The 243,793-nt window shown below is 51.6% G+C and overlaps 8 protein-coding genes and 2 pseudogenes across 21 annotated transcripts in view; 4 read left to right on the forward strand and 6 right to left on the reverse strand.

The window, feature by feature from the left end:
* The window catches only part of TOP3A (DNA topoisomerase III alpha), a 37,708-nt gene extending 6,932 nt beyond the window's left edge, over positions 1 to 30,776 (reverse strand). Inside the window, exons 1-16 of one of the 2 annotated variants that reach the window (XM_037808017.1) lie at positions 21,329 to 23,263; positions 20,833 to 20,892; positions 20,215 to 20,288; positions 19,674 to 19,749; positions 18,977 to 19,085; positions 17,797 to 17,940; positions 17,515 to 17,685; positions 17,123 to 17,223; positions 15,411 to 15,485; positions 7,871 to 7,953; positions 6,833 to 7,040; positions 5,141 to 5,326; positions 4,831 to 4,960; positions 1,702 to 1,815; positions 1,457 to 1,622; positions 487 to 630 (exon numbers count right to left, since the gene is read on the reverse strand). In XM_037808017.1, coding sequence (XP_037663945.1) covers positions 487 to 630; positions 1,457 to 1,622; positions 1,702 to 1,815; positions 4,831 to 4,960; positions 5,141 to 5,326; positions 6,833 to 7,040; positions 7,871 to 7,953; positions 15,411 to 15,485; positions 17,123 to 17,223; positions 17,515 to 17,685; positions 17,797 to 17,940; positions 18,977 to 19,085; positions 19,674 to 19,749; positions 20,215 to 20,288; positions 20,833 to 20,892; positions 21,329 to 21,904 — 2,417 coding nt within the window. In that variant the 5' untranslated portion in view covers positions 21,905 to 23,263. Of the gene's footprint in view, positions 1 to 486; positions 631 to 1,456; positions 1,623 to 1,701; positions 1,816 to 4,830; positions 4,961 to 5,140; positions 5,327 to 6,832; positions 7,041 to 7,870; positions 7,954 to 15,410; positions 15,486 to 17,122; positions 17,224 to 17,514; positions 17,686 to 17,796; positions 17,941 to 18,976; positions 19,086 to 19,673; positions 19,750 to 20,214; positions 20,289 to 20,832; positions 20,893 to 21,328; positions 23,264 to 30,319 lie in introns of those variants that run through there. The other variant, XM_037808018.1, reaches the window with a different exon arrangement.
* LOC119513124 (ubiquitin-conjugating enzyme E2 variant 1-like) lies at positions 22,964 to 23,233 on the forward strand. The gene has a single exon (XM_037808029.1). It carries the CDS (start codon positions 22,964 to 22,966, stop codon positions 23,231 to 23,233), a length of 270 nt encoding a protein of 89 aa, XP_037663957.1.
* A 195-nt stretch (positions 30,777 to 30,971) lies between the features above and the next one.
* SMCR8 (SMCR8-C9orf72 complex subunit) lies at positions 30,972 to 44,756 on the forward strand. Of its 2 annotated transcripts, XR_005212565.1 has the most exons (3): positions 30,972 to 33,814; positions 37,395 to 43,088; positions 43,204 to 44,756. XR_005212565.1 is itself a non-coding variant. In XM_037808124.1 (2 exons), exons 1-2 carry the CDS (start codon positions 31,464 to 31,466, stop codon positions 37,846 to 37,848), a joined length of 2,805 nt encoding a protein of 934 aa, XP_037664052.1. In that variant the 5' UTR covers positions 30,972 to 31,463; the 3' UTR covers positions 37,849 to 44,756. The 2 variants fall into 2 exon arrangements, 1 of the variants encoding a protein (XP_037664052.1); XM_037808124.1 differs by having other exon boundaries at positions 37,395 to 44,756.
* On the reverse strand, positions 41,978 to 78,583 carry SHMT1 (serine hydroxymethyltransferase 1). Of its 3 annotated transcripts, none has more exons than XM_037808126.1 (12): positions 78,477 to 78,583; positions 74,454 to 74,568; positions 72,903 to 73,048; positions 54,749 to 54,864; positions 54,277 to 54,437; positions 49,663 to 49,744; positions 48,962 to 49,174; positions 47,530 to 47,646; positions 46,368 to 46,490; positions 44,293 to 44,427; positions 43,296 to 43,406; positions 41,978 to 42,964 (listed from the first exon to the last, which is right to left on the reverse strand). In XM_037808126.1, the coding sequence occupies exons 2-12, from the start codon at positions 74,547 to 74,549 to the stop codon at positions 42,792 to 42,794; spliced, it is 1,473 nt and encodes a 490-aa protein (XP_037664054.1). In that variant the 5' UTR covers positions 74,550 to 74,568; positions 78,477 to 78,583; the 3' UTR covers positions 41,978 to 42,791. The 3 variants fall into 3 exon arrangements, with proteins under 3 accessions (XP_037664054.1, XP_037664053.1, XP_037664055.1); XM_037808125.1 differs by lacking the exon at positions 78,477 to 78,583 and adding an exon at positions 77,191 to 77,276; XM_037808127.1 differs by lacking the exon at positions 78,477 to 78,583 and adding an exon at positions 77,191 to 77,271 and having other exon boundaries at positions 44,293 to 44,409.
* An 11,097-nt stretch (positions 78,584 to 89,680) lies between these two features.
* Positions 89,681 to 95,818, reverse strand: LOC119513846 (annotated as a pseudogene).
* An 11,661-nt stretch (positions 95,819 to 107,479) lies between these two features.
* Positions 107,480 to 155,851, forward strand: PRPSAP2 (phosphoribosyl pyrophosphate synthetase associated protein 2). Of its 5 annotated transcripts, none has more exons than XM_037808275.1 (13): positions 107,494 to 107,511; positions 113,919 to 114,137; positions 117,349 to 117,444; positions 117,696 to 117,847; positions 118,823 to 118,875; positions 121,068 to 121,134; positions 123,340 to 123,512; positions 124,769 to 124,884; positions 130,206 to 130,261; positions 147,916 to 148,064; positions 148,881 to 148,951; positions 153,488 to 153,634; positions 155,095 to 155,253. In XM_037808275.1, the coding sequence occupies exons 4-13, from the start codon at positions 117,729 to 117,731 to the stop codon at positions 155,251 to 155,253; spliced, it is 1,110 nt and encodes a 369-aa protein (XP_037664203.1). In that variant the 5' UTR covers positions 107,494 to 107,511; positions 113,919 to 114,137; positions 117,349 to 117,444; positions 117,696 to 117,728. The 5 variants fall into 5 exon arrangements, with proteins under 5 accessions (XP_037664205.1, XP_037664203.1, XP_037664204.1 ...); XM_037808276.1 differs by lacking the exon at positions 107,494 to 107,511 and adding an exon at positions 113,004 to 113,102 and having other exon boundaries at positions 155,095 to 155,851; XM_037808274.1 differs by lacking the exon at positions 107,494 to 107,511 and adding an exon at positions 113,135 to 113,454.
* On the reverse strand, positions 144,529 to 146,283 carry LOC119513252 (annotated as a pseudogene).
* Positions 155,852 to 164,686: 8,835 nt separating the features above from the next.
* On the forward strand, positions 164,687 to 216,827 carry SLC5A10 (solute carrier family 5 member 10). 6 transcript variants are annotated; one of them, XM_037810225.1, is made up of 15 exons: positions 164,695 to 165,163; positions 166,774 to 166,845; positions 167,074 to 167,178; positions 167,507 to 167,566; positions 168,194 to 168,298; positions 174,560 to 174,665; positions 175,199 to 175,279; positions 176,544 to 176,749; positions 180,528 to 180,663; positions 207,723 to 207,830; positions 210,040 to 210,190; positions 213,583 to 213,772; positions 213,881 to 214,096; positions 214,257 to 214,314; positions 214,394 to 214,619. In XM_037810225.1, exons 1-15 carry the CDS (start codon positions 165,050 to 165,052, stop codon positions 214,498 to 214,500), a joined length of 1,815 nt encoding a protein of 604 aa, XP_037666153.1. In that variant the 5' UTR covers positions 164,695 to 165,049; the 3' UTR covers positions 214,501 to 214,619. The 6 variants fall into 6 exon arrangements, with proteins under 6 accessions (XP_037666150.1, XP_037666151.1, XP_037666153.1 ...); XM_037810226.1 differs by having other exon boundaries at positions 164,701 to 165,163; positions 213,583 to 213,751; positions 214,394 to 214,500; XM_037810222.1 differs by having other exon boundaries at positions 164,687 to 165,163; positions 214,257 to 216,823.
* FAM83G (family with sequence similarity 83 member G) lies at positions 174,304 to 201,901 on the reverse strand. The gene is made up of 6 exons (XM_037810229.1): positions 201,865 to 201,901; positions 200,769 to 201,386; positions 188,186 to 188,353; positions 182,986 to 183,110; positions 181,123 to 182,359; positions 174,304 to 177,193 (listed from the first exon to the last, which is right to left on the reverse strand). The coding sequence occupies exons 2-6, from the start codon at positions 201,288 to 201,290 to the stop codon at positions 176,834 to 176,836; spliced, it is 2,412 nt and encodes an 803-aa protein (XP_037666157.1). The 5' UTR covers positions 201,291 to 201,386; positions 201,865 to 201,901; the 3' UTR covers positions 174,304 to 176,833.
* On the reverse strand, positions 214,647 to 238,199 carry LOC119514460 (GRB2 related adaptor protein). Its single transcript, XM_037810228.1, has 6 exons — positions 238,089 to 238,199; positions 237,449 to 237,685; positions 231,794 to 231,891; positions 227,609 to 227,731; positions 217,796 to 217,964; positions 214,647 to 215,808 (listed from the first exon to the last, which is right to left on the reverse strand). The coding sequence occupies exons 1-6, from the start codon at positions 238,149 to 238,151 to the stop codon at positions 215,623 to 215,625; spliced, it is 876 nt and encodes a 291-aa protein (XP_037666156.1). The 5' UTR covers positions 238,152 to 238,199; the 3' UTR covers positions 214,647 to 215,622.
* Positions 238,200 to 243,793: the final 5,594 nt, after the last annotated feature.

The raw sequence follows: 243,793 nt of genomic DNA on the forward strand, positions 1-243,793 counted from the left end.
TCTCAGGGTGAACCCCACCCACTCTGCTCTACTACACTGAAAAGGAAAAGGGATTTGAGGGTTTTGGAGTCAAAACTAGAGAGAAAACCAGAATCTGCAGAACACCTATGAGGGATCAGGCCCTGTGCCAGACACTGGACCCTTTCTGTGTCATCCACATTCTCACCACAGCACTGTGAGGAAAGCACTACTGCCATCATTTCATGGAAAACGAAGTTGGGGCTCAGAGCAGCTAAGTAACTTGCTCAAAGCTGTAAAGCTAATACAAGCGGCAGACGTGGGATCTGAGCCGAGCCCTGCCTGCTCCTCCGCTGCCCCATGTTGGTGGAAGGACAGCCTATTGGTCTATCCACAGGGGACAAACCCCAACCCTGGGCACCTCAGGCCCGATCCCAGCTGCCACCATCACATCCCCATCACATCCCCACCCCCCGTCCGGCCCAGGAGCACTGGGCGAGCAGAGCAGGGTGGGGGCTGGGTACTGACCCGCCGCTCTTCCGGGTCCTGAGGACCATGGCCCGGCCACACTGCGGACACTTCCTGATGGGCTGGGGCTGGGTGGGGTGCACCTCTTCTGGTTGGGCCACTTGCACCCCTTCCCCGAAGTACTGGGACAAGGCCTCGTCCAACCTGAAGAAGAGACAGAAACACACACCACAGGTCTCAGGGTGCTGTCGCCACCTGCACCTGCCCGCCATGCCTGTGGCCTCAAGGACCAGCTGGTTGGTGCAGCCCAGGCCCGAGGCAGAGAGGGCCAAGCTCCCCAGCAGGCCCTGCTCCTGGCCTCCTGCCCACCCCCAGCCAGCCGCTGGAAAGAATCCAGCTCCAGGAGATAAGTTTCTGCTTTGTCATTGGCCACACACTAAGCAGATAAAACTGCAGTGTCCACGCTCAGACTCCAGAAAGGCCTGCTTAGGTTTAAGTTCAAACGAGCTCAGGCATCTCTTTTCAAAATTGGCATGGGGGAGGACACATTATTTCTAATAAAACGGACACACGCTGCTTGCTGAATGGCCCCTCCAAATACTCCTGAGAACTCATGGCTCATGCCCTAGCACCTGGCCAGACAGACTTAAAAAACTACACTGCAACTGGGCCTTTAGTCAAGGCAGAGTTAAAATGAAGAGAACGGCCTTTCTGGAGCCAACAGCCCAGAATAATTGGACCAGCTATTCTGATTACTGTTTCCTTATGACAGAGCTCTAGGGAAAGGAAAAAACAAAACTCAGAGGAGGAGACCCCAAGGGGACACCTCAGGCCCAGGAAGTGAGCCTGCTGCTGAGGACAGACCGCTGGCCATGACCCGACCCCACACAGGGCATGGGTTAGCAGTGGTCACACCAAAGATGTTCTCCCAAATCACCCCAAGATGTCCTGTTTCTTGTTAGGGAGTGTTACTTTTGAGACCTCAGAGTTAAATGACCTCTTGGGCAGGAACGCAGGGCCTGGCACTCACTTCTTCGCTTTAACCACCGCTTCCATAAAAACCTGCTTGTATTTCTGGACCTGCTGCCTTAGAACCACCAATTTGTCCTTCTTCCCCTCACAGATGAGCTTCAGATCAGCTTCCAGCTCGGCCCGAAGGTCAGGCTTGGACATCTCATAGCCCATGGAGTCATAGCCTGCAGAGAAAGAGCGGTGTTCTCTAAGGACCACGGTGGCGACATAGCCGCCCGCTGCCACTGCCAGCTCCGCCCTTACCTTCTACCAGGCCCATGCCCAGGTGGCCCGGGAGAAACCGCTTGTCTGCCGTGAGCCCCACGTACATCCTGGCCTTGATGGTCTCGATGTGCTCCGCATGCGTGGCGTCAGTGCCTGCAAGCCACTTTCTGGTCACTAGGAGGCTGGGGCTGACAGCTGCCGAGGGGGCAGCTCCACCCAGATGTACTGAGGGTGCCACAATCACTACGGGGCCCCTCCTCCACCCCAGCCCACGTGGGGACTCACCATGGAAACCACCCCTCGCGCCCGAGGACTCAGCACACCAGTTACTTCCACCTTTAGGGCCTCTTTTTTCCCACCCCTCTCCTCGGCTCCACAGCCCGTCACAGCAGGAGCCCACCTCAGCCCATCTGCATTCTGACAACACCCTCAGTCCGCTTCTGGCCTCTTCCTCCTGCCACCCAATTCTCCGTGCTGGGGCCAGAGAGACCCTTAAAAGAGTAGCTCTGCCAATAGGGAAAGGAAACCACAGATGCCGGTTCATACCCACCAGGATGGCTGTGATTAAGAAGATGGACAATAACAAGTGTCGGTGGGGACAGAGAGAAATCGGGCCCCTGGTCCCTGCTGGTGGGAGCATAACATGGTACAGCCAAGGGGTCAAACTGTCCAGTGGCTCCTCAGTGAAACAGAGCTTCCATGACCCGCAAGTCCACCCCCAGCCATATGCCCAAGAGTCCTCAAGGAGGAGCGAATGTCCACAGCAGCCTCATTCCTCAAAGACCAGGAAGTGGCGGCAACCCCATGTCCCTCAGCAGATGAGCTGTGTGGTCTCTGCCACAGTGGAACATATCCAGTCAACAAGGAAGACAACACGGCGAGCCTCAGAAACGTAAGGCTGAGTGAAAGGAGCAGGCACAGAAGGCCATGTGTGGTGTGGTTCTATTTATATGAAAAGTCCAGAAAAGGCAAACCCAGAGACTGAAAGTAGATCAGTGGTTGTTAGACCTGGAGAAGCCGGGGAGATGCGAGGGTGTGCCAGTTTGAATGTATTATGTCCCCCAAAACACCATGTTCTTTGGTGCGGATGTATTAGTGCTGATTAGGTTGGAACCCTTTGATTGAGTGTTTCCATGGAGATGTGACTCAATCAACTTGAGTGAAATGCTGGGATAATTTCCAAGGAGATACGGACCCTGCCCATTTAGCATGGGTCTTGATTTAATCCCTGGAGCCACATAAAAAGCTCACAAACAGAAGGACCTCAGAGCAGCCGAGAGTGACATTTTGAAGAGCAGCTAGGAGTGAAATTTTGGAGCTGCAGCCAAGAGAAACATTTTGGAGATGGCCATTGAAAGCAGATTTTGCTGACACTTTGTTCCGGAGAAGCTAAGAGGGGACAAGACATCCCAAGAGCAACATTTTGAAGAACGCACAGGAGCTGAGAGAGGAGCTGGAACACAACCTGGGATCAGCAGGCGCCAGCCCCGTGCCTTCCCAGCCGACAGAGGTGTTCCAGATGCCACTGGCCTTCCTTCGGTGATGGTATATTCATGTTGTTGCTTTAATTTGGACATTTTCATGGCCTTCAGACTATAACTTTGTAACCAAATAACCCTGGTGTTTTGCAAAACAGCAGCATTAGCAAACTGGAACAGACAGCGACTGCTAATACACGTGAGGCTTCTCTTTGGCATAATGAAAATGTTCTAAAATTGTGAGGGTGCGTGTCTCTGTGGACGTGGTATAAACCACTGAGCTGCACACTTTACACGGGTGGATTCTATGGTAGGCGAATTATGTCTCAATAAAGCTGCTTTAAAAATTGCTTTTAAAAGACGTAGCTCTACCTGAGTTGCGTCCGTACTTAGAGACCTGAATGGCTCCCTGCTGACCTCAGGCCGACACCTGAGCTCCTTGGCCAACTCCCCTCCCTGCCTCCCCCTCTGCCCCAGCAAATCCAGCGTGTGTGCCCCCGTTCCCGCACCTTTACTCACACCCTGCCCCTTGCCGGGCTCACCTCCAACTCATCAGGAGTCCCCCACAGGGAGTCTCGGGGCCCCGCTCACACAGCTGCCCCCATGAAGGTGCCTCCTGCCTGCTCCCCCACACCCACGGCCTGTCCTCGATGGCTGGCGTGGTGTGTTCCTCCTTCCAGGAAGGCCTCATTTGCCTCTGGGCCCCAAGTGCCCAGCATGGCCTCCTCTAGTGGGGGCACAACTGTTAATGACTACAGGACCTCCCTCTGATTTGACCCAAGCCTGCAGTGTTCCTGAACACTCCCGGTGGTCACTGAGCTTCAGGTCGGAGCACTTTCCGAGCCACAGAACCATGACAACAAAAGGGGCTCCGTTCCCCTGACTCTGGCAGGGAAGCGGCTATGCCCCGGAGCCTGAATGACCAACTTGGGAAATAGGCCCGAGACAGTCCCTGGAGTGCGGTGAGGATGATGGGGGGCAGGCAGCACACGGGGCCCTGCAGAGTCCGAATACTGCTGCCGCCAGCACCCCCTGCTTGGTGGAAAACACAATTCTGATCTAGCTTTTTTTAAAAACCTGTTTTCTGATTCCTAAACAATACGGAAAATGCTTTAACCAAAAGGTAAAAACATGGTCTCCCATGGCTAACAGCAGGGGGGGCAGGCGCAGCTGCCAGCAGGGACCTACGCGAACACACAGGTGAGCGACGCTGCTGTGAGCAATGGGCAGCGAGGGGTGAGCAGCGGAGAAGGCGCCACCATCCGCAGAGGCAGCTGCAGCCACACCCACCACGGGCGGTGGGCACGAAGGCTCAGGGCACCCACACCTTCTGATACCTCGGGGGAAGACGAAAATCCAGATATTTTGTGTGGAATCTCCCAAGTTTTAAATGTTAGTACCTTATTCAAAATAAAACAACCATAAAAATTTCCATGAGGGCCAAAAAAAGAGGCTGTGGTCAGGCAGAGACCTCTGAATCACAGAAGGTGCCCCTGTCCGTACAGGTAGACTGTAGGTCAGGTGCAGTGCCACGGTCCAAGCACTGGCTGAGGAGCACCTTGGGCCGAGGCTTTAGGACACTATGGCCTCGCCCAGCCTCACCTCAACCCCGAGACAGGGATCAGAACTGACACTTGTACAGAGACCGTGTAAAGGCCGACAGGACATGGGCCTGGCCAGCCCTACTGACCGATGCCATGCTTCTCCATGAGGGCGATGAGGTCCGCTTCGGTCAGCAGCTGCGGGGGGCTGGTCTCCCCATCCACCATCTCCACAGTGCTGGGCTGGAAGCGGGATCCTCTCTCATAGACAGGGATGGTCTGCAGGGAGCAGCAGAAGCTTTGGTCAAACCAGCCTGTCGTGACACTCAGGTACAGGCTCCCATCCTGCCCCATGGCGGGGCACAAGGGTGGGGACCTAGCCGTCTTCCCCTCTGTCTGAGGCCCAGGGGTCAGACACTCAGGCACAAACCAGCCCTGACTGCACCTCTGGCTTTTCACCTTGTCACTCCAGTGATCGTATGGATACACGTCCAGGTAGTTTCGGGCCAGAACCATGAGGCCATGGGCCACAAAGCGCTCCCCAGCGATGTCAATCTCCACGGTTGTCTCCTGCCCCTGAGCATCCTGGGAGCAGCAAGCTAGGAAATGGCGAACAATAAACTCATACAGTCGCTGTTCATCTCCCTACGAAGAAAAGAGAAGAGTCCGAAACTCCCTCCAGAACATCACCTCTCAAGGATGACAGCATCAGGGGTGGTTCCAGTGGCTCACGCCGCCTGTCCACCAGGTTCTGAACAGACCAGGGCACACCGCTCCCACCAGGTGCGCCTTCTGGACCCCCATCATGTTAAGATAAGCAGGGAGGAGTCTTACCCTGCGGGCTGGGAAGTGACAGTTTAGCCGTAAATCAGTCTCAACACAAAGTATAATAAAAGAAGTTGGGAGACTCCCTGACAAACAAGACATCCCAGGGAACACAGCTCCTGCTAGCAGCCTGAAGCCAACCTCAGGGACACACTTGAGGACATGCCCACCTCAAGGACACACTCACTTTACAGACACAATCAAGTAGTGATGTGTTAGGGTGATTTTCTCCTGAGTAATCGAGGATTCAGTGAGGATCAATCTATCAAAGGCCTTTAACATGCTCACACTCATATCCAGTAATGCCCCAAGAATTTATTCCAAGGAAACAATGAGAGAGCTGCACAAATGCTTATGTACAAAAACGTTAACTGTAGTATATCATGATTAAAAAAATGGAGACAACATCAACTTCCAAAAATGGATCTGTAAAAACAAATCAGGGTTTATCTTTGCAATCATCAAAAAATTACTTTTAAAGAATCTTTCAGCACATGGGGAAATACTCACGATATAAAATGGTAAAAGTACTTTGCAGAACTAAGATTCTAATTTTATTAGAAAAATATTATATACATGCAAGGAAAAAAGGTGGGCTCTTGGTAGGAGGCTAGATCACTGGCAATTTTTTTTCTTCCTCCTATGATCTTCTATATTTTCTAGACTGTCTAAAATGAACATGCATTACTTTTATAATCAGAAAGAATAATACCTGTTGTTAAAGGGGAAAAAAAAGACTCAACTTCACTTAGCTTTGTGATAAGCCTGCGACGTAAAGCCAGCTTGAGGGCTCTTGCCCTCGTGGAGCCTGGGCCCCAGCTGGGAAAAAACTGAACTGTGAAAAACCCAGCGGAGCTGCGTGCTCACACTCAGTGACCGCGAGTATGACGGGAGGGTGGGGGTGAAGTTTTGGAAGGACCCAGAGACAGGCCAATCCTGGAAGGACGGAGGGTTTTTACAGTTCACCAGGGACTGAGAAAGCAATCCAGTTCCACGTGGGTGCTGGGGACCTGTGCCTGGCCCGGAAAAGGGGGAGTGCCTAGTTTTTGAGTGAAGGGATCGGGAACGAGCCAGAAGGAGTCTGATGGCGAGTGTGAGGGATTGAGGCCAGATCGAGGGAGTGCATCTATCGTGGAGGGATTTTCAGGAAAACCAGGCAGATTATGAAATAGAATTCTCACCCTGTCTTCTCTTTTCTAACATGGAAGAGCTATTTCAAAATTGCTCGTTTCCTAAAATAAGAATCTACTGTCAACGCAAACCCCAGTCTTGACCCCGGGCACCTCTCTCTGGGGTCCCGGATGGGGCACGTTTCGGGAAACTAACCTGCAAGTTGCTGGTGTACTTGGTGGGGTGGATGGGAGGGTGAGCCTGGTCAGATTTGCTCCCGTTGCGTGGGGTGGGACCACCCCGCTCCAGAATGCGCTGGGCGAAGGCCCCCCAGCGCGGGTCCGGGGTCTGCTGCTCCACCAGTGCCGCCAGGTTCAGGTCTCTCGGGAAGATGTTCGTTTCAGTTCGAGGATAGCTGATATACCTAGAACACAGGGAGGCAGGAGGAGGTGCTGCCAGCTTCTTTCATCCGCCTGTAAACAACTGAGCTAGACTGAGCATGACCTCAGTCACCCACACGGAGAAACATGCTGGGACGTGGCCTCTGAACATGGTGGAAAGCGGCAGGCTCTCCTGCCACCCAAGGGAGTCAAAGGATTAGAGGGGCAGCACGAGGCAGAAGAAATGGCCCAGGAAGTGGACAGCCTGGCTTGGCCGGCAGCGGTGGGCGCAGCACCCTCCTGGCCCCTCACGGTGTCCGTCTTGGCAGAACCGCCCTGTTCTACTGGCCCTGGAGGCCCACAGCCACTGACAGTGCAGAAGGAACAACAAGCAACAGAAACAGCACGTGGACCTTGTATGTAATTTTATGCTTTCTAGTGGCCAGTTTAGAACAGTAAAGTAAATAGGTGAAATTAATAAAAAATATGTAATCGATAAAAAACATTGCAGGTAAGTTATTATTTCCTTCTCACCAAGCCTTCGAAGCCCAGCCCACACTCACTCAAGGCAGGGCTCCACCCTGGAGCGCCCATCACCCCGAGACCAGGGTGCTGCCTGCCGCCAGCCAGGGCCCCGAGAGAGGCGCTGAGGGGTCAATGGGGGGTTTGAATCAATTCCATGGATTCCTATTTTAGGAAGTAAGTGAATCTGAAATACCTTTTCCTTATCAGAAAACAGAAGTCAATGTCAAAATCATTCTACTTCAGGGCCTGGGTGATATCTAGACAACGTGTTTCCCCATAACTCCATTTCTAAAATATTTCCTCATGGTAAAGACGCCCGAGATTCTACTCCCAAGTCCAGGACGTTTACCCCTGAGTGTAGAGTCTTTCAGCAATCCTCATGGTTTCTTTCGCATTTATTCTCAACTTGCGAGAAGCCAGCTTCTCCAGCTCCTGTAAACGAGTCAAGAGGCACATCAGGGTTGAGAGTGTGAGTCAAAGGCCCAGAGGACCAGCCCACACCATCCCTCAGGAAGTGCCTGGCCCTGTCCCTCCAGTGGCTGCTGCCCTGGGTGGCATCTACACATAGCAGTGACACAGTGACAAGCCAGAAGAGCCAACAGCTGACCCTCAAGGGCACATGCTCCACCAAGGGCCTTCGGCGGGGGTGGGGGTGGGGGGTTGCTCCTGGCAACCAGCCGGACCCGGCCTGGCACTTCTCACTGGACTTCCAACTGTCACCTCATTTCAACCCTCATGCTTGGAAATGACATGGCATTGCTTACACTAGCAAAAGTGCCGACCAATTACAGGCTGAGAACTGCGCACCACAGAATCTGACCTACCCTCTAGCCGGGAGCTTTGAGCCCCACATTTCTCAGGGCCTGTGTTCCATCATCTGTAGAATTAAATGAGCAGTTTCCAAACTTGCCTGATGCTGAAAGTACAGATTCCAGCCTCCAACCCAGATTTACCAAGTCAGTCTCCAGGGAAAGGACTTGGGAATTGATTAACTCAGGGGAGCTTTAAGACAGGCAATGTGGGGAAAACAAGACAACAGCAATGACTCCCGATCCTGGCTGCACATAACCATCCCCTGGGAGGCTTCATAAAGGCCCAGACTCCCGGGTCTTGCCGTAGACCTGGCACACCAGGGTGTAAACTGTTCCCAGGCTCCCCAGTTTCTGCAGCCCAGGCCCCATCCCGGGGGAGCTCACGGACTAAAGCAACCCCAGGCTCCTCTCTAAATCCAAACGCCCCTGTCCATCGTCAGAGGCCTGCCCCACACAGGGGCCCCCAGCAAGCAGAGGGAAGAGCACGTCGGGCCCTGGTGGCAATCCTGACTCAGAGCCTCGGACAAATCCCCGGGTGCTCCCCCCCACCACAAGGGGAATGAAGCCTACTCTCGGGCTTGTCTCCAGTTCGGTGGGGGGAGTGACAGTGCCTGCCGCCACCCTCTCCCTCCCTGCTTCTCCAAGGCCGTGTGGGCACCTCCCTGAGTCCACAGGCTGCCCTGTGAACCCTTCCCAACTTCTACTCTCGCATTCCCTCTGTAACCACCACACACACCCAGCTCGTGAGCAGGCAGTCAAGGTGTGATGACCCAAATCTGCATCAAGAGCCAACGACCTGGCAGCAGCAGGTGTGAGAAGAAGGTGCCCAGGGTTTGCTCTAAACCTGTCAGTGCTGGCAGGAAACGGTCATGCTGGGGAGCCTGTGGCTGGGGGGCGGCTCTGAAGGCCCCAGTCTTGCCCCAACTCCACCCACAGCCCAGGGGAGTTGTGCACGGATGGGAGACAGCAGCTCCCATGCAGAACTGCTGGCAGGAGGGCTGCTTTCGGTGGACTCGCAGAGTCCTGGTCCTGCAGGAAAACCTCTGCGCTGTGAGACGGGGGGATGGACGCACCAGGCCACCAGACCCACTCACTTTCCCTCGCTCTGATCCAGCCCGCCAGACAACCTGATGACTATGGGATGACTATCAGGTTGATGGGCCTGGAGACAGAACTGGAATGGGCATTCCTGGTCCCACCGACTGGAATTTCTCATGGTAAATCAACAAAGTGGCTTCACATAATGATTTGGCTTCCCATTAGCTTGACCCGGGAGAGATGGCAGGAATTCTCATTGCAAATGAATGAGCGGGGGGCTCTGCTTGTAGACACCAGTGTTGTGAGCTTGGTTATGGGAGCCCACCCCGAGACACGGAACTGCTCCAGGGCATCGACAGCAGGGTCAGAGCCCAGCCCGGCAGTTCTGACTCCGTGTGGAGAAGATCACCTGGCAGGGGAGCAGGTTCACGCACCCTGCCTACCAGCGATTGCAACAGATGAGGTGGGGCCATGGGGTGGGCAAGAGGCCAGAAAGCTGTGTTTAAAAAGCAGCCTAGACAGGACTGTGGGAAGATGGCAGAGTAGGAAATGCCAGGAATCAGTCTCGCTACCAAAATAACTACTGAGCTTGTCAGAAACTGTCTGACTCTGCTATTTTGAAACTCTGGAATTGAGTGGACCACTGTGCAGCATCCAGGAGAGAGCTGAGGGAGAGGCTGGTAAGTTGCAGTAAACATCGGTGAATTTCCCACTCGTGCAGTGGCCACCACCCCACATCCCCAACCACAAGGCAGGCAGCAGTGGGTGCTGTGGCCTGGCTCCTGTGCAGCTTACTGCACCTAGTCCTCCAAAACCAGCGCGAGTGGGGGCTGGTCACTCGTCACTGCTTTTGATCAGCGACTTAGGATCCGGGGGTGGTGGCTCTGAGGGAGGCCACTGCTTCAACATTCCTCAGGCAAAAGCAGCAGAGACGTCCTAAAGAAGCACCATCGTTTCTTTTCCCATTCCCCATTTGGCAGCAAAAATAGTTCGAAAAAGTCACAAATGGGTGGCTCCAGTCCTCAGCGAGAACAGCAGCAAAAAAAACACCCAGCAATCCCAGGGGACAGGAGAACCAGCTTTCCCGAGTTATAACAACATAATATCCAGAGTCCAGTTCTCAACAGAAAACTACAAAACACACAGAGAAAGTGGGGACACCTTTTTGAAATATCCAGAATAGGCAAATTCATAGAGCCAGAAGCAGAATACTGGTTCCCAGGGGTGGGGAGAGGAGGGAATGGGGAGTCAAATGAGTATGAGTTTGGGATAATGAAAACAGTCTGGAAACTGGTGAAAGTTACACAATATTGTCAATGTACTTAATTTCAAAGAATTGTTCACTTAAAACGATAAAAATGATTTCTATGTTAGGTATAATATACCACAATTAAAAAGAAATAAAGTTAAAAAAGAAAAGACAACAACCCCAGGAACTAGGCCGATGATCCGAGTGCTCCTTGGCCCTGAGTTGCCGCCGGCTGTGACCGACTCTGCCCCGGTGCTGTCCGGATGGGACTGAGCGATCGGCTCTGGGGTCTGCTCGGAGCAGCCAACGCTGGGTGTGAATACTTTCAAAGTTGAGAAAGCACTGCCAGTACAGCCCGCAGTGGCGTCTGCTACCATCTGTTACCACTGACATGCAGAGGAGGAAAAGGCTTAGGTGGACACATTCACAAAGCTGGTGGGTAAAGCCCGCGGTGTCCTGCTGTATGTCTGTCAGCAGGCACTCTGCGGGAGATATCTGCATTTCTTACTGAACCATGGAGTCACTAACGTCATCTGCTCCTGGGGACTTAACCATCAGCAGTTCCATGGATTCTTTTTAGAAACAGAAACTGATTATTGGGACTCATTCCACCACAGAGCAGGCCAAAGCTTAACAGTGGTAAAGATTTTTTAGGATTTTTAAGTCCAGAGGTGAGACTGAAATTTTTCTATATGAGAAGAACCTCCCTTAACCTCTATTATCCAATACTGGATAGTGCTGGAAATGACTTTTGCTGCAGACTGAAAATGGTTCTTAATGAGTTTAACCTACAATTATAAGGCAAAACAGAGCTCATATTGAAACATACACTGTTACTGTTATTTCAATGACAACTACTGTTACTTGAATCAGAAGTAACACAAAGCAGCTTTATACACTTCCTGTGCTGTCAAAAATTAAAACAAGAAGTGAGACTTCCGTGCCACACACACTGGCAGTGGATATACGTTTTTGAGCTCAAACTACAGTTCTCTGACACAAGTGCAGAGGAAATTTCCACATTTCAAATTCCATTTAACTGTGCAGCTGAGGGGGCTTCCACCAAACTTTCAACTGGAAGTGACTCATCTACAACATAAAGACATTCTTAAAGGAACTTCATTCTCATTAGCAGACAGTACAATTAGCATACTATCAATTAGTATAAAATTAGTAGGTACAAAAATGTACTCAATTATTATTATATTTTGAATTTCATCAATTAAACGTGTGAAAATTTGGGGGAAAAAGCAGTACATACTGACTGTAACAAGATACTCTGAGAACCACACTTTGTCAACACACAACCAATGAGGAACAGAAAACACACCTGCTATTTAAAGTCCATCTGAAGCCGTTCCCTTGTGGTCCCCTGAACTGCACTATGCTAAGATAAAAGGCGGCCTGCCCCCGCCCCTGCGCCATGTTCCGCATGGGGTCAGCCTCCAGAGTTGTCTCTGACAGTGCTTGTAACTCGATTTGCCCTGCAAAGTGGTGCCTGGGAAGGGGCTCCCCAGTGTGACTGACCCAGACTTAGATCCCATGGGAATGGTTCCTCTGGGATTGAAATGTTTGCAGGAGGCTCTGACAGCAGATATTTAAAATGATGTTTACTCAGATTATGTAGCAAGGTGAAAAGACTACTTGGGTGGGGAAAACAAGCTATTATGATTATACTGCTGTTAAAAACACATGCATGTGGAAGAAACAAGAAGATGCCAAAATTCTATTAGCAGAGAGAGATCTAAGATGGCGACATAGAGAGGAGTGGAAGCTAAGTAGTCCCCCTGGAACAACTGAAAAAAAAAAAACAGAAACAACTAGTTTACAATCCAGAATAACTGCAGGAGGACAGACGTGAACGTCCAATCATCATACACCAACCTGATTTGGGAGGGATGCCCGAGATCACAGCACAAAATCTGTAAGTAAGAACTGAGGATCCAAGTCGTGAGACCCCTGCCCCACAGCCCGAACTACAAAGCCTTGTGGTGCCAGAGAGAAGCTCTCTCCCAGCGAGTGAATATAGCTCAGCTGAGCTCCAACTGGGGTTTTAATTAGCGAGTGTGAACTGCTCACTAAGAGGTGCGAATCCCCAACAAGTAGACAGAGGCTTTGGGTGACGACTAACCTTGGAAAGCCAGAGGGTCTCCTCGGACTAGCTCTGTTCCTTTTTCAACTCAGTGGAGAAAGCCTTGGCCATTTTGAGTTCCCAGTTCTGTGACCCAGACATGGGTGTGGCACAGGTAGAGAGAGACCACTGAAATGCTAATGACCTCCCCCTAAGGCATCCATCTTCTCTAAAGAGGAAAGGGGTGGGGCCCAGTTTTACTGCCTGCCTTTCATTCAGAACTTACACCAGTCAAGAATTACAGGCTAATCTTTGTATCAGGCAGACAGGGTCCCTGCATGCCCCGGTGGCCCAGGGCTAGCTTGAGGGGGGCTAGCTTGAGGGACAATGTGCACAGCCTTCCCTCAGCAGAGGTCCTGGAAGATCACAGCTGAGAAGGGGGGCCCACTTGGAAAACCCAGGGACGCTATGTCAATGCCAGTGGTATGTGGGTCAGTGACAGAAAATCTGGGGCAAAACTGAAATGAAGGCTTAGACTCTTGCAGCGGCCTTGAATCTCCAGGAACCTGGGGGATTTGAATATTAAAACTGCCCTTCCTCCCTGGCCACCCATACACACGCCCCACATTCAGGACGGACGGCTCCAGCAACACACCCAAACTGAGTTCTCCAACTGAACCCCACAAGAATCATTTCCCCATACATCACAGAGACAGAGTTGGGGAGAACTGACTGGAGGCGTATAGGTGACTTGCAGATGCCATCTGCTGGTTAGTTAGAGAAAGTGTACACCAACAAACTGTGTTTCTGAAAAATCAGATCGGTATCTTTTTTTTTTACAACTTGAAAGAACCCTATCAAGCAAAGCAAATGCCAAGAGGCCAAAAACAACAGAAAATCTTAATGCATATGATAAAACCAGACGACATGGTGACATAAGACTAAGTTGTGACTACTAAGCGGCCACCATGGAGGCAAGAAGGCAGTGGCATGACATATTTAAAATTCTGAGAGAGAAACACTTCCAACCAAGAATACTTTATCCAGCAAAACTCTCCCTCAAATTCGAGGGAGAACTTAAAATTTTCACAGACAAACAAATGCTGAGAGACTTTGCCAATAAAAGACCTGCCCTACTTCAGATTCTAAAGGGAGCCCTACCAACAGAGAAACAAAGAAAGGAGGGAGAGATATAGAGAATTTTAACGGACATATATAGTACCTTACATCCCAAAGCACCAGGACACTCATTTTTCTCTAGTGATCATGGATCTTTCTCCAAAAGGGAGCATAAGCTGGGACATAAAACAAGCCTCAAGAAATAAAAAAAAAAAAAAAAAAAAAAAAAAAAAGGAATATACTCAAAGCACATTCTCCAACCACAATGGAATACAAATAGAAGTCAATAATTTTTGAACTGTAACTCCACTATTTACTTCCTACATGATACAAATTACACGAACTCTAATGACAAATCAGTGGTTTTGAACTCAGTGGAAAATATGTAATTTTAGACATCTATATAAAGGTGGGGGAATGGAGGAGTATAGGAATATCGTTTATGTGTCCTACTGAAGTGAAGGTGGTATCAAAAAAAAAAAAAAAAAAAAAAACAAGATTGATATGGATTTAAGAGGTTAATTTTAACCCCCACAGCAAACACAGAGAAATTATCAGAGAATATAACCATAGAAATGAAATGTAGAGTTTGGGTTAAGAGAAATGGGGGAAGGGGCAATGGGGAGTTAAGAAATGAGGGTGGAGTTGCTGTTTAAGGTGAAGGGAAATTTCTAGTAATGGATGGTGGGAAAGAGCATTACAACATTCTAAATATGATTAATCCCACTAAGGGAAGGCTAGGGAGGGGGTGGAATGGGAAGATTTAGGCAGTATATATGTTTCCACAACTGAAAAAAAAAAAAAAGTCTAAATAGATGATGATGAATGCCAAGGATGGACTTGGATGGGACTGGAGGATAGAGGACAGGTGGCTCAAAGGGACACAGTTGAGACATAAGGTAAAGGAAATATAGAATGCAAGCTTTGTATCATTGTTGAACCTCTTGTACTTCGTAGCTGTGCTTAATGGGATTGCATAAAAGAATGTTCTTGTTCATGGGAAGTATATACGTGAATTATAGTGTATGTTCAAGGATGTGTGCAGCTAGCTCTCATATGTTCAGAAGACAGAGCAATAGATGATGGATGATAGATAGGGAGGGAGGGAAAGAAATAGCGATGTGACAGTATGTTAAAGTTGGTGGATTGAGCTATCGGAGGAAGGGGATCAGGGTATGATGGAATTCCTTGTATGGGGTTAGTATTGTTTTTGCAACTGTTCCTATAACTTTGAATTTATTAAAAAAAAAAAACCTCAACAATAAAAAGAAAAATTAAAAAAAAAAAATTCTATTAGCAATTACTCAAGGACAGGGAGATTATAGGAGATTTGCGTTCCTCTTTTTGTTTTCCAAACCTCACATAATGCAATCACAGTGCATTTGGTAACTTAAAAAAAAAAAAAGAAAAAGGGAAAAACTATTAAGAGGCTATAAGCAGGCCCATCTTTTGGGATTTCTGTTTTTCCCAAGTGCTTTCCTGTGTGGCCCCGTGAGAGGCGATGCTCCCTTCCAAAGGGCCTCAAGGTCATACAGTATCATCTAGTCTCAACAGGAAGCAACCATTACTGAACGGCTGAAACAGTCCATCTAGAACGTACCACAGTGTCCAATGCTTGAGGCCTCCACTTGCTCTTCGGCTTGGACTTGACCTCCACCACAGTTGCCATGGGATCCTGGAAAGCCAGGAAGAGAAAACACCTCGTTGCTTGGTGGGTGCATCATCCCCACACTTCCTGCGGACGGCCCCCTGCCCCCACTGCAGATAACACTGGCCCCAGGGGGCTGCAGCTAAAGCTGAGAGCGTCCCTATTTCACGCAGCTTCCAGCCGGCAGAGCAGAGAAGCCACCTGCCTGCTCAATCCGAGTTGCTGAAGGGCAAGTTGAGAAATCTTGAGCTCCTCCTGGAGAGCCTATGAAATACAGCCGTCTCTACATCTCCTAAGGAGAGTTTCCCACCTATGCATGCGTAGTATTGATTTTTTTAAGTTTTGGATAATATAGAGTTAGAAACAGGATAAATTATACAAGCTAGAGAACTCAAATCTTAAAACCAATACTTTTAAAAGACTATAAATGAACAAAGAACTCAGCTTAAGTGATTTGCTGAGTATATTTGTACATCAAAACCCAAATTTCTCCACCCAAATAGACTAGGGGCTAATAGCTTTTTACAAGGAGCTCACAGTATACCACCAGCCCCATTATCCTGCACTACATCCTGGTCAAGTTAGAAAAGGGCAGGCATTTTTTGGTTTTCTTTTTTTAAAATATAATTTTATTGAGATATATTCACATGGCATAGAAACCATCCAAAGTATACAATCACTGGTTCATAGTATCATCACATAGTTGTGCATATAGTCCCATGATCAAACTGAAAACATTTTCATTACTCCAGAAGAGAAATAAAAAGAAAAAAGAAAACCTTAATCCTTCCATATTCCTTATCCCCCCACTATTAATGACCCATAGTGTAGGTGTGGTACATTTGTTCCTGTTGATGAAAGAGAATTAGAACATTACTGTTAGCTATGGTCTGTAGTTTGCAGTAGGTACCTTTCCCCCCATATACCCGTCTGCTGTTAACTCCAGTGTCGTACATCTGCCTAGTTCAAGAAAGAACTTCCGCACACTTGTGCAGGTGGTCACGGACAGCAGCTCAGGAGTGGGTCTCGGTAGAAGGCTGGGCAGGAGCACCCTATCTGGCCCCAATCTCAGCCCCTGCTTCTGCTCGGTTCCCATTTCCTGACACACAAACCCCCAACTCCTTATAAAGGGCAGTGAGCTAAGACCAAGGAGAGGATCGTGTCCCTTGGGGCATGTGCCCCATGTCTAGGAGAGGAACGAAAAAGCCCTGAACACCGAGCCCACAGGCAAGGGACAGGACATCAGAGGGGGAGCGGGAGGCAGGCACCCCGGAGGCGGGTGGGCCGAGCCCCAGTCAGCTCTGAAAGAGGCACTGCAGCCAGGTGCTCTCAGAAAAGGAAGGAAATCAAACAACCAAAGGTGAGGTGGGAGGGGGTCCAGGAGGGTCCCATTTATTCTCCACGCTGTCCACAAACACAGTCTATATTACATGTGCTTCAGTCTGGTGTTTGCATGTTTGTCTGTCCATCTGTCAGTCGGGGGGCTGGACCTCAGGAGCCTTGTCCCCCTGCTCACCCCACCACCCGCCTCCCTGCCCCACCCCTGGGACAGGACCCTCACCCTAACCTAAACGGGACAGGACCATCTCTGCCAAAAGAAGTAGCTTGGGAAACATGTAGAAAGGTATTTCTTAGTTCATCGAGGTTTTACAATTATTTCTTACCTCCATACACATCTGATAGAGAACAAGACAAGCTGTGTGGTTAAAGAGGCGATGCCTCTTCCAGTTGAATTCGACGATGCCATCTTCGTGCTCGTGAGTTACTATTTGGGCAAAGAGAGACAGGTAAGCTGTGACTCAGAAGTTACTTGATATGACAGACAGAAAAAGACATAACAGTGAACGTTAAAGGACTATGAAACTCAGAAGAGTTTCTTGACAACTAAGGAAACTCACATGGGTTCTGAATATCATAGGAGTAGGGTGGAGGACAGAAGACTGGAAAAAATCACAAACCTCACTCTTGCTAGTTCTAACTCTTGCTATCACTGCTCCACGGTCCCGTTATTCCCGGACCCTCAGGCTCCACACCACACGTAACAACCCAGCCTTACCTTTGATTTTGTGGAAAGTTTCTGGCACAAAAGCCTGAATGGCTTTGAACCTCTCCACCACAAACCCCAGCGTGGGGAACTGGCAGCTGCCGTAACTGATCAGCTGCTCTGCCAGCACCTCAGGGAAAATCTTCTGAAGCCTCAGGGTCTGGAACCTGGTGAAGGCAGCACCTGGAAAGAGAGATTGGGAGGAAGGAGGAAGGAGAAGATGAGAGACAAGGTTGAAGTGCATGGCACACATTTACATGTAAGCCCTGTTTCAGCCCTCCTGCCACTCCTCACCAATCCTCAGGTCCAGCTCCTGCCGCACGTCCACCGCGTCGCTTACCCGCTGGTCGGGATCGGTCAGGTTCTCACAGGCTGCCCTGACGGCTCGGGGGGTGATCTCTGAGAAACGGGCTCTCAGCACCTGCAGGCCGGGCTTCACTGCGGAGCAGAGGGTCATGAGCTGGGACCAGGCCTCTGCCACCCACAGTCAGAGGGGAAGGGGCTCGCTTCCCTTACACCCCTTTGAAGGAAACGTAAACCAGCCCGAGAACTGGGCGGAGTTCAAGTCTACGCATCAGGTTAAATGAGCGGCTCATAATGTCTGAGAGGGAACGGGACTATGACCTCCACACTGCATGTGGTCAGAAGAACAGTGGAGTGAATTTTGCAATTAGCCAAAATGCTGGTGAGCCTGTTGAGACCTGAGCCTTACTGGCTCTCTCAGACCTTTAGGGAAAAGACAGAGTTTGTCAATTAAAGGGTCCCATAGAGGACTTTTCATAAATAGGATCTAGGACTCTCATGGCCCTTGGCAGTTAACTTACTTAAACTCCCAGGAGTTATTCCAGCATTTAATGCAAAGACACTTAGGGAAAACAGCACCTGGAATTGTCTGCTCATTGCTTCTGCGAAGTTACCATCAACAGTATCCCTGTCAGAGCCACTGACATTCACCTCAACAATTATTTCTCAATATCCAGGCATTGTACAAGGAATATGGGAAATATAAAAACATACAGAACATTTTACAGCGACTCTTCATTCATTCCATGTAGTATGCATGTGTCTATTCTTTTGTATATATTCTATGTAGAATTTTTAAAAATAGGACATAAAGCCCTGTTCTCAAAGTGCTGGCAACCCACTTGGACCTAACAGGTACCTGCTAACTCGTTTAACCCTCACCGCAGCCCAGGAAGCACATCAGGTGCCCTAACTTTACAGATGAGGAAGCTGAGGCTCACAGGGGCTCAGTGACTTGCTCCAGAACACACAGCCGGGGAGCGGCGGAGCCAACAATGAACCCTGGCTCTCCTCACTCCAACCCACGTCTAACCTTACCTCGAGACCACAGACAGATTCAGAGGAGGGGTGCATGTGGGGAGCTCGGCAATGGCCCGCCTGTACACACACACAGGAAGATAATCTACTTATGTGACCCCAAAGTAAAAAACTCAGGAGTGTTATCACCTACCAGCCTTGCAAACGTGGATGATCTCAAACCCAATATTTTCACCTTCTCGATCACAGTCCGTCCAGATCACCAAGGCCTGGCATTGCCGCGTCTCTCGTTCCAGGGTTTTCTGAAATTCACAATGGAGAGAGCAGTGAGAGCAGAATCTATGGAATAATTACTTGACACCTCCAGACCAATGAGATCTGACTGAACATTAATGACATGTTTCGAGCACACAGACTTGGTGAGAAAAAAAATTAAAGAAAATTGTTCTTGCCAGCCACCTGTGTACCCCTCCAGTTTAGAATCAATAACCCAGAAGTCAGCTTCTAGAAGACTATTATACAACTTTGCCAGGATGATGAAACCTAAAACTCACCTCTACCACACACTTACTACACAACTATCCTGATTCTGATTAGGAACTGGTTAGAAAAAAAATTAACACCAATAGAATTTCAGCCCAAGAAGGTTCTCCTGTTAGCAATGAACTTGAGGTGTGCTGAATGCTAGAGAATCATACAATTTATTGTTAAACAACCATTTGTACTTTGTAGTCTCTTCACTCTACCTAGGTGTGGGCCAGAAGAATTAGTAACTTAAAAACACTTATTCCTAGCTTTATTTCAACAACCAGCAGTCACAAAATCACTCAGTTCAACGATTCTGTGGTTGTCCCAACTCCAGCGCCGTATGTTCTTCCAAAAGGCTCTACCTTGATGTCCACAAAGTTCTCTGGGCAGTACTTCTCAATTGCGGCTTCAAAGAGGACGAGGGGATTGCAGCTCTGCCTAGAAAAGAAACGAAATCACAAGGAGTTACACAATGTAGAGGAAAAAAGCCCAACCCTGCTTCAGTCAATGATGGAGAGAGCTCCATTCTAATGAGCGTGCTCTGTCCTAGGGGGACCCAAGGGAAACTGAAAGCCAGGCTTTCACCCTCCACATGATGCACTTTCCGTATCCCCATGAAGAGTGATAGGAGCTGCTGAGAAGAAATTCTGGACTCCTTTCATGCATGTCTGCAATAGAATCAACACAGTCCAATAACTGCATGAAAAAGGGCTGGCTGTTTGGGGGGAACACTGAAAAGTGGCTGCTTATTCTGAAGATGTGGTTAAAATTCACAACAGAACAGATAATCCTAGGTTATCTTAGTATTAAAAGCTATACAGTAAGATCAACATGCCTTGAAATTCATGTAATATTTTATAACTGCAATAATCAGAAAGTTCTTTCCCCAGGAATTGTACTGACCATTTTCGAAACTGCATCTGGAAATCATGAGCCAGCAAATGTCCAGAAACCGAAGTCATTATCATGGTAACATTCTGAATCACAACAAAATCTGAATTATTCTTTTAGCAGTTACATTTTGCCAAATCATTCAAATAAAAGGGACTGAATTCTATTAAAGAAAAAAACATCTGGATGGGAAGAAACCAAGATAAATATAGCTCTTCAAAGCCCAAAGCCATAGTAACACAATAATCATTCTAGTACCACAATACCTTTTGCATCATTTAAATTTCTTCAAAGTATTGTATATCAGCATTTACATAGCTTCTTTCTTGTTCTAAAGAGCTGAGATGGGACCATATTTTATTGAAAAGAGAATTCCTTGTAGATTATAAAATGATCACCTGTAACCTGGGACCTATAGAGGTCATAACAACAGTTATTTTTCAAAGACAGTGACATTTTCTAAAATGGCCAGGCTAATTCTCCTTGATTAAATAACTACACAACATAAGAAATTTAGGGAGAGGTTGTAGTAAACAGTTGCTCTAAAGAAAGCAGAAAAGTTAGAGCTGAATGCCTAAGGAATGTACATCAAAACAGCATACGAATAAGAAAGCATATTTTAGCACCTACCTGGCCATAGAGGTGATAGTCAAATTCATAGATCTTGTTGAATTTAGAAAGTCCTTCTCTCTATAAAAGAATACAAAAATAAATAAGATACATAAATTTAATTAGATAAAAAGCAAACGGCTCCTCAACATAAAGATCACACAAAACCCTAGTAAGAAGGAACGTTAAAAATGCAGTAGTATTTCAAACAGACAAAAACTAAGGTAAACTGCTAAAACCCTTTATTAAGTGGTCCCTCAAAACAAAGTTACCAAGCATACACTTTGTGGAATCCATGGGATTTTCATGCTGGAAGGTGCCCCCTTAAGATCAGGTAATGGAACACCTTTTTAGAGACGAGAACTGACTTGTCCTAAGTCACACAGCAAGTCCATGGCAGAGCAGCGATCAGGAGCTGAGTCTCTCGACCATTTCCCCCTTCCTCTCCACACGACACCGCTACTCCTCTGCCGTTCCATAACACCAATGAACTGTGGACCTTGGGCAAGCCACTCACCCTCCCGAGCCTCAATTTATTCCTGAATAAAATTCTGTCGAAGGTCCCTTCTGGCTCTGAAATCCGATGGCCCTCTTGAGTCCCAGCTGGAACTGGAATCCATTCTACAGAGCACTTCCTCAACGCAGCTGCGGATGCACAAAACCCTTGCGCATACCCCACCTTCTTCCACAAAGGCATGAAAAGCAGTGCTTCTGTGATTTTTACACCAACAATTACAGATGATAAGAGAAAAGTCAGCTGGGAGCGGGGAAAACATTCAAAGTCAAAATTTAGCAGTTCTGGAAAGGATGTGGGGAGAGGGCAGAGTAGGAGGCTCCAGGAACCAGTCCCTCCACGAAAACAACTACTGAACCGGCAGGCCCCGTCTGGATCGACTGTGTGGAACCTGGAGTATAGAGGAGCACCGTGCAGCACCCAGGGAGGGGCGGAGGAAGTGGCTGGGAAACTGTGGTCAACGTCAGTGAACTTCCCCCTCCCTGCGGCAGCTACCAGCCCCTGGCCAACGACATGGCAGGCAGCAGTGGGGGTGCAGCCCCAGCTTCTGGTGGAGCCAGCTGGTGCCAGGCTGGCCATAAGCACCTTGTTCTCTAAAATCAGAGTGTGCCGTCTGGTTGCGGATCCCTGCCTTGGATCAGCTGTTTCAGGTCTCTGGGGGCAGCTCTGAGGGTGGCCACCGTCCCAAACCCCTCAGGCAAAGGTGCCAGAGCAGTTCTAAAAAGGTGGTACCTATTTTTACCCCCTCTTTTTTCTTTCCATTTCCCACTTGAGAGCAAAAACAGTTTGAAAAGTCACAGACTGAGGAGGCTCCAGACCTCAACAACTAAAAAAAAACCCGAACACAATCCCAGAGGAGTGGGAGAACTATGTTTCCAGGTTTATAACAACATAATAATCAGAATGGCCAGTTATCAACTAAAAACTACAACACACATAAAGAAACAGGAAAGAATGACCCATTCACAGGAAAAACAGAATTTGTCTGAAACCAGCCCTGAGGAAGCTCATAACTTGGATGTCAAAGACTTTAAACTGTCTTACATTTCCTAAAGGAAACTAGGAAAATGTCTGAACAAAAAAAGAGAGAGAGAGCAGAGAAATTATGAAAAGGAACCAAATACGAATTTTAGAGTGCAAAGAAGAGTAATTGAAATGAAAAACATATTAGATTCAACAGATTTGAAGAGGCAGAAGAAAGGATCAGTAAACTTCAAGACAAAACAATTAAAAGTATCTAGTATGAGGAAAGAAGGAAAAAATGAAGAAAACTGAACAGAGACAGAGGGACCTATACGACACCATCAAGCATATGGACACGTACATCAGTGGACAAGAGCAAAAGAAAGAGGCAGAAAAAGTATTTGAAGAAATGATGGTGGAAACCACCCCCAAATCTAATAGCTAGAAGGAAATACCTGAAACTGTCAAACTGTAACTCAGTAGCCTTGATTCTTGAAGACAATTGCATAACTATGTAGCTTACACTGTATGACCGTGTGATTGTGAAAACCTGGTGGCTCCCATTTCCTTTATCCAGTGTATGGACAGATGAGTAGAAAAATGGGAACAAAAACTAAATGAAGCCAGCCTTCTAGCGACAGTGACGCAAGAGGGCAGCCACCACAGGCTCAGACAATGTATGGAAACCAAATATACAGCCTTAAAATAGAATGTGGACCTAAATACCCAGAAGCACTGCCCTTTGTAAGATTTGCAACAAAAATTAGTATGAATGGAGTTAATAGCTCTAACGGAGTGGTGGACCCAAGAGCCACATCAGTGCTAGCAAAATGGCAGAATTCATATAGCATCAAAGTTATCTTGCAAGAAATTCGGTGCCTAACGATGTCTAAAGAAAATATGAAACTCCCTCAGCCGCCTGAAGGACAGTGTTGCAGCAATTGATCAAAAAGAAAAACCACAGGCCCTCCTCCCCCATCCCCATTCAATTTAGGCAGTCTTCATTTTCCACACTAGTCAGTTTTCTAGATATGTCTTGTAGACCTCAAAGTACTGGAAAGGAAGCTCCCCTTCAAAGGCATTTTATCTTAAGATACTATAAATACTAATTTTTTGTCCATTTGAAATATATAAGTTGTGCTATAGACACACACACACACAAAAACAATGAAAAATAGGGTGGAATGGCGGAATGGAATGTTTTAGGTGTTCTTTTTTACTTTTATTTTTATTTTTTTTGGAGTAAGGAAAATGCTCAAAAATTGATTCTGGTGATAAATGCACAACTATATTATGGTACTGTGAATAACTGATTGTACACTGTGGGTGACTGAAGGGTACGTGAATATATCTCAAAAAAAAAAAAAAAAAACTGTATTAAAAAAAAAAAACTCCCCAAATCTGATGAACAACATGAATATACACATCAAGGAAGCTTAACAAAGTCCAACCAGGTTAGATTCTAACAGGTTCACACCAAGACACATTATAGCAACATTGTTGAAATCCAAAGACCAAGACAGGATTTTGAAAGCAGCAAGAAAGCAGCAACTTGTTACTCACAAGGGATCCCCAATAAGATTAACAGCAGATTCCTCATCACAAACCACGGAGACCAGGAGACAGCGGAATGGCAAATTTAAGATCCTTAAAGAAAGAAACTGTCAACCAAGAATTCTACGTATATCCATCAAAACTATCTTTCAAATATGAAGGTGAAATTAAGATATTTATAGATAAACAAAAGCTGAAAGTTCATTACCAGAAGACATGGGTTACAAGAAATGCTAAAGGGAGTACTTTAGACTGAAAGAAAAGGACACTAGACAGTTACTTGAAGCCTTAAGAAGAAATAATAATGTTGGTAAAGGTAATTACACAGTTAAATATGAAATCCTGCATTACTATACTTTTGGCTTATAAAACTGCTTTTCTCCCCTCCATGTGATTTAATAGGTAAATGTGTAAAACAGTTATAAATCTATGTTAATGGGCATACAATGCATAAAGATGTAATCTGAGATAATAACATAAATGGGGAGAGAGGAAGATATATGGGGGTAGAGAGTTTGTATACTACTGGTGGAACTAGTTGAACTAAGTTTTTATTAAGTTTAAGATGTTCATTGTATTTACAAAGGGAGCCACTAAAAAAATAACCGAAAAATACATAGAAAAAGAAAGAAGGGAATCAAGATGGTGCACATACCCAAAAAAGAAACTAAATACAAAAAAAAGAGGTAACAATGGAGTAACTGAAGAACAAAAACACATTAAGACATACGGAAAACAAATAGCTAAATAGCATAAGTATATCCTTCCTTCCCAGTTATTACCTTAAATGCCAGTGAATTAAACTCCTGTATTAAAAGGCAAATACTGGTGGACTGGATGAAAAAGCACCAGCCATCTATCTGCTGTCTACAGGAGCTCCCTTGAGATACAAAGATACAAAAGGCTGAAGTAAAAGGGGGGAAAAAACAGTGAGCAGGGAGAGCAGGGGCAGCTACATTACTATCGGACAAAACAGACCTTATGCTATGCCACAAGAAACATCTCAGTAAAGTTTAAAATACTGAAATCATAGAAAGTATCTTCTAAGACCACAATGCAATAAAACTAGAAAACAATAACAGAAGGAAAACTGGAAAATTTACAAATTTGTGGAAATTAAACAACACTCTAATAAAGAACCAGTTGGTCAAGGAAGAAATCTTAAAGGAAATTAGAGAATATCCTGAGACAAATGAAAATGAAAACAATATATCAAAACCTAAGAGATGCAGTGAAGGCAGTACTCAGAGGGAAGTTTATAGCTCTAAATGCCTACATTAAAAAAAGAAGGAAGATCCGAAATCAGTAACCCAACTTCCCACCTAAGGAAACCAGAATAAGAAGAGCAAACTAAACCCAAAGTTAGCTGATGGAATGAAACAATGAAGCAGAGATAAATGAAATAAGAGAACAGAAAGACAACAGAGAGAATCAACAAAACGAAAAGTTTTTTGGAACGCTCATAAAATCAACAAACCTTTTGGCCAGACTGACAAAAATAAAGAGAGAAAACACAAATAACTAAAGTCAGGAATGAAAATGAGGACCTTATTACCAATCACACAGAAATATAAAGGATTATAAGAGGGTATTATGAACAATTATACGCCAACAGATTAGAAAATCTGAATGAAATGAGCAAATGCCTTGAAACATACAAATTACCTAATCTGACAAAGGAAGAAATAGAAAACTTCTAACAAGTAAAGAGATTGAATCAGCAATCAGAAACCTCCCAACAAGGCAATGTCCAAGACTGGATGGTTTGACTGCTGAATGCTATCAGACATTTCAAGATCGTACAAAATCCTTCTCAAACTCTTCCAGAGCAATCAAATACAGTTAGCTATAAAAAGCAGTAAGTGCTGGCACACGTTACAACATGAATAAACCTTGAAGACATCATGCTGAGTGAAATAAGCCAGAAACAAACGGACAAATAGCGCATGGGGAGAGGGGAGAAAGTGGAGTTATTGCTCAGGGAGTAGGAGTTTTGGCTAAGGATAGTGAAAACGGTCAAAAGAGGGTGGCAAAAGTTAATGTATTTAATATCAAAGAATTGTCCACTTGAAATGGTTAAAATGATTTTTTATCTGATGTATATTTTCCCACAATTAAAAAAGGGTTACATTAAAGTGCTGTGTATAAAAATAACTGCAAAATTCCATAGACAATGAAAATATCCTTTTTAAAGAGTTAAAGTTTTTCCTACAAAAAAAAAAAAAAAAAACAAGAATTATTAACAGTATTAAGATTTTCTTCAGCCTCACAAGCACAACTGTCCTGTGTGAAATCTCAAAGGCTGCAGCCAACAGTGAATGACGTGCTGTCCGGGGCGTGACGGCAAACTTTAAGAGGGAAATTATTTAGTATCCAGTACCTGGGGTTCGGCCAGGCGTTGCTGCCAAGAAAAAGCCCTCTACAAACTCCAACAACTAGTTAAGCCCTTTTATTAACAGAGAATAGAAACTGTCTAAGTGACGGTTTCTGAAGCCTTCTGAAACAAAATCATACACAGATCCTGACATGAAAAGCCAGAGGCGCCCAGCCTCTCCTCAGACCCGCGATGCGTGCCTTCTGAGGTGCACACCCGGGTCCCACAAATCTCCTGGGAATGCAGTTTGAAAACCAGTGCTCTATTCCTCTCGGTAAATGGTTTTTCTGACGTGACTGCTGACCCCAGCTCTGAGGAGCGCTTTCCCGAGGCAGCCTGTTCTACCAACAGGTGGTCTTGAGGATTTAAAATGTTTTCTCTGCACTTTCAAACGTGTCTCCCTGTAATTCCCACCCACTGAGGACAGTACACAATTATGTGCAAGTGCACCCCTTGGGGGAGTGCTGGGGCGGGATGGGCTGGTCCCAATTTATAGCTGAGTTTTGGATCCAGGAGGGTCACACCTTAACTGAAGCAGCCTCACAAAAGATCCTCCTTTCAATGAGTCCACACCCACGGGAATGGATTAAATGTAAGAACATGCCTTTCTGGGGTACACACAGCTTCAAACCACCACAGACCTGGTCACTCTGTTCTAAGGGAGGTGACACATGGACAAGCCAGATAACTAGACCAGGAGGGCTGCTGTAATCGAGACTGCGATTGGAAGCAGAAGGGAATGGGGTGGGGAGGACGCATTGGGAAGACTACAGAAGAGGCCGCATGTAGGGTGTCTTTTATTTTTCCTTTTAAAGGATGAAGAGCCCAACAGGAGGAAAAAGGACCACCATCGGTAACAGCAACTTTGACCTTTTAACCTCTGACTGCTTCTCTCCCATCCCTCTCCAGTCCCTCAGCTCCTAGCCAACTGCCTTCCGAGTCCCCAGGGTTCAGGCCTCACGACCTCCCACATGGAGATCTCCACAGCCATCTCCCTTGCTCTGGGATCCTCTCTTCACACCCTCTGCTGCCAGAGTGACTTCATAAAATACAAACATGACCCTGGCACTACCCTAATTAAAAACCTATGCAGCTCAGCTCAACTGACATGGAAAAAGCATTTGACAAGAACTAGCACCCTTGCATGATAAAAACACTCAGAAAATTAGGACAAGAAGGGAACATCCTCAACATGATAAAGGCATTTATGAAAAACCCACAGCTAGCATCATATTCAATAGCAAAAGATGGAAAGCTGTTCCCCTAACATCAAGAACAACGATATCCACTTTAACTAATTCTATTCAAAGCTGTACTAGAAGTTCTAGCCAAGGCAATTTGGAAAGAAAAAGATATAAAAGGCATCCAAGAGAATATCTCTATTCACAGATGACACAATGCTGTAGAGAAAATCCTAAAAAATCCACAAAATAACTATGGGAGCTAATAAACAAATTCAGCAAAGTTGCAGGACACAGGATGAACACACAAAATCACCAATATTTCTATACATTAACAATGAAAATCTAAAAAGAAAATCAAGAAAACAATTCCATTTACAATAGCACCAGAAAGAAAATACTTAGGAATAAACTTAGCCAAGGAGGTATACAATTTCCACATTGATAACTACAAATCACTGCTGAAAGTAACAAAAGAAAACTCAAATAAATGAGAAGGCATCAAATTCAATGCAATCCCCTATCAAAATACTAGCAGCATTTTTTTTTTTTTTTTGCAGAAATGGAAAAGGATACAAAAATTAAAATGGAATTGCAAGGGGCCCCAAAGGCCAAACAATCTTGGAAAGAAGGAACAAAGTTGGAGGACTTACACTTCCTGATTTCAAAACATATTACAAAGCTATGGTAATCAAAACAGTGTGACACCAGCATAAGGAAACACATATTGATTAACAGCATAGAACTGGGAGCCTAGGAACAAGCCCATACATCTCTGGTCAGTTGATTTTCAACAAGGCTACCAAGACCATCAACTGGGGAAAGAAGAGTCTCTTCAACAAACGGTCCTGGGGCAACTGGAGCTCCACATGCAAAAGGATAACATTGGAGCTAGGCATCATATACAGAAATTAACTCAAAATGGTCAAATACCTAAATAAAAAAGCTTAAATCTATAAAATGCCTAGAAAAAACAGAGGGGTAAACCCTCATGACTTGCATTTGGTAAAGGATTCTTAGCTATGACCCCAAAAGCACCAGCAACAGAAGAAAAAAACAGATAAGCTGGACTTAATATTTAAAACTTCAGTGCATTAAAGACATTTTCAAGAAAATGAAGCTACAACCGATGCGATAGGAGAAAATATTTGCAAATCATATATCTAGTAAGTGTCTAGCGTTCAGAATATATAAAGAACTCTTACAAGACAACCACAAAAAGACCAACAACCCAATTAAAAATGGGGAAAAGACTTGAATATTGTGACATTTCTCCAAAGGTATACAAGAAATGGCTAACAGGCACAAGAAAAGGTACTCAATGTCATTAGCCATTTGGGAAATGCAAATACAAACCACAATGAGATGCCACTTCACAGCCTCTATGATTGCTGTAATTTAAAAAACGGGAAAGCATTGGCCAGGAAGTAGAGAAACTGCGGCCCCCACACAGCGCTGGTGGAATGGTAAGATGGTGCAGATGCTGCGGGAAACAATTTGGTGGGTCCTCAATAAGTTAAACATATAGTAACCACATGACCCAGCCTCTCACTCCTTTATATGTATTCAAAAGAACTGAAAACAGGTATGTGAATGAAAACTTGTCCATGAATATTCATAGTAGCTCCATTCATAATAGCCAAAAGGTGGAAACAACCCAAGAGTCCAGTCAGCTGATGAATGGATAAACAAAATGCGGTCTATACACACAAGGGAACCTTACTCAGACACAAAAAGGAATGAAGTTCTCACACTTGCTACCTTGAAAACATTAGGGTAAATGAAAGCCGCCAGATACAAATGTCACACAGGTACAGTCCCTTTATATGAAATACCCAGAATATGCAAATTCCTGGAGACAGAAAGCAAGATTAGGGATTGTCAGGAGCCGGGGATGGGGATGGTGACTGCCTAACAGGTACAGGGCTTCCTTTTAGGGTGATGAAAGTCTTTTGGAAATGGATAGTGGGGATGGCTGCACAACATCGTGAATGCACTAAACAGCACTGGATTGTACACCTTAAAATAACTGTTGTTCTGAGAATTTCAGCACACACGCTCACAAAACCAGTGAATGGCCCCGAGATATGCTTCAACGGCCTCTCCTGCTTATCTCATGCCCCCTCCGACCATCTTACGCCCCAGTTTGTCACTGCTCAAGCCCCCGAGCTGTTGTTCTTTGTACGCAGTGCTTCGAGACCCAGCTCAACACTCATCGGACACACATCCATCGACTCTCCTGATTCCCGACACTATTAGGCACAAGGAACACAGCAATGAGCGAGACAGCCGCGGTCCATGCCCTGCGTGGCTCAGCCTGCGGGACCGTGAGCGACACCGGAACCAAGAGCACATCTCAGAGGGCCCCCGACCTTAGGGGCAGAAGACGCGTGTGAGAAAAAGGCTCCCAGAGGAAGAGGCATTTATTTAAGGAAGTTAAGTGCAGTCCAGGGCCCCAGAAGGCGGCAAACGTGGGGACTGGTCACCACGAGTCAGGCAGGGACGGCGTGGGGCCCTCAGCAGCACCCAAGCACCCTCGGCTCCCGCTCCCACCGGCGCTGCCCGGCGGTGTGCATCGGGACCGGAGCTCGGGGCTGCCAGTGGGGAAGGGGCAGAGGTCCGGGAGGGCCTGGAGGCCAAGTGAGGGAGTTTGCTCGGAGGTTAACCGGATTTCAGCATCACCAGGGAAGAAAACTGAGATGCACACGTCCCGGGGCTTCCCCAGACCGCGGTGATTCTGCGGATCCGACAAGTTTGGCAAGCGTTAGTACGGGCAGAGGGAATCGAAGGTGCCCATGAGGCCGAGCAGGGCCCCGGGCACGGGAAAGCAGACGGGCCGGTGCAGCCCGGGGAGCGGGAGGGACCTGCACCTCAGTGCCGGGCGCCCGTGCCAGCGTCCCGCTCGGGAACGCGCCCTCTTACCCGCCTCATGCGACTGTTGGACAGCAGGTCGGCGATCCCCTTGGCCGCGTCGTTCTTCTCCGCCACGCAGAGGACCTTCCGCACCCCTCGGAAGGCCACTTCCATGGCGGCACGGGACGAGGCGCGGCCTCCGGGCCGTGGCAGCCGCCGGAGCACGCAGCGGCCGGCCTGGAAGATCATCCCTAGGCCCCGCGCATGCTGGGCGGCGCCCGAGGTGAGCCCCACCCGGCGCCCCCCGCTCGCGTCCCGGTCACTTCCCCCACAGCCCGCGGGGCTTCGGGACTGCGGTCCCAGCACCTTCTCCGTACCACAGCCACCTCAGCACAAACTCGGCGCCCTGGCGTCCCGCTTCCGCCCGCCCCCTCGGGCCACTTCCGCCCGCCCCCTGGCGCCGCTTCCGCCAGGCTCGAGCCCCACAGCGACAGCAAACTACAACTCCCAGACTACCCCGCGCTCCGGGAACGCTCGTCCCGCAGGTTACCACTCTTTCCCACACTTTCTTTTCGTTTCAGGCACTGGTTGATTAATCGGATTCGTCTCTGGGAGGGCCTGCCTCTGTGTCCCGCCCCAACTTCTTCCTAGCCATCTTTCTCTTGTCTGCTCGGAAGTCTACGCGAGCGCTTCCGGGTCACGCGGCGCCGAGCGCGCGAGTCATGTGACACCAAGATGGCGGCGCCGCGGTAGCTGGCTCCGGGTTGTGGCGTCCGAGGAGCCGCGACGGTTTCTGCCCTCGGGCCGACGGGGGCGGCAACGCTTGGCTGACCCTTGTGACGGCCCGTAGCCCCGCGTTTGGCATCCGTTCAGGTCGGGGGCTGTTGCTGCGCGGTGGGTTCGGGGGAGTGCGGGTGACCTCGCCGCAGGTGCCTTGCGCCGGCCGCGGTCGCCGAAGGAGGAGGAGGGCGACCAGTCTCCCCGGTCTTCTGGGCCTGCGGCTTTGGGGTTCGTGAGGCCGCCGAGGGCTCCGGCGGAGCTCCACATCTGAGGGTGCGGCTGAAGTTCGAGTCCTCGAGTGTGTGAGAGGCAGCCTAGGACCCCTGAGGGCTGAAAAAACGCCGCAAGGACCGTGCTGCTTCCTCCAGAGGCCTGGCCTCCCCGCAGTCTTTTCCCACCCTCCTCTCCATGTCCTCTCCACATATCTGGAAATATGATTAGCGCCCCAGATGTGGTGGCCTTCACCAAAGAGGATGACTACGAGGAGGAACCTTACACTGAGCCGGCCCTGCCCGAAGAGTACTCGGTGCCGCTCTTCCCTTTTGCCAGCCAGGGAGCCAACCCATGGTCCATACTGTCCGGGGCCAAGTTTTCGCGGGACTTCATCCTCATTTCCGAGTTCTCGGAGCAGGTGGGACCCCAACCCTTGCTGACCATCCCCAGTGACACCAAAGTTTTTGGCACTTTTGATCTCAATTACTTCTCCTTACGGATCATGTCTGTGGATTATCAGGCCTCCTTCGTGGGCCACCCCCCTGGTTCTGCCTACCCCAAGCTGAACTTTGTGGAGGACTCCAAGGTGGTGCTGGGCGACTCCAAGGAGGGAGCCTTTGCATATGTGCACCACCTTACCCTCTATGACTTGGAGGCCCGTGGCTTCGTGAGGCCCTTTTGCATGGCTTACATCTCGGCTGACCAGCACAAAATCATGCAGCAGTTCCAGGAGCTTTCGGCTGAATTCTCCAAAGCTTCTGAGTGCCTGAAGATGGGAAACAGGAAGGCATTTGCCGGGGAACTTGAAAAAAAGCTGAAAGACTTGGCTTATACCAGGACAGTGCTGCATACAGAAACAGAGATCCAGAAGAAAGCCAATGACAAAGGTTTTTACTCATCTCAGGCGATCGAGAAAGCCAATGAACTGGCCAGTGTGGAGAAGTCCATCATTGAACATCAAGACCTGTTGAAGCAGATCCGTTCGTACCCTCATCGGAAGTTGAAACAGTCCGATTTGCCTGCTAGTGAAACGGGGGAGACAAGCCAGGATCAGGCTGACCCGACATCCACTACCTCTAATCCCAATGAGCCTGCAGACACAGACCTTTATGCCCGCAGAGCAGCCTACACCCCAAAACTCATCAAAGCAAAGTCTTCCAAGTGTTTTGACAAGAAGTTGAAGACCTTGGAGGAGCTTTGTGACACTGACTATTTCACCGAGACCCTGGCCCAGCTCAGCCACATCGAGCACATGTTCAGAGGAGACCTGTGCTACCTCCTGACCAATCAGATTGACCGGGCACTTCTGAAGCAACAGCACGTCACCAGCTTCCTCTTTGAAGACTTTGTGGAGGTCCCTGTTAGGGTAACAGAGAAACAAGAGAGCACACCCCCTGAGCAGATTCAAGACAGGCCGCCTTCCAGGTCTCTGGAAGAATGTCCGATTCCAACAGTGTTAATTAGTGTTGGTTCTTACAAGTCCAGTGTGGAGTCTGTGGTGATCAAGATGGATCAGGAACTGATGGACGAGGGGGACAGGGAAGCGGCGGTGACGGAACTGAGCAGTTTTGACCCCCAGGAGAACATGGACTACCTGGACATGGATATGAAAGGGAGTATCAGCAGTGGTGAGAGCATCGAGGTTCTGGGCACGGAAAAGTCGACCTCCATGCTGTCTAAATCTGACAGCCAGGCCAGCCTCACAGTGCCGCTGAGCCCCCAGGTGGTCCGGAGCAAAGCGGCCAGCCACAGGACCATCAGCGAGGACAGCATTGAAGTCCTCAGTACCTGCCCCTCGGAGGCCCTCATCCCTGACGACTTCAAGGCCAGCTATCCAAGTGCCATCAACGAAGAGGAGTTGTATGCAGATGACGCCGAAGGAGCCATCCACTTCCAGGCCAGCCCAGGCCTGCTGGAGCTGGGGGAGGCAGAGGAGGGCAGCGTGGAGAATGCCCAGTCACAGACAGACTCCTCCTGCTGTATCAGGAAGGAGAGTGACAGTGCGCTGGCACCGCTTTCCACTCCGGCCCCCAAGCTCTCTGATGAGGACAGAGTGGTGAGCATTCCCCCGCAGCGCCACGGGCTGAAGGGCCAGGGTTTCCCTGTGGAGTTGGCAGTGGAAAACACCAGCCCTTCTTCCCGAGACAGCAGTTCCGAAGGCCTCCCCAATTACGAGCTGGACCCAAGCTGCCTGCTGGCCGGCCGTGATGTCAGCAAGACCAGCCTGGACAGCTGCTCGGACGCTACGAGCTACCTGAGCAGCGCGGCCTCCACAAGCTCGGACAGGACTCCCTCCTCTGCTCATTCTGAGAGGCATAAAAAGAGGGCTGGCCAGAACGCCTTAAAATTCATCCGCCAGTACCCCTTTGCCCACCCCGCCATCTACTCCCTGCTCAGTGGAAGGACACTCGTGGTCCTGGGGGAGGACGAGGCCATTGTCAGGAAACTTGTGACGGCACTGTCCATCTTCGTCCCCAACTACAGCCGCTGTGCCAAACCTGTGAAGCACTGGGTCTCTTCCCCTCTGCACATTACGGATTTTCAGAAGTGGAAGCTTATTGGCCTGCAGAGGTAACCGCTTACAGGTGGTGGGGAAGGGCCCTGTCTGGTTAGAGGTGAGGCTGCCAGGGGCCCACCTTGTTGGGCTAGGTAACAGGTCGGTGAGGGGGTATGGGATCAGTTGGCCTGGCTCCCAGCCTGGGCCCTCCACCAACCCACTGTGTCACTTTCGGCAAATCATTGCCCTGCTCTGGTCTTTGGCTTCTGTGTTTGTCATGCGAGGGGGTTGCAGTTCTTAATCAGTTCCCGACACTGGTCTGTACCCTGCTGTGTCAGAATTCCTTGGAGAATTTTCTAATCACAGATTCCTGAGCATCCTCCTCAGATTCCCACTCAGTTGGTCTGGGATATGACGTGGGATTTATTTGGCGTACGGTGAGGTTTGAGAACAACTGGTCTGCAAGAGCTCGGGTTCTCTCAAATTCACACTATGGTGTAAATGACTGAGAAGGGATCTCCCGAGGAGGAGAGGGATGGCAGAGGCACCAGTGGCTTTCTCTTCACTGTCCTGTTCATCCTACAAGCCTGATTTAGTGCAGAAATGCGGTAACCAGTCTCATCCCTCCTGCTCCTTGAACGCTTTATATTTCATTTCCCCACATTACTTCTGCTTTAGTAAATTTTGCTTTTCCAAATGCTGCTTGACAAGTTCATTTGGCAACAGGACTTCTATCCTCTGTGGGTGCACTGTGTTTAGTTTCCTCATTTTGTGGCCCTGGGTGAGTCACTCCCTTCTCTGAGCCCCACTTCCCTCATCTGTAAAACAAAGGCCCCTGAACTGTGGTCGTCCTGGACCCCTGCCCCTGTCTGTACTTCCCACACTCCAGAGAAAGGGCAAAATGAAGTTTTCCCACACGGCCCTCAGGACCAGCTTGTTCTGATTTCCTGACTGTCTCTTCACATGGGTCCCTAAAATGGATGAGATCTCTCGTCTCCCCAGGTTCACCCTTTCTAGGGAGGTCGCCTGGCACTTCCTCTAACCCTGGCTGCATTTGGCTTGACCTGGGGGAGGAGTCGTGGGCTGCAGGCCAGCGCACCCCGCAGTGTTGCTGAGAATCTGCCCGACGCCATGCCAGCCCTGGCGCTGGGCACTGGGAGGGAGTGGGCAAGGCCACCACACTGGGAGAGTTCAGAGTGCAGCAAAGAATCCCAAGTGGCAGTGTCCGCGTGCTTCTCCCATTAGACTCCCCTCCGGTCTCCTGACGTGCCCAGAGGTTGGGAACCGGGAGCGGGAAGGTGGGTGGCTGGGGCAGGGAGGCCTCGTTCTCTGGGGAATGTGTTGCTCAAGGCTTGGCTGCGGTGCCCCAAATGCAGTAAACCCCCAAGAAGTCCTGCTGGGGTGAGCAGGGGACCCGATGGCAAGGAGTGGGAGATGAAAATCCCTAGTGACGTGTTTCTGTGTAGGTTATGGGGGAGGCTGTGGCCGTGAGGGTCTGGGCCAGTCCCTCTGCCTCATTCGTACCCTCAGCACCTGAGAGTGGGCTTCCGGAACCTGCCCGCTGGAGTTGTTGACTTTTATGGGGCCAAGATCACGCTTTGCTTTTAAGGGCTGTAGCCCCAGAACCACCAACCTCACCGGCCCTTCATTCTTTCACTCAGGTAGGCCCTTCCGTATGTGCCTGGAAGTGCTTGTCCGCTGGACCAGCTACTTGTAGCGTTAGAGGGGGAGAATCAGCGTTTAGAAAACGAGCTCTGCTCAAGTCAACAGGCCCCACTGCTCCTGCTTCTGAAGCCGTGTCCATTCCCCTGGTGGGAGACCTTGCTCGTGTGGGCGGAGGCCCTGGCCCGAGTCCCAGCGCAGCCACCCAGCAGTCCAGGGATCCAGGACCGGTGCGGCCACCCTGGGCTTCAGCTCGCACATTGTAGAGGGCTGCCTGTCTGGATTTGGGTGGGCTGCAGCGACTGTGAGTCAGGTGGGAGGTGGCGTGGGAGGCTCAGGGCCTCGGGCATGTGCCGAGGAAAGGAGGTGGGAGACTTGTGCTGCTTCACATAGTCTGGCCACCTCGCGAGGAGCTTTGATGGTAACAGGAAGAGAAGTTTGAAATCACTTCTACCGAAAGTAGTGGCAGCCCTGGGTGAGGGCAGGGATGGGGAGTTGGAGCTACACCCCACAAGGGGTCATCCCGAGAGACCAGCTTTCCTGCCTGCAGGAAGAGGCACAGCTCTCTCGAGGGTCCACCAAGTCAGGGCCTTGCTGGGCTGGGCATGCCAGGTGGGAGCAGGTGTTGGACCCTGGGCCTGGCACCCCTCAGGCCATGTAAAGGCGCCTCTGGAGTGGGCTGAGCCCCGGGAGGGCCTCAGAGAAGCCCCTGGAGAGCCAAGGAGGAGGGTGGGACGTGGGGGTACAGCGGGGCCTTGGCGCTGCCTTGCCATGCCCAGGAACCTCATAGCTGCTTGCCCTCTGCAAGCTCTGGCTCCTGCCACCTGAGGACGTGGCCCGGGTGCTGCGCTCAGCCTCCTCTCTGCTCTCAGCACGCCTGGCCTGGGAGCCTCTGTTCACCACCTCTGGGACATGGGCTGGGGTGCCCTCAGCCTTTCCCCAAGCTCATCCTTCCAAGGCCCAGCTCCACTGACCCTGCCCTGGACCTTCCCAACCTCGGGGTCCCCCACGGACACTGAGACCGTGCACCCCCTCCCACTTCAGTGGCCTTATGGGCACGTCATTAGTCCCAGACAAATGGGGCTCATTCAGGACAAGAATTCCGGGCTCAGGTCGCATTCCCTTTAGAGCCTGTACCCACTGGATATGTATTGACAATTGTTAAACATATAAGAAGACAAAACTCAGGAAGGACAAACGTGCTGTTACCTTGGTTCCAGGTAGACTGTCAGCCCTTTTTAAGAAACACCGTTTATCTGACTGCAGTCCTGAATTTCAGAGGGTGGTAACCTGGGCAGTGTCTGGTGAGCCAGCCACCTGTGGGCTCTAGAGGGCAGCCCCTGCTACAGGGGCAGTGGATCCAGAGGGGTAGCTGACAGGCCTCCTGCTGCCTGCCTGCAATGTTCCGGGCACCGGGGTGGGCTGTGGTGGCCTGAGACTGCCAGACACCAGCCTGCTTCTGGAAGCCCCCATCCAGACAAGCAGAGAGCAGGCAGCACGTGGCTGAGACGGGGCTGGGAGCAGGGGTGTGATGGCAGCCGGCACACGGCACCTACTGAGGGCTGCTCAGGGTCCAGGGCAGCGCGTTGTCCCCACGTTACAGACCCAGCTGCAGAAGGGGACAGAGCTCTGTGGGAAGGCAGAGCGCACAGGGTTGTAAATGCCCGGTTGGGGTGGGTCCCGCCCAGAAAGGAGAAAAGGGTAGTCTGCACAGAGCAAGCGGGTCATTGGTGTTGAGGTCCGGAAGGCTCAGCCGGGCTCTGGAGGAGAGTCCATTCTGGGCGGTGACAGGTGTCGTCTCCAGGGCTGTGGGAGTTGGATCAGGACGGGGCCGAGGGCCAAGCCAAGGCATTTACACGTGCCCATGAGGGCGGGGAGGAGCCGTCCAAAGAGCCTGGTGGGTGGTGCTTCTGGGTGGGCGCTGGCCTGGGTAGAGGAAGCCCCACCTTCCCTTCCCCGTCCCCTCTGCTGACCCTCGCCTGTCGGTTTCAGGGTGGCCTCTCCCACCAGCGCCGGTACCCTCCGTGCCCTGAGCCGCTACAGCCGCTACACAAGCGTCCTGGACCTGGACAGCAAGACCCTGCGCGGCCCCCTCTACAGGGGCACTCTGGTGCCCCGGCTGGCCGACCACCGCACCCAGATCAAGCGGGGCAGCACCTACTACCTGCATGTCCAGAGCACGCTTGCCCAGCTCTGCTCCAAAGCCTTCCTCTACGCCTTCTGCCACCACCTGCACCTGCCCGCCCACGAGGAGGAGAGCGAGGAGTGGGTGGCTGGCCGCCGGCTGAGCTTCCTGAAGCTCACCCTGGGCCTGGTGGACGAGGACGTCAAGGTGGTCCAGTACCTGGCTGAGCTGCTGAAGCTGCAGTTCGTGCAGGGCTCTCCGGGGACCGGCCACCCCATGCTCAGGTTTGACTATGTCCCCAGCTTCCTGTACAAAATCTGAGGTTGGTCCCAGCTGCTGTGACGGAGACCTGCAACTCAGGGTGCAGGGTGGGGAGGGCTTGGCAAGACCAAACAGCCTGGGCCTGGCGGTCTAGACTCCTGGTGTTGGGGGGGGATAGAGCACAGGTGGCAGCTGTGGTTCCATGTGGCTCTGGGCCATGCAGCCATCTTGGGGGGGCGGCAGCAGCTCTCACGCCCCTAGCAAAGCGTGGCCCTGGCCTGGGAGCGGCTCATGGCTTCCCAAGGACCCGAGGCCAAGGCAGGTCCCCTGGGTGGGGTGGGACGAGGGGTGGGAAGGCCAGAACCTAAATGGAAGGAGCACGCCAGCCAAATTCAGCACCCAGACACACAAGTGGCAAAATGAGTCGGGGAAACAGCCTGTTAAATGGTGACAACTTGGTGGAAGGCAGGATGATGCACGTGCACTGCGTCCCTCACATCCCACGGGCCCTTCGTGTGGCCTCAGGGCCGTGATCCCCAGGAGGCTCCCGAACAAGCGAGGCAGAGCGGGGAGTGCTCCCCACAGCCAGGCAGAACGAGAGCGTCGCAGGCTGCAGCGAGTGAGTGCAAGCCCGCAGCACCTCATCCCCTGGCTTGCATCCCCACCCGGGTGATGGGCTGCAAACAGGCCCTGAAAGTCCTTCAGCCCAGGTCAGCAGAAGCAACTGGCGGGGTCGCTAGTGCCCAGCTGGGGAGAGGGCACCAGGCAACCCGAAACCACTGTCGGGGAGCCCAGGGATGGGCAGGGCCAGGGTGCTGTGAGGCCGTCCCCACTGTACAGGAGATGAGCAACCAGGGGCCTTTCCTGGCCAAAGTTGGTGTTTCCCTCTTGAGAAAGGTTTCCAGAAATGGTCAGACTCAGCAGAGGCCACCAGCTCTGGCCCCCATCCTCGCACCCATCTCACGCCTTTGCAACCACCTCACTACCTCGCACGGGGTTTTGCTGGCACGGCGAGAGCAGAGCTCTGCTCAGCTGCCTGGCCCGGCCTGTCGGCCACTCGGGGCGCACACTTGCAGTGGGAAGCTCCTGGAACGGCCTCTGTGTGTAGCCCCCCACGGATCCACCCTCGGCAGGGGCTCTTCTCCCCACACTCCACTCCCAGCCCCAAGGGAGGCCCACGCTGGCAGAGGAATTCACAGGAGGGGCCCTCCGGCCCACTGCCCCCGTCTCCTTGGCGGCAGTTGCCACAGGCCTGGCCACCCCGGGGCTCTGCCCAGTGGCCACTGAGATGGAGAGGAAGGGTTCCTGGCAGCCTCAGCGAGTTTCTATCTATTCTTAAAGCAGTTTGTTCCCCTCAGTGGGGAAAACTGGGTGTTGCTGCTGCTTTTTAATTTGCTCCAAGAAAAAAAGATGGTGTAACGGACGTGAATCGGGTTCTGTGGAACCTGGGTCCTGCCGTCCACTTTGCAGACCGCCATGGAGATCACCGAGGGGAGCTAGCTGCACTTCCCGTCCAGGAGGCCGCAGGAGCCGGGCAAGGCCGGGATGGGTGCCTCCCCCCACTGCGGCCCTTCCTCCCCAGCACTCTGCACAAAGGAGGCGGGCCTGGTGGCGGCTGCCCCTCCACAGGGTGTGGTTTTGCCCATGAGGCGGTGCCACCCCCACCTCGGCGTCCCTGTGCCTGTGCTGCGTGTTTTACAGACCAGGGCCTCCAGGAGGGTCCCGGGGTGCTGTGCAGCATCCACTGTAGCACGTGAAGGCGGCTGCAAGGAGAGCTGGGCTTGCTTCCTGTCTCCCCTCAGCATACCATGCTCACCTTCCTGGTGGTGTAAGTGCTGCTGTTTATTTTCTTTCCGGGTGGCTCGCAGCCGTCTGCTCAGGCATCCGAGATGTGATGGTGCAGTGTTTTGTCTTAAAAGGGGAAAAGGCCTGCAGAGTCCAAATGACAGAAAAACTGGAAAGGCGCTCACTGGCACAGCCAACACTGTTGCGTTCCTCGGTTTTGCGGCAGCGTGAAAACTTGCAGGGCAGGAAACTGACACAGTAGAGAGTTCCTGGCAGAGGCTCAGCTGCAGCCACACTTGGCCTGGAGGCCAGCGCAGAGGTGGCCACGAGAGTGCCACTCAGAGACCCGGCCTTGGGGTGTCCCCACCAGCCAGGGGAGCAGCCAGGACATGTGGTTCCTGTGCAGAACCAGCCGCCGGCAGCAGAGCAGGCGCTTTGCTAGTCGTTTCTTCGTTAGGAAATGAGGGCTTTGCCGGACAGCGGCTGAGTGCCAGCATTTAGATTTTGGGTAAAAACTTGACTCTTCAGTGTGGCAGTTTCCAGGGATTACTTGATACAAAGTATGTTTCTTTGTAAAGGGATCTTATGGCCGTACTGGAACTGAGCCCTGGCCAGGGCTGCCCGGCCCCTCCACCCTGCAGAGCTTGACGTGTCGCGTCTGCAAATCTGCATGGCCCGGACACCTATGCAACGGGACTCGTCTCTCCTAGGACTTTCACCTGGGGGGTTTCCGCTAACATAGGGTAATAAGTTTTAATAAAAACATCCAGAACAACACTTCCCAGAAGGTAGATGACATCGGTGCCCTCGTGACGTCTCTGTCACTCGGAAGGCCCAGGTCTGTTGAAGGTTGGGGTGTCAGCTCTACCCCCAGCCCGCGACTCCCTCCCTCTTTGTAGAATCAGGCAGGTCCAGGAGAACCTGCCAGGCTGGCGGTTAGGCACTGGTGGTTTCAGAAGCCCGTCTTCGAGGTCTACAGAAGCTTTCATGCTGCGTGTGGAGCCCACGTCACGCCCGCCCAAACTGCCTCCCGCCTCACGGCTCCCAGGAGCTGCGCTTGAGCACCCTCGCTGGACTTCAGAGACCGGCTCCTAGCGGCGCACCTGCTCCAGGACATGGAAACGGCGCTGATGGCCCCGCTGTCAACCCCACCCCAGCTTTTAGCTTTGTTCCGGTCAGTTACTATATTCAAAGGATGGTAGTTTTCCACCCAGAGAGGTGACAGATCCCTCAGAGTCCCAGAAAGGCTAGCGGAGGCTCCCGCAGGTGCTGGGGCTGCAGCAGCACCACTAAGTGTTTCTCGGGGCACAGAACAGGCACCTGCTTGCAGGACGTCTGCACACTCGGGCCCCCCACTTCTGCCAGGGCAGGTGCATACTTCTCGCCCCCCAGTCCTCGTGCTGCACGTCAGGTCACCTGGTGTTGCTCAGTCATGTCTTTGCACACCCGGCAGCACCATCTCAAACCAGTTCGTCAGCAGGTGCGTGCGGCCATCGGAGGCCCTGGCCCCGCAGCAAGCTGTCAGGGTTCCATCCCCTTTATCTCCCACTTCCCTAAAAAGCTCAGGAGAAAGTGCCTTGGTTTGTACTTTGAAGCAGACCAGCCAGCTTTCTGGCCTTCCCCCCATACTGTGAAAAGAAGTGATGAAACTGGAATTTTTACAAAAGCTAGGGCGTACAGACTGTAAAAGCAGAGTTCTGCTTCTGGCTGCAAAGCAAAGTCAGTCTCAGCAGATACAAAGCTTTCCTGGTCCCTTTCTCCTCTGACCGCTGACATACCCTGGCTTTATCTGACTAAGTTGGGCTTAGTGGGGAGAGGCCCCCCCAGCCGGTGAATGGACAGGAGTGGGGCCCTGGCTTCCAGCTCCAAACCGAAGGGGACGGTCCCAGCCGTCACCCCCACCCAGGCTGTGTCATGCCAGGGGCTTGCAGATCTCTGTCCTTCAGCTGGGGGGCAGGCAGACCCCTCAATTTAGATTTTGGTGGCTTCATAGCTCCCCAATTGGAGGCAGAGCTGTAGAGACCAGGGCATGCCCCAGCCCCATGGCGTCCCCTTCCAGACCATGGTGTGAGAACCAGCAATGCCAGGCCCCCGGCTGTGGGGCCATCCCCCAACTGTCCAGCCCTGGACAGCTGGGCCCACAGGCTGGGCTGAGAGCAGTGCTGCCTTCCCAGCCGTGGCAAAAAGCATCATCTGTGATGAGTGTATTTTGTTACTTTAAGGAGAAGCTGTTTCTTGACTGCATGTCCCCCCTTTGTGTTTGGGTGTGTGCCATCGACCATCTGTGAGCGGCAGCTGTCACAGGGGCTGATGGGAGCAGTACAGCTGACACGCCCGGCAGCATTTTATAGATGTTGCTGCACAGGAGTAACCAGTCAATGCCAAATAAATAGTGTAAGACATGTACTTTTTAAAGATTTAATTTATTTGAGTTCAGATATTTTTTGAGATATAAAACTTAGTTGTATTTTTTAAAGCTATTATTCTTCTAGACATTCTGTGGTTAAAATGTAATTGTGGTTAAAAATGGTCATCTATGTTTTGCACTTCAACTTTATGAAAAAATAAAGTTTCTTTGGGAAGGCAACATTGGGCTTTCTGATTCCAGTGGGGAGCGGGGTCATGGCCCTTCCACGTTCCCCACCAGCCCCCCACCCCACTGGGCAGCACCTGTGCGGACGTGTCTGGCTTATTCTGATACAAAGCACACGTCAGCGCATTCTGAAGAATCCCCCCCCTCAGAGCTGATGATCCTAAACCAGTGCTCCTTTTGGCAAGACACCGGGTAACCAAACATTAAGAATGGCAGCTTTTACGAGCCATTAACTTGAGTGTTTCTTGTCTGCTGCAGCAAGTTTGGGAAGCCCAGACGCCACTGGAGAAGGGTGTTCCCTGCATCCCTGTCCGGGGAGCTGAGGCTCCGTGGCTAGACAGTCTTCTATTTTTCCAGAATAATTACATCCGGCTGAGGAAGACAGGTTCAAACTTAAATTCCTTAATAACTAACAGTAAATTACTAACAATGGGCTTTAAACAAATTTTGATTTGATCCAATTTGTGAAGAAAATACAGGAGGAAAGTTCAAAAAGTAACCCCTTCAGGGGGCACGGAAGTGATGTGGCCCCTCTGGGGCCTTCTGCCTTGCAGGGTGCTGGGACCTCGGGCCAGCAATTTCCTCGCCACCCCGCTGTCCTGGGTCTGGGGGCAGCCAAGCTCCTTTAGGGGTCGGGCAGGCCGGGCAGAGGGAAGACAGAAGCGAAGTTCTCCACCTCCTCCCTGAGAGCCCTGACAGCCCCTCTGTGCTTCTCATCCTCTGTTAGCTTCTCCTTGAACTCCTTCAGGCTGGCCTTGACACCAATTTCCTTCTGAATCTGCAGCGTCAGTTCTATGCCTGCACCAGCAAGACACGAAACGAGCCCACTGTCTGGCAGCTTAGGTGCGGCCACAGCCCTGGGAGCCGGGGCAGCCCTAGGCCTGCCGAGAGGGGAACTGGACTGAGCCCAAAGCACAGAGGGGTGAGTGTGGCACTGGATGCCCCCTGTCCTGGGCAGAGAGCAGCAGGACAAGTTCACAGACGTCTCAGACAGGATGTCCTGCTGACGTGAGTTCTGCCATCTCTTGTCCCACCAGCCCGAGAGGGGAACGTCCCCACCCTGTGTACTCACAGCCAGAAGCTCCATCCACCCACCAAAAGGCGGCCAACTTCCCAAACCATATCCTACCTCTGTGAATGAAGTGGGCTACTTTTTGGAAGTCTTTTTCCAGAAGTCCACGGGATGTCAGTGCTGGAGTCCCCAGTCTCAGACCGCTGGGCCGGAGAGCACTTTTGTCACCTTCAAAATAAACAGGACTCTGTCCATAACCCACGCAGGACCTCCTGCTGTGCGTTTGAACAGGGACACGGGGGCCAGGAGGAACGGACCCGGAGATGCCGGCTGTGGGAACTCCGTGGCTTCTGCTTCAGTGTGCAGACAGGCAGGAAGCTGCCTTTGTCTGGGAACGTCTTGCTTCACTACACTATGTTCTTGCACATGGTCCATTCCACTCCCAAGCCAGGCTTATCTGTTGTCTACTTGCCTGTCGATCTTGGTGTCATAAAGGTCAAAACGTCCTGCCTCCCCTCCTGCCTCCCCAAACAGCCTTGAGTGCCAGCACGTCTCCCTGCCCTGAAAATCGCAATAAAAACTGAGATGAGAGTTGCTGGGGAGAACACTCTTCCTTGAGTTGTTCTCACTCTCACCTCTCTTGACTTTCATCTTCAGTAATTCATTGTGTCACTGTGGTTACTGCTGGACAGAAAACCACACCAGCTCAGTCTAAGGAGCTGCCTGAGAACTGAACTAAACACTAGAGAGGGACCCAAAGGCCCAACAGGGTGGGAAAGAGGGAGAATCACGCTCTGACCACTTCATTTTAGAATCTGCAGAATCATCTTCTGTGACGTGGCCTTGCTCCTAACACGGGCTAATCCCAGTCTCGGTTTGAGATGAGCCACTTCCCTCCTCCACGTGACCGCCTGGCCTCCAAGCACTCGAGACCAGGCCAGTCCATCTCTGCTCCCCGCTGGGTGAAGGCTGCATCTGTGGGGACCCATCCAGCATGGCGCACCATGCCCCCAGATCATGGGACATCTGCCCCCAGCACCCGCTTCTTCACAGGGTGGAACTCGGCCCCGGAGATGCACACAGGAGATGGACTCAGCAGGCCAAGGGTTCTCACCTGGGCAGGTGTTTTTGTTGCAGGCGATAGAACAGGCTTCTAGCACCTTCTCAGCCCTTCCACCATCGGTTCCTTTGGAACGGAGATCCACAAGGATCAAATGGTTGTCGGAACCACCTGGAAACCAAGTCAGAGCTGTAAAAACACAGAAAGCTGATTCCAGGCCAAGGGAAGGAATCACTTTCTCCCCAAGAAATGAGGGCAGGGACAGCAGGAGGCTGCAGCAGAGGCCAAGAGAGTGAGCACTCCCCAACACACTCCAGATTTTTAATTGCTTGCTGGAGAAGAGACACCCCAGGACCTAGAAATTTGGGAGAGGACAGAATCCTTTCAGAACAGGTGAGCGGCACAAACATTGAGGACTGACAGCTTGATATGCTGAGCCCTCTATTACAGGACTTGCCCTTACGAAGCTCATTACTGCAAAAGAGAGGCTAAACCTGCTTATAATTGTGCCCGAGAGTCTCCCCGAGTACCTCTTTGTTGCTCAGATGTGGCCTCTCTCTCTCTCTCTCTCCTCTCTCTCTCTCTCTCCCTCTCTCGCTAAGCCAACTCGGCAGGTGATCTCACTGCCCTCCCCCCCACGTGGGACCTGACTCCCAGGTGTGTAAATCTCCCTGGCAACGCAGGATATGACTCCCGGGGATGAATCTAGACTTGGCATCGTGGGATTGAGAACATCTTCTTGACCAAAAGGGGGATGTGAAATGAAATGAAATAAAATTTCAGTGGCAGAGAGATTTCAAATGGAGCCGAGAAGTCACTCTGCTGGACATTCTTATGCACTATATAGATAACACCTCTTAGGTTTTAATGCATTGGAATAGGTAGAAGTAAATACCTGAAACTACCAAACTCCAACCCAGTAGCCTGGACTGTTGAAGACGACTGTACAACAATGTAGCTTATAATGGGTGACAGTGTGATTGTGAAAACCCTGTGGATCACACTCCCTTTATCCAGTGTATGGATGGATGAGTAGAAAAATGGGGACAAAAACTAAATGAAAAATGGGGGGGGATGGTTTGGATGTTCTTTTTTGCTTTTATTTTTTCTTATTTTCACGCTTTCTGGTACAAGGAAAATGTTCAAAAATAGATTGGGGTGATGAATGCACTACTACACGATGATACTGTGAACAGTTGACTACACCATGGATGACTGTATAGTATGTGAATATATCTCAAAAAAACTGAATTAAAAAAAGAAAAAAATGTGAGCAGTTGTGCAGAGGAGGGAAGTGAGGCTGCTGGGGACACGTCCAGCCTCTGCAGCCCCGAGTGGATGCTGCCATGGTGCGACACACCAGATGTTGGCCTAAGGGCCTGGAGGGTGACGGCCTGTTCAGTGCCACTTGTGGCTTGTTTCCTCCCAAATCACTTGGTAATTTTCTAAGTGTCTCCAAAATCAACCCTAAAAGCCACCCCCTCCAGGGCAGCCCCAGGGTAGCGGAAGGCAGTGCCATCTACCGCCAGTGCCAGGACTTAATCTAGCAAGCACACATGGACACCCAGCCCCGGGCAAGGCTCATCCTGTGCGTGGACAGGTCACCGTGGTGCAGAGGACACCGTGGCTAAAAGGGATTTCTATACCTGGCCCCCGGCCACCCAGGAGACGGCCATGACACAGGATCTCACCATTGTGGATGCCCGTGAACGAGGGTTGTGGGCTCCGGTGACAACAGTGTTTTCGCCTCTGCCACTGGCAGGTGCTTCAGGGCGAGTTCAACAGGCAGTTCGGCATCGGTGCCGCCTGTCCCTCGCCCACCACCTGTGTGGCTGCAGCCAAGCAGCTCGACACTTCTGAGCCCAGCTGTGCAACGAGACCACCAAGGGGCTGCTGAGGCCTAAAGCAGGCAGTGTGTAGTGTGTGGCAGGGCACCCGGCACCAAGCACGTTTTCGTAAATGCCAGCCACTGCCACCACCACTGACCAGCTGACCTCTGCGTCAGGTCATGTTCTCCGTGTATGAAGACACAGTAACAGTGTGAGGCAAGCTGGGCGTGTAGGAAGGCAGGAGTCCCACCCCGGGGCCCTGCACCACCACCCAGCCTCCGCGGCCGTCCCCGTGAGCACCTGTCACTATCTCGTAGCCCAGCTGGGTCAGGGCCTCGGAGAGCGCCTGGCAGTTGGCCACCACCTGGCACTGGTACGCCCGGAACTCCGGCGTCATGGCCTGCTTCAGGGCCACGGCAACACCTGGGGGGGGAGAGACACGTCAGCACGTCAGGACGCAGCCAAGGGTCGGGGCCATCGCTCGTTCCCCTCCACGCTTTCCTGCTTCTCGGGGTCCTGGGGAGGGGGGATGACATTTGTTTTCCCCCCAATGATTTTTTTTAATCCTACAACTGCCTGGCTAAACTTCCAGCCCCTTCCTGAAGAGGCCTCTTCTCCTGGAGCTGACCTGCAGACACGGAGGTTCAGTGCTAGTTAAGTTTACCACCGGCAGGTGGACCCTCACAGCGCTTTCACCCTGACGCGTGCCAGTGACGACCTGGAAGGCCCGTGTGCCCGATTGTTGGGATCTTCAGGTAAGGGGCAGGTGAGGGGCTGGCCCAGTACAGGTGGCACAGCCAGGCCCCACAGGCCCCTCAGGTCAGCTCGAGGGCTGCTACAGAGAGGCAGCAGGGCAGGGGCATCATCAGGAGCTGCGTCGGCTGAAACAAGGGGTCACAGGCCCGGAAGCCCTGTCCCCTGGGCCGCAGAACCTGGCTGCAGAGTTTGGAGGTAAAAGGGGGGCCTAGAAGCAGCCCTGTGGCCCCCGATGCCTCCCCACCCTGAAGGCCTGCAACCCCACTTGACTCCACTGTCCCTAGGTCCCCCTTAAAGCGCTCGAGCAACCCCAAGACACTCACAGCATTCCCGAGGCCGCGTGAACGGCGAGAAGGAATCTGTTTGCAAGTCCTCCCACTGCTGGGTGATCCTGGACCAGGTGCCGGGCTCCCCGGGGTCCCCCACCTAGCGCCCCACCCCCATGGTGGGAAGCACACACCTGTCGGCAAGAGGCCGTCCGGCCTGGACCCTCTCTCCTGGCAGGGCCTGGAGGCAACGCCCGCCCCCATCAAGACAACCTCCTCACTGGCGTGTCCCTTCCCTGCCAGTTCTCAAGGACGGCTCCCCAGACAGTGTATGACTCCGCCCAGGCCTGGCCGCGCCTCAGGGTCGCCCTGCGCGTGCAGGGGCACCATTTCCCGCGGCCCCACCTGACTCCCATCACAGCTCTCCCCCACATTGTTACCAGCGATGGCGTGGTTGTGGGGGCCTCCCTGCAGGCCTGGGAACACGGCCGCATTGATGAGGGGCTCCAGATTGTACAGGATCTCCTTGCCCGTCTTGAGGTCCACGCTGCGTACTCCTGGACCAAGGAGACACCAGTTACACCGTCAGGCTGTCCCCTCTGCGTTTACTTGATTTGGACTCAAATCCAGACTGGCCAGAGCTGCCAGAAAAGCAGAGGCCTTGAGCCCCCACAGTGCGGACAACGCTGCCGAGCGACGGAGCCCTTCCTCCTTGGCAGAAGGACTGGAGTGCTCAGTTCTACCTGTCTCCGCTGACCGCATCGCTGTGCCATTGCTTTCAAAGGTGAAAGCACAAAAATGGCTTCTACTGAGATTATAACGAACAACATGCCTTGGGCTCTATTTCCCTAGGAAGTGTCCAGGAGAGCAGTCTTCCGACAGGACGACTTTGCAGGAAACAAAACTCTTCAGCTTAATACAGGGGAGAAGGTTCCTTTCTGAGAAACACGTGACTACAATAACTCTGTAGAGCTTCCTGTGAGCCAAGAAGCCTTCTGAGCACTTCACATAAAGCTCCCTCATTCACTCCTCACGGTCTGGAGAGGCGGGTACCATGTGACAAGCCCCATCCGGAGGGGAACTGAGGCCCAAGAAGGCCCCAGAACCAGCTCCTGCTCAGTTCAATTAGCGTCAGCTTGTAACGGAGACCCACAGGGCATCTCCCGGGCACGTGGGAAGAGCGCCTCACCACAGACACATCATCGGGTGCCAAAGCCGCACTGGCCCATGGCAGGGGTGGGGAGAAGACTGCTGGGGGAGAAGAGAGCACCCACCGTGGGGGCCCTCTGATGCCCGGTCAGCCCGTCAGCCTCGCTGTGGGCTGAACGATGGCAGGACGCAGGGCTGCTCGTGTGGCTTCCCAGGCAGGGGGCCCCAGGCAGCGGAAACGCCTCACTAAATCCCCAAGGCTGGCGTTAGGGTCTAGACATCGGGGACTTACGGTTTGATTCCGCAAGGCCTCCACCAGGAGACCCACAGCTTGCCAGGCTGCGGGAAGTACCCCCAATCTGCTACCCAGCCCCCGCCTCACCCAGAGCTGCGCTGAGGCCTCCCCTGCCCCCCTTCCTTTCAGACAACGCCTGCCTCTTGGGCTCTGAGACACAGAAGTGAGCACCTGGCAGGGAACGGAACACGCCAGCTGCCCGCGCCCTCCTCCCCAGGACGTGAGTGCACGAGGAGCAGCGAGAGGGGCTCAGGGCTTCCTTCCAAAGTCCTTCCTGCCAAGCCTGACCTTGTTCCTTCCTAAGGGCTCTCCCAGGGATCCCAGCATCTTCCAAGGATGCCAGGTCAGAGCGTTCCCAGCTCTCGAAACCCAAGCAGGACCCCCAAGGAGAAAGGCAGGCAGCGCACGTGGCCCCGCGCAGACCCCACCTTTCCGGTAGAAGATCATGCCGGCCCGGCAGCCACGCAGGGTCTTGTGGGTGGTGGTGGACACCACGTCGCAGTACTCAAAAGGTGAAGGGACCACGCCGGCCGCCACCAGCCCGCTGATGTGGGCCATGTCCGCCAGGAGGTAGGCCCCGTTGTCATCCGCGATCTTGCGCAGACGCGCGTAGTCCAGGTTCCGGGAGTAGCAGCTGGTGCCTGGGGTGGGAAGGTGGCACCGTCAGGCGGAGGCTCCACTTCCTGGCGGACACGCAGAGCGCCCTGACGTGTCCCCTGAAGCCTCTGTGGACAGCAGTGGAGAAAGCCCCCGAGAACCCCCATCTGTGCTGCCAGCAGCTGCTGGGATTTAGGACAGCCCCAGCCTCCACCACCACTGCCAGTCAGATGGGAATTAACATTCCCGAAGGCTTCTCTGCAGACGGCCGTGGACCTTTTTCCACCCAGAACAAACGCTGGTCACAGAAGACATTTGTCCTTCCAGCAGTTACTCCAAGCCTGGAACTCAAAGACGCTTACATGGGGTTCAGCTCCCTACCGGAAGGGGAAATGTGCTCACACCTGGGACACTCAGGTATCCAAGGCAGGAACCGCAACAAGCCACGGCATGGTGGGAAAGTGCAAACATCTTAGTTCTGTACAAGGCCCGGACCACTGCCGAGTGGGGCTGCTTTCACCTGGCTACTCACCGGCAATGATGAGCTTCGGGTGGAAGAGGCGGGCGTTTTCCTCCAGCTGGTCGTAGTTGATGTAGCCCGTGTCGGGGTACACCTGCGGCACAAGGGGGATGGGGGTGGCTCAGCATCTCCCGAGCCACACGTGCCTACTTCCTGCTCTACTTCCTGCTTGGACTTCTGCCAGCTGTCGAGGTGAGATGGCTTCTCCTGCCCACCCCAAGCTGAGACCCACTCCACCATGAAAACTGGGAGGGGACCCCGGCCAGAGCAGAGGCTGGGGGGCCGTGAGCTCGGCCTCGGCGTCCCACCCTGGGTGGAGGAGGCAGCCTTGTTCACGCCCTGCCGTCCTGCCTTGGGGCTCTGCCGCGGGACAAGGAGCCAGAAGACCGCTCCGCACGAAACAGGCACACAGACACCCACCATCGACACACATTTTTCCCAAGTTAGTACAGTACGGCAAGAAAAAGAACTAGAGGCCCTAAGAACTGGGAAAGAAGAAACTACTGGCATTATTGACAGACAACAGGACTGCCTACAAAAGGTTCTAGAGACAGACTATTAGAATTAATATGTGAATTTATCAGTGTCACTGGATATGAGATCAAGAAACAAAAATCAAAGGTGCAGATACATATTAGCAACAAAAATAGAAAATGAGATTTTAATAATAATACCCTTACATTTGTGTCAAACGCCATACAGTACCTAAGAAGGGATATGGTGATGAAAGAGGTACAAAACCTCTACACAAGACAAGAGATATTTAATAATAAATTAAGAAGTGATAGTAATGGAGGCAGCAGGTAAGAGTGCAGGACAGACAAACCGACCGAAGGAACAGCATGGAGAGCCCAGGAAGAGAACCTGAGCATCCGGCCGCTGGAGGATGGCGGTGGGCTCTGTGGGCCGTGGGGGAGGCCTTTCGTAGGAGACCCCTGCCCCCCACCACCACACGCCCCGCTCCAGAGGGCTGCGGCTCTTCATGTGAGAAGGAAGATTTTTTTTTGGCAAATCCATTTCTTAGTAAGTGCAGTTTGTTAAAGTTACGTGAAGTGCAATTAAACAAAGGGAATTACTGTGGGAAGAGCGTCAGGGGTGGGACAGGATCGGTCTGTTCTGGAGCCCCCAGCCTTCCCCAGCACCAGCTGGGGGACAGACGCCCGGTGCTGGGCCATGGGGAGCCGCAGCGCGTAAAGGCTGAAAGACGATCTGCGGTTTGGTTGGTTTCAAGGGTGTGGTTCTTCTCCATCACCTGAACTCGGCAAAGAAATTATCTTCATGAAATACCAATATTTGACCCACAGTAACAAAACAAAACAAAACATAGTCTAAATTTTTTTTAAAGCTCAGTATAGTCTAGTGGTCATCCCGGAGGCTGCTCTCATGCAAGCTTCAGACAGATACTGCAAATTGCCGCAGTATGCCAAGCCCCAACCAAGAGTATTCCTGAAAACCCTGGGCTCCATCTGAAGTGTTACCTGGTAAGTTTACTTTTTCAGAAACTTACAGCCTCCAGATGTCCCCCAGGCCAGATAAGCCCTGACACCCGGATGTTCCAGTCTCTCCAAGAACATGAACCAGTTTCACGCGTCTACCCCATAAGGTCGATGCCCCTTTCCAGAATGAAGAAGCGAAAATGGTCATTGCCCAGACATCCCCGAAGACGGAGGGATCGGCCGCAGGAGAGGGAGGAGGTGTAACCGAGAAATCAGGACTTAACAAGTGACTGACACTGACTCATTCTAGAGGCATTTCCTTTTAGTTTCTAGTGTAGCAGAATAGCCAGAAGGAAAATACCTGAAACTCTTGAACTGTAATCCAGTAGCTTTAATCTCAGATAATGATTGTGTAACTATACAGCTTTTATCATGTGACTATGTGATCATAAAACCATGTGACAGACACTCCCTCTATCCTGTGTGCATAAAAAAAAATAATAGGTTGGGAATATGGGGAAAAAATACCCCTATGTAAATTACGGACAGTAATTAATAGTACTACTTTAATCATCTGTCCTCAATTGTAACTTTAATCTTTCATCAAATGTAACTATTCTTAAAAAAAAAAAATAGAATCACACAAAAAAAGAGCTATCATGAGTTGTAACAAATGTTCCTCACCAATGCAAGTGGTGGTGGTGGGGAGGTGTACGGGAATCGTGTCTTTTATGCATGATTATTCTATAAACCCACAACTTCTCTAATAAAATTTAAAGCATAATGAAGCATAATTACCCCCCAAAATCTATTGCTCACTCCTTCCACATTTTGCTTTTTAATTTTTTTCCTTTTTACATCCTCAAAATTTGACAATAAAGGCGCTGCTAGTACTGATAAGCACTCCCAGCATACGCCAAGGTGCCCTGTCCCTGTCACTGCAGCCCCCGGGACGAGCGGGGGCAGGAGGAGGCAGATGAGGAAAGGCCACTGTCCAGGCCCCAGTGGCCACCCAGAGGGTGGACGAGGCCGGGTCCCGTGGAAAGGAGGTGGGGGGCGGGGGTGGAGGCCAGTCAGGCAGCCCCTCCCGGCCCCCCAAGCCTGGCCGCCCCCATCCCTGCCAGGCTGGTCCCACAGGGTCCCACAGCTCTCGAGGGGTGAGCTGCACGTGCCTCCTGCACCCCGAGGGCCAGGCCCCGGCTGAGGAGAGGTGGGGGTGGCTCCCCAACCTCACCCACCTGGCTGCAGGCTGCACCGTGTGCCCCACAACTGTGCTAACCAGGGACCGGGCAGAGGGAGGGGCTTTGCAGCCCCTGGAGGGGCTCCTCGGTAGCAGAGGATGCTGCCCGTGAGCATGAGAGCTGCCCAGGACCTCCCGAGGTTCCCAAAAACTGGCTGGTCACGACTCTCAGGCCACATTTCTTTCAAACAGTCAAAGCACCGCAGAAACCAGCTGGTACATTCCAAGTCCAAAGACAAAGCGTTTTGTTACTACTGTTAGATGTTTCAAACCCCATCTTCAAGACACCAGGAGCCAAAAACTGCAATCTGCTAGGCTCTCAGTGAAAAGAAGTGAAATGTCACTTACATGGAAAAACCACGTGTGCAATCACCAGAACTGAGACAAAGGCTGAAAAAACACCAATCGATCGAGTGCAACGAAGCCCAGTAAATATGGCACGGAACACTCGCTGAGTTCCCCATGAGAGGAAACTGCTGTGCCCAATGTTCAGCCAAGCACCAGGACGTGCTACCACCTCTTCTCACGCAGCAGGAGATGCAAAACACACCAGGACAGCCCACTTGATGATACAGAGCACGCAGTGCCGGTTCCGGGACCCCACGAGGAACAGGGCAGTAAAGGCGAGTGCCAGCACTGGGCCCGTGACTCAGATCAACTGTTCACCTAGACAGACAGCCCCACCCCGGAATACGAGCCTCGGGCCCCGCACATGCTCGGCAGTGTGGGCGCAGGTTCTGATGGTGCTGGCTCCACCACTGGGCGAGCTGCTGGCCTGGTGCCGGTCAGCCGAGGGCAGCCCGTACGGTGGGGACGGCGAGGTGGGGACAGCGAGGTGAACGCAGCTGCCGCAGCTACGGCGTGTGGCTGGGGTTGGGGGAGGAGGGCAGGGCTGGGCAGCATGGCTCTGGCCTCCCTGGCGGCAGGGGCCGGCCGTCCCTCGGCCGCGGCTGCTGGGGGTGCTGTACTGGCGCTGAGACCAGGGAGCTGGGGGCCCGCAGGGGTTCCCAGCTCTGGCCGCCCCGGTAATTCTGGAGCAGCCGTCACCCCCCGGCGGGGGCCCCCCCACAGCGTCTCCCTAGAGCCTCGGCTTCAGGGCTGCCCAGCTGGGAAAAGGCTCGAGATAAGCCTTTCGCTGCAAGACGCTCAGTGCAGTTTTCAGTAGCCAGAAACGCTGGCTGTAGTCCTGTCGCTACAGCAGCCTTGGCTCATTTCAGGCCTGAAAGCCCTCGCTGGCGTAATTTGCTGTAATTAATCTCAGACGTTTACTTCTGTTCCTGGTTACATTAATGAAAGCGTCCAGCTCTGCTCCAGGGATAGGCTCCCATCCACGGCGGGGCGGGACACCGCAGGGCTCCAGCAGCACCTCCCCTCGGGAGGACAAGGCCAGAGGCCCGCACGGTCAGCAGAGAGAGACGGGCCCTCAGGGTGACAGGGCACGGCGCCCAGACGGAAGGACGCAGGCGGCCCTTACTCGATTTTAAGGAATCCTGTGACTCTTCCTTAGTTTTTTCCTTTTTCTTCTGGTTTCCTTTGGCCCCTTGCCATGTCTTTGTTTCTTTGAACTGTTGTGGCTATAATCACATTCTCACTCCAAACTGGCCTTGGAAACCTTCTCCTCCAACGCCTTACCTGTGCACCTGTAACAAAACCCACCTTCCCACTGCAACACAGAGACTTGTTTCTCTGTCTCACGTGGGGTCAGGCCACTGGAGACGGAGTCACCCGATGGTGACCTGCTCGGCCCCTCCGCCTCCACCCAGCTGCCGCCACAGTGCCTGACCGCCCAAGCCACCACACGGGCCCCTGGAGGTGCCCTCCTTAGGGCAGGGAACAAAAAGGGGTGACATGTGGGGACCTCATCGCCACAGGAACCGAACTACTACTTCCTGGAGGTGCAGCCAAGCCCTGGGAAAACGTTCTAAGGAGCCAGGAGAGATGCGCTCCCACCTTATAGGGCATGGACTCGAAGAAGATGGACGTGGCGGAGATTTTCTTCTTGTCGGTCATGAACCCGTGGGTGAGGTGGCCCCCATCAGGCAGGTCCAGGCCCATGATGCGCCCATGGGGCTCCACCAGGGCAGTGTACACCGCAAAGTTGGCAGGGGAACCTGAAACGGGCCAGCCCAGGACACACCGTTATTTCTGCCCGCAGAGCGCCAGGTGGCACCCTGAGGGCTCGGCCATGAGATGTTCCCCCAGGCGGCCCCTGCACCAACCCCACAAAGGTGAAAGGATGAGGAATTGAGAGAGAGAGAGCACTGCCATGGGACGGGGGCAACAGGGAGAGACACCCACCCCCCGGGGCTCAGCTTAGGTCTGCTCCGGTTTCTGGCCTGCCCCTCTTCGGACATTCCACCCCCTGTGCTCTGGTGAACGTCCGCCCTGTAGGGACTGGCCCAGGGCCAGAAGAGGCCGTTACCTGAGTACGGCTGGACGTTGACGCCCCAGTTCTGGGGGTCAAGGTGGTAGGCCTGCAGCGCTCGCTGCTGGCACAGGAGCTCCAGCTCGTCGATGAACTCAGTGCCACCGTAATACCTGTGGATGCAGGACAGCGGAGACTCAGCCCCACTTGGCCGCTGAACCCGAGCCCCGGGCAGAGGCCAGGAAGGCACAGGAACGGACACCAGGACAGAGAGGAGGGGAGCACTAAAGGGGACTTGCTGATGTAGCTCCTGAACCCGGCAAAGGCAGACCCCGGAGATGCCACGGGGTTGGCTCCACAACTGCGTGAACAGGCAATAAAGTGAGTTGCAAGAATTTGTGGGTCTCCCAATGCATATAAACATTACGTTCACACGGTACGGTAGCCTATGAAGTGTGCCAGAGCATAGATCTAAAAAAAAAACAACGTGCAAACCTTATTTAAGATGTGGCAGACCTCCCCTCTACATGGGACATGACTCCTGGGGATGAGCCTGGACCAGCATCGTGGGATTGAGAACATCTTCTTGACCAAAAGAGGGATGTGAAAAGAAACCAAATAAAGTTTCAGTGGCTGAGAGATTTCAAATGGAGTCAAGAGGTCACTCTGGTGGACATTCTTATGCACTATATAGATAACCCTTTTTAGGTTTTAATATATTGGAATAGCTAGAAGGAAATACCTAAAACTTGAACTCCAACCCAGTAGCCTTGACTCTTGAAGACGATTGTATGACAATGTAGCTTACAACAGGTGACCCTGTGATTGTGAAAACCCTGTGGATCGCACTCCCTTTATCCAGTGTATGGACAGATGAGTAGAAAAATGGGGACAAAAACTAAATGAAAAATAGGGGGGATGGGAGTGTATGGGATGTTTTGGGTGTTCTTTTTGTTTTTTGGAGTAATGAAAATGTTCAAAAATTGACTGGGGTGATGAATGCACAACCATAAGATGGTACTGTGAACAGCTGACTGTACACCACGGATGATTATATGCTATGTGAATATCTCAATAAAACTGAATTTAAAAAAAATGTGGGAGAGACATGAAGTGAGCATCTGCTGCTGAAAAAATGGCGCTGACAGCCTTGGGCAATGCAGGTGGCCACAAACCATTGGTCTGTAGAAAATGCATCTGCAAAGCGCGAGAAAGCCGGGGCACTGGGTCTCAGCCCCCCAGCGATGCCGGCTACGACCCGAGCAAGCCTCTGCTCGGCTATGGGCCGGGGCGTCCCCGCCGAGCTGTGCGCGTTCAACAGGTGAGCAGCACGGCAGGCCAACTGCGTCACAAAAAAGCCGTGATAAAAACACAAACCCCCAAAGCTCCAGAACCTGGTGTTTTAGATTTTTACCAGGAAGTCATTAATGCTAGATCAATATTGTTTCCAAATATTAATTTTGATCACTTGTATTCTAAAGTAAATCTTCATTGTTTAAAAATATGATAATAAAAAGGATAAAAACCATAGGACTCTACAAGACAAACAGTGAACCCTAATTTAAACCATGGACTATGGTAAATAGGACAATAATTAAAATGTGCTTTCATCCATTATAACAAACGTACACACTAGTGCAAGGGGTTAATAATAGGGGGTATATGAGAACTCTGTATTTTCTGCATGACTTTTCTGTAAACCTATAACTTCCCTAAGTTAAAAAAATGGACAGTCGCCTTTTAAAAGAGTTCTTTAAAATGAATACATAATAGAACTAGCTGTACTTTTAATTAGTTTGGGGTTCTTTGTGGCTGGATTCTTATTTACTTTAGGATTTTGTACCTAAATTCACGAAATACTTCTCTGTGACTTTACTTTCTTATAATGTCTTGTTCAGGTTTTGGTTATCAAGGTAGTACTGGCCTCGTAAAAAGAATTAGAAAACGTCTATCTTTGTTTTCTGTGAAAAAGTTTTTAAAGCTTAGACTTATTTCTTCCTAAAATATTTGGAATAAGTGCCGTGCAGCCACCTGTCCCTGGAGTTTCCTTTCGGGGCAGGTTTCTTAGCTCGACTCAGGTACTTGGGGGCTTCACCTCAGGTGGACAAAGCTCACCCCACCCCTGGTGTGACCGGGTGTACACTGACCCTGGTACGTCCACCAAGGCCCGTCACACCAGTTGTTCCTGAATCCCAATTCATTTCTAATGAGCATTTGTTTCAGTTGAGTGATTAAAAATCACAGGACGAGCCTCCCCTGGGTGACGTGGACAGCCCCTTGCAGCCTAACGCGCTCTGCTTCTGTGAGCAGAGGGGCAGGACCCGCGGCGGGAGGGGGCCTCTCCCTGGGGAGGGAATCTGGGCCGCCAGGGCTCGTCTTGCACACGGCATGGGACTCAGGGTCCAGGGGGCAGAGCGAGCCGTCGGGGGGCCACGTGGACCATGATGAGCTGCTGCTCCACGGACAGGCCAGTGGGACCCTGAGCCTGCCACCGCGCTGCCTCCCTGACCCGCCCAAGACCACTGGTTCCTCATCTTTCAAATGGGGGGGGGGGTGACAGGCTGGCTTGGCAGCACAGCCGTGGAATAAAAACAGGGTGCAAGTGTGACCACGCTGGGCCCAGGGCTGAGAACACAGCGCTTCATTCTGCTAAACAGAAGAGACCCTCCACTGCGAGAGGACAATGATTTTATTACTCACTGAGAAAACAATGAGCACTGCCACTTAAATTACAACTTGCCATCAGTTTAAGATATACGTTTCAGAGACAGTGAACTACGAAAAAGGAGCGCTATGGATTGATGAAATTCAATAAATGTTAGCACGCACAGTGGCCCCACGGCTCGGCCTCTAGTGTGTATGCAAAGTCAGTTCTGGGCAAGGAATTCAGAAGCCTGACTTGGGCCTGGGAGACAGACCATGCTCTTCAAATCAACTTCACCTGCAGAAAAGGGTGCCCCCCACCCCCAATCTGGGACCTCACAGAGCAGAAATGCTGCCAGTGATGGAGGCACCACCTCAAACCACAGCAGCCAATTCACGGGCACTGCTGACACCTAACGGGCCAGAAACCCCAGCTCACTCTGTACAGACACAGCATCGCTGGATCCTCTGGGTGGGGGTGAAAAGCCCAGATGCCCTCAAAGATCTCAAAGATCTCAAAGCCCTTCAAGACCCACTAGGAGTGTTGGAACCTCCAAGACAGCTCGGGACTTTGTGTGAGAACATCTGGATTCAAACCCTGGGTCTGCCTCTGGGGCATGACCCGCGTGGCCCTGGGCTGGGTGACGGAGACATCATTTAATTGTAAAGAGTCTCAGCTTCCCCAGCTTTGCAGTGTGGGAAACAGCACGGCCGCCTTGCAGGCTGCTGCGCGGATCACGCAGGATATTCATGGTGGAAACGCCTATGAACTCAAAGCACAACGCAGAAGTTAGTTATAGAAAAAAAGAGGGAAGACTCAAATTAGTAAAATTAGAAATGAAAGTGAAACATTACTACCAATTTTACAGAAATAAAAATAATTACAAGAGAATACTATGAACCACTACATGCCAACAAACTGGATAACCAATACAATAGACAAATTCTTAGAAACACACAAACTGCCAAAATTGACTCAAGAATAACTGAAACTCTGAATAGACTTAACAAGTAAGAAAATCAAATTAGTAATCAAAATATATGGAGTTTAGTTAAACAACATACTCCTAAACAACCAGTGGGTCAAAGAAGAAATTGCAAGAGGAACAGGTAAATATCTAGAGACAAATGAAAACAAGAACACAACATATCAAAACCTACAGGATACAGCAAAGGCAGTGCTGAGAGAGAAATTTATAGCTCTAAATGCATATATCAAAAAGCAAGAAAGAACTAAAACCAAAGACCTAACTGAACAACTGAAGAGGCTAGAGAGTTATCAGCAAACTAACCCAAAAGCAAGTAGATGAAAAGAAATAACAAAGATGAAACCAGAAATAAATGAGCTGGAGAACAACAACAACAAAAAACAGACTAAATAAAACCAGGAGTTGGTTCTTTGAGAAGATCCACAAGATTGACATACCCTTAGCTAGACTGGCAAAGTCAAAATGAGAGAAGACCCAAATAAACAGAATCACAGATGAGAGCAGGATAATTACTACAGATCATGGAGAAATAAAAAAATAAAAGGATACTATGAACTACTGTGTGCCAACAAGCTAGACAATTTAGAGGAAACGGACAATTTCCAGGTAACATATGAACAACCTAGACTGACCCAAGAAGAAATAGAAGACTCAACAAACCAGTCACAAGCAAAGAGATCCAATCAGCCTACAAAAAAAAGCCCAGGGCCAGATGGCTTCACAGGGGACTTTTACCAAACTTTCCAAAAAGAATTGACAAAATTCCTGCTCAAACTCTTTCAAAAAACTGAAGAAAGCGGAACACTACCTAAGTCATTTTATGAAACTAGTATCACTCCGATACCAAAAGCAGATAAAAATACTACAAAAAAGGAAAACTATAGGTCAATTTCCATAATGAATATAGATGCAAAAATTCTCAGGCTGAGACTGCAGCTCTTTCAAGTCCTGAGGTCTTGCTGTTGACGACTCGCAGGCTTTGAAATCTAATGGAGTTTTCTCTGCAGGTTTTCAGGACTGTTTATTTCCAGTGACCCCTGTTTTCCTTTCAGTTTCTCCATATGGCAATGGGAATGTATCACTCTGGTTTGTATACTGGAAACAGGTAACTTGTTCTAAGTTTCACAGGTCCACCACCATAAACGATTATTTCCTTAGGAAAACCACATGTGTAACTGATTTTGATGAAACTTTGTACTTAATATGGTTACTGAAATGATTTAAGGTTTTGTCATATTGTGATAAAATACATTCCTTCCTACCAGTGCTAGCTCTAAGAAGCCCATTGTGATGGTTGGGTTCATGTGTCACCTTGGCCAGGTGACCCAGCTGTCTGGTCAAGCAAACACTGGCCTAACAATTGGTATGAGGATGTTTGAGGCTGGTTGATAAACCAACAGGCTGGTTTATTGGATCATCAGTCAATTGGCTGCAGCTGTGACTGATGACTCAATGAAGGGCGTGTCTTCCACAATGAGAGAATGCAATTGGCTGGATCTGATCCAATTAATCAGTTGAAGACTTATGTGCCGGTCTGAATGTATTGTGTCCCCCAAATGCCATTATCTTTGTGTTCTTGTGGGACAGACGTTTTGGTGCTGGTTAGATTTGCTTGGAATGTGCCCCACCCAGCTGTGGGTGGTGACTTCGGTGGGATACTCCTATGGAGGTGTGACCCCACCCATTCAGGGTGGGCCTTGATCAGTGGAGCCATATAAAACATGCTGACTCAAAGAGACTGAACGGAGTGCAGCTGTGAGTGATGTTTTGAAGAAGAGCAAGCTTGCTAGAGAGGAATGTCCTGGGAGAAAGCCATTTTGAAACCAGAACTTTGGAGCAGACGCCAGCCACGTGCCTTCCCAGCTAACAGAGGTTTTCCAGATGCCATTGACCATCCTCCAGTGAAGGTACCCGATTACTGATGTGTTACTTTGGATACTTTATGGCCTTAAGACTGTAACTGTATAGCCAAATAAACCGCCTTTTTATAAAAGCCAATCCATCTCTGGTGTTTTGCATTCTGCAGCATTAGCAAACTAGAACAACTTATAAGCAAGACAGATAGAGGCCCTTCACTTCTTCAGCTGCCCAGTGAAGCGTTTCCTGAGGAGTTCGTCGAAGTTGCCGGTTTGTTTCCTGAGGAGTTCATCGGACATCTTCTTTGGAGTTGACAGTTCGTTGACGGCTCTACAGAATTTGGACTTGTGCATACCCACAGTTGCGTGAGTCACTTTTACAATTTGATAATCAGAGACACCTCTCATTGATTCTGTTTCCCTAGAGAACCCTAACTAATACACCCATGATGGTCAGGTAAGGGCTGGGTGCCTGGGTAGGGAGCTTACACACACACTCTGGCTTCCTGGAGAGTCTCCTCTGAACTCCTGATCTACTTCCCCAGCTTTGACAGAAATGGCTTATGGAACAAACTCAGTGCTATGCTCCAGGGGTGTCCCTTGGGATTCAGGGAGTTAAAGCAACTGTGTGTATGTGTCTGTGTGTGTAAAAGATTTTATGTGCATGTGTGTGCAAAAAAAAAAAAAAATCTCAACAGAATACTCATACACCACGACCAAGTAGGGTTCATTCCTGGCATGCAAAAGTAGTTCAACAAAAGAAAATCAGTCAGTGTAATACAACACATTAACAAATTGAAAGGGAAAAATCAAATGATCTCAATAGATGCTAAAAAAGCATTTCACAAAATTCAGCATCCCTTTTTGATAAAAATACCTCAAAAGGTAGGAATTGAAGGAAACTGCCTCGATATGATAAAGGGCATATATGAAAAACCCACAGCCAGCATAGTACTCAACAGCAAGAGGCTAAAAGCCTTCCCCCTAAGATCAGGAACAAGACAAGGATGCACTCTCACCACTATTATTCAACGTTGTGCTAGAAGTTCTAGCCAGAGCAATTGCCAAGACAAAGAAACAAAAGGTATCCAAATTGGAAAGGAAGAAGTAAAACTGTCACTATTTGCAGATCATATGATCTTACATTTGGAAAATTCTGAGAAATCGACAACAAAGCTACTTGAGCTAATAAACAAATACAGCAGAGTTGTGGGATATAAGATTAATGCACCTAAGTCGGTAATGTTCCTACACATTAGTAATGACCTAACTGAAGAGACAATCAGAAAAAAATTCCATTCACAATAGCAACTAAAAGAAATCAAGTACCTAAGAATAAACTTAACCAAGGACATAAAACACCTCTACACAGAAAATTACAAAACTTTACTAAAAGAAATAAAAGTTATGTGAATAGGTGGAAAGATGTTCCATGCTCATGGATAGGAAGGCTAAATGTCATTAAGGTGTCAATTCTACCCAAATTGATCTACAGATACAATACAATTCCAATCAAAATTCCAACAACCTACTTTGAAGACTTGGAAAAGCTAATTAACAATTTTTTTTGGAAAGCAAAGAGGCCTCGAATTGCCAAAAACATCCTAAAAAAGAAGAATGAAGTGGGAGGACTTACATTTCCAGACTTTGAAGCCTACTATAAAGCCACAGTGGTCAAAAAAATAGATAGACATATTGACCAATGGAATCAAATCAAGAATTTGGAAACAGACCCCCAGGTCTACAGTTGACTGATTATTGATAAGGCTTCCAAATCCACTGAACTGGGACTAAACAGTCTCTTCAACAACTGGGGCTGGGAGAACTGGAAATCCATAACCAAAAGAATGAAAGAGGACCCCTACCTCATACCCTATAAAAAATTAACTCAAAGTCCTCAATATAAGAGAGAGCACAATAAAATGCTTAGAAGATAATATAGGGAAACATCTTGAAGATCTAGGAATAGGAGGTAGCATCTTACACCTTTCATCCAAAGCACAAGCAACAAAAGAAAAAATAGATAAATGGGAATTCCTCAAAATCAAAAGCTTCTGTGCCTCAAAAGACTTTGTCAAAAAGGTGAAGAAACAGCCAACTCAATGGGAGAATATATTTGGAAACCATGTATCTGATAAGAGACTGATATCCTGCATATATGAAGAAATCCTGGATGTGGGGCAAGATGGTGGCATAGGGAGGTGTGGAAATTAGTTGCTCTAGTGCCCTAGAGCAACTAGTAAATAGCTAGGAACAACTAGAAAACAGTCTGGAACAACTGAAGGGCAGACATCCGTGAACACATGTGACCATACACCAGTCAGGAATGGGTAGAACAGCTGAGACTGCAGCGTAGAACTGTAAGTAAAGCTCCCCAACTGCGGAGCTGTGGCCCCTCCCCCACTGGTACTGCAGTCTGAGTTGCAAAATTTCACTGTGGGAGAAAGAAGCAGTCCCTGCTGGGAGAAAGGGAACGTTGTTCAACGATGTTCCAACTGCTGTTTTAATTAACAAATCTGGAAGACTGAATAAATGCTATGAGCACAGATAAACCCAGAGCAAGCAGGAAAAGACAACAGAGGTTTATCCTGGCAGAGAGGAGGCAGGACTGATGGAATAAAAAATATATAAATAAATAAAAACAGAGACTTTTGGAGTCTGCTGAGCTCAGAATACTGGAAAAGGGCTGTGTCTCAAGGAAAGGGGCATACTGAACTGGGTACCGACTGCAGTTCTTGCCTGAAGAGGTAGAGGGTTGTGGACTGGCTCTGAAAAGGAGACTTCTTGAATTTTTGTGTTTTTTTTCTCTCTCTCTTTCTAAATATCTCAATAGAGAAAGCCTCAGGCATTTTCAATTATCAGCATTGACCCAGGTAAGGGTGGAGTTAAGATAGAGTCAAAGGAAAAACTCAAGTGTAGGAGACAATTCCCTAAGGACTTATCTTCCCTAAGAAGAGGGGGAGGCATGGAAAGCTCAAGTGGGGGCCCTTCCTCAAAGAACCTAGAACCCAGGGCCTGGGGGATGTGGGGGGGGGGGCAGAAACAGCTTAAGCTTGGCCTCTGACACCCTCAGCCCCTGGCCAGGACAGAGTCTGCTGAGAATTAAAAGGACCGCACCTCTTTATACCAGTGGGGAGCTGTGGGTTGACAAGCACCACCTGCTGGGCAGGAAAGGAAAAGCACAGAGTCTAGAGGCCTCACAGGGAAGTCTGACAAGCTGCTGGGTCTCACCCTCAGGGAAACCTGACACTGAACACAGCCTCCTCCTGAGATCTGGGCCTGTCTGGTCTGGGAAAATCTGACTGGGGTAATCAAGGAAACCAGAAACCTAGACAACAAAAAATTACAAATCACACTAGGAAAAACAAAGATATGGCCCATTCAAAGGAACAAACTTGAACTTCAACTGAGATACAGGAACTGAAACAGCTGATTATTTATCAAACAAATCTCCTAAATCAATTCAAAAATCAAATCAATGAGTTGAGGGAAGATATGGCAAAAGAAATGAAGGACACAAAGAAGACACTGGGCAAACATAAGGAAGAACTGGAAAGTTTGATAAAACAATTGACAACTCATGGGAATGAAAGGCACAATAGAAGAGATGAAAAACACAATGGAAACATACAACAGCAGATCTGAAGCAGAAGAAAGGATTCATGAACTGGAGAACAGGACATCTAAAATCCCATACACAAAAGAACAGATAGGGAAAAGAAAGGAAAATATGAGCAGCATCTCAGGAACTGAGTGAAAACGTGAAGCTCATGAATATACGTGTCATGGGTGCCCAAGAAGCAGAAAGGGAAAAAGGGAAGAAAGAATAATGGAGGAAATAATCACGGAAAATTTCCCATCTGTTATGAAAGACATAAAATTACAGATCCAAGAAGCACAGCATACCCCCAAACAGAATAGATCTGATTAGACCAAATCCAAGACACTTAATAATCAGATTATCAAATGTCAAAGACAAAGAGAGAATTCTGAAAGTAGCAAGAGAAAAGCGATCCATCACATACAAAGGAAGCTCGATAAGACCATGTGCGGATTTCTCAAAAGAAACCATGGAGGAGAGAAGGCAGTGGTATGATATAGCTAAGATACTGAAAGGGAAAAACTGCCAACCAAGAATTCTATATCCAGCAAAACTGTCCTTCAAAAATGAGGGAGTTTAAAACATTTTCAGACAAACAGACACTGAGAGACTTTGTGAACAAGATACCTGCTCTACAAGAAATACTAAAGGGAGCACTACAAGCAGATAGGACAAAACAGGAGAGAGAGGTATGAGAAGAGTGCAGAAATGAAGAATATCAGTAAGGTTAAAAAGAGAGAGAGGAAAAAATAAAAATAAAATATGACATATAAAATCTAAAAGACAAAATGGTAGACAGTAGACATTATGTTGAGTGAAACTGGCCAGAAACAAAGGAAGGATAGTGTATGCTCTCACTGATACAGACTAACATTGATGAGCAAAATTTTAGAGTTGGGAACACAAGTTATTAGAATACAAAGAGGTTACAGATTGGGCATTTGATGCTGAAGAAGTACAGAACGTTCAACAGGATTGAGTGTACAGATCCAGAAACGGAATAGACAGCATAATAGTGCGTAATCGTAACACAGTGTTGTAATTATTCTGAACAAAGATGACTGTGAGTACAGTTGAAAGAGGAAGGCTAAGGGCAGGTATGACACCAGAAGGAAAGATAGAAAAAATAGACTAGTATTGTATAACTTAGTGAAACATAAGTGGACAATGATGGTGATTAAATGTACAAATATAAGAATGTTTTTAAATGAGGGAGAACAAATGAATGTCAACATTGCAAGGTGTTGAAAATTGGATGGTATGGGGAAAAAAATACAATCAATGCAAACTAGAGTCTACAGTTAACAGTAACACTGTAAGATGCAGCCATTAACTGTAACAAAGGGGTGCCGATTTGGATGTATTATGTCCCCCAAAATGCCATGTTCTTTGATGTAATCTTGTGTTGATTGGGTTGGAATCCTTTGATTGTTTCCATGGAGATGTGACTCAATCAACTGTGGATAAAACTTCTGATTATTTCCATGAAAATATGGGCCCTGCCCATTCAGGGTGGGTCTTGATTTAATCACTGGAGTCCTATAAAAGAGCTCACCAAGAGAAGGACCTCCGAGGGGCTGAGAGTGACATTTTGGAGAGCAGCTGAGATAGTTTGAAGATGGCAATGAAAGCAGTCTTTCACTGGCTCTTTGGAAATACTAGCCCAGAATTTGCTACAGAGAAGCTAAGAGAGGACAAACACCACAAGAGCAACGTTTTGAAGAAAGCACAGGAGCTGAGAGAGGAGCTGGAACACAACCTTGGATCAGCAGACGCCAGCCACGTGCCTTCCCAGCTAACAGAGGTTTTCTGGACACCACTGGCCTTCCTTTGGTGAAGGTACCCTCTTACCGATGACTTAGCTTGGAAACTTTATGGCCTTTAGACTGTAAATTTGTAACCAAATAAACCCCCTTTATAAAAGCCAGTCCATTTCTGGCATTTTGAATAACAGCAGTGTTAGCAAACAGGAACAAAAGGCAACATATCAAAGCTAAATGTCTATAAGAGGGGGATATAAGGGAGTGATAGGGGACTCTTGGTGGTGGTGATGTGACCTTTTTGTTGTATTTTCTTTTTCTTTTTCTTCTATGTTTTGTATTTTTAGTCTTCATTTTTTTTCTCCTTTCTCTCTTTCTATGGCGAAGAGATGGAAATATTCTCATATAGACTGTGGTGGTGAATGCTTAATTATGTAATTATACTGGGAATCATTGCTTGTTTACTTAGATTGGATTGTACGGTCGTGTGAATAAAACTGTTAAAAAAATAAACAGAGGGATACAAGTGCTGGAGAAAATGTGGAGAGAGGGAGGGATGTACCTATTCCCTGCTGGTAGGGAAGGAGAATGGCGCACCCAGCTGGAGCGCAGTGTGGTGGTTCCATAGGAAGTAACCATGGGGTTGCCATATGGTCCTGCAACCCCTTTATTGGTATATACTTGGAAAAACTGAGAGCAGTGACATGAGTGGACATTGCACACTGGTGTTGTGGCAGCCATATTAACAATTCACAGTGGATGGAGGTGGCCTAAGTGTACATCGACTGATAAACAGAATGGTGAACTGTGGTGTATGCATACAATGGAATAGTGAGTAGTGGCAAGAAGAAATGAAGTTGTGAGATATGCACCTCGCTGAACAGACCTTAAGGACAGTATGTCGAGTGAAATAAGCCATAACCAAAAAGACAAACATTTTAACGCCTCACTAATATGGACTAACTATAATGTGCAAACTCTGAGAGTTGAATCTGAAAACACAGGTTATCAGGGGAAGGCTTATAGTAAAGGTTCCTAGATTGCGAGCTCTTAACAGCAGTCACGTTTATTCATGAGTTGTAATGGTTATCTCTAAATTCTGAGATGCTGAGCTGGTCAGTCCCTCTAACTTTTGGTGTCCATGTGACACCTGAGACTCAGAACTAGAGTTTGGCAGCTATGACTGTCAGCGTTATGTTCTAGTTTGCTAATGCTGCCGGAATACAAAACACCAGAGATGGATCGGCTTTTATAAAAGGGAGTTTATTTGGTTACACAGTTACAGTCTTAAGGCCATAAAGTGTCCAAGTTAACACATCAGCAATTGGGTACCTTCACTGGAGGATGGCCAATGGCATCCAGAAAACCTCTATTAGCTGGGAAGGCATGTGGCTGGTTTCTGCTCCAAGTTCTGTTTGCAAATGGCTTTCTCCCAGGACGTTCCTCTCTAGGCTTCAGCTCCTCACAAATGTCACTCTTAGTTGCTCTTGGGGCATTTGTCCTCTCTTAGCCTCTCCAGAGCAAAAGTCTGCTTTCCAAGGCTGTCTCCAAAATGTCTCTGTAAGCTGAAGCTGCTCTCCCAGTTCCAGTGTTTTCTTCAAAGTGTCCCTCTTGGCTGTAGCAAGCTTGCTCTTTCTATCTGATCTTATATAGTGCTCCAGTAATTTAATTCAGACCCACCCTGAATGGGTGGGCCAACACCTCCATGGAAATTATCCAATCCGAGTCATCACCCACAGTTGGGTGGGGCGCATCTCCATGGAAACACTCAAAGAATTACAATCTAATTAACACTGATAGGTCTGCCCACACAAAATTACATCAAAGATAATGGCGTTTGGGGGGACATAATAGATTCAAACTGGCACAATTACCCCATACAGCAAATGTTAAAAAAGCTGTAGAGGAGATCAGACTTTAATTAGAGATATGAACAAACTGGACTTGATTAGAACTAAGGAAAACCAGACTAAAGGGAAAAGGATGATATTGACTGTGTCTTAAAACCTCAGCTTCTGTGTGAAACCAAAGGAAGAGATGTTTATTTGGTGCAAAATCTACACTTTCTTAAGCAAACTATATAATTTAACTTGAATCATCAGTTTATTCAAACACTATAATTACATTGAACCTTGAATAGGGGGTGAGATCAGGTAGGTTTGTACAGGTTAGCATGAAACCCCGATACATCCCAGAGTAATCTGGGCAGAGAATAAAAAATATTTGCAAAGCCCCCTTGAGGGTCTGGGGGAAAATGTAGAAACTTTAAACCTTCCCCAACTGGGGAATTTCTGATATTCTCACAAGCAATGGGGACTACCATTGTAGTAGGGCAAGCTCTAGATCTTGGGGCTTGCCCTTATGAAGCCTGTTACTACAAAGCAGAGGCTAAGCCTACTTGTAATTGTGCCTATGAGTCAACCGCAGAGAACCTTCTTTGTTGCTCAGACATGGCCCTCTCTCTCTCTAAGCCCACTCAGCAGGTAAACTCACTTCCCTCCCCCTTATGTGGGACCTGACTCCCAGGGATGAACCTGGACCCGGCATCCTGGAATTGAGAAAGCCTTCCTGACCAAAAGGGGGAAGAGAAATTAAACAAAATAAAGTGTCAATGGCTGAGAGATCTCAAATAGACTTGAGAAGTCATCTGGAGGTTATTCATATGCATTATATAGATATCCCTTTTTAGTTTTTAGTGTACTATAATAACTAGAAGGTAATACCTGAAACTGTTGAACTGAAATCCAGTATCCTTGATTCTTGAAGATGATCATTTAACTATATAGCTTATATGGTGTGACTGTGATTGTGAAAACCTTGTCGCTCGCACTCCCTTTATCCAGTGTATGGACAGATGAGTAGAAAATAGGGGGACAAAAAGTAAATGAATAAGAGCAGGGAAAAGGGTGTATGAGATGTTTTGTGTGTTCTTTTTTACTTTTATTCTTATTTTTATTCTTATTTTTTGGAGTAATGAAAATGTTCAAAAAATTGTGGTGATGAATGCACAACTATGTGATGATATTGTGAACAATTAATTGTACACTTTGGATGATTGTATGGTATGTGAATATATCTCAATAAAATTGCATTAAAAAAAAAAAGAAATCCTACAACTCAAGAACAATACTACAAACAGCCTGATTATAAATGGGCAAAAGATATAGAAGGCATTTTTCCAAAGAATATAAATGGCTAAAAAACACATGAAAAAATGTTCATCTTCACTAGGTATTAGGGAAATGTAAATCAAAACCACAATGAGATACCATCTCCACCAAAAGAATGGCTGCCATTAAACAGGAAGCAGTAAATGCTGGAAAGAATGGGGAGAAACTGGAATGCTTACTCATTGCCGCTATGGAAGACAGTTTCACGGTTTCTCAGAATACTAGATACTGAATTACCCTAGGATCTGGCAATTCCACTTCTTGGTATTTACCCAGAAGATCTGAACGCAGTGACACGAAAAGACATTTGTACATCAGTGTTCATAGTGTCATTATTCACAATTGCTAAGAGATGGAAACACTCCTAGTGTTCTTCAGCAGACGAGCGGATCAACAAAATGTGGTCTATACACACAATGGAACACTATGCAGCAGTAAGAAGGAACGACGTCGTGAAACATGTGACAACTTGGATGAACCCTGAAGACATAATGCTGAGTGAAATAACTCAGACACAAAAGAAGAGATATTGTATGTTACCACTTTTATGAATTCCCTGAACAATGTATAATGAATGTCTTATAATGTACAGTATTGGGGACCTAGTGATAGACAGAAGCTAGTGAAGGGAGAATGGTAATCTAGTATGTTCAGATATGTAATGAGGGTGAATTTAAAGGAATGAGAATGGACAAGGGTGATGATTGTTAATAGGATTATAAGTAATAGAGCCGCACTGAAGGTAAACAGGATTGAAAGGGGTTGTTTAAAGACATGTATCCCACAGATCAGCATACAAATATAGATAGGCACTTGCATGATATACTTCTAAGGTATGACGCTGGTATAGGGAGTTCACAACAGAACTGTATATGGGAAAAACCCACCTAGTGCACATCAGGGACTATAATTAATAGGAATACCTTACTAGTACCACACAAATACTAGGGACAAATAATTAAGGGCTACAAGAGCTAAGGGATGTCATGAAAATTGTTTAAAATGGAGTGATAAGGACTGTACAATTAAGCGATGATAGTGTGATGGACCACTGCGGACATAACACATGCCATGTGAACTTAGGAATATCCTGCTTTATAAGTCAAGCCCTTGATCTTGAGGCTTGCTCAGGTGAAACTCATGGTTGCAAAGGGGAGGCTGAGCCAACCTATAATTATGCCTCGGAGTCACCTCCAGAGAACCTCTTTTGTTTCTCAAATGTGGACTTTCTCTCTCTAAGCCCAACTCTGCAAATAAATTCATCACCCTCCCCCCGATTGTGAAAGCACCCCCCAGGTGAGTGAGTCTCCCTGGTGACATGGGACACAGATTCCAGGAATAAGCCTGACCCTGGCATCGAGGGGTTGAGGGTGCCTTTTAGACCAAAAGGGGGAAAAGAAAGGCCACGAAATAAGGTTTCAGCGGCTAAGAGATTTCAAATACTTGAGAGGCTGTCCTGGAGGTTACTCCTAGGTAAGCTTCACTAGATATGCCAAAAGGCCAAGTCAACAGTAGTCCCCAAAACACTAAAGAATACCCTATCTGAGACTCTACAAAAGTTTCACTCACTAATTTATTCTTCAGAAACTTAAATCTTCCAGAGAGCTCCTGTGTCAGCTAAGTCTCCAAACCCACAGGCAACAACCCCTTCATGAACATCAGCCAGATGTGTCCCCTTTTCCCATAAAGTCGACACCCCTTTTCAACATGAACAAAATAAGATGGTCACTGCCAGACACCCCTGAAGATGGGGAAAGTGATTAAACAGAGGAAGGGGTAGCAACAGACAAGAGATAAGTTAACAAAGGATTATGAATACTGATTATAATCTCTACATCTTTTTTTTTCTTGGTTGCTAGGGTATGAGAACAGCTGGAAGGAAAGAACTGAAATGGTGGGACTGTAACCCATAACGTTCTTTGAAATTTGCTATATAGCTACTTGTTAAATTGTAATTTGAAAGTTACCATCTTTTGTATATCTGTTATATTTCACAATAATTACTGAACTATGGTACTGTAACCCATAACATTCTTGGAAATTTCCCATATAACTGCTTGTTAAATCACACATTGTAAGTTATCACCTTTTTGCGTATATGTTATATTTCACAATAAGGAAATAACTGAAACTGTGGAACTGTCACCCATAACATTCTTTGAAACTTGCTCTCCAACCACTTGTTAAATTGCACTTGGGAAGTTATCATTTCTATGTAGATATGTTATATTCCACAATAAAAAAATGATTTAAAAGATGGTTAAATGGTAAAGTTTAAGTCATGTACATGTTATCACATTTAAAAAAAAGTTATTCACAGAAGGAAAGCCGATTCCTTCAACTTCATTCTCAGCCCCTCCAGAGAGAGCTGCAGAGGGGAGGGTCGAAGGGTAGCGGGCAATTTGTACGCTAAGTATGGCCCTTGTTTTAGTCCTCTGGGACATAAACATACAGCTTTGTAAAAACCGTTCTTCATGTTCTGTAATTTACCTTCTTTGTTAATGACGGCTATCAAAATACAAAATGAGCGTAACTAATCGTGGTTCTCAGCATCAAAGAGTTTAACTGAAATCACAGCAGATGTAAATCCAACGCTTATAATACAGAAACTGTTCCCAGTACCATGGATTCCTTTTTCACCTCCTGACCGTTTCTGACATCACGTCAATTCCCTGGTGCTACTCAGAGTCTGATCTTTCTCGAGACAGAGTCCAGAAGAACTGCCCAGCAGCTCGGTGCTCCTAGTGGACTGGGCTGTCACTTGAGAAAGCCCCTTAAGGCACTGGAAACGGTGAATCTCAGATTTTGCACAGTGAATCTCAGAGCTTACACCTGCTCAAGAGTACAGTGGTAGCTCATGTTGGGAATGATGAAAAGTCACACCAGAGAGCAGGAGGGAAACAGAAACCCCAGAGCGAGAACCCTGCTAATCTCTGAAATTTCTCAATTGTTTAGATTCTACACTGATGAGTGGAAACACACCTCTGCATCAGAAGTCAGTCTTTGACACATCCCAGAGCGATATGGGCAGAGTATGAGGGTATTTGCAGGGCTCCCGAGGAGCTGGGGAGAAATGCAGAAGTGTTGGACTTCCCCACCTGGGCTATTGCTGATTTTCTTGCAAACACTGAGGACAGCCCATTTGGTGGGCCGAGCCTTCGATCTAGGGGACTTCCCTTGTGAGGCTTGTTGCTGCAAAGAAGAGGCTAAGCCCACTTATAATTGTGCCTAGGAGTCCCCCCCAGAGAGCCTCTTTGTTGCTCAGATGTGGCCTTTCTCTCTAAGCCCACTTGGCAAGTGAACTCACTGCCCTCCCAACTATGTGGGACCTGACTCCTAGGGGTGTAAATCCCCCTGGCAACGTGGAAAATGACTCCTCAGGATGAGCCTGGACCCAGCACTGTGGGATTGAGAGGATCAGCTTGATCAAAAGAAGAAAGATGAAACAAAATAAGGTTCCAGTGGCTGAGAGATTTCAAATGGAATCAAGAGGTCACTCTGGAGGGTATTTCCTATGTGCTATACAGATACCACCTTTTAGTCTTTAGTGTGTGGGAATGGCTGCAGGGAAATACCTGAAGCTGTCAGACTGCAACCCAGTGACCTGGATTCTTGAAGACGACTGTATAACTATGTAGCTTGCACAGTGTGACTGTGTGACTGTGAAAACCTTGTGGCTCACACTCCCTTTATTTATCCAGTGTAGGGACAGATGAGTGGAAAAATGGGGACAAAAATTAGATAAAGGATGGGATGGGATGGAGGGGATGGAAAGATTTAGGTGGTTTTTTTTTTTGCTTTTATTTTTTATTTTGGAGTAAGGAAAAGGTTCAAAAATTGATTCTGGTGATGAATGCACTGCTGTACGATGGGGCTGTGAATAACGATTGTATACTGTGGATGACTGTGGGATATGTGAATATATCTCAATTAAACAGTATTAAAAAAAGTAAATGAACAATACGGAGAGAAGGGAATGGGATGTTTTGGATGTTCTTTTTTACTTCAATTTTTATTTTACTTTTTGAAGTAATGAAAACATTGAAAGCTTGATTGTGGTGATGAAAGCACAACTATATGACAATACTGTGAACAACTGATTGTACACTTTGAATGACGGTATGTTATGTGATTATATCTCAATAAAATTGCATTAAAAAAAAGAAGTCAGTCTCTGAACATATTCACCTACCTCTGGCCTGGGTACCCCTCCGAGTATTTGTTATTTAAGCAAGAGCCCAGGGCCTCTAAAACAGCTCGGCTGGCGAAATTCTCAGAGGCAATCAGCTCTAGCCCCACCTTCTGCCGGTTACTCTCCTTCTTGATGATGTTGTAAACCTCGTGGGAAGAAAGCAGACACTCACTCAGGATTTTGTCCTAATCAAAGCAATAACCTCTTAAAAAAAAAGATATTATTAGAGATGCATCTGTTGCCCTCGAAGCTGACCGCTGACCCAATAAGCAAATTAAGAAGGCGCCATATCACTTAAGGAATAGTGGAAATCTTCCTCCAAAAATTTTACCAACTGGGAAAGAACTAATAGAAGGTAATGAATTAAAGAAAACAAAATGACAAAGAGAACATTAACTGAAAAACAAGTATATCCCTTAATTCTTAATTCTACCCTCCTGTTACTCTAACCCTCCCTGAACTTGATTCCCTGTTCCCCTTCCTTAAGATGAAAGCTGCTTCAGGTCAGTCCACAGACAAAGGTGTGGACTGGTGGTCAGGGGCTGGGGGCTGGCCGGTGGGGGGAAATGGGGCGGGACTGCTAATGGGCACGTGGTTCCTTCCTGGGGTGAGGAGAATGTTTTTACAATGGATTCTGGAGACAGGGGTAGGACTCTGTGAATATACACAAAACCATGAATTACACACTGTAAATGGGTGAACCCTATGGTTCTAACTCAATAAAATTATCAGAAAATACATAAGAGAAGGTCTATGCATACTGAAACTTTATACAAGTATATGTATTTGTTTAGATGCTGGGGTGTTGGACTAGCTGGAAGGAGGCAAATGACATGGTGGAACTGTACCCTTTAACATCCTTTGAAATTTGCTCTGTGGCTACTTGTTGAATTGTGCTTTGAAAGTCTCTGCCTTTTTGTATGTATGCTATATTGCATAATAAGGAAAGAACTGAGACTGTGGGACTGGAACCCGTAACAATTTTTGAAATTACCTATGTAACTGCTTGTTGAGCTGGACATCGAAGCTAACACCTTTCTGTATCCATGTTATATTTTACAATAATGGAAATAGCAGAAGTTGTGCAACTGTGGCCTATGACATTCTTTGAAATTTGCTCGCTAACTACTTGTTAAATCGTACTTTGAAAGTTATCACTGTTATGTGTATGTGTTAAAGTTCACAATTAAAAAATGCATTAAAAAATAAATAGATAAATCAGGGCCGCTCTACGCACCCAGAAATTCTCCCTCTGGACTGTAAGGAAAGGGTCACCTCCGTGAGCTGCCTCTCCCTCCCTGCTGTACCTCCGTAGACCCAGCCCAGCCTGGCACAGGGTAGACCAGAGGCTCCTAAATATCTCCGCTGGCCCTGAAAGGACTTGTAGCCACGTGGTCCACTGCTGTCCATTTGGTGCCTCGAGGTCAGCTACTCTGATTCTGACTACCAGGCTGTCCCTAATAAAGTGAATTCACGATTCCGACTAGGAATGTCAACAAAAGCCCCTCGTGAAAAAAAAAAAAAAAACTGCTCAGTGTCCAGACATCTCACCTCAACGTCATTGTCCTTCAGGGACTGTGCCAGCATCTTGTTGTGTGCAGACCACAGACCTCCATCCTTCTCGGTGCCGTGGACTGGGGTTTCCATGGCTCTGGGGTGAGGTTGCCTAAAAATGAGGGGAAAAAAAAAAGGACGAGTCATTTTAAACCTAAACGCAGCCAAACTCAACTCGACTCATTCGTTTTACCGAGCTGCTGAAGTGAGCTCGCTTTTTTTGCCTCTCCCTCAGAAATGCTTCCTCAGTGCGAGCTGGTCCTAGCTGCAAAACCACTCCGTGGGACCCCTGGCTCCTTCTCGGGGCGGGCGTGCGCTCACCAGCTTCTTCAGAACTGACCCTCTCTCTCCAGTCTCCACCTGCCCCCCAAAACCTCTCCACCACGGGGCCCCCCAGGTAGATTCAGCCAAAGAGTGGGCGCTGTGGCCTCAACAGCACATCTGACCCTCGGAGTGACCCCACAGACGTGAAATAATTAGCATATGTAAATTCAGCGTCAGAAACTAGAATACAGGTTCCCAGGGCCGGGGCTGGGGGCGGGAGTGGGGAGCTAAGGCGCTGCTGTTCGGGGTGATGGAGAAGTTCTGGTAAAGGACAGTGGTGATGGGAGCACAACCTTGAGAATGTAACGAACACCACGGAAATGTGTATGTGAATGGAGTTAAAAGGGGAAATTTTAGGTTGTAAAAATTTAAAAACAACAACAGTACACACAATACAGTGAACCCCAAGGTAAACTACGGACTATAGCAGTTTTATAGTAGTATTGTAATAATATTGTTTCATCAATTGGAACAAAGGTACTGCACTAATGCAAAGTGTTAATAATAGGAAACGTGTGTGACGGGGGGGTATATGGGAATTCTATTTTCTGCATGATTTTTCTGTAAACCTCTAACTTCTCTAACTTTAAAAAAAAAAAAAAGTACTTGCCAACACTACATAGATAACATTTCTTGATTACATCCTCTGTCCCCAACTAAATTTTAAGCTCCTTGAAAGCAAGGACTACATGGAACATGTTTTACGTGACCCATATGTTCCAAGACCCTTCACAGAAATTGAAAATCGCACATGATCGCAAACCCCCTTATTTACTAAATATTTCTTAAGGGAACATATGCATTTTTTATAAATAAGGCAAATAAACACTCTAGTAACAATAAGTAAGCAAAATTATCATAGGAATAATTTTTAAAAATTTTAATTCTCTCTGCCTGTATTTTTTCAATTGCCAATCACGTATACCTGAATTCGTGTGCATTGAGTTAGCGTAAAATGAGGTCCTACCATATGTTTTCACCTCCCACAGCACCCAGCGTAGCTACACATGAAGCCATATTTGCCAAACGACTCTACAAATGAATGGTTGCCTTAGACAAGTCCACAGGGAGGGAACTGGTAGGTTCTCATATAATGTCAAAAATTCGGCATGGAGCAACTTTCCAAGATATTTTTCCCGGGATGATACGCAAGTTAACAATGAATAGGATACAGACCATTGGAATAATCTACGCAAGTTGGCCACCAATAACACTTTATAAAGGACTACCTACAGCAAGGAGCATCTATTCATTCGATCCTGGCACATTTCTTTGGGTTCCAGAAAATTGTAAACTGGTTTTGCTCTACGAAAGACCTCTCTCTATATAGGGTTATCATATACAGATAACTCTATATATGTTATTTCAATCCTAGGAACACTTCAATCTAAGTGCCCACCCTCACCCCCACCGCTGCCCAATCTTACAAGTAAACAAAACGAGACTCAGAAAAGTGAAGTATCTTGGCCCAGGGCTGCGGGAGCATCACCCATGGGGCCAGGATTCAAAAACCCAAAATCTGCTCTAACTACCCCACCAAGTTTCTGGAGAACTTGCTAGTCAACACACCACCTGCTTGAGCATACACACATTCCAGTAAGAACTGCAGGCCAGGTGTGCATTTTTATATTTCTGTGGGGAAACTGCATTCTGTTCAAATACAGCAGACTAGGAAGATGTTTATTCTAATAGGTTTCTACGAAAACTAGAATTTATTGCCCTGAGTGGGCAAGTTTAAACGTTACATAGAACCAACCTCCCTTAATTAACAGTTGGCAGCTTTTCAGTATTTTTTTCCCACTTAGTTTGTTATTTTCATTTGAAATTTATTCATCCAACAGCTATTCAGGCCCTTCCACCTGCCGGGTACTGTGCTCGGTAGTAGAAATATATATTGGTAAATAAACAGGCGGGATCTCTGCCTGCAGGGAAAGGCCTACAGGAGGAGAGGATATTTCCACTGAAAAAGCGAGCTGTGAAGACAGCACCCATTTTCCAAGAGTACACACACAGTGTGATTTGCTTGATAAATATACCCTCAAAAACAAAACAGCCTATTAGCCCCAAATCACAGCAGTCCTCCTTAATTCCTGGTAGAGCTGGTATAAAGAAACTACCAATAATCTTCAACCAGGAAATTCCGCAAAGCAGCCACCATTTGAACACAAGTACAACATAATTAGAAATACAGCCACGCCTGCAAAACTCAAGGCAGCAGCAGAGCACTGAGATTTAAATGCCATAAAATAATTCTGTAGAAGTTCTGGTCAGAGGTGGAGAGAGGGAAAGTACGAACGGTTTGGGCTCCGTGCCCCCCTTGGCCTGAACTCTGCACCCAGCAGCGGCCTGTGCCACCCAAGAAGCCCTGGCAAACGGAGTCCACCCACAAAGCACAGTCGCAAAAACAGACCTTCCAGCCTGAGAACCCCAAGGAGAAAAGCTGCTTTCCAGAGTGAACCACCTGAGTTTAAAAAGGATTTGGAGGTGGCCGGCAACGCAGGGGACCTGTGAGTTAACCAACAAACAACTAAAGTCCACTTGGCCACACCATGCAGTGCCCGCCAGGTCGTGATCGTTCGGTGAGAGCACTTTGGTCAGCGCTCCTGGGCAGGGGGAGGAGGCCCAGAAGCCAAAGTCCGTATTTGCCTCAGCACAGCCACCTGCCGTCCTGTCCGCCGGCCCTTACCACAGAACTTCTCCTTCTCTGGTAGTCACTAGGGGACACGGTCCCGCCTTAATCCCTGTATGCGACTTGTCCCTGTGATGAGCCTCTCATCCAGTCTAGGGGTGCCATCCCCACCCTCTGACCCCATCACCATTTAGAATCAAGCAGTCCTCCGGGTTAGAGCAGGTGAACCATAAACTTACTAAATTCACTGCTCTTCTTGGGTCTGAAATTAGCGTTTCATCTTTAAGACAACCCCCACCACCGTCATAAGCCTAAATGAATTCATTCTCATTCATTCAATCTCTACTGGCATTCAACAAATGTCCTAGAATTGAGTGTGGTGATGAATGCACGACCTGAATTCACTAAAGACTGACTGTCCACTTTAGATGGATTGTATGGTGTGAAGAAAGGGAGAGGGGGAGGAGATGGAGAGAGGGAGGGGGGAGACAGAGAGAACTCAGGAGAGCGAGCGCCCAGCCCAGGTGGCCGGAGCCCCGGGCCCCAAGGAGAGGCGATTCCCACGCGGGCATGGGCAGGAGAACAGGCTCTTCACCTTGCTAGCTAACTGAGCTAAAGTCACGTAACGGGTCGCAACGTGAACCCCGCCTTCCCGCGCGCCCCAAATGGCCGCGCCCCCCCCACGTCCCCCCACTGGCAGCTTTAAAGCCCCTGAACCGGCGTTTCCTGCCCAGCAGCCGGGGTCTGGGAGCACCGGCGGAAGCGGGGGCAACACGGGGAGTGGATGCGGGCGCAGGGCGGAGCCCCCGGCCCGGCCTGGGAAAGGGCGGCCCGCCGTGAGGAGCGCGGGGCCGGCGGCACTCGGAAAGCGCTTCCCCAGGAGCGCGCCCGGGAGAGGGCGGCCGACCCCATCGCCCAGTCTCGCCGCCAGGGCCCGGGTCCCCGGCCCCCCGACCCCCACCCCGGCTCCCAGCGCCGCGGGGAAGCCCGGCGGGAAGGCACGGGACCAAGGCGCGCCGCGGGCGCAGGGGAAACTGAGGCCCGCGGGCCCGAAGCCAACCACCTACCCGGACCCGGACCCGCTCCCGCGCCGCCACCTGCGCGACCCGCGCCCGCCACGTGACCGCCGCGCGTGCCCGGAACCCGAACTTGGCGCGCGGCGGCTCCGACTCCACTTGGCGCGCCCCGCCCGCCAGGCCCCGCCCCCGGCCGCGTCCAATCAGAGCGCGTGGCCGAGAGGCCCCCGCCCCCACGCGGGCCGACGCTATTGGCTGAGGCGGGGAGGTGGGCGGGGCTGGCCTCGCCGGGACCGCGTGGGGCAGCTGCTCACCTGGGGTAAGGCCAGGGTTAGGAGCTTGGGGCCGGGGCGGCGGGCGCTGGGGCGGGGACTTCCGGGAGGACGGCCTGCCCCACGTGGGGAGGGCGCCTGGGCCGCGGGTGGTGGGTGAATTTAGTTGCGTAAGCTTCACTTTTGCAATATCCTACTCACAGTTTAGCACAGGGTGTGCGTAAATAGGGCACATTAGCTCTCCCCAGGTATGGGATTCCAAACCCCTCACTTCACCTCGCTGAGTTTCCCATTTCTCACCCTCGAATTTAATAAGCATTTTTAAAACACCCAGTTTGTATTTGGTACATAATAAGGACTCAAATGTTAGCTATTGTCACTAGTGAAAAAAAATCCAAGGGTTCCATGTCTCGATATCTACCCAAAGAACTGAAAACAGACACTCAAACAGATACTTGTACACCAATGTTCACAGCAGCGTTCTTCGCAATAGCCAAAAGGTAGAAACAATCCAAGTGTCCATCAGCAGGTGAATGGGTGAACAAAATGAGGTATATCCATAGGCTAGATTATTATTCAGCCATAAAGAGAAAAGGAGTTCTGATACATGCTACAACATGGATGAACCTTGAAAAAAGTATACTAAGCAAAATAAGCAGACACAAAAGGACAAATATTGTCAGATTCCATGTATATGAAATATGTTCAATGTGCGGATTCATAGAGACAGAGTGTTGGTTAAAGTTTACCAGGGGCTGGAGAGGAGGGAGAATGGGGAGTTATTGCTTAATGAGGACAGGTTTCTGTTTGGGTCAATGGAAAAGATTGGGTAGTGCAATATTGTAAAAGTAGTTAATTCCACTGAATCGCACACTTATAAATGGTTAAAATGGCAAATTGTATGTCACATATATGTTACTGCAATAAAATTTAATAAAAACAATCCGGGGGCTACATAATGTAGGGAAATGAGGCCAGGCCAAGCCCCACTCTAACCATATATGTGATCTTTGATAAATCACCTCCTCTGGGTCTCAGTTTCCCCACTTAGAAGATGGGCCTGTAATCTTTCACCCCTCAGCCCAACCACTGCACTTGGTACACCTCTTACAACAGCAAGCATCAAAATCTTATAACAGGTGTGGCTAGTATAACGTTAACAAATTGATTTAAAATTGTTTCAGAAATGCCCAGGGAAAGACAAGGTAGAGTAAGGGATGCCTGTGAGGTTGTAGAGGAATTGCTTTCACAGGGGACTTTTCAGGAGAATCTCACACTACTGTATATACCCTCAGAGTGATTTTGTGTTATCAAATAGCTTGCTTGCTTTGTGCATTCCTTTCCTCCTGCGGCAGTTTACAATTGGATTTAGGGCATCAAGCAGCAGGTAGAAGTAGCCTTGTCTCCATTTTACAGAGGAAATCACACCACTGGTGTCACGGAATCAGGATTCAAATTCAGGTCTCGCCATGTCCAGATGGCAAACTGCAGCCAGCCTAGATAGAACTCGGTGAGATACACGTTAGGTGCAGAAGAAATACAGTCCGAATATGAGAGACAGGAGCGGACTGGGTGAGAATCTCTAACCACCAACTCAGCTGTACAAGGAATGCAGCTTTAGGTTTTTTTCCCCTGTACCCAACCTTAATGTTAAGCTTTCATTTTGCCAAGTGGCCTTGGGCTTGTTCAGTCAGTTCACAGGGTCCCCCTGATCTTGGTGTCGAATCTCAGTTCCAAGGGGTTAAGTGGCGCCGAGGCTCGGACCAGGGCGGGGCTGCCAGGTCCACTTCTACCCGAGTCACCTCACATCCACGTGCATTCCTGCCCTTGACCTTGGTCTCTGGGGTTTGGGGTCATCTGTCCACTGCTGTCTCTGGCTTCATGACCACTTCTCCTCCACAGGCTGGGTGCAGGGAACCCTGGGTCCTGCCCCTTCCCAGAGCACAGGTCCCCTCCACCCCCAGACTGTCCAGCCCCAGAAGGAGGCAGACCCTTTCCCAGGAACCAATCGTCTATGACGATGTCGCTCTAAACACCTTCCTTCCCCAGACTAGACAGACTTTGCTTCTTTTAGAGGTTTAGGTGGGAGGGAAATTAGACTCATATATCTCCTCCAAGCAAAAGCTTTTATCACCCCCAAAGCCTCCCCTTTTGCAACTCAGAACTCTTCTCAAACCATTGGCTTTGCCAGGGGCTTCCCAACAGACTGAAAAACCAAGACTGGACCGCTGTCTTTCTGTCTTCCTTCTGCTCTGTCATCTTTTCCTCGAGGCCGGAGTGCAGTGGAGGGAGTGGGAATCAGAATCACTGTGAATATTGGGTGGGGGCAAACACATCAGTAAACAGATTTACAAAATATTATCGTGCACAGGCAGGCTGATATGCTAAATATTCAACAAGCTGTGTGGAGTGGATGATAATCAGTTAGGAGAGGCCATGGGCCAATCAGAGGGGCCACCAGCTGGAAACCACAAGGATGGCCAAACCAGCACAAACCAGTTTAAAAAAACCATGATTTCATCATGAAGGCCAGTGGAGGTAAGAGAAGTGAACATGCTGTGTGTCCTCAAGTCAGTCACTCAACCTCTCTGAGCCTTTGTCAAGTCCACTCTTCCTCTGCCTTCTCCCAGAATTTGGGGCTCCCCAGTCTCCACCCAGGCTGTGTTCTTCTCCTTTCACCCTCTCTCCCCAGACAAGCTCATTCATGGCCATTCAATTCGCTGTCACAAACCTGGGGCGCAGCAGCAGCGAGTGGGGCAGGGGAGGAGGGGAAGGAAGGGGTGGGATGGGGGAGGAGAGGGAGGGCAGCAGAGAAGATACTCACTAACTGCCTGTGGGAAGCCAGGAAACCCTCACTGAGGCAGGGTCATCTGAGTGGGTCTTAAATCATGAGTCTCCACCCCCTACCCCTCACCCTCCAGCCCCCCACCCCCACCCCCACTATAAGAGGTCGGGGTGCATTGCAGGCAAGTCTGGAGTTCGCCCATTGTTTCATCCATGACCCAGTCTGCCTCTCTACCCTTTTTTCTTTTTACTATTCAGCAAAACTTTCTTCTTTTTAAAGGGAACTTAAAATCCACCATCATCACTTCATCAGTTACTATGTGGAAGTATTTTTCTCAGAATGTTAAAAATATAAATCAGATATCTGCTTCCAGTCATAATACAGTTGTAAAGGCTGGACTTAAACCTCCTGCAACAAACAACTAGAAAACTCAACAAAATATGTAAAATAATTGTTTTCAGGTGTTGGACAATAGGCAGCTTAGACTCTGAGGAGGAAAGGGAAAAAAACCAACTGAGTCCTGTGATTTCCTGGCTTGATGCTCGGAGGCAATTTTTCCACCGTGGGTGGAGAGGAGGGGAACTCAAAGAGAAACTGGTGGTCTCAGGGAGATGAAGAAACAGAGGGCAGAGGTGGGGAGGCTGTGGCAGCCGGAAGCTGCAGAACCTGGTTTCGGAAAGGAAGGAGCTATGCAGAAAAAGAGCTCTGAGATCTGCTCCGAATTCCCATGAGTTTTTGCTGAGTAAGGGACTGTGCACGTGTAGAGTAAAATTCCACAAAGTTGAACATAGAGCAACCATGGACTTGTAAGCAGAAAAGACCCTGGAGTTCACACGAGGCAGGAAGATGTACAAGCCCTGGCAAGCCAAAGTAGGATCCTCAGGGCTGACGTGGAGAATTCGGTGGAAAGCTCAGAGGGCATGCCTCAGTAATGGGGCCAAACTGCCCCTGGAGTGAATGCCACCCTACATCTGCCCCAGAAAAACTTAAAAACACGTCTCAGACAGAAAATCAGCAAGAGTAGAGAAGAACTGAACAACATCATCAGCTGATAGAGACTAATCAGCATTTATAGAACACTCCGCCCAATGACAGAGAATACACATATTTATCAAGTGGTCATGGAGTGTTTCCCAAGATAGACCATATCCGAGCCACAAAATAAACATCAAACATTTATAAGAACTGATGTCATGCAAAGCGTGTTCTCTGAACAAACAGGAACCAAACAAGAAATCAATAGCAGAAAGATAACAAGACAAATCTCCAACCATTTGGAAACTAAAGAGCACACTTCTAAATAATACATGGTAAAAGAGGAAGTCTCAAGAGAAATAAAAAAAACATTGAACTGAGTGAAAAGGAAAATGCAATATTTAAAGCTTTGTAGGACACAGCTAAAACAGTGCTGAGAGGGAAATTTGTAGCACTAAATGCTTACGCTAGAAAAGAAGAAAAGTCTCAAATCAACTATTTAAGCTTCCAGCATAAGAAATTAGAAAAATAACTTTAAAACAAACCCAAAACAAGCAGAAAGAAAGAAAGAAGAGCAGAAATCAGTGAAATTGAAAACAGAAAAACAATACAGAAAATCAATAAATCCAAAAACTGGTCTCTGAAAAGATCAATAAAATTGACAAACCTCTGGCAAGACTAACAAAGAAAAAAAGACAGAAGACACAAATTAGTAATGTCAGGAATAAAACAGGAAATATCACTACAGACCTTATAGCCACCAAAAGGATAACAAGGACATACTACAACCACTACAACCAACTGTTTACACGTACGTTTGTCATCATAGATAAAATGGACCAGTTCCTCAAAATGCTCCAAACTACCACATCTCATCCAAAATGAAATAGATAAATTGACTAGCACTAAAATTATTAAAGAAATTCAACTTATAATTTAAAAACTGCAGAAAAAGAAATCTCCAGGCCCAGACGGTTTCAATGGAGATTTCTAATAAACATTTAAAGAAAAATCAACACCATTTCTACATGAATTCAGCACGACAATATCTTCAAGAAAATAGGAGGGAAAACTTCCCGCTCATTTTAGGTAGCCAGTATTGCCCTGATACCAATAGCAGACAAAGACAGTACAAAGAAAGAAAACTTCAGACAAGTATCCTCAACAAAATATTAGCATATGAAATTCAGCAATGTATTTTGAATTATACACCATGGCCAAGTGGGTTTTATTCTAGGGATGCAAGTCTGGTTCCATATTTGAAAACCAATCAGTGTAATCCACCACATTAAAAGACTAAAGAAGAAAACTGCATGTAATGCCACTCGATGCAGAAAAAACTGACCCGCAAAACAATGGCAAAAGAAATAAAAGATCTAATTTAATGAAGAGACATACTGTATTCATGGATTGGGAGATTCAACAGAATAAAGATGTCAATTCTGTCTGAACTGATATACAAATTTAGGTCACTACCTATCAAAATCCTAGCAAGATAGTTTGTGGATAGAGACAAGATCATTCAAAAATTTCTATATAAAGGCAAAGAAACTAGAATAGCTACAATAATTTTGAAAAACAAGAAAAAGTGAGAAGAATCACTCTACCCAATTTTAAAACTTATGTAACTAGAGTAATCAAGATCAGGTGGTATTGGCAAAGGAATGGACACACAGGTCAATTGCACTGAGTAGAGAACCCAGAAATAGGCAAACACAAATACAGACAAATGACTTTTGACAAAGGTGCAAAACATCTAATTGGAAGAAGCATCTGTTCAATAAATGGTGCTGGAGCAGTTGGCTATCCAGAGGCACAAAAAATTGTGCCTTGATTTCAAACTCACATCTGACACAAAAATTAACTCAAAAGGGATTGTAGATTTAAGTGCAAATATAAAAACTAGACACATACCTTGGAGATATTATGGGTTTAGTTCCAGAACACAGCAATAAGCAAATATCACAATAAAGTGAGTCACATGAATTTTTTTCCCAGTGCACGAGAGTTAGGTTTACACTATACTGCAGTCTATTAAGAGTGCAATATCATTATTAAGGAAAAAAAAAAAAACAACTAAAATGTGACACAGAGGCACAAAGGGAAATCATGCTGTTGGGAAATTGGCACCAATAGGCTTTTTTAATGCAGAGTTGCCACAAAACTTCAATTTATAAAAAAAAAAAATCTGCAAAGCACAATAATAATAAGTGCAATAAAATGAGTTATACCTATATAAAACTTTTGGAAGAAAACCTAGGGAAAAATTTTCAGGACCTAGAGTTTGGTGTTCTGAGACATGACACCAAAAGCACAATCCATAAAAGAAAAAAATTGATAAATCTCATGTCTTTGAAATTAAAACCTTTTGATCTGTGAAAGAGCCTGTTAAGAGGAAGAAAAGACAAGTTACGGACTGGAGAAAATATTTGCAAATCACATCCCTGATGTGCTGGTTTGGATATATTATGTCCCCCAAAAAGCTATGATCTTTAATCCAATCTTGTGGGATATTGGGATTAGGTTGTTTCCATGGAAATGTGACTCACCAACTGTAGGTGAAAGTTTTGATTAGATTATTTCCATGGAGGCATGGCCTCACCTAGTCTGAGAGGGTCTTAATTAGTTTACTGGAGTTCTTTAAAAACACTGGCACAGGCAGACATTCAGAGATGCTTGGAGTTGTGGACAGAAGAACGTTTGGAGATGCTAAGCTAAGAACACACAGGAGCTGAGAGAGGAGCAGAAACACAACCTTGGACCAGGAGACACCAGCCACGTGCCTTCGGAGCTAACAGAAGTTTTCCAGATGCCGGCGGCCTTTCTCCAGTGAAAGGATATCCTATTGTTAATGCCTTAAATTGGACACTTTTATGGCCTTGGGACTGTAGATTTGTAACCAAATAAAACCTCCTTCATAAAAGTCAATCCATTTCTGGTATTTTTGCATAAAAGCAGCATTAACAAACTGGAACACCTGACAAATGACTCATCTCCAGAATACGTAAAGAACTCTCAAAGTTCAACATTAAAAATCAAACAATCTAATTATAAATTAGGCAAAAGACATTTCACCAGAGAGGATATGTCAACTCAGGACATGAAAATAGTTGGACATCACTATGCAAATAAAAATCATTGAGATACTACTACATACTTATTAGGATGGCTAAAATAAAAAATGATGATAACACCACATACTGTCAAGGATACAGAGGAACTGGATCTCTCATACATCACTGGTAAGAATGTAAAATGGCACAGCCAGTCTGGAAAATTGTTTTTAAATGTCTTAAAAATCTACACATAAACTGTCCGCCATTGTAAACCAGTTGACTTAGGTTGCCCCCAGGGATCTGAATATTTCTATTTTGTCCAAGGGGTTGAACAGTGGAGTGACCAGGGCTTTATACTTGTAATCACTTGATGAAAATCAGTTTCATTATTATTAATATGCTGCTCCCCTTTTCAAATACCTCTGAGGGCTCTCCACAGGGTTGTATCAACTTTAAACCAGGCATGTAAGACCCAGCAGCAGCTGGTTTTTCCAATACAGCCTCATGGGTTCCAGTCTCCACTAGCTCACATTTATCTATTTTTTCTTTCATTGCTTGTGCTTGGGGTGTAAAGTCTAAGAAATAACACCCTCCACAAGATCTTGAAGATGCTTCCTTAAATTTTCTTCTAGAAGTTTTATAATCCCAGATCTAATGTTAGGTCTTTGATCCATTTTAAATTAACTTTTGTATAAGGTGTGAGATAGTAGTCCTCTTCCATTCTTTTGCGTGTGGATATCCAGTTCTCCCAGCACCATTTGTTGAGACTGTTTTGTCCCATTTGAGTGGACTTGGCAGCCTTGTCAAATAGCAACTGACCATAGATGTGAGGTTCTATTTCTGATTTTTCAATTCAATTCCATTGATCACTATGTGTGCTGGTTTGAATGTATTATGTCCCCCAGAAAAAGCCATATTCTTTGACGCAATCTTGTGGGGCAGACATAATAGTGGGGATTAAGTTGGAACGTTTGAATTAGGTTATTTGCATGGAGATACGCCCCACCCAACAACCATACGCCCCAGTATCAGTACATGATAACTGATGGGATATTTCCGTGGAGGCATGGCCCCACCCATTCGGGGTGGGCCTTGATCAGTGGAGCCATATAAATGAGCTGGCTCAAGGAGAGGAAATTGAGTGCAGCTGTGAGTGACGTTTTGAAGAGGAGCAAGCTTGCTAGAGAGGAACGTCCTGGGAGAAAGCCATTTTGAAACCAGAACTTGGAGCAAACGCCAGCCACGTGCCTTCCCAGCTAACAGAGGTTTTCCAGACGCCATTGGCCATCCTCCGGTGAAGGTACCCGATTACTGATGTGTTACCTTGGACACTTTATGGCCTTAAGACTGTAACTGTGTAACCAAATAAACCCCCTTTATAAAAGCCAATCCATCTCTGGTGTTTTGCATTCCGCAGCATTAGCAAACTAGAACACTATGTCTATCTTTATGCCAGTACCATGATGTTTTGACCATTGTAGCTTTGTAACATTCTTTAAAGTCAGGAAGTGGGGGTCCTCCAACTTTGTTATTTTCAATAAGTTTTTGGCTATTCAAAGAACCTTTCTCTTCCATATAAATTTGATAATTGGCTTTTCCATTTCTGTAAAGTAGGTTATTGGAATTTGGATTGGGATTGCATTGGATCTATAAATCAACTTGTGTAGTATTGACATCTTAACAATATTCAGTCTTCCAATCCATGAACATGGAATGTATTCCATTTATTTAGGCTTTCTTTGATTTCTTTTAGCAATGTTTCATAGTTTTCTATATACAGGTCCTTTAATCCCTGATTAAATTTATAACTAGATATTTGCTATTGTAATGGAATTTTTTTCCTTGATTTCCTCCTCAGATCGCTCATTATGAGTGTATAGAAACACCACTGGTTTTTGCATGTTGATCTCATAGCCTGTCACTTTGTTGGACTCATTTATTACCCTTAGTAGCTTTGTTGTAGATTTTTCAGGACTTCCTAAATACAGGATCATGTCATCTATGAATAGTGAAAGTTTTACTTCTTCCTTTACAGTTTGGATGCATTTTATTTCTTTTTCTTGCCTAGCTCTAGCTAGAATATGCAACACATTGTTAAATAACAGTGGTGACAGCAGGCATCCTTGTCTTGCTCCTGATATTAGAGGGAAACTTTCAGTCTCTCACCATTGAGTATGATGTTAGTTGTGGGTTTTTCATAAATGCCCTAAATCATGTTGAGAAAGTTTCCTTCTATTCCTATTTTTTGAAGTGTTTTTTATCAAGAAAGGATGCTTTGAATTTTGTGAATTGAGATGATCATGTGGTTTTCCCCACTCTGATTTGTTAATGTGGTGTGGTGGTGTGGTGTGGTGTTAACGTGGTGGTTTCCTTGTGTTGAACCTCCCTTGCATACCTGTGATAAACCCACTTGATCATGGTGTATATAATTCTTTCAATGTGTTGGTGGATTCGATTTGCAAGTATTTTGTTGAGGATTTTTGCATCTATATTCATTAGGGAGATTTGCCTGTAATTTTCTTTTCAGTGTGAATTGTTTATATGTTTCTAGGAAATTATCAATTTCATGTAAGTTGTCTAATTTGTTGGCATATGGTTGTTCATAGTAGCGTCCTATGAACTTTTTAATTTCTGTGGGGTCAGTAGTAGTGTATCCCCTTTCATTTCTGATTTTATTTATTTGCTTCTTCTCTCTCTCTTTTTTTTTCCTTTGTCAGTCTAGCTAAGGGTTTGTCAATTTTATTGATCTTCTCAGAGAACTAACTTTTGGTTTTGTAGATCCTCTCTATTGTTTTTTTTTGTTCTGAATTTCACTTTATTTCTGCTCTAATACTTGTTACTTCTTTCCTTCTGCTTGCTTTGGGATTAGTTATCTGTTGTCCTAGTTTGCTAATGCTGCCAGAATGCAAAGCACCAGAGATGGATTGGCTTTTATAAAAGGGGGTTTATCGGATTACACAGTTACGGTCTTAAGGCCATCAAGTGTCCAAGGTAACACATCAGCAATCAGGTACCTTCACTGGAGGATGGCCAGTGGTGTCCAGAAAACCTCTGTTAACTGGGAAGGCACATGGCTGGTGTCTGCTCCAAAGTTCTGGTTTCAAAACAGCTTTCTCCTAGGACGTTCCTCTTTAGGCTACAGTTCCTCAAAAATGTCACTCTTAGTTGCACTTGGGGTATTGGTCCTCTCTCCTCTCTCAGCTTCTCCGGAGCAAGAGTCTGCTTTCAACAGCCATCTTCAAACTCTCTCTCATCTGCAGCTCCTGTGCTTTCTTCAAAGTGTCCCTCTTGGCTGTAGTAGCTCGCTCCTTCTGTCTGAGCTTATATAGTGCTCCAGTAATCAAGGCCCATGCTGAATGGGTGGGGCCACACCTCCATGGAAATTATCTCATCAGAGTCATCACCTACAGTTGGGTGGCTCAACTCCATGGAACACTCAAATTACAATCTAATCAACACTGATATGTCTGCCCACACAAGATTACATCAAAGAATATGGCCTTTTCTGGGGGACATAACACATTCAAACCAGCACAGCTGTTCTTTCTCTAGTTCCTCCAACTGTGCAGTTAGGTCTTGGATTTAGGCTCTTTCTTCTTTTTTTAATGTAGGTGTTTAGGGCTATGAATTTCCCTCTCAGCACCACCTTCACTGCCCCTCATAAGTTTTGATATGTTGTATTCTCATTTCATTTGTCTCAAAGTATTTACTGATTTCTCTTGTAAATTCTTCTTTGACCCACCGATTGTTTAAAACTGTGGTTTTTAACCTCTATAAGTTTGCACATGTCCAATCCCCCACCTTTTACTTATTTCCAGCTTCATTCCGTTATGATAAGAGAAAGCGCTGTGTATAATTTCAATCATTTTAAATTTATTGAGACCTGTTTTGTGACCCAGGATGTGGTCTATTCTGGAGAATGAACCATGAGCACTTGAGAATGTATATCCTGCTGCTGTGGGGTGTAGTTGGCTGAATAATGTCCACCAAGGATAGCAGGCCCTAATCTCTGGGACCTTTAAATATTACCTTGTCTGGGAAAAGGATCTTTCCAGATGTGATTAAGTTAAGGATCTTGAGTTGAGATTATTTTGAGTTAGTCAGATGGGCCCGAACCACAATCACACGTCCTTCTAAAGAGGAGGGCAGAGCAGGAATAGACACACTTCACGTGACCATGAAGCCAGAGGTTGGAGTGATGTGGCCACCAGCCAGGGACTGCTGGCAGCCTCCAGGAGCTGGGCGAGGCCAGGTGCAGATTCTCCCCAAGAGCCCCTGGAGGGAGCGAGACCTGGCCAACACCTGGATTTCAGCCCTGTGACACTGATTTCAGATGTCTGACCTCCAGATCTGTCAGAGAATAAATTTCCGTTGTTCTGAGCCATGAGTTGGTGGTAATTGGCCATAGCAGCCACAGGAAACTAACACAAGCAGCTTAAACAGATAGAAACACGATCTTCTGAATGGGGACAGTCGAGGCTGCTATGGTTCCCCAAGGACAGCTAGAATTCAGGCTGATCTAGGGTTCTGCTCTGCCACCCCAGGGCATGGCCCTGTCCCCCCGTGGCCTGAGGTGGAGTTCCAGCACGACACCCCGGTTCTTCAGTAACAGGATGGAATGAAATGGGAAGAAAGGACAAAAGGCACCCATGAGCTGCCTTTTTTTTTTTAATCATACAGAATCGGGGCAGATAAAAATGTAATAAAAATGAAACTTATTACAGGTGGAGGACAGAACCATCAAGTACACAATGTCAAAAGGCCTATTTTTAATTTTTATCATAGTTTAATGACTTATGTGTTTGTTAAAAAAAATACACCTCCCACCTAAAATGGGACATATTGAAAACATTAAAATTTCCAACAGGCTTTTGGGACTCCTCTCCTTTCTATCATAAGGTCAAATTAATTGCAACTAAAGAAGTTCTGGGATTGGCCAACGTCATAAAAGCTTTGATTCAAAATTTTGTGGGGAAGAAACTGAGAATTTATGTGAGAGAGATGGCCCGATATGCCAAACACACCCATGACTTGTGATCCTCACGGAACCACTAAAACAGCTGGAGTTTGGAATAATGCTAGAAGACTTGCCTGAGGCTAGCCTAACCCTAGGGTCCCTATTTTCCAGGCTGTTAGGGTAACAATGTCAACTTCCAAATGCTTTATATGGGCACACACCAGGACCTTTTCTGCCATACATCTGAGATAGCTAAGTAACACTGTCTTTGTAGAATCACCCCAAGGTCTGCCAGAGTAGAGAGAGAGACCATTCTTTTTTAAATGACAAAGTCCTCTAGAAACTGGTGCAAAAGGCAAAAGAAGAGCAATTATTTGGGAAATAGGAAGATAAAGCAGTGGGAGGAAAGCTGCCATTTGGGGGGATATGAAAACCAAAGGAGAACCCCCATTTCTGCGTACCACGTGCTATGAGGCAGCAGCACTGAAGGGTGGCACCCAGAGAAGAGGGCATTTAGTGGGTTTTCTACAAACAACTCAAGACGCCGGGGTCTACTGGGTTCCACAGATTTTCTGTGCACACAGTTTGTGGATTTCATCCCCTTTTCCTTAATTTATCCACAACCGAGAAGGCCAGATCCATAAATTGAAAGGGACACTTTATTGACCTATTACTGTGTCACTGGCTCTTGAAGCACGGGGCCCACTGTCCTCACCTGACGTCACTTTCAGTTCCGTACTGTCCTCTCCGGGTGTGCACGTGGGGCTTGCCCCTGTTGTCTAATGCAGCCAAGGTTTCATTCCAAAGCTACCTCTCCAAGGGCTAAGGTTACTTTGGTACAGTTTTACACACATTTTCCTTTAAAACATCCCACACTTTGTTATTCCCAAACAAAATAAGAGTATGCACCACTCAGAGAAATTGGTTAGTCATTCTGGAGATGTCTAAGAACTATATATATATATCGTTGTCCAAGAACAAAATTTCTCGGTTCATGTTCTTTGCTTCCATTTTCATTTGTACACCTGCACGGTGCTTCATGAGTTGTCTGTTTTCCATGATCTTATAGTCAAGTCAGGAGGACATGGCTTGTATCTTGTTTTCCAATGGCTGGCTGCATTCACAGTTCGCTGCCTACTGATATGAATGAAAACAGGAGCCTCACCTCCACTGTGATCTGATCATTCAACGTCAGTGTCTTCGGAGTTGGCTCTGGCAAGTTCTTCAGGTACCCCCCTCACCATGAGAACGCGTGTGCTAACGTGGTGCCAGGGTCCCAGTGTCTCTTGGGAAGGTGGGGCTGCTGGGGACGGAAATGCTCCGGTGGAAGGTAAAGCACATCATTCCTCTGCTTTACACCTTCAGGACATTTTGAGGGATAAAACTCACAAAGCCCGACTGCGCTTCTTAGTGGGTTGTTGGTACCCCCTGCCGTCTCCACGCCCAGTGGCGCCTCATCATCTTCATTTCATTTCTCGTGCAGTGGTTTATCTTGCTCCGACTCCCGCTTCCGTAAATGTGGGAAGAACCTCAGCTCTTGTCGTCTTGGTCCTGGTACTTCAGAGTTCTGGCCCATTTCATCATGTGAGAAAGGAAAGCTCCAAATGCTCAGGAACATTCTTTAGTTGAAAGTATCTGGTACTGTAGCAAAGGAAGGTGTTCAAGAGGACAGTGGGAGAGTAAGTGCCAGCTGTTTGCACTTCCCACAAACGCTCTTCTACAGGGAGAGAGAACAAGAACCATTAGGAAGCACTGTAGGTTCCCATATTTTCAAGAGTTCGGTCAGCTCAGCCATGGATCTGGAATAGGGCTCAATAGTAAAAATGTTATCTATTTTACCATTTTCAAACAGGTGCAGCTGAATTCCAAGGCACAGGTATAAGATACTATTTGGATTGTATTTTTCACCATTTGGTCTCCAGATCTCTTGGATGAACTGACATGAGCCCAAACTCAACTTAGCAAAAGTACAGGAAAGAAAATCTTCCTTGTGCTTAAGAGAGACGTTCTACAGCCTGACTCGGAGGATTCCTGAGGGGCTATGAGGTCTTGAGCACCTCGTAAGGGGTCCGAACTCAGGCTAGAGGAGGCGTGGTCAACTCTCCCACATTCAGTTCTCCTTGTTGTTCCTCGCATTTTTCCACTGAACCCAGCTCTTCCAGGTGTTTACCCCGTAGATGTATTTCAGTGTCATCTCAGACACCGAGCACCCTCGGAAGGCTCCTGGAATAGGACTCCTGGGCTCCCCAGCCCTAGAGCCTTCTCCCACCCCCTTCATCCGGGCTGAGGGAAACCATCTCTGTGTCATCTAGTTTAGGAATGTGCCTGGATCCCCTGTCCTTTATTAAGTGGGTCAAAGGATTCTGGTAGAAAATCTGCTTCCAGACCCTGTTGAGTTTCCCCTTTAGACAACTATTGCAATTCTGGATCAGACTGTTGCCAGCATTAGACTCTAAGGTACAATGTCTCAGCTCTTGCTCCCACCTACGAGGAGGAGATCCTACCTCCGTTTCAAGATCACCACTGCATGTACTTCCTGGGTCTTTGTCGAATATCTTGGAGCCTAGAAAGAGTTCCTGTTCCAAAGTTTGGGACCCTCCTTGGGATAGACGTCTTCTCCTTCTCTTCATCTTCCGCAGTCATTTCTGCCTTGAGAAGATCAGCTCCAGGTGGATGTGTGGGAAAATGTTCCCTAACGTCTTCGGTGCTCTCAGTGATTTTATCTTCATTATCCAGTGAGGATGGGATAAACACGGGGACCTGCATTGGACTTGGAATTCCAAATGGGACCGAATTAAGGGGTATAGGCACAAACACTGGTACAGAAACTGGAGCCACGATGGTTGGGGGTTGATTTGGAGTGTCTTCTGTCTGACATCCTTTGTTTTAGGCATGTGGTTTCCAAAGGTGGCTTTAGTCTGTGCGATGGGTTCGCACAATAAAGCTTTGTTCTTCAACAGCCTTGGAGGCTGGAAGGTGGTGGTTTCAGGGCATCTGTTTGTGTACTTGTGTCCCCAGTGGTTTTTGGGTTACTGTTGGAACTGCACCTTGTAACGCACAGCTAGAATTCACAGTGGGCAGGAAAGCAGGAGCTCTTGCCAATGATCCCACATCAGTTCTAACTGGAGTTGAATCTTTTCTTAGAGACGGGGGACCTGCCAAAGCAGGCTGCACCATGGAAATGCTTGCTGTGCTGTTTTGTGAAGGGGGGACACACGTATTTTGCTGATTACAGAACATCGAGATACAAGGCAGGTTACAAAAATGTCTCCTTTCTCCTCGCCATTTCAAGGACTCCCTGAGTTGACCCAGTCAGCTTGCAATCATCACATTTGGCCATCCGACAGAACCAAACTTATATTTGGACGTGCATTCTTTCCAGCAGAAGACTTCCACCTTCCCCCTCAAATTATTCTGTACCAATTTGGGAGATGTCTGTAAAGAAGAACTGCACATCCTACAGTGATTTCCCCAGCATTTTGCCAAGTTGTGTTTGTACAGCGATTTGCCATCTTCACACAGAATGACTTGTCAGCACCAAATCCTTTATAATTTTCTCAAGTCTACAATTTCACACACTGCCATTACATTATTTCTTTTCCTTTATTCATCAGAACAATTCTTGCCACAGAATTGAAACACCTTATCCTCAGAGTCAAGATGTTCTGGTTTTGTGGCAAAAAAAAAAAAAAAAATGGTTACGGTGCTGACACCTGAGTTTCACAACACTGAGAGTAAACCCAACAGGTTGGATCAGGCAGCGAGACGCTGGGGGTCAGCTGTGGGAGAGCTCCTGGGGAGGTGCGAAAAACATTGGCAGCGTCACCTTCTCCTACTGACACCGTCAAACCCGTGGGGCTCGTGCTTGGCCTCGAGACAAGGACACTACTGAAGAATTCATTCCTGTTGGTTTACTGAACAAATTCTGGAAAGCGACCACACAACCGTGGCTGTGGAAGTTGCATATACTTCCATCCATCACAGCAGTGGACACTGAGGGATTGCCAAGGTTTTGCAACAGGTGCACTGAACTTGTGCACCTGCAGAAGTAACCATTTTAACTTGTAAGCAGATAAGCAATGAACAGAATAGAAAAGCTCTGTCTTCCCCAAACTATTGGTATTTGCAGTTATTTCTGCTGAGGAGCTCAATGATTTGCAAAGCGCATGTAGATTCATGTTGGCTGATTCCCGCTCGTAGGCTGCAACTTGCGCTGAGCTACAAAACTTCTAGGACTGACCCTCTATCAGAAGCATGTGGAACCATCCATGCCACTGACAGTAACTCCCAAGATCTCACAGCAGCTTGTGGTGAGGTTGTTAGCAGAACGAAACTTCAAGAAGCAAGTGTGACTGCCAAGTTCATATGCCACCTTCTGATGGTTAACTTCACGTCAAATAACAGCATTCTCCTGACGCACGCTGCCCTTGGTTGAAGTGCTGTTTGTATTTGTGGTAACAACACGTATCCTTTTTAGTTCGCATGTTGACAAACATGACTGACTGAAAAATATCTTTACTAGTGGTGGTGTTTTCAAACTGGGCACGGATCACATCCATTGGATTTCCAGTGTCTTTTGAGCACTTTGAGAGAGTTTTCTTGGTGGGAGGAGGAGGCGGAGAGGCAGTGAACGGTATATCCAGCGAGGCGCGGTGCAGCGCAGAATAGCTGAGTAGACCCTTCCTCTGACAAGCAGTTGCCCCTTTGGGAGGATTTTTTTTTACAACCAGAACAGGCAACTCGAGCAGCTGTGGCTGGAACTGAAGGGAGCATTTTATTCCCTCCCGATGATGCCAGTGAAGGCTGAAAGCAGCGGTCAGCCGTGGAGAGAGAGGACTGTCACCAGCTGAAAACACAGCTCCAATTTTTAGTTCCCCCTTTTGAGTTTTTTGCTGTTGGCCATAACCATACTCCTTTGTGAATGACAAAGCGGTTTCTTTGTTTATGATGCAATCCTTTATCCAGGGGTCAGCAAACTTTATTTGAGCGTTGTCAGGTTATTTAATTTTGTTGAGTACCCCTGCTCGGGTGTCATTGCTTTGTCAGAACAAAGGATCTTTGTTAATTCTAATATTTGATGCAAAGGAATGCCCCAGTTCCAAACCATTGGATTCTTTCTCGGCAAATGGGCAGCTGGAATCCCTAATGTTTGTTTCGGGGGTTCGTGGTAAATGAGTATGTAATGTTCTTCAGCTTGATTAGAGTCCCCTATAATTCCATCAAAAACGGCACCAGGCTTTCTCTGCAAATGGTAATCAGAATGCTTTGGCCCATGGGGATCTTTGGCAGTGGCTAATGGGTCACAATGTTCCCTCCTTCAGGGTGGGCTCTGCCTCTCTCTCTGCCATGTTGGACCCCACTCAGAACTTTGAGAAACAAGCACTGTACCTATAAAGGAATAAACGCGCAACCAATTATGGAGAAGAAAAGAATTTATTCACAATCTTGCAAGAACGGGCACCCAACCAAGATATGGGGGGTTGGTGCACAGAACAATAGACCCAGCAGTATTTATTCCCTACGCCTAACACTCAAGTCCCTCCCCTGTTTCACCATTGGCTGGATACTCCAGAGGGTACAGCTTATTTGACAGGCCTAACTAACCGGCACAAAATTGAAACATTTGAAATAAGTCTCCCACACAAATTTGAAACACTTGAAACAAGAAACATTTGAAACAAGTCTCCACCCCTGACTATAACTGTTATGCCCATATAAGGCACTGACACCACTTCTATGCTTACCTGGCCTCTTTCCTTTGGTCTTTAACTGCAGAGACAGACTGAGCTAGTTTGGTAACAAGTTATGAGGCTATTTTAGGAACCCCTACCCCTGCATCTCCACCTTGCAAGGATAGTGGGCGGATAAACAGGAGGACCTGCCACCGATTACAGCTTGGTTTCTTAACCCTCTGCCATTCCCCCAGGCTGCCCCCACCTGTGTGAAAGCTAAACATAATCTAATTCTCACAGAACTGCTGTGGCTCTGTGAACTGTCTTTTAAGAAAACTTCCCAGAGACTGCCACGTAATGCTTTTGTTTCATCCCATTGGCCAGATCTTAGTCACGTGGCCACCCTAGCTGCAAGGGAGCCTGGGAAATGCCAGTGGCTCCATGACCAGCTAAAAATGAGTGGTCTGGGACAGAGAGAACACACATTGGGGTTTATAGCTAGTCATCTCTGCATGCTATTTCCTTGTGCTGATATTAATTTTATAATTTAAAAAATCATCATGCATTATTGGTATATTTGTTAAACTTGGGGGGATGAAAAGAGAGAGAAGCTGGGAGATAGTAGCTTCCTATGGCCAGTGTGAGAAACAAGCACTGTTCCTAAAAAGGAATAAATGCTCACCTGATTGTGGAGAAGGAAAGAATTTATTCGCCGTCTTTCAAGAAGGGGCGCCCAACCAAATGTGGGGGTTGGCGCGCAGAACAATAGACCCAGCAGTACTTATTCCCTACACCTAACCGCAAGTCCCTCCCCTGTTTCTCCATTGGCTGGATATTCCAGAGGTTACATTCTATTCGACAAGCCTAACTAGCCCAGCAAATTTGAAACATGCAGCCGGCCCAAATTGGAAACATTTGAAATAGGTTTTCTGCGCAAATTTGCAACATTAGGAACCCTTGGAACAAATCTCCACCCCTGACTATAATGGTTATGCCCAGGCCTCCTTAGAGCCAGTGGGGGCTAGTTTGGTAACAAGTTATGAGGCTATTTTGGGAACTTCTACCCTGAGTCTCCACCTTGCAAGAATAGTAGATAGTGGGTGGATAAGCAGGGGGACTGACTGTGGATTACAGTTTGTCTTTTTAACCTTCTGCCAATTTCTTAACTGCCCCACCCTGCAAGGCACACCTGTCCCGTGTGAAAGCTAAACTTAATTTCATTCTCACACCAGGGCCTGACTCTCCTGGGGATCTGCTCCAGAAACACTGAAAGGGGAGCTGATCCTAGGAGAAAACACCCAGGAGACCATTGTTCCCTGCAGACATGATCTAACAGACTTCCCGGAGACCCCCTCCCCAACCCCCTAAATCAAAGGCACAACAAAGCAGCAGCAGGCTCTGGGGGAGCACCAGCTCCGAGTGTGGGGAATGGCCGCCAGCTGCCAACAAACTCTCGTTGCACCTCTGCTATGTGCCAGACACTGAGCCATGCCCTGGAGGCCACGGTGGTGAGGAAAGCTGTCAAGGCCCTGGCCCTAAGGAGCTCTCCGTCCGGTGGGGAGGCAGACATGCACACTGAAGTTCTGTGGGCAAAAGAACGTTAGAAGATCTTTCACTCAGCTTGTGGTCAGGAAAGTTTTTTCTGGAGGACAAGATCTCCAAGCAAGGCCCCGAAAGCTGAGCTCTCCTTTGGAGGACAGATCTTCTATGTAATAGTCAAGCAGAAGCTCTTTCCTTGTCCTTGCTATGAAAAGAGCTCCCATTTCCCCAGACACTGGCATTTTGGCCTATCCTGACCAACCCTGCCAGCCTCTCCAGTATCAAGGCTGTTTGTGCCCATTTGCAGTTAGAGCTTCAGAAACTCTGAACTCTTTCTGGGTCTCCACGGAGACCAAACTGCTCTGTGTTTTTGCAACTCAATGATCACGTCACACATGTTTCTCCTCTAGGCTACAAGGAATATCGTATTGATGTTCTCATCACTCCTAGAGCTCAATAAATTGCCTGGCACAGAGCTAGTTCCTAGAGACTGTTGGAAAAAATAAGCTTACAAACAAATCTAAAGTGGGTATGAGAGATCTCTTTGGAGTGATGGTAATGTTCTAAAATGGGATTGTGGTGGTTTAGTGATTTACTAAAAATCACTGGCCTGTACACTTAAAGCCAGGTGATTTTTTGTAGTATATATATTATGCTCAATAAAGATGTTAAAAAAAAAAAAAAAAAAAAAAAAGCCTAACCTACCTGAATGGTCAAATGGAAAAGACAGAAAATACCAAGGGCAACTGGAAGTCTCCTTCATTGCCAATTCAGATGGTTCAACTGCTTTGGAAAGTTTGACACTATTGGCTAATGTTAAGCAAATACATATTATCACTTATGATCCAACAATTCCACACATGGGGATATGCCCAACAAAAATGTTTATATATGTACATCAAAAGATACTCACAACTGCCCCAAACTGGAAATGATCCCAATGTCCACCAACAGTAGAATGGGCAAATAATTCCGGAAACTATTGACCAATGATAATGTACAATCTACAATTATTGGCTGCTTCTCATAAATGTAACATTGAGTGAAAAAAGCTAGACCCCAAAGAGCACATACTGTATGATTCCATCTGTACATTTTACAAAAAAAAGAGAAGGCTGCATCTCTGGTGTTATGAATCAGGATGGCAGTTTTCTTGGGGTACGGGGGATGGAGAGGCTGGAATGTGAAATGGGGGCAGGGGGGCCTTTGAGGCTTTGCTCATATGCTGTTTCTTTACCTGGATGCTGGTACCGCAGGTTTGTCCAGTTTGTGAGAATTCACTGAAGTGAACATTTAAGACACACTTTTCCACTTCACTGGAAAGTAGTAACAAAAGCCAAGCATGGAGACCGGAGACTGCGTTGTCGCTTTTCCATCGCCACCCAGTGGTCATTCTGTGCACTGCAACACCCCAACTCGTCCCGGCTCCTGACCCAGGCTGGACTGAGGGAAGAGGATTACTGAACTCTTTCAGGAGAAGACAAAATGCAGCCAACTAGCCAAGCCCTTCTAGTGTCCGAAAAATCACGTTGGAGACTTACAGCACGAAAAAGCCCTCAGAACCAACCAAGAAGACCAAGCAGAAGTGGGGTGGGACTGGGTCACCTCTCTCTCTGTTCTCAGCTCCCACAACTGCCCCAAATCCCAGCTCCAGAGTCCGGCCCACCCACGTGCCTCTCCTTTGCCCAGCTCTTGATGAACTTCCCTGCTTCCGGGTCTCTGCCCATGCTGACTCCACCCCCAGGTCAAGACAAACCAATCGGTGCTGGCATTCCCCCCCACACCTTAAGGGATAGGCTCCCAGATTGTCATGTGACTAAGCCTGTCCAATCAGAGAGAGTCTTGGGAGTTGTGCTGAGAAAGCCAGGACAAAGGCTGCTGGATGTCAGCCTGGAAGGAGAAAGCTCAAGAAGCTGCTGGCCACCCTCTATGATCTGTCTGCAAAAGGAAGCAAGACTGCAGAGGAATAGCCAGGGGACGGAGAGCGAGCGGTGGGGGCCTGGTCTCATCCTTTAAGCTCGAGATCAAAACTTTCCTGAAACTGAAGCCACCAGGACTATTTAGTAAAACATTTATTTTATTTTATTTTAAAATTAATTTTATTTTGCTTAAGGCAAGTCGTGTTGGGTTTTTCCATCACCTGCAACTGAAGGAACCCAGCAGGGGAAGCCTGATGGCACCTGCCAGGAGGGTGGGTGTTCACACTGGAGGAGAGATGGCTCCTGCAGGCGGGGGATCAAGGGGGCTGCATGAAACGGGGGGCAATTTTTATCGTGTCTTGAAGGCAGGTAGGTTTAAACAGGCAGAATTAACTGACCAGTAAACCATCTAGTAAACAAAACATGGAAGTGGATTCCTCCATTTTAGATACTGTTTTCAATATCCTGTAATGAAAATTTTCAAACTTAGAAGTGCTGGAAGAATGATTTGCTAAACATTTGCTTTCCCACCTCCCAGATTGTTGGCATTTTGCCTTATTTAACTTTTTGACTGAACCACTTCAAAATAAGTCGCAGACTTCCTGATGAGAAGGAAAGTTTCCGCAGCTGGGCTGTGAATCCGTCCTCCAGCCTCAGGATTTGGTTTTTCATCTGACATCTTGAAGCATCGATCCTGAATTTAGATGGGGTTCCTGCAGGGCCTGCTGTGAGCTGTTAAACTGTCCCAAGAATGCCCTTGTTCTCCTGTCGTTGGCTGTCAGTGTCGTTCATTGTGTAACTTGTAACGTGTGGTCAGGGTACATGGCAGGATGCGAGGTGGCTGCTACCCTGAGAGGGCTGATGGACTCACTGGGGATTTAGGCTGAGGAACCCCAGACCCAGTGGCTCCCCTGAGGCCACTTGTAACCAGAAGAAGCACGACAAGCAGTGGTTAAGGACACTGAAAGCTGCACGCGAGGCGCCAGGTTCTCCACCTGCAGCCGCCGTGCTTCCCGTCCCCTAGCCGAAGTGAATTAGGTGCCGGAAAAACCGATTGTATATTGTGAATTTGATTGCGAATCCTAACCAGAAACCGACTCCCGTGGTCTTGCACTGCTGAATACTTAAGTGTGCATCTTCTAAAGTTACGGATATCCTCCCTAACCAAAATGCTGTTACTGCACGTGAGAAAGCTAAAAATTCTATAATGCCATCCAATATCCAGTCTGGTTTCAAGTTTCTTCAGTTGGCCCCAAAATATCCTTTCCAGCTGGTGTTTAAAAATAAGGATCGAATGGAAGATTGTGCACGGGAGATTTTTATGGGCCAAGCCACAAAGTGGTATAAATCACTTCTGCTCACATACCGTGGTCCTCAACACAGTAAAATGGCCCCAACTTAACTGCCAGAAAACTGGGGAATGTAACATATCTGTGTGCCCAAGAGGAAACTTAGCTTGTTGAAGCAGCCATTGTTTCTGCAGCAAGAGGTCACAGGATGGACAGTAAGCAGAGCACACCACAGCGATAAAATTTAATGGCTATCGCCGGTCACCTCCCTTGTACTCATTTTCTCCTCCTTAATATTACCCCAATTTTTGTACCCCATGTAGTTTCTTTACTTTAAAGGAAATTGGCACTGCCTTTAAGTAAGGCTGGCAGAAAAGAAAACGAGTTCAGACTTGTGGGCAGTAAGTTGGAAGCCATTGCAGGCTCCTTTGCAGATAAAGGATGTGACTAAAATGATTTTTTTTAAGAAGAATCCAATTAAGATGTGAGCATAAAATGCCCTTTTAATCTGAGGCAATAATATATCATACAACAGGGACAACACAGCCGTCCCTCAGTTGAGTCAAATGACCTCCATGTAAGCTTGAAAATGGGATGTGTAGATTGGTAAAGAATTGTATCCCACCAGGAACTATGGGATAAAGAGATTAAGAGTGGGTTAGCCTCGGCAGGTGAACTCACAGCCCTCCCCACTATGTGGGATCTGACTCCCAGGGGTGTAAATCTCCCTGGCAACGCAGGATAAGACTCCTGGGGATGAATCTGGACCTGGCATTGTGGGACTGAGAACATCTTCTTGACCAAAAGAGGGTAGAGAAATGAAACAAAATAGGGTTTCAGTGACTGAGAGACTTTATTCTTATGTGCTATATGGATGTCCCTTATTAGTTTTTAGTGTGTTGGAACAGCTAGAAGGAAATACCTGAAAACATCAAACTTCAACCCAGTTGCCTTGACTCTTAAACACGATTGTATAACTATGTAGCTTACAAGGGGTGACCGTGTGATTGTGAAAACCTTGTGGCTCCCACTCCCTTTATCCAGTGTATGCACAAATGAGTAGAAAAAAGGGGAACAAAAAGTAAATGAATAATAGGGGTGGGTGGGATGGGAGATGGGATGTTTTGGGTGTTCTTCTTTACTTGTATTTTTATCCTTGTTTTTTTAATTTAATTTTTTTATTTTTTTTGGAATAATGAAAAAGTTCAAAAGTTGATTTCGGTGATGGATGCACAAATAGATGATGGCATTGTGAACAACTGATTGTACACTGTAGATTATTGTAGGGTATGTGAATATATCTCAATAAAACTGAATTAAAAATAAAAAGAAATCGTAAAATAAATATAGGGAAACAGTGGTTCCTGATTGATGATTTAAAGCAAAAAAAAAAAAAAAAAAAAAAAGATTGGGTTAGGGAGAAGGGGCCTTTGGCTCTGCTACTGCCGGCTCTGTGACTTCAGGCAAATGACCTCACCTCCCCCCTGTCCAGTATGTGGGTGCTGGAAGAACCAAAGGAGGCCGTTGTCCGGGGTGGGGTCTCCTTCCCAGGGGACTGCCTCTCAGTTTCATGCTTGGAGGAAAATGGTGCAGCGTCGCATTATTATAAGCATGCACGGACGCTTCATGGTGGACCCTGTGTTTGACTTCATGGGACTTGCTCTGGCCATTGCATGTGACAGAAGTGACACTTGTCACTCCCGAGCAGAAGCTTTAAGTGTCGGGGCATAATCAGCAAGCATTCTCTTTCCCGCCGCTGTAAGACTGGCAGTGTCCCCCTGTGGGAGTCTCCTTCAGACAGGATGGTGGAGTGCGGGCGTCGCGGGTGCCCCCTGCTGGTCTGTAATGGACACGCAGCGTGGGAAACCTGTTGGTGTCCACCGCTGAGATCGAGGGCTCATTTGTTACTGCGGTAGAACCCAGTCTCTCCTGACTGATAGAGAAATCTTTCTTGCCATCCAGAGGTGGCTCCGTAGACAGGACGGGCCTTCTGTGGGCAGCTCTGACCAGCTTCCTGAGACTGTGCTGACACCTGCTTCCCTGCAGCCTCTGCCGTGGCCCCAGCTGCAGCCTTGGACCCTGCTGCTCCCTCGGTGGGACAGCCCTGCAGTGATTTGTAGCCGGAAGATCCTGGCTCTGAGCCCTCCCTTCTGCAGCATCCCACACCCCTGGGAAAGAACCCCCTTTTTATTTGGCAAGCTCTTTTGGCCCCAAGCCCAGGGCTTATGCATGTTTTAAGGTCCTTCGTTTATATTTGAGATCTAAAAAATTTTTACTGGATCCAAAAATTTTAAAAAAGCATTCACTGCAGAATCAAATCAATAAATGTTCAATTAAATGTCCAATGTAGCATTATGTTCCCTTTATTCGCTATTAAGTTTAATGTTCATAAAATTTTCAGGGCACTGGTCTTTGTTGCTCAGATGTGGCCCTCTCTCTCTAGCTAAGCCAACTTGAAAGGTGAAATCACTGCCCTCCCCCCTACGTGGGATCAGACACCCAGGGGAGTGAATCTCCCTGGCAACGTAGAATATGACTCTCGGGGAGGAATGTAGACCCGGCATCGTGGGACAGAGAACATCTTCTTGACCAAAAGGGGGATGTGAAAGGAAATGAAATAAGCTTCAGTGGCAGAGAGATTCCAAAAGGAGCCGAGAGGTCACTCTGGTGGGCACTCTTACGCACACTTTAGACAACCCTTTTTAGGTTCTAAAGAATTGGGGTAGCTGGTGGTGGATACCTGAAACTATCAAACTACAACCCAGAACCCATGAACCTCAAAGACAATTGTATAAAAATGTAGCTTATGAGGGGTGACAATGGGATTGGGAAAGCCATAAGGACCACACTCCACTTTGTCTAGTTTATGGATGGATGAGTAGAAAAATAGGGGAAGGAAACAAACAGACAAGTTACCCAGTGTTCTTTTTTACTTCAATTGCTCTTTTTCCCTATAATTATTATTCTTGTTATTTTTGTGTGTGTGCTAATGAAGGTGTCAGGGATTGATTTAGGTGATGAATGTACAACTATGTAATGGTACTGTGAACAATCGAAAGTACGATTTGTTATGTATGACTGCGTGGTATGTGAATATATCTCAATAAAATGAAGATAAAAAATAAATAAATAAAAACAACAACAACAACACAAACAGAACTGTGAGGGGCAGAGGCAGGAGCAAGGGCAGATGCTATTTCACGTAAGATGGTCAGGGGAGGCCTCTCTGAGGAGCTGATATCTGAGCAGAGAATGGAGTGAATAAGACAAGAGAGCCACATAATTATCTGGAAGAAAAAGCATTTTGGACAAAGAGAAAAGAGCCAGCACAGAGGTCCTGAGGTCAGAACAACCTGGCATGGCTCAAGGAGCAGGAAATGGACCATTGTGGCTAGAGACAGAGTTAGAGGGTGAAGACAGGAGCAGGGAGAAGGGAGGACAGGAATCAAAGAGACAGAGAGGGGCCAGATCACGTGGAGCTCCCTAGGCCACGTTACAAAGTTTGGTTTTTATTCTGAGTGTGATAGGATATTAGAGGGTTGTCAGCAGGAAGATGCTGTGATGTCGCTTGTTTTAAACTGTCCATCAGGCTACAGTGTAGAGAAAAGACCTGGGGGAGGCAGGAGGGAGGCAGGGAGGAAGTTGGAGTGGTCCATCCAATAGAGAAGTGTCCAGGGTAGGGAAAAAAAAAAATTTTTTTTTCAGGGCACTGGAAAACATGTGGCTTAGATTTTCTCCCTTTGCAAGAATTCCCCATGAAACACGGAGCAGGACGGTTACCCACAAACCACAGTCAATCACCATCTGAGCCAAATGATCTCAAAAGTGAAATCGTAAAAGGCCTTTCAAATTTTGTTTCATGGTAAAGAGTCATGTTTTCTGTGGGATGTGGTGCATTTTATATATTTGATAGGGGACGGTCTTGAAGGAAAGTCTCAGCACTGCTGGTGGCCTTTTATGGAACCGGGTTTGGGGTCCTTCTCTTTCTGGGGCAGAGATAGCTACTCACTCCCCAATATCCACTCCTTCATCCTTGTACATGTGAGGTCTGAGTGTGTGTGTGTGTGTGTGTGTGAGTGTGTGTGTGTGACATCAGAGTCCTTCATCAGAGATTGAAAAGGGCCCGAGAAGAGCCATGATCTCTTTCTAACAGAGGTCATAAGCATGAATTAGTAAATGAGCAGTAAGTTCTGGCAGTCATGTTGCTATTGAATAGGTAGAGCCTGCCTGAGAACAAGGCCACCGAAGAAGAAAACAGAGAGAACTTCAAGATGGACAAAGACAAAGCCCTGGTGATAGGTGAGCACCTGGATCCAGCCACGCCTGAAGCTAGCAAGGCATTGGAGTAGCTACAAATAGCTTGAAGGGGATAAGTAAATTGTTTTTAACTTTTTATTTTGAGGTAACTTCAAACTTATAGGACAGATGTAAAAATAATACAAAACCCATACAGAGGGCTCCAACATACCTCCTCCCACCTCAGATACTCAGCTCCACCAGCTTTTAACATTCTGCCACATTTGCTGTGTCATCCATCCATCCATCCAACCATCCTTAAGTCTGTTTTGTCAATCTGTCTATTTTCTAAATATTTTAGAGTCGGCTGTATCTATCATGCTCTTTGAACACTTAATACTTTCATTTACATTTGCTATGAACAAGGATATTCATTTATGCAACCAGAGTAAGTAATCAGGTTCATGAAATTTAATGTCAATATAAAGATTGCCAATATAAAGATTACAGTCTATTTTCCAATTTGTCTTTTTGGGCCTTTTCTCCTCCATTATCAGATCCAGTCCAGGATCATGTATTGCATTTAATTTTCATTGTCTCTTTAGTTTTTCTTTCTTTCTTTTTAATTGTGGAAACATACATACAACATAAACTTTCCCATTTCAACCACTCTCAAGCACATCATTCAGTGGGATTTATCACATTCACTATTTTGTTCTACCCTTACTCCCATCCATTACCAGAACTTTCCCATTACCCCAGAAAGAAATCCTGCACCTATTATGTATTAACTTCCTGGGGTGGGGGTTGAACTGTGTACCCCAGTTTGGATATGATCTTGGTCTGCACTCTGGTTGGTGTGGCCTCATTGTAAATAAGATCCCTTCAAGGTGGGACTTCAGTTAAGGAGAGGCCCCACCAAATCAGGCTGAGCTGTAACCGAATGCCTGGAGGCCTTTCTGAGCAGAGTGAGGGTCAGAGAGAGAAGCCACGGGGAGCAGCCAGCAGCTGCAAATCAGCGGGGCCCAGAGGAGAAAGGAAAAGACCCCACCATGTGCCTTGCCATGTGACGGAAAAGCCAAGGACCAAGGATCGCCAGCAGCCGGCTCAGATGCCGCAGTCTTCCGAGAGAAATCATCATCTTTCCAACACCTCCATCTTGGACTTCTCCTGGCCTCAAAACCAGGAGCCAATAAAGTCCTGTTGTTTAAGGCAACCCATTGCATGGTGTTTGTTTTAGCAACCAGGAAACGAAACCAGCCTCCTTCTCCTTGCCCTCCTCCCCTGGTAACCTGCACTCTACTTTTTGTCTGTAGGTGTTTGCATATTCTAAGTGTTTCGTATAAATGGAATTATACACTATCTGTCCCTTTGTGTCTGAGGGGACAAGTAATTTTAAAAGCCCAGGAAACATTGGCCATCCACTTGTTCAAGTTAAAAAAAAACGTGGCTGGTGTTGTCAGGTATGCCAGTTTGAATGTATTATGTCCCCCAAAACGCCATTATCTTGATACGCTCTTGTGTAGGCAGACGTTATTGGTGTTGATTAGATTGGAATTCTTTGACTGAGTGTTTCCATGGAGATGTGACCCACCCAACTGTAGGTGATAACTTTGACTAGATAATTTCCATGGAGGTGTGGCCCTGCCCATTCAGCCTGGGCCTTGAATAGTTCACTGGAGCCCTATGAAAGCTCAGACAGAAGGAGCTCACAGCTAGCTGCAGCTGAGAGACACATTTTGAAGACAGTTGTTGGAAGCTGACACATTTTGGAGAACACCATTTTTGAAATGCCACCTTGGAGCAAGCAGATGCCAGCCACATGCCTTCCCAGCTGACAGAAGATTTCAGATGCCATCATTCATTGTTCAGTGACGGTACCCTTTGTTGATGCCTTACCTTGGATACTTTATGGCCTTAAGACTGTAACTTTGTAACCAAATAAATCCCCTTTATAAAAGCCAATCTGTGCTGGTTGGGTTCATGTGTCAACTCGGCCAGGTGATGATGCCCAACTGTCTGGTCAAGCAAGCACTGGCCTAACCATTGCTGTGAGGACGTTTGTGGCTGGTTAATACACCAACAGGCTGATTTATTAAATATCAGTCAATTGGCTGCAGCTGTGACTGATGACTCAAGGAAGGGCGTGTCTTCCACAATGAGAGAATGTGGTTGGCTGGATTTAATCCAATAAATCAGTTGAAGACGTTTAAGCAAGGCAGATAGAGGACCTTCACTTCTTCTTTGGCTGCCCAGTGAAGCATTTCCTGAGGAGTTTGTTGAAGTTGCCGGTTCGTTTCCTGAGGAGCTCATCGAACACCTTTATTGGAGTTGCCAGTTTGCTGACTGCCCTACAGAATTTGGACTCGTGCATACCCACAGTTGTGTGAGTCATTTTTATAAATCTTATATTCATAGATATCTCTCATTGATTCTGTTTCCCTAGAGAACCCTAACTAACACGCAATCCATCGCTGGTATTTTGCATTCTGGCAGCATTAGCAAACCAGAACATCAGGGATGAGGAGAAAGGGGTGCTCTTTCACCTTTCTCATGACAATGTAAATTGGTACAAAATTTGGGGGTGGGGTCAGAATTTTAAAAGGGCATATCCTTCCATCAAACAAACTTATTTCTAGAAATGTAAAATGAGGAAGTAACTTGGCCAAGGTGCAAACACATTTTTGTTTCTAATAGTAAAAAAAAAAAAGAGCCCCAATCAAGGACATGGTTAATAAACCATGGTCCAGGCACATCATAGTAGCGCATAATAAGTGCAGCTAATAGAAAGTGGTTGCCAAGGGTGTGCCATGCAGTAATTCTCTCGGTTGACATGACAGCCCTAGGAGGAGGATACTGTCATTTCCATTCCATAGAGGAAATGAGCACAGAGAGGTGAAGGAACTTGCTCAAAGTCACACAGCTGGTGCACAGAGGAGAAGTCAGGACACAGGCAGTCTGGCTGCAGAGCTGTGCTCTTTAGCCCTTGTCCCTGGGATGCATCGCAAGGATGCACACATAATTCATTAACACGGATCGATGCCTGCAATAAATTAAGTAGATAAGTGAGGCTAAAAAAAACATCAAGAGTGGTTATCTCTCTGTGGTGGAGAAATAGTTTTTTCTTTACCTGTTTGAATTTCTTTTTTTACAATGTGTAAATATTAATAGTATAATCAGGAAGGACAATGAAGCTCTTTTCACTTTGGGGGAAAATAGGAAAAGGAGAGAAGCCCCGAGGATAAGGGGGAGGACTCGACGATAGAAAGTTCCACGGTCCCCTGACTGGTCCCCGGGCCAGAGAAGCGGCCCTCCTCCCACACTCGGGGAAAGACGGAAAGGCTTGTTTCTCACGCCCGACGGCCAGAGAGGCTCACGGACTCCACGGAGAGGTTCTTTCCCCCCCAGCCCCCAGGTCTGCTGATCTGAACCCCCACATTTCAGAGGAAGAAACCGAAGCTCAGAGAGGTTAAGGGACCTGCCCGAAGTCATTCTGCCGGGAGGAGGGGTCGGGACGCAGCCCGTGTAACTGAGGGCCGAGTCCCTGTTTTCTCATTTCAACAATCATTTTAAGAAGTCGGTGTTTTCTGTTACACTACATGGCTGAAGAGTGTAAACTCTGGCAAAGATTCTTTTTCTTTCTTTAAAAAAAATGTTGAAGGGGACCGTCTTATCCTGGGCATCTTGATTCATACTCTAGTTGCAGCAGTTTGAATGAATGGATATGACAGTGATGCAGCAGGCAAGAGGGGGGTTCCCATAACGCACAAAGGCTCTAACTGGAACCTCCAAGCAGACGAGGGATTGTCAAGTTTAGCAACCGGTTACCCAAAGACTGTCTTAGAGTGGAACTAACCACAGGCTTTAAATCCCGGCCCTGCCTCTTTCTTGCTCGCTATCCATTGCTGTATAACAAAACTCTGAACTCAGTCCCTTAATACAAGTTTCCTGTCACATCTCAGTTTTCTGTGGGTTGAAGGGGCTCAGTTGGGTGGTTCTCGCTTGGGGTCTCTTGTATAGTTGCAGTCAGGTGTTGGCTGGGCCTGCAGTCCCCTGGGGGGCCGTCTGGGCTGGACGTCCACAATGGCTCACTCATGAGGCTGTCAGCTGAGGCTGGCTGTCAACCGGGAGCTCAGCTGGGACTGTCGACCAGGGCCCCGACATGTAGCCACTCCATGCGACTTGCATATCTTGCAACATGGCGGTTACGTTCCAAGAGAAAACATCCCACAGGGCCTGGGCGGAAGGGGCAAGGGTTCTGACCTAGCCTTGGAAGTTCCAGAATGTCACTTTCACCACATTCTACATTGAAGAGGAGGAGGCCAGCCCATATTCAAGGGCAGGAGAACTATACTCATCTCTTGATGGGAAAGAAGAGCACATGTCCATACAGGGAGAAAAGGAATTGATGATGGCCACCTTTGGAGACCGCCTATCCCAGAGATTTTAGGCCCAGTTTCACCGTCTCTAAAATGTGAATAATAATCCTTTTGTTGTGAGGATTAAGTGAGCTGCTGATATTTGAAAAAAATCCCAGATCAAGACCTGGGGCATAGTAGGGATTCAGTACTTCCCCTCCCTTCCCTTTTTCTCTCCATCCCGGAGGCTGTTTGCTCTGGGCTCTGCATAAACACGAAGCTTCCAGAAGAAGAGGCAGGAGAGGGAGGAGTTAGGAACTCACTCTGGAACAGGTGGCCTGGGCTCAAAGCTGAAAGCTGTGTGAACCTGGGCAAGTTACTTAACCTCTCTGGGCCTCAGTGTCCTCTAAAAGAAGGGGATAATAATAGTCTTTAGCTGTTGGTTATATGGTATGACTACCCTTTTAGGGTTGCTTGTGCAGATTAATTGAGTTACTAAATTAATAAAAATTTAAGTAAACATAAAATCCATGAATGGGGCATCTCAAAGTTGCACAGGGTGTGGATGGTTGTTCCAACTTGTTGAGATCTGGGATCCTATGAAGGAACAAAAAAAGGTGCTTACCAGAAGAAGAAGGGCAACAACAACAACAGAAAGAAAAGAAGTGCAGGCATTGCCATGGAGGGCAGTATTCCTTTCAGAGCATGTTGCACTTTCATGGGTTTTGCTTTTAAAATGAGCCCCTTGAGCAGTCTGGGGGACAGGGTGGAAATACAGGACACAAAATGTATCCACATAATAATGTTATAGGAATTTGGGGCCTTTTCAGGTAGGTATGGAAGAGAGGCTCTGGGGGTCTGGGATTAGCAAAAGGGTCCAGGGTAAGAGGCTTGTGGGAGAAGAGCCAGAGAGGGAGGCATTGGGGACTTCAGGACACTGACGTCTGATATTTAATTCAAAGCGTTGCCTATTCTGCTCTGTGCCACGTGGAAATGTTCTCAGGTATTCCAAACTTTTGCCTGCTGCACGCAGTGGTCCTTCTGGGAGCGGGATTTTGGGGGAATGTTGAAAGAAGGGCAGTGCTGTACTTTTGATTGAAATAAAACAAATGTGATAGTATCAGAAACTCATCATTTCCTAAGTATTTTACCACACTTTACTATTATCTCTGCTCTTGGTTATTTAGGTCTATTGCTTCTGCAGGGCGCAAATTCTATATAAAGCTGCTCACCTCCCTTGCACTAAGGGGGCCAGTTCTGAGGTCACCCATTTTACAGGAGTTTCTTGAGTGCCATAGTTGTGCCAGGCACTGTGTTGGGTCCTGGGAAACAATGATCAGCAAAATAGATAAAGTGGTTGTCCTCATGGAGCTTACAGTCTATGAGGAGTGGAATGGGGAAGATTTATCAAATATGCACCCTAATAAATACGTCATTAGCGATAAGTGCAACCAAGGAAAGGGACGTGTAACACGGGACCTGACTGAAATCGTTTGTTTGGTGAGGGGCGTGGAGTGGTTCAAGGAAGACTTAAAAGTAACAGCTGAGCTGAGCTAAAAAGTTCCAGCAGGAGGTAAGGTGGGAGGGGACTGCGGGAGAAGGTGAATTTCTGGAAACAGGAAGAGTCTGTGCCAAGACCCTAAAGTTCAGGGATGGAGAAACAGGCTGCCGAGAACAGGGGAGGAGTAAGCAGGACCTTGCAAGTGGTAAAACCCGATCCAAACTGGTTTCAGAAGGTAGAGGGGAGGCTCCCGTGGTTGAAAAGCCCAGGGATCAAGGGACTTCAGACGTGGCTTCAACGTCACCTCCCAGCATCTCTCTCAGATGGCTCCCCTCTGGGCACCCAACAGCAGCAACCAAGAGAGAGCCTCTTTTCTGCAGTTGCAGCACTAATCTAGACAAGTGGGTCCCCTGGGCTCCGATTGGCTCAGCGGCCTATCTCTGGAGCCAATCACCGAATGGAGTCGGTGCCTTTCTCTGATTGGCCAGATCCAGACACGTGCCAACGACCCCATCCAAAGCCCAGGGGTGGGGGCGACTTCCAGAATTGGATCCAGGTGGTTAGGAAGGGGAAGGAAGTCGGTAAAGGCCTGCTAGGAGGGGATTCAGTTTTGTCTCTCACATGTGCCACTGGGCCCCTGGGCCTCTCTCTTTGCAGAAAGCGGCCCCTGTAAAGTTGTCAAGGGAATGTCGCAAATGATTTCATTTTTTGATCCAATCTTTGGAGAGTTTTTTACCAAAGACGCTTGTAACATGGAGTCTCCCCTAATTTACAATCTGCAGATTGAGATGCTCGTCCTCTGGCCAGTTGTGTAACCTCAGGATGAATATAATTTCATATCTCAGTCTTGCGAAAAACCTAAAGGGGAAGTGGAAATGCACTGTGATGTCGTGGTTAGTTAAGGGCACAGACTGGTGCCAAGCCGCATGGGTTGAAATTCTTGTCCCTCACTTTGTTTACTTTTCATGGGGAAAGCTGTTAACCCCTGTGTCCCAGTCCGTCAACCATAACATGGAGGAAACAATAGTACGGATCTCATACTCTCCTGAGGGTTAATAAGTTATGGTTAATAGATGCTAAGCACTTGGAAGAGGACCTGGCCTGGTACGTGGCACATGCTACCTATGTCTTTGCTGTTATGTTGTTGTCAACTGAGAACTGCAAGTTAGGGAGCAGAGTCAGGTAGCAACCCAAATTGCATCCTGTCGTGGGGTTTCCAGGCAAGCGTTTTTAAAGGAAAAGAGGACGATTAGATAAGTTGTTTTTGGTTGGTGGACATTTGGGGGTACTCCAAATGTCCTTCAGGTTAATAGTTTACTGAGTTCTTTATCTTGCGGTTTGTTTGTTTGTTTGTTTGTTTGTTTTTTGTTTTTTTTTTTAATGCTGTCCTGATGTCCTTAGGGCTTGAGGAACATTGTTGCTTTAAGGAAGTGTGTAATACCTGCATGAGAGTAACCTCCAGAATGACCTCCTGACTCTATTTTAAATAAGCTAGCCATAGTAATTTATTTGTGACAAAGGGGAAACATTCTTAAATTATAAAGAATTCAAGCAATGGATAGCCAAAGCACTCATTGCTTTATAATAAAAGAGCAAAGGGCAACGAGGCAAACAATAACAATAATTGAGCATTTAGTATATGCCGGGAACTGGGCTGCTATCTCTGCTGGTGTAACCTCATTTAATCCTCGTCACAATCCGAGGACACGGGTGCTACTTTCAGCTCCATTTTTCAGACGAGGAAACAGACTTGGGGAGGCGACATCACTAGCCCAAGGTAAAGACGAACCCAGACAACTGTAATTCCAAAGCCCATACACTGTGCAACCTCCTAACTCCTGTGACCAGCCTCTGGCCCCACCCGTCCCGCGCCGTCCTCCTCGGGCGCGCCACGCCCACCGCCCGGGCCAGGTGCCTGCGCAGCCCGGCCCCGCCCCGCCCCCGCCCAGGCCCCGCCCCGCCGGCGCCCAGGCCCCGCCCCCAGGCCGCACCGTCGCCGCGGACGCCGTTCTCGGTGGGCGCCGCCATTTTGCTCCTGGAGAGGCTTCCTGGATTGCCGGCGCTTTCTTCCTTCGGCAGCGGAGGCTGCGGCGGGGCCGGGGCTGGGGTCGGGGCCAGGTAGGCGGGCGGGAGCGGCGGGCCTCGGGCCTTGCGGGACGCAGGCGCAGGGGGCGGGTGGGCGAGCGGGCCGGGGGCCGGGGCGGCGGGGCGCGGCCCTGCGGGGAGACCCCGGCCCCGCGCCCGCAGCCGCCGCCTGCCTCCGCGCCTCCCTCCTCGCGGGGCGGGTCGGCAGGGCTCCGGGCCTGGCGCGCGGCCTCGGCCCGGGGACTCCGGCCCTCCTGGCGGGCCCTGCGGCGAGCGGCGCGGGAAACGAGCCCCGGGCCCGGCCGCCTCGGCCCCGTCCCGCTCGGGGCCCCTCATTGAACTTGGCGGGCCTCGTCGCCGCGGCCGTTTCCGGCACCCCAGAAGGGTGTGTGTGAAGTCCTCCCACCACGCTGTCGTTTTTAGGCATTATTCTAGTTTAGCATTTCCCCCCCAATTTATCCGCATCCGTGATAAGAATTTAAATGCACAGACAAAAATAATTACCCCGCAGGAGCCCCCCACTAAGACATGCCGCCTCCTTGTCTGTAGGCCTTTCCTCCCCGACCCTTGTCCTTTATTACCCAGTTGTGCTCTTGGCTGCACATCATTGATAAGCATTTTTACACAGTGCTGAGCATCTACCGTTTTATTACATTTCATGTGTGATCAGAGTTTTACCCAGTCATCCCGTGATGGAGGTTTTACACGTGTCCAGTGTCCTTATCTTAAAAAATCTCGCAGTGACTATCTTTGTGCAGCTATTTTTTTCCTTCTTACCAGTGGAAATACTGAGTCAAACTCATGGTTTTTTTGTTTGTTTGTTTGTTTGTTTGTTTGCTTTTTGCACAGGCTATAAATTGTTTTCCAAACAAAGCTTGTTTACAATCAAAATTTTTCAAGATCCGGGTGTTTGTACACGTGTCAGTTCAGCCTCGCAGCCTGGTTGAGGGCTCACTGCAGGCGATTCAGCTGGGGTTCAAGTCACTTTCTGCGCAGCGGTGAGACGGGCTGCGCGGCCCTCTGTGTGGCTATATTACCTACGTGTGCTACAGATCAGACTGGGACCAGGTAAAGGGCTCTGCCACCTATAAGTGTCTTGAGGGCTAAGCTTTCTTCCCCCAGGTGTAAAATGGGTTTAAATCTAGCACCGTTTCCATTGGGCTGTCATAATAATTGAGAGCACAGAGTCCTGTACCTGGAGTGCACCAAATGTCATCAGCAAACCTTAGCTAGAAGAAAGCATTCTAATGGGGAGGTGAACCAAGTGTATGGCCTTGCAGAGGAGTAGAGGATGAAGTTAAGTGATATTTCACCTTTCAAATCCTCTTCAGTGTTGATCTAGAAAAAGCGAATTTCCTTTAATCTCCGTCAAGTATATTAAAAAAAAACCCTTTATGCTTTATGATGCCTTTTAGTTTACAAGCTACCTTTCAGTCCCATTTGTTAATTGTTGCAACTTTGCTAAGCCCTTACATTGTGTCAGGTACTGTTCTATGCAGCAGGGACTATAACAATAAGAAGTCTTAGCTGTCCTGGGCCTTAAATCCTGGCAGGGAAAGCTGTTTTTACCAAGCCCGTCTCTGCTGTCCAGAGGGGAACACTGAGGCCCAGAGAGGCCTTGCAAGCTGGTGACTGTGGCAGCAAACCTGTGGCCTCCCACCCCTGTGCCAGGGTCTTTGGATAGAATGAGACACAGGGCATGCATTAGAGGGGGAGCGGCAGATGCGCTTCAGTGAGGTATGAATGAACGGCTTTGCAGTGACTGCTAGCAAGTCCAAAGCAAGTCATCTCTTTCTGTGATTCCATTCATGAGTTTTATTAGATTCTCACATCTCTTCCGAAGAAGAGCATGATTTGCTTTTTAAGAGGTACCAAGATTCTTTGAAAAGGGTGTGTTTTCATAACATGTTGTAAGTAATTTTTATACATTCTAGAGTGAGTTTGGTATAAATGTAAAAGCAGCTGTAGTTCATGAAAAGAGACTGGAAGTAAAACCTTGTACAGAGGAGCCTCCTGCCAGCTCCGGCCTGGTGGTGATCATGTTTCTGAGGCTGCTTGTAAAACTGCCCATTCTTGAAGTTTGGCATCGGTACAGAGCACAACCTGAATTTCCAAGAGGCAGAATGGAGAGAGCCAAAACTAGAAATAACCCTTGTGTTTGGTGGGCTGGTGATCATTTCCTCAGCCCTGCAGACAGATGAGCTCCACCCCATTCCACCTCCAACCTCAGCCAGTCTAAGGGTGGTCTCGGGTGAGGGTTCATTTCTAGGACCCTGGAACTTCAGAGACCACGATCAGAAGGGTAAAGGGAATTTAAACCGTGGCAGACAAGGAAAGGCTCTGAGAAGTGTCCTGAAGAGGATACACAGAGGCCAGAGGTCTGTCTGGAGGTGGCCTGAGGGCTGCCCTGTGAAAAAGGACTTTGATGTTTCCCACAAATCTTCAAGGAAAGGACAAGGACACCAAGGGGTGAAGGCTGTAGGGGGCAGTTCCCAGCTTATTTGAGGAGTACTTTGGAATGGATGGGCTCTCAGGATTGTGGGCGCCAGGCCCGGGGCTGGTAAAGGATATTAGCAGTGGCTCTGGGCAGGAGGGCTGGTGGTGCATGGCAGGTTTAGGGGAGGTGAACTGAATTACCTCCTAAGAGCCCTTCCCTCCCTGAAAGCCTTTTGTTTTCAGTGCTCCAAAAGTCCTTAGAGGAATGAGGTTGAGGGACATAAGGAGATGGCTGCTCCACTTACATTACTGTCGTCGTTTGGTAGATAATCAAATTATTAGATGCTGACCTCTGTGTAGCTTCTGTTTGTCCTGTGTGCTAAGCACTGTGTTAAGTGCTTCACAGAACTATTTTCTAACCGTTTCAAGTATGTGGGCTGAAGGTGAATTTTGTTCTAGTCCCCCATATTTTCCACCATGGAACCTTGGCTTGTCAGAGCTGGAATGCCCCTCAAGAGGCCATCTGTGGGGATGTGTCCTCAGACCCTGCTAGTGGGAGTATAAAGTATACTACCTGTGACCCAGGGGTTCCCCTTCTTGGGGTTACTCCGGAGAAGTAACTGCATGTGCACACAGGGAGGCCTGTTCCAGGGGGGGCACGTGGCTAAACTGTGGCCTGGCCACGCTGTGGAAGGCTCGGCAGCAGTAAAAAAGAACGGGGCAGGTCTGCACAGACAGACCTTGGAGATGTTGCGGGTTCAGGTCCAGCCACTGCAATAAAGCAGATACTGCAATGAAACGAGTCACTCGGATTTCTTGGTCTCCCAGTACATGTACAGTTATGTTTATACTGTACTGTGGTCCATTAAGCGTCACGATGTCTAAAAAGGCAGTATATCTACTTTAATTAAGATGTGACACAGAGACACGAAGTGAGCACCTGCTGTTGGAAAATCACACCCGTAGACTTGCTCGACGCAGGGCTGCCACAAACCTTCAGTTTGTAAAACACACAATATCTGTAAAGCACAATCAAGCAAAGTGCAGTTAAATGAGGTATGCCTGTATTTTCTAACAAAGATCACCAAAATATTTTTTTAGTGAAAAAAGTCTAAGATTTGTATGCTGATGTTTTTTGAGGTTAAAAACATTTATGTACTTTTTACATGTATTTTCTCTTTGGGGTCAGATGAATGTAGAAAAGACCTGACAGTGTCTATCCCAAACCAGTAAGAATGTTACTTCTGGAGTGGGATGGGGGGGTGAGGATTTAGCCTTAAGTATAATGTTTCCATTTTTCCAAAGGAAAATGTGTATTACTTGTGTATTTAATGTTTAACAATAACTAAAAAGCTCGACTGCCCTTTTGTCACCACCACCAGCCTTCCCAGAACCACCCTGAGTAAAAAGACAACTGAGGAAATGCAGGGGACTTGCTGGGAGCTGCACCCTGTCCCCCACTGCCCACTTGGTGCCCCTGTATCGCATTCAGCACCCTCACTGTATGATCCACGCACTTAGGGTGACGTGCATGGGCTGAGCCCCTCGGCTCTTGATGACAGCTTGGCCAGTCCTGTCTGTCTGTGTCTGCCGCCTGTCATTTGGGCGGTTGATGAACTCTCCTTCAAATATTATCTAGTTAATCTCATGTTCCAGCCGAGGAAAATGAAGATGATGAGGTCAGTTTTAGACGTGACTTGGGGCGTCTGAGAGCAGTGGGTGGCCAGGGGGCTGTTTTGTGGTGAACAGGTGTTACAGGTGAAGCTGGGTCATTTATTCTGTTGAAGGAGCAATCAGTTCATGTCCTTGCTAATGGCTCTGCCATTTTTCTGTGTTAATCCAGGAGGAATTTTGTTGTCAGAGATTAAAAGAAGGTTGTCCATATCTGACTTTAAGGAGCAAACAGTAAAACACTGAGCTCTTCAGCTCCACCTTTCTTGTAAGTTTATCATTTATTCTCATTGGTCTTGAGTACTAATTAAATCATATGATAACATATTTCCATAAATTTAGAACCTGAAAATGCAAATGAACTATTTGTCCATGTATATATGTATATATATATTTGTGTAATATAAAAGACACCATTCTATTGAAAACTAATTTCCTTCAGCTGTTAAGAAGAAGAAAACATTCCATTCAGGTATATTTCTTGTTATATGGTTCTTAATGTAGTTTGTGTCCTTTTAGCTTCTGGGGATTTGGAAAACCAAGAAGGTTTTGATGTTTTGTGTGGCGCCACCTGAATTAGAAACCAAGATGAACGTAACCAAAGGTGGACTGGTGTTGTTTTCAGCCAATTCAAATTCATCGTGTATGGAGCTTTCAAAGAAAATTGCCGAGTGAGTTATAATTGAACCTTTAAAATCTGTATTCATTATGTAATGTTTCCAATTTGATTATTGGATTAGCACTGATTCTTAAACTTGAAAGCAGATATGTTATAGTTAATCTGTGTATCACCTGTGTTATATACGTATGTACATATATATATAAGACTAAGTGCTTTGTAAACTATTGCGACTTCCCATGTCTTCATCTAGCAGACATTTATTGAGTGCCTCTTAGGTGCCAGGGATTGTGTTAGGTGCTGCATGTCTATAGAATTATTCGAGTGAGACGAGCAGTGAAGTGTATGCTGTATGAAAGTAGTTTATAGCTTATAGTTCAGTATAATTTTAGATATTTATTAAACCAGTATTTCTTGAATCCCTAAATGTACCAGGCCTTGATCTGGATGTTGGGGATTAACGATAAGCCAGTCAGTCAAGATCCCTTCTTAGGGAATTTACATTTTAGTAGGGGAGGCAGAAAAGGAGCACGTAAACAAAACAAGTGTGATATTTTAGGTGGCGATAAATGTGATGACGAGAAGAGGGACAGTTGTGATGGGGCGGTTGTTCTGCTTTGGTCTGAGTGGTCGGGTGCCTTTTCACCCAAGGGGGCGGGTGACTCGAGAACCTTGGGTGACTCGCCAAGTGGAGGTCGGGGCAGAGCCCTCCAGGCCGCGGGCACAGCAGGCGCAGAGGCCCTGTGGTGGAGGCGGGGGGGTTGGTGTGTTTGTTGCAGGAATAGAAGGCGGGGCTGGGGTGCAGAGCGCGGCGCGGGGTGGTCAGGGAGGCCGGCAGGGCCAGCCCCGGGCCACGTGGGGTGGGGGTGGGGGTTGACGGAGTGATGGGACAGTTTAATATCGACTTTAACACTTCTAACAAGAATATCTCTATTTTTAAAAATCAATTTATGAGCCATCCTTGAATAGTAAAGATGTCGGGTCTGTTCTGTTACCTTTTCAGCTTTTCCCCCTTTCTCTTCTCTAGGCGGCTGGGGGTGGAGATGGGCAAAGTGCAGGTTTACCAGGAACCTAACAGAGGTGAGCTCTCTTGGATGTGCGTAACATTGGTCTTTTCGTGGAAAATGGCATATTGGCTTGGTCCTCCGCCCGCACTGTGGTCCCGGGGTCTGTGTGCACTGCTGCAGTGCTGGATTTGGCTTGGTTGTGCAGTTAGTCCGGTGGCAGGAAGGCAGGCCGGCCAGGTGGCGGGGTTGGAGGGGAATAGGGTTTTAGCTCCCACTAGCTGCAGCTAGATAGATAACCCTGGGGCAAGTCACATCTGGGGTTTGTACTCTAGTTTTTAGACCTTTTTCAATAAAAGCTGCAGAAATACATGCATTCATGAACATTCAGGTCAGTTGCTGGTGGAATTGACGGTTTCTTAGGCAGGAGGAGTGAATACTGTGTGGACACAGATTGAGCTGGTTGTTACTCTTTACCTCCGTCGAAGCCAACGTGGCTCAGACTTCATGAAGTCTTGTTAGGAAATACTTTTTTTCTAATTGAGTTACACCATCATACAATCATCCCAAGTTGTCAAAAATGTGCATTGCTTAATTTCTTTATCAAGGGTGGCTGTTTGGGATTACTCTAGCTGTAATGATGGACTGCTTATCCTTGGCAAATTACTTAGCCTCTGCAAACTACAAATAATTAATTAGAGCTGTTTTGAGGATTGAATGGGATAGTTTGGGTGCCTCACAGTTCTTGGTACATAGTGCTCACTAAATACTGTTTTCCTTTCCTTTTCCACTGTAGAACTTTGTCAAATTCTTAAATATTATAAAGGTTACAGGAAGCTTTGATAAAAAGGCACCATTTTGCTGTTCCCTCTTTATTTCTTCCTTACTGAATTGTCTTTCCTAACTCCCAAGATCCCCCATGTATCTTCTGTAGGGGAAAAGTGTACTATTTGGAGGAAGAATGCGGGGAGAACTTGGAGAAAATTCTCCCTGTGAAGGGAATTGGATGGTGTCCTTTTTCTGGCTTATGGAGGAGTGGTTTGGGGAGAGGTTGGTGTGCACTCCAGGCTGTGGGTGAGGACAGAGGAAACACCTGGCATCGATCGGGAAGGAGGGAGGAGGGTGCTGGCATTTGTTGATGCCTCACCGTGACAGATGCTGAAAAGCCGAGTTAGGGGATGCCAGGAGGTGACGAGGCCCCAGAGGTGACAGCGTCAGCACTTGAATCCCGCTCTCCCTGACGCTAAGGCCCTTCCATCACTCCACATTCCTGTGTAAACATGCATTGAAGTTGCCCAACATTTTTTCTGAAAATGTTCAAACATACAAAAAAGCTGAAAGAATAGTCCCGGAAACTCCCATTTGTGTAGGCTGACGCTTTGCCTTGGGAGTAGAATAGGTGTGTGTGTATCTGTTTGAAAGTAAGTTGCAGACATCAAGACACTTAACCGCTGGTTGCTCGCACACATGTCTCCTGAGAATAAGGAGTGCCTCCTGCACACACATCTCCTGAGAATAAGGAGTGCCTCCTGCATAAGTGCAGTGGCATTGTCACATTTAAGAAAATTCACAGTAATTCTCTAATCGTCTGGTATCAGGGCTATATTCAAATTTTGCCAGTTGTCCTCGAGTCGTTCATCATAGTTTGTTTTTTTTTTTTTTCCCTTCTCCAAAACCAAGATTCATGGTTCAAGTGACGTGTTTGTTATATCTCTTTAATCTCTTCTAATCTAAATGAGTCCCCTCACCTTGTCCTGTTTCTTCCTGGGCACTGACTTTTTGAAGAGGACTTGTAGCGTGTCCCATTCTGGATTTGTCTCATTGTTTCCTTGTGACTGACGACACATTTTTGGAGAGTAGGGTTATTAGACCTTATTTACCTTCGCTCTCATAACATAGACCGTTTTATGCCAGTAGGTTCTCAGTGTGTCCTGGTTGAATGAATGATAGATAATCTCCTTTAAAGGCACTGTGCTCAGAGGGACATAGATCGCAGCACCTGTCTAGACCCAAGGAGGGAGAACGGGGGTGCACTGGTCTCAAGTAGAAGTGTAATTCCCTCTTAAGGGAGTCACGTAGCTAAGCATGTTTAAAAGGTGTCATTGATGGCAGTAGGCTTATGATCTTGTAGAGCCTTGGGATTTGGGTAACAGTTCCAGTTTCCATATTTTATAACATTGGAGAATAGTGCAGAGATTTTGTCTATTTTTAAATATGTGAACTCTGTGCCTTTCCCACTGTGCTCTCTTTTTTTCTTTTGCCTGCCAGAGACAAGAGTACAGATTCAAGAATCTGTGAGGGGAAAAGACGTTTTCATCATCCAAACAGTTTCAAAGTAAGTATCATCCAGCAGAAGTGCTGGTACATTCCAGGTCTCTGTCCGGCTGGAGTGTTTAGATAAGTAAGTTTTGGTTAGACAGGAAGAATGATGGTACTTTTAAAATTGGTGTATCTTGCTCTGCTGGTTTTTGTGATATAACTGCTGACTTTCTGTGTTCTTTTGGAGTTCTTGATGGGTGGAAATAAGCAAGTGTTAGAGTAGACAATTATAATAGTACCCATTAAGTTTCCTAACAGTCAATAGATTTTATAAAACTTGCAAGGAAGCTCTTCCAGTTCCAAAGTTTAAAATAAAATAAAAAAAAGAAAGAGAGAGTTTGTTTACTTGAAGTTCTTCAAGCTTTTATTGAAGGAAATTTAAAAATGATTGCTGCTAATTATTTTGTTGCATTAATTGAATGAGCAGGGGAGAGATGGTAAAGGAATATACTGTGGGAACATGTCGTCTTTGTGGTGTGACATTTGATGTACATGTGGAAACAAAGGTGTGATCCAGGCATAGCCGCCTGAGTGCCATGAGGGAGTCCATGTCCCTTTGTGACGGGCACCACTCTGAAATGAGGGGGTGTCACGTGGAGCCCCACTTTCCCGGGTGTAAGAGGCATCTGCGCACGCATGTTCCCAAATGCCTTTGTATGGAAGTTCTTCATTCTGGATGATTTTTAATAATGTCTGGAAATCAGTTTGTTTGTATAGTACATAGGCATTCACCGTAGAGATTCTAAGAACTGATGCACACTAAATTTGTGTTTATATGTTACACACACACCGAAGGAAGGGAAGAAGAGCCATGTTTCAGGGTAATGTCTACTTGGAACACACTTTCACCTACATTTTGAACATCTGTGTCCTGCTCTGCAGTTCAGCAGGATGAAATTTCCAGTCCTCTTGACTGTACCTGGAGGAGGACTGGCAGGGGACCTGTCGCTTGCTGCTCATCCCCTGTTCCTAATGGTAGTGCTGCTGTTGTGGAAAGCACCAGACATGGATTGGCTTTTATAAAGGGTGTTTATTTGTTACAAAGTTAGTCCTAAGGCCATAGAAGTGTCCAAACTAAGGTATCAACAAGAGGATACCTTCATTGGAGAAAGGCCGATGGATTCTTTGGAGTATTTCTGTATATAAGATCTTGACTGGAAGGTTTTTTTTCTGAGTAGTCTGGGGGAATTAGTGTTGTCATCAGTTGAGTAGACAAAGGGTAGGCTGAAGCCGGCTTTTGGGGAGAAAGGGCAGGAGTTCAGCTTTGGGTGTGTTACGTTTTGAGATCTCTCTTAGATATTCAAGTAGAATTGTCAAGAAGTACTTGAATTTGTGTGACTGGAGTTTGGGAGAGAGATTTGGGCTGGTTGTATAAACCTGAGAGTCATTAGCATATTTGAAGCCATGAAATTAGATGGGATGAGGGAAGATAGAAGGAGAAATTTTCGCGCCAAACCAACATTAGGAGGTGGGGAAGAAGAGGGATGAGCAAAAGAAACCAAAGGAGTGCCACGTGAAGCTGGAGGACAGCCAGAGTGGAGTCCCGGAGTCCACGTGAGTACAGTGAAACGAGGAACGGCATGGTTGTTCACGTCTGCTGCAGCCAGTGGCTTCAGGAAAGGAAGGACCAAGACTTGCCACTGGGTTTAGCCATGGCACGGTCATTGGTGAGTCAGGGGTGCAAAAGCCTCATTGAGGTGTCTGGGAAAGAATAAGAGCAGATGAAAAGGAAATAACAAGTAGACAACTCTTTTGCAAAGAAATGGGGCAGTGGGTCATAAGTTGTTAATGGAAAAAAATAACAGTGTTTATAGGCTGGTAGGCATGTCCCAGTGGAGCGTGAAAAATTTGTTGATGGAGACGAGAGGGGAGAACTACTGGAGCGATGTCTTCCAGCAGGCTAGAGGGCATGGGAATTATGCACCCTTGGAGGGATTCACTTTAGTTAAGAGCGTGGCAGCTCATCTCTGCTGCCTGAAGGCAGGCAGAGTTTGGTTCTCTTCTGAACACTTTCCAGTGAGAAAGAAACTGTGGTCATCAGCTAAACGGGAACATGGGAAGTTGCCGATGGAGCCTGAGGAGAGCATGTCATTGGTTTTTTCTGTCTCCTGGGCCTGCGGTCTCAGTAGAATCATGAGCAGCATGATGCAGGCATGTTGTAGCCTGGACTGCCGTCATGTGTCTCATCTTGGTTGACGGGTGTGCGGTGTCTCGGTCGCAGGGACGTGAACACCACCGTCATGGAGCTCCTGATCATGGTGTACGCCTGTAAGACCTCCTGTGCCAAGAGCATCATCGGCGTGATCCCCTACTTTCCCTACAGCAAGCAGTGCAAGATGAGAAAGAGAGGCTCCATCGTCTCCAAGTTGCTGGCGTCCATGATGTGCAAAGCTGGTAAGAAAGCAGAGGGCACCATAATTAATCAGGGGCCTAGGCGGAGGCTCTTAATCTTCAAATTCGAAAGCATTGTCTGACCCAAATTAGAAGGCTGGACAGAGTGAAAAATACAGATTCAGCTTTTCAATACAACTAGTGTATGAGAGAAAACATGCAGGGAAATCTCCCCTGCCCCCCCACCCCTTCAAACACAAAGGAAATGAGAATTCCTTATTTTTTTCCCACTTTTTCCTAAAGTTTTTGCTTAAAAATTATATTTAAGTCATTTTGAAAGGAGCAAAAGTCATTTTTAATTCCACTACTCTAATTAGCAACTATTTTATTTTAGCCTCTTCCCTTTTCTGGAATAAATAGGCATTATTTTGTAACCATGTGTTGTAGATGTCCAGGTGGCATGCTGAGTTTTTTCCCCTTGTTTCTGAATAATCATGTCTTTGTGTGTTTGTATGCATGTGCATTGCATGCTTGCACGTCTTTGTGCATGTGTGTGCATGTATGTATATGGTTAGAGAAGGTATGTATAGCAGCATTTGCACAGAAAAAAATAAAAAGCCTCTATGTCGCTATCTTAACACAGACACTTAGTGTAGCTTTCTTAACGTAGCTTTCCAAAGAAGTCGGAAACCAGAAAAAAAAAACCTTTAAATCCCAAACCCTATGCACCAGTGAAAGTCCTGAGGCGGGAAGCTGGCTGAGGGCGCGAGCTAGCCCGCTAAGTCTTCTGGAAAGCGTCCTCCTCCTCTAGCCTTGCTCGCAGGTCACCGGGCCCACTTTTCTGCTCTCCTGGGCAGTTTGCCTTTTAAAATTTTCCCCATTGAAGCTTCCTTTCACTTGTCTGGTGATCATTTCAAGTAATCTTTAAAAGGAGGTAGTGAAGGCTAGGATTCTTCATTTTCTCCCATTTCCAGGCCAAGATCAGTTTGTCTTAATATCTTAAGATTGGGCTCTGCTGTGGCCTAGTAAGGAAACTTCAGAGAGAGGGCATCTATTCTAGTAGAATTCAGAGGTGTTTCTTTGTTACTGTCATCTTTGATATTTCAGGGCATTGAATCGATGTCAAAATCATGCATCCCGTAGTACCAAAAAATCTGAGAAATAGAGGTGCTGAATTTTTTTAAATGAGAGAGCAGCTTTTTAATAGTAATTGATAGTGTTGCCTATAGTATTTTATTTTACATAGTACTTATTTTATTTCATACAGGGCACCTGGTTATTAAACTATTTATGTGCTTGTGTCTGCTTTATTTTCAAAGGCCTGACTCACCTTATTACTATGGATTTACACCAGAAGGAGATTCAGGGCTTCTTCAATATTCCCGTTGATAACTTAAGAGCATCGCCCTTCTTATTACAGTATATTCAAGAAGAGGTGAGCTAGCTCAAATTTTTAATTTTAACCTTCTGTTTAAGGTTGAAAGAACCATTCTGTTGCCTTGGATTTTCCCTAAAGAATTAAAACTAGATGTATTCTGCTTAAAGCAGTATTCTGTTTTACAAATGTAATTCCTTATTTTTTTTTTTTTTTTTTTTTTTCTATTTTTAATCTGCAACTTTCTTTCTAAGCTCTTAAAATTGTTTTCTCTTCCTTTGGGCCTCAGGTCCCTAGAATTGGATTAGGGTTCATGACAGGAACTCCCGTGGCTGGTTCACAGGTGCCTGACCCTCTTTTCTCTGTCCATCCGTCTGTGGGGGTGTACATCTGTCGTCCTCCCAAGAGGAAAAGGAGATCAGTGGGATAACTGCCATCTACTCAGTGGTCCTTTCCTCGCCCATCCCCTTGCCGCCTCCTCCCAAGGGCACCACCACCCTGAATCCGGTTAATTTTTAACTTTTTAAAGAGGATCAAACTGGATGTGATCTTTTGGGAACTCTTCATGTTGCATTACTGAGATTTGGCCACACTGCTGTGTGTCACTATTCATCCATCTCGACTCCGGAGAAATGTACTCTTCATGTGGCTGTTCAGTTCATCCATCCTTTCTTGTGTGGGCTTTTTCTAGGTTTTTCCCATTGAGCTAGAGCTCTGGAACATTCCAGAGTGGAATTCCTGGGTTGGAGTTATGCCAGTTCATACCCATTTACATTCCCATCAGCAGTGTGTCTTGTGGATGCGTATCCATTTTATGACTTAGTATTATTAGATGTTAAGTTTTAATCAGTTGAATGGCTTTGGTGTCTTTTGGCTTTGCTAGTTGTTATCTCTGATAACCAGTGAAGTTGAATATCACTCCATATATGTTTTCTCTTCTGTGAAAAGGAGGTTCAAGCCTTTGTCTATGTGTTTGTATGTTTTTTGCCAATTTGCAGGCATTCTTTTTTCATTCTTGAGTCTAACCATTTATTGTTATTTGTTTCACAGTTACCGCTCAATTTGTAACTTATCTTAGTTTTCTTTAGGGAGTTTTGGTAAGCAAACATATTTAATTATTTATTACTTTTATATTTTATTACTTTTTTATATTAGAGCACTTTATGTAACTTTTTATTTAAGATGTCTCTTTAACTTTCAATTTATATTGCACTTAGCTCTTTTGCTCTTTCAGGAACTTTTTGTCCTCACATGAATTCTTTCTCTCTTTAGTAACTTTTTCAGGGAATTTTGTGTTTTTGTTTGTTTGTTTGTTTGTTTAACAGTTCTATGTTTAAAAGATGGCAGATACTAGTACTATATCTAAAAGATACTATATTTAAAAGAACTGTTTTTCTATCAAGAATACAGACTTCCTCCATCTTCTAGTAATTAAAGTAGTCTTCATTAATTAAAATGAATTTAAGTATTTTTGAAAGAGAAAAGTATATAAAATATTGTGCTTTTCTTTTAAAGTTATTTGTAAGAAATTCTAATAACTACAGCGAATACTGTGGACTGTTACTCTCAGTCAAGGGAAGGGGAGAGGGTGAGAGAGAAAGACGGCAGAGTCTTGATGGGAAAGGAGAGGTCTGGGTGGGGAGAGAGAGAGGGAGAGAGCTGTGTACAGGGGAGAAAGCAGCCCAGGTAAGAACCAGCTGGATGAGAAACCGCTAGTTTCTGAAGAAATAGAGTGGTGAGTGTAGCCTGTTACGGGCTACTGACTGTGTCTTGTGATCTTTGGGAATGTTTCCAGTCGAGCGAAAAGGCTTGTTGTGTTTTCGCATCTCCAGGCATAAATGGCAGTCAGGCCTCTCGGGAGGCGCCCGTGGGCCAGAGGCGCCCGCTGGAGCACCCTCTGCTGACCCACAGCTCAGATGCGAACTCGGCCCTTCCCTGGAAGGAAAACGGCTTCCTGACACTCTCCTCGTCACTGCCCATTAGTGTTGGCTTCTGCCCAGCGGGAGGGCCTCCTTCCACTTGAAAATTCCCTGTTTAGCCTTCATTGCTGTAAACAAGTCAGGGTCGAACCCCCTAGTTGTGACAACAAGAGACATCTTTTTCTAAAGGGGGGAAAAGGAAAATTGAGGTTTACAGTGGCAGTGGAGAGCAGTGCAGATTCGTATGTAACAGTTCTGACAGTACTGCTAGAGCCCAGGTGCCTGACTACCACCCAGTCCTGGTCCCCTCAGCGCGGCAGTGCCCGGTTACCCTGGCCTTGGAGTCTCTGTCCTCTCGGATCGACCTTTCTTACATCCTTGTCTGTATTCCTACAGTTAGGTATATTGATTGAGGGTGTTAAAAAAACATTGACATCATATATTGTCTGTGTTGTTCTGCAATTTGTCCTTTCCCTTCCTGTTTGGTATCTGGAGGTCTCTCCAGGCTGGGTCATATGGGTTTACTTCATTCTTTTTGGTTGCCGCATCGTGTTTCATAACCTAGATCAGACTGTCCAGTAGAACTTTCTGTTACAGTGGAAATGTTCCACCAGCTGTCATGAGAGCCACCGGCCACGGGGCTGCCGTGGCCAGGGGCTGAATTTTTGTTTAATTTAATTTAAATTTAAGTATCCACATGTTTAAATATTTCAAGTGCAGATTTAAATAAACTACATTTTTTTTCAATACCTCTTGATTGGACGCAAGATTGTTTTAATTTTTCCCTATTTTAAGGGATGCTGCTTTGAAAATCCTTGCACCTGCCTGTCTGAGCACATATACCAGGAAGTGGAATTGCTTGTTTGGAGACTGTCTGCATTTTTATGATTTTAATAGATTTTGTGGAATTATTCTCCAGAAGGGCTGTCTCAGTTAACCTTTTCACCGCAGTACACACGATAGTACCCGCTTCCCCATGTCCTTACGGAGTCGCAGCATTATCAGTTTTGAAAATTTTTGCCGATTTAATGGGCAAAACAGTGGTATATTATTTGACTTTTTATTTCGCTGCTTTGTAGTGATATTGAACATCATTTCCTGTGGGTTGTTTTTTTTTTGGATGGGAATGCAGAATTTGCCCCCATCTAAAATAGACTTTTACCTTTTTGCTTATGGTTTTCAAACTTCCCATGATGTGTCTGGGGTGGATCTGTTTTTCTGTTTATCTCACTAGATACTCAGTAGGTCCCTTTCATTTTCTGGAATAAATGGATTTTTTTTTTTTATTTGAGTATTTCATCCTTTCTCTTTCTTTAATTCTTTCCTTTGGGAAAGATGTGAAAATTTTGTATCAGTCTCTATGTTGTTTAACCTTTTTTTTTCCTTCCAATTTTTGTGTCCTTGTATGCTGTGTTCGGGGAGAATTCCGAACTGTGTCCGTGCTAATAAGTCTCCTATTTGGTCTATGATGTCTTCCACCTCCTGCATTTCCTTTTTATTCTTTTCTGTGGTGACTTGTTCTTCCTCTATGTGTAGGATTTCCTGCTTTCACCCCTGAAGAGGAGGTAGACCTGTTTTTATAGTCAAAGAGCTGTTTTTTCTTTTCTCTCTCTCTTTTTTTTTTGGTAAATTGTTTGAGATTGAATGTGTCTGAAAATTTCTTTATTCTTCCCTCTTACATGATCAGTAATGAACTGGGCATAGAATTCTAAGGCGGATGTAGTTTTTCTTCAGAATTTGGAGTCATTTCCCCATTGCCTTCTAGTTTCCATTGCTCTCAGCTACTGCTGACAGATTGAAAGCCAGTCTGACTCTTCCTTCTCTGTACGTTGATGGTGTGCTTCTCTGTAAGATGAGCTGCTTGGACCATGTCACTGGGGGGATTCCGGTGTCACTGCCTTTCCCATCTCAGGCTGCTCCAGTTTCCCAGAGAAGGCTCATCCCATCTGCTCAGAGCTTCCCGTGAAGGCCTAACTTCTGCTCTCCAGGGAGCTGAGTCGGGGGGAGACAGCCAGGGTGGGGAGTGGTCTTACCACCCCATATCTGTTCTTTTAAATCCTGTTTTTAATAGGATATTTCTGCCTTCAACTGTGCCTGTCATCTCGCAGTCCCCAGACTCTTTCCAGAGAATAAAACTTCAGACTTCTGCTTGGGTGGGGCAAGAGCAGTTCTTGGCTGTGCCGTGGTTGGGGTGCAGGAAGGGATCTGGGGATCTAACAGTTTCTTTAAAAGATTGTGATGCATTCCCCTTAATTCAGGCACCCCATTCTTTATCCCTGCTGCCCCAGTTTGTGCAGCATAGATCAATTGTTGTTTCTGACTTCATCATGGCCTTTTATTTGCCTTATTAACTGTGGCCTTGCATGTTATCTCTTCTCGTCACTGGGTTTGGTGCTCCTCTTTAATGGTCTGGCTTTCCCTCAAATGTTTGATGATGGTTTAAGGCAAGGAAGTACTTAAAGCAGTTTGGAAAGACTTCAGCAAAAATAATGAAAGTGCACAAATGAACATATATTTTGTTACATTGTTCCCTGACAGCATTAGGTAAATTAGGCTTTCCTGTGGATATATTGCTGAATGGATCTATTATACTAGATCTTCAAATTAATCAGTTTTTTGCTCATTTACGAAGTACTTATTTAGTGCCTTCTATGTGCTAGGCCTTGTACAAGGTCCTAGATGAGTTGATTGCTTATGTTACAATTCATTGATCTGGTGTAAGTGTGAGAAAGAAAAGCATTGGGAGTTTATCAGAATGAAATAATATAATTTTAAAGAAATGGATAAATTTCAAGGACACAATTTCAGAATCTTGCCATGATGAAGTCAGAAACAACAAGCCATGGTTCAGCTTAAAATAGCCCCGTTTTCTGAAATCTCAGAAATTGCAAGTGGGTATCATACTTTTTGATTGTATTCACAACTAGCCCAGATTACTTGGAATTTTCAATAAAAGACTCCAAAGCTAATATTTTAGTTGTTTTTATTTCAGGGCTCTTAATATCTTTATGAAATAGCACTGGGCTGATTGTCCTTTTCATTTGGACTCCAGTAGTTTGGATTTGACAGTGAACTTGGATGGACATCATCCCTGCACTGTGAAAATTGCTTGTACTGGGGATCTGCAAGAGGACTTGACTTCCTGTTGACTTGATAAAAACATCTTCGTATGACACTGACAGTAGTTGCTGGCATACAGATGTGAGGTAATCACAGACTGTTCCTGCTTCTTTCTTAAAAGAAGTCTGTGCGGCTGGCAGCTTTGTAATATTTCTTCCTAGTGAGGAGTTTCTTTGTTTTCCAAAGAAGTTTACTTTGAACTTTTTCTCTTCGGAGAATTTCTGAGTAACAGGATGACATTTTTGACTCGGTTGAATCGTTCCTTCTTACTGCTCGCTGGGTGTTGGTGCGAATCGCCTCCTGGAGACACAGCGGTAACCCTCGACCTCTTGTTTGCCACAGATCCCGGATTACAGGAATGCTGTGATCGTGGCCAAATCTCCAGCTTCGGCCAAGAGGTAGGTGGACCTCAGCCTCCCCTTGGGTCTGCGTCCAGGGATTGGATCCCTGACCGAGTACCCGGCGTTGTAAACTGTCCTTCAGTGGTCACCCCTTATTTTTCTTCTCTGGAATGGGTATTTTAAAAGACTTGTCCTGCCGTTTCCACTCAATAAGTAATGACTTATTTTTCTTCCCTTCCCTTCCCCCCTCCCTTCCCGCCTCCCTTCCCCCTTCCCTTCCCCCTTCCCTTTCCCCCTCCCCTTCCCCCTTCCCTTTCCCCCTCCCCTTTCCCCCTCCCTTCCCCTTCCCTTCCCCCTTCCCTTCCCCCTTCCCTTTTCCAGATGGGTAAATAATGATCAAGGGCTTCCCTCACTCCTAGATTGGCTGTAACTGTTAGTGATCTTCAAATCTGGCATTTAAAATACCAGTGAATATACTTTGTAGTTGTTTACTGCCTCTTATGCTAAGAGCTGAGTAATTTATGAACAGAAGTGTATCCAGCTGAGAAGTTGACTGTGTTAACAGGTGACCCTGTGCAAAGTGGAAGCACCCGGAGGCTGCTGGGTGGGGCAGCTCTGAGAGTCAGTAGAGCAGGCCGGACACAGCCTGGATAGATGCTGATCAGGAACCCCGCACCTCCCGTGGGGTGCTGCTTGAGAGGATTTCGTCTACCAGGGTTTTATGGAGAAGCCAGCCCATTGCAGATGGGAAGGACAAAACAAATGTAGGAATAAAGGATATTTCCTGAAAGAGCTCTTTTAAACCCACTTTCCACAGTTGGGCCCTTTGTTTACTGCAGCCCCATGGAATGGAAGAAAGCAGAGGGCTCCTCCAGCCTGGGCCCGCGGGCGGCTGGGCCTGACGGGGGAGGCAGGGCTAGCATGCAGTGGCCATGGATTTAAAAGTATTCCAAAAAACTAGTTTGGCATTACAAATTGCAAGTAATTTAAATAAAAATTGCAAGTATTTATTAAATAAAATGAGTAAGTCCATTAAGCTGCCCTGTTCTTGAAGTCGCCTCCTCCAGGGCAGCCGCCGGCCCTGCCCAGGCCTTCCCCAGGAAGCCGGGTCCTCGGGATCCCCGCGTTTCCACGTTTGATTACGTCCGAGTAAACCTGGACTCATTTTGGAATAGTAAACATTTCACATGGCTTTTCAAAACAGCTGAACTAGTTTCAATTTAGTAATTAGAATCACTTACTGCTCTTTTGTTAGTTACACATATATGCTATATGTGCTTTTCTAGGGCAGCATTTTTTATAGTTTCCCCTTCTGTCTCTTCTCCCTGCACATCTTGCCCCTCTCCTCCCTGCTCCTGTGTTCCACATTAACAGCCTGTTCTGAACCCTGCCCTGTCTTCTGCAGGTGCATGCTGTCATATGCTAGCATAAATATCACATATGCACGTGTAAGCCTATGGAGGTGTTTGGGGTCATTATTTTACAAAAATAGAATTTATGGACAGCTTTCTGTATCTGGCTTTTTTCACCCAGCAGCACCTTGTCATCTGGTGCTAGTTAGTGACTGTTACCGACCTGAGAGGCCTCTACAGAGGGGTAGTGTGAGTTCTCTCGGCTGTCCCTTCACTGATGGGTGTCCACTCTGTGCCCAGTTTTCCCACTGCAGGCCACGTGTGCCCCTCTCCACACCGGTGGTTTAATTTCTGTGGGATACATTCCTGGCACGAATGGCCAGGTCCTTTAACAGAGATTGCCAGGTGGCTTTCCAGAAAGACCACAGACCTCCCCATTCTCCCCAGCAGTGTTCTGCAGGTGCTTTTCCCCAGCGTCCAGGCAGGGGGTTAGAGCATTTTAATCCTCTAGTCTCTGGAAGTGAAGTGATGTCACAGTTAGATGTGAGTGTGTTTTTCTTACTGTTGAATTTGAGCATCTTTTTATGTGGTTAGTAGCCATATGGAATTTCTCTTTTGTGAATTGCCTTTTCATATCTTTTGCCCATAAAAAAATTTTTTTTCACTTTTATTTTGAAATATGTTTGAACTTACAGGACAGTTACAAAATAGTACAAATCCCACCCAGAACTCCAACATACCCCTATCCCCCAGATACTCACATCAACCAGTTTTAACTTTTTGCCACATATTCTGTATCTATCTATCAGTTTTCTGAATTCTCAGGTATAGATTGTACCCATCATACTCCTTGAACACATATGTATATAAGAACAAGGATATTCACTTAGATAACCTCCTCAAGTGCAGTTATCAAGTTCAAGCAATTTAATTGATATAAAGCCTATATATATAAAGTCTGTATATATTTATTAATGATACAAAGTCTATTTTCCAGTTTTTCATACATCCCAATAATGTCCTCTTGAGCATTTTCTCCTCTCTTTTTAGATCCTCTACGGAATCATGTATCATCTTTTTTCAAAAAAAAATTTTTTTTATTAGAGAAGTTGTGCATTTACGAACAGTCATGCATAAAATACAGGATTCCCATACACCTCCCCACCACCAACACTTGCATTGGTGTGAAAAATTTGTTACATTTGATAACACTTTTTTGGTAATTCTATTTCTTTGACAGTAGTTAAATTTGTTACATTTGATGAATGATTATTAAAGTAGTACTGTAGCTGTTGTCCATAGTTTATGTAGGGGTGTATTTTCCCCATATTCTCGACCTATTATTTTTTTTTTTAATAAATGTCTTTATTTTATTACTCATCTACCCATACACTGGATAAAGGGAATGTCTGTCACATGGTTTTATAATCACATGGTACATGATAAAAGCTGTATAGTTACACAATCATTATCTAAGATTAAGGATACTGGATTACAGTTCAAGAATTTTAGGTATTTCCTTCTGGCTCTTCCGATACACTGGAAACTAAAAGGAAATGTCTATAGAATGAGTCAGTAATCATAGTCATTGGTTAAATCCTGATTTCTCGGTTACACTTCCTCCCTCTCCTGTGGCCGTTCCCTCAGTCTTCAGGGATGTCTGGGCAATGACCATTTTCGCTTCTTCATTCTGGAAAGGGGCATCGACCTTAAGGGGTAGACGCGTGAAACTGGTTCATGTTCTTGGAGAGAGGGGTACTTCTGGTTTCAGGGCTTGTCTGGCACAGGCGTGATCTGGAGGCTTTGCCCAGGGAATTCTTTAGGGTTTTCAGGAATACCATAGGTTGTGGCTTGGCATACTGTGGCAATTTGCAAAATCTGGCTGCAGCTTGCGTCAGAGCAACCTCCACAATGACCCCTTGACTCTATTTGAAATCTCTCAGCCACTGAAACTTTATTTTGTTTCATTTTTTTATTTCCTTTTGGTCAAGAAGGCATTGTCAGCCCCATGATGCCAGGGCCAGGCTCATCCCTGGGAGTCATGTCCCACATTGCCAGGGAGACTTACACCCCTGGGAGTCAGGTCCCACATAGTGGGAAGGGTAGTGAGTTTATTTGCAGAGTTTGGCTTAGAGAGAGAGGCCACATCTGAGCAACAAAGAAGGTTCTCTGGGGGTGACTCTTAGGCATAATTGTAAGTAGGCTTAGCTTTGCCACTACTGAAGTACTGTAGGGTAAGTAAGCTTCAAGATAGAGGGCTTGGCTTATTAAATTGGGAGCCCCTAAGGCTTGAGAGAATATCAGGAGTTTCCCAGGTGGGGAGGTTTAATAGTTTCACATTTTTTTCTCCAGTCCCTCAAGGAGACTTTGCAAATACTTGTTTCTTTTCTGCCCACAATACTCAGGAATGTATCAGGGTATTACATTAACCTGTGCAGAGTACAAAGATCTCAGTCCCTAAGCTGGGTTCCATGTAATACGGTTGTTTATGCTGACCAGGGAAGTTAAATTAGATCATGTGCTACAGAAATTTAAATTTTGGACAAAATAAGTACCCTTCCTTTGGTCTCACACAGAAGTTGAAGTTTTAAAATACGGACAGTATCATCCTTACCCTGTGTTCTGATTTACTGTAGTCCTAACCAGATCTGCTTCATTCATATCTCTAATTGATCTGATCTCTTTTTCATCTCCTTTAACAGTGGCTGTGTGGAGTAATGCTGACTTTCAGAGCTGGAGAACTCTAACTCTGAGTCCCAGGTGACACACAGAAACCTAAAGTTCCAGGGAACTCCCAGGCTGTATACAAAGAGCTCAGCATCTCAGAATTTAGAAATAACAGTTAAAACTCAGAAATCATTGTGACTGCTGTGAGAGCTGACAGTCTAGGAACCTTTACAGTGAGTCTGTTGAATATTCTGTTCTCCTTAGTCATCGATTGCCTGATTCCTGCCCTCTTCCTGTCTGCTGATAACCTGTGCTCGCGATGTCAATTCTGCATTTCCTCAATATAATCACTTTATATTGGTGAGACCATACAGTATTTGTCCTTTCGCTTCTGGCTTATTTCACTCAACATAATATCCTCGAGGTTCATTCACCTAGTTGCATGCCTCACGACTTCAGTCCTTTCTGCAGCTGCACAGTATTCCGTCGTATATCTACACTTAGGCTGCCTCCAACCATTGGCAATTGTGAATAATGCCGCCATGAACATTGGTGTGCAAATGTCTCTTCATGTCCCTGCTTTCAGCTCTTCCAAGTATCATGTATTGCCTTTTATTATCATTGTCTCTTTAGTTGTTCTTTCTTTCTTTTTTTAAATTGTGGAACCCTCTATACAACATAAACTTCCCCGCCTCAGCCCCTCCCAGGCATACCATTCAGTGAAATTCATCGCACTCCCTATGCTAAGGTGCCCTCACCACCTTCTATTACTAGAACTTCCCATCTCCCCCAACAGAAATCCTACCCCCATTTTGCATTAACTCCCCATTCCTCCTGCCTCCAAACCCCCGCCCACCCCGGCAGCCTGTCCTCCAGTTTCTGTCCCTGTGAGCTTTCATATTCCCCAATATTTTCTTTGTTTTTACCACGGGGCTTAAATTTAACATCCTAAATCTATAACAGTCTCAATTGTTTTGATACCAACTTTACTTCAATACTGTACACAGGCTGTGTTCCTTTATCCTCTGTCTCCCCACCTTTGTGTAGTTCTTGTCATAAATTACATGCTTATACATTATGAGTCCCAAACTATTGTCACATTGTATGCATTTGCCTTTTAGATCCTGCAGGAAGTAAAAAGTAGAGTTAGAAACCAAAACCACAGCGGTACTGGCATTTATATTTACTCATGTCGCTACCCTTACTGGAGATCATTGTATCTTCATGTGATTTTGGTCTGTTGTCTAGTGCCCTTTCCAAACTTCAACCTGCAGAGGTCTCTGTAGCAGCTCTTATAAGGCCAGTGTAGTGGTGACAGAGGCCCACAGCTTTTGTTCATCTGAGAACATCGTACTCTCTCCCTCATTTTTGAAAGATGGATTTGCTGGCTATCGAATTCTTGGTTGGCAGTTTTTGCTTTCAGCACTTTACACGTGTCCTCCTGTTGCCTTCTTGCCTCCATGGTTCCTGGCGAGAAATCAGAACTTAATCTTACTGAGGCTCCCTTGGACGCGACATGTTACTTCTCTTTTGTAGTTTTCAGAATTCTTTCTCCTTGACATTCTACAGTTTGATTATAATATGTTGGAGTTTATTAAGCATCTTGAGTGTATGTATTCCTGTCTTTTGTTAAATTTGGAGAGCTTCTGGCCATTGTTTCTTTGACTATTCCCTCTGCACCTTCCTCTCTTCTCCTTCTGGACTCCCGCAGTGTGTGTAAGTACGCTGGATGGTGTCCCACGGGCGCCTCAGCCTCTGGTCACTTTTCTTCATTCTTTCCTCCTGCTCCTCAGACTGGATGGGTTCAGTCGTCTTGTCTTCGGGGTCACCCGTCCTTTCTCCTGCTCCAGTGTGCTGTTGAACCCTCTAGAGTCTTCTAATTCCTGTTGCTGTGGTCTTCAGGTCTGTGGGCCTTTAGCGTCTTGTTTTCTCTGTCTTACGTGTTTTTTGTTCCTCAGTGCCTCTCTCACTGCCCTTTTTTAGTTGATGTTTATTGTAAACCATTTGATTCCCTTCTTTCCTTTTCTGTGTAATTTTTAGTTATACTTTTAGTGGTTACTTTGGGAATTACAACAATCTTAAACTTACTACAACCTAGTCTGGTTTGGATGGTGACGCACACTCTGCTCCGTCCCATGTCCTTCTCCTCTTGTGTTACTGTCACAGGCTGCATATTTATACATTGTGTTCCTGTTAGCATAGAGTTACAGTTACTATTTTTTGTGCCACACTGTTGCCACCAGGTGGGGGTGGAAGTCCAGGTCCCCCCTTTTGGCCTGTGTGGACACCCAAGGGGAGGGAGAGGTTCCCCGCTGCCGCTGCCTGGGCACGGGAGCTCTGGCACCCACGTGCCTTCCACTGACGCTGAGGGAGGGGTGGCCCCTGAGTCTCTGCCACTGCCTCAGCGGGACTGGGGGGGCCCTCCTCACTGCCAAGTTTCCCCCGTGGGTGTGGACCTCGCTGACACCATGGGGGTGGGTGCTCGTTACCACCCAGCAGTGGTACCCTGTCCCTTACCCTGCAGCGGGGCTCAGGGGGCAAGAGGGGGAGTCTGAGCCTCCCAGTTGTCCTTTGCTCACCTGCTTGGGGTGAGGCCACGGGTTTTCTGTGTTTGACCAGGTTAGGGTGGTTATTGTCTATAAGTTTCCTGACTTGCTAGGCTCTCCCTTTCCTGGAGCTTATTTTGCCTGTGCCTGTTGGCATTTTCTGGTTGCCGGCTTGTCCAGTCCCAAGTGTGGGATATGTGAGACAAAAAGAAAACTCAGGAAACCCACCGCTCTGTCGTTCCCTGGTTCCAAGGTTCCCACCTGGACTGTTCTCTTCCCACTGCCCATCAGGGTCCCCTTATGATTGTTTTATGTAGAACAGTCTAGTTGTACTTAGCGGGAAGAAGGGGGAAACGCACCGCTCCACCATCTTCCTGGAAGCAGCAGCAGCAGCAGTGTATTTTGACAAATATTTTGCTTTCTAAATACCAGGGAAATATGGTGAAAACTTAATTTTTTTAAACTTTTTATTTTAAAATAATCTGAAACTGACAGATGCATTTTATTTTGACTTTCCCATCTGGATGAATGTGCCAGTTTGGATGTATTAGGTCCCCCAAAGCGCCATTATCTTTGATGCAGTCTTGTGTGGGCAGGAAACGTGTTGGTGTTGATTGGGTTGGAGACTTTTGATTGGATGATTCACTGGAGATGTGATCACTCAGGTGTGGGCAGGATCTTTCATTGGATGGTTTCCATGGAGGTGTGGCCCCGCCCATTCATCATCAGCCTTGATTAGTTCACTGAAGCACTATATAAGCTCAGACAGAAGGAGCGAGCTTGCTACAGCCAAGAGGGACACTGAAGAATGCACAGAAGCTGAGAGAGGAGCTGCAGCTGAGAGACAGTTTGAAGACGGCCGTTGAAAGCAGACTCTTGCTCCGGAGAAGCTAAGAGAGGACAAACGCCCCAAGAGCAATGAGAGTGACATTTTGAAGAGGAACTGCAGCCTAGAGAGGAACATCCTGGGAGAAAGCCATTTTGAAACCAGAACTTTGGAGCAGACGCCAGCCACGTGCCTTCCCAGCTAACAGGGTTTTCCGGACGCCATTGGCCATCCTCCAGTGAAGGTACCCGATTGTTGATGCGTTACCTTGGACACTTTATGGCCTTAAGACTGTAACTGTGTAACCAAATAAACCCCCTTTTATCAAAGCCAATCCATGTCTGGTGTTTTGCATTCCAGCCGCATTAGCAAACTGGAACAGTGAACTTCTGGTAACTTCATGGGATGGACTGACACAGTTGTTACCATCTCAGGATCCTTTTGCTCTATTTCTATGGCATTTGTAGGTCTGTGGTGACATTTGTCATGAATTCACTCAGAGGTCTGTTGAGAAGCCCCTAGAAGGCCGCCCTTTGGGGGCTGACGTTTGGTTGTCCTGTCCACGTGTCTCATTTGATCTCAGCCTGGGAGAGCAGCAGTCTCATCTCTCACAGGTGAAATGAGGCGTGGTTCCAAGTGCCCACTGTCATATGTCATTTCAGTGTCTTGACTGTGCCTGGTGCACATCATGCAGGTGGGGTGCTGCTTGATGCTCATGGATGGATGACCCCTGGGTTTTGTTTTAGCTGTTGTTGAGAACTGTCAGATAGGAACCAGCTTTGAATTTTGGTGTTTGGAAACCAGGTATTGGGAGAACACGTTGGAGCCTTAAGCACTTGGACGTTTACTGTGTTAGATCCTGAATTGTAAGGAAAAGTAAGGTTCAGTGCCCACCCTTCAGAGCCCAGTCCCGTGGGGAGGCAGGCGAGCCCTGGGCCCAGGGCCCTGACTAGGCGTGGACAGGCAGTGAGGAGCGGGTGCCTGATGAGGAGGGGGGCTTGCAGGAGGAGCTGTGCCAAGCTATATTTTCAGGCAGAAACAGGCATCCCCCTGGGGTACCAGAGAGGAGGCAGTGGGAGCCAGCAGCCAGTGTGGCTGCAGTGGAGCGCAGTCCGTGTGCTACCTCGAGGAGCCCAGTGCTGGGCGCAAGCGTGGGTGGTCGGCAGGGCCCTGCCACCCAGGCCTGTCTGGCCCACGGGAGCACTGGCCCCGTATCCCACGGTGAGGGGAGCCGTTTTAAGCAGGGAAGAGGCGCGACTGGGTTTGAGTTTGCCAGTCCAATGGGCAGTTCAGAGGACACGTGGAAAGGTTTGATTGTCACAGTGGTCCAGGTGGTCCTGTGGCCCTGAGCTAAGGCTGTGGCATCGGGTGGAGCAGTGACTACGGAACCCACACAGTGTGGGGAGGGGGCGCCTCTGGGCAGGGCTGGCACTGGGGCGCTAGCGATGCCAGGGCCTGTTTTGGACACGCTGAGCCTGTGAAATGTCAGCTGGCGCTGATCCGTAGTCTGCTGGACACTCATCTTTGGTTATTATTTGTGAGACATTTTGTAACTAAAAAAGTTTTAATAGAAATTTCAAATCAATCCAAAAGTAGAGAGAATAATATGAAGGACTCCTGTGAATCCATCCCCCAGCTTTAGTAATTATCAACTTCCTGCCATAGAAAAGCCTGTCTCTTGCGCTCCCTGCCCCAGTGGCCATCATGGCATTTTTTTAAATGCAATTTCATTGAGATATTCTCACACTTATAATCCATCCGAAGTATACAGTCACTGGCTCACAGTATCATCATATAGCTGTGCACTCATCACCACAATCAATTTTAAAGCTTTTTGATTACTATAAAAATAAAGAAAAAAAATTTTAAAGAAAAAAGAACACCCAAACCAGCCCATACTTGTTATCTCCCATATTATTTATATATATTTTTTGTCTTTATATCCTTACTCATCTGCCCATACACTCGTTAAAGGGAGTGTCAGTCACCAGATTTTCACACACACGCATGGTCACATGATAGAAGCGATATGGTTATACAGAAATCATCAAGAATCAAGTCTTGGTTTACCGTTCAACAGATTCAGGTATTTCCTTCCAGCTATTCTATACACTAGAAACTAAAAAGGAATGTTTAGATAATGAGTAAGAATAGCCTCCAGACTCTATTTGAGATCTCCCAGCCACTGAAACTTTGTTTTGTTTCATTTCGCATCCCCCTTTTGGTCCAAGAAGGCTTTCTCATTTCCACATTGTCAGGGCCAGGCTCATCCCTGGGAGTCATGTCCCATGTTGTGGGGAGAGCAGTGAGTTTACCTGCAGAGTTAGCTTAAAGAGAGAGAGGCCATAGCTGAGCAACAAAAAAGATTCTCTTGGGGTGACTCTTAAGTGTAATTATAAGTAGGCTTAGCTTCTCCTGTGCAGGAATAAGTTTCATAAGGTCAGGCCCCAAGATCAAGGGCTTTACTTATTAAATTGGGATTCCCTAATGCTTGCAGGAATATTAGAAAATCCCCAGGTGAGGAAGCTTAGTATTTCTACATTTTTTCCCAGGCCCTCAAGGGAACTTTGCAAATACTTTTTAATTTTCTGCCAAAAGTACTCTGGGATGCATCACCGTGGCGTTTTAAACTCGAGGTGACCTTTGACATGTCCCTTAGCTTTTCTAGACCCAGTGACCTTTTTTACACTTAGGCAGCTGGCCAAGATCCAGGCTCCTCAGACCTGTCCTGCAAGCCCGTGGGATCTGACGCCACCACTTTTTTGGTGCCTTGGTATTATTGCAAAGATTTTTTTCCGGGGAAAATATCATTTAATTCATATATAATTTTACACATTTTAAAATTAAGACAAACATGGATGCGTTATGAAATTGAGTATACATTTTCCATAAAATTTTAAGGTAGAGCATGAGACTTAAAAACCTTTTCACCTGTGGCCAGCAGGTGGTCAGCTCCAGGCCGAGCGCCCGGGCCGAGGGGCGTCCTGCTCTGCTGCCTCGAGGGGGCTTTGAAGGGATGTTCCAGTGTCGTGGACGTAGGTGAATGTTGCAGCCTTCTGCACAGTTTTTCTCTTTGGTGTGTGTGCAGGGTAGTCCCAGACTGAAATCCAGTCTTTGTGGGTGCCCTTGTAAGTGGGGTGACACGTGATGGAGAGGGGAGTGGGCTTCTGCCCTCAGCACTCCGGCGGGGGGCGGCCAGGCTCTGTTGTCTCACGTCTGCTGTCGCCGCTTCACGGAGTCCACGGCCGGAGGAGCTTCAGTTTACAGGCATTGTGGGTTGCTTGTTTGCCTGCAGCGTGTTTATTTTGTCTTGGTTCTGGCAGTACTCAGCAGCCGCATTAGGACTTTCTTTGAAAGTTAAATAGCGGTTTGGACCTCGCGTCTGTTTTAAGCGTGTGGTGAGACTTCCGCCCGCAGAAACGCGACTGTGCCGAGGTGGAGCGTGCACGGGGCTCGGGGTCGGAGGACCCGAACGTGCCTCCTGTCCTCATCACCTGCGTGAGCTGTTGGGGCTTTTCACCCCGCCGAGCAGGGTTTTGTTTTTAACATGAGCCACGTTGTTGTTCGGAAGATTAAATGACACTGAGCAAGTGCCACCTCGTGTCCTTCCCCTCTTCCCAAAGGTCCACTATTTAGTAACCTAATTGGAATATTATTAGGTTACATTTATACAGAGATTACTATGTAATTAAATATAATTAAATTTCTGTAAATTAATTAATATGCTTAGGTTTGACACCATGGTTTAATTTTAATTGACATTTTAAAATTTGACACCATATGTAGGCTCCTACCTTTGTTTAGGGATGGCATGTTTCAGGAAACTCGTAAACCGGGTTTGTTGATTATTTTTTATTAAGTCCTAAAATATATGCAGGGAAGTGCACAGACTGCATAAATCTGAAGCGTACAGCCTGATGAATTCTTAGCACGTCCACCCCTGCTTACTGCCGCATCAGGGTCAAGAACAGCAGGGTCCCTCCTAGTCCGTAACCCCACCCGCCCACCCCATGGGCACTCTGCTGACCTCTGTCCCGAGAGGTTTGCTACGACTGTTCCCGAATGTTGCGTAGGTGGGGGCGGACAGTAGGTACTGTGTTATGTCTGACTTCTTTTGTTCCACATGATGTCTGCGATTCATCCAGGTTGTGGCATGTTGATCATCTTTTTAAGGACCTAAAAAATTTAATACCTGAGTCCTGATATTCCTGCTAGGCCACATTCAATCCTTATTGCCCGATAGACCATTATCTACATTCAGTGTCTACTGTCTGTAACGTAATGCACATCATTACAGGTGTATATAGCCTGATATGCACCACAATCACGTGCCATCCTTTGTTTGAATGCAAAATTGCTGCACGGGATAACAGAGAGTGGATTTACTTCCGCTTGAAACAACAAAAACCCAGATAAAATGTGCAAAACAATGGTTTTCAAGACATTGGACATCAGGCCACAAAGGATAGTGATCCTTAAGAGATGGAGACAAATGAGGCAAGCCTACGATTGTCCCAGCATGCTGCCTTGAGAGAGTTTCCAGATTACAGCACAGGGAGGAGATCCCAGGCAGAGCCCAGCATGCTCCTGGAGTTGAAGAAGTCATGCCAAGAGTGGAGGAGACCAAGGTAGCTAGAATCCTAGGGTAGACGCCAGAGAGGAGGTGCGAGATCTCTGCCCACACAGAGAGAACTCCGGGGATCTTCTGAGGGTCCCCCTTGAGTATGCAGCGGAATCCTGACAGCACATGCCTTTAAGGAAACCACTGGAGACGCATGAGAAAGAACTCTCCGAAAGGGTGAGAGAGAGTGGTGTCTGGCATTCATTCAGGGCCAGGAATAGTGCCTTCTCCTACCAGCCATACTGGAAAACCTCATAATTCAGAGTAGAAGCCAACGAAGGAGTTGAGATGGAATCATAAAAAAGACTCATTCTAAAAGAAGGTAGAAAAAGAGGAAAAAGGGAACAAAGAGCTTAGGCGACACACGAAAAGTCAATAGCAAAATGATAGATTCAAACCTCATCATATCAGAAATGCACTAAATGTAAATGGTCTAACCACCCCGATTAAAAGGCAGTGCTTGTCAGACTGCATAGAAAGCAAGATCCAAGTATATGCTGTGTACAGGAAACACACTTTAAATATAAAGATATAGATAGATTAAAAGTAAGAGGAAATACCATGATAATGCTAATTAAAATAAATACTGATCAAAAGAAAGCTGAAGGGGCTATATTAATATCAGAAAAATTGCATTTCAGAGCAAAGAATATTGCCTGGGATAAAGAAGTTCTTTTCATAATGCTAAAGGGGACAGTTCTTTTTTTTTTTTGAAAGAATCTGAAAATGCATGATTTAATAAAGAACCACTTCCCCTGTAAATACTTTCCGTTGCAGTTTTTTTCTTGTTTCTAACTTAGTTACATAAAAATTAAAAACCCTCATATTTTTAATTTCATTGGCTTGATGCCATGAAGAATTACAGTATGAAGATGTAAGTCATTGTTCATAATTACATTTGAAGACAAAGACAATTTTTTAAAACTTCTCATGTATACAGTTAAATGCCTCAAATATTTTATATTTACTGATAAATAATAGCATTCCAAATCATAAAGGACATAAATGACTAAAATTTGTAAACCATATCACAGATCAGAACAAGTTTCGTTAGTTTACATTAAATTATTTATAGTCTTATTAGAATTTATAAAATTTGTTAAGAGAATATTTTTCCAATATACTGAATCAAGTAATGACACCATTGCAAATGTAAAAGCTATGTAAACTTGAATTACCCTTGCAATAGTACAGTTGTTTTACTTCAAAAATTCATATTTACAAGGTTTTTTTTTTTTAAACCAATGTAAATGGAGTCCATAAGTGACATTATAACTGAAGTTAAAATTAAAAAGATACTAAGGTGTCCACATGAACAGCCTCACAAGCACATCTCTAAGGTCCCAGCAGAACTAAAGAGGAACATAATTTTTAGCTGTGAATAGTAATTTGAGAGTTATTGCATAGATGAAGAAAACATAGGTACTGTTTGCCGAGTGGGAAATCATATTCTGTACTTGTGTATTTGCCAAGATGGCATCAAAAAGGATGTTTACAATTTGTGTTAATAGTTAGAGACATTAGTGTGTATGTCAAAGGAAAAGCGAAGGAGATATTTATACCAGGCTTCTATATTTAGTCTTTGGCAAAAAGAAACAGGCAACTCTGCTGGGCCTCTGAGTTTGTTAAAGAGCCTGCCACACCAGATGCCTTCTCTTTTCCACAGCAATCCCTCTGTCTCTCTGACCACCATGTGAAACACAGAGGATAGGGAAGGATTTCCAAACCATTTACCTTCACCCAGTGATGTTTTTCCATGAGCTGTTTATTATGTTTTGCTTTCTTTTCATCTAGTTTCCAAATTGAAATTGAAAAACTTTTTGGCAAGAAGAATCTATATTATATCAATCATTTGTTTAATTAAAAAAAAAAAAAAAGCTGTAAGGAATGTCATATTTTAACAGAATTGCAGAAATAACTACTTATTGGAATTGTAACAATTACCCTCTTCCCCTCCCCAGCCACACACACAGACACACACAAGCACACATGCTCTTGAGAAACTGCATGGGAACAATACCTTTCCCACTGGAGCTGGCAACCTATAAATGATCTTAGCCTTTCCTTATGAAACCCTCATCAGAAGTCTACCACACCACTGCTTCTGCTTTGGTGAAGGTGGCAGGCTAGAATCTCCCCACTGAACCAATCCTCTCATGGGCTGTGACTCATGTATTTTTCACAGAACACAGTTTAATAAGCAATCATTCAAGATACCTGGTTAGCCAGAGCCTTTACCACTCAACGGTGATGGGCTGCCCTCGGGAGGCAGCCACAGGACAGACAGGTTCCCTTTAAGTTTAAGGGGTCAAAACAGTAGTGTGGGAAGGGAGGGCAGGGAGCAAGAAAAGGAATAGCAATTCTGCTATGCACCTTACTCATAAGTGATTCACGTGAACTTGGAATTAGTGAATTAGGAAAAAAACAAGGTATGCAATTCTTTCTACTAAAAACTGGGTAATTTCCCTTTCGCCACTGAAAACATGCTATTTTTCATCTGAAATCTTTGTAGAAAAAAGATCTGGCTATTGAAACTTTTTCATCAGCACCTCTCTTACCAAATAAACGTAGCCACCCTGGCAATAAATTTGGTCCAACATTTAAATCCACCCTCAGTTTTGGTTTTCATTTTAAAAATATGTAAACAAATAAGGAAAAGGAAATCTTTGCTTATAAGAAAATGTCTGAATATAATCAGGTATGAGGGAGGCCAGGGAGTGGTCACTGCAGAAAAACGTCCAGGTTCCTTGAAGTCGTGCTGCCCTTTGCCAAGGGCTCAGTCACTCTCCCACTCTTCCTTGTACTTGGCCCGAATGGCCTGGCTGTTCTGCAGAGGCATTTCTTCATAGTCACTCCCATAGAGCACATCATCATCAGAGTCGTTCAGCATGGAAAATGCAGGATTGTCTTTCATCTGGGACTCGTACAGAGCATTCTTCGATGGGGAATACACAAATGCCAAGGTGTAGAGATAAAAGTTCAACAAGCCGTAGAAAGATAAGAATTCTGTTGAATTCTGGTAGTGGGTTGACAGTTCAGCTACAAAACTGTCTTGTAATACTTGTGCTCCAAACCTTAAATAAAGGATGACGATGCTAATGACAAGCACCACAAAGGTCAATGCAGTCAAAAATTTTAACCTGAGATCTACATAAGGCATGTGACGCAGCTCGGAGCAAGCCCGCGCTATCAAGAACAGAAGGTATAAGATATACACGGCTGCCACCACCATGAAAAGAGTCTTCATCCCCTGGACGCGGATGCCATGGTACACGCACAGCCAGAAGAGAAGCAAGGCACAGAGAAACACAGACTGGAAGACATCGTCCAGCATCCCTGGGAACCAGCTGTTCTCCAGAAAGGAGAGGGGGAGAAAGGATCATTGTAAAGCAGCAGCAGAGGCAAAAGAAGGGACATCCACTTCTGCTCGATCCCCCAGCCCCGCATGGAGAATTTCCGTAGGGGGTGTGCAGACAGGCAGGTGACAGTGAAGGTGAGCACACAAAGACAAATCGGAACCAGATTTCCAGTTGTGAAAGTGCAGGGTTATAAGTCTTCCATGTGAAGTTCACTTCCTTGACAGGCCACTTCAAGAGTTCGAATCCCAGTCACTGTGTACTGGGTGTAATTCAAGTAGCCGAGGTGGGCCACGATAATCTCTGCACATTTCTCTGCACAAGTGAGGGTCCTTGTCCGATTGTGAACCTTGTTATGGATGAACATTGTGGTTCCATCTTCAGCTACATGGTTGACTTTAACAGTCGTGGGAAAGGGAAAGCTTGTCTGAATAGATGTTTCTTTTGATTGATCCAACTCAACAACACATGTCAGCCACAGGTGCTGATTATACGTGGACAGTGGATTTGAAAGTATGTGAATTGGCTTTAGCTTTCTGGTATTATTTAGTGAAAAATTAGCTGCAGAAGTCTGGATCACTTTGGGCCCTAAAGCATAACTCTGATCCCAGTGAAGACCGTCAGGCCGAAACAAATGAAGAAGACGACAAACACGAGGACAAAGTGGCGCTTGGAGAGTGTGTACAGCCTCATGGGCGCCAGTGGTTCCATCTCGGCGCCCTTGGCCCGCCCAACGCTGCACAGCAGCCGTGGCAGCCACCACCGCAGCCGGAGCGACCCGAGCCCAGAGCAGCTGGCTGTGGTAAACTCATCAGCGCCGACGCCGCGGGCACGCCGCCATCACGTCGGGGACAGTTCTTTAAGAGAACAAACAGTCCTTAAACATTACACAGCTAATAACAGAGTTTCAAAATATATGAAGCAATAACTGATAGAACCGTAAGGAGAAATAGATATATCCACAATTTTAGCCAGAGATTCCGTTACTCATCTCAGTAATAATTGATAGAACAAATAGACCGAAAGGCAGTAAGGCTATAGAAGGCTTGAACGACACGAGTGACCTACTCTGGTCTGTAGAACAAGGCTCAATAAATTTACAAAATATGTTCTCTGACCACAATGGAATTAAATTAGAAATCAATAACAGAAATCAATAATTCTTTTTTTTTTCATTAATTCCTCTGAGAACTATGTGGTTCTAAGAAGAAATCAAAAGGGAAATTAGAAAGTATTAAAAACTGAATGAAAATGAAGACACGGCATATCAAAATGTGTGGTTTGTTGTTAATACTTAGGGGGAAATTTATAGCACTAAGTGTTTTGATTAGAAAAGAAAGATTTCAGGTGATTCACCTCAGCTTCCTCTTTAAGATACTTAGAAAAAGAAAAAAAAAAAATAAAACCAACATAAGGAAATAAAGGAGAGGAAATAAAGATGAAAACATAAATCAGTGAAATAGAAAACAAACAAAAATGTAGAGAAAAGCAATGAAAACTGAGTGTTGGTTCTTTGAGAAAATAAAATTGATGAGCCTTTATCCAGACTGGTCAGGGAAAAAAGAGAGAGGATAATAATTACCAATATTAGGAATGAGAGAAGTGATATTACTAAAGATTCTACAGCTATTAAAAAGACAAGGGACTGTTACACAAACTTTATGCCAATAAAGCCAACAACTTAGATGAAACGGACAGAGTGCTTGAAAGGCACAAATTACTAAAGCCTGCTGAAGAACTGGGTAACTGGAGGAGCCCTTTATCTCTTGAAGAAAGTAAGTTTAAAATTAAAAATTGTCCCACAGAGAAAGTTCTTAGGCCCAGATGCTTCAATGAGGAATTCTGCCAAACATTTAAGGAAGGAATAATGCAAATTCTACATAAATGGGTGGACCCATTTTTGGGGGGTGGACCTTTTGGTGTGGACCCATTCGTTGGTGGTGGACCCATTTGTTGGTGGTGAACCTGTTGGGGTGGACCTTTTGGAGTGGAATCATTCATTGGTGGTGGACCCTTTGGGCTGGACCCATCCATTTGTGGCGTGTCTGTTGGGGTACACCACAAACGACCTCTTTGGGGTGGACCTCTTCATTGGTGGTGGACCCTTTGGGGAGGACCCATTTGTTGGTGGTAGACCCCTTGGGGTGGACCTGTTTTGTGCCCTGACAGAGGAACTCTCTTGTCGGGGGGTCTCTACACCTAGGCCTGTATTCAAAAATCCTGGGTTATGTTATTCTTTTTTTCGTTAATTCGTCTGAGAAACTTCATTTACTTGAGTTCTCTTCCGTTTTCTTCCAGAGGCACAGGTGCTGGGTTTTGAATGTGTCGAATGCTTTCCCTCAGGGCACAGTCCTTTGCGGAGAGGCTTCGCCTGGGCATCGCCGTGATTCACGGGGAGGCGCAGGACGCCGAGTCCGACTTGGTGGACGGGAGGCACTCGCCGCCCATGGTCAGGAACGCGGCTGCCATCCACCCCAGCCTGGAGATCCCCAGTAAGTGTGCTGCTGCCTCCTGCCGCTCTTCCGATGAATGCTTGTCGAATTGATTTCCTGAAGGGCTGCACCAGGAGGGAGCTGGAGGCCTGAAGATATGAAAAAGGAACTACTTCAGGCCTGGCATTTATCTTGCTTTGTTGTGGGGTGTTTTTTTGGTTGCCCCTCCCTCCATCCCTCCAGGATCCCACCTGATTCACACACTGCATTTGATCGTCACACGTCTTCAGTCTCCTTGACTCTAGAGCAGTGCTTCTCAGTTGGGGGGTTGGCCCCTCGGGGGCCGTTTGTAAATACCTGGAGACAGTTTTGATTCTCACACCTGGCGGGGGAACGAGCTACAGGCATCTGGTGGGTGGAGACACGGCTCCGCGTCCTGCAGGGCACCAGACGCCCCCACCCCCACCCCAGCAGAGACTCACCCGACCCACGAGTCAGGGTTGGCAAGCCCAAGACACCCCGATCTATGGCAGTTTTCAACGTTTTCTCCTTCAAGGACACTGATTTCTTAAAGGGTTTTTTTAATTAAAAAAATTTTTTTAAACTTTATTGAAAAATTAAACAACCAAAAAAACCACAACAGTTCAAACAAAACAAAGGATTAAGGAAAACAAATAACTCCTTTGCTTCCAACATGTTCCTACCATACCCCAAGAAAATTAGCAAACCATGGTCAAATAAAGGCATAAGAGAAACCAAATAACCTAAAATAACTACATTGAAGCTGATTTTTTTTTTAATGCAATGGCTTTTTTTTAAGGGTTTGTTTTACCTCTTAGTATAGAAATTCTTGTGTGTGTGTTTTATTCTGACCAGTGCTGATTCCCAAAGAAAAGCCCCCAATCACAGTCGTCGGCGACGTCGGAGGCCGGATCGCCATCATTGTGGTAGGTGGGCCCCTGCAGGTGTTTCCGCTCACTCCTCTGCCCACCGCGGTGGTTCTGTGGGTGATTTTGTAATTGTGCAATAAAAGGCCTGTGGAGAATGGTGTGGCCAGGTAAGTCACTGAGCTGGGTGCAGGGTACTAAATGTTTACTTGGTCCCAAACTTGAAAAATGCTGTCATGGGTTTTTAAAAAACAAACTATTTAGTTAAACTAAATGTTATGCAGCTAATGTTTGTAGTAATACAGGAAAACTTTGTGATTAAAGTAGCATATAAAATTATGATTTTAAAGTATACATCATCTCACACTTTATTAAACTAATGCATTAAGTCTGTTTACCACCTATATGTTTAAAGAATAATAATAAAATGAACACCTGGGCACCCACCATCCAATCTAAGAGCCACCTGCCAGGTGCGTTTGGAGCTCCTTGGGTTTCTCCCCCAGCCTGTCCTCCCCCCACCCTGAGGTTGTCAGTGGCCTGGACGTTGTTCATCGCTGCCCTTGCTGACCTTCATGCCGTGCGTGCTGCTGTCCCTGACACTGTTACTTCATTTGGCATGTTTTCAATGTCTGTGGACTTGAAATCTCTCTACTTTGTGGCATTTTGGTTCAGCTCTGCGTTGAGGTTTATCCATGTTGTGACATGTAGTTAAATTAGTCTTTACTGCTGTAGGGTGTTCTGTGGCACAGTTGTTAAGTGTATTTATTTGTTCTCCAGTCATCCCACCCACACAGCTTTTTGCAATTTCCGAATGTTTTCTGGTGTAAATGCAAGGCGCTTTACGTGCCCAGCAGAGGAGTGGTTCGGTCGGAAGCTGTGCGTGTGTTCACCTTCACTAGATGGTGCAGATTGTCTCCACAGTGGTTGCCCCAGCGGGTGCTCCCACCCTCCCCACTGCTCGGTAATTCTGTTTGCACCTTTTTCAAGCCACAAGTCTCCCATGTCACCCTGCAGGGTAACTGCTGTACTGTTAGTTTGTTCCTTAATCGACAAAATAGACAGTAACAGAAAGATGCCACAGGTTCAGTAGCACTTTGTTTTTCTTTCTGTTGCAACTGCATTTAAAAAAACACAAAATTTTTTATTTTGATGTAATTACAGCTTCACAGGAAGAAACCAAAACAAAGGTACGGTGTGGACCCACATTCTCTTCACCCAGCTGCCCCAGTGCTCCCAGCTCACATAACTAGAGTACAGTGTCACTGCTGGGAAATTGATGTTGGCACAACCCACACAGCTTATTCAGATGCCACCAGTTTTCTGTGCACTTGTGTGTGTGTGTGTGTAGATCTATGCAGTTTTATCACACGAGCGGCTTCCCATAACGACTACTGCATTCAAGATACAGATGCGCTCCCCCAACCACAGGCTGCCTTGAGCTTCCATTCACAGCCTCATCTACCTTCTCCTGCCCATCTGTAACCCTGGCTGTCACTCACTGTTCTCCTTCTCTCTATGCTTTGTTATTTCAAGAATATCCAGCACTTAACCTTTTGAGATTGGCTTTTCTCTGCATATCTCCATGGAGATCCACCCATGTGTGTACCTTTTTATTGTTGGGTCATTTTCCACAGTGTGGATGCACCACAGCTTGTTTAGCGTTCACCTGCTGCAGGGCATTTGGGATGTTTCCAGTTTGGGACCATTACAGACAGAGCTACAGTGAATATTCGTTTTTAATTTCTCTGAAATAAATGCCCAGGAGGGCAGTTGTCGGATCATGTGGTTGTTGCATGTTTAGTTTCTTAAGAAACTGCCAAAATGTTTTCCAGAGTGACTGTGCCGTTTTACCAGTAGCACTTTTAAAGTTGTATGTATGATTGATCGTAGTAACAGCAGAATACATTTGAAAAGAGTAATGCTTAGGTAAATATATGAATATTTATCAATTCTAGGCAATGCTTGATACAGTAATGGGTTTAACACCTTGCAATGCTGACATTCATTTGTTCTACCTCATGTAAAAACATTTGTACCTTTTATTGCAATCGTTGAGCACCCTAGGTTTCCCTGAGTTACACAGTCCCAGTCTTTATTGTTAGTCTTATGTTCTGGTGTCCCACATGGTCCCAGCCTTCCTCTTTCAGCCATACTCACAGTCATCTTTGTTCAGTGTACTTACGTTGCTGTGCTACTATCTCCCAAAATTGTTTTCCAAACCCCTCACTCCTGTCTTTTCCTTTCTGTCTACAGTGCTTCCTTTATGTTTCCTGTAGAGCAGGTATCTTGTTGAAAAACTCTGTCATTGTCTGTTTGAGAATATTTTAAGCTCTCCCTCATATTTGAAGGATAGTTTTGCTGGATATAGGATTCTTAGTTGGTGGTTTTTCTCTTTCAGTATCTTAAATATATCACCCCACTTCCTTCTTGCCTCCGTGGTTTCTGTTGAGAAACCCGCACATAGTCTTATCAAGCTTCCTTTGTATGTGATGGATCGCTTTTCTCTTGCTGCTTTCAAGTATCTCTCTTTGTCTTTGACGTTTGATAATCTGATTATTAAGTGTCTTGGTGTAGGCCTATTCAGATGTATTCTGTTTGGGGAATGTTGCGCTTCTTGGATCTGTAATTTTATGTCTTTCATAAGAGATGGGAAATTTTCATTGATTATTTCCTCTATTATTGCTTCTGCCCCTTTTCCCTTCTCTTCTCCTTCTGGGACACCAATGATACATACATTCTTTTTTTTTTTTCATTTTGTCCTTAAGTTCCTGGAGATGTTGCTCATATTTTTCCATTCTTTATCTGTTCTTTTGTGTGTAGGCTTTCAGATGCCTTGTTCTTCAGTTCTTGAGTGTTTTCTTCTGCCTCTTGAGATCTGCTGTTGTATGTTTTCTTTCGTCTCTTGTGTCGTGCCTTTCATTTCCATAGATTCTGCCAGTTGGTTTTTTGAACTTTCAATTTCTACCTCATGTATGCCCAGTTTTTTCATTATATGGTTCATCCCTTTTTGCCTTATCTTCCCTAAACTTTTTGAATTGACTTAGTATTAGTTGTTTAAATTCCTGTATCTCAGTTCAAGTGTAAGTCTGTTCCTTTGCCATAACTTTGTTTTTCCTAGTGTAGGTTGTAGTTTTCTGTTGTCTAGGCATGATTTCCTTGGTTACCCCAATCAGGTTTTCCCAGACCAAAATGAATTCCGGTCCCCGAAGGAAGAACTATTCAGTATCTGGTTTCCCTAAGAGTGTCTTAGAAAATTGATACACCCTGTGAGGCCTCAGGTCACTGTGCTTTTCTGCCCAGCAGGTGATGCCTGTCAGCCTGTAGCTCCAAACTGGTGTAAGGAGGTGTGGCCCATGGCTGTTTTCCCCCAGGCTCTGGAGTCTGGTTCTGAATGTACAGCGGGTAGTAGAGCCGGGCCCCATCTCCCTCTTCCCAGTGAAAACAGACCCCCTAATTAGAGGTCATTAGCATTGGAATAGTCTCACTCTGCCTGTGCTGTCTCCACCCTTGTCTGGGTCAGAGCGCTGGGAACTGAAAATGGCCGAGGCTTTCTCCACTGAGCTGAAACAGGGACAGAAAGCCTCATTCAGGGCCAGTCCACGGCCACCCTGTGGCTCTCCAAGGTCAGTCTTCACCCATAGCCTTTTTCTACTTTTTGGGGATTCGTAACTTGTATCGAGCAGTCCACGTTTGTTAATTAAAACCCCAGTTGGAGCTCAGCTGAGCTGTATTTACTTGCTTGGTGAGAGCTGCTCTCTGGCACCACAAGGCTTTGCAGCTTGGGCTGTGGGAGGAGGGGACTCCTGGCTTGGATCTGCAGTTTTTACTTACAGATTTTATGCTGCGCTCTCTGGCATTCCTCCCAATTCAGGTTGGTGTATGATGAGTGGATGGTCCCCCCTGTGGTTATTCCGGATTATTTACTAGTTGTCCCTGGTTGTTTATTAGTTGTTCCAGAGGGACTAACTAGCTTCCACTCCTCTCTATTCCACCATCTTAGATATCCAGTAATGGGTTTAAAATTACTCTGGTAGCCTGAGAATCTGTGGTCCACAGGTTGGAAACTACTGGACTGGATATTTTATTAAAAATTGTGTGATCATTTTTATTTATCCTACTGTGAAAACAATGTTTGGTAGAGAACGTTTAGAAAGTAAGGAAGAGTAGCAAGAAGAAAGGGGCAGAGAACCACCCGTGGTCCATTATTCAGAGTTGGAAACATCTTGTCATATTTTTTCTACATGTTAAAAAAAAAAATCCATTCAGCACACAGGTAGGGAGCACCCCACAGTGCTGGCCCTGCCCTGGACAGTGGGCTACAAAGCTGGAGGCAGGGCCTTCTCTTCCCCAGGGAGCCCCGAGCGAGGTGGAGTGAGCACGGTGTGCCGAGAGGCTTGCTGGCTGAGGCCCAGGGCTGTGTGGCGCGAGCACAGGGTGGGAGTGCGGCAGTGTGCCAGCCAGCTGGGCTAAAGCTGAGCATTTGACCCAGCAGATGTTGTCACAGAAAAAGTAGTCGGACCCCTTTTTCCTGGTTGTCTAAACCGTCTTTGCAAAAGTGTTCATGTACTTTTTGCTCAATCTGCAACTTGACAGGATGACATTATCGATGACGTTGACAGCTTTCTCGCTGCAGCAGAGACCCTGAAGGAAAGAGGTGCCTACAAGATCTTCATGATGGCAACTCATGGCTTGTTGTCCTCGGATGCGCCCAGACTGATTGAAGAGTCTGCCATCGACGAGGTAACAGCCCTGAGTTGGGCGTGGGCTGCCCTGGCCTTTGCCACCTTCTCACAGAGAGTGGCTAGAGTGCGAGGTACTTGGGGGTGCAGAGTGTGGTTCTCCTGGCGCGTCAGTGCCTCCGCGACTCTCGGGGCAGGGGGTGGGTAGTTGACGTTCCACTCACTCTCATGAGCCATGCTCTGTATACTGGCCCGGAAGGTTTCCCCTGCTGCCCCTTGCACGGAGATGAAGGCCTTGTGTCTCAGGAAAGTCAAGGAACTTCTTGAGGTCAGAAGGCTACCAGCTCGAGCATTTGGGTTCAAACCTCAGTTTTCCTGGTGCCAGAGCCCCAGCTCTTTCCGTGCTACAGACACCCACAGTGAGGAGTTGGAAAAGGGAGGTAAATGAGGCAATTTTCCTTGCTGCCTGAGGTTCCCTAGTGCAACTGGCTAAATAGGGGCCAGTCCAAAGAAATAGTTTAAAGCAAACACAAGTTTAACTTGCCCCTGCTTTATCTGCCCCACTCGTTCCAGAGGCCAGCCAGGTGTCCTGGGATTCCTTATATAAATTATATTTTCAGCATCTCTTAAGAAATAGAAGTAGCTGTCCCCTGTATTCAAATCCCTTTTAATTTTCTCAAGCCCCACCTTTGTGCTTTGTAACTTTGGCTCTTGATCTGGCCCCCATCAGTCGTCTCTGATGGGTGAAAGACGCTTTAGCACAGACAGGGACAGACCTGCATAGCTCAGGCCAAGCCGCCTTCTCCCTCGACGGGGTGTCGACAGGAGCCAAAGCTGCATCACAACATTCACGTATTAAACGGGGGGGGGGGGGGTGACTTGAGACACAGGACACCCTCTCGTCAGTCTGTCCGCCCCTCACGGGACAGATCTCCAGCAGGCATGGGCATCTGCTCTGCTGTGCATGTGTGGGCAGATTGGACAGCAGGTCAGCAGGTCCTCCTGGAGCAGAGTGGGCCCTGGGAGGAGGCTGGCCACCTCAGCACGCAGGCCCACTTCAGACCAGCCCGGCAGTGGGCTGCGATGAATAATGCTGCTATGAACATTTATGTACAAGTGTTTAGTGGGGCATATATTTTCATTTCTCTTAAATGTATACCTAGGAGTGGTATTTCTGAGTCAAAGGGTAGTTCTAGGTTTAAACTTTCATGGAACTGCCAAACCACTTGCTTAAGTTGCTACCCCATATACATTCCCCCAGCAGTGAAGGGGGTTCGAGTTCTCTCCACATCCTCGCCAGCACTTGTTGTCTGACTTGCCTGGAGCCCTCGTGGTGGGTGTTGTTAGGTGAGAAGCGTGGGCAGCACTCACAGTGGCTGGAGGCAGGGCTGGCGGTGCGGCAGGGCCCAGGCCTCCTGAGAGGGAGGTTGCAGGGGCTTGAACCTGTGTCAGCTCTTCAGACACAGCCCAGAAGCCACTGGGCCTTCTGATGTTTTTGGTTTTTGCTCCCTTGGTCCACAGGTGGTGGTTACCAACACAATTCCACACGAAATCCAGAAACTCCAGTGCCCCAAAATTAAAACCGTGGACATCAGCATGATCCTTTCAGAAGCCATCCGTCGGATTCACAATGGGGAGTCCATGTCCTATCTTTTCAGAAACATAGGTCTGGATGACTGAACAGCTTTCTGTTTTCAGAACTCCCAAGGGCCAAACTGGAGATGTGCAGAATGGACGCCGTGACTGACCGTGCTTGGTTTCCAGTACGTCACAGGAGCCGTTTGTGTTTTGTTTTGATTTCCTCCCCCAAATACCCTTTCTTCTTGTTAATTCCAGTGAAGGTAGACCAACTTTCTAAAGTGGGTTTGAGTGCTTGTGAGTTTTGCAGGCAGTTTTTACAAAAGATAATCTTTATTCTCCTCTAAATAAAGTAAATTAAGACCTGATTGTGTTTAGTTTAACTATTTAAATGATACTGCTTGGAATCAGATTTTTAAGCTCACCAACAGCCTTTTTCCAAAATGGCTTGAGCCTTAGTACTTAAAAAAGTTAGTAAAATGATCTACTTTATGGTACCTGCAGTTGAAAAGCCAAAAAGATTATACTGTTGAATCCAGGAAATGACACTTTTAGAAATGCTTTTATATACAAGCATATGAAATATGGTATTTATTTTCTGCAACAAAAGAAGGAATGAAAACGTGTTTGTGTGCGTGTGTGTTTTTTAACTTTGTGTTTGGCAGGTATATAAGTAAAATAAAATGAATGCTGAATTTAACACGCTGTGAACATGGACATGTTCATCAGTTCTCTAAGTTTTCTCTTCCACAGCTTTTGAGGGGTACAGTAGATCAGACACACACTGCTGATGGGAGAAACAAAATGATATAACCCATATGGAAGATAATTTGGAAATAGTCAACAAAACCACTTAGATATTTATTTGCCCTTTGACCTAGTAATCATACTTCTAAGAATTTATCCTGAATTTATATCTCTAACAATTAAAAGTATTTTTCAAATATATACATTTTCAAGTGAAAATTTGAATTTTGGAAAACTTGTATCCATCACTATATTGATGTGGTTTCAGATTCCACTTTGAAACTAAACATTCCCTGTTCTGACAGTTTGTCAAAGATCCGGAACGTTCTTGATGGGGAGCACCTTGACTGAGGTGGGAGAGGAGTTTGAATCCCAGGGCAGTGGCCCAAGGGGATGGCAGGTCACCGAGCTGACGTGTGAGCCGGGCAGCACATCTGGGCCTGGCTTTGTTCTCTGCTCTGTGGTCAGCAGGGCAGCCATTCTCCAAACAAAATATGCCACCGCGTTTCCAGGGGGATGAGATGCTAGAAGGGAGTCTGTCACCCAGGCCAAGCCATGTGCACCTTGCCGGTGCCGGGGATCTAGAGTGTGGCCTGTGTGTTTTTTTGGTCAGACCAGGCTACCCAGGGACACAGTGCCATGAGCTACGGCAGCTTGTTCTCCTGCTCGGGACGCGTGGTGGAGTTCCCCTCCAACTCACGGAGGAAAAGATTGACTTTTTCACGAAGAGAAAGATATCCCACCCCCCCCCCAAAAAAAAAAACCTGAAACCTTAAACCTTGCTTTCAGCCTGTTTATCTAGAATAAAATAGCAATTGATTTAGCACAGAATGGAGATGAGTCATTGCTGTATCGGGGTTTCTTGGTACTCCCAGGAGAACAGCAGGCTTTGGGTGGGAGCTTTGGGTGCAGGAGCGCTGAGGGCTCTCCTTCCGGAAGCACCTTGGAGTGTTAGATGGTCGCCTGTTTGTCCCTCCTGCACGCTTCACGTCCAGCGATGTCCATGGCCAGGGGCTGGTGCTGGGCGGGCTGTGGGATGTCACCCAGCCCAGCTCCCTGTCAGTCCTCCTGCCACGTTTTGCTTCTGGGGAAAAGGTCAGAGAAAAGTGTTTCCCACCACCACGTTTTCAAAACCAGGTAATGTTGGAGTCATTTCCTTTGAGAAAGTCTCCTTGCTCTTTGAGAATCTGTGTCTGGAAATGGAAGCTTCGATCTTCACAATCGGGCCTAGGAAATAGAGTCCTGACAGCTTCCGTGGCTGGTGTGACTTTGGTCAGTAGCAGTTTGTCATCCTCCCACCAGCTGCCACATTCGAAAGAAGAGCTGTGCCTTCCAGCTAGGGCATGATCGGGCTGTGCCCGCTGGGACGCTCACGGTAACTCGGCACAGTGAGCTGAAGAGCCTCAGCGCCTCATCTTGCGTCTCCACGCTGGGCTGTTTGTCTTCCCATCTTCTGCCCCTTTTGATACTGTTTGCTCCTTTAGATGCAGTCTTGATGTTTTCTTTTACAGATGATGGTTTGTGAAGTCATTGTGTAGTTAAGCTTTAAAACAAGCGCAAAGCACTTTCCAGTTTGTGAAGTCACCGGGTAATTAAGCTTTAAAACAAGCATGAAGCACTTCCCAAGCTCTCTAGAAGCACTTCCATGCGTGTAGCTCTCGGCGTTGGCACAGTGGCCCTTCCCCGTTTTGGGGGTAAATGAAAGTGTTGCTGCTCTGGCAAGGGTTGGACGGATTCTGCTGTGGAATTTGCGAGAAGACAGAACTCAGCTCATTTAGTCGTAAGTTTCCTCTGGGTGGCTGTATCCAATGACTGAACCTCTGTGGTTTTTCTTGCCATGTCGTCTTTATGAAGAAAAATCGCACTTACAGAAGAGAAGTGAGCGAAGGGAGGTGTGTGATGGGAGTGGACCTCTGCGAGGATCCTTCGGGTCCCCAGGTTCTGGACTGTGAGCTCCAGGCCTGCCCCACAGGGACGTGGGGACACACCTGAGAGGACCCATCACCTGGGGGGTAGGGACCCAGGTGTCCAGGGGTCACAAGTAAGCAGAGAGCTGTGGGGCACGGCCAGGGAGCAGCTGTTCTCTCTGGGGTTAAGGAAGATAAAGGAGGTGATGTGACCCTGAAGAAGATGAGCTTGAACCTAAAGCGAGAAGTGGGGAGCAGCAGGAGCTGGAGCCGCACGGGGGTAAGGCCAGTCATGACCTGAGAGCTCGGACTTGATCTCATGAATACTATGGAGTCATTAAGGTATTTAAATCAGGCGAGTCCTGTGGAGAGTTTGGTTTTAGGTCATTCTGCCGCCGTGCATTGTGAAGGAAATTGAAAGGCAGGGAGATGAGCCGGGCTGCGAGGTTACCCCGGTAGATTCAAGGAATGTTTAGATGCTAGAGTCAACGAGACTGGACGAGTGGACGTGGGGTGTGAGGCCCTGGAATGGGGGGGGGACCCTCATTTGTTCACGCTGAATGCCTGTAGCAGGCCATACGGGGCTGTGAGGTTTGATATTAACAGGGCAGGCTTGAGAACTGGACCATGGGCTAAGACTCCTTCTCTGCCTCTTATTTTGTGACCTTGGCTACTTCCTTCATTTGTCTGTGCCTCACGTGTCTCATCCATCAAAGGGTTGAGAGGATTGATGGCAGGCAGTGCCTGGCGCAGAGTAAACACTCAGCAAGTGTCCAAGCACGATGACGACGATGGTGATAGTTCTCCAGGACTCGCTCTGCTGAGCTTTGGGACAGAGGGTTTGGGTGGGAGGAAGGTGCAGGTTGTGTGGTTGAGTCTGAGGTACATGAGGGGCTGTCTCGTGTCACCTAGAGCCCAGCCACTGTGAGCCACGTACCTCAGCCTCAGTTTCCCACTCTGTAGAGTGAAGGGAAACCCACGTGAATGGCTCAGGTGAGGATTAACTGAACCGATGTGAACACAAGTGCCCGGCATGGGATGGGCATTCAGGAAATGGGGGCCTGGGACCAAATTTGCAAAAGAAAAGTTTTGGTCTCCATTGTTTAGGTTTCCTTGGCTGCTCAAACAAATACCATGCAATGGGCTAGCTTGAACGATGGGAATTTATTAGCTCTTGGTTTTGATGCCCTAAAAATGTCCAAATCAAGTGTCATCAAGGTGATGCTTTCTTCCTGAAGACTGGTGCTCTGGGGCTGCTGCTGGTGAGCCTTGGTCCTGGGCTCGTCTGTCACATGACGGTACACACGGCGGCCTCTCCTGGCCTCTCCCTTCTCTTCCGGGTTCCGTGGACCTTCACCTTCTTGCTTCCCATGGCTTTCTCCATCTGAATTTCCTTCTGCTTGTAATGGACTCCAGGAATAGGACTAAAACACATCCTGATTGAGGTGGGCCACGCCTGACCTCATCGAAAGGTCTTCTCACAATGGGTTCACACCCATGGGGATGAGTGAGGTTTAAGAACCTGTTTTTCTGGGGTACGTACAGCTCCAAGCCACCACGCCATCTTACTGCCCTTCATGAAACTCCAGGCAAAGTTCTCCTTAGAACTTATCTACCCAGAGGTTTGAAAGGGATGGAAATGGGAGGGGAGCAGAGGCAGAGCAGGTGGAGCATCTTCTCTGGGCTCACCTGCCAGTCTGAACCACCTCTAAGGCCCAAGGTGCTTAAAAAATAAAAGGAAAAGAAAATTGAAACCATCCAGAAGTGTCAAAATGATAATCCTCTCCTCTCTTAGCCCCTCCAGTTCCCTCCCTGTTTGTTAACATTTTGGCAGATACATTTCTAAACATTTCAGTCATTTAGACACGTACTTTTGTGTATAATAAGAGGATAAATATACTCGATCTGTAACTTGTTTTGTTCCTTTAAAAACGTATCGTCAGAATTTGCCGCCACCAAGTGTGATCGAAAGAGCTGGGCCATGAGCCTCACCCGTGCACGGGACCAGCCTCTCGCGTCTGCGTGCCTCCTGGCTTTCACACGTCACCCTCTCCCCCTCTCGGAGGAGTCACTGCCAATGCCCCACCTGAAAAGGAGTCCGAGACGTCGCCGTCACCACCATGCCTAAGAACAAAGGTAAAGGAAGTAAAAATAGATTTAAGAATGAAAATGAATCTGCAAAGACAGAGCTGGTGTTCAAAGAGGGTAGACAAGCGTCTGCTCAGGTCATCAAAATGTTGAGAAATGGGCGATTGGAAGCAATGTGTTTTGATGGTGTAAAGAGGTTATATCACGTAAGAGGGAAATGGAGAAAAAGGTTTGGATAAATACCTCAGACATTATATTTGTTGGTTTACGAGACTATCAGGATAAAAAAGCTGTTGTAGTTTTAAAATACAACATAGATGAAGCTAGGAGTCTGAAGGCATATGGGCTCCAGAGCATGCTACAATCAATGAAACACATGCTTTTGGTCCCGGTGATGATGACAAAATCCGGTTTGAAGACATTGATGAAATCTAAATTGAACTCAACATTTTACATTTCAATCTTTCTGAGGATTGTTGTACATTTTGGGGTTTGAACTTGACCCCTAAAGAAAATTGAAATTTCATTAGCACGAGTGCAATTTGTTAAAGCAGACTGACTGGTCTGTTTTTAAGGTCTTTGTGTTTCTTTAAGAACTGATAATGCTGAATTATCTCAAGTGAAATGCTAAACCCATTTTGTTCTTTTGATATCATGGAGCTTATCAGTAAAAGACCTACAAAATCTGTTTAAAAAAGAAGAAAACATGCATTACTGCCTTTCCTACATTTGCCCTACACTCTGTGGATGATGGTTAAGCCCTCATTTTGACTAGTCAGCTCAATGTACAGAATCTTTCTGTATATTCCAGTTTCCTAAAAATTCTCTTGAGATTCTGATTAATTTAAAGGGGGCAGAAATCTGTATGTGAAGGCAAAATGAGATCTGTTTTTCATATTTAAGTATCGTGACAATTTTTATACTGATTTTTATATCTCATGCATTCTCTTCATGATCTTCTGTTGCCACCATAAACATCAACAAAAAAGCATTTCCAAAATGTAGTTTTTAGAACCTGGGTTTTAAAAACAATTTTGAATTTATGAGGTTAGTAGTTGCAGAAATTAAACGCTAGGTGGCACCCAGTTATCTTAACATTAGAAATATTGATATATAATTGTTGACAGTTTGTTTAGTTAATGTGCATAGGAAATATCCCAAACAAAAAAGATCGTTTTGATAGTATGCTTGTGTGTAGAATATTTTTATGGAACAAAAGGTTATGTTAAGAATGTCATTTTCACAAGTTATATATATCGTAGGCTACAATATTGGATACTTAAATTATGTGTAAATGAAAACTTAATTTGATAACTCGTATATATTAAGCGTTTTTAAAACTTCCTAATCTGGAGAAAGAGAAGGGACTCGGGGCTCACAACTTAATGCAAAGGCAAGTCTCCAATTTCTGAATCAAAGAGCCACAGCTAAGAAATACAATAAAGAAAATGTTGTGCTTCAAATATGTATGTATCATCCTTCCATGTCAATATTTAAAGCCACCTTGTTTTTTTAGCCATGGTATTCCGCAGTATGGATGGAGCATAATTCATTCAGCCACCCCCGATGGGACCTTAGGACTTTTCCAGCTTTCAGGGCAGCCTCGACACCTGGAGTTTTGGGTACTTGTGTCCTCTAGGGTTTCTACAGGGACAGACGGACAGATGCTCCTTAACAGTGGCACAAGGCTGTAACCTCTCCAGAGCAGGAGCGTGAGCAGGAGCGTGGAGAGCTGCACTAGACCCTCAGCGCAGGGCCGGAGGGTTGGTCCTCACTGGTGCAGGCTTGCAGGGGGCAGCGTCACCCACTGCTGGTGGGTTTTGGTGGTTTTGGCTCATGCCCACGCTCAGACTACGATGTGCCTTCTCACAGTTACGAGCCACTGAAGGGAAGTCGGGGAACCCATCTGCACCCCAACCCCAAAAACACAGGCGTGCTTCCAGTGACCCCACAGGGCCGCGGCCCCCTCCCGCCCCCATTCCACGTCAGGGAGATGGCTCCCTGCGTCTAGATGGCGTCCGCCATGAGGGGCCCTGCGTCCAGGGCTGCAGCATGGGTGGGCTCAGGGTGGGCTCCTGCCGGAGGGCCAGGGAGGTGTGGGGGCTTGAGAGTGGTCGTGGCTGGGGTGTCATTGTCCCTCCCGCCCACTGCTCCCTGTCCCCCAGGGCTTTTGACCAGAAGTGGGTGTCACCTCTCAATTTTTAACTTCTGGGACCCAGGCAGAGGAGAGGGGACCGAATACCTCGGATCCAGCAACTTGATCTTTTTTTTTGTTTTTAAATTTTTATTGTTATATATACACAACACAAAACTTCCCATTTTAACCATTTTCATGTGTGCAGTTCAGTAACAATAATTACATTCACAATATTGTGCTGCCATCACCACCATTAAAAACTTTTTCATCACCCCAAACAGAAACTGTACCCATAAAACAGTAATTCACTAGTTCCCCACCTCGCCCTCCCACGCCTGCCCCCATAACCTGTAAGCTGCTTTCTGTCTCTATGAATTTGCGTGGCTATTGCTTTATTATTATTTATTAGAGAAGTTGTGAGTTTACAGAACAATCATGCATAAAACACAGAATTCCCATATACTACCCTGTTACTAACACCTTTCATTCTTGTGGAACATTTGTTACAGTTGATGAAAGCACATTTTTATAGTTGTACTATTTTTTATTGCCTTTGTTACATTTAATGGAAGCATATTACAATGTTACTGTTGACCATAGACTCCAGTTGGCTTAGATTATATTTTTTTCCCCAATGCCATCCCTTTTTCAATGACTTTATTTTAAGGAAACAGTTTAATAAACCTGAACATTTTCCAGCTGGGGCCTTCTGACCAGTGCAGAGTGATCCTTTAATTTATGATACATTTAAGAAATGTATTTATCAGGGTAATATATATATATATAATATATATAGTAAAATTTTATATATAAATTTATATATATTTAATATATATATAATAAAATTTCCATTTTAATCATTTTAAGTATATAATCCAGCGGTGTTAATCACATTAACACTGTTGCACCACTGTCCCCTCTGTCCGTGGCCAAAACTTTTCCATATCCCCAAACAGAACTTCAGTACAAATTGGGCGTGAACTTCCCATTCCCCTTCCCCACCTCTAAGCTACTGTCTGTATGGATTTCCTTCTTCTAGATATTTCTTAAAAGAAATCAAGCAATGTTTGTCCTTCTGTGACTAGCTTCTTTCCCTTAGTGTAATTTTTCAGGGTTCATCCATGCCGTAGCACGTGTCAGCTCTTCATTCCTCCCTATGGCCAGATAATATTCCATTGTGTGTGTTTTGGTTTGTTAAAGTTGCCAAAATGCAATATGCCAGAAATGGGCTGGCTTTTACGATGAGGATTTACTAGCTTACAAGCTTACAGTGCTGAGGCCGTGAGCATGTCCAAATCACGGCCTCAGCAGGCGATGCCTTCTCCCCGAGACCGGCTGCCAGCAACCCCCGGCTCTTCTCCACGCGGCAGGCGCACGGTGCGTCCACTGGTCTCTCCTCTCCCGGGTTTCGTTGCTTCCTTTTCTGGCTTCGGTGGCTTCCTCTCTGTTCCGTGGTTTCTCTGTTTTCTGCGGGTCCTCTCTCAGCTTCTCTAGGGCTTTTTTCTGTATCTTCTCTCTGTCTTTCATCCTCTTAAAAAGTAAGAGCATCAGGCCCCATCCTGAACGAAGTGAGGCACGTCTCAACTTCAGATCCTGCACACAGTGGGTCCACACCCACGGGAATGGATCAGCTCTATGAATGTGCTCTTTTCTGGGGTCTGCACAGCATCACGCCATCACAGGATGTGTAGGGCATGTTTTGTCTCTCTCCTCCTCTGTGTTTGCGTTGCTCCTGCCTTCTGTCTATTGTCGTTATGCTGCAATGAACACAGGTGTACGGGGAGTCTGAGTCCTTGCTCTCGCCCCTTTGGGTTCATGCCTAGGGGTGGGATTGCCAGGTCACATGGCAGTTCTGTGTTTAACGTCTGAGGAAGTGCCCCATGTTGATGTGTTGATGCATTGGAGCAAACACTTGGGGCGTAAACACCGTCTGAGGCTCGTGCCTGAAGGTACGGAGCAGGTGGCTTGGGAGGGGGTGGCCTGAGCCTGCCTGGGGTTTACCACCAGTGGTGACATTTCCCCCCCTTCAGCCCAGTGGCGCGTGTGCAGGGGTCACTCTTTAAACCCTTTGCCTCGGTTACAGAGTAACAGGCGTGCCGGTGTTGGCAGCCAGTGCGTGTGCAGCGGCAGTCCGCTCACTCATTAATGCTTCTGGAAGGGCCACGGGTGCTGGTTGAACTCCAAACTCCCCACAGACCACGGGGCAAGGGTTGTGGCCAGCTGGGCACGCTGAGTTAATTCACGAGGGAGGGTCCGGGCCGGGTGAAATCGAGCCCTCGACTTCTTAAATGTGAGACTCTCGGGTCAGATGTGGACGTGGATCCCCGTTTTGTCCCCGACACAGCCATGCGGCTGGCAGGTTTCGACGTCTCCCGGCTGCGTTTCTTTGCAGTCGTGTGAGGCATCTGCTCCGTCAGGGGATAAGTTTTGTCCCTATGTGTCCCGAGCAGACCACAGTCCGGAAGAAATGGCACACTGAGGGGTGGGACTGACCTCACTGATCTAGAAGAAGAGAGCAGAGATGCCGATGACAGGCCTTCATTGTCCTACGTTTCAGGGACCAGGGCCCCAGTGCCCTCGTGGCCCGCGATGGGACACCAGCCCAGAGCTCTACCGCTAGAACTAGAGCTCAAGCCACACATTAGGTGACACAGCTCTTTCTTTCTGGAATATTCTGGTTGCCCCAGACTCACTAAGCTCACCATTTATGTTTCCCCAAACCTCCTCTGAGTGTAGGAGACCCCCTGCTTCTCAGCTTGCCCCTCGCCCTTCTCCAGTCCCCCTCCCAACTCCTGCACTTCGGGATTTGCTCCCTTGCCCGGGGGGGGCGGCGAGGGGAGACCGACCTGCCCTTTGAGGCCATCGCGCTGCACGCAGCCCTGTTGTCTGCACGCAGCCCTGTTGTGGGTCAGAGACGCGGCTGCCGGCTCGGTTTAATGATCAGTTAACTCCCTGCCCGGAAGCCCTTCCTGGCCGGCTCGGCCCTCAGTGCCTCGGGCTGGGAGCTGGTGCCCGCAGGATGGCAGCTGGCAATGCCACCGGCGACCCCCGGGTGCCCGGGCCGCAGCTGAACGTGGCCGACATCGTGGTCATCACCGCGTACTTCGCCCTGAACGTGGCCGTGGGCGTCTGGGTGAGCGGAGTGGCCGCGGCGGCCTGGCTGGGCTCCCGGGGCAGGTGCTCGGGGCGGCAGCAGGGGCCCGGGCCGGGGTCAGCAGCCACAGCTCGGCCTCATGAGGCCCGATGCCCACCGCGGCGCCCCCAGCTCCGTGGCCCGGGCCCACGCCCCCTCCTCCCCTCGGGTCTGGGCTTCCCGATCCACCGAAGGAGAAGGGGGAGCTCGCTGGACCCTCCTCCCTGAGGCGCGGCGGACGCTCCCGGGCTGGGGTCAGCCAGCCCACCGGCTCCTGGCCCTGCACTCACAGGCTCAGACCTGCCTGGACCACAGATTTCTGGGGCTGGTGTAAAAGTGCAGGTTCTCAGGCTGCTCCCCAAACCTGCTGGATCAAGATCCAGGGGGCAGGGGGGTATGGGGCCCTGCCTCTTGAGCCATCTCTCCCCCCTCGCTGGGAAGGAGACGTGCTCTGAGACCCCTCAGGGGGTTCCAGCGGCCCTGAGCGGGCCCCTCCCCCAGGCGGGTGGCCACTGTCTGTGGGTGCAGACCCCAGCTCCCAGGTCCTCCTGTTCCCCTGTGGGAGCCCCGGGCCTGGGGGTGGGGGCCCCTGGGGCAGGTTGTGCAGCTTTCGGTGGAGGAAGCAGTACAGGCGGTCGGGGTGGGAGGGGGGGTGACGGAGGAGGCGGAGGGCAGGGGTCGCAGGGGTGGGGGGTTGAAGGCAGCAGGAAGAGCCGGGGCAGGGGTCAGGGTGGGGAGGGGCGGGGGGAGCAGATCCGGGGTATCAGTGGGAGTGGGATGGGGATAAAATTGCAAGGGCAGTGGGAGCAGGGCTAGTTGGGGTGGGGCGAGAGTGTGGGGATGCAGGACGGGGGCAGGAGGAGTGGTTGGGGTCGGGGAGGGTAGTGATCGTAATTAACCCAGCGCTGGGGGCCTGGAGAGCCGGGTTCGAGTGCTGGCCCTGCTGGGTGCACTGGGAGAAGTTACCTAACTCCCCTGGGCCTCAGTTTCCTCAACCACACTGTGGGCGGCCGTGCTGCCACCTCCGGGGCGTCCCCAGGAGCACAGGGGCCCGTGCATGGGGCCGTCTGCTGCCAGCTGCCGCGTGCCAGGAGGGCAGGGCCAGGGATTCCGGGGAAGGGGCCTCGGCGCGCGTGGGGCAGGCAGCGGAGGCTCCCGGGTGAGGCAGGTGAGGGCCGGGCCCACGGGGCTCCCACGACTGGCCGAGGGAGTGAGGAGGGAGGAGGGCGCTCCGGGCCTGTCGGGTGGGCGGGGGGTTCGGCTGGTGGTGCCGAGCTTTGGGCACCTGGAGCAGGCCCCCGGCCACCTTCAGCCCTCCCGCCGGGGACCACCGGGCCCTCGCCTGGGCCGCCTCGCTGCCCCATCGCCCGGAGCCCGTGCATCCATCCATCACTGTGATGGCTTCCCACTTTGGCTATTGTGAGTCTTGCTGCTGCAGACACTGGGGTCCAGTATCCGTTTGTGCCGCTGTTCTCACTTCTTTGGGGGATATAACCGGAAGTGGTGTTGCCAGGTCATATGGTGATTCTGCACCTCACTTTCTGAGGACCCCTACACTCGACCCTCCCCGGGCAGGGCCGGGGGCTCCAATCCCGCCCCTCTCCTCGCAGTCCTCGTGCCGGGCCAGCAGGGACACGGTGAGCGGCTACTTCCTGGCGGGCCGGGACATGACATGGTGGCCGGTGAGTGGCCTGGGCCCCGGGGCAGCTCCACCCAAGGTCACTGCCCAGGCCTGCTTGGGGGGACGGGGACAGGGGGTCCCCCAGTGGGGTGTGGGGAGAAGATGCTGAACACCGAGTACACAGGGCACTTTGCGGTCTGCCCCTTGCCCGCGCAGTGGGGTGCCCGCCCCTTCCTTTGGGGGTGGCATTGAGAGCCACCGCTGAGGCCTCTTTGTCTCACTCCTACAGATCGGGGCCTCCCTCTTCGCCAGCAGTGAGGGCTCGGGCCTCTTCATCGGGCTGGCGGGCTCAGGTGCGGCGGGCGGCGTGGCCGTGGCCGGCTTCGAGTGGCACGTGAGCTCCCAGGGGGCCGCTCGGGCTGGGGGAGGGTCCGGGCGGAGGGCACTGGATGCAGCTCCATCAGAATGAGCCCCCTCAGGGGCCCGGGGCAGTGCCCACTGCCGGTCAGTCATTGGCCAGTGGCCATGCTGCTGAGCTCCCTGGAGGGCCTGGCAGGAAGGGGGCTGCTGGCCAGCCTCCCCCACCTTGTCCACAGAGGCCCGGAAGAGAGAAGGGGCTGGCCAGCTTCTCACAGCAACTCGGGCTCTGGCCGCTGGCCTGGCAGTGTCCGGCGGTGTCCCTGCCCCGTGGCCTGATCCCTCCTCCGTCCTCCCCTCCTCAGGCCACGTACGTGCTGCTGGCCCTTGCCTGGGTGTTCGTACCCATCTACGTCTCCTCAGAGGTGAGTCTGTCCGGGCCCCCGTCCACGTGGTCGGGGGGGGTGGTCAGGACGGCTGTGGCCTGGGGTTCAGGTCACAAGTTGGCGAGGTCAGCACTGGGCTGTTATCGGGCCAGCCGGTCCCCTCGGCCCTTGGCCACATCCAGCTGCTCCTGAGTGTGGCATCCCCCTGGGCTGGGGGCCCATCCCCAACCCGCCCACCCCCACAGCCCCCTGGCCAGTCCAGTGTCCACCGTCTCGCTGTGTGTCCCTCACTCTGCGCCTTGCAGCACCCCAATCCAACCCTCATCGTGGTGCACCTGGATTTGTGCTAACAGTGTCCCAGCTCGGTTCTGTGTCCCCAGCCACGGCCCCCCAGCCCACCCCTCATACCAGCACCAACGGGCCATGCTTACCACGCCATCCCAGCTTAGCCTCCTCCGTGGCCTCTTGGTCTTGGGGACGTCGTCTGAGCTCTCAGCCCATGATTTGAACCCAGTGCGGGGCGGTCACGGGCAGTGGAGCCAACTGGCCCTTGCCTTGGAGGGGCTCCCATGCCAGGGGTGAGGGCACTGGGGTCAGGACGGGCCCCGGCACCCCTTTCCAGCGCAGTCCCAGGGTGTGCTCAGCCTCGCCCATGCCACCCCGCAGATCGTCACGATGCCCGAGTACCTGCAGAAACGCTTTGGGGGCCAGCGGATACGTACCTATCTGTCCGTCCTGTCCTTGCTGCTCTCCGTCTTCACCAAGATCTCGGTAACCACAGGGGAAACTGAGGCCCGGAGAGAGGGACGCTGACTTTCTGGGTGGCGCGGCCCCTGCTTTGCCCGGTTTCTAGGGGCAGGGGCTGGTGGGGGCAGCCAGGCCTGGGGGGTAACTCAGGAGCTGGCCTGAGCTGAGCCAGGTGCTACAAGGGGGTGCTGAGACCCCACGTGGCCTCGGTGCAGCTGGCACTCGGCCGGACCCCTCCTTCCTCGCCTCCTCCCTGGGCCCCGCTGGCACTGGGGGCCGTCCCAGAAGGCGCCTCTTTCCCTGGGCCCCATGTTAGGTCGGGAGCAGAAAGCCCCCCTGGAATATCAGTCAGTGGGGCTCAGGGCTGGTCTCGTTAGAACCCCTGAGTTTGCAGAGATGGAAACTGAGGCCTGGGGAGGGTAAGTCACCTCCCCAGAGGCCCCCAGGGCCTGAGTGGGAAGCCAGACCCTGCTCTTCTCACCCTGCAGCCCCCCGCTGTCCCCCCCCCAGCAGACTTATCTGTCCCAGGCTCCTCAAAGGGGGGCTCCAGGGTGGGAAGGCCCCTGGTGAACTGGACCAGGGACTCGGCCACCCTGAGCCTTGGTTTCCCCATCGTGAGGAGGCTGTGCCCACCGTCTCGTGCTTCTCTGAGGCTCCCTGAGGGGGCACATCCCCGTGGGCACACGGTGGCCATTCTGTGGGGTCAGCTGCCGCACCCTCAGTGCTGACATGGCCTCCTGGGTCTGGGGGACCCCGACCCGGCATTGGCTGACTTGAGGGACAGAGGCAGGGCGGGCAAGGCTCCCTGGGGGGCCAAGAGGCTGGGGGTGTGCCCCAGCAGCCAGGGTCTCCAGCCCCACCATGTGGCCCACCCTCTCCCCACCCGGGTGTGGGAAAGGCAATCAGCGACCCCTGGGCTGGCTTCCGGAAGCCCCCGCCCAGCCTGCACCTCGGGCATGTGCCAAGGGGGGTCCCCCAGAGACTGCTGCATTTTTTTATTAGAGAAGTTGTAGTTTCCCAAAACATCTAGAGAAAATACAGAGTTCCCAGATGCTATGGGTTACAGCTCCACCGTTTCAGTTCTTTCCTCCTAGCTGTTCTAGTACCCTAGCAACTAAGAAGAAGAAAACTATATAGAGATTCAGTATTGGTGATCCTTTGTTAAAATCCGTCTTGTCTGTTGCTGCCCCTTCCTCTAGTTTAATCACTTTCCTGATCTTCAGGTCTCGGCAGTGACCACCCTGACCTGTTCAGGTTGAAAAGGGGCATCACCACCACTTTACCAAAACTTCTCCATCCCCCCAGACAGCAGCTCTGCACCCACATTCCCTCCCGGCCCCAGCCCCGGGAACCTGCGTTCTTGTTCTGCTGCTGTGAATTTGCATATTCTGATTATCCCAGAGCATCTGTGAGGCTTTCGCTGGGTCCCTTCAGGGTCTGGAGGGCCTGCCCAGGGGCCCAGCGCCCTCCCCTCCACTTGCTCCCCCATCCTCCTTCCTCCCGCGTTCTCCGAGCTCCTGCTGAGAAACCAGAAAGCAGAGCCAGGGCCACCCTTGAGGGTGCGACAAGGGGACGGACGTGCGAATAAGGTGGCGCTGTGGGTGGGACGGGTGCTGGGGAGGCCTTAGAACCGGGCTCTCGTGGACGACAAGGATGCTGGGAATGCCAGGTGGGCAGCGCAGGCCACGTCCAGGGGAGACACAGCTGCCCGGGGTGGCCCGCTCTGGGGGCCGAGGCTCCCATCGCTGGGCCGGATGCCGCCAGGGGGTGGACGGGAGCCCAGTGTGCAGAGAGGCTGGGGTGAGTGGCAGGGCTCGGTGGGGACTGCGGCAAACTGGAGGGCAGGCTCCGCGTCTGCATGAAGCAGGCCTGGGTGGCCTCTCGTGGCTCCTGGGCTGCCAGTTCCAACCCCAGGCCCGGGGGCTGCGGGGGAAGATGAGAGCAGGAAGTCCCGCGAGACTGGATTGTCTGTGTGGAACTGCCAGGCCCCGGGGGCTCCCTCCCGAGGGGTTGGCAGGGGCGTGACTGGTCAGAGCAGAGGCCGGGGCTGGGTGGGGTCCGGAGCTCATCAGAATCCTTTATTACTGTCCCAAACAAGGTCCAGTTCACAGGTTCTGGGGTTAGGACGTGGCCTGTCTGTGGGGGGCCGCCGTACAGCCCCCTCCACCCAGTTGAGAGAATAGAGACCTGGAGAGGGGCCAACCTTGGCCAAGGACACACGTGAACCGGGCCGAGGAGGCAAACAGACCCAGCCTCCAAGCCCAGGGACCCCGCAGCTGCAGCCAGATGTGGGCTTCGGACTCCACCATGGCCACTGGTGAGCTCTGGGGTGAGGGGTGACTCAGTTTACCCTGCTATAAAACGGGGAACAACAGGCAGAGGTGGCACCCACGCCAGGGCTGCTGGATGAAAGCAGAGGGTGCAGCGCCAGGAACGGTAATTGCCGGGCCAGGCCTGGGAGGGACGGGGCCGCCCTCGCCCGGGCTCTGGGGAGAAGCTATTTGAAGTGTGCGTGTGTCCGGCCGGCCCCGGGGGCCTTGACCTCACCGGGCTGGGCCCTGGGAACGCCCCTTGTGTCTGTACAGCCCAGGCCCCTTCCCGGCTGCAGCCCGTCTGGAGAGCACAGGGCTCCGATGCCGGCCCCTGGGCCTGTGGTGGCAGGGCTCGGAGACCACCCCCCTGACACTCGGGAAACTGAGGCTTGGGGTCAGCAGCAGCAGCCTCCTGATGCCCGGCCGTCACTGACTGAACCCCGGCTCCAGCGCACCAGGCAGATACTCTTTAGAGCGGGACCTGGTTCCATCTCTGGATGATTCTGGAAACCTTCCTCATGTGACCCCTATCAAGGCTACAAACTCTGCTGCAACTGCTGGCCCCAGCTGCACCGGCTGCAGTAGCTCGGACGGCTCGACTCTGGCTCCAGCCACCCAGAATTACAAGACTACAGGCACCAGTGTCAAGTTTGAGGGTTTGCTGGGCCACCCACACTCCAGACCAGCTACAAATTCGGGGGGTTCCCACCACCCTGTGTGTCCTATGGTTGGCTAGAACGACTCCCAGAACTCACTGAAAGCAGTTCTGAGGGTTACAGTTTTACAACAGTAAAAGGATACGAATCAGAAGCACCCGAAGGCGGACACCAGGGCCCGTCGGGGAGGGCCTCAGACGCCTTCTCCTCGGGGCTCAGCGCGTCGCCCTTCCAGGAGATGGACCTTCTCAGGCGGGACTGCCTCCTGGCTTAGTGTCGGTGTTCACTCGGGGTCTCGCTGTGCGGGCAGAGCTGACGGGCTCGTTCACGTGGCTGAGCCCCATCTGCGAGGTCGGGCGGGGGCTGATGTGGGCCGGCCAGACCCAAAGACCCAGCCCCAATCCCGTGGCCCCACCTGCCGTCTCATTAGCACAGGAGCAGCCAGGTGGGGTCCTGGGCCCACCTCAAAGAACAAAAGACCCTCCCATCCTGGGAAATTTCGAAGATATGCAGGTTGTCTCCCCAGGAGCCTGGGCAAAGGCCGGCAACTTCTCCATCCCCCCCCAGGCTGCCCAGCTGCGACCCCACCCTGGGGCCCGTGCACCACCCTGCTCCTCTCCCCAAAGTGCCGCTGGCTCCCTGCTCACCCCGCAGGAGGCCCTGCCCAGCCGCCCAGGCCCTCCTGTATGGACATGGCCGTCTTCTGGCGTGTGGATGTTACTTATGATGCCCACTGTCCATGGCTGCCAGCCACGTGCAGTCTGGACAGATGCCACCTGGGTACTCCTCGGCCGACCCCGGGTATGTGGAAAGCTGCCAATTTTTAAGCCCCCACTGTGCACCGGGCCTGCAGAGCACGGGCACGGCGCCTTCGGGCCCACAGAGTCAGCAGACACAGAAATCATCAGTGGCCAAAGAGCAATACAGAAACAGACAGGAGGCCAACAGCGAATCGAGAGAAGAGCCTCTGTTGCCACTTGGGATCCCACAGCTCTGCTGGGCGAGCCTCGAGCTGGGCAGCACCACATTTGGGGTGCAAGGGCAGGGAAAGGGGGAGCCCACTTAGGGCTGGCCGGAAAGAAGAGGGAAGAGTTCTGCTTGGCTGAAATGGTTTCCGGTTCACATGGGGGTTCGTGCGAGGTGGGGAGCGGGCAGACGGGATCAGCGTAGTCTGGTGTCCAGTCTGATAGGCTCTCTCTGCTGGAACAAAACTGCCTGGAAGGCGTCTTCCGTCTTCTCGGGAAGCCCCCGTAGGTCCACTGTTTCATCTTCCAGAAAAGCCCTTCTCCGAAGGGTGTCTCTTCCCGGCAAGGCCCAGCACGGGCGGCCATCTTATTTTACTTTAACAAGGTAAAGGGACCTGGGTGGGGCCCCCAACTCCCTTAGGGGCTCTGGGAAGAGGGTGCCGTGTACCTGGAAGGTGAAGGGGTGAAAGTTTCTGGTTTGAATCCGAGGGGAAGATTTGGGGGCACCAGCACTGACTTACAGAGGAAATTAGAGTCGATTTTTGTTGTCAGGGCAGAGCCACAGGTGTCCTCTCTGTTACCCCAAGAAGGAAGCAAGAGGAAGGGCTCCGAGCGGGGAGGGGCTGGCCCGGGGGCACGGGGAGGCTCCGCCGAGCAGCCACTTGCTGCCGGGAGTGGGGTCTGCTCGGCTCCCAGGCTGTGCCCTCCTGCACCTGGGCCCACAGTCCCCGGGGGGTAGGGTACCCAGCGGCGGAGGGTGGGGGTCTCGAGCCCGTCAGGGCTGTGGGACTTCAGGCAAGTTCTTTCACGTCTCCACACTCCTCTGCCAAGTGCAGTGGGTGATGCCAGCTGCAGGGAGGGCGACATGCGATGAGATGAAGGGAGTGCTCAGGACGCCGCGCGCTCCCGGCCACCAGCGCCCAGTGTGGCTCTCGTGCTGTCGGGAAGCAAGTCGGCGGGGCCTGAGCAGGGGGACCCGGGGGGCTTGTGGGTATGTGTGGCAGGGGCTGGTGAGGGCAGAAGGCCCTGTGTGGGTGAGAGCGCAGAGGTGGACAGTGAGGGTGGTCTAGGAGAAGGAGCAGGGGGCTAAGGCAGCCGGGGGGGAAGTAAATTGGGGGGTCAGATCCCCAAAGCAAGCAGATGACTCTGGACATTGCCCTGTGGCAGTGGGGAGCCATTGAGGGTTTCGGAGAGCGGGGAACAGGACCTGCAGCTCGGGACAGCCGAGCCCGGGGGAGGCCCTGATGTACCTGGCGTGTACCTTCCTTGGGGGTGCTGCTCCCCGGTGTTCTCCTTTCAATTTTGCGCCCAGGATTCTGCCACCACGAGCCAGGCCCTCGGCCTCGCACGTCCCTTGGCCTCCCCCACTGCGTGAAGAGGGACAAGATTCCATCCTCACTGCTTCCAGGCCCACCCAGGGAGGGGGCACAGGAAGAACAGCTCCTTTAGAGACCCCCGCCCGCCCTTCCCTGGAGCTCCCCGCAGCCGGGCCCCGCTGGAGTCTGTAGAGGCCCCCTGGGGGTGAACCGCAGGGCTGTGGGGGTCTCGCCTGGCAACCCCTGTCTCTAGAATCCACTGGGGGCTTGGCTCTGGGAAGCCCCTTCCCCGACCTGGCCCTTGGTTTCTCTCCCAGGTGCATGGGGGTGGGGGGCCTCAGAGGCTCTGCTTCCGGTTACAGCCCCCCACTGAACCAAGAGAACGGCAGGTTTGGGTGGGGGGAGCCCCTCACCAGCCCCAGGCCCAGCAGGCCAGGGTGTGAGCGCCCCAGGTGCCCTCACGCTCTCTCTGGGCCTGGACCCCCCGCTGAGTGGCACAGGGCGTTATGGGATTTGGGTGCCTTTCGGCACTGAGGTCAGCTCCCCCCAGGCCCACGACTCCTGTCCCAGCCCTGGGACCAGCCTTGGCCCGAGAGTCGGGCCTCTGAGCCACTCCTGGCCGTGGTTCCAACCGCAACCCCCACACCATTCCCTGGAGGCCCCCACCCCAGAAGGCTGCCACCAGGAAGCCCTCTCAGTCTTTTGCGTCAGAGGTCCACTGGGAACCCCGGGGCCAGGGCCCGAGGCAAGAACGAGGCTGCTCCCGACAGTGTGGGCCACTCAGGACTTTATTGATAACAGTCGCATCTGTACATCTGAGCAGGGCCCCCAGCTGCTCACTGCCGGCTCTGGGCCTCGGGCCTCGCAGCAGCCCTGGGGGACGGGTGGGCAGGCGGGCAGGGTCCCCCATCTCCCCCTCGGGTGCAGTGCCCAGGGAGGGCGACTGCCTGCTGGGGCCCGCGGCAGTGGCGGCAAAGGGGTGCCCCGAGGTGCCTGGGCCTGGGGCAGGTGGTGACCCTGCCCGCCCCCTTCCCAGATTGACCTGTACGCGGGGGCGCTCTTCGTGCACATCTGCCTGGGCTGGAACTTCTACCTGTCCGTCACCCTCACGCTCTCCGTCACGGCCCTGTACACCATCGCAGGTGCGCCAGGCAGGTGGGGGCGGGGCAGGGGCACGTGCGGGAGGGGACCCAGGGGTGCATTTGGAGGACATGGGGTTAGGTGCATGTGCAATGGGGGGGGGGGCAGGGGAGTGCAGGAGGTGTGGGTGGGACTGGGGGGCTGCATGCGGAAGTGGGGGCCCAGGGGTACATGTGAGTCCACAGGCATGTGGGGGTGAAGAGGGCATGGGGCCAAGGGGTGTGTGTGTGGGAGGGGACCCAAGGGTGTGTGCAGGACATGGGGGTGCATGTGCAGGAGGTGGAGGTGGGATTGGGGGGGCCACGTGCAGAAGGGGGGGACCCAGGGGTGCATGTGCAGGGGACAGTCACCTCCTCCCGGGGCTCGGGGAAGCAGCTGGGATGAGTCCAGCTCAAGGCCGGCCACAGGGGATGACCCGCAGCCCCCCACCGGAGGTTCCTCGGTGGTCCAGCAGGCTATCCGTGGTCACGTCCCACGTCCCTCCTCCCCTGGGCTGCCCGGCCTGGCCCTGCAGCTCTCCCATCTCCACCCGCAGGGGGCCTGGCGGCGGTGATCTACACGGATGCCCTGCAGACGCTCATCATGGTGGGGGGGGCTGTCTTCCTGGCCGTCAAAGGTGAGGGGCCGGGGCTGGGCCACCCTCCCCAGGGGCTCTGCTCGCTGAATGGGGAGCCCCGGGTTCTGGTCACAGAGTCGGCTGCTCCCCGCCCATCCGGCTGCTTTACTGTCACCAGCTTCGGGGCGGCCTCAGGTCTGGGCTTGGGTGTGGAGGGCGGGTGTGGAGATGCACGGCTGGGAGATGACAAAACTGCACCACCTGGGTGTCTCCTCCAACTGTTAAAAATCTTGTGCACAATTCCAAGAGGCCATGCTACCTCCCGCCAGGGAAAGGCAAGTGAGGAGAGAAGGAAGTTGAGACAGAGGGTGCTGCTAGGCTGGAGAGGAATGGAGGGGAAGCATGTAGAGCAGCCCCCAGAGGTAGTGAGCTCCCCGTCACTAGATGGGAGCAAGCAGAGCCAGGATGATCCCAAGGGAGTGACCTGGACTCAGCGTCTGGGAGCCTGGGCTCCGGCGACTCCTTCCCCTGGAGCAGCACTCGTTCATTTGCACGGAGGAGCTTTGCACAGATCACCCAGAGCTGCCTGCACACGCACTCCGAGCCTCTCGGGATCCCTGGGTGCTGGCCTGGGTCTGGGATGGGCTTGTCCTGTGTCAGGGCTTCTGTACGTCCGTCTCCTCTCGGGTGTCCCAGAGCCCACAGCCTGGGCGGGTGCCAGGCAGCCAGGCCCGGGCCAGGTGGGATGGGGGTGCCAGAGCTTGTCCATGGGGGGCCACGAGCCCGAGGTGGCAGGAGTAGCGAGGGGGTGAGCAGACGTGGTCTGGACCTCCCTGGGGAAGGCCCCTCTCGTGCACGAAGCCCCTGGAGCCCCTGACCCTCCTGGGACTCTGCTCTCCTCTCTGGACCCCGAGGGTGGGGGCCGTGTTGTCGCCAGCCACGCTCGGCTTTATCAAAGTAGCGTGACTTTGGCAGGTTAGACTTTAACACTTTAGGCTCCTTGGGAAGGTCCTTGAATGTCAAGAAATAGCACCTTTGCCTCCTCGAATCGTGGAGGACCCGGTGCCCCGAGGCTGGTGGACGTGCGACGCTGCGTGGCTGCAGCCGGGCTGACCGCACGCCAAGTGCCCGTTTCCTAGCGTCATCTTAAATACAAATAAAATACCGTTAACATCCGAAACGCCTCCGCCCTCCGCGCCTTCCGAGCCCCAGGAAAGGCTCGGGGTGGAGGCGTGTGGGGTCCTTGGGAGGTGAGGGCGGTGGGGGTCCGGAGCAGGGCCAGGCCCCCACCCAGCCTGCCCCCCGGCCGCCCCGGCCCTTCCAGCTTTCGACCAGATCGGCGGCTACGAGCAGCTGGAGGCAGCCTACGCCCGGGCCGTGCCCCGCAGGACCGTCGCCAACACGACGTGCCACCTGCCACGCGCGGACGCCATGCACATGTTCCGGGACCCCTCCACGGGGGACCTGCCCTGGACCGGGATGACCTTCGGCCTGACCGTCATGGCCACCTGGTACTGGTGCACCGACCAGGTGGGTGTCCACACCGGCCACCCGTGTCGGCTTCGGGCACGTCCGGGGCTGCCGAGGGCATGGCGCTGGGCTGGCGGGGGGCTGTTAGGGCTCCTTGGGGTCCCTGGGGGCCTGGGTCCTCTGTTTGGAGTCGGATGAGGCCCACGGGCTGCCGGTCCTGGTCTTGAGGTGCTTCGCCTGGGACAGTTTGGAGTACGGGATCCCCAGGGGGCTGGAGTGCTCCTTGGCGGTCCTGCCAGCACTGGCATTTCGGGTTGCAGGGCTGGCCTTGGCCGGCCAGTGCAGGGGGCCTGCCGTGGCCGGGCCTGCTCTTCTGGGGGTGCTCTGGGTGCTGTCAGCAGCTGGGCGGTACCGGGGGGGTCCTGGGGCCCTCGGGGGGCGTGGGAAGCCGTCTTTCTCCCTGGTCCCCGAGGCAGGGAGCCCGTAACGGAGGAAGTGCTGGCCCTGGGAGTGAGAAGGGGGGTGGTGAGGCCATCTGCAGGCCAGGAGGCAAGAGGGGTCAGCTCCAGCACCCCCCAGGCGGGCCCACCGGGGTCTGCACCCTAGCTCTGCAGCTCCCTGCTGGGTGGCCCCAGACATGGCTGTTTAATCACCCCGGGCCTCAGTTTCCCCATCTGCCACGTGGGAATGATCCTTTGGGAGGCTGAGCAGTGGCTGTGCAGCCTGGCACCCCTGGGGCAACCCACAGGGCCAGTTCCCGTAGCTCCCGGCCACCCCTCTGCCCCAGCCGTCCCCCCACATCCTGAACGGGGCTGGACGCAGGTGGAGGAGGGCAGTGGGGCCATCCCACGGGGGCTGCTCTGGACCCAGCCGTCTTTTGGTGAAGGGTGTTGGGTCTTCTTCAGGAGTCTGACCTTGGATGACCTCAGACCCCATCCTGGCGGGGCGGCTGCCTGCCATGCCTTGTGGGGAGCATATGGGGTGGGTAAGGCCTATGGGGCACAGGCTGGGGGGGTGCTGGCCTTTGTCTGCCCCCCCTTGGAGCTGGGGCCCTCCCTCTGCACCCCATTCCTGGGGCCTCAGGTCACCCCTCCAAGCCGGGCACGGCAGCTCATGGAGGCCCCCCATACAGCCACCACAGGAGGGAGGCCTGGGCACCCCCGATTACAGCCAAAAACCAGAGGCCCCGAGAGGGCAGCACTGAGATCCTCACCCAGAGTGGAGAGTCACGTCACGGGGCCACAGCCGCCTGCCTAGGGACCGGGGCCTCGGGGGGCCGCCCCCCCCAGCCGATGAGCGGGTGTGCAGCCAGTGTCTGCCAAAAGACCCTCCCTGCACCCCAGCTGGGGGGAGTCACCCAGGGCAGACGGCGTAGGAAGCCCTGGGAGGCTGTGCCTCGGTTTCCCCCTCTGTAACATGTTGCACCCGGACTTCTGTGTGGGCCCGGAGCAGAGGTCTCCTAGCTCCCCCGGCAGGGCTGGGTGCTGGGGTGGGGGGCGCACTGGGGGTGCCTGGCTGAGCCCCTCACTTCACCCCACAGCATCTCTCGTTCCCTCCCGGCTCTGCAGTGCCTGGCGTGGCCTTGGTGTGGCGTCTCTGGGTGTAACATTGCTCGGGAGATTTTCCCATGAAGGCCGATGAGAGCACAGATGCCGGCCTCGGGGTCAGAGCAGGCCGGGACCTCGGAGGTCACACAGGGGGCCGAGGCGGCAGGCGGGGCAGGGCTGCTGGACCCCACGGTGGTCCCGGGTGAGGCCCAGCATCCCCGCTGCTCACACTCGCCCCACCCTCCTCACCCCTCCCTGCCCCTGGCCCGGCCTGGCCTCAGTGGTCAGGAAATCCCCGCCGAGTGCGGGCAGCTCGGCTCTGTGTGCAGAACGCCTGGGCCCCGGTCACCCCGAGCTGTGGGCTGGGCCTCTTTGCCTGGTCCCACTCGCCCCCCCGTCTCTGCCGGGACCCTCCCTAGCCACCGGGGGCTTCTCAGGGCAGGGGAGTCCGACTCCACACAGCTCCGCGGCCAGACATGCTCGCGGTCTGGCCGAAGCGAAGGCTGTGGTTCTGAGAGGCGCGAGGACGGTGACCCTTTCCCCTCTACGTCCCCATGTCCCCGGCTCTCCCACAACGAGCAGTGGCACTCGCAGTCAGAGACAAACCCAGTAAAAGCTGAGGCCTGGGTTCTTGCCATGACCCTGCCCCTCCCCAGGCCTCAGTTTCCCCGTCCGTCAGATGGGGAGGGCACAGCCCAGCAGGCCCCCTCGGCTCCCTCCAGCCTGGGTGGTGCACGAGCCCGCCGGTGTCCGGGGACTTGGGGCTGGAGACGGTTTTCTTCTCCTTTAATCGCTGGCAGCACTCGTGATCCTTCTAGGAACCATAAGCGTTCGAGCTCCTGCGGCAGGCCGGGCCCAGCACTGGTGCACTCCCTAGCCCCTTAGGGAGGCTTTCCTATCTCTCTTTACCAAGAACTCCAGGGCAGTTCAGTGACTTCCCAAAAGGTGGGGCCAAGTTCAAATCCTCCGAAGCCAGCCCTGCAGCGTGGCTCACTCTGAAGGCCGCACCTTAAGCCAAGCCTAAAACGTGCTGAGAAAGGGAGTGAGTGTGCACCAGGGGCCAGAAGAGCCGAGCCACGGCAGGACCGTCTACACGGGGACCAGGGAGCTCCAAGGCCATGGCTGGGCCGTCTACACCGGGAACCAGGGAGCTGCAAAGGCCAAAGGCCACGACTCATCTGGTCCTCGTGAAGCCGTGCAAATCAGTCGTCACTTCACAGACTCGGGGAGGTGCAGTGGCCGGTCTGGGGCTGAGGAGGGACGGCACGGGATGGACGCCCGCGGTGGTGCTCACTCGCGACGCGGTGCCTTGGACACCGAGGGGACACTTACAGTCACCGGATGTTACGGGAGAGGAGTCTTTAGAGAGAAACTCATCTAAACCCCCTATCTGTCCTTATGGGGAAACTGAGGCCCAGGGAGAGTCAAGGCTGTGGCCCAGGTCCCAGGAGCTGGTCAGGGAGGCCTGAAACCAACCTGCCCTCTACAGCCGACACTCATTTCTTTTATAGTTAAACGAGGGGTGAAGGCTAAGCAGGTGTCCGTTCAATTAACACGATTAGAAAACAAATTAAAAACCACAGATAATCCCCACCTCTGAACCGGGGGTGGCGATCTAAACTGCGGGACAGTGAGAGAAAAACGTGCTTAAAAGTTACAGGTTGTGCAACTCTGGGCCGATCCTAAGAGCCCTGGAGCTGCGTAAGCTGCAAAGGGGCGAACTGCCCAGCAAAGGAAGGAGCTGCACCCCAGTCTAGCTGTTTTGAGACGTTAGACAACTTTTTCAAGGAGAACCGTAGGGCGCAGGGCAGAGCCCTCTCGGTGGAAACCAGCCCCTCCCTCTTCCTCCCGTTCTGATCTGGAAACCGAGGCCCCGCTGGGGTTTGCCCCTTGAGGAGGTGGCACCCCTCAGCTGTCCCCCCACCCCACTGAACCGCCAGCTTTCCAAAGCCCCAGCTCTTTGAATCCCTGACCTCTACCAGGGACACAAGCCAGGGCCCAGGTCTGGGGGTCCGGGAGATCCCAGAGGAGGGGGCTGATGCCTTCCCGGGCCTGGAGAACCCACGGTCTCCCTAGCTGACAAACGGGGAGCCCGAGCCCCGAGGACGCACGTGCCTTTTGGCCCCGGTTGCTCAGCTAAGTGGGGTGAGATTCCATCGGATCTTGGCTGGCCGGTGGCTAAAGCTGAGCGGGACGGCGTTGCCACTGCTCTAACAGAGGGTCCCAGGTAGGGCGGGGGGTGGGCCTGGCGCAGGGCCGGGACCCACCCCCCGCTGGGCCTGGCTCACTAGGTCATTGTGCAGCGGTCGCTGTCCGCCCGGGACCTGAACCACGCGAAGGCCGGCTCCGTCCTGGCCGGCTACCTCAAGATGCTCCCCATGGTGCTGATGATCATGCCGGGGATGATCAGCCGCGTGCTCTACCCAGGTAGGAGGCCCCCAGGGCCAAGGGCGAGGGCTGGGGAAGGGGCCCAGGGCCCCTGGAGGCAGCTGGTTTTGAGGTGCGCATCCCGGCCCTTCACTTGCTGCTGTGTGACCTCAGAGCTGTGAACCAGCCTCTCTGTGCCACCATCAAATCCCCGTCTACCAACGAGGGGCCCAAAGGCCCGCCGGGCAGGGCCGTGCTAAGACACGGTAACACTGGGGTTTTTGGCGCCCGAAAGCCAGATGAGGTTGCCTTTTGGAAACGGGGTGCTGGGAGCCCCCAGAGTTGGTAATGGCCTGTCGTGTGGCTCTGAGCGGCTCCCGACTCCACCCCATGCGTCTGTTTCCTCATCTGATAAGCTGGGGACACTGATCTGGGAGATGACAATTCTGAGCTCTCGGGGGATTTGGGAGAAGGGGCTTCCGGTGTGCAGGGACCCCCCCACCTCCACCCCTCACCTACCTGGGCCTGCTTCTCTGGGGACACCTGTGCCTGCAGCCTCCTCGCAGCGTCCGCCTCTTCTCTCTTCCGACTCTGGGCCCACGGGGAGCCCACCAGGGGCCCCCCAAAGGTCCCGCGGCTCATGTGGGGGGCACTCAGCTGCCGGCGGGGCGACTGGCCGGGCCCATTGGCCACCTGCTCGGAGTGGCGCCTCTGGAGAGCGGCTGTGCGCTCCCTGACCTCGAAGTACTCGTCCGACACGGAGGAGGCCCCTGAGGGCTGTCGGGCACCAGGGCCGGGCCCGGAGCTGCCCGACAGGCTGTCCTGGTCACTGAGGGTCACATAGTCGTCATCGTCGTCCTCCTCCTCCCCATCGAGCCCGTTGGGGACCGCCGCCCCGAGGCCGTTGGCGTCATCCTGGGTCACAGACAGCTGCCGCTGCAGCGGGGCCCAGCCGGGATCTGCCGTCCCGCAGCCCGTCCTGTTCTGAGCCGCCTCCTCCCTGGGGGTCTCCGGCACCGAGCTGGCATCGCCACCCTCCTGGGCGAGGAGCTCCGCCACGGGGACCGTCCGGGGCTTGGGCACAGGAGCCTGTGGCTCGAGGCCCCCCTGGGGGAGGCCGTTCTCGGGGCCAGGCCGCGGGGTCGAGCTGCTCCCCTGGCCCTGCCGCCACGGCTCGTACTGGTCCCCGGCCTGGGACGTGTCCCGGATCTTGATGCGGTTCATCTGGCTGGGCTGGGGGTTCCAGATGGTGGGGTCGATGATGTTGATGTAGCCCAGGATGTCACTGCCGGGCTCAGGGTCCGGCTCCACCCAGGTGGGCAGGTAATCGAACATGTTGGCCCGCTCCAGGTTCAGCAGCCCCGGGTGCACGGGCAGGGGCAGCTCGGGGAGGTCCCCCGGCCTCTCGGCCAGCGCCGGGCCCCGCAGTCCCGGTGGCCCCTTGGCGTCTGGCCGCTCCTTGGCGTCTGGCCGCTCTGGGAAGGACTTGGCGAGCTCGTCGGCGCTCTTGGCCTTGACCAGCGCGTACTTGGGGTTGACGAGCTTCTTGGCCACGGTGCCCGAGGGCGCCAGCGGGACCACCGAGGGCAGCACGATGGGCTCCGGCTCCGGCTCCTTCTCCATGGGGATGCCCTTGAGGTTGACGCCGTGCGACATGAGGTACAGCTCCTGGAACTGCCGGTCGAACACCTCTACCACCTGGCCGGACAGCACGGAGATCACGTTCCGGTCCGTCCTCGCGGCTGACCACGTGAAGCTGCAACACAGAGGGGGCCGCGCGGTCAGGAGCCCCCAAGCCCCGCCTGGACCCGCACACGGACACAACCCTGACGGCGGATTCAGGCCCCGGGTCAGGCAAGAGAAGGGGGCCAGGGCGGAGGAGACACGCAGCCTCCTCCACCCACCTGAGCCTCAGTTTTCCCCTCCATCAAATGGGGCGTCAGCGCATCCCCCTCGGGCCAGGATGAGGCTGTGTTAAGGTGGCACGTGGCACACCCAGGCTGCACTGGGACCTTCTCCCGCACACGGGGGCTGGTGCCACCATCTGTCCCTCGGCCACCGACAGCCCCCAGCCGCCCTGAGCCTCCTCCACAGCGTGAGGGGCCCACTGCCCGGGTCCCCGGCAGCCTCGGGGAGGGATGGACACCGCGGTCCCCACTCTGATCCCGTTCCCGAGGGCGGCTCTCAGGGCGACCACCCTGGCCCAGCCCCCCGCCCCCCAGGCTGGGAGATGCAGCCAGGCAGCCGCGTGGACAGAAGGCCCCCGTGGGCATCCCCGAGGGGGAGGTGGGGTGCCCCTCGGCGGCGGGGATCCGAGGGCCGGAACAGCGGGGGGCCGCAGGGCAGGCTTGAGGCGGGAGGCGGCCGGGAAGCGGGCGTCACCTGTAGGATCCGCACACGGCGCGGTCGCCGTCCACGAACATGAACTTCTGGGCCAGGGCACCCTTGAACTTGGTCGCTGACCGGGTGAAGAACTCGGTTCCCCCGCTGCTCCGCACGCGCAGGCGCTGGGCGGGGAGGAGGGGAGGGGACAGTTAGCGGGCACCGCGCCACTGCTCAGCCACACGGGGGTCCGGGAGGGCGGGGGAGCGGCGCCCTGCCGGAAGAGGGGCCTGGGGCCAGGCTGGTGGGGGAACGGAGGCTTGTGGGCAAGAGAGTGATAAGGGCACATTGGGGGGAACCCCCTCAGTGACTGGGAATTCCCATTTTTAGCATAAGCCCCAGTGATTCTGGCCCAGGGCAAGACACCTCTAGACAGCACCATGACCCATCTGCTTGCACGCCCCCTGGGACGGGAGGCTCACTATCCACGAGGGGCTCTGGGCCACCCTGGGGCGCTTGCCCTCCACATTCTGTTGGCCTGACCTGTGGTTTACTCCTCTGTCCCCCTTGTCCGCTTACCCCCAACCCACGCATCCATCTACTCACTCTTCAAACTGGGCTGGGGCCCCCAGCTGCCCACAGGGGTCACCGTGTCAAGCACCCCACTGGAGAGGACTGGGGATCAGGTAGGTAAATGGCAACAACCCGGAATGCCAGCCCTTAGGGGAGCAACCATGGGCGCAGGGCTGGGGGACGCTCCCGGGAAGAGAGGACCCCTAGGCCGCCGTGTGAGAGGTGAGGAGGGGGAGGGCCGTTCCCAGCAGAGGGACAGCACCCGCCCGCCGCGAGGAGGCAGGGGACCTCGGGGTCGGCTGAGGGAGGGGTGGGTGACAGAGCTCCAGAGAGGAGCTGACCCAAGACCCCACTGCCGATGGAGGGCTGGGCGAGGGCCTGAGGGCCTGGGAGGAGGAGAGCAGTGACAGAACATTCCGAGGAGGAGAGCAGTGACAGAACATTCCGGCATCCAGAGCGGAGGATGCACCAACGGGGAGGCGGAGGAAGGGGACAGGGCGGAGGCTGCTGGGTGTGTGTCGGGGGACGAGGTGGGTACAAGTCAGGGAGGGGGCAACAGAACGGGGGGCTGGGGCCGAGCGGGCCCCTCCGGGTCAGGGCAGCCCCCAGGCCGCACCCTGAAGCTGACGCGACGGGCACAGACCTGTGGTTGCCCGCCCGCTGCCCCCCGGCTCCCGCGGCCGCCTTGCCGAGATCAGCCTCCGGCTCTCCTGTTGCAGGCCGCGGCCTGTCTGCACAGGGCCAGCTCAGCAGGAAGCTGGCCACGGCCCAGAACAATTAGTGCATGTGACTCTGTACCCGCACGGGACACACTCGGGGACGGGAAGGCGGTAGGAAGCCATCCTGTCACCTGCCCGACCGCAGCCTGGCCCCATGGCTTCTTGGGTTCCCGCAGGCACGCTCGGGGTGCTGGGACCGGTACCCTTTTCAGCAGCACCCGTCCCCCCACACCCCAAACCTCGCCTGGGAGCTTGGAGGGGCAGCCCCTTACAGCTCAGACAGGCTCAGCCCCTGGGAGAATTGCTGTGTGACTCTAAGCCGGTTGCTAAGCCTCTCTGGGCCTCGGTTTCCCCATCTGCACACTGGGTGGGGGGTGGCCTGGAAATCCAGCCCTGCGCTGGCTGCAGGAAGGAGCTGCAGCAGGGACCACCCCCAGCCCGGACGCCTGGCCCACCCCCTGCCTGTTTGTTCCTGGGTGGGGCTACCCCAGGGGCCTGGCCCTGATGAGGTAACGTCTCATGAGTCCGGGCTCAGGGGAGCAGAGGAGGATCCACAAAGCCACATTGTCTCGACAGGGCGCAGAGACGTCAGGCCCAGTGGGCGGCCCGGGGCAGCTCGGTGGACCTTCGGGAACTGCCAGGGACGACAGTCTCTGCAGATGTAATGGGGGGGCAGTGACTGGTCCCCGTGAGGACAGCAGGGCGCCCTGGGCAGGGGACAAGGAAGACAGCCGGTTGGGGCCCGCCGAGCTGACTCCAAGCTTGGCAGCAGCAGGTGGGAAGGGGGTCAGGGACCTCTGGAGCTGCAGTCACCCCCACCTCCGGCCCTGGCTGCACCCCACCCCAGGCTTCCCGAGTGTGAACTGGGCTCCCCAGCCTCATGCCACAGGGTGCAGGCGGGGTCCCAGGAGATGCCGGCACCCGGCAGTGTGACCGTACCATCAGGGCCGACTCCCCAGGGCAACTGTCAGCTGCCGTCTGGGACAGTCGGGTGCGGCTTGGCGAGGGGAGTCTCCTGGAGGGCTGGGGGATGGGCTCAGCACCCCGGCACCAATGCCACCAGGGCACCGTCCAGGCCCTGCCCTCCGAGGGGCCCACTGGGCAGCACCCAGGCCTGGGAGAAGGGGAGGGACCCAAACATGTACGGTGACCGGGCCCGAGCTGGGGGCCAAATGAGGCCCGGCCAGGGGTGCAGGGGGCCGAAGCTCCGGGCTGTCGTGGCCCTGGGGGCTGGGGAGCCCCTGGGGAACCACTCTTGACCCCCAGGCCCGGACTGAGGGGCGCCTGGCTCACGCCCTCTGGGCTGGACAAACCCTTGCTGCGGGGACCGTCGTGTGCTCTGTGGGGTGTCGACCAGCAGCCCCCGGTTCTGCACACAGAACACCAGTAGCACCCCCTGGTCATGACCTTCAAAAACGTCATTCACAGACGACCAGCCCTGCTGGACGAGCACCCCCGGGCCGTGCCGCCACTGCATGTGCAGCCAGGCTGGGGAGGGCAGGATGCAGGAGCCCCCCGGCCCCCACTGCTGGTCCCTGGAGGAGAGACCCAGGAGGGGTGGGGGCCCGGGCCCGCCGGGGGGCCTGAGCTGGCAACTGGTACTTGTGAGCCCACCCGGGGCCCTCCCAGCGCTGCCCGGCCTGGCGCTGCTTGTGCATCAGAACCAGGTTCGGCCTCTGCCCGGGTGGCTGCCGGTTTCTCCAGTCCGGCCGCACGCAGCCACCGATGGTTTAGCTCCTGGGCTGGAGGTCTGGAGACCCCACCCGGTTCCCACTGGCCCTGGGCACCCCTTGGCTCCCGGCATCACCCCCACAGGGGGCTCAGAGCCATGGCTGCTCCTGGGCGCTGGGCAGGGGGCTCTCACCCTGGAGAGGCTGGGACCCCTGGACGCTGGTGTGGGGTAGCCCGTGCGTAAGGCAGCGCCTTCCCAAACGCGTGGCTGTGGGCGCAGAGCCTGGGGGGCGGGGGCTGGCGGGGGCTGCCTGGAAGAGGGTGTTGAGTGGGGAGGGGACCCAGACCAGAGCCAGGGTCTCATGGAAGAGCCGTGCCCACCTCCAGAAGGAACGGGAAGGCTTCACGACCGGGTGACCCCCACACCCAGAGCTGCCCTCTGTCTTGACAGCTGCCCATGGCGGTGTCCCCACTCCACAGATGGGGAGACGGAGGCCCAGCGAGTCGGCACAGGGCCGTCTCCCCACGCTGACGCCCGACCCCAGCCGCCGGGGGCACCCCTGGCCACAGTGCGGATCCTGGGCAGGTCGGTGCAGGGCGGGCCCAGGCGTCACCGGCAGAGGACGTGCTCCCGAGCAGGCCCGTGGGCAGAGAGGCAGAGGGCGGGCAGGCCCTGACCGGGGGACTCCTGGCCAGCACGGGGCTGGCTCCGAGGGGAGGCCGAGGAAGCCAGGGCCACGCTTTCCCACGCAGGTGTCGGCCGACCCCCAGCGCCGGGTTCCAGCTGACGTCACCTGTGGGCATTGGCTGGGCCGGGGCCGCTGCAGGGCCAGCGGTCAGCCTGGGGTCAGGGAGTCGGCAAGGGGCTGGCGGGGGCGGGGGGGAGGCCTCGCACCGGACACCGTCCCCCCAGGGCCCAGGGCCTCGGTTCATGACGTATGTTTCCGCCAACGGCCACGCCACACCGTGTTCTTAACAGCCCGTCTCCTGTCATTTCATCTGCAAACAGCCTGCGAGGCCACGTCACAGTCATGAGGAGCTGGCGGCATGTGCCCAGGCAGCACAGCGGGCGGGCACCACAGGTGGGTTCACGTGTGGGCAGGACCCCAGCGTCCCCACGGCACGTGCAGCCTCCACCCCGGGACGACGGGCACAGGGGCTCTGTGCTCTCCCAGTCCCTGTCGGTTCCTCCGGGCGCAGCCCCAGACTGGGCAGGAGGCCTGGGGGCGGGTCCTGGCCTCCCTCTGGCCTCAGTTTCCCCATCTGTCCCATCAAATTGAGGGGCTTCTGGGGAGCGAAGGGCCAAGCAAGGCCGGCAGGGCTGGGGTTCAGTGAGGGAGGGGGCCGTGCAGCCCAGGGCCATGTCTCCAGCGCCCACCCCCCAGCTTCTCTTCCCTCTTCCTGGGAGCTTGAAAAACTCCAGCCAGGGACGACACCCCATCCCACCACCGCAGGCAGGCCCTGGGTTAAAATCCGGCTTCATCTGCGAACTAGGGCTCACACGTGGGAACTCGGGGTGGGCAGCACCCAGCTGGGCAGGGGCGGGCACACAGGAGGGGGCTCTCCCAAGCAGAGCCTGGGGGTTTCTGAACTGCTGCTCAAGCACCGTGGCTCCTCCATCCCGGGGGCTCGTTCAACTGCAGCGGGGAGCGCAGGGCCGGGGTCAGCGCATCGGGGACTAGGCACCACAACCCGGAGCCATGGAGGCTGAGGCCACGAGCTCGTGCCCACTTGAGAGGACCCCGCCCAGGACAGGGGTGGGAGGGCCCCGGGCGAAGGCCCCCAGATTACGGGGTAAGGGCCCAACCCTCGTTGACCAGCCAGCGCCCCCCTGCTCGGCTTCCCTGTGCGTCCTGAGCCACACTCCCGGGGGGGACAAGCTGCACATGGGTGGTGCCAAGTCACGGCTGGGTGGAAGGAGGGCTGTTCCTGCCCCCAGCCAGGGCACAGGGTGCCAAGGTGTCTGAGCGGGCGAGCCCAGCTGCTCCTATCTGAGAGACAAGACCCTGGATCCCAGAGAGGGCACAGCTGCCTGAGGAGGTGGTGAGCTCCCAGTCACTGGAGGTGTGCAAGCAAGGACAGATAACCAGTGTGAACAGGCTGCTGGCAAACGACAGGGGAAGCAGCACCTGGCCAGCACGTGACCATATTTACCTCGCCTCTGGCTGTGGGAGGTGGTGAGCACCCTGTCCCTCCGGATGTTCAGCGACCTGGCAGGAGGCCCTGGGATCACTTAACTGCGGATACCTGGTGTTTGTTGACTGACTGAATGACCTCCCCGCCCTCCGGCCGCTCACCTTGAGGTGCCCCAGGTGCATGCGGGCCCGCTCGCACATGTGCAGGAAGTACTTGACGTTACTCTCGTCCACGATGATGTACACGGCCACCTTCCTCTTGAAGCCGGCGTCCAGCAGGTCCTTGAAGATGTCCACGTCGGTGAACACGTCCATGACCACAGCGATCACCTGGAAGCGGAGAGAGAGCCGGGGGCCGTCAGGCAGCTCAGCGGGGGGACCGCACAGCCCTCCCGCCCCCACCACACCCTCCGGGACACCCCAATCCAGGCCCGCACCCCGGACCAGGATGTGTGGTATGGCTGCTCAATCTGGGGGGCCTGGCTGGCACCCCAGCTTTAGGATTCGACACTCGGGACGTGGGGATGCTCAACCAGGGGCTGGACTGGCCTCTCTGGGGGCAGCGGGGAAGGTGGGGACACATCTGATATCCCCACTGCTTCCGTAAGGCAAAACCACAGAAAACAGAGCTCAGCTAATCCAGCCGGGAAAGGTGGAGAGGGAAGGACCAGACGGAGTTGGGAGGGAGCGGGGTTTATGAGCAGCCTGGGAATGGCTTGTTCCAAAGGTCTGCGGGCTGGGAAGGTTCTGGGTGCCGAGCGCGCACCCTGGCTGTCCCCACTCGCAGGAAGGCAGGGCCCAGCTCCGGCTCAGCCCCTGGCCTCCGTTCTGATCTGCTCTGGGGGCCGTCCCAGGGCCTCGTGCCGGCACCCCGGGACGCTGAGATGACCCGGGGCGTGGCTGGGGTCACCAGCTAGGGAAGGGGCACATCCCAGCCAGTGTGGACTTCAGCACTGGCGTGGACAGGGCCCGAGTCAGCACGTCCCCTCCTGTCACCTGACAGCACCTGTCACAGCAGGTGAGCTCCAGCCTCTTGGAGGCGGCTGAGGGTGGCAGCCGGGGCAGGGAGCATTGCCCGCCACCCCAGCTTATCCGGCCTGGGGGGTGAGCAGCCCGAGGCCCGGCAGGCAGGCAGCAGCAGGTGTGGACGTGGGGTGCTGCCAGCCCAGACGAGCAGGGACTGCCTTGTGGGGTGACCGTCAGGCCCTGCCCCAGCCCCCAGTCTCTCCCTGGCACCCCCTCTCCTCCGTGTCCCAACGGGGCAGCTAAAGGGAAGTTGCAGCCCGGCTGTGCCGGGTCATGGCTGCCCGGGTGGCTGACTCTGACAGACGTGTGTCCCTGGGGGCTGTCCGACCACCGCCACTCTGAGAAGCCCGTTCAGGGGCCAGGGCCCCGCAACACACAGCTGGGGACAGTCGGCTCGAACCTTCCAGTCCTGGGCTGGACGGCCCAGCAGTAGCCACATGTCCTCCCCGACCCCAGGAGGGCAGCCTGGCAGGGCTCCCAGGGCTGGGACCGCAGACGAAGGGCCGGGAGGTGGCCTGGAACCACTGGGGACGTGTCTGCACACCCCACGGTGAGCTCACCAGGCCGGCCAAGCTCCTCCCGGGCCTCAGGCCCCACCGCCCTGCCCCATGGGGACCCCAGCTTGTGGGCCCCGCTTTCTCACCCGTATAGCAGGGACTTGAGCACACCCAGACACAGCTACCCCCAAGCGGGACCCCAACCCCGAGTGGGGGGTTCCCCATGGACATCCACAGCTGCCATCTCCCCGAGTTGGCATCAACTGTTACAGGGTACACGTGCTGCTTCGAGCCCAATTTGCAGCTGGGTAAACTGAGGCGCGACCAGGTTGGAAGGGGGCAGGGTACCATCCCACCCTCAGGCCCCCCGATCCCCAGGCCAGCCCCAAGGCCCCTGTGTCCTGGCGCCCCCCAGCTTCATGTGCCACCCCGGAAAGGGGCTGAGTCTGGGTAGAGCCAACACGCTTTCCCCTGGGGGCACGTCACCCGCACATCAGCCGGGCCCAGCAGGACCCGGGCCATTGGCACTGCTCTCCGTCACCCCCGATCCAGGGGTCGTCTGCTGTCCGGTTAGAGGGGTCGGGGCCTGCCCCCCACAGTGGGTCCACACAGGGTCCTGGGGGCTGCTGGCTCGCCCAGGTTACCATCTAGTCAGAGCCACGGAGGTTTCTTGGGGGGCCTCAAGTCCTGTCAGCCCTAGGGCCAGAGTCCTAGGCCGGAACCCTGGCTCCTTCTCTGAGGCCCCATCCCAAGCTCCTCCTGCTCCTGACAGGGACAGCTGGCCCTGGCCACTCATGGACCGGGGTGACCATCACCTCCCTCGGTCCACCAAGCCTCCTGCAAGGGGCGGCTGCTACTCCCGTTATACAGACGAGGACACTGAGGGTCCGAGAGACCCACAGCCTCGCCCAGTGACCCGTCTGGGTGCTCGCAGCAGGTGAACATGTTGAGGCTCAGGGAGGCCTCGGGGCACTTTTATCCACTGGGAACACAAGCAGACACCCAGGGGTGACCTCAGGAAGCTGGCGGCCTGGGATGGCCACAGATGGTCACTGGGCCTCAGTTTCTCCATCTGCCCCCTGGGGTGTTGGCCAGGCTCACATTCAGGTTCTGTCCATGGCTTGACGCACCCACCCGGGCGGAACCCCCGCACCCCCCAGGAGCCCTGGGCCACAGACGGGAGGACAGGCCGGAGCCCAGGCACCCCCCACCCCCGCGGGCAGCTGGGCCCAGCTCTGAGGCCAGCTCCTCTCGTGACTTCTGGGACCCGCCGTGTCGCTGTGAGTGATGTCCCAGGAGCAAGGACGGTGAGCCCAGACCCAGAAGCCCCTCACCCAGGGACACGGCCCCAGCCCCCACCTTCCTAGGCTGCTTAGCCCAAGTCCCAGGGAAGGGAGGGGGCCTGGGAGGGAGACGAGCAAGGCGCAAAGGGCAGAGGGGTCAGGCTGGAGGCACGGATGGGGGGAGCGGGCAGGCAGCAGGGGGGCCGGATGGTGAGAGCCCCCCACCCCCACGCCAGCCCCTTCCCTCCACCTCAGACCTGAGGCCTCCCGCAGTCTCTCCCGGGGCTGTGCTGAATGGGTCACCCCCACAGTGCGTTCTCCCTGCAGGGACCCCCCCAGGGCTGGGCCCTCACGCCTCCTTTCTCCATGGCCACCCCCTCCCCAGCCCGGCGGATCGGGACACGTGCCGAGCTCGGCCCCTGCCTGTGTTGCGGATCCCCCACCTCTCTCCCTCTGCTGGGCTGCTGCTCCAGCCTCCTCCCCATCCCCATCCCGCCCCCCAACCTCCAGAGGGTTCAGAACCCCCATAACATCCTTGGGAGGGGACAAGTGGTGGACTCGCCCCCGAACGTGACAGTTGCTAAAACAGTCGCTCAGAGAGGAGAGGACGTAGATGTGGGTGCCTCCGACACCCAGGCAGTGGCCCGGGGCGCCCGGGCACGGGGGGCAGCATCTGTGCCCCAGGGGAGCCGGCTCTGCCCCCCACCCCCCTACAGACCCCCCTCCAGCCCTGTAAAAACTGCTGCCGGCATTGGGTCATGGGGGTGTCCCGCGGCCCCTGGCAGCAGTCTGGGGCCCCCTAAGAACATACCCAAGGTTGGAGCTCTGGGTGAGCGGCAACCCCTACCCTGGGCCTCAGTTTCCCCATCTGTGAATGTGCAGTCCAAGGGCCTCCCCTGCTCCACTGTCCACTAAGGGATGCCCGACTTCCCTGCGCCCTGCCCAGGTGCCCGGCGTGGCCTGTCTGGGCCGGCCGGGGTACCTCGTCCACGGCTGGGGAGGGAATCCCGACTGCCCGGGCCCCACCTCCCTCTTGCACCATAACCTCAGGCTCCCCGCCTCGCCCGCTGCAGACGCTCTGCCCGCAGCTCCCCAGCACCCACAAGAGTTGTTTTCTGGCTTTCCTGCGTCCACAGAACCCACCATTGAGGCAGAGGTGTACTCAGAGGGCGAGTGGAAACAGCAGGTCCCAGTGGCAGCGTCCAGGGGAGGAGGGGCAGGGGCGAGATGGGCCCCGCGGCACGTGTCCCCCAGGGTCTGCCCCCAGCCACCGGCGCCCTGCACGGGCCATGCTCCTTGCCAGGCTGCCTTCCCTTTCGGCCTCCACCTGGGCAATTCCTTCAAAACCCAAATGTTGCCCCTGGGGCTCCTCCCTGTCACAGCCCTGACCCTCACGTGTGGGTTGCAGACGTGTCAACTCTACATTCCTGGAGCTGCCCGGAGATGGAGGCGACTGACCTGTCACCCCCCGGAGCCTGGGCCCTGAGGCCGGGCAGGGGGGCAGTTCCCCACCTGGAAGCCCGACCACCAGTGGGTGACAAATCCTTTGTAAGGCTCCAGCCGCCACCCACCGGACAGGCCACAGAGAGCAGTGCGACCTCCGGCAGCTCACCCTGCCTTGGGCAAGTGCCTCGGTTTCCCCACAGGGAGAAGAACCAGGCTCACCCTCCAGGATGAAAGGAATGTGTGCGAATAAAGTGCAAGCTCGCTGGCCTGGGCCTACCGGGGAGAACGAGCTCTCAGTGAGCACTAGCCCCTATTTCTCTGTTTCTCCTCCACCTCCTCATTCCACCTACCCAAGCGCTCGCCACGAGACCTACGGCACCCACCAGAGCAGACGGGCCACGGAGCGGCACCCCCCGGCTTCCCACTGCCTCGGAGCAGGCCGGGAGGCTGACGGGCAGGGAGCACGGAACACGCCCCGAGTGCCCTTCATTGCTGGGACCACAGCCACCAAAAGGCCTCGGACACAGCGTCCTCGTCCAGCCGTGAACAGTCACAGACTGGATGAAAGAGGAAACGATGGTTTTCAGGCAACGGACAACGGGCAGCTCTGCCCAGGGATGCCTGAGAGGAGGGAAACACAGCGGCCCGGGGCGGTCCCCAGAGCGTGTCCAGGCACGCGGGCGGTGGGGAGGGGCTGCAGGCCGTCTCCCTGTGGAGAGGAGACGGGGGTCAGAGCTTGGCAGCCAGATTTTGCCTGACAGACCACTGGAGCTGCAGAGAGAGAACTCCAGGGCTCTCCAAAGGGTACACCCCGAGTTTTCAGCTGACCACTGACGAAACGAGCCTGGGAAAGAAACCTCTGGAAAGGAGAGGTGGAACAGTTGCTGGAGACCACGTAGGACCAGGAACGGTTTATGCTCCCACCAGCCGGAGGGGAAACCCTTCCCAACGCATGGGGCGTGGGGCCGAAGCCCGAGACCAGGAGCCGGCAAACTTTTTCTGTAAAGGACCTGAGAGGAAATATTTTAGGTTTTGTGGGGCCGTGTGGACTCGGATACAAGCACTCGGCTCTGCGGCTGTAGCTCAAAGACAGCCACAGACAAGCCGTAAACAGACGTTGTGTCTGAGTTCCAGTTAAACTTTATTTACAAAAGTAGGCCGTGGGCTAGATTTAGCCTGTGGACCAGAGTTTGCCAACCTCTACCAAGAAGTCTGCTCTGATCCTAATAGAGCTTTAAAGCAAGGCTTAAAAGCATTTAGTTGTTTCCAAGCAATTTAACTCCATCTCAGAACAAAGCTCCAAAATATTAAAAGGAATAATAATAACAATAAAACCCTCCAGCAGCCCACAAGATAAAATCCAGCATATCTGGCATCCAGTCAGAAATCACCAGGTTTGCATAAAACAGGAGAAAAACCAGTCAAAACCATCCCAAAACTGTCTGACAGACATTAGAATTGGCAGACAAGGATGTGAAGACACTTATAACGGCATGCCATATGTTCAAAAAGTTATATATAAAAGATGTACATATATATACATGCATATATATTTTTAAAATGATCTAAATTGAACTTCAAAAGGTGAAAAATACATTTGACATGAAAAATACATCAGATGGGAATCACTAGATTAGACAGCGTAGAAGAAAAGATTAGTGAACTTGAAAATACATCAGTAGACGCCATCCAAAATGAAACACAGAAAAAGAGACTGGCAAAATGATCAGAGCCTCAAGAAACTGCAGGTCAACTTCAAGTGGTCAAGTATACATGGAATTGGATTCTCAGGAGAACAGAAAAACATCTGGAAAAAAATGGTCAACACATTTCCACATTTGATGACAACTATAAATCCACGGGTCCAATAAGTTCAATGAATTCTAAGCAGGAGAGAGATGAAGAAAACTGCACTGAGGCACGTTAAAATCAACTTGCTGAAAACCAGTGATAAAGAAGAGAAAAATCTCGGAAGCTTCCCGAGGGGGAAAAAGACGTTACACACGGGGGAACGGATGTGAGCAGACTTTATCGAAACAAGGCGAGCCAGTGGGGGTTGGAGTGCTATCTCTAAACTCCTGAACAGAGAAACTGTGAACCTAGAATTTTATACCCAGGGACAGTATCCCTCCAAACCAAAGGTGAAATAAAGACATTTTTAGATATGACAGCGAGCGCCTGGCACTCTCCAAACCAGGGTGCCATCCTCTGCCCAACAGCCCGTCCCCGAGTGAGGTCGTGTTTAGGGAAGTGTCTTATCTCGCCATCTGGAGGAGAGGGGGTGGGAGTCTATGAACACGGCCTCAGTTTCCCTTGTTGGCGAAGTGGGGAGCTGGGTTAGGTAACTGCCACGGTCCCTTTCCCTTCTGATCTTCGTCGGCTCTGTGAAACCCTTCCCCGCCCTCTGCGCTATTAAGACAGAAGCCTCATTAAGGCCAATTAAAGGAGGCTCTGGCCTCCCGAAGGCCACTCAGTTGCAGCAGCCGTAAGGCCCGGGCCAAGCCCAGCTGGCGTGGGAGCCCGGCCCGAGCCTCCAGCCAGCTCCGAAGGACGTCACTCAGGAATGCCGCGGAGGCAAGGAGCAGACAGAGAGTGGGGAATGGGCGTCAGGTGACCAGGGTTGCACCCCAAGAGGAAGATGCAAAAGGATAAGATGCTCTCTTCTCCCATCCACCCCAAGGGGCCTCAGAATCCTCCAAGCTTCCAGGCCTGAGCATGCCAGATCCAGCCAAGAAGACGATTCCGCAGTCAGAGAAGGGCCCAAGCAGAGTTTTCAAACTGGCAGATCTCAGAAGCAGAGATGTGGAAGCCTGAAAAAGCTCTCCAGTGCCCACAAGTGACCGATAATCCTAATGCCCCAGGGAAGATGGGCCTGGAAAAGTCTCGTGGTGGGCCCATGTCTTCTCGACTGCATTCCACCAGGCCTTGGCTTGAACTCCTCCTGGGACGGGGAGCTCACCACTGCTCAACCCACACTACTTCCCAGGGAGGAGTGAGGATGTAGAGAGAGAGGGAGAGGACAGAGAACTGGACTCCATGGGACATCAGCTACATGCTTTACCCATCCTCCCTGACTTGTTGCCATTTCGATCTCACCACAGCTTTATGAGGCAGGTGGTAGCATCACTGTGGCACTAAAGAAAAGACAAAGGGTCAGAGAGGTGAAGAGACCATCTCAGGGGGCCATGGTTAGACAGTGGCAGGGCTAGGGTCACCCCTGGGTCCCTATGATGCTGAAGTCTGTTTTCTCACCTTGCCCCCCTGCATTTGGCCTGGGTGGTCCCTGAGCCCAAGCATTCAGACCCATGAAGGAGGCTGGGGTAGCCCCCTCCCAAGGCCTCAGCCCACCTGCCCTGCTGCCCCTCACCAGGCATCCTCAGAGGGCTCAGTATCACACAAGCTCAGTATCACAGAGGGCTCAGTATCACATGATGTTTAGTATCACACAGGGCTCAGTATCACATGGGGCTCAGTATCACACAAGCTCAGTATCACACAGGGCTCAGTATCACACGGGGCTCAGTATCACACGGAGCTCAGTATCACACAAGCTCAGTATCACACGGGGCTCAGTATCACATGGGGCTCAGAATCACATGGGGCTCAGTATCACACAATGCTTAGTATCACACAGGGCTCAGTATCATACAGAGCCCATTATCACAGAGGGCTCAGTATCACACAATGCTCAGTATCACACAGGGCTCAGTATCACAGGGTTCAGTATCACATGAGGCTCAGTATCATACGAGGCTCAGTGTCACACACTGCTCAGTATCACACAATATTCAGTATCACACAGGGTTCAGTGTCACACAATGCTCGGTATCACACAGGGCTCTGTATCACACAAGAATCAGTATCACACGGGGCTCAGCATCACATGAGGCTCAGTATCACACAGGACTCAGTATCACACAAGGTTCAGTGTCACACAATGCTCAGTATCACACAGGGCTCAGTATCACACGAGTCTCATGTGCCCAGATCCCCTTTTCACGGTGAAGAAACTGTAGCCAGAGGTCATTCAGATGGGGGTGGCCAAGCTGGACAGGGGAGCGGGGGCCGGGGACCTCCAGAGGGTGGGCACGAGGTATGGGTGGGCCGTATCTCTGCAGGACACTCAGCTTCAGAGAGGCTTCCGAGGCAGGGATGGGCAATGGGGTGTCCTGGAAACCCACCCAGACCACACTGTGGACCCCTCACATGACCCTTGCAGGCCCCGCCCACTCTGAGCCTCGGTTTCCTCACCTGTCACACGAGTGTATATCAGGCGCCACCCCGTGGGGCCCCAACAGAGCCCCAGCTCACCTGAAAACTCTCAATTAAGATGCAAACACCCACTGGGCAGGCAGGCTTTGGAGATAGCAGGCGCCAACACCTGGGATTACATTATCAGATGGTCCCCACCCTGACAGGTGAGGGCCCCGGGCACCGGGCTGGGAGTTGCCAGAACCTGCCGGGAGCCCGGGCCAGTGGCTGCCTCTCTCTGGGTTGGGCTCTCATGGCACTGGGGGTGTCCTGGTCCCCCAACCCCCAAAAGGGGTGGCCTTGGCTCCCACCAGCCCCGGCCCATGTCATGGACCCCCTCGAGGTGAGCCCTCTGCCACCTGTGGGAATGACCAGGTGTAGATGCCGGATGTGGGCAAGGAGCCTCGTGAAGCTGGGGGCCAAGGCTCGGGTGCCCCCAAATGCCGGGCAGGGCTGAGAAGGAACAACCAGGGCACTTCTCCAGGGAGGGGGACCCCCGAGAGCCAGCAGACCTGGGACCTGGGCCCAGCAACACCCGCTGTCAGCTCTGGGACCTCGGGTAGGTTATTCTCTCTGAGCCCCACAGACCCCATTTACCGAGCTGTTGGCAGGATTAGACAGAACAGGTAAAGTGCCCGCTCAGCACCTGGCATGCAGTTGGTATTTAGTAAGTGCCTCGTTAAGCTGCCTTTATTCTCCTGGAGCCAAGTGCGAGCCAGGACTTTGGCGGGTGAAGGCGGAGGCTGGGAGGGAAAAAAATGCCAGATTAATATAATTAATCGGGCATCATGAAACCAGGGGGCAGGGCCCTTCCCTGGCTGGGTGGACCTGGGTGAGAAATGGGCCAGCTCCGGGTCTCCATGCCCAAGCCCTGGCCCAGCAGGCGGGGGCCTTGGTTCTGTTCCACCTTTGCCACTGCTGCCTCAGTTTCCTCACCTGGGACACAGAGGTGGTGGGATTTGCCAGCTCCCGGGGAGGGATCCAGCTGGGGGTCTGCTAGGAGCCTTTGTTGGGGGGGGGGGGCTTGGCATCTGTGGGAGAAGAGACTTGCCGGAAGTTCTCTGCCTTTTCCAGTCAGCACCCCCAACCCACTTGGCCTCGCCCCTCTCACAGGGGCTCCAGCAGGAGCTGGGCCTGGCCCTCCCAGGCGAGATGCTACAAGCCCAGCCCCTGGCATGCAGCTGGAACCCCGAGGCAGGCTTTTCCCTGGATAAATCACCACCTCTCAGGGGCTGGCAGAGGGGGAGGCAGCCAGGTGCCCGGGCGGAGGAGCTGGCAGGTGGGAAAGGGATCAGAGAGGTCAAGCTGCCTGCTTGGGGCCACACAGCAGGTTGGAATAAGACCCAGGACCCGCCGTCTCTTGTCCCAGAAGAGTCTAGAATCACAGGGCAGCAGGATGTCTGGGCTGAAAGGACCCTAGAGTCTTTGGCATCTGTGCCCATTTTACAGACGGGATGGCCAGGGCTCGGAGAGGAGCCGGGGCTCGTGGCGGTGGCGGGAGAACGCGACACTGGCCCCAGCACTCGGGCCCGTGAGTCTAAGCCTTTCGGGAAAGGGGCGGCCAGGCTGGCGCAGGTTGCTGCGTCACTTCCCTGCCCCGGGGTCTGGCTCTGTGCTGACAACACGGAGTGGGGTGAGAGGTGGCGGCTGACTCAGCACGGGCGGCCCCAGCCCACAGGCCCTGGGCGGGAAGGGGCCGGGGGACCCGGGTCAGGAGGGTCCCCTGCTTCCAGGCCCCGGGGGGCGGGGAGGGCGTCTCCAAGCATTGGCACGAGGGACCAGAGGAAGCAGCGCGGGCGCGGGGGGCCAGGAGGTGATTCAGGGGGGGAGATAAGTTGGGGAGCGCTCCCGGCGGCAGGACGGGCGAAACGCCCCGTCAGCATTCGTCAGCGTCGCGGCCCGGCCCCTGCCAGCCCGGGGAGCAGCGGGGGCGACGGCAGGGAGCTTGGATCAGCTGCCCCTCCCAGGCCCGGCCTGTCGCTGCGGCTGCCAGGGTGAGGTCAGGAGGAGCAAAGGACAGAGCCCGGAGTGTGAGGACGGGCACCGGGCGGGCCTCAGTTTCCACATCTGCGATTACCCAGGACCCAGCACTTAGTGAGCAGTAGCTGTGGTGCCTGAGGGTGACACAGGTCCCAGGATGGAGGGCAGATGGGACCGGGAAACACACAGGGCTGGGCTCACCAACGCGCTGTGTGGCATTGAGCGAGTCACTGTCCTTCTCTGTGCCTCGGTGTCCCTGTCTGTAAGATGAGGGGCTGGGCCTCCATCACCGCTGAGACCCATCCTGATATGGGCTGCCAGGACTCCCCCTAAGCTTTCCACACTGCCGTCTGAGGGAAGGCGGGCGGTCCCAGGAGAGAGTGAGCCCCCCGTCCTGGGAGGCATGAAAGCGCAGGGAGGCTAATGCTCACCTGTCTGAAAGGCTGCTGCCTGACTGCGGCGCCAGAGACCCAGGTTCAAATGCAAGATCTGCTTCTTTCTGGCTGTGTGACCTCAGCCAAGTGACACGGGTGACCCTGCGGGGCTTTGGGGCCTCAGGGGGTCCCCTGGACTGCACGGAGCAGCTGAGTCCTAGCTCTGGCCGAGGGGATGTGGGGAGGTGGCCCGGGAGTCTCAGGGGAAGCCCGGAGTGCCCGGCCTGGCCCTGGCACCCTAATCTGGCTCCACCCTGGGCCAGGCATCCTCTTTCTGTCTGGGGCAGATTAGATGCTTCTGGGCGCTCCCAGGCCACGCTGGAATCTGGTATCTGGTGTCCGCCCCTCCCTATGGAAGGAGAGGCGGGCAGGAGGGGAAGCAGGCACGCCAGGTCAAGCCCCTCCGCCACAGGGCCTCAGTTTCCCCAGTTTAAAAATGGGGGTTGAGGCTGAGTAATGGGAGCCTGACAGCCCCTCCCAGGGAGCTGAGTTCTGCGACCCGACCCTGATGTCACCAACACAGGTTGGGGGGGGATTAGTCAACTTGAGAACCGAAGAAAGTCCCTGTCTCCGCCTCCCCATCCCCATCTCCCTCCCTGCCAGCACAACAGCCCAAAGACGCAGCTTTCATCCCCGCCACTCGCCACTCCCGTGCACACACCAGTAAAAGCCACGGCCCCCAAGCGCCTGGAGACATCGGGCGCGGGGGCAGATTCCCTGACAAGGTCACCCGGCGGCTCCACCCCCGCCTGGGGGCAGGGACTCACCATCCTGGGAACCTGAGCCCCAGCCCCCTTGCTAGTGCCTGACCCACTTGTGGTCCCTGCCCAAGAGCTCCCTCAGGGTCTGTCTGTCTGTCAGCCAGTGAGGTCCACAGCCCTGCTCTTGGCCCCGCTCTTGGGCTGCTTCCTCCCCTGAGCAGTGAGTGGTGGACTCGGCTAGTGATACCTCCCGCCACGCCCAAGGCCAGGTCAGACACTGATCAGTCACTCCTCAGACTGAGCTTCAGAATCCTTCTGAACACAGCCCACAAGTCAGCCTCTGCCAGCCGTGTCAGGTGTCCTGCAACCAGGGAAAATCACTTCCGCTCGGAGGAAGAAGCCCCTGCCCATGGTCACAGCTGGCCAGTCATGGCCCGGCTGCCTTCGGATCTCAGAATAGGTGTCAGTGGGGTACAGCCATCACCGGGGCACCCAGGGTTGGGGTTGCTGCACAGCCTGCAGGGCCAGGAAAAGGGGATCCAGACAACAGTTGCAGTCCCTTCCACTCAGGTGGACAAGGCTCGGCCGGCCTTACTCTGAGTCCCCTGTTGAAGACCACGCCATACCCCACACTTCCCGTCCCAGCCGGGAGAAGCTCTTCCCTTGCCAAGAGCAGGCTCAGAGAGGGTGAGCACCTCACTCGTGGCTGCCCAGCGTGGCCAGGGCAGAGCCAGCTGCAGACTTGGACCTCTGGCCAGCCTCAGGTGGACCCAGGCCTCTTCTCAAGCTCTGGGGCCATCCCCACCCCCAGGCTCCTGTCTGCACCCCATAAAACCAGAGGTCGCGCAGTGTGCATCAGAGTCCCCTGCTCCTCGGGAGCGGATCAGAGCCGTCCCAGGGGAGAGCCAGCGAGAGAGAGCTGGCCATTCGTCCCCGCCCACTTCCAGGGGGCCTGGAAACTGCCCCCCAACTGTGCACAGAGACCCACTGGGATTGGGCACAGCCCCCGCCACCCACCAGGGGACCCAGGCATCCCCTTCCTCGGCCGTGGCACTGAAGTACCCCAGACAGGCCAGGCGCCCCCAGGGGCCCATCTCCGGGTGGCGGCGGGGGCGGGGCCCCCTCACCTTCTGGGCCTGGCTGATCATCTTCCTCACCACCTCCTTGATGTGCGCCTGCCCGTCGATGGGGGGCTGCATGTAGACGCTGGCCCGGGTCACGCCCCGGTAGGCGATGGTGTCGGGCCAGCCCAGGTCCAGCTGGGGGATGGAGCGGTCCGACTTCTGGGGCCAGTACTCCAGGGAGGGCAGCGGCTCCGCCTCGGTGAGGGTCGCGCCGCCCGCCCCGCTGGCCCCCTCCGCGTCGCCGTCGCCGTCCTCGGGCCCCCCGAAGCGGCCGGGGGCCCGCGGGTCCTCGGAGCCCGGGTCGTACACCTCGATGGTCTGCAGGATGCGCTGGAGCTCGGGCTCCGAGAGGAAGTCGCGGATGTTCTCCCGCTGCAGCACCTCCCGGAAGGCGGCGGGGCCGCGCGCCACCAGGGCCTCCAGCGCCAGCCGCTGCTCCTCGCTGTAGAAGAACTCGGGCTTGGCCTCGCTCGAGCGCCAGTTCACGTGGCTGTCGTCCAGGCACTGCACCTGGGAGAGGGCCATGGCGCCGGCGGCGAGGGGGCTAGATCCGCGCCCCGACGGGGGCGCACGGCGCGCTCTGGGGCCGCGCGGCTGCCTCTGCGCCTCTGCCCATAGAACCTGGGGAAAGACGGGGGCGCGGGGCCGGCTCAGCGGGGGGCGGGCCGGGGGCGGGCCGCAGGGGGGTGGGGGGTCCGAGCCGGCGCCAGGGGACGGAGACCACACATCCCCGGGACCGGGCGCCGGCGTCTGTCGGGGACAAGGGACCCACATCCCAGGGGATTTCCGGGGCTCCCCGAAGTTCTAGGCAACTTCCAGGGGAAACGAGGGCAGGCTCGGGACTCCCCAGAGTTCCCAGGAGCTGGGGAGCAGGAGACCGGGCTCGGCGGCCCCTGGCCCTGCCCAGCGGGACCCGCATTCTGGGCGCGTCTGGGAGAGGAAGGGTCCCGAGACCCCAGGGTGCCGGGGACTGGAGATCCCAGGGGCCTTTCCAGAGTGGGGTCGGGAGCTCGGGGAGGGGTCGGGGGCCCCGGAAGGGCGGCCCGGCGGCGGCAGCGCCCCGCGGGGGTCCCGGGGGTCGCGCGCGGGGGTCACTTACCGGCGGGAGCCGGCGCGGACGCAGCGCAGACAGGCGGGAAAGCCGCGCGGGCAGCGGGGCGCGCAGGCGGCGGCGGGGGCCGGGCGGGGGCCGGGGGGCGGGGCGCTGACTAATACCGCCCCGCCCACCCCGCGGCCGCCACCTGCGGTCACGTGACTCCCGGAGGCGGGGCCGGAAGCTGAGTCACCCCGACCTTCACCTGCAGACGCCGGGCGGGATGCGCGCACCGGCCCCTGGCTGCCCCACCCCCCACCCCCGGGTGCCCGCAGTCTAGAGAGCTCGGGGGTCCGAGGCCGAGAGCTGGGAACACTGCGGCCCAGAGAGGGACAGTGTGCTCCCTGAGGTCACACAGCGCCCCTTCTGTCCCCGGGGCCTGTAGGTGGCTCGGGAAGGCCGCGGGGGCTGGGTGGCTGCGGAAGAGGGCTGGGGGTGCTGTGAGGGGAGCCCCCAAGGCAAGGGTAAGGCAGGGTCTGGCTAACCTCGGGGGCCTGTGTGGACGTGAGAAAGGAGCAGGTACCAGTTTTGAGGCCCCGGCCCTCCCGGGAGGTGCCACCGGGGACCCACCCCAACCCCACAGCAGCGCGGGGGGAAAGGGGGACGCCAGCTGCTGTGGGCTGGGTGAGGCCCGGCTCTCTGCCTCGCGTCCCCAGGACTTGGGGGCCACATCTGAAGGCTGCCAGGGTGGGGACGCAAAGCCCATTAAAGCTGGCCACGGAGTTCTTCGCATGCCACAGCCAGTCAGCCGGGCGCCGGGCCGCCTCCTCTCCCTCCACCCGGTGCCCTGGATCTGAATGGAGCTCAGGCCTGTTGGGGCAAGAGGGGGGTACCCTGCTCCGTGAGCGCCCCGAGTTCTGGCCCCAGGTCCGGCATGGCCACTGGAGGCTGCCAGGTGACCCTCCCCCCACCCCCAGGCCCAGGCAGGATCTGGAGCTCAACCTCCCTGCACCAGCCCTCAGGGCCTTCCCCCTCCTACACCCTCACCTGCCGCAACACCCTGGGGTCCCCATCAGTGACCTCCAGCCCCAAGATTTCCCTCCCTGCCAAGCGGCCCCCAGCCCTGCCCCAGGGGTTGCTCACTGTCTCTGCAGCAGCAGTTACCTGCCGGTAAGGATGGGTTAACAGAAGGGTGCCAAAAACTGAGCAGAGGGGGCCACGGCCCCTGCACCCCGCTCCCCCAGTGGTCACAGCTTGCACAACCAGAGTGCAATGTCACAGCCAAGAAATCGCCCTTGGCACAACCCACAGAGCTTATTCCGACGCCACCAGTTTTCCGTGCACTCTTTGTGTGTGTGTGTTTGTAGAGTTTGAAGCCATTTTATCACAGGTGTAGATTTGCGTAATTATCATCACAGCCCTGACACAGAATCGGTCCATCACCACAAGAGTCCCCCTCATGCTACCCCCTTAGAGCAGTACCACAGCCCTAACTCCTGGCAACCACTAATTTGCTCTCCCTCCCTGTAATTTTGTTATTTCAAGAATGTTCTATAAATGGAATCGTAAGTATGGAAACATTGGGGATTGGCTCCCCCCTCCCACCGGCACAATTCTCTGGAGATTCATTCAGGTTGTCGCGTCGGTCATTAGTTTGTTCCTTTTCGTTGCTGCATAGTATTCCACGGTACAGCCAACCGTGGTTTGTTTAACTGCTCACCAGCAAAAAGAAGTTTGGGCTCTTCCCAGTGTGGGGCTATTACAAGTAAAGTTACTGTGAACACTCAGAGGTTTTTGTGTGAGCAAGAGTTTTCACTTCTCTGGGACAAACACCCAAAAGTGTGCATGCCAGGTCATCTGATAGCTGCCTGTTTTGTTTTGTTTTGTTTTGTTTAAAGAGACTGCCAAACTGCTTTCTACAGTGGCTCTATCATATTACGTCTCCCCCAGCGATTATCATGTCATCCAGTTTCTCTGCATGCTCGCCAGCACTGGGTATTATCCCTACTTTTAATTTTAGCCATTTTGATAGGTGTTGAGTGACATCTCATTGTGGTTTTAATTTGCATTGTCCTTATGGCATGGTTATTTCACGTGTTTATTTGTCATCTGCATGTCCTCTTTGGTGAAATGTCTGTTAGTGTCTTGTGCCCATTTTCTAACTGGATTATTGGGGTGTTTTCACTGTTGAGTTTTGAGGGTTCTTGATGTATTTTAGATAGAAAGCCTTTGTTGGGTTTGTGGTTTGCAGATATTGTCTCCCAGCGGGTAGTTTGTCTTTTCACCCTCTTTATAGGATCTCATGCAGAACACAAAAAGTTTTTAATTTTGATGAGGTCCAATTTATCAACTTTTGTTTAAGGACCACCTTTGGGTGTTAGTTGTAAGAACTCTTTACCTAGCCTTCCATCTGAAGATTTTTCTGTTTTTGTTTTTTCTTTTTTTTCTAAAAATTTGAGAGTTTTGTTTTACATTTAAGTCTGTGCTCCATTTTGAGTTCATTTTTATATAAAGTGTGAAATTTAGCTCAAGGTTAATTTTTTCTTTTGGGTGTGTGTTTGTGTGGCCCATGGATGTCCCCAGAAGGATTTTTACAAGGAGGGAACAGCCTCTGAGAGCTTAAATATCATGCAGGATCACGCAGCTCGGGAGGGGGCAGCTGGCCTTGAACCCAGGCCTGCCGGGTGCCTTTCCCTGCTCCTCACAGCGACCTCAGTGCCCCAGGGATGGCCCAGGCCTGGTTGGGGGCATGGAGAGCAGCCTGACACCCCTCAGCGTAGCATCCAGTGGCCTCCTTGGGAGATGGTCATTCGGTCAGTCAACAAACACCAGTGGAGACTGCCACGTGTCCCTGAGATCCCAGCATCATACCTGGTGAGAGTGCAGGACAGACACGGTCATGGAGCTTTCAGTGCTGGGCCGGACGTTGCTCTGAGGCCTGGGGAGCTCAGACTCCCTACGTGAGTGGAGAAGAATGGGTGCGTGTTCCCTGGGTTTGAAGGAGGGAAGGGCGTTCCAAGGAGAGGGAACAGCAAACACGGTGGCCCAGAGGCTTAGGTGGGAGAGGCAGGGCCGAGGGTGCTGACGGTTGCAGGGCCTCAAATGACATACGAAGAGGCCTTGATTCCCTCCGCAGGGGAGGGAGAGCCCAGAAGGGCTGTGAGCTGGTGGATTTAGAATTCCTTCAGCTGACTCTAAGCATCACGGTGGGTGATAGAAAGCAGTGAGGAGCTGGATTTGGGCACTGGCTGTGGGATTGGAAGATACAGGTGCAAGGGAGGGGCAGCTCCCAGATTTCTGGTGCAGGCCCTGGTTGTGGGGAGAGGGTTGGATGCAAAAACAAAGGCCAGTTGGGGAGCCCCAGGCCTGCAGACCCAGGAGCCCCTACCCAGTTCCCAGCCCTCACTGAGCTCAGGGGACTTTGTAACAATGGCAGCACCACTGCAGCCACTGTGTGATGGAGAGGGGTTCTTTCTGCCTGTTTGGCATAGACCCAAGATGGCAGTCTCTGGGAGGCAGTACCCAGTGCCAGGAGTCTGACATGGGCTGAACAAATTTGGGAAGAATCTACTGACTCGGACTTTCTGAGCCATTATTGGGCTGTGACTCCTCACCTGTGCCTCCCTGGAGGGCTGGGTCCTCCCAGAGCCAGAGCCAGCCTGCCTCGGCTCGGCGCCCATCAGGAGGGGCCCAGTGGCTGCCTCAGATCCCTGCCTGGGGCTCTGTCCCGGATCTGAATGTGTGACCTGGGCGAGATATGCCCTTTATGACTCCAAGGTCCCCCATCTGCAGAAATGGTCAGCATGGAGATGGTGGAGTAACACAGCTGGATCAAACAGCACCTGAACTCCTTCCTGGCTCTCTCTGGGATCCTTCCCCCGCCTCCTCCTTAGCGTCCTCCTCCCCACCATTCACTCACTCACTCACTCATTCATTCAACAAATGTTCCCCAGTGTCTCCTCTGGGCCCAGCCCTGGGCTGGGCGATACCAGGGACTCAGATGATTCAAACCCGTGTCTGCCCCTGGGGAGCTCCCGGTCTGGTGGAGGAGGTGAGAAATGAAAACAAACACCCCTGATTCAGTCCTGGAGGAGCTGGGGAGCCCCAGGAAGGAAGCTACCGCGCCTGGGGGTGGGGGCAGCCGAGGTCCTCGGAGCTCAAGCCCTGCACCCTGGGCCTGGGCTCACACCGCCAGCAGGGTGGAGGTGGGCGTTGGGCAGGATGGCATGGCGGGAGGAGGGCGGCCTCGGCACATGGAGGCGTCAGGCTGGGTGTGTGTGAGAAAATGCAGGCAGGCCCGGGTGGCTGGAGCCCGGGGGCCAGGATGTGAGGGGCTGGGCCAGCTGTCAAGGGCCTTGAATGCCATGGAAAGGTGGTTTTTTGTTCTGTTTTGTTTTGTTTTTTTTCTCCAGGAAGCTAGGGGCTCCAGGGAGTGCGGGTGGGGGAAGGAGGTTCCGGAGAAATAAGCAGTCTAGGATCACCTCACGGTTGAGCACTCACAGCCTCGAAGGATGGTTTGGAGAAGATGGGAGGGAGACGGGCATGGGGCTGGGGCTGTAGCAAGAGGGGTGGCACTGGGCAGGGAGCAGAGGGCAGGAGGGGAGAGGGGAGGCTACAGGGCTGGGGGGACTGGCCGGAGGTGGGGAGGAAGCAGGGGGCTGGGGGGCCACCTCTGGGACACGGCGGGGGAAAGAGATGAGTTCTGGGGGATGGTGGAGAGCAGATGTCCGGGAAGCCAGAGCTCAGCCCAGACAGGCTGAAAATCGGGGTGGAGGATCACAGAGGGGTGGGGGTGGCGGCTGCAGCCCCTCTGGCCAGGGGTAAGGGGTCTGAGGCCAGCACCCCCCTCCCAGCAGGTGAGGCCTCCTGGGGGGGCTTTCAGAGGGGGGTGCTAGAAGGGGCGGGGCTTACCCCAGCTCTCCCGTCTGCAGGGAGCACGTGCCGCTGGTTTGCAGAGCATGTTGCCTGGGAGGGAAAAGTGGGCATGGGGTGGGCTCTCTCCCTTACCCCGATTTTGCTGGTGCAAAAAAAGGGGGGGCTTTCGAGAAAAGACCCAATAAGGCGATAGCGCCCCTGTGGGAGAGGGGGCGGCAGGTGCAAAAGCCCCGGGGGGAGGGCTGCTGGAGAGGGGAGGGAGGGAGAGGCCCTCGGGGGCTGGGGGTGGGCAGCAGAGGGCCTTGGAGACCACCCAGGGGAGCTGGAGGACTTGGTGAGCGGCTGGAGGGGCCTCATCTGGTTCCTGTCTGAAGAATCTTCCGGACTCTGTGTAAAGGCCACACAGCAGCCGGGAGGCCTAGAGCTCTGAGTTTGAAGCCCCCTCAGCCCTTGCTGGGGCGTCTGGGTGGTGGGTGAGGGGACATGGAGGTGGCCTTGACCCCGAGCCCTACGGTGGGGGGAGGTCAGGGACAGGGCGTGAGGGCACCCACACCCCACGTTGCTGGGTGGAAGCACCTGCCAGGGGAAGTCCAGGTGCCTGGGGTGGACCCCATCCCTTCCCGGCGGGCAGCTCACCCCCTCAGCAGCCCTTCGGCCTCCCTAGCCTCAGTTTCCCCCTTTAGGGAGATTAGCTGGGGCAGGAGGAGGGAAAAGGGGCACAGCTGCAGCAGGGAGGTGGGCTTACGAGGAGGGCCATGCACTTCAGGAGAGCTGGCCCCTGGCCTGGAGGGGCTGGTGGGGACAGGGAGAAGGGGTTAGGCCAGAGGGCCTAGGTGGGGGTGGCTTAGGAGCTGGGTGGTGCCCAGAGGCCGACCCTCTCCCCACGGCTCAGTGGGGGAAACTGAGGCCCAGAAGCCAAGCAGCAACGTGACCAGGGGGTGGCAGAGCTGGGCTCCCACCCCCAGCCTGGGTCCTGCCCACCCGGGCACCTGTGCATGCTGGGAGGGGCAGTGTGGGGGGTGAGCGCTGAGCACCCCTCTCTCTCGCAGACGACGTGGGCTGCGTGGTGCCGTCCGAGTGCCTGCGGGCCTGCGGGGCCGGGATCGGCTGCTCCAACATCGCCTACCCCAAGCTGGTCCTGGAGCTGATGCCCGTAGGTGAGGCTGGCAGGGGTGGTCTGGGCCCAACAGGGAGCCCCCTGGGGGGCTGTGGAGGCCACCCTGGGCCTGGGTCTCGAGGTAGAAGGAGAATGAAAGTATATTGGTAGGAAACGCGTGGCTCCCATGTATGCAGCGTTGTCCCAAGGGCTCCACGTGGAAGTAACTCACTTCCTCCCCCAGGAAACCCCATGTGCTGTCATTATCACCCCCGTTTTAAAGAGGGGGGCCTGAGGCCCAGAGGGGTTCAGCGACTTGGCCAGGGTCACCAGGCAGGTGAGCTGCAGAGTTGGAGTTCAGACCAGATACTCTGGTTCCTGAGCCTCTTCCTAACCTGTCTGCATCGTCTCTCCAGAAGGGTCACCCGCCTGCTGGGTGCCAGGCTCTTTCCAGACTGCTGCTTATTGAGCACTATGAGGTGGGGAAACTGAGGCAAGGAGCAGGAAAGTGACTTTCCAAGGTTACAGGGTGACTGGGACGCAAGCCTAAGTCTGTCTGGCCCCAAAGGCCGCTGCTTGCTCTGCAGGGATCAGGAGCTCAAGCCCCGGGTCCCTCTGTCCCCATCCCCAGATCTCTAGGCGTGAGCCTGCAGCCCCTGCCCTCACCCAAGACACCGCAGGGTCAGTGGATGGAACGATGGGGCAGACTTTGGCCTTTTCCAAGTTTCTCATGGCAGCACCCGCTGTGGCAGGCTGTGGAGAGGTGGTGAGCTCCCCATTAAAGGAGGTGTGCAAGCAAAAACAACAAAGCAGGGGTTTCCGGAGGCCCCACCCTAAGCAAAAAGAGGGGGGCCGTTCTCAGAAGCCCTTTGTAGCCCAAGGTGTTGATCTTGGAGTCCCAGACCCTTGGCCTTCCCAACTCCTGGTCCCCGGGTGATGTGGGGGCTCTGGCCTCTCCACTGGCTCCCCCTGCCCTTCTGCTGAGCCAAGGCGCAGGGGACAGGAGTGCCGGAACTGGGGTGGGATCTCGGCTCTGCCATTTGCTGGCGGAGATATTTGGGGCACATGACTTCAGTGTCTTCGTTTGTAAATTGGAGGTAACGACACCTACTCATTCCTCAGTGTTGTTGCTGGGATTAAACTGAATACAGGCCAAAGGCTGGGTGATAGCGTGGGTCCCCGCCCCGGCCTTTGCCCGACCCTCCGCCCCGTGGCAGCTCCCGACACCCTCAGCGCCGACGCCAGCTGAGCCCCAGTCCTCTTGAGGACTTTGAGTTCCCTTCCTGAGCAATGGGCAGAGTAAGTCCCGATTTAGCACACCTCCCCGAGCAAGAGAAGGAGGGTGGAGAAATGTTTGGGTGAATCATGATTCAACTCGCTTTCTTTTGTTCCTCATCTGAGTCAGCCTAACTGAACAGAGAGGGTACTGGGAAGCCTGGAGGTCACACAGCAAGTCCGGGATAGACTGGCTGCTGCCCCAGCCAGGCGGCAGATGGCGTCTAAGACTGAACCCCTCAGGGGAGGGCGTCTGCGACAGGCTTCCTGTAGGGCCAGGGTGGAGGACAGACGGCTGGGAGTCTGCGGGGGCTGGGGAGGTGCCGAAATGCTTGAAGGAAAAGGGTGGGGGTCTGGGGCCCCGGTCAGGAGAGGGCCCCCCACCCCCACCCCGCACCCCCTCAGCTCCTCCCCAGCCCGCAGCGCCCTGGACCTCCAGGGTCCCCTCCCTCATTTTCAGCCAATCACGGCCGTGGGTTTCTTCCCCCACTGCCCCTCTGGGGACCCGTCTCCTCCCCCGGAGCAGAGCCGATGCAGACGGGGATTCAGGGCACACGCTGGGACCTGCCACACACAGGAAGTGGGGAAAACCCCAGAGGCGGGGTCTCGGGGGGCCGGGGCCAGCGTGCCCTGCCCCGCCCGGGCGTGCCCTCCAGGCAGAGGGTCGGGCCCGGGTCTCCCTCGCCCCCTCGGCCCCCCAGGGATCGGCCTTGGCCGGCTGCACGGCCTCCCCGGGCCTCCGTTTCCCCCGCCGTCAGATGGGCCGGCAGCGCTGCCCTCCGCCGAGCTCGTGGGAGAGAACGTGCCTGGTCGACAGCGGGCTCTGCTGACGGCACCGCGAGCCCCGACGGCGACCACTGTCGCTGCCCGCGAGCCCCGGGCCCACGTGCTCCGGGTGCCCCTGGGTCCTCGGACGCCCCCTCCGCCCGGCCGCCAGGGCTCCCAGCCGGGCAGTGCTGACGGCGGGGGCTCACCGGGGCCCTCCCCGCCCGCAGGTCTGCGGGGCCTGCTGGTCGCCGTGCTGATGGCCGCCCTCATGTCGTCGCTGACCTCCATCTTCAATAGCAGCAGCACCCTCTTCACCATGGACGTCTGGAGGCGGCTGCGGCCCCGCGCCGGCGAGCGGGAGCTGCTGCTGGTGGGACGGTACGGTGGGCCGGGGCTGCGCTGGGCTGCGGGGCTGACGGCAGCCCGTTAAGATAATCGAAGGAAGGGGGAAGGAACAGTTGAGGCTTGATCACCACTAGAGGCTGAACTGGGGGAAAGTAGCAGCTCCCCCGTGTCCCACTTTCCCCCATGGAACCACCAGGTGAGGGTGAGACGGATCAGCGCAGACCCGGGGACCATCTCCCTGCCGAGGGAGCCCTGACAAAAGGACCCTGCAGTTTTATAGACGTCTCGGCAGGGGCCCCCGAGGATGGGAGGGCCGAGATGGGTAAGGGCCTGAGGCCTTGACTGCAGCTCCTTCCAGAGACTGCAGTGCACTGGCCACGAGTCTGCGTGGGGACGGCAGATGTCCCTGTGAGGTAAAGCCTTTGTCAGGCAGGGCCTGAGGTCGGGCCTGAAAAATCAAATAGAGGATTGTGGCCGGGAGCCAGACTCCTCACCGACACCCCAGCCACACAACCTGCCTGTGAGGCCCCACCAGCAGTGGGCTTTGTGGGATGAATAGGAGTTTGCCACTTGGAGAAAAGAGGATACCAGCAAAAAGGGGAGAGAAGAGGCCAGAGTAGCCTGTCCATTCCACCTCCCAAACTGCTTTCCTGCCCACCCCTTCACAGTCCTGGACCTCATCGTCTTCAATCCCTCTTTTACCCTGGGCTGCGTTCCTTCTGCCAGGGTCAGCCACACCCACACCCCATCTATCCCTGAGGTCTGTCGGTCTGTCCCAGATCTGAGCCCCTTCCCCTCCTGAAGGTCCCCAGCACTCAGGCTGGCCATGCTCGGGCTGTCCCTGTGGCCTCCCTCCCCTGGCCCCGCTGAGCTCCTGCTGTTTCCTCCTTCACCTTGATGACTCGTCCCCTCCAGGAAGTCCTTCCTGATACCCCCACCAAGGAATGCCCCTCTCTCCCTTCTGTGCCCTCATGGGACTCTTGGCAGATTCCTCCACTGCAGCTGGGGCGCTTATAGCCAACTTTGCTCCCCACTCCCCCTCCCCACCGAGCTGGGTGCCCCGTGAGGGCTGGGGCTGCATCTGGCCCGTCCCTCCGTGCCCACGTCCAGCCAGGGCGGGCACCCGCAAGGCCTTTGGAGGTGGACCCAGGAATGCGCGATGAGGGGTTGGAGTCCTTGAGCGCGTGCACGTGTCTGTCTGCCTGGGACTTTGGCCAGGTGCCACCTCCCGTCCCCCCCCCGCGAGGCAGCCCCCACTCTGCTGGTACAGGGGCCTGGGCCCCGGCCAACACTGCACCCCCTGGCCAGGAGCCCAGGGTGCTCCGGGCGCTTGTCCCGGCGAAGCAGAGCAGCTGCTTCTGTCGGAAGAGGCCTGTTTGGACACGCCAGGCGGCACGCAGGGGTGAGCTCATCGCGGTCCACGCCTTCTCCAAAACAAGGCGCCTCCCGCCCCTGCCACACGGTACACGCCCCAGTCTGTGTGTCCGTGCATCCCTGTGTCCCCAGGCTGCCCACCACCAGCCCGTGCCCCCTTGCCTGTGTTCCCCATGTCAGAGCAGGTGTCCTTCCTCCTCCCACCGGAAGGCGAAGTTTCTCCCCCCTGTGCCAGCTCACCACCCAGCCACCGTGCACCCCACCTCTTCTGCCAGGCCGAGCCCCGCAGAAGAGCTCCCTGAGGGGCCTGGCCTGAGGCTGTATGACGCCGGGCAGGTTGCTTAACCTCTCTGAGACCAGATTCTCTCGTCTGCCAGCTCAGTGCTGTAGGATCCACCCTCCCTCTTGAAGCAGTGGGACACCCCCAGCACCCCCAGACACTGAACCACCTTCCAGCCTCCCCCTGACTCACACTTCCATTCACGGTGTGTCCGGGCCCTGTGAGGGCTCAGCGCTCAGATAGGGTGGAACAGCACAACCAGAGCCTCCGTCCACATGGACTTGCAGGGAGTGGGGTGGCAGAGAAGGGTCCAGAAGTCGGGGGGGGGGGGGCGGCTGTCATGGGTAGGGACACGCGGGTGACCCGGGAGAGTCTCAGAGGGGGTGGGGGGCCGAGGGGGCAGTGATGACGTCACATCCAGGGCCCCCACACCCTCTCCTGCTCCTTCATTCCCTTCCACTGCTCTCTTCCTCTGCCTACATTTCTCTGTTATTCAGTCAACAAACAGCACTCCAGTCCTCCCTGATACTCTGTACTGAGCTGGGGAATTTGGGGGACCCAGGAAATTTCCGAGTCCACCCCCCACTGTCCTTGAGGGGCTTCCCGGTAGCCTTGGCTGCAGCCCAGGCAGTTCGTGGAGCGGCCCCAGTCCTGACAGCGGCATGTAGGGGTGGGCTCCGAGAAGGCTTCCTGGAGGAGGCGGCACACAAGCTGGGCCTTAGCGGATGAGGAGGGGTTCGCCAGACAAGGGCACTCCAGGCAGGAACCCGCCCGGGCAGAGTCCGCGTCTGGAGCCAGCCAAGGAAAGGCCAAGCCGTCTGTGAGGTCGGAGGTGGGAGGCCGGGCTGGCCCCCGAGGGTCACGAGGTTTAGGGGTGTCCCTGGCAGCCTGAGTGGAGGCCACGTTGGAGGAGGGAGTCCTGGAGGGCAGGGGTCATGGGTCCCTGGCTGGGGCAGGCCCGGGGAAGGGGGCCGGGCCCCGGGGAGAGGCGCTGAGTTGGAATTTGGGGTGCAGGAGCCTGGGGGGCGGGTGGCGGCGCCTGCCCGGCTGAGGGTTAATTAGCCCTAATGGAGGCGGCTCCTCCCTCCCCCACCCTCTCCCGGGGCCTGGGGCGGGCGGGCCCCGGCACACACGCCTGCCTCTGTCGCTGACCTCAGGGGCGAGGGGCACCCGGCCACCCCCACCCTTAGCTGCGTCCCCCCCTTTCCCCCCACTTCAGAGCTCTGGGGTTGCCGCCTCCTGGAAGCCTGCCTGGATTTGGGGCTTCCTCAGCCCGCTCTGAGCGCAGGGTGTCGGCCCCCAGGTCTGGGCCCCCCACCCTCAGGTGGCCTCCCCAGCAGTGGTCGGTTGAATGAACGAGGGGAGCCGGTTCCTCAGTGGAGGGGCTCGTGGCCGAGCGGGGAGGCCGTCGAGAACCAAGAGGAGGACGAACTGCAGGCCAGTCCCTGACCCAGCCCCAGACCGCCTGGCTCCAGACATTTCACCCCCACAGCGGAGGGCACCCCACAATGAGTGTGGGTCACTCTCCAAGGGCTGGGGGCGGCGGGGGCAACAGCTCGAGGCCCAGGCACAGGGGAAAGTGAGGTGCAGTCGAACCGCAGGGAGGTCCGTCCAGCCTGAAGTCACACATCTGCCACGTGTTTGCTGAGCACCTGCTGTGGGCCAGGGGACCCCGCAGTGAAGCCCCCCGGGTGGGCATGGGGGATGGACCATAGACAAGTAACGATGGAAGTCAGGAGTCACCACGGCCTGCCCCCCTCCCCGCCCACAGGCTGGTCATCGTGGCCCTCGTGGGCGTGAGCGTGGCCTGGATCCCCGTCCTGCAGGGCTCCAACGGCGGGCAGCTCTTCATCTACATGCAGTCCGTGACCAGCTCCCTGGCCCCCCCGGTGACCGCCGTCTTCCTCCTGGGCATCTTCTGGCGGCGTGCCAACGAGCAGGTGCAGAAGCGGGGGGCTCCGGTGAGATTGGCCTCAGGGTGGTCCCCAGCCCATCCCTCTGGGGGTCCTCCACCTCTCCATCGTGCTGTCACCATGTGTGGCCCCATCTGCCCGCTCCCTCCTCCCCAGGGCGCCTTCTGGGGCCTGATGGGGGGGCTGGCGGTGGGCGCCACGCGGCTGGTCCTGGAGTTCCTGTACCCGGCCCCGCCCTGCGGCCAGCCGGACACGCGGCCTGCCGTCCTCAGCAGCGTGCACTACCTGCACTTCGCGGTGGCCCTCTTCGGGCTCAGTGCGGCCATCGTGGTGGCCGGGAGCCTGCTGACCCCACCCCCCCGGGACGTGCAGGTGAGCCAGAGCCCTGCCCCGGCGTCCTCCTGTCCATCTGTCCTCCATCCCAACTGCTGACCGTGACCCCATTCTGGCCCCTTGACCCCGTCCCCTCGTGACGCCAGCCGCCCATCTTTCCTTCACTGACCTCTGACCCCGTCTGGATCCTTCCCTGCAGATCGAGAACCTCACCTGGTGGACCCTGTCCCGGGACGCATGCTTGGGCGGCAAAGCAGGTGAGCAGGGCCCTGGGTGCCCCCTGCCCGCCGGGGGGCGGCTCCGTCACCTGCCCACACCTGCCGTCACCCCCTGCAGGTGCCGGCCAGACACCCCAGAGACGCGCGTTCTGGGCCCGCGTCTGCGAGGTCAATGCCATCCTCCTCGTGTGTGTGAACGTCTTCTTCTACGCCTACTTCGCCTGACGCAGCCAGCCAAGGCTGACGGGGGTCCTCGGGGTGCTCGCGTCCACCCCCCTTCCCAAAGGAGGACACAGGCCAGAGGGGCGGTCAGTGCCCAGGGCCCCGCCGAGCCCACTTCAAAGCAGTCGTAGTTGGAAAAAAAGTCAGACTTCAGGGGTGGCCCGGTACTCGGTTGACTGTTTTTATTGTGAACGCACCGGCCCGGGGCAGGGGCAGCAGAACCTTCCAGAGCTTGGGGAGCTCGGGGATCTCGGGGCCTGGAGTGGCTGCGGCCGGGTGCAGGGGCCTCTCTCCTGCCCAGGAGCGAGGTGGGTCCCCCGGCAAGGCCCTTTCAGGAACCCTCTCAGTGTCCCTGGTCCCCAAGGCTGCAGCTCCCCCGTCTGGGTGCCCCCCTTTAGTCCCGCTGTGCCCCCGACCCAGAATGCGGCCCTGCTGGGCCTCCAAAGTCCAGCCCTGGCCCCAGGTGCCCTCGTGGGCTATAGGTTTCCGGCCCCAGCCCCGTGCCCCTGCTCCCTGCTCTCGGCAGAACCGGGGCCTGAACTGACAAGAACCGCTGCAGCCCCCAGCCCCGCATGGCTGGTGCAGCCCCTTCCCCTCAGAAGTTGTCCATGGGGCTGGGGGCTTCTGGAGGTGACACCAGCAAACAGGGTGGGTGGCCGCCCCCATCCTGGGGGTTCCAGCGGCCCACCCACAGGTCTGGTGCTGCCCAGAAGTGCTGTCCACTGGTTGGGGTCACAGGCCTGCAGCACCCCCTTACCTGTCTCAAGGGGCCTTTCAAAGGAGGGGGCAGGCAGGGGGTTGGCCCCAGGTGAACCCACCCACCAAGCCCAGGGCTCTCCCTGGGTTGAGCCCCCACAGGGGGTCACCAGACCCCACCCTCTGTGAGGAGGCGGTGATTGATGGGATGAGGGGGCGGGGGCTCTGCCGACCCCATCCACAGCCACCCACCGCGCTACTGGCCCAGGGGGCGGGGGCCGGGCACAGGCGGGGGCTCCCCTCGTCCGCGGGCGTGTGTGGGCAGCTGGCTGGGTGGCCGGCGGGGCCGGAGGTCGGGGGCGGCATCAGGAGCCCCCGTCTTCCCCCGAGCCCCGCGGCCTCAGTGTCCTCTCCACGGAGTGGGCGCGCTCACAGGTGCACCGGCTGCACGTAGCTCCGCGGGAAGAAGCCCACGCGCCCCCCCAGCCGGCCGCGCCACCAGTGGGGGTCCACGCGCTCCACCACCTCAATGATGTCCCCTCGGCGGAAGCTCATCTGCGAGGGGTCCTGGGCCGAGAAGTCGAACTGGGCCTGGGCGAAGCAGGCCCGGGGCGGCTGCGAGGGGAGAGAGTGTGGATAGCGGCGCTCCTGCAGCCCCTCTGTGACCTGCGCCCCCCCTGGCGGGGTTTCCCCACAGAGAAGCCATTGGGCTGAGCTGGTGGGAGGCATGGCTTCGGGGCAGACTTGGGGATGAACTTCCATCGTGCCTGCATCCACCTCGGGTGGCCTCCCGCTGCACAGACCCGGGCAGGTTTGCCACACAGACTCTGCATCTACATAGAACAGCACTTTCCCAGCCATCAGCTGGCCGCAGGGCTGGAGGGTTCTTAGGGCAGGGCCTTGGGTAGGCCCCCGTCCTTCTTGGGGTCTCGCTTCTGGCTGTGCCGCAGTCGGGGGGCTTCTCGACTCGAGGCCGTTAAGACACAAGAAAGGGTCTTGCAAACTGTAGAGTGCGGTGCAGCCTCGGTCAGGCTTTGAGGGAAAGGACGGTCTCTTAGAGCAGCTCTGGGCTCTCGGGCCTGGGTTCCGGGACTTCCTGGGGAAGTCCCTGCCCCTTGTGGGCCTCAGTTTCCCCACCTGTCCTCAGCACTGAACAGGCACTCTCTCAGGCCCGTCTGCCCACCCCCCGGGAGCCTGTGGAATCTTATCCGAGGTGGCGGATAGGATCGGCAGGGAGGCTGCAATTGTGGTTCTTTGCCCAGGAAAGAGGGGGTGTCTTGGGTCCCCGGGGACTGAGCCAGCTTTGGAGTCACCCCACAGGGTGGGTGAGCCTGAGGCCCAGGTGCGGTGGGGTGGGTTTGGGGAGCCATCAGCCCCCACTTCCTCCTGGCTCCTTACGTTCTCTTCCTGGCAGGGCGTGGGGAGGGGGCTGGTGGTCCACGAGACAGAGGCCTGGGGAGGCCCAGCCGGGGGGTGCTCTGAGAGCCAGACGCCCCGAGACTGTGGGCTCAGCACTTACCTGTGCCCTCGGGGTCAGGCCAAGGAAGCCAAAGGCACCTGGATGGACAGAGGGGAGCTAACGGGGGCTTCCAAGGCAGCTATTTGGTGGTCCCGGCCCAGCAGACCCCATTCAACAGGGGGGAGGTCCAGGTGAGGGGCGACTGGCCCTCAGGTCACACAGCAAGGTGGTGGGAGTGGGGGGCTGGCCAGGCAGGACCCCAGCTTCTCTGCTGGTCAGTGCCCTCCCCCCAGGCTGAGGCCGCATTGCTCACACCCTCTGCAGAGCCCACATGCCACTGGGACGTCCCAGGGTCTGGACCTCCACCCCAGGCCAACACCCCACCACCACCACCCAAGACAGACAGCCCTTCGGGGCCAATAGCCACACTGGGGGTGTCATCACCCTAATGAGAAGGAGCCCTGTCCTTGGGGCCCCTTGATGAAGGAGTTGGCTGGCAAATTGCTATTACTGCAAAGCTGGGGGGCAGGCGGACCCCCACCCCACCCCTCGCACACCCTGTGCCCGGCCAGGCCCTCGCCCCCGGGTGCACACCACCCTGCTCCCCGACCCATGGCCAGTTCCGGGGCAGTGGGCTCCAGGGCTGAGAGGACCCAGTCACATGACTCCTGGAGCCTCAGTTTCCCCTCTGTACCATGGGGATGACGAGGCTCCCAGAGTGCAGGACCCAGCTCTGGGCATGGCACTCGGTAGGTGCAGCAGGGGTTGTGCCCTTCCTTCCTGCGACAAGCATTTATTGAGTGCTTGCTGTGTGTCACACACTATGCTAGACGCGGAGAGCAAGCCAGATCGAGATTGTTCTCCCTGGAATTTCCACACTGTTCTGTCCTTTCATTGCCCTCTTCTCCTCCCCCATCCTTGCACGTCTCCACAGCCGTCACCAGAATTTAGCTTTGGAACCTGGGCCGGACCCTCCGAGGGCACCAGGCTGCCAAGGAAGGGGGGGGTGGCCAGGCCAGGCCATGCACCGTGAGCGTCACCTCCGCCCGGCAGAGCACACGGGGCCCTGCCCGGCCTCCTGCACCCCCACCCCTCCCACCCAGGGCCCCTTCCACCTCCCGTCCCCCCACCCCTCCCACCCACCTTGAGCAGGGGCTCCTCGTCCCGCAGGAAGATCTGCCGCTTCTTGGCGATGGTGGTGGTGCGGTAGAAGTCCACCAGCTCGTTGAGGGAGTTGAACTTCTCCTCCCACAGGAAGTACTTGCCCGAGGCCTCCCGCAGTACCTTGAAGTGCTGCACCTGGTCCCCGTAGCTGGGGGGGGGGAGGACGGTGGCCGCCTCAGAGGGGCCCCCCAGCCCCTCCCCAGGGCCTCATGAAGGGTGGGGGGTTGGGAGGGCAGGCCTGAGACCCCCCGCCCAGCCCCCTGGCAGTGGAGGAGGGGATTAAGGGCATGGGTTCGGGGCCAGGCCACCAGTCTTGGCCACTTTCTTGCTGGGCAGCCTTAAGCAAGTCACTTGACCTCTCTGAGCTTGCGCCTCCCTTATGGATAAGTGCTTAGAAAATGCTGACTGTGGTTTACTCACAATGGTAAATGGCTTTCTCTGACATCATGTGCTCTCACATCTCTTCAACAGCCCCTGAGCCTTGCCATTCTCCGTCCTCTCCTATCCGCTCCCAGAACCCACAGTCCCTTGGAGAGCACGTCCTAAGATCATCCTGACCCGGACCAAAGCCTGCTGGTGTGAGAGGAGCTCAGGCACAATGGATGCCTCGTGTCCTTTCCTCCTCCTCAAGAACCTTCTATGGCTCCCCATTGCCCTCAGGATGTCTGATCCTGGTTATGCGTGCAGTCTCATTTCCTTCACCACGCTTTGTGATCCAGTCGACAGGCCCTTTTGTTTCCCATCTCCCAGCCCATGCTCCTTGCTTGGGAAGTCCCTCCAACATTGCCATCAAATCCAAATCCTCCCAGGTAACTTCTAGCCCCTCTCAGGCTGGCCAGCTGGGTGAAGCCTTTTCCGGCTGGCTCTGGGCAGAAGGACCTGCTCTGTGCCTTCCCACATCTGGCATTTTCCATGCCAGGACAGGCCATGCCAGATCGAGGCCAGGCCGCGTCAGGATCAAGGGCAGACACAAACTGCCATGACTCCCTCCCCTCCCGCAGGGGCAGCAGGCCTGCCTCAAGGCCTGGGAAGAGCAAACTGGGCCCTCTGTCCTGTGGGGAAACTGAGGCACTGAGCACAGACACCTGCCCAGAGCTACAGCGAGAAAGGTGGAGCCAGGGCCACCTGTGAGCTCTCACATTGGAAAGTGCGGCTCTAGCACGCTCCCCGATTGGTCATTGTTGTAAAACAATAGCAAGAATAGTGACTCTAATTATGGTATTAATAATGTCCTGGATCGTGTTATTCCGAGTTTAGCTGTACCCTGCCATGTTGCTACATGGGCTGTGCCTGCCCCCTGGCCCCCAGGAGGCCCACCGTCCCTCCCGCATCTTCTCTGCCTAGCCAGACGCTCACCACCCTTCCCAGCTTTACAGTCAGGCCAGTGGGACTGGAATGCCAGCTTACCTCTCTGACCCTCAGTGTCTTCATCTATCAAACAGGTGCGCTGATACTTACCTTGCAGGGGGAGGAGAGGCTGGTCACCTGGGTTGCCCCGGCCCACTGGTCTGGGCTGGGGGTTCTGGGGAGTAGCAGCCTCCAGAAAAGCCTCAGCCCCCAACCAGGAAGAAGCCAATTTACAATTTACAAATAAGGGACTTTACGAATAACCTGCTTTTCACAGGCCTGGGGGAGGCTCCTGTCCAGGTGGAGGGGCCCCAGGACCTGTGGGCGTGGCCAGGCTGGGGGTGGGAGAGGCGGCCCCTGGTTATCCCGGGCACAGCCTGGGGCCATTTCGTTCACATTTGGGACTAACTGAGACCTGCCAACCAGTCCTGAGATGCAAAGGTAAAAAATCCACCTTCTGGGTTCTAAATTAAAATCCTGTCAAAGAATTTTGGACCCCCTGTGTGTACAAGCCTGAGTTCCTTGAGGTGCACGTTTGAGTTCTTTCCCATCCTCTCCAGGAGACGCGGGGGCCCTTGCTCCCAGCTGCCCTCTCACCTCCCATCCTTACCTCCGGCTGGGTTGCCCCACCTATCAGCTGGGGGCTGACATGTTGCTTGGTTGAAGACTGAAGATTTAACCTCCCTCTGGTCTGGATGTGTGGGAGGCAGAGACCCTACCCCAAGAGGTCGAACCCCACAGAACCTCTCTCCACTTCCCAACACACCTCTGGGCCTTTGTTCACACAATATTCTCCAGCCAGAAGGAATAATTCTGCAGTCAAACTCCTATTCATGCTTCAAAGCCCTAGTAAAATGGCCCGTCTTCTGAGAAGCCTCCTCAGACCCCCTCAGTCAGAATCAGGGCTCTCTGTGGGTCCCTCGGCCCCTTGTACAACCTTCTTTTAAACCACTGCTCATAATGAGTTGTATACTAGATACCCAAAAAGGTGGAGGTCAGGCAGGAGTGGCCCTGGAATCCCGCCCAGTTGGGGAGAGACTGGAATCAGGAATAGGGAATTCTGGTCCAAGCTGTAAGTCCTTATTGGGAGCTGATGCTCTTGAAACGTTCTTCCAGCAGTGTGGAACCTGGGGTTCCAGCTCCCAGGTGTGCTAAGCCTGCACAGGCACCCGGGAGAGGACGTGGTAGGGTCTCTGAGTCATTCCCGGCCCCCCAGGGGGCCAGAAAGGGCCTGGGGCTTTGATCAGATGGACACTGGGTTGTGGGTCCTCAGTGACTTGTGCTAGGTGACGAAGCCATTCGTGTGGTCGCCTGTGGGTGGGGGGACACTGATCCTGGGGGGGCTAGGGGGTCAGGTAGCTGCTGGAGCCGGGCACCTCCCTTGAGCGCAGCCCCCGGGGCGTCACTCCCCACCCCGGGACCCCCCAGCCTGTTTGAATGAGCCGAGGGGTTTTCCTGGCCCCAGACTCCTGGTGCAGTGCCCTGGGTACAGGAGAAACTGGGCACAAGAACCCACTGGCTCAGTTATCTTTAGAGGCCCTGAGTTCATGCCGACCCCAGAGGAGAAGCCCGGGGTAAGGGGGCCCCCAGTCCTTGGGGAAGAGGGCAGAGAAGGGGGCTTGTAAAAGACTGCTGCCCAAATGGCCACAACTGTCAAAAAAATTGACAAACCTTTAGCTGGACTGGCAAAGAAGAGAGAGAGAGGGGATGCAGAGAAACAAAATCAGAAATGAAAGTGGGGACATCACTACCAACCTCACGGAAATAGAGAGAATTATAAGAGAACATGATGAAAAACTTATGCCAACAAATTAGATAACCTAGACGGAATGGGCAAATTCCTGGAAACACACAAATTACCAAAATGGACTCAAGAAGACATAGAAAATCTCAAAAGATTGAGCTGGTCATCAAAAACCTCCCAAGAAAGAGAAGTCCAGGGTCACTGGTGAAAGGATTGACACCAAACCTTCTCTAACTCTTCCAACAACCTGAAGAGGAGACTGACACGAGGCCAGCAACAATCACCCTGATAGCAAAGCCAGGTAGAGCTGTCACAAGAAAAGAAAACCACAGGCGCAAACCCTGTGTCTGTATCATGACTATAGATACAAAAGCCCTCTACAGAGTTCTAGCAAACCACATGCAACAGCACATTACAGGGATTATACACCACAAGCAACTGGGAGTTACCCAGGAGCACGAGGGTGGCTCAGCGTGAGGAAATCAATCCATGTCATCCGCCACATTAAATGAACAAAGGCAAGAAACCCCACAACCACCCCAATCCACGCGGAAAAGGCATTTGACAGAAGCCGGCACCCCTTCTTCATAAAAACACCCGGAAAACCAGAAACTTCCTCGACGTGATAAAGGGCATCTGTGCAAAGCCCACAGGCAATGTCCTGCTCGGTGAAACGCCTGAAAGCTTTTCCTCGCTCGCAGGCCCGAGACAAGGCTGCCCCTGTGGCTGCTTCCAGTCCACACTGTCCTACAAGTTTTGGCCAGGGCAGTTTAGGGGAAAAAATGAGCACGACTTGGGAGGTTTCAAGGTTTGAAGTTCTCTTTAGTTCTCCCTAATAAGGACGTAGAGCCCACGAGCTAAGATGAGGGGTGGGGTGCAAGCAGTCGGGGTTGGCGCAGAATTCTAGAACCCCCTGCCCTGAGAACTCACAGATCCTCAGATCCAGTAAATGTGCACATTAAGGCCCCTTCCCTCGGCTGGTCTGAGCTTCTGGGTTCACAGACGGGGGCTCGGGAGGAGGTGGCCTGCCTGCGACGGTGTAGCATTGGTAGGGGTCTCCCTCGGGCCGAGCAGCCCCGGCCGGGCAATGGGGGCCCCGTCTGAGACCGCAGGGCTCACCTCCAGCGTTTGGGGAACTGCTCCCCAGCCTCGCCTGCGTCCTGGTCAGCAGCCCGTCCTCCCTCGGGCCCACACTTGGCCTTGGCACCGGTCAAGGCCTCAAGGAAATATCTAAGAGTCCCTCCGACAGCGAGATGCCCTCTGGGGACCCTCCAGAACTTGCCACCCACCTCCCACCCCCCACCTCACTCCAGGTCCAGGGGAGCTTTGGAGCATGGCAGGGAAACTGAGTCAGGGTCCAGCTGACCCCCAAACTGGGAGGGAGGGAGCCAGGCAGACAGCCGCCTGGGGGCCCCCCGAGGTGGGGGAGGGGCTGAGCCTGGGCTCGGCAGGACAGGGGGTCCCTGGAGCCTGGGTCGTCTGTGTGTGTGTGTGTGAGGTTGTGTTTCTGTGTGTGTATTTGTGCACGTGCGTTTTTGTGTTTCTGTGTGTGCATGTGTGAGCGTGTTTGTGTGTGTGTTTCTATGCATATACGTGTGATTCTGCGTGTGTACGTGAGTGTGTGTGCTTCTGTGCGTGAGTCCTGGCACATGCATGTCCCCCTTGTGCCTGGTGTGTGGCTGCAGGGTCTGTCTCCCCATCTGGGTGTCTTCCCTTCTCAGTGAGAAGTCGTGGGTGGATTTGTCTTGCTGTGATGCCCACACCCCCACCCAGGGGACCGAGGGGCTGGGCCGGGCCCTTGGGCTGCAAGAAAAGCCCCGAGGGCCTAATCGGGCAGCAGGGCCTGTCCAGCGGGTTTTTCTGGCCGGGCAGCAGCGGTGGCGGCAGTGAGGGTGACCGTGGCTGGGAAGGAAAACAAGGCTGGGGTGGGGGCAGGGGGAGAGAGGGAGGGTGCTCACTGCCCGCCGGCTGACAGCCTTCAGGCCTGGCCCCCTCTGGCCTCCGTTTGCCCGTCTGTCAAGGGGAGGCGGAGGATAAGCCATTTCCGCAGCAGACGGGAAACCAAACGTGACTGGCTGTGGGTGTGGACGGGGCAGGAGCCCGTTGGGATGACCCCTGCTGGGCCTCTGGGTCTCAGGACAGGTGGGCAGAAGGACAGGCCTGGCAGGCGCAGGGGGCTGGCGTGCACCAGCTCTGCTGCTCCACGCTGTGTGACCTGGGGCAAGTTGCTTCACCTCTCTGGGCTCCGGTTTCGTTATCTACAAACTGGCCTCCCAGGGATCATGCAGCTTTCCTCATTTCCTTCCCTGCCTAAAATCACACTCCCCACCCACCCTCTCCACCTCTCCCTGCTTCATTTTCTCCAAAGCCTTTATCACCTTCTAAGATTTTGTATAATTTACGAATTGCTTATTTATTGTCTGTCACTCTACTAGATTGTGAGCATCCAACACACAGGGGGCTTTGTCCTCTTTAGCTCATGGCTCAATCTCAAGGACATGGGACGTGTGCACAGGAGGGTACAGGGCATCTCTGGTGACCGAGTGGGCAGAGCAGATACACACGCATCGGCTCCTGGTGCACAGTAGATGCTCAGGGCACCTGGCCGGAAAGGAAGCAGGACGCCTCGCATGAGAGCAAACATCGTGAACAAACGCCATATATGACTGAGGGGTCAGCGGGGGCCTGGAGAGGAGTGGGGGCCCGGGTCTGCAGGCACCCCAGCCCGCGGCTGCCAGCTCAGACGTGCGCGCCGTGAGGAGGAAGGGGACAGACAGCCCTCTGTAAACTCATAAAAGGCAGCCGGCTGTGGCCACGCTGACAGCACAAGGCCATAAACCCCACCCCTGACGGCTTTACGGGGCTTGTGTGTGCACGTGGGAGGCGCTGCGTGCAGTGGGGTGGGGGCTGTCTCGCGTGAATCCGTCCAGCCAACCTTTTTCCAGACGGCCACTGGGCCACCAGCCTGACGGTGTCTGAGGTTACTACTCCCATGACACAGACGAGGGTGCTATGGCCCAGAGAGGGCCAGCACCTGCCTGAGGTCACACAGCACAGGCAGGGTCAAACCAGGGTGAGAACAAGGACGCCCCTGCTCATGCCGGTTGCTTTCCTCTAAGGGCCTGGATTCATCAGGATGGGGTTCCTTCTAGGGGCCAGAAGGGAGGACTCCTGTCTCCCTTCCATTATGTGGGCCTGCGGTGGGGGGAGCAACAGAACGATAATTACTGTAACCGGCATTTATTGAGCACTTACGATGTGCCGGGAACCACACAAATGCTTTACATAGTCCTCATTCCACAGATGAGGAAGGTGAGGCCTGGAGGGTCACCTGACCAGGGTGGGACAGCTGGTGGGTGCCGGAGCTGAGATCCGAGCTCCAAAGTCCATGCTCCAACCGCAGGCCCCTCCCGAGCCTCAGGGTCCCACCCTGAGCCCAGCCCGGTGGTCCTCCAATGCCCCGTGGGAAGATGGCCTGGGAGCGGGAACAGGGCCCGGGGACCCCTCTGGGCCGGGGGGTGGGGGGGGTGGGGGGGGAACCGAGGGCCGAGGGCGCCTCCTGGTGGTTCTGCGCCAGATCGCAGCCGGCTGAGCCAAGACGCAACCGCCAGGGCTGACCCGTGGGGGACAGGGCCTGGTTCTGACCTGCCGGTGCTGACCCGTGGGGGACAGGGCCTGGTTCTGGCCTTCCAGGGCTGACCCGTGGGGGACCCGGCCTGATACCTTGTGGGACAGGCTGGGTGGGCATGTGCCAGGGTTTCCCTGGGGGACACCCCCAGACCATTCCCAGCACAATGTTGGCGCCTGACCCTCCCCTGCTCAAGAACCGCCCTAGGCTCCCCAGTGCCATCCATCTCTCCTAGCCAGGCCCTGCCCTCACTGCCCTAACTCTGGGCCTTTGCACACACTGTTTTCCGTGCCTGGCATATTCTCTCCTGTCCTTGTGCACCGAACTCCTACTCATACTTCAGGGCCCAGTCAGATGTCACCTCTTCCCTGATGAACGTCTCCACTGTGATTGAAATTCGTCTGTTCGTTCATTCAACCCGGAGATCCCCTGGGCCATGTGCACTTTCCCTTACACTGTTCAGGTTTGACTCCTCTCCCTGTTCCTGGGGCCGTGAACTGTGATCTCACAAAGTAGATACTCAGTAAATGTGTGTTGAAACAACTCCCAAGGTTGAGGCTGTTTAGGTCTGAACTCGCTTGCGCGCCCACGGGAGGCTGCACTTACAAGGAGGCGCCAGGAGGGGGCAGCACCCCGGGTGCGGTGGACGGTCCGGGGGGAAATGTCAGAGGAGGAAGGAAAGTGTGTGTGCCGTGGGGTGTGCGGTGGGGTGTGTGGTGGGGTGTGCGGGAGGCCCCCGCAGCCTGGGCCCCAGCAGTGGTTCGAGCCCCCTCTGCACCTGCTCTGCTGGGCAACCCTGGGGGTTGTTCCAGAAACCGCCCGCAGCTGGACCGGCCGCCTGACAGACGCCTCCCGGGAGACGACCGGGCCCCTTCCCATCTGCCCCTGGACGGCCAGGCCAGCAGCCGGGAAACTGCTACTTCCTGCCTGGGCGGAAGCAGCTCCTCCCCGGGGTCTGCCGGGAGCGCTGGTGGGAAGTGGGGGCTGGGCCATGGGGGTTGGGGAGAAGCCAGATGCCCCCTGACCAGCCAAGAACCCACAGCAACCCCCACCCACCTACACCCCAATACTGTGCTCGTTTTTAAGTTAGGGAAGCAGAGGCTCAGACTGGGTAAGAGCCCCTTGGGATAACCAGCCTGTTCCCAAGGGAAAAGGAAGTGAAGAAAAGCTGGATGGCTGATTTCGCAGCCTTGGGCAGGGGGAGGGAGGATCAGGGTGGGGGCTGGGCTGGGGACCCCTCTGATGTGAGATCACTCACTGCTACACACCCCCACCCCCAACAGCCTTCCTGACTACAGCAGTCCTATCTTAGATGACTATTTCCAGGAACAGACGGGGAGATCACTACCTGCCAAAGCCACTCTGCCCTCCTTTTGAAGGGCTGGGTTTATAAGCAAACTTTTTCTGGCATCAAGTTAAAATTCATCTCTAGGCCCTCCCCTCCAGTCTGCAGCAAACAAGATCCAAGGGGACGCTGGCTTGCTTTCTCAAGCAAAAAGCAAATAAGCTTTCCCAGCTCTTCTAACAGCAGCCATTAACACACCAAACCTAATGTGCTAATTACAAACCATGGGTCCAGCCCAAATGAACCAACTAAATACAAGCAACTTGGGCTCATTTCACAGCAGGGGTGCCCTCACTGCCATCCGTGAAATGTGCTAACTACAAAGAATACCGTTGCTAATTACACACAATGATGCGCTAATTACAAAATGGCCCAGCTATCTACTAACAAGTCAGAGGACTCAGTGGAGAGCCTCAGCCGGGACCTGCAAGGCATTTCTCCTTCAAGCGAGGATATTTTCCTACAAGTAGCAGCCCTAACCTGGGCCCATAGGGCCCCGGACTGTTTGAAGCTGGAGGAGGAGAACTGTTCTCTTTCTGAGACTTTTTCCTTCTGCTTCCGTGGGATTCCAGGCCTGGAGCCCGATCAGCATCTTCCTGACCTCAGAGCCCGCATTAAACTTTCATCTCCACACGGGCCCCAGCTTTAACCCTCCAAGTGTCCCCTGTTTGTTATCCTTTGGAAAATCATCAAGCCATTGGCTGTGAATCAACCCAGTCCTAGAAAAACAGACGTCTCAGCAAAGCACAGTGCAGAAACTGGTGACGGCCTCCCAGCACCCCCTCCCCCGCTGGCACCCCGGCCACCCCCAAAGCAGCCATGGCAGTGACCGAGCTGACACCATGGGGCACCGCCTCCTTGCCGGGCTCTGGCCAGGCCCTCCCAGCAGCCGTGATTTGGTAGCAGTGGTGGGCCCCCCACTCCACATGTCCCCGCCCCACTCCAGACACAGCCACTTCTCTTGGCCCCCACCGTGGTCCCAGCTGCCATCGCCTCCCGCCTGGACAACTGCCCCAGGCTCCTTGATGGCCTCCTGGCCTCACCCCCAAGAGGGATGTGTTAATAAACTGACTCTGATCACGTGCCGCCCCTCTCCTGACAACCCTCCATGGCTCCCTATTTCTTTAAGAGAAAACTGCCTCTTTTCAAGGGTCTGCCAGGCCCCGTGTGATCTAGACCTGCCCTATCACTTTGAGCAGCCAGGGGCCTGAACCCCTCGCATCCCTAACCCCCCAACCCCTCTCCTGCCACTACCCTCCAGCCTGGATTCCTCAACCCCTCTGGGGATCGGGGCTCGCACAGCTCAGAGGCCCCTCCACTGTGGCTGGTGCCCTGTTACAATGCTAGACACCCCCCGCCACGTGGGCACCCTCCCAGTGCCAGGCACTATTCTAATTGCTTTAACATATTAACTCATTTCCTCTCTGCAACCATGCATTTTACATGGAGGAAGCAGGCCCAGAGAGGTTGAGTGACTTGCCCAGGGTCACCCAGCCAGGAAGTGACAGGGTCAGGACTCAAATGCGAGTACAGAGGGGCTCTGTCTGCAGCGTGTCCTGGACACCTGCCCTGGCCTCCTCCCACGTCAGACGCCAGCATCCACACCCCCAAAAAAGAAGCTCTGATGGCTCCTTACAGCTCAGCCTGGTGTTCGAGGCCTGCCTCCCACACCGGGCCTCAGCTCTGGCTGCCCGCCCCCCTCGGCACACCCCACGGGGCCAGACTCACTTCACGGAGACGGAGAACTCCCCTGGAGAGCTCTCGCTCTCCCGGATTAGGAAGGCTCCCAGGTGGTTGCGCTTCATCAGGATCTCCTCCGCCAGCTGCCGGGAAATCCTGCCCGAGTACCACCTGGGGAGAAGGGGGCAGGTGGGAGGGGGTGGACCGGGAGCTCCACATGCCACATCCCGGACGCTCACAGCGGCCCCAAATCGCAGGGGGTATGATGGCACCCATTGTACAGGTGGGGAAACTGAGGCACAGCCAGGCGAGGGGACGAACCCACCACTCCCGTGGACCCTTATGAGAACGGAAAAATCACACCCCGGTGAGCCAGCCCATAGCACACCGAGCAACCTCAGCTGAGCTTTCCTGTTTTAGATGGCAGAGTCTTAAAAGTAAAAAAAGATAAATACAACAGCGGCTCCCAGAGGCGGGGACGTGGGCGTTTTCACAGGTATACAGAAGGCGCCCGGTAAATGCACGCAGGCTCCCCTGCCCCCTTTCCCAAGCTGGGGGCAGAAGGCTGGGCCCCACTTCTCTCCTGGCTCGGCCAACCCTGCTGTGCGGCCCGGGCAGCCCCCTGCCCTCCCTGGGCCTCCCCACGCTCCGGGGAGCTGGCGGCGTCTGACGGGCTTCCCGGCCCGGGTGCAGCCTGGTTTTCCTTCTGACCCTTTATTGCTCAGGAAGGGAGACAGGCCCAGCGTTTCTCTGCAACGTCCTCCATTTCCCTTTGCTCCTTCGGCAAACGCTTCCCGAGTCAGACTGAGCTCGGCACGGGTGGTGGATGGTGGATTCTAGGTGAGCCTTTTCCTGTTGTCGAAGCCGGGAGCAAGGGGTGCTGGCGCGGCGGCTGGGGGTACCCCACTCTCACCTCCTCGGGAAGAGGGCTGCTTTCTGCAAGCGCGAGTGCTTCTGCCCTGGTGGCGCCCCCGGGCGGGAACCACTGGTGGGGGCAGGCAAACGCCCCAGCTCCCCCTTCCCTCTGGGGGATCACTCGGGGTGCGTGTTGCACCGCTCCCGGGTTCCCCACCAGGCTTGCGCCCCCATTGCCCCTGGCGGCAGCCTGCCTCCCGACGCCCCCTTTCTGGGCTCCGTCCCTGCCTTGTCTCACTTCCCTTCTCCTAATTGAGTCCTGTCTCAGAGACAGTTCCTGGGGCCCCCACCACTCGGAGGGCCACGGGGGTGGGGAGACCCTTGGTCCATCTCCCCACCCTGGGGCCTGGACGAGGGGGCACGGAGAAGTGTGGGCGAGCGGATGTGGGGTTTGCTCTGGAGACTTGCAGGAGCTGCTGTGGGTTTCCCCGGAGGAGGGGAAGGGGCGAGTCAGGGAGCTGGGTCTGGGGGCTCCACCTCAAGACAAGATGGGGTGCTGGTCGTCGAGGAGGGGTGAGGAGAGAGGACGGCTGAGAAGCGACAGCGCCTGGCCGGGTGGGCCCCAGCCCCCGGGTGCCCTGCCCCCTGCTGGGGCCCCGTCCTGTCGGAGGAGGGGCTGAGCAGGGATCTGAGTGGGAGTTTCCTGAAGGGGCCGGGGTGTCCCCAAAGAACCCACAAAACCCCACAGGAGGAGTCGGCGTGGGGGCGGCGGCTGCCTTCAAAGGATGTGACAGCTGCGCCCTTGGGGAGGCCCCTCGGCCCCTGCCAAGCCTGCCCCCACCCTGGGAAAGCAGGGCCCACCCCCGGGGGACTGGACAGACGACAGATGGGGTTCAAGGAGAGGCAAGCTGTCCCCCGCGCCCCAGAACCCAGCTTTCCCTCCTTCCCAGTGTCCCAACGTCTGTGGTTCCCATCGTGGAAACTGAGGCCCAGAGAGGGCACAGACTCTCCCAAGGCTGCACAGCAAGCCCCTGGCCTCTGGCTCCTCCTCCAGCCTCACAGCTGCCTCTCGGGCGCTTCCCTGCTGCCCCTCCTGGCAGTTCACGGTGCAGGGGTTTATGGGCGCAAGCCAGGGCCCTGCAGTCTGGATTCGAGTCCTGCTCTGGGCCTTGCCAGCTGTGCAACCCCGAACAAGTCACTTGCCCTCTCTGTGTCTCTAGTTCCTTATCTGTAGATGGTGATGATTAAATGAGCTGCTATGGGAAGGTGTTATAGAGGGGATCACACCCCTCTCCCCATGTATCTCTTGATTAGAGCTCTCTTCAGCCGGCCCTGGCTAACTCCTATTCTAACTTCAAGACCCAGTGGCCCATCCCCTTCCCTGGGCAGCCCTCCCTGGCCCCACTTCGGGAGTCCTGGTTGGGATCATGCCCCTACCCCCCACTGGGGCTTCCGCGGGCAGGAGGGGGGTGACTGTGGGTGCTCCTGGGGCCCAGAGCTCCACTCGTTCCCCACATCCTGGGACCTTTACAGGCTGAGTCAGATACAGAGCTGGAGTTTCCCACAGCTATTTTGGGGTGCGGCAGGTGCTGAGATTAGCCAAGAAGGTGCCTGGGGGACACCGCCAGGCCTGGGCACTGCCTCAGGAGGTCAATCAGTGGCTTGACCCCCACCTGTCCCAGACACGAGTGGCCAAATCTGACCTGAGGGATGCCGGAGGCTGGAACCCTCCATGGCTCCCATCTACCCTGGTGGAATCTTTCCTCCAAGCACTGCGGCCAGCCCTGGTGGCCTGACCATGCACCACAACTTTTGTTATCTTTTCTCCCTATCCTGAGCAGATGGAGCCCTCTGCTCTGTGCCCCCCAGCAACTTTGGGCCTTTGCCAAGCTACTTCCTCCACCAGAAGGCCTCGGCTTTCCAAGGGCCCACGGTGATTGCCCGTCTGGATGTGCTCTGGGAACCTGGGGCAGTGGGCCCTGGCTTGGGGCCTGGAGCTGGCTTCCCCCATCCCTCTCTCTTCATGCAGCCCCTTCCTCCTTCCCCCTCCCTTTACTGACAGAGGGACTTAGGACCAGAGAGGGCAGAGGCCTGCCCAGTGTCACACAGCCAGGAGGGACACGGCAGGGCCTCGGACCCAGGGCTCCAGCTACGGAGACAGGCTCTGTTGGGGGATGTTGGGGGTGCCCACGTGGGTCTGGGCCTGGAGTGAGAGGCAGCCTTGCCCCAGCACAGGAAGGCGGAGGAGGTGGCAGATTTGGAAATAACTCGAAGAGCTGTAAAGAGGAAATACCCCCAGGCCCCACCCTAGCCCATCACCTCCCTCCCCTCCTGTCGTAGCCACACAGGCATCACAGCCCCCCCGGCTGCCCACACCTATCTCCACATCCAACTGAGTCCCTCACTGCTCAAGTATCTCCCATGGCTCCCTGCTGCTCTGGGCCTGGCATTCAAGGCTCTCCAGCCAGCCCATATGCCACGGGTTCTCTCTCACTGCTCTCCATCTGCTCATCTTGTCCTCTCTCCCAGGAATCCCTTTCTCCTTTTCTACTTAGCCAACTCCTACACAACCTTCAAAACCTCACTCATTGCCCCCTCATCTGAGAAGCCTTCCCTGGTTAGCCTCCTCAGGGCTGACTGTCTCCCCAGATACTTTTCTTTCTGTCCTCTCTCTCCCACGGGATGGGGCTGCTCTGCTCCTCCGAGTCTCCAGCATCCAGGCTGGACCCGCAGGGGCCATGGGCAGTCTGTGGTGGCTGAGGCAAGCGGTTTGTCTTGGGGCTCCCTCGGCCATCATTTAAAGTTTGTTTTTAATGGATTTCTGGGTCTAGGCTTTGCACACACACCCCTTCTCAGGGCAGCTGCGATGGGTGCCAGGTGCTGGGAGCCTGAACTGCGGTTTCCCAGGGTGCGTCGGCCCAGACACGGCCCCCACCATGGCTTGTCCTGGACACGCCTGATGCACCCTGAAGGCTGGGCTCCCAGGGTCTGCATCTCCCCCCACCCACGCTTCACCCAGGGATAAGCCGGCCTCTGCACAGTCTGAGCAGATCGGAGCCTCCGCCCTCCTGGTGTTAGAGACAGGGAAACTGAGGCACAGAGCGGGCAGGGACCCACGGTGCAGGTGGCCAAGAGCCCAGGCCCCGCCCCCTCCCAGAGCTCTCCGGGCCATTCCCCTGGGGCTAGGGTCCTTCCCCTCCGGCCCTGACTCCCCACCACCTTGGGGGGCCTCTCCCTCGTGGCAGCTTTGGTGGAGCCTGGGGGCCCAGACAGACGGACGGGGGGCGGGTGAGGGGCTCTGTGTCCGAGGGATTTGCCATGACCCTCCACGGGCACCTCTGCTCCGCTGAGCCTGGCCAGTGGAGGCGGGACACTCACGGGTGCGGCTTGACGTGGATGTAGTTCTTGGGGATGAACCCCTCGGCACCCCGGAGCTCGGCCTTGTACCAGTTCTGGTCGTCTTCCATGTTCAGGATCTGTGGGCAGGAGAGACGCAGCTGCTCAGCCCCCGCTGAGGCCCTACTGTGCGCCGGGCCTGGCTCAACCTCCCCGGTGCCCGCTGGCTCCGTTTTGGAGGGGAGCCTGGCAGCGCCATGGCTCAGCCTGGGTGACGTGGCCCTGCACTCCTGCCCTTCCCCTGGCACCGGCACGGTCTGTGCCCGGGGTGGTCTGTGGGTGGAGGCCTGGCGGCAGCCGGAGCTCTCAGGCCTCCAGGGCTCCAGCAGGCCGTGGGGTCTTGGGGAGTGGACCTGGGGGTCTGCCTTGGGGAGAAGTTCTGAGCTCTCCAGGAAGGTGGGGGAGCCCCAGCCTGAGCTCAGCTTCTAGTGGTGGTGTTCCCAGGAACACTTGAGTATAAGCGGCCCTTGGGGTCTAGCGCCCGAGGGGTGATGTTCTCGTGAAGGGAAGCAGGCGCAGGTGACTGGGGGCCACGGGACGGTCACAGGGCTGAGTTTCTGAGGGCTGAGGCCCCTGTAGCCCCACGGCTGAGCTGAGGGGAACTGAGAGGCTGCAGGTGAGCAGCCAAGAGGCCAGAGAGGGAGGGGCCAGGCCTCAGGAAATGGGGTGCAGTGGGGTGACTGCAGGCCCACCTGCATTCCCCAGACAAGCTTTACACCAGTCACCCCAGTGCCCACGTGGCTCGCAGAAGTGGACACCAGCAAATGCTTTATTTTTTTTTTTCCAGTTAGTAGTTTTTCCCTTAAACATTTTATTTTGAAATAATTTCAAGCTTACAGGATAGTTGTAAAAATAATACAAACCCCAGACAGAGAACTCCAACACCCCTCTCCAGACCCACTGATTTTAACATTTTGCGACACTTGCTGTATCATTCTATCTATCCAGCTATCTGCCTGTCTGTCTGTCCATCTATCCACCTGTCTATCAATTTTCTGAACACTTGAGTTTGGGTTGCACATATGCTCCCTGAACGCGTAAAACCTCACGTATGTTTCCAGGGTCAAGGATATTCCCTTAGGCAACTTCTTGACGTGCAGTTATCAAGTTCAAGAACTTTGACGTTGACATGAAGCCTTCAGTCTACAGTCCAAGCTTTCCACATGTCCCAGTAAATGTCCTTTTGGGGCTTTTCTCCTCCATCAAAATATTATTCTACAGATGAGAAAACTGAGGCCCCGATCGGGGAAGGGGCCTGGCTGAGGCCACACAGGGGGAACCCGAGAAGGGGGCTGGGACTCGGGGGCCCCGCCCTGCACCCCCACATCTCTCCAGTCCTAGGGGGGATATTTGCTGGGAGCAAAACTGGGGTGCAGGGCAGGATCCCGGGTGGAGGGTGCTGCAGGAGCCAAGGCTGGGGGCGGCCAAGGCACCGACATCCACTCAGACGACCACTTCTGCCGAGAGGAGCGGGGGTTTCCCCTTAGGGCCCAGGCCCGAGGTCCCCCCCGCCGCGGGCACCCCCTGTCTGCCTGCGGGGCCTGGCGGAGCCCCTTCCTTCCTGCCCTGCAGCCAGGTCAGCTGCCCGGGGACCGACAGAAGCAGGCGGCTCATGAAGTTTGGTATATTTTTACGAAAACTTTCACTTAGGAAAAAAAAAAGCAAATAAAACAATTTCCCCAGCTTAATGAGAAAATGAAGGCTCTTGGGGCGGCCTGGAGCTCCCTGCCAGGCTCTGTGGCCTCGGGCCTCAGTTTACTCGCCTGTTAAATGGGCACACGTACTCTGACGGCAGCCCGGTTCTACCGACTTCTGAGTCCTGGGTGAACCTGTTCACGACTAATTCCTGTTTTGTTTTATTTTCCTGTCATCTTGACTCAGGGGTCCCAGATGTTCTCTTGGTTACATAAGCTGAGACCCCGCATTAGCTTTGTGGAAAAGCCTCGGACCCCCGAGACAATTCCCCGAAAGGAGCGCGGCCCGGGGCCTCCCCGGTGAAGTTCACCTGCCCCTGCCCCAGGTCTCTGCTCCTGCCGTGCCCTGCACCAATGCCGCCCTGTCCGCTGCTCCCGCAGCAAGCACGCATTGAGCACCCGCTGTGTGCACACCCCGGGGATACAGCAGCGAGCAGGGAGCTTACGTCCCAGTGTGGGGGGGAGAGAGAAACCAACAGGAGAAGTTGACGTGTGGGAAGTGGTTTGCAGAACGCAAGGCCAGCACCCGAAGACGGGGTCCCCATGGCGTGGCGGCAGGGAGCACGCTAGGAAGGGGTCAGACTCGGGGTGGGACGGGCTGGAGACCAGAGGCTGAGGGATAGAAAGGAGCTGAGGGTAACTGCAAGGGTTTGGCCTGAACTTGGCCATCGGCGGCTGCGGGGACGGCTGCGGGGTGGGGGAGGAGGAAGAGGGGTCATAGGGACAAGCAGGGACATGTTTATGGCTACAGTCACCCAGGCTGGGAGGAGAGAAGGCTAGGGGGTGCTTCAAGTGCAAATTTTAAGGGACACTGAAAACGTTAGTAATCAAGATAAATGATATTTTCATGCAATATGTTAAAAAATTTAAAAAATAATCAAAATCTGAGTATGGATTTTGGTTAATAATAATAAAGACTCAATTTGGGGTCGTTAATGGTGACAAATGTACCATATCCATGTAAGATGTTAATATTAAGGAAACAGAAGCCTATATATGGGAAGTCTCAAATTTTTTTGTAAATCTAATACTGTTAAAAAAAATAAGATCTATTAAAAATTTATGCAAGAAAACCTACCAGACTCTTAAAGATGGCTTTGACCCTGCACTGGGACAACCTTGAGAGGGTCTCTCACTCCTTGCCCCCAGCCCCAGCCCCAGAAGGAACAGTTGTTTGCATTTAGAAAATGCGAAAAAGGTAAAGAAGGAAACACAAATCACCCACGGGCCCAGTCACTCGCCAACTGATAACTCATTGGGACATTTCTTCCTAGATCTTTTTTTCCGACGTGTAAATCTAGTACACGAGTGTCGATTTTATCTACCGATTATCTGTAGAAAGCTGACAATCTCTAGGCATACGTTTTTCTTCTGCTTTTTGTCACTTTGATGTTGTATCATGAGCATTTGTATGTCATTAAACACCCTCCAAAGTATTTCCTGATGGGATAGGGTACATGCATCTCTGATTACATAATCCTGTTTCCTAGAAGCAAAATTTCTAGGTCACGGGACATGGATTTTTTACGGCTCTTTAAATATGTCTCCTAAACGCTCTCTGAAGTGATTGTGTCCCTTGGCCTGTCCATCACTCACACGTCAAAGTGCACATTTTTCTATACCTTCAATAACCTTGGGGACTCTTTTTAAAATAAAACTTTGCTGAGCTGGAAAATGAAAAACAGTTATGTGTTCTAAGTTACAAGTCATTGGTTTTTGGTGAAATTGGACATTTACTGGTTTGCAGTGTTTCTTTAGCAAATTTCCTCTTCATACCCTTTGCCCCTTTTTCTACTAGGCAGTTTTTAATTTTCTTGTTGATTTATCAGAGCTCTTTACATATCAAGGACACTAATAGCTTGTCATTTTTGTCACAAATTTTTCTTAGTCTAAGTCACCTTCTCTGCAACAGCCAGTCCCCATTTACTTCCGTGCCTCTCTGCTAGCTTTTTAAAATGTAAATCTGATCAAGTCCTACCCCCAGTGAAAACTGTCCAGTGAGTGCACATTGCATTTAGGATGAAATCCGAATCCTTCCCAGGTCCTTCATTTCCTGTCTCTGCCTACCCTCAACTTTACCCCTCTCCTTCCCACTGGCTATTCCCCAGCCGTGGGTGCTTTCCTTCAACTCTTTGAACGTGAGTACACCCTGTCTTGGGTTCTTTGCACCTGCTGTTTGATGCTTTCTTCCCGGCTCTTTCCTGGCTGGTTCCTGCTCATCCCAGTTCTCGGTTCAGAAGTTACCTCTTCCAAGAGGCCTGTCCCGACTGCCCCATCCAAAGCAGCCCCCACGCACCCACCCAGAGTCACTCTGCACTTCATCTCCCTTGTCGATGTCATCAGTCCACTTGTCACCTCCCCGTGTCCTTTACCCATCGGGGTGGTTGCCCATCCCCCTCTGGAATGTCAGCTCCCCAGGGGCAGGGACCTGGCGCAGCCCGGTGCTCGTGCTTGGTCAGCGTTTGTTGAATGAAGGAAGGAAAAGGCCGCCCCTCCCCCTGCCTGCCCTCTCGCCCCCCCTGTTCCTTGAAAGTGCTCCGGCCCTGCCCACCTCTCCGGTCTCCGTGGATTAGGGGTGCAAGTGGGAAGGGTCGGTGCCCCACCTGGGGTGGGGGACGAGGGGCAGCAAGTCGTCGGCTCCCTCCCTCCCGGGGCTCACACCTTTTGGAAGCAAACACACCCAGAGTCTGCTCTTGGGCAGTGGGTTGAGAAGCGATGGACTCGGAGTGGGGGAGGCGGGACAGGAGAACGGGGGCTGGGGGGAGGCAGCCAGTCACTTTGACAATGGCCTCGCGGGACCCCACTGCCCACCCCCCTCCTATTTCTTCACTCTCCTGCTCCCCTTGACCCCCAAACCTGGGTCTAGACACCCCGAGCTGCTCTCAGATGCTTGCCGGAAGCCTCTGAACGAAACACGGGTCCTTACAAAGAGTCTCAGGCCCTTCTCGGCCGTCCCCAGCCCCAGCCGGCCATGCGTCCACAGGACCCCCAGCTGGTGGCTCAGAGAGGAGAGGATTCCTCAAGGGGACCCAGCTGTCCTGCACCCCAACCCAACCTCCCCAGCCCCCAGCCCAGCGTGATCCGTCTCACAGGGGACAGAGGGCAGGCTCTAGGGTCAACCTTGACCCCATGCCAAGCGACTCATGGCAACCCTGGGCCCCATGTGGCCATCTGAGGAGTGGGGTGAGAGCCCTTCCCCCTCAGCTGCTCAAATGGGACGTGGGTGTGCACTGCTGAGCTCAGACCTGGCACCCACGGGGAGGGGTGAGGGGAACTCCTGGCCCTTCTCAGGCTGGGCCCAGGCTCAGGGGCACAGGGACACCCGGGTCTAAGGCCCATTGCTCCGTGGGGGAGACTGAGGCCTAGCGAGGGGCAGCGACTTACTTAGGGTGAGTTAGCGGCAGCTTCAGCAGCTCAGTCTTGGCCTTGCTGCTCCCTGAATCTGGGCCCCGGGCTCTGCTTCCATCTGCAAACCTTTAAGGCAAGTCACTTCCAGAGAGAGATCCACAGACCCATCTGCCTGGGCCACCTCGGGGGGCTATTATGGCCATCCAAAGGGGACAAGGGGAGATGAGCTACTTTCCCTTTTCTCCATACTGCTGGGAAGCTCATCCTCGATGCTTGAATACCTGTGATTCCAATCCCCCTAGATTAACAAGGGTACTTATTTCTTTCCTAAAACCTTCTCTCACTTGCGCACTCACTCACTCTCTTGCTCTCTCAACAACTGTCTTTTCAAATCCTTTCCTGGAAGACTGGAGGTTGAAAGCAGGGGGTGTTGATCATCTCCCCATTTCCTAGATAGGGAAACCGAGGCTCAGAGGCACGAGGTGGCTTATCCAGGGTCACGCAGCCACACACAGAAAAGCTGGGCCTGTCCTCCTCCAGGGTCTCTCTCTGGGGGGCTGTCCGGGGCCCCCATGGCCCCCTGCTGTGGGCCTACCTTGAGCGTGTCCCCCTTGTTGAAGGCCAGCTCATCGCTCTCGGTGGCCTGGAAGCTGTAGAGGGCCACGGACTCCATCCCGCTGCCCGGCCGCCCTCGCTGGCCCGTCGCCTCCCGGCGCTGCAGCAGCTGGGCTGGCACAGGGGCCGACGGCTTCCTGCTTCCTCCGCAGTTGGCGGCCCTCTTCCTTTGTTTTGAGAGAACGTTTGTTCTTCTGAAGCTGAGACTGAAACTGCCCTGACGGGGGGAAACAGGAAGCACAGCCATGTCACGGAACAGGGAGGGTGTACGAGCCGGCCCGGCCCCGCCGCGGACCCCACAGGCCCCGGGGAGGCCCCTGCAGCCCCAGGAGCGGGGCCGCCTCGTACCCACCCTACAGACGATAAAATGGAGGTGTCCGGAGCGAGACCACAGCAAAGTCCCCCGGCTGGTTCAGGTCCCAGGGTCCCCACCGAGCTGCCCGTTCGTCTTCCGCATTTTCTGCTCCCCGAAGCCTCCCTGAAACCCCCAATCTCTGCTACATGGATCCCAAGCTCCTTGCCTAGTAGTCCAGCCCCTTCCAAGCTGTCCTACCCCCTCCCCTTTATTGTTCCCCTTCAGTCTAAACAAACCCCAGGCCCCAGCTGCAGCCCACTCTCACCCCCAGCCCTTTGCACAGGCCGGACCCACTCCCCTCTTCTGCTCCCGGAAGACTTCTACACATCCATCAAAGCCCACCCCAGAAGGTGCCACTTCTGGCTTAAGCACTGGACGGGGTGTATAGTCTGAGACCAAAGAGAACTGCAAATAAAACTGCGAGCTCTCCGTAGTAGGTTTGTTATAATTAGTGGCATCAGTGTGGCAAACCACAAACTATTTTTTGAGTATTGTAGGCGAGAGCAAGTGGATGAACTCACTGCTGTCGGGACCAAGCCTTGTCACCCCGGAAGAAAGAGACACAAACCTGGAAGGTGTTGTTGGATTGGAGCTGGGCGTGTCAATATGAAGTCAGGATTTTCTCCCATCTTCATTCGTCCGTTCCTATCAGGACGGACGCCTCGTTTCACACTTCAGTCAGTGGACTGTTATCCTTAGTGAATTTGATGCTCAAATGGTCCCACGTGTGAACGGTGGGAGCCCTTCACCCTCACTTCTGTGTCCTTTTGACAGGTCTCCGCCATGCGTTGGGCATTTCCTTACTTTCTGGCACAAAAAGTTGTTCCAGGCTCGTGTCGTATTTTCCCTGCCCCAGTCCTGGAACCAGCCATCTCTCCAAAGAGTCCTGGTTCTTTGCAGTATTTAGAAATCAAGATTGACCTGGGTGTTGGCTGCGTTCCTTGCTTTGGAAGGGCCATTGCTTCTAGATCCACTCAGCAGATAGAACTAAGGCAAAGGAGAAAAAAAACATATATATAACTCATATAACGCATATGTGTGTGTATATATGTATGACCAGCAGCTTTTAGAAATACATTTCCCAGTGGACAGAGACAGCTGTGTATTTCCGTGTTTATTTCTGTATCTATCTACATAGTTATAGCTCTAGAAGAAAAGCCGTGAATCAGTCAGGTGTGAACTGGCAATAGCAGGTGAAGGGTGTGTGGAGTCACTGTACTAGTCCTACAACTTTTCTGTAGGTTTGACATTTTTCTGCATAAAAAGTTAAGAGGATGCTCGTGAATCTACAATTATCTCAAAGTAAAAAAGTAGAAAATAAAAATTGAGGGAAAAGGAAAGAAAGAAGACAGGAGCCCGCCAGCCACCCCCAGCCCACCCCCACTGCCCGGTGACTCCCCTCTCTGCCCCTCCCGTCTTCCACCCGCCCCGGAGCACAAGGTTGACAGGATGCCACGTGGGCCTCTTTCTGTCTCACTTTCAGCTGAGGTTTCAAAGCTTCCAGAATGGTGGGATGCCCGCCCCGTTCCCATCCCCAATCCGGGTGCCACAAGGCAAGGATGGGGAGGGCTTCCCTTGGGGTCCCCAGCACGTGTCCCTGGGCTCCGCCGGCTGAGCGCTGGTTTATCTCATGTGTTTCAAAAGCGCTCAGTCTGGCCAGGCTCTCTTCTGAGTTCTGTACCGAGGTTAGCTTAGCTAATTTCTGTAACAACCATTTGTCCCCATTTTATAGATAAAAACACTGAGACCCAGAGAGGGCAGGAATTTTCCCAAGGACCCGCAGCCAGTAAGCGGCAGGGCTGGGGTCAAGCCCAGGCACATCTGAGCCATGATCCAGACTGAGACCCCCGAGATACATGGCCTCAGACCAGCCCCGAGACCCCTGAGGCTGGCCATCGCATGGAGAGTTGGGACAGCCGCATGGGGGATGAGAGGCGAATCTTCACTGGAATCCAGGGTGCCTGATGCTCAGAGGCCAAAGGGGACCCCATAGGTGGGCCTGGGCTGAGTGGGCCCCTTGGAGGGTACAGGCACCCCAGCCAAGGGTGGATGCCGAGACCTGAAAAATAGGGGTGTTGGGAGCTGACAGCTGCAAGAGGACTGAGCCCCACTGGGGGGTCCCTGTAGGAGGCCCCTCACAGCTACCCACGGAGGAAAGCTCAGCGTTAGCCACCAGCCCTGCTGGAGCTTGGCAGAACCAGCCAAGCCTGACTGGGACTGAGACACCAAATGCGCTGCAGCGACCAGATAATCACCCCAAAAGACCACAGGCTCCTAATCCCTGGAACTCATGAATTTACTTTATATGACAAAAGGGGCTTTGCAGATGTGAGTAAATTGAGGCTTTTGCCTCAGGGAGATTACGCTGGATCATCCTGGTGGGACCTACAGGAGGCACAAGAGCCGTCATACGCAGGAGGCAGAAGGAGATTTGAGAGAAGGAGGCAACGTGACAAGGCCAGCAAGGCTTTGAAGACAGGGGAAGGGGCCACGGGCTGAGAAGGCACGGGTGGCCGGAAGCTTCTAGAAGCCAGAAGAGGGAAGGGTCAGGTTCTCCCCTGGAGCCTCCAGAAAAAAACAGCCCTGCTGACACCCCAACTTGAGCCCAGTGAGCCTGATTTTGAACGTCTGTTCTCCAGAACTATAAGAGAGTGATTTGGGGTTGTTTTAAATGACTAAATTGGTGATAATTTGGTACAGGAACAATAGGAAATAAATACAGCCCGTCTCTCTTGGAGGCCCTAAGTGGGGGTCAGAAATGGGAGCTCCAGACGGAAGTGTGGGGCAGACGCGCCGAGAAGGAAGAGCAGCCATGACCCTTCCATGCCAAGCCCCGAGATGGGGGGAGAAGGTGAAAACCACAAATTCAGTGACATTTGGAGTTCCCTGATTATTGGGAGGGAGCTAGGCTCTCTGACGTTTCGAGGGGCTGGGTGGGAGACTTTTTTTCTTCTTTTAATTCATTTTTATTGAGATATATTCACATACCATGCAGTCATACAAAGCATACATTCAGTTGTTTACAGTACCATAATATAGTTGCGCATTCATCACCAACATTAATTTTTGAACATTTTCATTACCACACACACAAAAATAATAAGAATAAAAATTAAGGTGAAAAAGAGCAATTAAAGTGAAAAAGAACACTGGGTGCCTTTTTTTTTTTTTGGCCCCTGTTTTTCTACTCATCCATCCATACACTAGGCAAAGGGGAGTGTGGTCCTTATGGCTTTCCCAATCCCATTGTCACCCCTCATAAGCAGCATTTTTATACAGTCATCTTCGCGATTCATGGGTTCTGGGTTGTAGTTTGATAGTTTCAGGTATCCACCACCAGCTACCCCAATTCTTTAGAACCTAAAAAGGGTTGTCTAAAGTGTGCGTAAGAGTGCCCACCAGAGTGACCTCTCGGCTCCTTTTGGATTCTCTCTGCCACTGAAGCTTATTTCATTTCCTTTCACATCCCCCTTTTGGTCAAGAAGATGTTCTCCGTCCCACGATGCCGGGTCTACATTCCTCCCCGGGAGTCATATTCCACGTTGCCAGGGAGATTCACTCCCCTGGGTGTCTGATCCCACGTAGGGGGGAGGGCAGTGATTTCACCTTTCAAGTTGGCTTAGCTAGAGAGACAGGGCCACATCTGAGCAACAGAGAGGCATTCGGGAGGAGGCTCTTAGGCACAACCATAGGGAGGCCTAGCCTCTCCTTTGCAGCAACCGTCTTCCCAAGGGCAAATCCTGTGGTAGAGGGCTCAGCCCATCAAATGGGTGGGAGACATTTTATCATCAAAGATTCACTGAGATATCTGAGGGGCTTCCCTGAGTTTCCATCCAGGGGCAGAGAAAGGAGAATTTGAGAGGGAAACTTCAGCAGACAACGGAGAGAAAAGAATAAAGATGTTTTCTGTTGCTCAGTCAAGAAAGATTTCTTGAACCTGTCTTCTGTGCTAGGCCCTATGTGAGGTTTTGTGCAAAGAACAGAGGAAAAAAAATAGACAAAAGCCCCTGGTTCTTAGAGCTGACATTTCCGTGGGGGAGACCGACAATAAGCAAGATAAATAAGTAAAATCTACAGTCTGCCTCCACCCAACCACGTTTTTCTCAAGGGCACATGGAGCACTCTCCAGGACAGATCACGTGTCAGGTCACAAAACAACTCTCAATAAATTTTAAAAGATTGAAATCATATAAAGTATGGAATGAAACCAGAAATCAAAGACAGAAGGAAAACTGGAAAATTCATGAATATGTGGAAATTAAATAGCACACTCTTAAACGACCAGTGGGTCAGAGAAAAAATCACAAGGAATATTAAAAAATACTTTGAGACAAATGAAAATGAACACATAACATACCAAGACTTGAGGAATGAGCGAAAGCTGTGCTCAGAGGGAAATTGATAGCTGTAAACATCTACGTTTAAAAAGAAGAGAGCTCCCAAATCAAGAATCTAACTTTACGCCCCAAGGGACTAGAAAACAGAGGAAGCTAAACCCAAAGCTAGCAGAAGGAAGGAAATAATAAAGATTAGAGCAGAGATAAGCAAAGAGGAGACTAGAAAAACAATAGATATTCAATGAAACCAAAAGTTAGTTTTCTGAAAAGATTGATGAGCTCTACAAACCTTCGGATAGACTGGCCATGAGAAAAAGAGAAGATTCAAGTGATTAAAATCAGAAATGAAAGTCGGGGCATTACTACCAAAAGTGGGGACGATTCTACAGAAATAAAAAGGATTATAAGAGAATGCTATGAACAATTGTACGCCAATAAATTAGATAACCTGGATGAAATGGTCAAATTGCTAGAAATACACAGACCACCAAAAGTGACTTGAGAAGAAACAGAAAAGCTGAGCAGAAAGAGATTGAATCAGTAACCAAACACCTCCCAGCAAAGCAGCCAGACGGTGTCACTACTGAATTCTGTCAAACATTTAAAGAAGAATTAATGCCGATCTTACTCAAAGCCTTCCAAAAAAAGTAGAAGAGAGGGGAACACTTCCCAACTCATTCTGTGAAACCAGCATTGCCCTGAAACCAAAGTCAGACAAAGACATCACAAGAAAAAGAACGTTACAGACAAACGTCCCTTATGAGTTAACGGTACAAAAATCTTCAACAGAATACTAGCAAACAGGATCCAGCAGCATATTAAACGTATTACACGCCGTGACCAAGTGGAATTTATCCCAGCAATGCAAGGGTTGGACAATGTAAGAAAATTAATCAATGTAATACACCACATTAGCAGAAGGAAGAAAGAAGCAAAAACAAAACAAAACAAAACACACACCCACACACAAAAACACAGCATGTGACAAAATCCAACATCGTTTCACGGTAAGAGCACTCAAGAAACTAGAACAGAAGGGAACTTCCTCTTCATGATGAAGGGTATTTATGAGACACCCACAGCTAACATGATCCTCCATGGTAAAAGACTGAAAACTTCCCCAGTACGATCAGGAACGAGACAAGTAGGCCCACTCAGCATTGGACTGACAGTACTAGTCAGAACAATTAGGCAAGAAAAAGAAATAAAAGGCCACCAGTTTGGAAAGGAAGAAAGAAAATAATCTCTATTTACAAATGATATAAAGTTTTATACAGAAAATACTAAAGAATCCACACGCACCCCCACAAAACCACTAGAGATAATAAACAAATTCTACAAAGTAGCAGGGTACAAGATCAGCACATACAAATAAGTTGCATTTCCATACACTAGCAATAAACAAACCAAAAAGGAAATTAAGAAAGCAATTCCATGTACAATATCATACAAAAAAAAATAAAATACCTAGGAATAAATTTAAGCAAAACAGGTGCCAGACTTTTACTCTGAAAACTACACAGCATTGCTGGAAGAAATGAAAGCCAACCTAAATAAACGACAAGCCACCCCATGGTTATGGATCGGAAGACTTAATATTGTTAAGACGGAAATACCCTCCAAAGCAATCCAG

Source organism: Choloepus didactylus, chromosome 18 (genome assembly GCF_015220235.1).
Source record: "Choloepus didactylus isolate mChoDid1 chromosome 18, mChoDid1.pri, whole genome shotgun sequence".
NCBI lineage: Eukaryota > Metazoa > Chordata > Mammalia > Pilosa > Megalonychidae > Choloepus > Choloepus didactylus.

Excerpts from the sequence above, each read along its gene's own strand:
- LOC119513124 (XM_037808029.1), top strand. The coding sequence starts at position 22,964 with ATGTATGGAAACCAAATATACAGCCTTAAAATAGAATGTGGACCTAAA.
- SMCR8 (XM_037808124.1), top strand. The coding sequence starts at position 31,464 with ATGATTAGCGCCCCAGATGTGGTGGCCTTCACCAAAGAGGATGACTAC. Across the intron at positions 33,815-37,394 it reads AAGCTTATTGGCCTGCAGAG|GGTGGCCTCTCCCACCAGCG; the intron begins GTAACCGCTTAC and ends TGTCGGTTTCAG.
- SHMT1 (XM_037808126.1), bottom strand. The coding sequence starts at position 74,549 with ATGGAAACCCCAGTCCACGGCACCGAGAAGGATGGAGGTCTGTGGTCT. Across the intron at positions 49,175-49,662 it reads CCCGAAGCTCATCATTGCCG|GCACCAGCTGCTACTCCCGG; the intron begins GTGAGTAGCCAG and ends TTCCCACCCCAG. Across the intron at positions 46,491-47,529 it reads CCACAACCACGCCATCGCTG|GTGTTGCCGTGGCCCTGAAG; the intron begins GTAACAATGTGG and ends CTCCCCCCCCAG.
- PRPSAP2 (XM_037808277.1), top strand. The coding sequence starts at position 117,729 with ATGTTTTGTGTGGCGCCACCTGAATTAGAAACCAAGATGAACGTAACC. Across the intron at positions 118,876-121,067 it reads TTACCAGGAACCTAACAGAG|AGACAAGAGTACAGATTCAA; the intron begins GTGAGCTCTCTT and ends TTTGCCTGCCAG. Across the intron at positions 148,952-153,487 it reads GCCGGATCGCCATCATTGTG|GATGACATTATCGATGACGT; the intron begins GTAGGTGGGCCC and ends GCAACTTGACAG.
- SLC5A10 (XM_037810222.1), top strand. The coding sequence starts at position 165,050 with ATGGCAGCTGGCAATGCCACCGGCGACCCCCGGGTGCCCGGGCCGCAG. Across the intron at positions 167,179-167,506 it reads TGGCCGGCTTCGAGTGGCAC|GCCACGTACGTGCTGCTGGC; the intron begins GTGAGCTCCCAG and ends TCCCCTCCTCAG. Across the intron at positions 168,299-174,559 it reads CCGTCTTCACCAAGATCTCG|ATTGACCTGTACGCGGGGGC; the intron begins GTAACCACAGGG and ends CCCCCTTCCCAG.
- FAM83G (XM_037810229.1), bottom strand. The coding sequence starts at position 201,290 with ATGGCCCTCTCCCAGGTGCAGTGCCTGGACGACAGCCACGTGAACTGG. Across the intron at positions 183,111-188,185 it reads TGCACCTGGGGCACCTCAAG|CGCCTGCGCGTGCGGAGCAG; the intron begins GTGAGCGGCCGG and ends CTCCCCGCCCAG. Across the intron at positions 177,194-181,122 it reads CCCCAGAGAAGCAGGCCCAG|GGCCAGCACTTCCTCCGTTA; the intron begins GTAGGTGAGGGG and ends TCTCACTCCCAG.
- LOC119514460 (XM_037810228.1), bottom strand. The coding sequence starts at position 238,151 with ATGTGTAGAAGTCTTCCGGGAGCAGAAGAGGGGAGTGGGTCCGGCCTG. Across the intron at positions 217,965-227,608 it reads GAGTTCTCCGTCTCCGTGAA|CTACGGGGACCAGGTGCAGC; the intron begins GTGAGTCTGGCC and ends CCCCCCCCCCAG. Across the intron at positions 215,809-217,795 it reads ACGAGGAGCCCCTGCTCAAG|CCGCCCCGGGCCTGCTTCGC; the intron begins GTGGGTGGGAGG and ends CTCCCCTCGCAG.